The 271,380-nt window shown below is 43.0% G+C and overlaps 5 protein-coding genes, 1 long non-coding RNA gene and 1 pseudogene across 9 annotated transcripts; 4 read left to right on the top strand and 3 right to left on the bottom strand.

The window, feature by feature from the left end:
• The first annotated feature begins 6,172 nt into the window (after window positions 1-6,172).
• LOC112929476 (uncharacterized) lies at window positions 6,173-13,272 on the top strand. The gene is made up of 2 exons (XR_003236938.2): window positions 6,173-6,403; window positions 9,850-13,272. It is a non-coding gene; the product is annotated as an uncharacterized lncRNA (long non-coding RNA).
• On the bottom strand, window positions 10,199-21,121 carry NQO1 (NAD(P)H quinone dehydrogenase 1). Its single transcript, XM_072731612.1, has 7 exons — window positions 20,985-21,121; window positions 16,427-16,565; window positions 15,098-15,262; window positions 14,044-14,174; window positions 12,818-12,931; window positions 12,052-12,153; window positions 10,199-11,132 (listed from the first exon to the last, which is right to left on the bottom strand). The coding sequence occupies exons 2-7, from the start codon at window positions 16,428-16,430 to the stop codon at window positions 10,827-10,829; spliced, it is 822 nt and encodes a 273-aa protein (XP_072587713.1). The 5' UTR covers window positions 16,431-16,565; window positions 20,985-21,121; the 3' UTR covers window positions 10,199-10,826.
• Window positions 17,323-41,634, top strand: LOC112929478 (uncharacterized). Its single transcript, XM_072731971.1, has 5 exons — window positions 17,323-17,398; window positions 20,831-21,229; window positions 31,634-31,743; window positions 32,383-32,552; window positions 41,417-41,634. Exons 1-4 carry the CDS (start codon window positions 17,323-17,325, stop codon window positions 32,431-32,433), a joined length of 636 nt encoding a protein of 211 aa, XP_072588072.1. The 3' UTR covers window positions 32,434-32,552; window positions 41,417-41,634.
• On the bottom strand, window positions 35,110-43,133 carry NOB1 (NIN1 (RPN12) binding protein 1 homolog). The gene is made up of 9 exons (XM_026011594.2): window positions 42,737-43,133; window positions 42,483-42,615; window positions 41,396-41,526; window positions 40,238-40,309; window positions 39,916-40,044; window positions 39,618-39,821; window positions 38,713-38,810; window positions 36,414-36,558; window positions 35,110-35,724 (listed from the first exon to the last, which is right to left on the bottom strand). Exons 1-9 carry the CDS (start codon window positions 42,797-42,799, stop codon window positions 35,455-35,457), a joined length of 1,245 nt encoding a protein of 414 aa, XP_025867379.2. The 5' UTR covers window positions 42,800-43,133; the 3' UTR covers window positions 35,110-35,454.
• A 6,302-nt stretch (window positions 43,134-49,435) lies between these two features.
• On the top strand, window positions 49,436-192,550 carry WWP2 (WW domain containing E3 ubiquitin protein ligase 2). 4 transcript variants are annotated; one of them, XM_072731603.1, is made up of 25 exons: window positions 49,620-49,703; window positions 50,750-50,840; window positions 73,803-73,887; window positions 82,106-82,253; window positions 82,599-82,720; window positions 114,051-114,188; window positions 116,021-116,117; window positions 138,385-138,512; window positions 150,259-150,469; window positions 163,288-163,377; window positions 171,453-171,627; window positions 178,420-178,474; window positions 181,977-182,058; window positions 182,633-182,761; window positions 183,144-183,219; window positions 183,526-183,597; window positions 183,823-183,911; window positions 185,703-185,862; window positions 187,132-187,265; window positions 187,584-187,724; window positions 188,344-188,464; window positions 188,811-188,915; window positions 189,829-189,925; window positions 190,086-190,158; window positions 190,607-192,550. In XM_072731603.1, exons 2-25 carry the CDS (start codon window positions 50,793-50,795, stop codon window positions 190,704-190,706), a joined length of 2,676 nt encoding a protein of 891 aa, XP_072587704.1. In that variant the 5' UTR covers window positions 49,620-49,703; window positions 50,750-50,792; the 3' UTR covers window positions 190,707-192,550. The 4 variants fall into 4 exon arrangements, with proteins under 4 accessions (XP_072587707.1, XP_072587708.1, XP_072587704.1 ...); XM_072731606.1 differs by lacking the exon at window positions 50,750-50,840 and having other exon boundaries at window positions 49,436-49,703; XM_072731607.1 differs by lacking the exon at window positions 50,750-50,840 and having other exon boundaries at window positions 49,618-49,703; window positions 73,769-73,887.
• Window positions 192,551-193,420: 870 nt separating this feature from the next.
• Window positions 193,421-193,575, top strand: LOC112929551 (U4 spliceosomal RNA; annotated as a pseudogene).
• An 11,288-nt stretch (window positions 193,576-204,863) lies between these two features.
• On the bottom strand, window positions 204,864-213,468 carry PSMD7 (proteasome 26S subunit, non-ATPase 7). Its single transcript, XM_026011598.2, has 7 exons — window positions 213,280-213,468; window positions 210,940-211,031; window positions 210,032-210,124; window positions 209,234-209,331; window positions 208,380-208,460; window positions 206,462-206,553; window positions 204,864-205,815 (listed from the first exon to the last, which is right to left on the bottom strand). The coding sequence occupies exons 1-7, from the start codon at window positions 213,351-213,353 to the stop codon at window positions 205,371-205,373; spliced, it is 975 nt and encodes a 324-aa protein (XP_025867383.1). The 5' UTR covers window positions 213,354-213,468; the 3' UTR covers window positions 204,864-205,370.
• Between the last annotated feature and the right edge of the window lie 57,912 nt (window positions 213,469-271,380).

Here is a 271,380-nt window from a genome sequence, read left to right as displayed (position 1 = left end):
TGTAAAACTCTTAACTGCAGAGGTATAAAGAGGTAGCTTACCCAGCAGGTATAAAAATAGGAAGTAGAAATAAAATACGTTTATTTCTGAGTTTTCTGACTTTTTTTCTAAGAGATTACACAGGAGACTCAGGAAGTCTGTTTGTTCACCAAGTTCCAATTAGAATGTTTGTTAACACTGCTCTGTGGATGAAGTGGTGGCAAGAAGACTGGCTTGTGTGCTGACTTCTGTTCTGTTGTTTAGCCAGAGGCTTATCATTGTAAAATGCTGATTGCCAATGCCAAGTCACCAGGGACCAATTTTCTGTTTTATGGCATCTAAGTTTAGAACAGAACATACACCTGAACTGTAGTGGCTTGATTGGATGGAGCAGAAAACCCAATTTTTATTTTCATAAATTTTGTGGTTATTTATACAAGGGCTGTGCTATGCTACCATATTCTTATTTGATAATGATTTTTTTTTCTTTTTTTACCATTGTTAAATGTTCCTTACCCCTAAAGGTCAATGTTAAGTACAGCATTCTGAATATTTGGTTACAAAAAACATTTGTCTTCTTATTGAAGAGTTAGCTCAGTGGTCAGTGGTTGATACTTGTGCTAATAATACAACTTCCAGATTACTGTTACAAATTATATGGGATAGACTCCATGAGCCAGCAAAGGCCTTGGAAGCAACAATTTATTAAATTTATTTATGGCAGAAGGACCTAAATAAACTATGAACCTCTTTTATTCCTTTATATTGTTACATTCAATTGCTCTTTCTTTTAGCAACTCACCTTAATGCTTGGAGCTTATCTGTCTCTCTCTAACTTACTCTGTGTGTGTGTGTGTGTGTGTGTATGTGTGTGTTACTCTTTATTGTCATTCCATTATAAATCCACACCACGTGGAAGAAGATAACTAGAAGTCATATTTGCTACTGAGCTTTATCATATTACCTTTGTAATTAGAGTATCATGCTGTTATTTAGTCAGTGCAAATCTATTTTTGCCATTCTCCCTAGAACAGGTTTTTAAAGAACTATTTATTATAAGAGCAGAATTAATGAAGGACCTCCCTTTCTCTTTTCTTTTTTGGTAATACTGTATATGCTATAGTTGAGAAGTTCATTATAGTGCATTTTTTGTCCATCAGAACTTCAGCTAATCTGCCTAGAAAAATAGTGTCAAAGGAAATGAGAAAGAATTTGTATCAGAGTCCCTCTAGGACTAAGATAATGATTCCTTTTGACCATTTAAACTGTTTTTGGACAGTTGTTTTGGAAAAGTTAAATGTTTTAGACAGATCAGTAATTAAAGACTAGAGTCAAATGCTATAATAATCAAAGCCTCAAATTAAACATGGCTTATAAATACTAGGAGTAATTTGAGAATTTTTCATTGTTCTGATGAAAATTTCTGTTCTAATACCTGGTTCCTAATTGATTTTTTTTCTAATTCATTGAAAATTATGTGAGGCCTGTTAGCTTTACTTCGTGACCACAGGCTTCATCCCTACCCAGTGCAGCCATGTTGTATATGCACACCTTTGGTTATAAGGAGGGACTCAGTGGGGAGACTGTATAGATCAGCTTTATTAGAAAAATAACTCAGAGTACATAACCCTAGTAAGTTAGGTTAGTAGAATCTTGTAACATACTAAAAAGAAGTTTTCTCTTCTGCTTATTTGTGTCACTAGAACTAAGTCATGGACATAATTTGTATTCATAATGCAGTAAATATCAGAGTAACACCTACAATGTCACTTGTGTGAATTGTCCCAGTGCTCTAATCACGTATTTCATCCCCCTTGATTTCATGCCATTCTAGCCTCCTTCATTAATAAAATTGTATCTTTATTCCACTTTCTCTTTCAGGAAGTTTTTTTAAAATAATATTTTATATCTAGATCAAATGCTTATGGAAAAGTGCCTTTTTACCATGAGAGTGCCCCTTTCTTGTAGTTTCATTTTACACTGTTGCCAAAAACAAATACACAAATGATTTCGCTAGGCCCCAACTTCAATTTTTTCATTTAGTCCATTCTTTTCTCTATTTTTCATTCATCATAGAAAGTAACTTCCCGAGGATTCTCCCTTTGGCTTAGAGTAACAGAGAAGTTACATTGCTAGAATTGTTCCTCTGAGGGAGGGCAAGTAATAGGTTATAGAATTACACTGTTTGGGCTTTATATAAATTATCTACATATGTCTTCATCTTGACCAACTAATGATAGGTCCTATCTGAATGCTAATGAAAATTTTATTATCTGTGAGACTCCATGTACACAAATGTTTGTAGTTAAATTTCAGGAAGGAAGTATTTAAAGCATCTTCTCTGATCTTACTAGACGGATGAAAATCACTAACATAGTTTAGGTAAAATCTGGTAATGTCAACTTTTCTAACTAGACAAGGCCATGTAATTCATTGTAGTGCTCCTCTTGTCTGTCAGAACCTTCGTAATCTTTATGAAAAATAGTGTCCAAGGAAATAAAGTAGTTATATTGGAATCCCTCTAGGACTAAGATAATGATTCCTTCCAACAAGATACAGTTGGATTAAGTGTCCCTCTGGTTTTTGTCAATTTTGCCTCCATTCTAGCTCCTTACTGCAGTGGTGGGTGCCTAACAAGAGGGCAGGAGAGCAGTAGCTTTGGCATAGAGCTGTTTTCCCCATGTATTTCTTTTACTTAGTGGCTCTGAAGACTGCAAACCTTTTATGCAATATTCTTAATACCCTAATGATATTATGCACTTTAATCATTCCAAAGAAGTCAAGAATGCTGTATAGTGATGATTCCTTCTTAATAAATACATTTTAACTATTTATGTCCCTTTTTATTTTGGATAGCCAGCTTGGTGTGTTATACGAATATTTTCTAAAATGACTATAGTAGGACTTAAGACTTTGACTATGTGAAGAAATGATTACACTTCAGCAAATCATTTTAGAAATATTAAATGTTCAGCTTGCTAATCTATATGTTTGAGACTTAATTAAAACCAGCTCTCTTCCAATATTTTTTTATGTCATGTTTATAAAAACATTGTAGTATATAGTTTCTACATAAATAGTGTAAACCAGTGGTTTTCAAAGTATGGTCCTCAGCCCACCAGCCAACATCTGTATCACTTGGGATCTAGTTAGAAATGCACATTTTGGGCCCTATCATAGACATACTGAACTAGAAACTGGCATGCGGCCTAGCAATCTGTGTTTTAACAAGCCCTCCAGGTGATTCTGATGTATGCTCAATTTGAAAACCACTGGTATAAATGTTATACAGTAAAATCTAGAAAGGTTTTCCCCCAATTCATACAAATAGTTATATATATTGTTCTTTATGTAAATTCAGCTTAACCCGGTTATCCATAATCATTTATTGGCAATGTTAATTTATTCTTAGTACTACCTGTAGAAATATAATATGTTTTGTGTACATAAACAATTTAGTTATTGATAATTCAGTTAACTTAGTTTGGCATTTTCCTACCATTTACTAAAAAAGTTTACATTAAATGACTGATTTAAATACATAGGTGCAATCTTCTATATTTCTTTAAATTGTTAAGATATTTAAATAGCTAAAACAATTGACGGGTGCTAAAGTCTCCTGTTTATCCATGAAATGGGTACATTGTGGGCAGTGATAATACAAGCTTTCTTTTCATTGCCTCTTACTTTACCAGCAGACCACAATTTTGGTCTGGCTAGACCAACTCTCAGAACATCATTCCTTGTATTTAGATTTGTATCTGAGATATTAAACAAGATGGCTAGCCAGATCAACAAAGCACCTTATTTATTTAATTTCTTTTTTTAAATAGATAAAACTTATTTAAAAGTAGCTTGGTTTGTATGAGAACTGATGCAGTAGAGATATAGCTGTCCTCGGAACTTATACTTCAGACAAGCATTATTTACTAAAATAAATATTGGACAAGATAGTGCATTATATAATCTGGGCATTTCTCCCTTCTCAATCATATGCTTCATGGTAAATATAAACTAACAAGATAAGTAGATTTATCCATTCATTTTAGTCTCCATGTGTAATTCAGCACCTCCATGATTGCTGTAATCTTCCTTCCACTGTTTACAAATCACCCAATTAATCAACTCATGGAAGAAAAATGCACATTCAAAATAAAAATAAAATTTTATAAAAGTCACCACTGCTGTCTTTGCTTAATACTAGCAGTGGAAATATAAGTGGCTTACTCTACAAACCTTGGTGCTGGCAGTACATAGGCAAACTGTGGGGAGATGCTCTAGGTACATTCCTCCTTTCTTGTTCCCTTCCCCCCTCTGCCCCACTTTATTGCGTAATATATTCCTGTATCCAAAGAATTCTACCACAATTCTATTTGACTCCAACTTACAGTGTTTCTTTTCTTTTAAAAGCCCCGTGTTTAACCATATCATCCTTGCTCTCTTTTTTTCCCCAGAAGTAATTTGAAATAGTTTGAAATAGTTTATATAGGGTTGCTTATTATTTTAGCTAATGAACCTCAGGACAACACACACATACACACCATCTCAGATGTTTGAGATTGGCTTTGGAATCAGCCTAATGTGTCCAATTAAGAACTGTCTTGCACTAAAGTGTTTATGCCTTTAGTAGCTGCAAGCTGATTCCAGTGACATTGAGCTAATTTCTTTTGAGCTAATGAATGTATCTGCTCACCTTGTTCCCTTCTAATTGTTAAGCTCCAAGTAATTCCTACTTTTTTCGGTCAACTTTTACTGAGTTTTATTTACTTCTTTTACTTAGTCTTTTAATTAACATACTGCAGATATTTCATTAACCTTTTCTCGAGTGCTTTAGCTACCAGTCTGCCATTTAAGTTTTTTAATTGTATTTTGCTTGAGCACATTGGTCAACCACTGAACTGCCTTCTTCCATTGTCCTGCAATGATATAAGGATTACATTTTTGTGTATATGGCTTTCATAGTTGGGATTTCAGAGCACTGACACCAGATATTTTCAGTTTGTTCTGTGGGGGAATTTCATTTGCATCTATGTTTTTAGCTATCTGTGATAACTTGTTAAATATTAAAAAGATATTTTGCTTCTATTGGAACATTTGTATACTCGCAACTATATTTCTGTAAACAGCTGCAGTCAAAAATAAAACATTGAAAGTTTTCATTTTGCAGTGGGTAACTGTCTTTTTTCCTCAAACTTCTGAATTAACATCCATGAATGTCAGTTTTGAGCAACATGAGTATGTGGCTGAAATGATAAAATCAGTAGGAAAAGGTATGAAGTATAGATCTGTTTTTGAACACTCTATGTCTGTTTTGTCAGGCAGTGTACAAAGTGACAGTGTGGTAGCAAACCATGTATCAGAGAGGTGCTTTTGCCAAAAACCAAATCTCCCCAGCCCTCAGTCCCACATCCAGAGGCAATCTCTTTTTGTTGTGCTTCTGTCAGTTACTTCCACATATATAAATTGGTGTTCACCAAAATGTATATATAACATACACTGGTGGTATTTGAAATGAAACATGAGTAAAACATACATGTCTTTGTGCATTAGGAAAAAAATGTACGTCTACCTACTAGGCTCTGGGGAAATGTGATACTTAAAAACAAATATAGATGATATATGGACATCATCTATATAAGTAACTGAAACTTCAGAAGCACTGCTTTAAACAGTATGCTTATACCTCTTAACAATATAGACTGTGTCTGTTGATTCTATGAAAGTGACTGAATTTTCAGCCTACCCAAATGTATACACATGTGAGTTGTCAATTTTGGAGGCTTTATATTAACAATGCTGCCATTGTTGCAAATGTGTTTAAAGGTTGTCTTTTGGCATTTATTGACTTCAGCAGCACTGGAAAGAAGTGATAATGAAGTGAAATTCAGTAAGTATAAATATCAAAAAGGGTGGGGAATGGGCTAGATGGGTGATTAAGGAAGGCACTTGTTATAACGAGCACTGGACATTGTATGTAAGTGAGGAATCACTGAATTCTACTCCCAAAATTCTAACTCCACTGTGTTAATGACCTAAAATTAAAATTTAAAAAGTAAAAATAATAAAAGGGTTAAAAAAACAAAAACCTTGGATCGGAAAAACAGCCTGTGTGGGCAATAGATTGATCTGAAGTGGAGACTGTTAAGTGGCTGCCAGAAAAGCTGATGCAATCCTGGGTTACATAATTCAAGTTACAGTGTCCAGAACAAGGGAGGTAGTTGTCCTTGCTTTACTTCAAGCTCCTAAGAGTACTACTCTGTCCTATCATAAGGAGCGAACACAATCTTGACAGCCATGTATCAGGCCTATATGAGAATTGGAACATCATTTATGCCTGCTCAGGACCCAACAGGGACTTCTAGAAGTATAAAAGTAGCTACAATTTCTCAACACCAACACTTAATGGTCTCGCTCTCCAGAAGAGGTATGGATTGCTACTCTTGTGCTCTCTTTCATGGTGCCATTATCCTTGCTTCTACTAAGGCAATATACTGTAGTATTTAAAAGCCTAAGATCGGGTGACAAACCATGAGAGACTCTGGGAAATGAACAAAGGGTTGTGGAAGGGGAGATGGGTGGGGGGATGGGGTAACTGGGGACAGAGGAGGGCACTTGATGGGATGAGCACTGGGTGTTATATGTTGGCAAATCAAACTTCAATTAAAAAAAAAAAAAAGCCTAAGATCTTGAGTTTGCCTACCTGAGTGGAGTTCTGGCTCCTGCACATACGATTTAACTTCATTGTTTCATCTCCTTACTTATAAAGTAGAAGCAAAAATAAAACCCTTTTCTTAGGGTTATTGCAGAACCAAGTAAATTAATCCATGTAAAATTACATAGTTCCTGGCACACAGTAAGTGCCTAATCAGTATTAACCTTGTTTTCGTATTACTAGTCCTTTTTTAATTTTTTTTTTATTATTTATTTATGATAGTCATACAGAGAGAGAGAGAGGCAGAGACATAGGCAGAGGGAGAAGCAGGCTCCATGCACCGGGAGCCTGACGTGGGATTCGATCCCGGGTTACTAGTCCTGATACTACTTCGCTCTTCTGTCCTTTGTGCACTAGCTCCCATCTCCTTTTGTTTTTTTCCAAAGACCTGTTCCTTTCATTGCCTTATTTCTCCAGCATCAAAACCTTTCTCTCTGAGTCATTCCTACTGGCATGTAAATTTGCTATGATGTCCCCTATCTTTTAAAAAGTCAAATAACTTTGTTTGCCCATACAACTGTGTACACAAAGTTTCCACTTCCTCCCCTTCCATTCTTTCTTTCTTTTTTTTTTTTTTTTTTTTTTAAGATTTTATTTATCCATGAGAGAGAGAGAGAGAGAGGCAGAGACACAGGCAGAGGGAGAAGCAGGCTCCACGCAGGGAGCCCGACGCAGGACTCAATCCCCGGTCTCCAGGATCACATCCTGGCCTGAAGGCGGCGCTAAACCGCTGAGCCACCCGGGCTGCCCCCTTCCATTCTTTCTTGAACGCATTCCAAACCACTCCTGAAATGCCTCTTGTCCAAATCACCAGTGGCGTCCACATAGCTATATGCAAGTCCATTCTCAGACCTATCTTACTTGGCTTACGAGTAGTATTGGACACACTTGATCACTTCCTCTTTGAAACACGGTTAGCTTTCAGACCCCACATTCAATAAGCCTGCTCTGCTGGCCACCTTTTAAAATTCTCATCTTCTTGACCTCTTTAACACCGGAGAGCCCTAGAGGTCAATCATCGGATCTCTTTTCGTAATTTATTTCCTAGGTAATCTCATCCGTGACATTGCTTTATATACTCTCTCTCTCTCAAGATTTTCAAGTGTATGCCTCCAGTCGTAGTGTTCACCAAAACGTATATATAACATACACTGGTGGTATTTGAAATGAAACATGAGTAAAACATACATGTCTTTGTGCATCAGGGAAAAAATGTAACTTCTCCCCTAACTCCAGGTTCCTTTTTTTTTTTTTCTTTTTAAGATTTTATTTACTTATTTGAGAGAGAGAGCATGCTAGAGAGCATGAACTGGGGGAGAGGCAGAGGAAGAGAAAGAAGCAGACTCCCCATTGAGCAACGAGCCCATTGTGGGGCTCCATCCCAGGGCCCCTGGATCATGACCTGAGCCGAAGGCAGATGCTTAACTGAGCAACCCAGGCGCCCCATAACTGCATATCCCTATTATCCTTACTAGACACCCATTTCAAACATAAAATGTCTGAAGGCAAATTTTGATTCCACCCTTCCCGACCCCAACTTCTGCCCCCAATAAGCTTTCCAAATTCTTGCTCATCCCAGCGAATGCAATCTCCGTTCTTCCAGTTGTGTAAGCCAAAATATGTTTTGAGTTTTTTATCTGACCTAGATCCAGTCCTTTACCAAATACTGTTAACGCAACCTTTGAAATACATACAACCTGGGACGCCTGGGTGGCTCAATGGTTGAGCGCCTGCCTTCAGCTGACGGCGTGATCCTGGGGTCCCCGGATGATTCCTGCATCAGGCTCCCTGCATGGAGCCTGCTTCTCTCTGCCTGTGTCTCTGCCTCTCTCCCTCTGTGTCACTCATGAATAAATAAAATCTTTTTAAAAAAATGAAATATACAGCCTTTTAAAATCCACTTCTTGACACCTCTTGCTCAAAATGTTTATTGGCTAGATTGTCACACCGTCCCACAATTCGCTGTGCTTCCATGATTGCCTTATACTTGATTCCTCCCCTACCAGCCAGAATTAAACATGGGTCATGTGATATTATATTTCTGCCCAAAACTCTCCAGTGACTTCCTATCTTTATATTCTTATAGCACTTGTAAGGCTCTATCTGATCCGATCCCGGCTATGTGTCTGGCATAGCCTTCTGTTTTTTTCTCTGCTTTGGTTACACTAACTTCTTATTTCTTCCTCACACCGTGCACGTTCCTGCCTCAGGTATTTGCACGCTGAGATCACGACTGCCCGGAGCGCCTTCCTTCACGCATCTGCCTACACCTCACTCTCTCACTTTGTCAGGACTTCGCAAACATGTAGCCTTATCGGGCAGGTCTTTCTTGATTACCTTGTATAAAACAAAACTCCTATCCCATCTCTCTCTTACCCTGCTCTTTCTTCCTAGCATTTGGTACTTGGTTTTTGTCAATCGTTGCCAACTCCCACTGCCTAGAAGAGTATCTAGCCCATTGACTGGATAAATCAGAATAAATCAGGCAAATCACAGTAAATACTGCCCCTTGACATTTGTTTACTGAATTCTAGGTTTTTCTTGATTTCTAGAATGTTTTTCCTGGATCTCTGTAAATGTCCCGTAGATTCCCACTGAGGGTCTTAATAGGTTGTTTCTTTACAAATTCAATATGAAGCAGCCCTGTTGGGAGAGCTCTCCAGTCTTATAAGCTTCTGGCCATAATTTTTTTTTTTTTTTTTTTAGATTTTAAGATTTTATTTTTAAGGGGCCGGAACTCACAACTCCAAGATCAAGAGTTGCATGCTCTACTGAGTTGGCCTCCAGGCACCCTGGCCGTAATTTATTATTATTGCAGACTGATCCCATCTTCCCTAGTAGGTTCCACTTTTGCCTGTATGCCTCCATCACTAGCTTCACTGAAACCAATGAGTGTGCATCCATTTTGTAGAAATGGTTTTTATTTCATCTGGAACTTGCAGAAATTTACAAAAATTGCAGTGAGAATGAAGGCAACAAGAAAACATCTTTCAAACTGAAGCACCTAGCCATCTGCCATTGTAGGGGGAAATACCCAAATGCCTGTCAGCATCTGGCACGTGAGGCTCCTACCTGCTGCCCTCATTTTCTTGGCAGGTCCAGGACCTGTTCCCAGTGTCCAGCAACCTTGTTTTGCCTTCTCTCTCGTTTCCTTCCAGTGCACCACAAGAGGGCAGCCTTTCATCATACTCTACTGGAATTATACCGACAGCGAGCTGCACTTCTATAATCTAAACTGGAAATGGGAACGGTATACCAAAATTGTTCAAAGTTAACGAAACTCTAGGATTACAATTTCATCCCCAAAATGGTGGGACCAAACCACATCCAAAAGGAAAGTCATCAGTTTAGCAGTGGAGAAGAAAACCTTCCAGGGTGTTCTAAGCTCAAAAATTAAGTACTATTTGTAGGAGGCTTTTGTTAAGTAACTATTTCTTGTTCAGTCATTGTAGCAGATGTACTGTATGGATGTGTTGGTTTATTTCTGCAGACATTAAATTAGAAGACTGAGACAAAGAAGAGACCTTTATTATCTTTTCACTTGAAAGTATCTCTAGGTACTGTATACAAACTACAAAAGTTGAAGCAAGAGGAACTCTCACATTAGGCATACTAGTCACGGCGCAGTAATTAAAGCCAGTATCTATGGTAAACAAGCATAGATTAGTAACTACTAAACCAGTCCCTTGGGTCAGCACCCAGTCATTTTTTTTCTCTCTGACCAATTCCCTTCTGCCATAAGCCACAGAGAGGTAACTAAAAGAAAAGTATGTCATTAAAGGGCTGGATGCTGTCTCGCAGATTGAGCCCTAAAAATTCATACTTAAAAAGAAGAATTAAATTGTATAGAGGACCTTAAAGAATATTGTCTGGCATCTTTTCTCCATCTTTCCCTGCTGTATATCCTAAGTGGCCTCTTGAGCTTAATCAGATTTTGCCATGATCGCAATCATAAGAATCAGTTATATTTACTACAACTATCCAAAAATATAGGAACACAGTCTATTCTGTCTCCTAGTCATTCCTGTGGAAAAAGAAAAACACACAAATCTCAAAGACTAAAGCAAGTCAAAGAAGTCCAAAAAAGAAACCTCGATTTGGCTACATTTTAGAAGGAAATAAAGCCCTGTGAGTTTCATTTTCTGGCTTTGATCTGGTTGTCAGTTGGGATGGACTTGCCCAAATGATGGCCCACAGAAAGGCCAAATTTCTCGTTTTTCTGCTTATCTTGCACTTCCTTTTTCATTAAGAATCCTGCCTGAAAGTTTAAGTCAAAGAGGCTACTTGGAGCAAAATACAGTGGAGTCTCATTCCAGATATTCTCCAGGCGTTTCTTCCATCCTTCCAAGATCTGAATTCGGACATCCATAGGAGTGTGCCCAATGCTATAGGTCAGTTGAGGTTCCAGGACTTGGAAGCCACAGAAATGCAGAGTGCCACTCTGGGGATACACCAAAGCACAAAGATGAGTCACACAACAAACCCTACACAGCCTGAACCATATACAAACAGCGAAAGACAATCTAGGTTTTCCAGTAAGAGGATCCAATGTGGGGGCCTGAGGCCCCCTGGAAAAGCAATTCATATCTGTTTTCTTTCTCTCACCTCCTCTCTATTCCTAGCTGTTACCTATTTTATTTAGCCTAGTCAGCTGAACTCTTCTTTAAATGAATAAAACCTTGAAACCCTGCCAGCCTGGGATCCTCTGCCAAAAATGCCGGAAGTTCTATTACATAAGGGAGTTTCAGCTTCTTGGCAGCCGACTCGTGCCAAGGCATGCCAAGTTGCCTTTCTCTGCCTCTCTGCGTAGCTAGAGGAGTCTCAATAAAGGATTCCTATAACTTCTCCAGTACCAACTGCCCGCTATTATAGGGGGCCACCATATTTGTTCTCTCCAATCCTCTTCTCTAGAGGGGATTATTTTGATAGTCCAGTGACCCACCCCCAAAAAGCCTACCTCTGACTTCACTCTTGTTAGCTGGACTAAAGTATTTCTTACAATTTTCTAATAGTTTGTGGGGCCGTAGCAACAACTTGCCGAAGGCCAGGAAGATTGGAGAGGGGTCGGTCCTCGGGGGAGAATCATTACTTGGCTCTCCAAGTCTGGGGTTATCTGCACTAGTCCTCGGTCAGGAGGCAGTAGTGTTTGGACGTGCCATACTCGCGTTATTCTTTTAGTACAGGGGCCTGGGAAGACCAGGAAGGCAGGGGAGGGAGCACCCTGGAGTTCTGAGTTACTACGTTGCTTTCATCCTCACCTTGACACCTCGGGTCTGTTTTCAGCTGCTCTCTTGAGGCTCTGGACCCCACAGAAAGCTCAATTGATTAATCCCCCAGAAGGTTCATTGAAAACGAGTAACCTGAATTGGCCAGAGAATGATATTCATGTCTCCGTGGATACCCTGCAGAGAGTACATGGAGCCGCTACCGCCCGTGGTGATGGAGAGCACCGTCTTCTTATTCTGTAAAAGCAAAGTCGTCACCCTCCACATCTCCATGGCGACAGGAGGTTAATGACACAACCCCAGGGGAAAGAACACACAAGTCCACCCACCTGCTATTCACCTCACTTCTCACATTGGCTCCTCTGAGCCAGCCACCTGGGTGGACTCCAGAAGTCACACTCCAGGGCAAGCCCAGGAGTCTCGATTTGCTCCGGGCGGGGCGGGGGGGGGGGGGGTTGTTAGCAAATCAGGAAACTACAAGATCAGTGTGGACGCCTGGTGCCTGAGTGGAACTCTGTCCCCTCGCGGTGCTACCCACAACCCAGGCATGGAATCCGGGAGGCCTCAGAATGTGTCTTGCGTAGTAGTTGGGTGTCTAGAAAACTGAGATAGACTCTGTTTAACTCTTATTATGGAAAATGTCCAACATACATAGAGAAGAAAGCATAAGGACACTTCCGCCACTCAGCTCCAAGTCTCCATACCTGGCCCTCCTCGTCTTAGCTAATACCCTTGCCCCTCATGTTCCTGGGGTATTTTAAAGCAAGTCCTAAAGTCACGTCTAAATATCCATAAAGATTTTATCATCCATCTCTCCCAGGAGCCTGACCTTAGTATCTAGTGGTGTCCCAGACCCTCCCTGAGGGAGAATCGCGCTGCTGGAGCAGAAGCATCCACGTACCCGGAAAGGTCCCTTGTCATACATGGCCGCGTACGTGTAAGCAAACTCTCCGATGAGCACTCGCTCGAACCAGCCTTTCAGGATGGCAGGGACTCCAAACCACTGCAGTGGGAACTGTGGGGCGAAGGACGCAGAGGTCAGATCAGGAAGCGCCAGCGCAGGGCAGCCCCTGTGGCCCAGCGGGTTAGCACTGCCTTCCGCCCAGGGCGTGATCCTGGAGTCCCGGGATCGAGCCCCATGTCGGGCTCCCCGCATAGGGCCTGCTTCTCCCTCTGCCTGGGTCTCTGCCTCTCTCTATCTGTTGTAAATAAATAAATAAAATCTTAAAAAAAAAAAAAAAAAGGAACCACCAGCACAGAGGCAGCACAGCTGTGCTGTGCAGGGCAGGACCCTTTTGGGGCCCTTCTCATTTCTTCTGGAGAAGTGAGGACATTAAAGAAAATTATTGTCCTTGGTCTGTCGGCCTGACACTCCTATTTCTGCCTAAAGAACCAAATACGGGCAGGTCTGCAGAAAGCCACATGCGCTTAAGATTTGTTTCCATGAGGGGCGTCTGGGTGGTTCAGTCAGTTTAGCATCCAACTTGACTTCAGCTCAGGTCATGATCTGGGGGTAGAGAGATCGAGCCCCGCAGCAGGCTCCACCCTCAGCAGGGCTCCGCTTGAGATTCTCTCTCTCCCTCTGCCCCTCCCCCAACTCTCTCTCTCAAAGAAAGAAACAAATCTTAAGAAATTATAAAAGATTTGTTTCTCTGAAATCACATTTATCAGCAAAGTCTAAACAGCAGGGATCGCAAAGTTTGCTTCAATGTGTGATGCCTAAATGCACATTTTCCCAAGAGCTCATTTTAGTAGGAGCGGGAGCAGCACTATGGAACCTGCACCTTGTGCTCGCAGGTGTAAAATCCTGTCACTGAGCACAAACAGCCTGAGGGTGCTCCCACCCAGGGGGCCAAGTGGCCGGGGGCTGAGGGCTATCAGGGAACTCCCCTGAGAAAGGCTTGTTGGGTCTCTTGTCCGGATAAAAGAACAAGGACCCCAGAGGGCGGCCCGCTGGGCAGCTGGAGCACAGGGGGGGCTGCGCACCCGAGGGCCCCGGCGGCGCCAACCCCGGGGAGGCCTGTGGCCGCCGCGCCCCGAGGGCAGCAGAGCCCGCCGCGCTCCCCGGGCCCAACGGCGGCGGCCTGGCCCCCCGAGCGCCGGCCTGGGAGCGCACCCGGCTCCCACCTGGAAGATCACCAGGTCCGCGGCTTCCAGCTTCTTCTGCTCGGCCACGATGTCGGGGCTCAGGCGGCCCTCCTTATAGGCTAGAGCGGCCTCCGCGGGGTACTGAAAGTTCCCGGGGTCCTTGGGCGTCCCTGCGGGGGGGGGCAGGTGATGGGGGGCGCGTCCTTGGGCCTCCCTGCGTGGGGGGACAGGTGATGGGGGGCCGCGTCCTTGGGCGTCCCTGCGGGGGTGGGGGGACAGGTGATGGGGGGCCCGTCCTTGGGCCTCCCTGCGTGGGGGGACAGGTGATGGGGGGCCGCGTCCTTGGGCGTCCCTGCGTGGGGGGACAGGTGATGGGGGGCCGCGTCCTTGGGCGTCCCTGCCGGGGAGGGGGGAGGGGACAGGTGATGGGGGCCGCGTCCTTGGGCGTCCCTGCCGGGGGGGACAGGTGATGGGGGCCGCGTCCTTGGGCGTCCCTGCGTGGGGGGACAGGTGATGGGGGGCGCGTCCTTGGGCGTCCCTGCGTGGGGGGACAGGTGATGGGGGCCGCGTCCTTGGGCGTCCCTGCCGGGGAGGGGGGAGGGGACAGGTGATGGGGGCCGCGTCCTTGGGCGTCCCTGCGGGGGGGGACAGGTGATGGGGGCCGCGTCCTTGGGCCTCCCTGCGTGGGGGGACAGGTGATGGGGGGCCGCGTCCTTGGGCGTCCCTGCCGGGGAGGGGGGAGGGGACAGGTGATGGGGGCCGCGTCCTTGGGCATCCCTGCGGGGGTGGGGGGACAGGTGATGGGGGGCCGCGTCCTTGGGCGTCCCTGCCGGGGAGGGGGGAGGGGACAGGTGATGGGGGCCGCGTCCTTGGGCATCCCTGCGGGGGTGGGGGGACAGGTGATGGGGGGCCGCGTCCTTGGGCGTCCCTGCCGGGGAGGGGGGAGGGGACAGGTGATGGGGGCCGCGTCCTTGGGCCTCCCTGCCGGGGAGGGGGGAGGGGACAGGTGATGGGGGGCCGCGTCCTTGGGCATCCCTGCGGGGGTGGGGGGACAGGTGATGGGGGGCGCGGAGAGCCGGCCGGGCTCACCTACCTGTCACATCCCGCCTGGAGATGACGGGGTTGAAGTTCATGGCGTACAGGTCCGACACGGTGACCTCCCACCCTGCGGCCTCCAGGGCCTCCACCGCAGCCTCCTTCATGGCGTGGTTGAAGGAGGCCTTCTCCGCGTGCGCCAGGACGATCAGCGCCTTCCTGGCTGTGGGCACACGAGGCAGGAGGGAGGCAGCGCCCACCTCGAGGTGCGCACTCCGGGTCTGGGGCTTGGGGGGCTCAGCCCGAAAAGCCCGCGACTCTTGCTCTGGGGGTCGTGACTTCTAGCTCCATGTTGGGCATGGGGATTAGTAAATAAATAACCAAACTTTAAAAAAAGGGGGAAGAGTTGACTTTGTTAGGCCTTGGGTGATACAGTCCACCCCCTGCGGCCAGAAACACAGTTACTCCGTAAAAGTACCAGCGAGGGGTGCCGGGGTGGCTCAGAGGTGGGGCGGCTGCCTGCAGCCCAGGGCGTGATCCTGGGGTCCTGGGTTCGAGTCCCGCATCCGGCTCCTGCATGGAGCCTGCTTCTGCCTCTGCCTTTCTCTGTGTCTCTCATGAATAAGTAAATAAAAATTAAAAAAAAAAATACCAACGAATAAAGGAGGCATTTTTACTCAGTGGCTAATTTTGTTGGCATACTTAAGTGGCCATCTGCATGAAAATAGAATTATCCCCTAGAAAACTGACGCGTTTGGAGTTAGGATAGTGGTTCCCCTTGTGGAGGGGTAGCAACTGGAAAGGCACAGAAGGGGCTCTTGGGGTGCTGCCCATGCTCTGTTTCTTGATCTGGGTGCTGACCACACAAGTCTATGAAAAGTCACTTCGAATTTGTGCACTTTTCAGAATGTCTATTGTGTTCAATATGTATTTTGTTGTGGGTTTTTTTTTTTTCACTATCCCACAAACAGACCACATAGAGTAAAAAATTCCTGGCAGAGAGTAAAGATGTAAAGGGAGAATTTATATAACCTAAAGATAGTACTTTTTAAGAAAGACTGGAGATTCAGAAACCATGAAGGAAAAGCTTGCCAGATAAAGACAAATAAAAATTAAAAATTTGTGTGTTCCAGAAAGCACCATAAACAAAGTCAAAAGACAATCAGCAAGGGAAAAACATCTGTAACTCTTAGCACAAAGGGTTCAAATCCCAAGGAATGCCTACAAACAGGACAAGACAATGCAGTAGTAACAATGCAAGGTCATGGGCACACTATTCACAGAGGAAGAAATGCAGATCAAAAACAAAAACAAAAACAAAAAACAGAAGGAGTGCCCTGCCTGGCCTGTCACGAAAAACAAATTAAAATGAGCTATCAGTATTTACCCATTGGATTGGCGAAACAGGAGCGGATTGGCGAAACAGGAGTGTCCGGCTGGCTCAGTCAGGGGAGCGTGCAACTCTTGATCTCGGAGCTGGGAGTTCGGGCCCCACGTTGGATGTAGAGATTACTTAAAAATAAAATCTTTAAAAAAAAAAAAAAGATTAGCAAAACAATTCAAACAAGCAACTGAGGGCTATTGACATTTCAGGAAAACTGGCACCTTGTCAGTGGGACTATGAATTGCCAAGTAATCAGGCCAAATTTCTTAAAATTTTAAAGACACATGAATGTTTGGCGCACCTGGGGGGCTGACTCTTGATCTGGCGCAAGGCATGAGCTCAGGGTCGCAAGACTGAGCCCTGCACTGGGCATGGAGCCTGCTTAGGATTCTCTCTCTTTCTCCCTCCCACCCCCAACCTTGTTCCTGATCTCTCTCGCGCGCGCTCTCTCTCTCTCTCTCAAAAACAAAACAAAACAAAAAACAATAAGTCTTTGATGTCGCTCTCTGACTTTGGGGGTATCCGTTCTACAGACTAAAAGCATCACGAGGAGGTTTACTGTATTCTTCTCATTGGCGAGCGCTGCACGCAACCTGCCCGGGCATTGATGGGGACTCCGGTACCCGTACTAGAGACCTGTATGCTCTTGCCGGGCTGACGCTATAGTCGCCAGCGACAGCCAGGACAGACGGGGTGGTTAGCTGATAAAATGAAGTAAAGTGAACCCATTCTTATGAAAGATGAGGAGGGGCATCTGGCTGGCTCGGTTGGAGCCCGCAAGTCTAGACCTTGGAGTTGTGAGTTAGAGCCTCACGTTGGGTATAGCCGTTACTTAAAGAAAAAAAAAAAAAAGATAAAGAAACTACACATACGTGTGCGTAGATTTGCGGCATCCAGGTATGAGGGAAGAAGAGATGCGCAAGGATCACGTGAAACTATTAATAGTTTTCTTAGCTGAGTGCAGTCGGCAAGGAGGTAGAGACAGAAGGGAAAGATTTACTTTTTTTTCTTGGACCTTTTTGCCTTGGGCCTGTGTTCATTAAGTTGCCAGAACACGCGGGCTGCACGCTCAGAGAACAGTGTGCATTTTTTTTAAGTGTTGTTTGTTTTTAAGTAATCTCACCCAACGTGGGACTCAGACTCCCAACCCTGACACCAAGAGCCCCACACTCTTCCGACTGAGCCAGCCAGGTGCCCTTTATTCTTCTTTATTTCACCTGAAGTATATTTGACAATGTTACGTTAGTTTCAGGTGACTGACACATGAGTCCTCGCCCGTGTATTAGGCTATGCTCACCCCACGGGTAGCTACCACCTGTCACACCCCACGACACTAACGCAATACCCGCGACTACACCCCCCTGCGGACCTTTTACCCCGTGATTATTCATTCTGTAGCTGGAAGCCCGTATCTCCCACTCCCCTTCACCCATTTGGTGCCCCTCTGCCCATCCCACTCCCCTCTGGCACAGTTGCTTTGTTTTTTGTATTTAAGGGTCTGTGTCTTTTTGTTTGTTTGTTCATTGTTTGGGTTTTTAGATTCCATACAAGTGAAATCAGGTACTATTGGCCTTGCTCTACCCTAACAGCATCAATGAGAGCTTACTATGTGCTGGGCACTGCTCTGAGTGCTTGGCATTCTTCTGCAGTTGTCATGGCAACGCTGAGATGTGTGTATATATAAAATTTAGTATCCCCATATTATGGATGAGAACAGTGAGGCACAGAAAAGTTAAGCAAGTTCCCCAAGTTTACATAGCCAAGTGGTGAAACTCTAATACTTTATATAGACATGGGGCATCTGGCTGGCTCAGTCGGAGGAGCATGGGGCTCTCGAGCTCATAGTTGTGAGTTCAAGCCCCACACTGGGTGTACAGATTACAAAAACAAAACAAAGAAACAACTTAAATATATATATATAGAGAGAGAGAGACCTAGATAAATCCATGCAACCATGTGCGGGGCAGCAGGGGAGGTACCAGAGGACGGAATAGATCACCACCCCCGCTCCTAGCAACTGGCATCACAATCTCATTTCTTTCTTTCTTTTCTTTCTGTCTTTCTTCTTTCTTTTCTGTCTTTCTTCTTTCTTTCTTTCTTTTCTTTCTTTCTTTTGATTTTATTTTTTGATTGATTCGAGAGACACAAGAGGCAGCCACACAGGCCAAGGGAGAAACAGGCTCTGCGGGGAGCCGGACGCGGGACTAGATCCCGGGCCCCCAGGGTCACGCCCGGGGCTCAGCCGCTGGGTCCCCCAGGTGCCCCCCACTACCTCATTTCTTACTAACTCCTCACGGCTGTACCCCCGGTGGGGCCCCATGGGAGCAGCTGCTTCGGGCTGAAGGACTGGCCCCGCGGGCCGCGCCCAGCCTGCGCGGGCATCTCAGGCTGAGGGATTTAAGGACAGTGATTCATCTGCTTTGAATCAGGAAAAGGGAAAGAGGCTCCGGAGGCTTCCTCAACAAACTCCTACCCCCCCTTTTTTTACCCCCCCCCCTTTTTAATCAACTCCAGGACTTAACACTCTTGGGAGAAATGTGAGTATATGAAGTTCTGACAAGCATGTTCTCTGCGACTTACCTTTGTGTTAATTATATCAATATTTACTGAACTCTGCTTTGTCAGGTTTTATTCTCTTGGCATCTTACCTACATATAAAGATTCTTTTTTACTTAATATTAACAAGCGTTTCCTAAGTGGTAAAATATAAAGTCACTTGACATAAAATGAGATATCGGGATATTTATCCCTAGCTTTCAAGGAGCTCACCACCTACTAGCTTCGGGGGATGCCTACCACCTTCAAAAATAAGCAATATAAGGGGCACCTGGGCGGCCCAGGGCTTGAGTGTCTGCCCTTTGCTCAGGGCGTGGTCCTGGGGATCCGGGATCGAGTCCCACGTAGGGCTCCATACATGGGGCCTGCTTCTCCCTCTGCCTGTGTCTCTGCCTCTCTCTGTGTGTCTCATGAAAAAATAAAATCTTCAATTAAACTAAGCAATATAAGATGAGGCCCAAACAGGAAGGATGTATTTGCAAGAAATACAACCGGCAAAGTTCAGTATCTGGATACACACACACACACACACACACACACACAGACATATATATAAAATCTTTATATATATATATATATATTTTATTTTATTATTATTATTTTTTTTGATTCATGAGACACAGGGAGGCAGACACACCAGAGGGAGAAGCAGGCTCCATGCAGGGAGCCCGACGTGGGACTCGATCCCAGGTCTCCAGGATCACGCCCTGGGCGGAAGGCGGCGCTAAACCGCTGAGCCACCCGCGCTGCCCTAGATAAATAATCTATTAAAAAAAAAAAAAGATAAATAAATGAAATCACCTATAGGTATTGTAAACCTACAACTTACACGGAAGTATTTTAAATTCCAAGGCCAAACAACGTGGCCAGATTGGGCCTCTAACCACCGGGCCTGACCTGTTCTGGAGAGAATTTTTTGCTTCTGAGGTCAAGTCCGTCTCAAACTCCCATCCAAGGTTGTGGAGATGGGGTGGAAACAGGAGCTCCCCTTCCCTCCCGTGTGTGGGGAGGGCTCACCCCGGGATGCAGTTTGAGTCATGGAGGAAAATTGACACCTAAGCCCCTGGGGACCCCTGCAGACAAATGAGGGCTGTGGGAGCCCTCTGCTCCCAGGGGACCCTACTCCGGGGCCACCTCTGCTCCGGGGGCTCCCCTGCTGAGGGGCACCCTGCTGCGGGGGCTCCTCTGCTCCGGGGGCACCCTGCTCGGGGGCCGCCTCTGCTTCGGGGCACCCTACTCCGGGGGCTCCCCTGCTCCGGGGCACCCTGCTGCGGGGGCTCTTCTGCTCCGGGAGCACCCTGCTCCGGGGCCGCCTCTGCTTCGGGGCACTGTACTCCGGGGGCTCCCCTGCTGCGGGGCACCCTGCTCCGGGGGCTCCCTGCTGCAGAGGCTCCCTGCTGCAGAGGCACCCTGCTCTGGGGGCTCCCCTGCTCCGGGGCACCCCTGCTGCGGAGCCGCCTCTGCTTCGGGGCACCCTACTCCAGGGGCTCCCCTGCTCCGGGGCACCGTGCTGCAGAGGCACCCTGCTCTGGGGCACCCCTGCTGCGGAGCCGCCTCTGCTTCGGGGCACCCTTCTCCGGGGGCTCCCCTGCTGCGGGGCACCCTGCTGCAGAGGCACCCTGCTCCGGGGCACCCTGCTTCGGGGGCTCCCCTGCTCCGGGGGCTCCCTGCTCCGGGGCACCCCTGCTGCGGAGCCGCCTCTGCTTCGGGGCACGCTGCTCCGGGGGTCCCCTGCTCCGGGGCACCCTACTCCGGGGGCTCCCCTGCTCTGGGGGCTCCCTGCTCCGGGGCACCCCTGCTGCGGAGCCGCCTCTGCTTCGGGCACCCTACTCCGGGGGCTCCCTGCTCCAGGGGCACCCTGCTGCAGAGGCACCCTGCTCCGGAGCACCCCTGCTGCGGGGCACTCTGCTTCGGGGCACCCTGCTCCGGGGTCCCCTGCTCCGGGGCACGCTGCTCCGGGCACCTGCTGCGGGGGCGCCCCTGCCCGGAGCGGCGCGGCACTCACCCGCCAGGGCTCCGTGGCGCGGCCGCTGGGTGCTGGCTGTCGGGGCCGCGGGGGTGCGGCCGCGGCGTCGGGGCAGGGCGGGGCTCGGGGTGCAGCTCGCAGCCGCCGCCGCTTTATGGGCCCCGCGCGCCCGGCCCCCTGGAGCGGCCCTGCCGGGCGGAGCCGGCCCCGGAGCCGGGGGCGCAGGGCGGGGCGTGCGGGGCCGCGGTTCAGGAAGGGGGGCCTGGGGGCTGGAGGGCCCGACGGTGAGAAGGGCGCCCGGGGCCGCGGGCGGGGCGCGGTGGGGCGGCGGCCACCGGCGGTGCAGGGCGCCGGGCCCCCAGGGAGAGGTCGGGGAGCGGCGGGCGCGCCGGGTGTCTCCGCCGGGAAAGGCCTTCGCACGAGATGGGGGGGGGGGGGGCAGCCTCGGACTCGCTGAGTCACGGTGACTCGGAGCCGCGGTCCTGGGCCTGAGGTCCCTGCAGCCTCGGGGTCGCCCTGGGCCCCGCGGGGTGCTCGTGCCCAGGCGCCGGCCTGCCCCGGGGTGGGGGGGGGCGCCGGGGCTCTGAGCGGTGCTGCCCCGGGAGGCAGGGGCGCCCTCGGGAAGGCCGAGACACGAGACACCGCCGAGGTCCCGTCTCCTCGGGTGAAACTTGCGGCTCCTTCGATCCTGCTTTGCAAGTACGGCTTTTTTTTTTTTTTTAATAAATTGAAAGTTTGTGGCAACCCTGCATTGAACACACACACCCACGGGCACCCAGGCTCCAGCAGCATCTGCTCCTTTTGTGTCTGTCAGATTTGGGTGATTCTTGCAGTATTTCAGACCTTTTCATTGTAGTCGGTACAGTGATCAGTGATTATAACTCACTGAAAACTCAGATGATTAGGTTTTTTTCTAACATTGAAGTATCTTTACATTCAGGTAGGTGATTGTTGGACATGATGCTGTTGCACACTTACTAGACAAGTGTGGGGTAAACGATTTTTATATGCATTGGGAAACCAAAAAATTCATATGACTTGCTGTATGGCAGTTGTTTGCATCTCAACCTGTAATATCTTTGCGGAGGAAGGAAAAAGAGAACTTCAAAGTGCAAACATCAGAAAAATTAGAGATAATAACTAAGAAAATTCAGAGGGAAAGGAGCTGGGAACTACACCCTTCTGGGTAGGGTTTCCAAAATTTACGGGGGCACTAAAAAAACTCAGTAATCAAAATAAATATTTTTAAGGCTTTTTTTTTTTTAAGATTTTATTTTTTAAGTTATCTGCAAACCCTCTGCGGGGCTTGAAACCATGACCCCGAGATCAAGAGTCACCTGCACCAGTGGCTGAGCCAGCCAGGTGCCCCGAATGGTTTTTTTAAAATTGAGATATAATTGACACATAACACTGTGTAAGTTTACAGTGTCCGTTGGTTTGGTACATTTCTGTATCACAATATGATTGTTGCATTAGCCCACTTCTTTCCCAAGTCACACATTTGTCATTTCCTTTTTTTTTTTTTTTTTTTTTTTTATCATTTCCTTTTTGTGTTGGGAGCAGCTAAGATTTAGTATCTTAGTGACTTATTAGCTTGTAATGTGATATTGTTGACTTCAGCCACCGTGTTGCCATTAGATCCAGAACCTGTTGATCTCCTGGTTATAAGTCTGTACCCTTAAGGAACAGCTCCCCAGCGGCCCCCCCCCCCCCCAACCACCATTCTACTCTGGTGTTCACAAGGTCAATTTTTTCTTTTTTTTAAGATTCCACACGTAAGTGATGCCATATAGGACTTGTCCTTCTGTCTCTCGGCCTCATTCTGTCTAGCATAATGCCTTTAGGATCCATCCATCTTGTCAAAACGGGCAGGATCTCCTTTCTCATGTGGGGTTAACACCCTGTTGTGCCTGTGTCTTCTTTATCCACCCCCTGTTGACAGACACCTTGTTTCCATAGCGCCCCTATTGTGAAGAAGGCGCCGCGAACCTGGTGTGCAGAGGTCCCTTCGCGGTGCTGACTTCAGTTCCTTCAGATAGAAGTGGGGTTGCCGGGCCCGGTGGTGGTTCCATTTCTAATTTTTTGAGGAATCACTGTACTATTTGCTATAACAGCTGTAATAAGTTTTAATTACATAAATCAGTTAGAATCCTTTCTCTTTTTTTTTTTATAAAGATTTGATTTATTTATTCATGAGAGAGACAGAGAGAGGCAGAGACACAGGCAGAGGGAGAAGCGGGGTCCCCATGGGGAGCCTGATGCGAGACTCGATCCCAGGACGCCGGGATCATGACTGAGCCACCCAGGCGCCCCTAGAATCCTTTATTTCTAAGGAAAACCAAGAAGGAGGCAACCGTGGACTGTTGGTTACACTAGCATTCTGTGGACTGGGAGATTTATGAACACGTTTAAAAAGTATTTATTTATTTTATTTTTTGAGAGAAAGAGTGTGCGTGAGTGGGGGACGGGGAGGGAGGGACAGAGGGAGAGGGAGAGGAGCCCAGTGTGAGGTTGGACCCTAGGACCCCGAGACCATGACCCCAGCTGGAGGCGATGCCCAACGGACTGAGCCACCCAAGCACGAATACGCTTTACAATTTCTAGAGGTACAGTCTCCCTCACAGTAAAGTTTTCAGTGTGGCAGCACGAGGTTGCCCACTCACAGACCTACATATCTTCGGTTCATCTGTAAAAGGGAGCCAAAGTGTAGGAACTTACATTCAGTAACTAATGTTTCCGTATTTTACCTTATTTATTTATTAAAGGTGGGGGTGAGCAGAGGGACAGGGACAAACAGACTCTGTGCTGAGCGTGGAGCTGGACGCTGGGCCCGATCTGAGGCCCCTGAGTTCGGGACCTGAGCAGAAACCAAGAGTCCGATCCTTAACCCCCTGAGCCCCCAGGCGCCCCTCCAGAGTTTGTCTTATTTGGAAATGATCTAGATACTTAATGAATATCCATCATTTAGCTTCTCTCAGGGTTGGGGATTTTGTAGGTTCTGCAGTGTCTGTTGTCACAAGGAAATGTCCTCAAGGTTGATGGGGGACCTAGAGTCAGTCTAATTCATTCCAAGACCAGCCTAACCTAAGCGCAGGCTTCCGATGGTCACCTGCCGGGTGCTCCAGGAGCCTCTCAGAGCTCAGCCTGTGCCCGTCACTGTTGTGGCCTTGACTTCCCAGATGCCCGTCAATGACAGAGCTGCTCCTCCTGTACCTACCTCACTGGCACGTTAACAGGAGCCAATAGTGACCAACAAAATGGAACTTTCTGGTAGGGAGTATAATATGGAATAGAATTTAAAAAGTTAAATAGCTTATGATAAACAGTAGTCCCCCATTCTATGCTTCCGAACTTGAGTCCTCTTTCCCAAAGTATTTTTATTTAGAGATTTTATGTATGTATGATTGTATGTATGTATTCATGAGCGATCCAGAGAGGCAGAGACATAGGCAGAGGGAGAAGCAGGCTCCGCCTGATGCCGGACTGGATCCCAGGATCCTGGGACCATGACCCAAGCCAAAGGCAGATGCTCAACAACTGAACCACCCAGGCATCCCTCCCAAACTATTTTTGCTGATGCTTTGTGGTATGCCATATTTCTTATGTCCTGTTTTAGGGTTCTTTTAAGACTTTGTCTGTTGGCTTGATACAAAGAGGAGGCCTAGCACTTTGACATTGTCTGCCACCTTCGCTCCTTCCAGTCTCCCCGTTGCTTAAGTGTCTGTCCTCGGCTCAGGCTGTGATCCCAGGTTCTAGGATGGAGCTGTACGTAGACTCCCTGCCCAGTGGGGAGTCTGCTTCTCCCTCTCTCTGCCTCTCCCTCTGATCCCACTCTCTCTTTTTCTCAAATAAATAAATTAAATCTTTAAAAAAGTAAAATACAAAAAATTTTTGGCTAACTCAATATTTAGGGTTTATGCCATTATGACAATGAGCCAAGTAGTGAATTAGGATTTTATTTTCTTCTACAACTTATTTTCCTAGAGTTAATAATCGCCTCTTTTTCCTCATTAGTTTTCTACACCATAAGCACTATACTTGTTCTCAAACCTTCCACCAAAATTGTGAAAAGCAGAGGTGCCTGTTTGGCTCAGTTGGTGGAGAGTACAGCTCTTGATCTTGGGGTTGTGAGTTTGAGCCCCACGTTGAGTGTAGAGATTACTTAAAAATAAAATCTTGGGGCACCTGAGTGGCTCAGTTGGTTAAGCATCTGACTCTTGATTTTGGCTCAGGTGATGATCTCGATGTCATGGGATTGAACCTGGTGTCAGGCTATTCAGTGGAGACTCTGCTTCCTCTCTCCCTCTGCCCCTCCCCCCATGCATGCTCGTTCTATAAAATAAATTTTAAAATCTTTAAAAATAAAATAAAATCTTTCAAAAATTGCAAAACACAAATAAGCACCCCATAAGTGCTATTTTTCACTTGGTCAGACTCCTCAGGTTTACCACTTGTGTTCTTCTGGGAAAAGTCCTGGCAGTCCTCTATTTCACTCTGGACTGATCACACTCTGAGGTTGGCTGCAAAGCCATCTTCCCGGGCTTCTTTCTCACCGCCCTTTTGTGTTGGAGTCCATGTATTCCTCTTTGCTTTACTCTCGCCACCCACCCCCCGGATCGCATTCTCTACTAGTTTGCTAAGAAAGGATAAAAGGAAGGTAGTTTTTTTGGATATATTGCATATCTGACTGCTTGGTGGGGTGTAGGATTTTATGGCTCTGCTGGAGAATCTGATATCCACTTGAGTGGGACCTGCCTTTTTCCCTGTAAGTACCCGAGGTGTTTTTATTCCCAGTGTTGTGACATTTTATCTAGATGAATATTGCAAGGATAACGCCAATATGACCTTATTCTGTACTTTTACCTGAAGTTAGGTACTACTGCGGAAACCACATTGTATTAATTCACGCTTTTCTAAATCATCAGAATATGTTACACTATACTTAACAGTGGACGATTCTTCTAACTTCATTATCCCTTTGTGTAAGAAAAGTCAACAGAATTTATTCCTTTTCCCCCACAGAATAGGAAGTAATGATCGCTAATTTACTGAAGACCTGTTCTGAATACACTTACATGCATTAGCTCATGCTAATCCTGCACACTGCACTTTGAGGGAAGTGCTATTATAATTCTCATTTAAAAAAAAGACTGGATGGGGCACCTGGGTGGCTCAGCTGGTTAAGTGGCTACCTTCAGCTTGGGTGATGACCCCAGGGTGCTGGGATTGAGCCCCGCATCGGGCTCCCTACTCCATGGGGAGCCTGCTTCTCCCTCTGCCTGCTGCTCCCCTGCTTGCATGTTCTCTCTCTCTCTGTCAAATAAATAAAATATTTTTTAAAATAATAAATAAAAATAGGTTTGAGATATACAAGATATGAAACTCACCTATTTAGAAGGGACAGTATAACAGCTTTTAATATATGTATTGTTTTGCAATGGTCACAGTAATCTGATTTTAGAACATTTTCATTAATCCCCAAAGAAACCCATTAGCAATCCACTCTCTGTTTCTCCTGCCTGTCCTCCACCCTTTGGTCCTAGGTAACCACTAATCTGCATTCTGTTTCTATGGATTTGCCCAGCCCAGGCACCTCACGGAAACGGTGTACATTAGATAGTCTTTTGTAACTATCTTTTTTCACTTAACATAGTGTTTTCAAGGTTCATCCATGGAGGAGCAGATATCAATACTCCATTTCTTTTTATGACCAAATAATATTCCATTGTATGGATGAACCACGTTTTGTTTATCCACCATCAGTTGATGGACATTTGGGTTGTTACCACCTTTGGTTATTATGAATAATGCTACTGTGTATACGTTTTTGCATGGACATGGGTTTTCATTTCTCTTGGGTGGGTATCAAGGAAGAGAATTGCTGGTTACACACTGTGTTTAACATCTGAGAAACCGCTAAACTGTTTTCCAAGTAGCTGCAGTATTTTACATTCCTGCCAGCAAAGCATGAGTGTTGTAATTTCTTCTCACCACCACATGCTATCCCCTGTCTCGTGTATTATAGCTATCCTAGTGTGTGTGAGGTGCTAGCTCACTGGGGTTCTGAATTGCATTTTCCTAATGACTAGTGATACAGAATATCTTTTCATGTAATTCTTGGACATATACATATCTTCTTTGGGAAAATGTTTATTCTGTTTCTGTCCACATTTTAAAAATTGGGTTGTCTTTTTGGTTATTGAGTTTTAAGTTTTTTTTTTTTAAGATTTTATTTATTCACGAGACACACAGAAAGAGGCAGAGACACAGGCAGAAGGAGAACCAGGTTCCCCGTGGGGAGCCCGATGTGGGACTTGATCCCAGGACCCTGGGATCACACCCTGAGCTAAAGACGAATGTTCAGCTCCATATCAGCTGCAAATGCCCTTCAGAGTTGTAAGGGTTCTTTATGCAAATTTCTTTTTTTTTTTTAAGCTCTTATACTCAACATGGGACTTGAACTCACAACCCCCAGATCAAGAGTCACGCACTCTACCAACTAAAGTTTACCAACTTTACCAACCTCCTTTATAGAGTTTCCTTATTAGATACATGATTTGCAAATATTTTCTCCCATTCTTTCGGTTGCTTTTTAATTTTCTCAATGGTGTCTTTTAAATCATGTAACTTATTAATTTTTTTAAAAGATCATATTTATTTGAGAGAGAGGGCAGAGAGCACAAGCAAAGGAAGGGGCAGGGAGAGTGACAGAGGCAGAAGGAGAAGCTGACTCTGCTGAGCAAGGAGCCCCGTGTGGGGCTCTATCCCAGGACCCTGAGATCGTGACCCAAACCGAAGGCAGACACTTAACCAACTGAGCCACCCTATAAGTTTTAAATTTTGATGAAGTCTAACTTCATAATTTATGATTCTTTTATCACTTCTGCTTTGGTGTCATATCTAAGAAATCATTGCCTAACCCAAGATGTATACTTACAAGGGGTTTTCTTTCTGTGAGTTTTATAGTTTTAGTTCTCATGTTTAGGTCTGTGACCTACTTTGCAGTAATTTTTGTGTATGATGTGAGGTAGGGAGTAAAACCCCCATTTGAGAGATAGTGAAACTGATGAACCAAGTGGTAATATGGCTTGTTCCTGGCTCGACTGTTAGTCAGTGGTGGGGTTTAGAATTTGAACTCAAGGCCCTCAGACTGCAGAGGCAGCTTCCAACCCCCACCTGCTTTCAGAGTTAGGGTGAGAATTTTTTAAATGATTTTATTTATTTATTTATTTAAAATATTTTACTTATTCATTCATGAGAGACACACAGAGAGAGACAGAGACACAGGCAGAGGAAGAAGCAGGCTCCCATGCAGGGAGCCCGACGTGGGACTCGATCCCAGGACCCTGAACTAAAGACGAATGAATGCTTGGCCCCTGAGCCGCCCAGGCGTCCCAGAGTCAGAATTCTGGAGCCCAGCTCCAGATCAGCTGCAAATGCCCTTCTCTTGGAGCTCTGTTCGCATCTGTAACAAAATCGGTTTCAGCTGCGTTGCCTTAAAAGTCCCTCCAGCTTTAATTTGCTGTCAGTTTGAAAACTGTACACTTCCCATGGGGTTCTCGGAGCAGGCCTGTCCCTAGTGTATGCGTGTACCAGGCATTGTGTGTCGAGAGAAAACCACGTCCTCAAGGTCTTCCCCACAGCACCAGGGAGCGGCCAGCACCCTGGAGCTGCAGAAAGCTTGTGGATGGTCTTCATTATCTAAAAATAAAATGCAGAGGTAGGAGAAACCTCAGGGGTCCCCATCCTCCTCCTGATGAAAGAACACAATCGGCCTCATTAGTCACCTACTAAGGCACTGCCTCCACAGGGTGCCTCCTGTTTTGCATAAGGAGTCCCTAAATCCCCCTTGCTGTGGGTGATGGGCTCGTACAGTAGCTCAGGGCCCCAGGGGCCTGCGCAGGACCTGGGCACCTGTTGTCTTCCGCTGTTCCCGTGGCTACCAGCCCAGGATCCCTGCAGGGCACAGGTCTTTGCTATTAGGGGATTACTGATCTCGGCTGGAGCCTCCTCCGCGCTGTCCCACGGCGTGATCGCCGGTGCCCAGGCACCCGCTGTCCTGCTAGACGGCTGCGTGCTCCGCGGGACCTTTGTCAGACGAGGCCGCTCTCTCTGGGGCTTCGGTCCGGCCCGCTGGAACTGAAATTTCTCTAGACCTGGCCCGCATGTGTTGTGGAGCGATTTTAGCTGATACAGCAAACTGAGATCTGGTGTCGGATCACAGGGTACAACCTATAGAAGGGACCCCATTTTCAGTGCTTGGTCCTTCCTGTTCCACGCCCCACTGGTAATTCCTGAGCTCTTGCACAAATGCCGTCAGGGATCAGGAGCTCATTGGTAATTTCCGAGAGCAAACTACAAGAAAAGTTAGGGGAAAGTAGGGCGCGTGGGGGTCAGGGGTTGAGCGGCTGCCTTGGCCCAGGTCCTGGTCCCGGGATGGAGTCCCACGTCGGGCTCCCTGCATGGAGCCTGCTTCTCCCTCTGCCTGTGTCTCTGCCTCTCTCTCTGTGTCTCTCATGAATAGATAAATACAATCTTAAAAGAAAAAAGAAGTTAGGGAAAAGCATTCCCTGTCTCTTGATTATTTTGTCCAGACTAGTGTGAGTCACGCATTCAGTTCTACAAGTCTTTATTAAAACATCATTCAAGATCCAGGCAATGAGCTTCACAAAAGGTGTAGAAAGATAAGCCCCACCCAGTTCCCAAGTTTGCAGACATGTGAACAACTCATTTCTACACTACAGTAAACGTACACCACACCTCTCTGTCATCATGGGTCACAGAATTACAGCCTCGTTGTGGTGTTAATAATGCAGAAAGGTTGCATTAATGAGCATTGACCTTCAAACATCTGAACATACAGGGATCCCGACAGGGAAATTATTTCCACCCTAGCTATCTCCCTGTTCACACGTGTCGGGGTGAAAATAGTAAATTTGGGGAGCTATTCTTCCAAATGTCCCAGTTTTCCATCTGAAGCTTGATGGTGGATTACAGTGGTACTCTACCCTGGGGGAGGTACTCTACCCTGGGACACTCGTACTCTTCCCTGGGGGATGTTTTGGAAATGTCACAAACACTGACTGTATCTTGTATTAAGGAAGAGAGCAGTAGAGAACTGATGCCGGCACACTTGATCTGGGGGCCCCTAGGGGGTCCTGCAGAACTAGCCAAGAGGGCCCTTGGCTTCATGCAGGATAGAAATCAAATGTGAGGCAGCAGAGCTTATTGAAGACCTAGGAAGAACAGATACAGACCGAGTATGTAGGAGACTCAGAAAGGAAAGGAGAACAAGTCTCATCTTTGGGGTCTGGAGGTTTTTATGGAGGAGTGTGGTCTGGTATACAAGTCCCCTAAGGCATCCAGGAACCTGTTTGCACAAAGATGAGGGCTCAGTTGGAGCCACGGGGTCTTGGCATCGAGATGTGTAGCTCCAGTGGTCTGGAATACACGTATGAGGGTGTCGTCCAGTCCTCTGGCCCTTCCTTACGTGTTATCTATTCCTTTTTTTTTTTTTAATTTTTTTTTTAATTTTTTTTATTTATTTACGATAGTCACAGAGAGATAGAGAGAGAGGCAGAGACACAGGCAGAGGGAGAAGCAGGCTCCATGCACCGGGAGCCCGACGTGGGATTCGATCCCGGGTCTCCAGGATCGCGCCCTGGGCCAAAGGCAGGCGCCAAACCGCTGCGCCACCCAGGGATCCCACGTGTTATCTATTCCAAAGAAATCATGAACCCCTCGTGCCTCAGAAGAAGGACATCCTGAGGCATGTGTAAAGCGGGTTGGAGGTGCAGGTCCTGGTGAGAACGGAAGCAGGAAAAGGAGCAAAAAGCAGATTTTTAAAAAATTTTTATTTATTTATGATAGTCACAGAGAGAGAGAGAGAGAGAGGGAGAGAGAGAGAGGCAGAGACACAGGCAGAGGGAGAAACAGGCTCCATGCACCGGGAGCCCGACGTGGGATTCGATCCCCGGTCTCCAGGATCGCGCCCTGGGCCAAAGGCGGGCGCTAAACCGCTGCGCCACCCAGGGATTCCAAAAAGCAGATTTTTTATGAAGTCCTTCAGTTTCCCTGTCTCAGAATTATCACCTTATTGAAATGCTACTCAAGATTGCCAGTAGGATTTGGATTAAATATGAATTTCAAGAGTCATGAACTAGCAATCAAAACTTTCTCAAGGATAACATAAGAGTTCTTAAGCTTTTAAAACCTCAAGTCTGGGACGCCTGGGTGGCTCAGCAATTGAGCGTCTGCCTTTGGCTCAGTGTGTGATCCCGAGGTCCTGGGATCCAGTCCCATATCGGGCTCCCTGCATGGAGCCTGCTTCTGCCTTTGTCTCTGCCTCTCTCTCTCTCTCTGTGTGTGTGTCTTTCATGAATAAATAAATAAAATCTTTAAAAAAAAATTAAACTTCAAGTCCTCAGGACCTAAATGCTGGAATTAACTTGCTATGCACGTACTTACAATCTCTCATATTGTTCTTGCTCACGAGTTTATTTCGAAGCCACTTGTATGCATCTCTACAATATGTGGTTGTCACTAATGCTGTTCACCAAGTATTTTGAACATCCTACCTTCCGGCCATTGATCGGGATTGCGTTTCTTGGTCCTGTTTGGTTGGGTGAGGCCATAGGACTAGTTCTGGCTGGTGAAATTTTTTCTGGAAATTTTCTTCCTTGCCTCAGGAAGCTGTTCACAGGATGTGTGGACCAATGCTTCGCTGACTCAGCAGGGCCCACTGCCATCTCCAGAGCGCCTCACCTTAATACCATGCTGCCCTAGAGTTGCAACAAAGGTGAGCTTTTTCTTCTTTACAAATTGGAAGTTTTTGTTCTCTGGAATGTTTTTTCTTGATTTGAACTAATCGTGGTGAAAAGCGAAAAGTTGACAAGCCTAGGTATTAGGTGTGGGGGTCTCCCAATTGGATGGGAAGCCACCAAACGTGGGGTGACCAGATGGGTGGAGGCCCGCAGCAGGGGCGGAGAAGGAATCCACCCAAGGCAGAACAAAGGAGATAGTTCACGGAATCTACCACTGGGAGCGGCAGGCGGAAGAGCAAGCCAAGGGACTGTCTGCCAAGAGGCGTTGGTGGGGGCTGTGGTTGGAGGGAGGTGAGGAGGTATGGGAACGTAAAGAACTTCCTTTGGTACCTGTGTCCGGGTGTAAGTAACTCCTTGGTCAGCTAGGACTTAGGGATATTTTGAGGTGGGTTGTCTGATGGGCCTGCTTCTACGTAGCAGTGGGGGTGTCGAAGGGTCCCTATGGGTCCTTCTACCTGACTCAGGCTTCCATTGTCCAAGTTGGTTGCCTAAAATCGGCCTTTGCATTGGACACAGGGTGTGACAGTATCCCCTACTTTTCTGCAAGTCTGATAGTATGAGGAGAAAGAGAAAGGGATTCTCACAGGCTCTCGCCCTGACTCCCCCTCCCCCAGCACCCTGGACTGGAGCTGTGTCCGCAGCCAATCAGCTGGCAACCCCAGTGAGTCTCACAGAGGCGGAGGGCAGGGGAGCCAGCGTTCACCCTGTTTCCTGTGGTCTCCACTGGTCCATTTGTTGCATAAAAGATGGACTAAGCTGAAACCTTGGCCTAGACACTCACAAGGTATGTGACTTGAAGGCATTTAATCTCATGTAGAGGATGAGTGCTGGGGTTCACAGCACCCACACCTCGTAGCAATGTCCTACCCAGTAAATAGATGAACACGGATTACATACTCAACCCAGAGCCTCTAACATGATGAAGTGCGAATGGGTAGCTTCCACCATGGAGTGATAAAGAATAAGGAAGATCTCTATGAATGGATAGGGAGTGATTTCCAGTGGGGCTCAAACCAACAACCCCAAGATCAAGTCACATGCTCTACTGAGCCAGCTAAACACCCTACTACTTACAGTGTCAGAAAAGTTTGGGCACCTGGCTGCTTGGTCAGTGGGACATGAAACTCTTGATTTCAGGGTTGTGAATTCAAGTCCCACACTGAGCATAGAGATTACTTAAAAACAGAATCTTTTTATTTATTTTAAGATTTTATTTATTCATGAGAGACACAGAGAGAGAGGCAGAGACACAGGCAGAGAGACACAGGCTCCATGCAGGGAGCCTGATGTGAGACTCAATCCCAGGACCCCGGGATCACCCTGAGCTGAAGGCAGGTGCTCAACCGCTGAGCCACCCAGGGGTTCCAATGTTTTTGTTTTAAATTCAATTTAATTATATGAGAAATGGATTAATCATGTAAGAAAAAAACCTAATTAAGGAGCTTTTGAAGATTACTATATATACACACATACATACACACATGCACACACACACACACACACACACACAAACTCTTTGTACTTTGTGTTTATATTGTCAATATGAAGAACTTGGAAAAAATCTTGTGCTCAGGTTCATATCCCAAGTAATCAAAGTTAACACTTAGCAGGACACCGGGTCAACCTATTACTCATGGAACATTCCTGCCCAAAGCGTTTCCTGTGAAATTTCTTGGGGTTATGCAATCTGTCAAACCCAAACGGAGGGACATTTATTTATAAAGGTTTTTATTTATTTGAGAAACAGTGAGAGAGTGAGAGAGAGAGAGTATAAGTGGGGTGCAGGGGTAGAGGGAAAAAGGAGACTCCCTGCTGACATGTGCCTTGATCCCAAGACCCTGGGATCATGTGACCTGAGCCAAAGGTAGATGTTTAAAATGACTGAACCACTCAGGTGGCTCACATCTTTAAAAAATGGTGTTCAGAACTGGGAGGGAGGGCATCCCTAGTGGCGCAGTGGTTTAGTGCTGCCTGTGGCCCAGGGTGTGATCCTAGAGACCAGGGATCGAGTCCCATGTCTGGCTCCCTGCATGGAGCCTGTTTCTCCCTCTGCCTGTGTCTGTGCCCCTCTCTCTGTGTCTCTCATTAATAAATAAATAAAATCTTAAAAAAAATTTTCCTTAAAAAAAAAAAAAAGAACTGGGGGCAGGGGGGAATAAGACAGTGGAACAATCTAGAAAAAATTAAGTTCTGCTTAATATCAGTAATAGTAATATTATCTATGTTAAGTTTCTTGAATTTATGCAAAAAAATATCCTTTCCCTAGATTCTTACCGTACTTGTGTAGGAAGAGAAAAAGAAAACAAGGCAAAATAAGAGTGAATCTAGGTCAAAGTCTGTAGTTAACTGTACTGAACTTTCTTAAATGACTGAAATGCTTAAGTTTTTTTCTTTTAAAGATTATTTATGAGAGAGACAGAAAGAGAGAGAGAGGCAGAGACACAGGCAGGAGAAGCAGGCCCCATGCAAGGAACCTGACCTGAGACTTGATCCCGGGTCTTCAGGATCACACCCTGGGCTGAAGGTGGCACTAAACTGCTGAGCTACCCGGGCTGCCCAAGTTTGTTATTTACTTATTTTATTTATTCATGAGAGAGAGAGAGAGAGAGAGAGAGAGAGAGGCGCAGAGACACAGGCAGAGGGAGAAGCGGGCTCCATGTAGGGAACCCGATGCAGGACTCAATCCCACGTCTCCAGGATCAGACCCCGGGCTGAAGGCAGCGCTAAACCGCTGAGCCACCAGGGCTGCCAAAATGTTTTTTAAAAAAGATTTTATTTACGGGATCCCTGGGTGGTGCAGCAGTTTGGCGCCTGCCTTTGGCCCAGGGCGCGATCCTGGAGACCCGGGATCGAATCCCACGTCGGGCTCCCGGTGCATGGAGCCTGCTTCTCCCTCTGGCTGTGTCTCTGCTTCTCTTTCTCTCTCTCTGTGACTATCATAAATAAATAAAGAAAAAAATATTTTAAAAAAAAGATTTAAAAAAAAATTTTATTTACTTAACAGAGAGAGAAAGCATGTGTGCATGAATACATAAGCAGGGGAACAGTGGGCAGAGGGAGAAGCAGACTCCCTGCTGAGCAGGGAGCCTGATGTGGGTGGGGCTCAATCCCAGGACCCTGGGATTATGACCTGAGCCAAAGACAGACATGTAACCAACTGAGCCACCCAGGCACCCCTTAATTGGTTTTAAAAAAAAGAAAAAATAGCACTTCTTAGTTTTATTATAACAAATTTAGTGTATCTTTCTGTAAAAAAAAAAAAAATCTAAATGCTTGATACTTGAGTATAGAGCTTACGTGTTAGCCTTCAAATTACGAAGCAGACGTTTGGCAACTTGATACAAAGGCACAGAAGCTTATAACCACATTTATTAGAAAAATATCACCAGCTGGAAGTTCCTTTCTTTGAATGCTGAAGATATGCTCTATGGCACCTTTCTGTCTGCTTTCATCAAGCTCCCCTCAATACGGCAGGAATCCCAGTCTCTGGATGCTCAGAGGCCAAGGGATGGCCCCGTTCCACCTGGGACCCCGCCCGGCCCACCCCAGGTGTCAGGAAGCAGCACTGCATAAGCCAGGCCTACTGTTTCCACCAGACGGCCCTGGAGTCCAACAGCTGGAGAAATGAGGCACCTGAGGCGCCAGCAGCTGCAACAGCAATCCTGTCTGCCCGTGGAGCTTGCAATTCACCTTTTCTTTACAAACTTCTTTCTGGAAGCATTGGGATTTAACCGCCTCCTGCCCGCTCCCAAGGCGTTGTCTCGGATCTGCAGGGTGGCTGACCGGCTGGAGATGTCATTCTCGGCAAAGGGAGACAGCCCCGCGATGTAGTCAGGGGCAAACACGTCTGTTTTCTGTCTGGCCTTTCGGGAGAGTCTCAGCTGAGGGAAGCGCTGGTCCTCGGTCAGATGGGGGTTGATGGCGTATTTGCCCCCTTTGGGAGTGGGAAGGGAATACTGCAAACGGGATGAGGAAAGACCATGAGGATGGGGCACCCTATCCAAACACGCCCAATCCTGCTAACGTCAAGCATCCTGATGGTTCTGGATGCAGGCAGAGAACATCACGGAGTCACTACACACCCTCGGCCGACAACGGAGTTACCTCCAGACGCAGAACTCTGGCAAGCAGGTGCCATTTTCAGTGGTGGGGGTCAGTTATTCTGAAACAGGTACTGTAGGACTGAGCAAGTAAGTAATCATGGAAAGTGGTGTAAAGATAAAAGGGAGGGCTAGGATGAACTTTGCTCGGTTGAGATGGAACTTAACTCATTTTAAGACACAGACACGTAACAGAAGATACTCCTGTGCATATTTATGTATGTTCGCTTACAAACTCTGTCTGCTATGGGCTGAGAAATCTCTGACTCCCTAGGGCAATGAGCCCACCCGCGCACCCTGTGCTCAGCTCTTTGCTTCAAAAAACCATTTTCCCTATGGAATGAGAGCTCCAGAGAGAAGTGGCTGATGCCAGGGCAGGGACAGCATTAGAAGAGCAGAGAGCCAGAAAGTAAGACCGTGTTCAAGGAACAACCGGGATGTTTAAATGCCAAGCTTTTCTTGGCCCTCTCTGTTCATCTTGATCCTGGTGCTAACAGGTCTTGCTCCCCCACGGCTGCCAGAGGACGGGGAGATCTGCGACTCACCCGGAGGCCCCGAGGGTTGAGCACCTTCGGGTTGCGGGAGAAGTGCATGTGGAGGCTTCCATCATCGCTGACCGTCACAGACACCTTCTTCAGGGTCTTGTTTCCACAATGGGAACAGAACACCCGGCTCATGTCAGAGGTTGTCCTGGAGACACAAAAGGCAAAGCTCTGCACTGAGGCCACAGGCGGCAAGCCCCGTCCCCAGGGCACAAGGTGAGTCAGGGTGTCAGAGGAGGAGGACAACAAGAGAATGGAGAAGGCCCAGGAGCCCCCTAACACGCCAGAGACCATGGCCGCTTGGCCTCACGCTGCTGCTGCAAGCAAGCTGCCGCCACATGCTTCATGGGAAACGGTACATGAAATGACGCAGGCAGCAAGGCAGCGCACGTAGAAACTGAGCAGAATGTCGTTACACTGGTAACGAAAAATTACTGAACTGTTAGGCGTTATTCTACAAGTTTGACATCAAAGCAATCCTATGGAGCTGCCATTATGTCCATTCTATAGATGGGGAAACTGAGGCAGGTAAGATAGCTTGCTCAAGGTCACAGAGCCAGTAATTGGTAAATACAAGCCCACGGAACCTGGGTTCACAACCAATGCTCTTAACATCACCATACCTAGCCAAGGGGCATTATTACTCAGTTCCCACATCGTGCGCTGCAATGTCAGCCAGGGTATAGAGCCAGGAGGTGGCTCCAGAAGTGCCCAGGATGTCCTAATGATTCACACAGGAAACACTGACCAGCGGCTCGTTGGGTGGGTGTGGAGGGCTGGCCCTGAGGCCTCCCCTCTCTCCTACCCGCTCGAGCTCCAACAGGGGATCTTGGACAGGAAAATCTGCCACTGCCAAGGACTAAGTGGCAGGGTTGATACCTGTCCTTGAGGAATTCTCCCTCAATTCCCGGTGGTCAGGAGATGAGCTGTGAATCTCCTGAGGAGCCAAATCCTTTACTGGCAAGTCTCTGAGAGTAAACCAAGCGCCTCTCAACAGACACTAGGAACTAATTATCCTGTTTCTTACGAAACCGTCCAGTCACTGGGGCTCATCTCACAAGAACAGAGAACATTTCTAAGAGCTGCTAAGAGGGAGTGTCCATTTGGGGGAACTTGGCGTTTTGTAACAAAGGGCATTGGGGGAAATGGGGTTTCCGGAAGCCAGGCACCTTACGGTCCTAAGCCTGGTACATTTACACACTGAAGAGTCACAAGAAGGCAGAGGCAGCTCTGAGGACTGGCTCACTAACTACATCATGGGCAGGCGTACAGAGGCTGGTGCTGGGGCAGGGCCCCCAGGCCATGAGTGACTGGTTGTTTTGAAACCGACAGGGGAGCAACGGTCCGTTTAGGCAACTTTACCCTCAGTGGGAAAGCCCTTAGGGACCTAAGGAGGCACCTTGCTGCTTCAGAAACTTCCATGCGGGCCTCTGCACTGAAAGGTTCCGCAAGATGATTGACATGATGGTCACGAAATCTAGACCTAAGCTATGGAAAGGTTGTAAGCCACCACAGCGTTAAGATCACAGGGCCATGCTCCACCAGCAAGACTGCAGTACAGGGTCTTCTGCTCCGAGTAGGTCTCCAGGACCCTGGGGCCTGCCCGCAGAACACCAGCCCCCACTACAAGAACCAACTCAAGAGCCAGAAGAGAAATGGAAGAGAAGGGCATGATCCGTGAACTAACAGTTCACCTGAGCGGACAGCTTCCTATGTTCCAGATACACACTCCTATAAACTATCAGCTTTTTCAATTTACCCAAGAAAAATCTGAAGCACTAAGAAGTTCACCAACTTCTGAAAAGCTACTGCGAGACAAAATCTGGATCTGACCCTGTACGATCTGAATCCATCCCATTTAAAAAAAAAAAAAAAAAAAAAATCTAAACATAAACCAAAGAGCACAATGAACCCCCATGGGCCCCTCACTCCGCTTCAACAACCATCAGTTGATGGCCACCCTGTTCCATCTCTACCCTAACCCACTCTTCCCACCTGAGTATTATCTCAGAGCAAATCCCAGGCATCATCTCATCCATAAACATTTCAGTACACAGGTTAAATGATGGGGGTTCTTTGCTCACAACCCACACCTTTAATCCTAGGACTAAGATAAGATAGGCGATCAGGTGACCTCTGTCCAGAGGCTTTAGCACTCTGTTGGGGACAGAACCTAGCTTCCTCTGAAAGACAAGGCGAAGGAAAACCCACAAACAAGGTTCTCCTTCAGAAAATTGACAGAAGGGACAGAAAGACAAGAGTTCAACAGAGAGGCAGTGGGTCCAGATGATCAGCTACGTACTTGAAACAGCCGTGGCAGCGCAGGATGTAGCTCCGGGCCTCACGGATCAGCATGCCATTCACCGCCAGCACGTGCAGCCCCATCTGAAGCAGAACATTCTGCAACCAACAAGTTAAAGCACAAATAAAGTCAGCAAGACCAAATTCTCTTTTGACATCTGTATAGTCACTGTTAAAGGGCTTCACAAAATAAATAAATAAGTAAATAAATAAAGGGCTTCACAAAGGCTGGTTTGGTTCATAAAGGTCTTCTGCTAAGGGAAAGTGAGCTGAGGGTGCCTCTCAAGACAGGTAACAAGGACGAAGACCTACTAGATTTCTCTGGTCTTTCAAGGGTCCAGGTCTTCCGCCAGGGCCCCCTCTCGTTTTTTTTTTTTTTTTAAATTATTTATTTATTTATTCATAACAGATACAGAGAGAGAGAGAGGCAGAGACACAGGCAGAGGGAGAAGCAGGTGCCATACAGGAAGCCTGACACGGGACTCGATCCAGGGTCTCCAGGATCACACCCCAGGCTGAAGGTGGCGCCAAACCGCTGGCCACCGGGGCTGCCCCAGGGCCCCTTCTCTTAACAAAGACATTTATCTTGTCAAAGGCAAATACACTCTTTTCAGAGCTGGAAACCTCTACTTTTTCTAAGTTCCTAAGCATGGAAGGTATTGAAAACCATCCAGAGACCATGAATGGTAAACATTAAAAACTTAATACACGGTATTTTGTCACTACCTTGATTCTCTACTCTCCAACCTTAACTACAAATAATTAAAGAGCACAGGTAAAGTTTCTAGAACCAGGAAAAGTAGTATCACAAGGTAGAGCTGTACATACCCCCAAACCTCAGAGGGATCCCTGCCCACGAGAAGTTATAAAATACAGCCTAGGGCCAGCCAATGCCCATCCACCCACCTGCATGGCAAAGTCTGTAGTCACACAGCCAACCCGCACACCCTTCGGCACGGCACACTGCTCCAACTCCCGCTGGATCTGCTTGATGTTGCTGGGTGTTATCCACCCACCCCCGTCATCATCACTATCCTCGTCTTTACTTTCTTCAAATCCATTCTCTCCTTCCTCATCTTCCTCACTTGGAACATCATCACCTTTGTCAAGCTGAAACAACAGAATTCTCAAATTCCTAGCCCCACAGGAACAGCAGGAAGACACTGGCGTGTTGTCATCAGGAGATCATAAATCAAGGCCTTACCAGCAGGTCCTGCAGTTCACGATCAATATTAGGCAAAGGGTTTCTCCAGAACATGAAGGAACTGAATTCTAGGTTCTCAGGCTCAGCAGCTGGATGTCCACATTGTACTGATTCTCGTGGGGGTTTAGGCTGAGGTTAAAAGAATAATAATTTTATTCTTTAGATTGAGAGCACTATAGATGCAATGATAGATAAGTTGGATCAGACAGGGCTAGACTAACTAGAAATTAGCCTGGATAAATATAGCTCACTGTAAAGAATTTGTGGAGATGGGACATGTAGCAGAAGAGGGCATGAGAGCATGGCCTGTCTAAGGCATTACCTTTGAAGGCAGATGGAAACCAGAAATGTATAGAGGAGTTTCTGGGTGCTGACTTGATGAGCTCACTTTAACCTTTAAAAAGAAAAGAAAAAAGTGCCAACCCTAAGCAGAAAAGTACGGTTTGAAAATTCAGCATGGAAGAGTAAGTAAAATAAACAGAAAACAAAACACTTTCCCAATGGTTACTGAAAATTGGGAAACAAAAATAATTATTCAGTGATCCCACTAGTGCCAAATAAGCACTTTAAAACATTTTTTTTGTCTTCATAAATAAAACTGTGATGAACACATTATTATTATTTTTCTAAAGACTTTATTTATTCATGAGAGACACAGAGAGAGAGAGAGAGAGAGAGAGAGGCAGAGACACAGGCAGAGGGAGAAGCAGGCTCCATGCAGGGAGCCCGACGTGGGACTTGATCCCAGGTCTCCAGGATCACACCCTGGGCTGAAGGCGGCGCTAAACCGCTGAGCCATCCAGGCTGCCCCATTATTTCTAAACTTGCATATATCCTTGCATATATTGGGTTCTTCTTCTGGTTCTTCTTCCACCTAAGTTATATACTTAGGATCAATGCCTAAGAGTAGAACTGCTGGGTCAAAAGATACTGTATTATTCTTTAAAGATAGATGTTTTAAAGCTTCTGATACAAAATATCTAACTCCTGGGGCACCTGGCTGGCTCAGTGAGTGAAGCATGAGACTCTTATCTCAGGGTGTGAGTTTAAGCCCCAGGAAGAACTTACTTTAAAAAAAAAAAAAAAAAAAAAAAAGGGACACCTGGGTGGCTCAGTGGTTGAGTGTCTGCCTTGGGCTTAGGGCATGATCCGGGATCCAAGATCGAGTCCTGCTTTGGGCTCCCTGTGGGAAGCCTGCTTCTCCCTCTGCCTGTGTCTCTGCCTCTGTGTGTCTCCCATGAATAAATAAATAAATATTTAAAAGAAAAAAAAAAAGAAAGAAAGAAGTACAGTGTCTGAGTTCAAAATACTCAGGGCTGGGGTCAGTAGAAATGAAACCTGACAGATCACGACATAAGCGTGGAGACACAGTAATGGGAACACGGACGGGGTCCATCATACTATTTATTCCTTCCACTTCTGTGTATCTGATAGTTTCTGAAATAAAGTCGGAAGAAAACCAATAATCCTCCTGACTTACCTTTTCTGGTTCTTGTTTTAGGTGTGACACCCCAACAAACTCTGCTTCTAACTGATAGGTGAGTGCCAGCACTTGGATATCTGTGGCAGAAAGGCTGGGATAATCTCCAGTTTTCTTTGAAAACTCAGTCACTGTAAAGAGGGTCCCAAATCGCATTAGAAACAAGAAGACTTATAACCATAGATAACCAAAGAGTCTGAAAAGAACTCAGGATCAATATCCCAGAAATCCTCTTAATACTTTCGTCCATGTCCTTATGCTTTTCTACTCACTGTTGAGACATTTGTATTCTCTATCATTAAAATTCACTCTAGTTAGGTTGACTATGACATCTTTATCTTATCTAGCGCAGATTACTAGAAAGTCACTGAAAGGGACACCTGGGTGGCTGAGTGGTTGTGTGCCTGCCTTTGGTTAGACATGATCCTGGAGTCCCGGGATCGAGTCCCACATCGGGCTCCCTGCATGGAGCCTGCTTCTCCCTCTGCCTGTGTCTCTGCCTCTCTCTCTGTGTCTCATGAATAAATGGATTAAATTTTTTAAAAATTATATTTATCTTTAAAAAAAAAGTCACTGAGAGCATGTTTGCAAATGATGAGTTCATGAATTCCTCATTATGTCGGAATAGAAGGTCTCTTCTCAGCTCTAAAATTCTTTGATTCTTAGAATAACCATCTGGATTAATAGGGTATTCAGATTCCAAAGCAGGATGAAAAATTCAGTCAATAACTTGTAGTCTACGATGAAACAAAATTACTGGACGGCTCTGGAACGACTCTGTAACAGTAGCGCTCACCTTTCCTAAAAAGCAGCTCTAGACAGGGCTACAGTGTATAGGCGCTCACCGTGCACCAGCAGCTCTGGCACTAACAGCCTTTTCCATTTCATCCTCCAACCAAATCCTAGCAAACACCATCAGCTCTTCCGCGGGAGGGTGAAGTGACCTCCCTGCGGTCAGTAACCGGCCAGGCCCGGCGGGTTCCTGACCCGGGGAGTCCCTGGCCCCGTGACCTCCCGGAGGCAACGCGCCCCGAGGGGGTGGCCCGGGGCGCCGCTTCGCCGCCAGCCCCGGGGCAGGGGCACTCACCGAGGCGCACGTATTCTGGGCAGGGCTCCTTGAAACGCAGCTCGTAGGGCAGGACGGCGAGCCGCCGCCGAGTGGCCTTGTCCCGAATCTCGCTCACCACCTCCCGGACGGTGTAGATGTTCTTCCCGATGTCCTGCGGGGACGCCCGCCCGGCTCACGCGCGTCCACGCCACGCAGTGCGCCGCCCGACCTCCCGCCCTACGTCAGGGGCCGCCAGCCCAGACGCTGCCCCTCTCGGCGGTGCCTCTCCGTACCTGCAGAGCCGCATTTCGCAGAAACGCCCCGGCATCGGCCACAACGTGCTCCACCGCCGCCATCTTGGCCGAACGCGCGCTCAGGGCGCCTGCGCACCGGGCTGGCCCCGCCCCTCACATCCGGGCCTCTGGGAGCCGCGACGTTCCGCTGTGACTTAGCGGCGCCTCCTGGCGGCCGGATGGGCATCTCCCGGCTCAAGGCTACCTGCGCGCCGGCGCCACGTCGCCCGCCGCCCAGCCAGGTGTGGGCGGGGCCAAACTCTGGGCGACCCCTGAGGGGAGGGGCCTCGGCGTCCTCCCTTAGCGCCTCCTTTACCTTCGGATGCCAAACCTGTAGAAGTCTTGTTGCGGCTCAGGCAATACAGAGGAACTGCCGAGCATTTAAGGATCACAAGTTAGGAGACGGGCCGTGTTTTCCGGGTACGGGAAGCTCCTCGGGACAGCTGGGTTCTCCGACTCGCACGGCACTCGGTTGAAGGGCAGCCCTGGGCGACTGTAGCCCTCGGATCGTGGGTGCGGCCCCCAGCCACGTTCCCTCCACCGTGCTCCGTTGACCTCTTCACTTGGACGGTCTCTGACATCCTCACCCACTTTTCCAAGCAAGGCACATCATTTGCTAGCAAACAATTCTTTGCTGGGTGGAACTGAAAGGGCGTTTTATTGTTAAAGATTTTATTTATTTATTCGTGAGAGACGCAGAGAGAGGGGCAGAGACACAGGCAGAGGGAGAAGCAGGCTCCACGCAGGGAGCCCGACGTGGGGCTCGATCCCGGGTCTCCAGGGTCATGCCCTGGGCTCAAGGCAGGCGCTAAACCCCTGAGCCACCCGGGCTGCCCTGAAAGAATCATCAAGTGATGATTTCTCAATTCCTTTTCAACTCTGAGATTCTATAATTATGAGATCTGGCCTGTTAAAATTCATGCTGGAGAATTCCAGCAGAATGATGACGTGGGTTTTCTGTCATTCATCTTCAGCGACGCCGAGTTATTCCAAGTCTTCTGTGTCAAGTCCCCAATCTTACCCCTCGATTGTAATTTATCCATCCTGCCCCCGAAAGTCCTTCAGTGCCCTAGGCATCCCCTTCCGCAGTTGCCCAAGTTCCTTCTTTCCCCAGACATCTGTCTCAACTTTTATTAACGTTTTTTCTCTTTCATCTCCAGGGCCAGTGGCTCCTGTCCTACCTGCCCTGCCTGAAATAGCACGGTGGAAGGCTGTTTTATTTTTTTTTTAATTTTTTTTAAAGTTTTATTTATTTATGATAGTCACACAGAGAGAGCGCGAGAGAGCCAGAGACACAGGCAGAGGGAGAAGCAGGCTCCATGCACCGGGAGCCCGACGTGGGATTCGATCCCGGGTCTCCAGGATCGCGCCCTGGGCCAAAGGCAGGCGCCAAACCGCTGCCCACCCAGGGATCCCTGGAAGGCTGTTTTCTAATGCGCTAGTTCATCATATCAATTTTTTTTTTCAGCTTTCTATTTCTCTGCATAATTTGATATTGCTGACCACCTCCACTTTCTGGGCTGTCTCACCTCCCCTGACTTTGGTAATATTTAAGGATCTGGTCCCCCTTCTTCTCTGCTGGCTTCTCGTGCTCCTTCACTGGATTCTGTTCTGCCTTGCACACAGGGCACCTCTGCCTTGCCTTCTTTGTCCTTTAAGTGCTCTCCTTTAGCAATATTATCTATCCTCAAAGCTTCATTTATTACATTAAAGGAATGCCTCCCAAATCTTTAGGTCCTATCTCTATTTATTCCCCCAATCTAGCCTTCTGGAAACATCCATCTAAAAATTTTAGGCATCTTCACTTGTCAATTAAAATTGATGTAATTATCTCTTAACTTTTTTTAGTCATTAGAGTTATTTTTTTACTAATGGCATTTCCAACAAAGGCACTCAAGGTAAGAATCTCTGAGTCATCTTAATTCCTACGTTCTTTTTTTTAAAAAAGATTTTATTTGAGAAAGAGAAAAAGAGCATGAGTGGGGGGTGAGGGGCAGAGGAAGAAGGAAAGAGAGAATCCCAAACAGACTCTCCACTGATTGTGGAGCCTTACACCAGGCTCAATCCCAGGACACTCAGTCCCACCACCTGAGTGGAAATCAAGAGTTGGAATGCTTGACTGAGCCACTCAGGCTTCCCCTCTTCACCCACACCTTCTTTTTTAACCCATAATCCCCTTGATGCCACTTCTGGAATATTTGGGATGTCTGTGACTCCTCTACATTTATTCCCTTTACTCTAGATAAGTTTTAATCTCATGCCTAAAAAATATAATACACTCAACACTAGTGTTCTTGTCTCTCCTTTAATTGATTTCTCCTGTTGCCTAAAAAGGGAGGGAGGATATGGGAACTGGACTCTAGAATAGAAGAGGTTTATTAAAGTTGATAGTAATAGGTCTGTAAACCCTAGGAAGAATGATCTAGATCAGTGGTTCTCAAACTTGAGCGGGCATCAGAATCACCCAGAGATCTTGTAAAAACAGATGGATACGGATGGCTGGCTCAGTCTGTGGAGCATGCAACTCTTCATCTTAGGGTCCTGAGTTTGAGCCCCACATTGAGTGTAGAGGTTACTTAGAAATAAAATCTTTAAAAAACCCCACAGAAATGGATGTCTAGGCCTCATTTTCAGATTCTGATATGTAAGGGCACCTGGGTGACTCAGTGGTTGAACATCTGCCTTTGGCTCAGGTCGTGATCCCACAGTCCTGGGATTTTTTTTTTTTTAAGATTTTATTTATTTATTCATGAGACACACAGAGAGAGGCAGAGACACAGGCAGAGGGAGGCTCCCTGCAAGGAGCCTGATGTGGGACTCAATCCCTGGACCCTGGGATCATGACCTGAGCCAAAGGCAGACGCTCAACCACTGAGCTACCCAGGCGCCCCAATAAATAAATCTTTTTTAAAAAAAGATTCTGATTTGTAGATATGGACAGTGCCTGAGAATTTTTCTTTTTTAAGATTTTATTTATTCATGAGAGAGAGAGAGAGGCAGAGACACAGGCAGAGGGAGAAGCAGGTTCCATGCAGGGAGCCCCACGTGGGACCTATCCCAGGACTCCAGGATCGAAGGCAGGGGCTAAACTGCTGAGGCAACCAGGGATCCCAGAATTTGTATTTCTAACAAGTTTTTGGTGATGCTGCTGCTGCTGACCTGAGGACATACTTGAGAACCACAGATTTAGGCGAATAGTCAGGAAAAGAAAGATTGGGCTTTAGGCCATTCATTTTCCCGTAAACATTGAGAATATTTATTAATACAGAAGGTATCTTGACACCTTGTATCTGTCATTTTTAATGGTATTTTAATCCCTTTTCTGTTTTCCTGTAACATGAGTCTCCAAGTCCCCTAAAGACTTAGAAGGAAACTAATTTATTCAACAAATATGTATTGAGAGCTAATTTATTTCACCATGGGTTGGGTGATGTAATAAAATGATATTTAATGTAGTGTGAAAGGGCACCCTCAGAGTTTGTGACATGGGAGCCAGTTCTTTAAGGACAAGTAGGGCAAAGGCACTGAGTTATGAAAGTCCAAGTGGTGTTCAGGAAATTGAAGGTATGTGTGTAGTGTGTGTGGTAGCTGAGGATACCTGAAGACAGGATCTCTCAGAGGTGAGTGAAGTGAGCCTTGAAACAGTTCAATTTTTTGAAGTTTATGGTTTTTCATAAGGTAAAGAGATCTAAAACACTGTTACAAAAATTATGGTCACTTTACACAGTTTACATGAATAAATCAACACTTTGAAACACAGGTAGAATGATTCAACATTTAACTCATTTGGAGATAACGTCAACTTTTACATGTAAACCCTTTATGAAAGAGAAGGGTCTTGTGTGCCAGTAAAGATTTGAGTTCATTTCCAGGCCTGGAACATGTGGAGGCTACAAAACTTTTCACTTAACAGTGGGCTAGGGAAGAGAAAAACTTGATTAAGAAGAGATACCATGTGAAATCAACGTATCCCTAGAATTCCTTTGAACATTCTTGGGAGTGTCCCATATTTTTTTGTCTCTGTCCTTGCCTGTTTTTTCTTCTTCCAGAAAATTGTCCTGGCCAATCACTACTTAGTCTCCAAGATCAGTGGATCCTCTGTAAACCAGTCTCTGATAACTCAAATCAGATTTTCCTCCAAGGACAGATTTAAACTTTTCTTTCTCATCACTTTTAAGACGTTTTTAGTTTTGTTGTTCAGTGAGAAGTTATTATTTCTTCTTTGCATTGTAATTAATTGTGTGTCTTCTTTAAGTAGTTTGGAAATCAGGGACTGTTGTTTTAGGGGTCTTTTTCTTCAAACGATCATTTCAGTCTGCTTTTTAACTTTTGGGGGACATTTTTATGAAAATATACTTCAAATTCTTTTGTATGTCTAAAAAAATTCTTCCAAGCTGTAGGATCTACAGCAATGTGTTCAATGCTCAATAAATGTTGATTAAATCTATTCATTTAGCAGTTTACTTAAAGACACCTCCTGTGGGCCAGACACTGCTTTGGGAGCTGGGATATGACTCCTGTCTTCCTAATTCTTGTAGTGGGAAACAGATTACATATACACACATGCATATATTCATATATAACTCAGTGATAAATATGAGGAAATATGAAGAAAAAATAAAGCAGGAAGGGGGGCTAGTAGGAGGAGAAGTAAGAGATGGGTTGCATGTTCATTTATTTATTTTTAAAGATTTTATTTATTCATGAGAGAGAGAGAGAGAGAGGCAGGCTCCTCTTGGGGAGCCAGATGTGGGACTTGATCCCGGTAATCCGGGATCACGCCCTGAGCCAAAGGCAGACGCTAAACTGCTGAGCCACCCAGGCGTCCTGTTTTTTGTTGTTGTTGTTGCATGTTTAAATAGGGTGATCAGGGGATCCCTGGGTGGCTCAGCGGTTTAGCACCTGCCATTGGCTCAGGGCATGATCCTGGAGTCCTGGGATTGAGTCCCGCATCAGGATCTCTGCATAGAGCCTGCTTCTCCCTCTGCTTGTGTTTCTGCCTCCCTCTCTCTGTCTCTCATGAATAAATAAATAAAATCTTTAAGAAAAAATAGGGTGATCAAGAAAGGCTTTACTGTGATAATTGGGCAAACATCTGGTGAGTGATGAAGGGTTCAGCCATCTGACTACCTGGAGAAAGAGCTTTCCAGGCAAAAGGAAAATCAAGTCCAAAGGCCCTGAGGCCAGAGTGGCTAAAGCAGAGTACTGAGGGAAGAGTAACTGGAGATGAGGTGTGGGAAAGGATCGTGGAGGTCCTCATAGGTCCCTATATATGCCTTAGGTCTTAATGTTTAATCCTTTAAAGCACAACTGTGAGCATGTTTGCCTAGTCCTTTCTTTTGGTGAAAATCTACTCAAACGCCACCAAATCAAGGGATCCTTTCCTAATTCCTCTGGAATAGAATTAGTAAAACTCCGTTCAGTGGAACTAGAGAAATTTTAATAGTTTCATAAATGGAATTAACGTAGAGTTTAAGGTATTAAGAGAGGCCTGCATCTCCTTGAAATGCCAACTCCTGGCTCCTGGATTTGGAATGGGAATAGGAAAAGTAGAGACCAAGTGCTCAACCAATTTAATTTGCATGCATGATAGGTTCCCTCTAAATTCAAAAATCCAAAAATAACAGAATAATTAATTCACAGTGCTTAAGGCTAATTAAGTCATTAGTATTAATTTTAGTTAATGGTGAGAAGCGAAAAAAATTGAGTCTTCATTCAACTTGTCAAAGCTGAAGGTCTATACTATTAGTACAGAATGTTAATTTAAAATGTACTTTGTAATTAATAACTTTCTGCTTTGTAGATTAAAGTAACGGGGATTAGTTCGGTGTGGTGGGGGCATTGTATGAACCCAACCAGGGGTTCTGAAGCTTTCCTACCTGAGCTTCATGTCACAAAACCGTCTGCTCCATAAAGGCTTTTGTGTTTCTAGAGCCTAGTATGGTGCCTGGTACCTAAGCATAGGGCTGCCTGATACAGCAAGTAAAAACACAGAATGCCCAGGTTTTCCGCTTAACAACAAATACTTTAAAAAAAAAATATTTATTTATTTATTTATTTATTTATTTATTTATTTATTTATTTATTTATTTATTTATTTATTTATGATAGAGAGAGAGAGAGAGGCAGAGACACAGGCAGAGGAACAAGCAGGCTCCATGCCAGGAGGCCGACGCGGGACTCGATCCCGGGACTCCAGGATCAGCCCTGGGCCGAAGGCAGGCGCTAAACCGCTGAGCCACCCAGGGATCCCCCCAAATACTTTTTTAAAAAGACTTTATTTATTCATGAGAGACACAGAGAGGCAGAGACACAGGCAGAGGGAGAAGCAGGCTCCACGCAGGGAGCCCAATGTGGGACTCGATCCCGCGACTCCAGGATCAGCCCTGGGCCGAAGGCAGGCGCTAAACCGCTGAGCCACCCAGGGATCCCCCAAATACTTTTTTTTTAAGCATAAGTGCGAATGTATAGTCCGTGTACAGAGACGTTCTCCCATGTGTAGTACTACCACGCAGTAGTTAGGGCACATCTACATATTGCATAGTCGATCATTTGAAATTCAAATTTAACTGCGTGTCTGTATTTACTGGGTAACCTCAAGGAGCTCAATGATATCTGTGGACTTGACTGGCCTCCCCTCACCTGTAAAATGGGGCTAATGATAGACCCGCCTCCGGGGTTGGTGGGAGGGACGGAAGCGCCCGGCACACGGTGAGCCTTCAGCCTGCTTCCTCGCTCCGGGCCGCGTGGCGGGCGGGAGCCCCTTCCACTTCCAAACGCGGAAAGGCTACGAGGCTCGGCTCCCCGCAGGGGCGCCCGAAGCCGGCCGAGGTGGCCCACACCTGCGGCGCCGGCCAGCCTCTTCCGGGTCAGGTGACCGCGCGCGGTCACGTGACCCGGCCCGAGTGCGGGCGGTGGAAGGCGGAAGTGGGAGCGGGGCTGGGCGCCGCTTCTGTGGCCGCGGCAGGTAGCGAGCGCCGGCGCGACGGGCGCCGGGGGCGCGGCGGGCTGGCGGGGCGGGGGTGCGGGGCGGGCGGGGGGCGGCGGGCGGCGCGCGGCGGGCCGGGGCGGCGCGGCCGGGGCGCCGGGGGGCGGCGGCTTCCTGTGGGAGGGGCCTGGCGCGGCGGTTCCGGCCTCCGAGGAGGGGTGTCCCGCTCCCGCCCGAGCGCGGTGGGCGTGCGGCGGCGGCCCGCGCGGGGGGGGCTCGTAGGTGGGCGCGGGGCCGGCGGCTGCGGCGGCGGGAGCCGGGCCGGGAGCGGGAGGCCGCCCGCGGGGCGGGGACGAGGAGGCGTGACCTTCGTGGAGGGACCGGGACCGCGACCCGGACCCGAGGAAGGGGCGACTGGGGGCGAGCTCGGGGCGGCCTGGGATGCGCGTGGAGGGGCAGGCGAGGTTGGAAGGAGCTGCTGTGAGCCCCGCCGGAGCCCGCGCCGCCTCCCTCCTTGCACCGGGCTGTTAGCCGGGACTTCGATGTCGGTCCCGTGCAGTTGTTAAACTTCAGGAAACACCACAGTCTCGGCCGGCTGCTTCCGTCACGCCCACCCGGCTTCTAGGGTTCTGGTGGGTAGCGTTGCGCTTCCCGGGAGCCTGGCCCTTCGCAGCATCTTTCTTTGAGATTTTCCCCGATCGCAGCAACTTGAGAAAAAAAAGAGTGTGGGCGCTTGCTCTGGCCGAAAAAGGGCTCTCAGCCCCAGCGGCAGACCACGGCCTCGCCCAGCATCTCCTCGGCAGCAGGACTGCAGGAATCTCGGGCAGTGTCTGGACTGCTTTCTGCTTTCTGACTTTTCCTCTTTTTTTTTTTTTTTTTTTTTTTAGTTTAAATTATTCAGTTACGTCTACCATGTGACTGCTTATCATGACAAACTGGAGCTTAGGTAGGGTGACTGAGAGGTCTCTGTTGTGCTCCTTAGCATTCGCGACCTGAATCTTGATCTTGATATTCAATACCTGTGTTAAAGATACTTACCCTCTTTTTTTTTTTTTCTTTTCCTTCACGTTTACTAAAATTTGCAGAAGTGAAATGAATCTCATGGATGTGTGGTCTTAACTGCAGTAAATGTTCGAATGGGACATTCACAGGAGCCAGAGTCGTGTGGGATTACAAGTAGGGAAAAAAAATGACTTTGCTTGACACATTAAGAGTTAAAGTTTTTGGCGTATTTGACAAACGTGTAGAAATTAATTTCTGTTGTGCCCTTTGAGTTAGGCTGGGAAGGTATTATTCCCATTTCACAGTGAACAAACAGACCTAAGAGAGAGCGACTTGATTTTTTTTTTTTAATATTTATTTTTTTTATTTATTTATGATGGATGCCGGGACTCCAGGATCGTGCCCTGGGCCAAAGGCAGGCGCGAAACCGCTGAGCCACCCAGGGAGCCCTACCTTCCTGTTTTTTGTTATTGATCCATATGAAAACGATGGGGTTGGGTTGGCTTCTTAGTCTCTTTTGCTTCATGAGGACTTTCCCGGTTACAAAGAGCTTTCACCAACATCTCATTTAATTGTCACCATGATCCTGGGAAGGTCAGGGTTGATTCTATTCCCTGGATGAAGAAACTGAGGCTTTAGATTCCAGAGCTAGTGAATGACTGAGCTGGGATTCAGGCCCACACCTTTTAGCCTGAGACTCGTTCTGTCCCATTTATAGAGGCAATAAGTTTTATTTTTTAAAGATTTTATTTATTCATGAGAGACACAGAGAGAGAGAGGCAGAGACACAGGCAGAGGGAGAAGCAGGTCCCTCTGGGGAGCCTGATATGAGACCCGATCCCGGGTCTCCAGGATCCCGCCCTGGGCCAAAGGCAGACACTCAACCGCTCAGCCACCCAGGTGTCCCCAAAAGTTTTATTTTAAAGCATTTTTTGAAGTATAAAAAATATGACATTTTAAAGAAAAAAATAGTATATCTATGACACCAAAAATTGTCAATATGGAATGCAATTGAAGTGTAAAAAACCTGTGTACTATATGGTAGATGCCTCTTCCTGGGAGAACATTCTTTCATTCAATGACTATGTAAGTGCTAGTCCAAGCCAGGCACTGTTCTAGAGTTGTACTCTCCGCTGTAGTTGAGTACTGGAGATATGCTATCGACTACAAAATATACACCAGAGTTTGAAGAGTTAGTTTGAAAAAACAGTAAACTATGTCATCGATTTTTAAAAATGTTATAACAAGTATAATATTAATATATTACTGTATGCTATATATCATAACATTTTAAGTTTATTGAGTTAAATGCACTATAATTGAAGTTAATCTCACCTGTTTCTTTTTGGTTTTTAAAATGTGTTTCCTAGAAAATGAAAGATTATATTCGACAGTGCTAATTTTTTTTTTTTTTTTAAGATTTTACTTATTTATTCATGAGAGACACACACAGAGAGGCAGAGACACAGGGAGAGGGAGAAGCAGGCTCCATTCAGGAAGCCCGGCAGAGGACTCAATCCTGGGACCCTGGGGCCATGCCCAGGGTCAACGGCAGGTGCTAAACTGCTGAGCCACTCAGGAATCCCCCTGGACAGTGCTATTCTAAACACTGGGAATATAGTACACAAGAAAAACAAAAATCTCTGCCTTTGTGGATCTTAAATTTAGTGGTAAAAAACAATAAAATAACCTAGTAAAGTGCATATTGTAATAAAGGAGGGAAGTGGAATGTGGAGTGTTGGCTGGGCTTGCAATCTTGCATAGGGTCTTTAGAGAGAAGCCTTCCTGAGAAGGTGACTGGTGAGTGATGATCTGAAGCAGGTGAGGGCAAGAAGCTTGTGAGTGGAGATGTTGTGGTGAAGACAGAAGGGACAACAGGTTCACTACCCCTAAGATTAGGAGCACCCCTGGCAGGTTCGTGGGCCAGCTAGGAGGCTAGGGTGGCTGGAGGGGTGTGAGCAAGGGAGAGTAGTAGGATGAGGTCAAAGAGGTGTTGGGGGCAAGGGGAGAAATGGGCAGATCACGCAGGGCCTCGCAACCCATTGTAAGGATGATGATTTTTAATCAGTGAGTTGGGGTCGTTGGAGGGTTTTGGGCAGTGGTGTAGAAACAACCCACCCTGTTTTTTCTTTTCTTTTTTTTTTTTTAAGACTAAAAAAAAAATTATTTGAGAGAGAGAACACAAGCAGGGGCAGTGGCAGGGAGAGAAGGAGAAGCAGGCTCCTCATTGAGCAGGGAGCCCGATGCTGGGCTCGATCCCAGGACCCTGAGATCATGATCTGAGCTGAAGGCAGATGCCTAACTGACTGAGCCACCCAAGCATACCTACCTCCCAACCTACCTTTTAACAGGCTCACTCTGGTTGTTTTGTGGACAGAGAGTATAGAGGTGCAAAGCTAGAAGCAAGGAATCAAGTTTAAAGACCTCTAAGAATGATGGGAAAGACACAGCCTGGAAGGATGGGTAATGAGTTCATCATGTTTAAATTTTGGTTTTATTGGATGTGTACTGAATGCATATCATTTGTCAGGTATTCTGTTCTTTTATAGTTTTAAAACAAACAATTTCACTGAAGTGAAATGATGTGCATGAGGTCATGTAGCTATGACACAGAAGAGCTGGGATTTAAATCTTGGTCTTCTGAGTTTAGATCTCATGCGTCCGTAAGATATATGGTAGTGGATATATGAACATAAACTCCTGCCAGAATCAAATCAGTGAGCTGTTTTTGAATGATTCGAGTCACTGTGGACTGTTACAGATTCTGGAATTTCTGAGAGAAAAGGAACAAAAGGGAAGATCTTGTTTCCTTTAAAACAAACTAACTGAATCTTTTTTTTTTGAACTAACTGAATCTTTAGAAAGTTGCAGGCCACTCTGCTCTTCCCAAGCTTGCGAACAAACACTCAGTGATTTAAGTCAAGTATTAATAACTACTTCCAGGAAAATACCAAATACTAAGGCTTGGCAGGCCTGACCTAGGGCAGGTCCCCTTCCTCTGTGTCACTCGTGCCTTCTGCTTCCTGTTTTGTTGTGAGATCTGCTTTCCATTCTCTTTTGTTATTAGCCTGCAACTTCGCTGCGCTTCCACAGATATGACCTCCCTGCCCCTCCCCGTCTCTTTTTATGTGCTTGGCCTTTGTATGGATGTCATTTGGCAAAACTGAGTTCTGTTTGATTGTTTTTCAATATGGGCCTTTGGAAAATGGAAGGTAACTCAATGCTGGCTAGAGAAAAGAGGCCAAGAGAGAAGAATGAGTGTTGGAAAGAACCGGGAAAGCATGAGAGTAATGAAGGAAAGGAGGAATATTTGAACAGACTCTTCTTTTCCACATTAAAAAAAAAAGATTTTATTTATTTATTCATGAGAGACACACAGAGAGAGAGAGAGAGAGGCAGAGACACAGGCAGAGGGAGAAGCAGGCTCCATGCAGGGAGCCCGACGTGGGACTCAATTCTGGGTCCCCAGGATCACGCCCTGGACTGAAGGCGGCGCTAAACCCCTGAGCCACGTGGGCTGCCCTTCTTTTCCACATTTTTAAAGATGTGAATCTAGAGTGGATTTATACTTATAAATAAGAAGCTCTCTTCAACTGGTTAATTAAAATTAAAATCTTGGTCTTGGTGAGCAGTTTTTGCTCTTCCCCAGCTCATCAGCTACACAAGTCCTTTCATCTTGAGATCAGTGTTCAGTGGTTTCTTGACTCAAAGCTGCGTCAAGAATTTGAGGAATTGCAGAGCCTAGACTTTTAGTGTCAAGAAGAACTATTTTAGCTTGTAGTTAATACTTGAAGAGCACTTATTGTGTGCTGACTGCTCTACTTGATTGAACTCGTTGAATCCCTACAGTAAGCTTAGAAGATGAGTAATATTGTTGGGTTCATTTCACAGATGAAGAATTGAGATTTAGAGAGGGTGAGTAACTTGTCCAGTATCACTCAAAGGCTAAGGACCAAATGTATTTACCTCTAAAAGATGGACTGGTCTGAAAGTTCTTGTCAAAGTTGGATGCGAAAAAGGATCGGGTGCTTCGGGCATTGCAAGAGCTATCACTTGCTACATTCGGTGTGTGGTTGCTTTCTTGTGCCAAAAGCTCTTTGAAGATTTCTTTAACAGGGATCCCTCAGAGCAAGAGAACTGAGGTCCCAGAAGTCAGGGATTCCGTGACATTCACCTTTGTATTTCCAGGGCCTGGCACAGAATGGGGTCTATAAGCATTACTGAAAGATGGACCCAGGCTCTGGACTGGGCAGGGTGAATAAAAGGGTCAGTCAGAAGGCTGGGTGCCTTCCTGGGGAAGGTGCCCTTGACCATTATAGGGCCCTGACTTCAAGAATCAACCCAAATGGATCTCTGGCCCCGGAGGGCCCTTTCCCTCCCCTTCCTTCCCCCCCCGCCCCAAAAAAAAGACAAAAAAAATCAACCCAAACGTTGAGTTGTCCATCAGCTGACGAATGGGTAAATGAGATGTTACATATCCATATGGCGTGTGATTCCATGGGCTTGAAATGTCCAGAATAGACAGATCCAAAGAGACAGAAAGTAGATTAGTGGTTGCTAGAGCCTGGGGTACAGGGAGGAATGAAGGGTGACTGCTAATGAGTATGTTTTTTGGGGGGGTTATGAAAATGTTATGGAATTAGAAGGTGGTGGTGGTTGCGCTACTCTGTGAATATACTAAAACTCACTGAATTTATAGTATATGAATTGTATTTCAACAATAATAAAAATAAAGAGTCAACCAGTTCTGTTTTGAATGTACGTATTCTCTGTGTTCTGTGGAGATCAAATCGAGATTTTTGTACAGGTGACAGCAGCCATTAATCCTTCGTGTTCTGGTGCCCGGGCACCACCCAGTATTCAGCTTCCTCTCGTGTTCCCAGGGGAATACATCGAAGTGTTCTCCCTGCTTTTTTGATCTCAGATATTTCAAGTATTTTTAAAAGATTTTATTTATTTATTTATTCATGAGAGACACACAGAAAGAGGCAGAGACATAGGCAGAGGGAGAAGCAGGCTCCATGCAGGGAGCCCGACGTGGGACTCGACCCTGAGACTCCAGGATCACGCTCTGAGTTGAAGGCAGATGCTCAACTGCTGAGCCACCCAGCAGTCCCTATTTCAAGTATTTTAACCAAAAAGGACTGTGATAGATCTTTGTTGTCTTTCTGGATGTCTCTGGAAACGAACCAGTCGGCCGACCCTTGACTTGTTTAATTTTGCCAATGAGAAGAACTCAGGAATTACTGCCCTAGCTCACAGTTTCTTGTCTTTAACAGTCTGTGGATTATAGGCAAAAAAAGCTCGCTTTTTATTTACCTATCTACTTGTTACCTGTCTTTACTTTTTAAAGATTTTATTTTTAAGTAATCTTTACACCCACTATGAGGCTTATACTTCCAACCCCCAGGTCAAGAGTCTCACGCTCCATTGACGGAGCCAGCCAGGCACCCCTTCCTATCTATCCATGTATTTATTTAAAGTTTCTTATTTAAAATAAAAGGTACAAGGGCGTTATTAGTTATTTTCAGGGTGGAGCTGATAAATGCCTGCAAGCTGGTAGCTCATTTTGTACACAGTCTAACCGAGCCGCGGGACAGCTGCCTTTTGGTTGTGAGCCCTACAGGCTTGGGGTCTGCCCATGTCTCAGGAGGAAAAAGGAAGAAATTGGAGGGGAAGAGAGGCCTAGCGAAACAGAGAAGGAGAGGGAAGTGGGAAGGAGGAGGAAGATCCTGAAGCTCTCCCGAGAATATGAGATAGCCCTCCTTGCTTCATCCCTTCACTTTTTTTTAAAAATTTTTATTTATTTATGATAGTCACAGAGAAAGAGAGAGAGAGAGAGGCAGAGACATAGGCAGAGGGAGAAGCAGGCTCCATGCACCGGGAGCCCAACGTGGGATTCGATCCCGGGTCTCCAGGATGGCACCCTGGGCCAAAGGCAGGCGCTAAACCGCTGCACCACCCAGGGATCCCCATCCCTTCACTTTTCATTGAAATAGCTACCTTACTCTCAAATTCTCTAAAGCAAATCAGTTGTTGTGTCAGTCTGTAGTGGCATCAAAAATTTGTTTTGAAATACAGTATGAAAGATACTCTTTTTTTTTTTTAAATAGTGAAATATAAAGCATAATGATACCTCTAGGATTGTCTTTTGTATCTGGAATCACAGTGAAGAAACAGTCTGAGCAAGGCCACACCCCCTGTGACTGCAGAGCTTATATCTTTCCAGAAGTTACCATGGGCCTGGGATTTGGGCCTCCAAAGATGTATTGTGGGACGAGGACTTCAAGTTTCAGCCTGATGGTCACTGAAATCTACCTCCTCTAAAGCCTTTGTTTCTTTGCCTCTTTTAGTGGCTTGAGGCATCTGTTGGCTTGAATTGTAGGACTCCGTTCTCGGCTCATCTTCCAAGTGGCCTCCTGCCCCATATCTATGTCTTCTCCTCTCTGTTTCCTATGATGATGCGGCGCCCACTCTAACTTCAAGGTGATCTTATTTTCAGATGTTTAACTTAATTGCCCCTGCAAAGACCCTGTTTCCAAATAAGGTCATATTAATAAGTTCCAAGGGGTTAGTGCTTAGAGAAAACCTTTTCAGGTCCACAGTTCAACCCACTACTCTAATTGAATGTAGATGAGATATTGTTATTAAAATTAAATAAGGACGGCATCCTGTGACCTGATTTGAAGAGAAGCCTTTTCCTTTTCTGAATCTAAATTTTATTTGTGACCAAAGTAATACATGCACATAGTTTAAAGATCCAAATAGTGTTATAAGACTTATAATGTGACAGCAGTTCCTAGCTTCACCTCTTTTTGTTCTTGATTGGCTTGCTCTGTGGAGTCAGTGACTTTCAACCCTTAGTTTTCTTCTTGTGTTGACTTGTGCATTTCTTTTACTTTTTTTCTTCCTTTTTTTATTTTTTATTTTTATATTTATTTATTTATTTATTTATTTATTTATTTATTTATTTATGATAGTCACACAGAGAGAGAGAGAGGCAGAGACACAGGCAGAGGGAGGAGCAGGCTCCATGCACCAGGAGCCTGATGTGGGATTCGATCCCGGGTCTCCAGGATCGCGCCCTGGGCCAAAGGCAGGCGCCAAACCGCTGTGCCACCCAGGGATCCCTTTCTTCCTTTTTTTAAAGTGGGCTCCATGCCCAATACGAGGCTTGAACTCATGACCCTGAGATTAAAGGTGCATGCTTTACCTACCAACTGAGCCAGCCAGGGGCCCCAACTTACGCATTTCTGAATGACATTTTTATACTGCTCTTTCTTAGCCTGTCAGTTTTATCTACTGTCTTTTAACTATTGAAGGTGAGGATTTGCCCTCTTTCTGGCCAGTCTCCACAAACACACACTTCTACCTCCATCTTCTAATTACTCTCACATCACAAGTTTTGATTATGCTATTATAAAGATAATTCACAGCTGAGCCACATAGTGTATTAGGATTACAGGTCTTGTCATACAACTTTTTTGTTATAAGTTCCATATTTTCTGATTTTTTTCATTTGCATGATGTTCTGTGTTCCTGTCACTAATTCCGCACTGAACGTTGTGATAGAGTTAAAAGTGCTACTTTCTTCAGTGCTGTCAGATGCATGTAATCTGTTTCTTCTCAAATTCTATTTCTTTTTCTTTCTTTCCTCTAGAGGTGACATTTCTTATAAACTCTCTAATCTGGACTGTTTAGTCCCTGGGCTCTTGTACTGTAATACCTTGGAATTTTTCGTTGTTAATCTTGGAATTCCTTTTGTCTCTCCCATGTGAATCTCCACCATCCTCCATCTTTCTCCTTTATTCCCCTGGAACTCATCTTCCTGAGAAAAGTAGCTTGGGGAGAAATTTTTTTTTGAGACTTTACAAATCTGAAAATCCCATGGTTTTCCAACCATACTTGATTGATGGTTTTCTTGATCGTAGAATTCTAGCCTGAAAAATCATTTTATCTCAAATTTGAAAGCATTGCTTTGTCTTCTTGCATTCGGTGGTACTGTTGAGAAGTCTGATGCCATTCTGATTCCTTTTGTTTGTAAATATGCCTGGAAACTTGTATACCCTTTGTTCTCATGTCCTGAACTTTCATGGCATTGTGCATTGGATTTTTTTTTTTTTCCATCCATTGTTCTGGATAGTCAGTTGGGTCCTTTCTGTCTAAAACTGTTTATCCTTCAGCATAAGAAAAATATTCTGTAATTTTATTTTTATTTTTATTTTTTTCCCTTCTCTTTCTGGACTTGCTAAAGATTTATTTATTTATTTTAGGGAGAGGGAGCATGAGTGAGAGGGACAGAGGCAGAGGAGAGAATCTGAAGCTTACTTGGAGTTGAGCCTGGATCTTGATGTGGGGTTAATTGTGGGACTAGATCTTACAGCCCTGAGATCTTGATCTGAGCTGAAACCAAGAGTTGGACGCTCAACTGACTGAGCCACCCAGGCACCCCTGAACATTGGACATTTTTTTTTAAAGATTTTATTTATTTATTCATGAGAGACCCAGAGACAGAGAGGCAGAGACACAGGCAGAGGCAGAAGCAGGCTCCATGCAGGGAGCCCGATGCGGGACTTGATCCTGGGATCATAACCCAAGCCGAAGGCAGATGCTCAACCACTGAGCCACCCGGATTCCCCTATCAGCTTTATTTCTTCTATCAGAACTGTTCTAAGAGCAATTTGTTATCCTCTGAAGCAACCAGCCAACCAACTTACTTTCTTGCCTGCCTGCCTTCTTTTAAAATTACATTCTGTTCTTCTTTCATGGGTGCAATATTTTATCTGTCTAAATTGTTTTGAGGTTTTCTTTGATCTCTGTTTTATTTAACTATAAGCTTTTTATAAATTTCAGATATACTTCATATATCTTAAAATTCACCATTTTGAGGTATTAAATTCTGTGATGTTAACCTTTTCACAAAGTTGTACAGCCATCACTCAGCACTGTCTAATTCTAGAATATTTTCCCCTCAAGAGAAATTTTGTGTCTGTTAACAGTCACTCCAATCCTGTCTCAGCCCTTGGCAACCACGGATCTACATTCTCTTTCCATATATTTGCCTATTCTAGATATTTCATGTAAATGAAATCATGTAATTTTGGGTCTTTTTGCCTGGCTTTTGTTTATTTCATTCACGTAGCATAATGTTTTCCAAGTTCATCCATATTGCAGTGTGAAACAGCACTTCATTCCTTTTTTTTTTAAATTTTTATTTATTTACGATAGTCACACACACACACAGAGAGAGGCAGAGACACAGGCAGAGGGAGAAGCAGGCTCAATGCACCGGGAGCCCGGCGTGGGATTCGATCTCGGGTCTCCAGGATCGCGCCCTGAGCCAAAGGCAGGCGCTAAACCGCTGTGCCACCCAGGGATCCCCACTTCATTCCTTTTTATGACCAAATAATATTCTATTGTATATTTTTTTATTATTGAGTTATAAAAGTTCTTTATATCATAGATACGAGTCTTATCAGATACATGATCTGCAAATATTTTCTCTCATTCTTTTGGTTGTCTTTCTTGATGGTATCTTCCAAAGCATAGAAAATTTTAATTTTTATGAAGTCAAATTTATCTTGTTTTTATTTATTGCTTGTATTTATCATATCTAAGAGACCATTTCTTGACTTAAAGCCATGAAGATGGGATGCCTGGGTGGCTTGGCAGTTGGGCATCTGCCTTTGGCTCAGTGCGTGATCCTGGGATCCAGGATCGAGTCCCACATCAGGCTCCCTGCGTGGATCCAGCTTCTCCCTCTGCCTGTGTCTCTGCCCCCCTCTCTCTCTCTTTGTGTCTCTCATGAATAAATAAATAAAATCTTAAAAAAAAAAAGCCATGAAGATTTATATGTATGATTTTTCTGAATTTTGTAGTTTTTGCTCTTATATTTTGGATTTTGGTGCATTTTAAAATTCATTTTTGTAAAAGATGTGAGGTAAAAGTCCAATTTCATTCATTTGCACATGGATATTCAGTTATCCCAGCCCCATTTGTTGAAAAGACTATTATTCTTTTTCCATTGTATTGTCTTGGCACCCTTGTCTAAAATCACTTGGATATAAGCCATATGGGTTTGTATCTGGTCTCTCAATTTGCTTTTTAAAAATTATTTTATTTATTTACTTATTTATTTGAGAGAGAGCATGCACAAGTGGGGAGGTGGGATGCGGGTATGTGGCGAGGGACAGAGGGAGAGGGAGAAGCAGGCTCCTTGCTGAGCAGGAAGCCCAACTTGGAGGGTCCATCCCTGAGGGCATGACCTGAGCTGAAGTTTTGAAATTAAGTAATATGTATCTTCTGACTTTGTTCTTTTTCAAGCTGCTTTTGGCTATTCTGGGTCCCTTGCTTTTCTTTACGAATCCTAGAATGGGCTTTATCAAATCAGTTATAGTTTTCTCTTTGTATGTTTTAGTGTCTGGCTTTTCTGGGTGAGGGTTTCCTCAAATAGTTGTGTTCCCTTATGTACTAAGTGTCAACAGGCCGAGCCGTGTGGTAGGACTCCAATGAGGGAAGGTGAGTGGGGTTGGAGGCAGTGACTTCTCATCGTTCAGGATGTAGACTTCCACTTACCTCTCTGGATCAGTATCATGCCTTACCACCACCCTCAGCTATGCGTGAAATCCTCAGGTCTAGTTTATCTAGAGTCTAAAAATTAACTCTCCTGTTTGAGATTAGGGAGGGGATGACTGCCTAGCTGAATTGTTGGGGAGGGGAGTCTGCAAAGTCTGTTTTTTCTACAGGCTTTTACTAGTCTCTCCTGTTTTTCTTTTTTTTTTTTTTTAAGTCTCTCCTGTTTTTAGGCCCACTTATGCTCTCACTTTCAGAAGTACCTAGCGCCAGCACTTACTGACCCTTTCTGTGAATCGCCAGTGCTGTCAGCCTGCCTCTTGTCCACTCCTCCTCCCATCACAGCCAGTTAGGTTTCACTTTGAACTCACCTGCCACTTTCTAGAATGTTGCAGTCCTCTATATCTGTGGTTTCCTTTTCCATTCGTTTTCAGTGGGTTTTTTATTTTGGTATTTCTTTTCTGTCATTTTGATAGGATTTGAGAAGGGAGCAGAGATGAGTATATGTGTTCAGTCTGTCATGTTTTATTGAGTGCTCTTGGAAAGCTCTCTAAGGGAAAAGTTGGTATCAGAGAAGGTGGTGTAATACTTAGTCTCCTTGGAACCACTCCTGGCACAGAGCTCTTTCACTATATTCTCTTGCCAGAGTTGCTCCATTTTTTTCATCTGTGTATTATTCTGTGCACTTTTTCTGCATAATTTTAGTTCAGCCTTAAACATTCTGCTAAAGTCCTACTCTAAGTGCAGTCAACCAGTTCAGTAACACTAAACCAGCAGTTCTCATCCCAACTTTATATTAGGATCACCCGGGGAATTTTTATTTATTTTTATTATTATTATTTTTATTTTTTTATTTTTAAAGATTTTATTTATTCATGAGAGAGACACACAGAGAGAGAGAGAGAGAGAGGCAGAGACACAGGCAGAGGGAGAAGCAGGCTCCACGCAGGGAGCCTGACGTGGGACTCGATCCAGGGTCTCCAGGATCATGCCCTGGGCTGCGGGTGGCGCTAAACCGCTGCACCACCAGGGCTGCCCCTATTATTATTTTTAAAGATTTTATTTGGCAGAGAGAGAAACAAAGAAAAAGAACGAGTAGGGGGAGCGGCAGGCAGAGGGAGAGGGAGAAGCAGACTCCTTGCTGTACAAGGAGCCTGACGTGGGGCTCGATCCCAGGACTCTGGAATCATGACCTTAGTTGAAGGCAGATGCCTAACTGACTGAGGCAGGCGCCCCTCACCTGGGGAATTTTTAAATCACATAACTGTCTCTTACTCCAGACCAGTCAAATGGGAATCCCTGAGGTTGGGTTTGGCTGTCATTGTTGGCTGGTTTGTTTGTGCAGAAAGACGTGAGAACCACTGCTCCGATGCATTCCATATTTCATTAAGAATGATTTTACTTACATGGGTAAATCCCACTGAATCTCTTGTTGCCATTCTCTTCCTCCTTCATTGCTCTTGAGACAACTGGCGCCTGTGTTGTTTTTACACTCCCGAGACTTCCTACCATCTTGAGAGCTTTTGCTCTTGCTCTTTGATCTGCCTGGAATGTTCTTCCATGGATAGTCTCAGTTCTGTCTTTCACCATCTTCAGATCTTTGCCCAGAAGCCACCTTCTCCATGAGACTTTCCTCATCCACAACTTTTTCGACTTGTGACCACCATCTTAAATTCCTGTCCTCCTTCACTGCTTTGTTTTTATCAGAATCACTTGTCCCCTCTACAGTTCCCTCATTTGCTTTCTGGCATCCCTCTTGGCACACGTCCTTTCCCTATGTTATCAGCCTTTTAGTGTTTAAAGAAGCCCGTGGATGGAGCCTCATTTATTCCTTCTGCCATGTTCTTCTTTTCTTTTCTTTTTTAAAAAGATTTTATTCATTTATTCATGAGAGAGAGAGAGAGAGAGAGAGAGAGGCAGAGACACAGGCAGAGGGAGAAGCAGGCTCCATGCAGGGAGCCCGAAGGGGGACTCGATCCCCGGTCTCCAGGATCACGCCCTGGGCTGAAGGGGCACTAAACCACTGAGACACCCGGGCTGCCCCATGTTCTTCTTTTCTGTGGGTAGTTGCGTTTCTGACTTGTATCATTTCCCTTCTGGAAGGACTACTTTTATTTTATTTGTTTGTTTATTTTTTGCATATTTTTTATTGGAGTTCAATTTACCAACAATAGCATAACACCCAGTGCTCATCCCATCAAGTGCCCCCCTTAGTGCCCATCACCCAGTCACCCCATCCCCCCACCCAACTCCCCTTCCACTGCCCCTTGTTTGCTTCCCAGAGTTAGGAGTCTCTCGTGCTCTGTCACCCTCTCTGATATTTCTCCCTCATTTTCTCTCCTTTCCCCTATAATCCCTTTCACTGTTTTTTATATTCCCCAAATGAATGAGACCATATAATGTTTGGAAGGACTACTTTTAAACGTTTCTCTCCGGGTATGTTTTTGTTTGAGGAAGTCTTTTGTTTACTCCTTCACTTTTGAAGGATAACTCCATTGGACACAAAATTTTAGGTCAGTGTGTTTTTCTTTCAATACTTTAAATATTTTACCCTGGTCTCTTCTTGCTTGTATGGTTTCTGGTAAAAAGCCTGCTATAATTATTATCGTTATTCTTGTACAGCTTAGCAAATTTTCCCCCTTTGGCTTCTTTCAAGATTTTCTCTTTGTTTTTGGCTTTCTCTAGATTGAATATGGTAATATTGCATACCTGGTTGTTTGTGTATTGGTTTTGTTCTTGTTTTGGGTATTTATCCTGCTTGGTGTTCTTTAAGCTTCCGGGATTTGGGGCTTGCTGCAGGTTGTTAATTTTGGTAAATTCTTGGCCATTATTACTTAGGACATTTCTTTTGCTCTGTTCTCTCTTCTGGTATTCCAGTTATGCATATTTTGCACATTTTAAATTTCCCCCACAGTCCTTGGACTTTTAAAAACATTCTTTTGTTTTGCATTTCCTTTTTTTTTTTTAAGATTTTATTTATTCATGAGAGACATACACAGAGAGAGAGGCAGAGACACAGGCAGAGGGAGAAGCAGGCTCCATGCAGGGAGCCCAGTGTGGAACTCAATCCCAGGACCCCAGGATCATGCTCTGAGCCAAGGCAAATGCTCAACCACTTGAGCCACCCAGGCATCCCTCATTTTGCATTTTCATTGAGGAAGTTTCTATTGACATACTTTCAAGCTCTTTGATTCTAGGACCATGTTGTCTACTGATGAGCCCATCAAGGCATATTCTACCTTTCTCTTACACTATTTTGGATTTCTAGCATTTTCTTCTTTCTTTCTTAGAGTTTCCACATTTTTTTTAAAGATTTATTTATTTATTCATGAGAGATACACAGAGAGAGGCAAAGACATAGGCAGAGGGAGAAGAAGGCTCCTCGCAAGGAGCCTGATGTGGGACTCGATCCCAGATCCTAGGATCTGCCTGAGCTGAAGGCAGACACTCAACTGCTGAGCCACCCAGGCAGGTGTCCCTCAACTGAGGGCAGTTTTATTTTATTTTATTTTTATTTTTTTATTTTTTTTTGATACTGAAGGCAGTTTTAAACTAGCACGTCCTCCCTGAGCTTTAGCTGTTTTTAGCCTGTGGCCTAAACTCAAGAGAATTTGAGAGAATGAAACCAGAATCTCCCACATGGCCTGTTAAATGAGAGAAAGACCAAACTTCTTGATCAATATACTTCACGGCCCCAAAACAAAATCAATCAGTCACATAAATTCTAAAGAAGACTCAGAAGGAAGAAAGCAGGTGGGAAAGCAGGAGCAACAGAGGAGATAATATGTTTTCTTTCTCCATTGTCTTTCATGATTATGGTCCATTGTTGATTCACAATAACTGGTGTTATTTTATGGGGCTCTACCTGTCTTTCCAGGTCCAATTAGGAAAATACCACCTTGATATTACAAGGAAGGTATTTTGAACTGTAAACCTTTCCAACCATGTATTTAAAAAAAAAAAAAAAAAGTAACCATTACCAGAGAAGTCAGATCCCATCCCAAAGTATGTTTAACCTATTAGCTTCTGTATCAGGATCCCATATGAGACATGGTCCCTAATGGGCATGAGGCTCAAGTCCCCTCTACCCATTACAAGAAGCTCATGAAAACTGAAGCCCAGAATTTACTCTGTACCTGTCTCAGCAACACTGTAGGCACTCAGGTAATTCTTTCCCTTGCTAAGAGCAATGGGAAAGGTTTGCATCCAAATCACTTCCAAAAAACGGAGTGAGCATAAACTTGGGGAAGGAAGGAGAAGGAAAGGGAACAATGTTTAAAATATCACCAGGGGCAGCCCGGGTGGCTCAGCAGTTTAGCACCGCCTTCAGCCCAGGGCCTGATCCTGGAGACCCAGGATCGAGTCCCATGTCAGGCTCCCTGCATGGAGCCTGCTTCTCCCTCTGCCTGTGTCTCTGCTTCTCTCTCTCTCAGCCTGTGTCTCTGCTTCTTTCTCCCTCTGCCTGTGTCTCTCATGAATAAATAAGTAAAATATTTGAAAAAAAATATCACCAAAGATAATAGGGGTGTCTGGGTGGCTCAGTCGGTTAAGTATCTTCGGCTTAGGTCATGATCCTAAGGTCCTGGGATTGAGCCCCACATCAAGTTCCCTGTTCAGGGGGAGTCTGCTTCTCCCTCTCCCCCTTTCCGCTGTCTCTCTCTCTCATACTCTCAAATGAATAAATAAAATATTAAAAAAATATATCACCAAAGGTTATAGATACACAAAGAATTTCATTATTGAAGGGAATAATGGATTTATTAGAAGGGAAAGGGGAAACCAAAACTAACTCTAATAGATTTACCCAAATTTCTGTAAAAAAAGAAAAAAGAGACAACACTAAAAACATATTGTCCTCTGAACTTATCCTCTATATAAATCCTGAAAAGCATTTTTTTTAAAGAAAATATAACACAGAAAGTATAAGAGTATGTCATAATAAAGGAAAGTATTATTTCATGAAAAGTCTGTTCAGATAAATGGACATTTATATATATAGGTATACTGGATCATGATATAAAATACATTTTTTTTACTAAAGGTTGCACTCAAAAAAGCGGGAGAACTCCTCTACAACATCCCAATTTAGGTAGGGTTTCAGATTAGAGAGACATTAACAAACACCACAAAACCCAATAAGTCAGTAATAGATTTGAGGACAAACTATTCAGAGAAATGTCATTAGTTTATTATCATTTTAGGTCTGAGAAATTTTCCCACACCAACATAAAATAATCTCATGGGCGTGGATAAAAGGTATTCATTAAGTCATTCAACAGATATTTACTGAGCAGCTATTATATACTGTGTACTATTTTTGGTGCTAGTGATATATATCAGTGAGTAAATCAGGAAAGAAAAAGACAAAACAAAACTCCTGACTAACAAGGTTGTCCTGGTGAAAAGCCAAGAAAGATTCCCTCCTGGTTCTGGCATGGAAACAGAAAGAGTAACCACTATAAAATATGCTGAATGTTTTCCACAACAAGGGCCTACTCTCTAGGGAAAAAGACTTCAGCCAGTGCTTTATCCTAACTAGAGGGAGAAAATTTCCCTGAATGGGGCCCTTCTAGTCTTCCTGTCTCACCTAAGGGGGAAAAAACAGTTAATAAACACTTGTGAAGGTCATAACGCATGGACACAGACCCATTAAGAGACTGAGATTTTTTGGTGAGATTTTATTTATTTATTTGAGGGAGAGAGAATGCACAAGAGAGCCCAAGCAGTGGAGAGGGAGAAGCAGCCTGCCCATTGAGTGGGGCTTGATCCCAGGACCCCAGGATCATGACCTGAGCCACTCAGACACCCCCAGGGTTTTGGCGTTTTGAGATTTATTTATTCATTATAGAGGGAGGTACAGAGAGAGGAGAGATGCTGAGCATGGAGCCTGACACAGACAGAGCTCAATCTCACGACCATGAAATCACGACCTGAGCCAAAATCAAGAGCCAAAACTTAACTAGAAGTGCCACCCAGGCACCCCTAAAAGATTGAGATTTAATGATAAGACTACAAAATGCTCTCCCTCCCCTATACTTTCCCACCATATCATGGGTCCAGTATAACACTGGATTATAGCTGGAAGAGCTGAAAGGTGCATACTTTATTTAAGAAGGGGTTCTTAGAGAAGACCAGAGATAACAGGGAGACCAAAACAAGGACTCTAGACAAATTTGAAGTGTCTGGTACTTACAGCAATTGTTTTGTTTGGTCTTGTTTTAAGTAGGCTCTATACCCAGTATGGAGCCCAGCATGGGGCTTGAATTCACCACCCTGAGATGAAATTAAGAGTCAGATGCTTAACCGACTGAGCTACGCAAGTGCCCCAACTGTTAGAGCAATTGTTAAACACAAATCAATTCCTAGCCAGATTAACATAAAACCCCATGCTAAAGGCCTGTTCACCTCAGTTCCTATTACCCAATACATCATTTCTGGCTTTCAATAAAAAATTATAAGTAATGCTAACAGGTACCTGGGTGGCTCAGTCGGTTGAATGTCTGACTCTTGGTTTCAGCTCATGTCATGATCCCACGGTCATGCGATCAAGCCCCATATAGGGCACTGCACCCAGCAGTGAGTCTGCTTTGGACTCTGTCTCTCCCTTTCCCTCTGTCCCTCCCCACTCCTCATGTGTGTGCTTTCTCTCTCTCTGTAGAATAAACAATTATATAACATTTTTTTTTTTTAAATCATGCTAAAAGAAAAGCAATGTGAAAAAACAAAGCAAGCCTCAGAACCAGTCTCAGAGATGACACAGATGTGCACAGGGAATTTAAAATAACTATGGACTGGGACGCCTGGGTGGCTCAGTGGTTAAGCGTCTGCCTTTGGATCAGGGCGTGATCTTGAGGACCCGGGATCGAGTCCTACATCGGGCTCCCTGCATGGAGTCTATTTCTCCCTCTGCCTGTGTCTCTGCCTCTCTGTGTCCCTCATGAATAAATATCTTTAAAAAACAAAACAACAACAAAAAACTACCCTCAGTTGAGTTGCCTTAGGAAAGAGAGTCCCAATAGATGTAAAGATTTTTAAAATACTCTTTTAAAGTCTATAAATGATGTATTTCTTGCTTGTAGTGCTTTAACCTCTGTTACAGAAAGCTCTGAGGCTTAATTTATAATCATTAATTTTTCCTTCATTATTCAAGATGCGATCTTTCTCCCCCCTTAACAGTATTGTTAAATTATGAGAAAGATCAAACATGTAAAATAGTTCGGAGAATAAGATAACAAACAGTTATAAAAACCACCATCTGGGTTTAATGAATATTAACATTTTGCCATATTTGCTTCAGAACTTTTTCTTTAAAAGACAAAATGTTTTAGTTACATTGAAGTTCCCTTGGCCTCTCTCCTTACTCTATTTCCTCTGTTCTCTTCTGTGCTACCTCAGAGGTAGCTCCTGTTCTCACCTTGGTGTGGTTACTTCTCAGCCACTTATACTTTTATTCCATTGACGTTTGGCCACAGCAATATATACAGCAGTTGTATATACAAATATATACAACCACAGCAATATTACAATATATTATATACAATATAATATATATACAATTATATATATATATATACAATACATATACAATTCTGTGTAAGTTTAAGCATATGTGGATGGTGTCATAGTGCTCTTAGGTTTTCACTTGCTCTTTTTTTTCTTTTAGCATTATAACTTGGGATTTATACTTGGAGATCGAATTTATATATTTCAACTATTATATAGCATCCCATTTTATAAAAATATCACGGTTTATACATTCCTCCATTGATGGACATTTGGGTTGTTTACAAATTTTTGCTATTATAAACATTGTCGTGATGAACATCTTTGAACATGGCTTCTTTAGCCTGTGTTGGAAGATGTTTCCCTTGGCGAATACCTAGGAGTGGACTCCTGGCAGGTGCAGTGTATGCATCTTTAACTCTCCAGAGATTGTCAGGTACTGTCTGATTTGTCCCCAGACATGTATAAAGCTACTCACCAACACTTTTTTTGGTCAGACTTCTAATCTGCTTATCTGCTGGGCAGAAAGAGAGAGTTGATCTTTTTATGGTTTTACATTTAGTCTATTGTAAAACATTTAGTCTAGAGAGTCAAAACATCATCATTTTAAATTTCAGGAAATGATGTTCAAATTCACTCATTCATCATTCACTCATTTATGGAGGTCTTATAAAGAGCCAGGCATTGTTTTAGACAGCAGGGCTACAGGGCTAACAGATGGGACACACATCTCAGCCCTTGTGAATCTTACATTCCACGGGAAGGAGAGAGATGATAAATACAATAAACCAATACAAGTCATGTAAGTGATAAATGCTAGGGAGGAAAAGTAAAAGGAAGGATGGGTCCAAATGTATGTGGAAAGGGTAATAAGGTGGTCCAGGAACACCTCTTAAGAAAGTGACATTTGAGGGCAGCCCCGGTGGTGCAGCAGTTTAGCGCTGCCTTCAACCCAGGGCATGATCCTGGAGACCTGGGATCGAGTCCCATGTCGGGCTCCCTGCATGGAGCCTGCTTCTCTCTGTGCCTCTCTCTGTGTCTCTTACCAATAAATAAATAAAAATCTTAAAAAAAAAAAAAAGAAAGTGACATTTGAGTAAATGCCTGAGATAGTGAGGGAATAAACCATATATATGGTTAACCGAGGAAAGATCATTCTAGATGGAAGGGGTAGAAGTCTAATAGGGGAGCATGTCTGGCATGTTCAACGAATGAAGGCTTGTGTAGCTTCAGGGGAGGGAGTAAATGGGGAGAAAAAAAGTGAGGTCAGAGAGGAGTGTGGACTGTATCACTCAAGATGTCCATTTTAAGGACTTTGACTTTTATTCTGAGGTAGACTGGAAGCCACTGAATGGTTTTGAATAGCAGTGTGTTATAATCTGACACACATATTTAAAGAAATCAGTCTGCTGAGTGTAGAGATTAGATTGAAGGGGCGGAGGGGTCTGAGCAGAAGAAATGATAATCTGGGTAAGAGATCACAGGGCTTCGGACCAAGACAGTGACAATAGAGATGGAGAGAAATGTTTGAACTCAGGAATATTTTAAATGTAGAGCCAAAAGAGTGTGTATGTGTGTGTGTGTGTGTGTGTGTGTGTGTGTGTAATATATAGGGACGCCTGGGTGGCCCAGCGGTTGAATGCCTGCCTTCAGCCCCAGGGTGCAATCCTGGAGTCCCAGGATGGAGTCCCGCATCAGGTTCCCTGCATGGAGCCTGCTTCTCCCTCTGCCTGTGTCTCTGCTCTCTCTCTCTCTCTCTCTCTCTCTTTGTGTCTCTCATGAATAAATAAATAAATATAAAATATTTAAATTTAAAATATTATTTATTTATATCCTATATATATACATTAAAGATTTATTTGTTTTATTTTAGAGAGAGAGAGCATGGTGGGGAGTGGTAGTGGGAGAGGGAAAGAATCTCAAACAGGCTACCTGCTGAGCAAGGAGCCCAACATAGGCTTGATCTTACTACCTGGAGATCATGACCTGAGCCAAAATCAAGAGTTCAAATGACTGAGCCACCCAGGTGCCCCCAACCAACAAGATTTATTGACAGATTGTATGTGGGGTATGGGAGGGAAAGGAGAAGCAGGGATGAGCCCCAGAATTTTGGCCTGAGCCACTGGTTAGAAAGAGTTGTCATTAACCAAGATGCTGAAGGCTAAGGAGCATTTTTGAGAGGGAATATCAGATCAATTTTGTGAATAGACAAAGAAGGTCTGAGGTTCAAGGGTGAAGTTTGTACTGGATACACCAATTTGGGATTGTCAGCAAATGGATGGTATTTGAAGCCATGTGGCCAGATGAAATAACTAGAAGATATGCAAAGTCTAAGTTGTAGGACGCTTTGATGGTTAGAGGTTGAAGAAGAAAGAGGGAGCCTGTGAAGAAGCTGAGAAGGAGCAGCCTGAGAGGCAGGGGGAACATCAGGCAGGTGTGATGTCCTGGAAGCCAATGGAAGAAAGCATTTCAAGGAAGAGAGCGATCAATCCGTCATGTCAGATGCTTTCAGAGTTTATGTAAGACAAGGACTGAGGATTCACTATTGGATTTAATAACACAGAGGTCTGGTCTTAAGAACTTGAATAATGTTCGTTTCAGTATCGTGTTCCGATATGCTTGCTAGAACTTTTCAGAGGTTTCCCTGTTGCTCTATATGTAAGATTGAAGTAAAATGCCTGTTCAAGACTACTTAAGAAAAAAACTAGTCACTTACAATTTTTATTTTATTTTTATTTTTTTTAAGATTTATTTATTTATGATAGACATAGAGAGAGAGAGAGAGAAAGGCAGAGACACAGGAGGAGGGAGAAGCAGGCTCCATGCTGGGAGTCTGACGTGGCACTTGATCCTGGGACTCCAGGATCGCGCCCTGGGCCAAAGGCAGGCGCCAAACCGCTGAGCCACCTGGGGATCCCCTATAATTTTTTTAAAAAGATTTTATTTATTTATTCATGAGAGACACACAGAGAGAGGGAGAGGGAGAAGTAGACTCCATGCAGGGAGCCCGACAGGGGACTCTATCCTGGGTCTCCAGGATCAGGCCCTGGGCCGAAGGTGGTGCTAAGCCGCTGAGCCACCTGGGCTGCCCCAGTTACAATTTTTTTAGACTGGATATGCCTTCTAAATAAGGCACACTTTTGTTTTGGCTAAACTCTTGTAGTATGAAATTATTTGACTTTAGCTATGGAAAATGTCAAAATCAATGTGACTTCATGGTAGCTATGTTTCATCCTCCTGTAAAGGGCTTCCATCCTTAGAGTCATGTGGGGACTTAACCATGTTTTAAGGCTGAACAACTCTTCAGAATAGGAAGTTGGAGGAGAGATTAGAAATTAAGTAGAGTGAAAGAAAGTATTAATGATGGTGAATAGAGTAGGACTTAGTGTTTTTATTTTTATTTTTTAAAAATATTTTATTTATTTATTCATGAGAGACACAGAGAGAGAGAGGCAGAGACACAGGCAGAGGGAGAAGCAGGCTCCATGCAAGGAGCCCGACATGGGACTCGATCCCAGGTCTCCAGGATCACACCCTGAGCTGAAAGCGGTGCTAAACCACTGAGCCACCCGAGCTGCCCTTTCTTAGTGTTTTTAGAATATCAGTTCTCAGATGGGATCCTTTGACCTCTGGTGGCCTCTTGAGACTTGAAGATCAAAACTATTTTTGTAATAATTTATTTGCCTTTTTCCCTGTGATCATATTTGCCCTGGTGATGCAAAAGCTAAGGTGAGTAAAACTGTTGTTGCCATAGTTTGATTCAGGGCAGTGCCACAAATCTGAGCTGTTGTCATTGTATTCCTCACCACAGCACACTCAGTAAAAAGAGAACAAAAAGCCAGTTTCACTTAAGAATGTGCTAGATGAAACAGTGAAAATGATTAATTTTATTAAGCCTTGACTCTTGTACATGTCTTTTTAAATATTCTGCATGATGAAATGGGAAATATGCCTAAGGCAGGCACTTCTGCATACTGAAATAATGATTGTCTTGAGAAAAAGCACTTGTGTGAGTTTTGAATTGAGAGCTGAATTGCTTTTTTATGAAATACTCTTTTTGCTTAAAAAAAAAAAACGAACAAACTGCAGTTACTAGATTTGGGTATTTGGCAGACACTCTCTTCAAGATGAATGAAGTGAGCCTGTCACTTGAAGGAAAACAACTGACAGTATTTGTTGCCAATGATAAAATATGAGTTTTTAAAGTGAAAATCAGAATTTTGGGAAAAAAAAAGAATTTTGGAATACATATCTGCCACTAAGAACTTGACAGTTTCCCAATGCTTAAAGATCTGTTTGAGAAGATCAGTGGTGACATTCACAAATGTGCTTTTTTTTGTCAACATTTGGAGTATCTGCATAGCTCAGTGAACCAATATTTTTCAGATGACAAAGGATAATGTCACAAAATTGTATATGAGTAAAAGATCTATTCAAAACGCAAGGCTTCTGGCCAAGATGAGTGACCTGGATGCCTGATGGCTAATGATGTCAAGAATAGGCTCATTGGCCATTTGTATATCTTTTTATTTATTATTTACTTATTTATTTCTTTTTATTTATTGTACAGAGAGAGTATGCACACAAGACTGGGGGGGGGGGCAGAGGGAGAGGGGGAGAGAGAGAGGATCCCAAGCAGGTTCTATACCCAGTGTGGAGCCCGACTCAGGGCTTGATCTCACAACCCTGAGATCATGACCTGAGCCTAAGTCTACAGTCCGTTGCTTACTCAACTGAGCCACCCAGGCACCCCTCTGTGTATATCCTTTGTTGATTTATGAAACTGGTTTTTTTTTTAACTGTTGAATCATGACTTTCTTTTTGAGAGTGTTATATTAGGCTCTCTCCTGTAAATGGTGACGTCCTGCACCCTTCCTAGTTGAGCAGAGACCCATGTAGGCTCAGGAGTCATTATAAGACAGACAGGCTCCACCCCGACAGAAGTTGCTTGGATGTTTATATTTTCTTGGTTCATCTCTTTCAACTCAAATATGAAAGTTGGGTGCAGTTCTTTAATTTCTTTCCAGGTATCCTCTAAACCTACTGCTGTTCATCTTGCAGTTTTCTGGTGATGACATGGCATCTGCTAGCTCCAGCCGGCCGGGAGTGGCCCTGCCTTTTGAGAAGTCTCAGCTGACTTTGAAAGGTGAGTGGCACCATGTGAAATGTTTACTATTTGAGGCCCAGCCCAATCTATGAGGAAAAGGCAGGGGTATGCCCACCTGGGTGTGAGAGCCAAACACTGTGAAACAGCTTAGGAATGTGAACTATTTATTCTCATAGGGTGACCATGTTGTAACTAGAATTCTATTTTCTTTTTCTTTCTTTCTTCCTTTTTTTTAAAGATTTTATTTATTTATTCATGAGAGAGAGAGAGAGAGAGAGAGGCAGAGACACAGGCAGAGGGAGAAGCAGGCTCCATGCAGGGAATCTGACGTGGGACTCGATCCTGGGTCTCCAGGATCACACCCCAGGCTGAAGGTGGCACTAAACTGCTGGGCCACCAGGGCTGCCCTATAGCTAGAATTCCTTTTTTTTTTTTTTTAAAGATTTATTTATTTATTTATTTATTTATTTATTTATTTATTTATTTATTTATGATAGACAGAGAGAGAGAGAGGCAGAGACACAGGAGGAGGGAGAAGCAGGCTCCATGCCAGGAGCCTGATGTGGGACTCAATCCCGAGACTGCAGGATCGTGCCCTGGGCCAAAAGCAGGCACCAAACTGCTGAGCCACCCAGGGATCCCCTGTAGCTAGAATTCTTAAAGAAGAACGATAAAAGGAACTTTTGGTAAAAATTGTTGAAAATGGTGATTCTGTGATGCCCAGAACGCTTTCCTATCGATACTCATTCCCTAGGTTAATCTCATCCAACATCATGACTTTATTTATTTGAGAGAGCGAACACACACAGTGGGGAAGGGCAGAGGGAGAGAGAAACTTTGACAGGCTCGTGCTTAGCAGAAGCCCAGCTACCTGATCTCAGGACCTGAGCTGAAATCCAGAGTCAGATACTTAACTGGCCACACCATGCAGGTGCCCCCCAACCTCATGGCTTTAAATGCCACCAATAATAAGGTCACTACTGCCAAAATTATGTCTCTAGCCTGGGCCTTCCATTGATAGATTTCCAGATTTTGTATCTCTAGTAGCCCAGTTGTCATTCCACTTGAATGTTTAGTAGCCATGTAAGCTCCTGGTTTTCCTTCATCATATCCTACGCTCAGCCAGCTGTGAACCTGGCCATGTCTGTCTGTCTTCGGAATGCAACTGTCGTTCAACCTCTTCTCACCACCCCCACCATCCCATGAGCTGCCTTCATCTCTACCCTCGATGAAGGCAGTAGTCTCCCTGCTTCTGTCCTTTGCCCTACCTCATTCTGTGGGTCACATAGCAGGCATGTCAAGGGCTTAAATATGTTGACAACTGGCTCTGCATCTCACCCAGTAAAAGCTAAAGGTCCCACATGATGGGACCCCACCCATCACTCCCATTTCTCATTTCCTGTTACTCTTCTACTAGACCCTGCTGTAGCCACATGGGCCTCTTTGCTCTTCAGGGACTATACTGGGCACACTCCCACCTCTGAGCCTTTGCACTTGCTGTTCCCTTCGAGTGGAATGCTTTGGGGCCAGATGACTACCTGGTTTGCTTCCTTACTCTCTTTAGGTCTTTACTCAAAAGTCACCCTCTTCAGCCAGGCCTCCTTGATCCCCCTGTAGCCTCCCCCACACCCCACTTCCTCATGTCTGTCCCCTTCACTACTTTATATTTGTCTTCTTAGGCTTGTCACCATTTAACACAGCACACATATGTATTTTTTAAGATTATTTGAGAGAGAGAGAGAGAGAGAGAGAGAGAGAGAAACTGCACAAGTTGGGGATGGAGCAGAGAGAGAGACGAGCAGACTGAGCCCAATGCAGAGCCCGACTAGGGGCTCAACTTCATGACCCTGAAAGCACAATCTGAGCCAAAAATCAGGAGTTGGAGGCTCTAGTGACTGAGCCACCCAGGCGTCCCAACACAGTACATATTTTTATGTACTTCCTTTATTGACTGTCTCCTTCAGTAGAATTTAAACACAAAAATAGGAATTTTTCTCTATTTTCGTTACTTTTGAAAACCCAGTGACACAGAATAGTACTGGACACATAGTGGGCTGTCAGTGAATATTCCTTGAATGACAGGTTGCTTTGGTGGCCTTAGCTCTGCAGAGGAGTCATGGAACTGAGAGATGCTTGGGGAACAGTGCTGAGTATCAGAGCTCAGATACACGGTCGTTTGGAGGCAAAATTGTCTCATTATTTTTAAATTAAATTAGATTTAATTTATTTTTAGTTTATTTTTTAAAAAAATTACTTGTTTTTATTGAAGTTCGATTTGCCAACATATAGTATAACAACCAGTGCTCATCCCATCAAGTGCTCTCCTCAGTGCCCATCACCCAGTCACCCCAACCCCCTGCCTGCTTCCTCTTCTGCAACCCTTTGTGTCTCGTCATTTTTAAAATTATGATTTCTGAAATATAAATGTTACTCATTTCTTTTATCTGTTTATCAGCCTTAAGATTGTTTCCTTCCCTCCAGCTCCTCAGTGCTCGTCCTTGGAGGAAACTAATATACCAGTTTCTTTTCTTTCTTTCTTTTTCTTTTTTATTTATTTATTTATTTATTTATTTATTTATTTATTTATGATAGTCACAGAGAGAGAGAAAGAGAGAGAGAGAGAGGCAGAGACACAGGCAGAGGGAGAAGCAGGCTCCATGCAGGGAGCCCAACATGGGACTTGATTCGGGACTCCAGGATCACACGCTGGGCCAAAGGCAGGCGCTAAACCACTGAGCCACCCAGGGATCCTCAATATATCAGTTTCTTGTGTGTCCCTTCCAAGATACATCAAAGGGGATATGATTGTGTAATCTTGAAAGCCAGGTTGCTTCCCTTGGAAGGAATACCCTTCTAGCGGTGCAGGACAGTGCCTGTTTCCCCACATCTTTACCAACACAGTGTATTGTCAGATATTTATTTATTTATTTATTTATTTATTTATTTATTTATTTATTATCTTTGCCAGTCTGATTGGTAAAAATAACTTTTTCAGCAGTTTTAGTTCATATTTCTTTAATTATAAATTATGTTTAACATCCTATGTTTCAGGGAAATTTGGATTTCCTTTTCTGTGAATTGTGTGTTCATATTCTCTGCTGGTTTCTTACTGACTTTTATTTATTTATTTTAAAGATTTTATTTATTTATTCATGAGAGACACAAAGAGAGAGGCAGACGGAGAAGCAGGCTCCCCACAGGGAGCCAGATGTGGGACTTGATCTCCGGACCCAGGATCATGCCCTGAGCCGAAGGCAAATGCTCAACCCCTGAGCCGCTCAGGCGTCCCTCTTACTGACTTTTAAAAAAATGGTGTTGATACATTTTAATCATCTTTGTTCATGTCTCATGTTGCTCTAATCCTCTTGATGAGGGAGAAGTATTAGAGTGAACTTGATAGGGTTTTGAATTTGGGACTTTAGGTTTTACTACTTGCCTAATAATTAGCAAGTCTAGGATAAAACAGAAGCCTGTCCATAGAATCTAGTGACATAATGAAGTCCCTGTTTGGGGCCATAGTGTTCAGGAACACATTTGACTTGTAAAGATTTCTCTGTTTGCCTTTCCTCAATGTGAATTTTTACTAGTGTGGAAAGAGCTAACTTGATAATACAGGTGCCTCTGATTACATAGACGTTTAACCTAGAGAGATCCTTTCATACCGTTGAAGAAAATAGTAGGGAGAGAGGGAAAGAGAGAAATAACAAAATAAATGGTGTGGCTGGTTCCTCCTCTCACGTGTTTCACTGAGAGAGCCTGTCGTGTATTTTGGGAGATGTGACCATGCTGCTCCCTTTCTTTGTCTCAATTTCCTTCTACCTCTCTGTAATGCACTCCTAGAGTTTTAAAATACACTTTTACTTATTTTTTTAAAAAAGATTTTATTTATTTATTCATGAGAGACAAAGAGAGAGGGAGGCAGATACAGAGGGAGAGGCAGGCTCCCCATGGAGCAGGGAGCCTGACCCGGGGCTCAATCCTAGGACTCTGGAATCATGACTTGAGCTAAAAGCAGAGGCTTAACTGACTGAGCCACTTGTTGCCTTAAAATACACTTTTAAAATGCAGCAAGGCCCTTAAACATAAGTGAGCTGTTTTATCTGATACTTAAGAAGCACTGAGAAACTCATCACTGAAAACCAGCCCAACAAAGCAAAAACTGGTGGGAACCTATTGAAAGACAGTCTATCAGATTCTATTCTGTGCCTTCCTAAGAGCTTTTCAAGGGTATAACTTTGGCCATGTGTGATTTTTTTTTTTTGCCTTATTTATTAACTTTAAAAGCTAAATTCTATGTGAAGATATGAAATTGGCATTTTTATTTCATCAAACAGTAAATAAACTTTCCAGAAAAACCTGCTTGTATGTTGAGGCCTTTATTTTGGCTTGTGTTTTAAGAACAAGAAACTTTCAAAATATCAGAAAAATACAGAATTTGGTGCATTCTGTGAGACAGCTGGTGGAAGTCTTTAAAAGTCACTGTCAAGGAAAAAGAAGGGAGAGCATTCTAGATTTTAAAAGATTAAGGAGCCAGCAGCCAAATGCAATTTGCTCGTCTTGATTGGATCCTGAGTTTGAGGAAAAGCAGCTCTTAACAAATATATTTGAAACAATTGGGGAAATTTTAATATGTAATGAATATCAAATGATAGAGGTAGTGATTAAATTTTTTTCAGGTAGTGGTGTGGTTAGGTGGGAGAGTGTCTCTTCTTTTCTTTTTTAAAATAGACTCCATGCCCAATGTGGAAAGTAACTTGGGCCTTGAGCTCACATGAACCTGAGATTAAGTTCTCTCTTTCTCTTTCTTTCCTTTCTTTTTTTCTTTCTTTTCTTTTTTCTTTTCTTTTCTTTTTCAAGTAAACTCTATGCCCAGCTTGGGGCTCAAACTCACAACTACAAGATGAAGAGTTGCATGCTTTACAGCTGAGCCAGCTGGGAGCCCCTCCTTATTTTGTTTTTTTAATTGAAGTGTAATTAACATACAGTGTTGTGTTAATTTCAAGTGTACAATGTATAGAATGTCCTTATTCTTAAGGGTTGTATTCTGGAAGTATTTAATGTTCATTGGTCACAGTGTCTACAACCTTCAAATAAATAACCAAAAAAACGTTTGCAGGTATGTGCATGACTATGCACATATATAGACATAGATACCATATATCTGTATCCTGTGCTATCCATTAAGATAGCCACTATAGCCACACAGAACTATTTATGTTAAGATTAAAATTAGATTAAATTTGAAATTTAAATCCTCAGTCATACTAGTCATATTCCAAGTGTTCAGTAGCCACATATATCATGGCAATGCATTGGATTACACTGGCATAGAACTTTTCCTTATCACAGAAGTTCTCTATTAAATAGCAATGATACTGACATACAGATAGGAAAAAAAGAAAAACCCCAACAAAACAAATGTGGTGAGGTGCCTAGCTGGCCTGGTCAGTAGAGAGCACATGACTCTTGATCTTGGGGTTGTGAGTTTAAGCCCCACATTGGGCATAGAGATTCCTTGAAAGAAAGAAAGAAAGAAAGAAAGAAAGAAAGAAAGAAAGAAAGAAAGAAAGAAAGAAAGAACCTATTTAAGAAAGAAAAAAAGAAAAAGAAAAAAAGAAAAAAGTCTTTTTTTTTTAAAGCAAATGTGGCAAAATGATAGTTGCTGCAGAGTATACAGTTATTTATTGTCTTATTCTTTAACCTTTTCTGTAGATTGGAGACTTCAAAGTAAAACTATCAAGTGTGATGTGTAATCCTAGATTGGGTTCTGGACCTTTCTTTTCACTTTTGCTATAATGGACATTAATAGCACATTCAACAAACTTTTAAATAAGGTCTGTACATTAGATCATCGTTTTAAAGGATGTTAAATTCCTCCATGCTAATGATTATACTATGGTATTACAGAAAATGTCTTTGTTCTTAGAAATATACACTGAAGTATTTAGAAGAAAAGGGGCACAGAATCTAAAACTCTCAAAGTTTCAGGAACAAGTGTGTAGGTGTATCAGAGAGAGAAAGAGAATAGGAAAGCAAATATAGTAGCAAGTTAATATTTGGTGACCCTTAGGTGAAGAGCTTATAGGAATTCTTTGTATTTTTGTTGCAACTTTCCTAAACATCTGAAATTATGTAAAAATAAAAAAGAAAGTAAAAATACTAGAAAAAAATCGAACCCCTAAGCAAATGAGAAAACCTTGGAAAAAGCTAGAAGAACAAAGGAAACATGATAGAGTTCCAAGAATTGGCCTGAGAGCTCCCTGATTTGGGGTATGTTATTTCACCTCTCTGGTCCTTAATGGGCCCAACTATTAAATGAAGGGTTTGAACTTGTTGATTTTTTTTTTAATTTTAAAAAAATATTTATTTATTATTTATTATTTTTCAAATATTTATTTATTTATTATTTATGATAGACATAGAGAGAGAGAGAGGCAGAGACACAGGAGGAGGGAGAAGCAGGCTCCATGCCAGCACCCCGACGCGGGACTCGATCCCGGGACTCCAGGGATCGCGCCCTGGCACCAAAACACTGAGCCACCCAGGGAGATCCCCTGTTTTTTTTTTTTTTTTTTAATTTAAATTCAATTAATTAGCATATAGTTATTATTAGTTTCAGAGGTAGAGTTCAGTGATTCATCAGTCTTATATAATACCCAGTGCTCATCACATCGCATGCGCTCCTTAGGAACTTGTTGATTTCAAAGAAACTGTCTATGGAAATGATAGGGCTATAATTATAACTAGTCAGCCCCCACTCTCCAACCCTTTTTGAGTCCGTGTGCAGAGCTATTCCCACACCACCAGGTGGCCTCAGTTAACCTTGGTCTCTGTGAAAGGTATTTCAGTTTTCTACTCTGGACCACATTTTGCACCACCACAACCTGTTTCTCCTAGTACCGTCCCTTATTCGTTTTGAATCATAGCCACAACCTTTGCTGCTACTGTTCTTTGACTTGCTCTCTACTGTTCTTTTGAGCCGGGAAAAGACAGGTATTGCTAAAAGAATCCAGAGGTAGGTTTGTCCTTTGTCAAGTTGTTAACCCTTACAGGACTCTCACCTTTCAGAAGGGCCTGGGAGGGAGAGGTTTGCTCAGTTTTGCTTCCTGGGTAATAAATGCCAGTCACATGCTGTCATTTGGGGCATGGGTTGGAGGCTGTCTTAGGTGTACTCCATCCCAGAGACCTGGAGTTTCCACCATGGCTAATGCATGCTATAAGAGATGATTACCTGACCCTGGGTACATGCTTGGTGAGCTCGGTTTGCCGGTACCAAATAAACATCAGAAATGCTGCCACATGAAGGATACAAATAGAACAGGAAATGCAGATGGCTGACAAGCACATGGAAAACATACTCAGATTCACTAGTAATGGAAGAACGGCAATAGAATAAGCAAAACCTGGTAATGACGTATAGCATGGTGTGGAGTCGGGTTGCCTGGGTGCACATCCTGGTTTGAAGCTCCCTAGCTCTGTCACCTGGGGCAATGACTTAACTTCCCTAAGCCTGCTTCCTCTTGGATGAAATGAGGGTGATGGTATATTCCTTGCTTCATGGATTTGTTTTAAGGATGTCATTAGATAATGTGTGCATAGCCTAGTGTCATAAGTGCTCTTTAAGTCTTACTTAATTTGTATGATTTCTTTTTTTACCTCTGATTGCAAATAGTGAAAAAATGTTATACTCTGCATGGTGGGGGTGAAATGGATATATTGGCATCTACATGGGTTTATCTTTTTTTGCAAAGGAATTAAGCAGTTTGAAGAACTTTAAAAGAACATTCATATCATTGGGAGGAATACTCACGACTGCATGCAAATGTATATATTCATGATGATTTTCCCAGAGTGAAAAGTTGGAAGCAATTATTCAGCACTGAAAGAATAGTTAACTAAATTATGGCACGCCTATACTATTGGCTCATATTGCAGCCATTTCAAATTGATTCTTGGGAGGAGAAGATTCTTAAAGAATTGGGGGCATAAAAGATGAGAGTCTGGAAACTCTGGATTTGCCAACATCTTAATGATAATTATCCCAGTATTTTCAGGTGAGGAGTGCTTTTTTTTTTCTTATGCCTCATATTTTTAAGATATCCTCACATTTTAAAAAAAGTAATTTTTTTTAGGATCAGAAAAATTCCAAAACTTATTTTTTAGAAGAAACAACAAAAAAGAGTGAGAACCTCTGCCACAGGGGGGCAGCTGGGAGCCCTGGGACTCATTTTTTACTTTTCCTTCCTTTCCTGTCCAGTGGTGTCAGCAAAGCCCAAGGTGCATAATCGTCAACCTCGAATAAACTCATTTGTGGAGGTGGCAGTGGATGGACTCCCCAGTGAGACCAAGAAGACTGGGAAGCGAATCGGGAGCTCCGAGCTTCTCTGGAATGAGATCATCATCTTGTAAGAGAAAGTCCTTTCTCTTTGCAGTAACACGGGGGAAAGAGAGAAGGTGTTCCAAGAGGGTTGCGGGGGAACAGGTTTCCTGTGACGCCCCTAACTCTTCTGCCTTTGGTACCCAAGGGACCTCTTTTCAGGTGTTTTTACATCATTGAGCTCACAGAGCGTTCATTATTAGCTAGATGGTTACAGGGTCAGCTTGGTGGGGGAAAGAGTACACACGTGAGTGTCTTCCTGTTTGAAGCTTCTCCCTCCCTCCAAGATGTCAGCAGTAGGTTTATCTGTTTTCTCCTAAGTTGTGAGAGACCAGTATGCTCGGATTTGATCAATCAAGTATCTGTTTTCCAGGAATGTCACAGCCCAGAGTCATTTAGATTTGAAGGTCTGGAGCTGCCATACTTTGAGAAATGAACTGCTAGGCACAGCCTCTGTCAACCTCTCTAATGTCCTGAAGAACAATGGAGGCAAAAGTACGTATGATGAAGGGGTGGCGGATGCGATTCGTTTGTGGGGGTGGGGAGAAGAATTGGAAGGCTTGGATTTCTCTAACACAGCATGGATAGACCTGGTGATGCAGTTTCCTCCAGGCCCAGGGGCCACAGGGGCCACAGGGACTGTTCCCCTTTTAGGAAGGCGAGAGCTCCTCTAGGTCTGCACTGTGGATTCAGCCTCCTTTGTCCCCGGGCCTACTGATGGGATGCGATGATAAGTCCCCTTGATCCTTTCTGATGTGTCCCTCTGCCTCTGCTCTTCTTTTCCTAATCCAGGAGGCATGTGACATATGGAATCACACTGTCCGATGCCTCCAGCCTAAATCATTACTTTCCTAGTCTGAGTCCTCGAGCAGAAGAAAGAAGCTGCGTGTGTGTGTGTGTGTGTGTGTGTGTTGTGTGTATAGGGGGGGGATGGTGTTACAAATAGTGCCTTGTGCTTAGTAGGCACTCCGTAAATGTTTACTGGATATTGGAATGTGATGGAAGCTCTGTCTTAATTATTCAGGGTGCCTCTGCTGCATGGAAATGTAAATCCTGACGTCTCTTTATGGTGCTTGTGGTCAGTAGCATAACCCGTGGCTGTGGTATCTGGACCCTCCCTCATAAAGCCTCTATTGAGAGCAGTACCATATGTGGTGAGGGAATGCCACGGAAAGAAAGGCTCCTTTTTCTCTTGATGTCTGCTGTCTAGAAAATATTTTCTGAAAGTGGATTTAACTTAAGAGAGGTGTGGGGGTGGGGAGCATTGGGTCCCAGGGTGAGTGCCGCCTTGATTCAAGAGTCTTTTCTTTCTGAGTCTGTCCTTTCTTTTTCTTTCTTTCTTCCTTTCTTCCTTCCTTCCTTTCTCTTTCTTTCTTTCTTTCTTTCTTTCTTTCTTTCTTTCTTTCTTTCTTTCTTTCTTTTTTTCTTTTCTTTTCTTTTCTTTTCTTTTCTTTTCTTTTCTTTTCTTTTCTTTTCTTTCTTTCTCTTTCAAGATTTTATTCATTTATTCATGAGAGATACACACAGAGAGAGAAGCAGAGACAGAGGGAGAAGTAGGCTCCACGCAGGGAGCCTGATGTGGGACTCGATCCTGGGACCCCAGGATCATGCCCTGAGCCAAAGGCAGATGCTCAACCACTGAGCCACCCAGGTGCCCCCTGAGCCTGTCCTTTCTGACAGGCCACTCAAGTGGTGTTTGGGGGCTCCTCTGGTCCTTCTGCTGGGCACACAGAGCTGTGGTGAACCCACTCCAGCTTTAGGAATTGTTTAAAATCAGGAATATGCCTCTATTTTAATTCTGTAAGGAAGTCCTTGATGGTTTATCTCCTCACTCTAATATGCCTTTTATAATTTGGTTATCAAGGAAGATTACATTTATTATGTCATTTGGAAATACACTTGTGGACATTCTCACATTAAGGTCAGCAACTAGTATGACTTTTTTTTCTCCTTTTTTTGTTCTGTCATCAGAATTTTGCTTTTGGTTATAAAAATAATTGTAGAAAACCTGGAAATTACACAGAACACAGACACACAAAGAAAATGAAATTCTGTAAACCACAGTACTTAGGGACAATTATTAACATTTTGATATGTATTTTTCTGAACTTCTTTTCCCTGTGTGCAAATATGAATATTTAGGATATCAATGAAACAAAATTGAGACTATACATAAACATATTATTTTGCAACATGCTTCCTTTTGAAATGTATTAATATATCTTCTTTTTACAGTGTGTTTATTATTTTTTTAGTAATCTCTACATGGGGATCTTGGAACTCAAACCTATGACCCCTAAATCAAGAGTCACCCACTCTTCTGACTGAACCAGCCAGGCGCCCCTAAATATATCTTTATTTACTTATTTATTTCTAATTGTGATAAAATGCACTTAACATAAAATTTCCCATCTTAACCATTTTTAAGTGTACAGTGTAGTGGCAATTAAGTACCTTCACATTGTTGTACCACCATTGCCACCATGCGTCTCCAGAACTTTAGACTCAAATTCTTTTATTTTTTAAAGATTTTATTTATTTATTCATGAGAGACAGAGAGAGAGGGAGGCAAAGGGAGAGGCAGGGTCCTCACAGAGCAGGGAGCCCGATGCAGGACTCGATCCCAGGACTGTGGGATCATGACCTGAGCTGAAGGCACACACTCAACCAACTGAGCCACCCAGGCACCCCTCAAATCATTTACCCATCAAATCACTCATTCAGTTTCTTCCCTCCACCTCTCTACCATTATGTTTTATCTCTATGCATCTGAGTAGATACCTCATTTAGATAGAATCATAAAATACTTGCCCCCCTTTTAAAAGGATTTTAATTATTTATTTAGAAAGAGAGTGGGTGCGGGGAGGGGCAGAGGAGGAGAGAGAGAATCTCAAGCAGGCTCTAGGTCTGACTCCCTTTTATACTTGGCTTGTTTTACTCAGCATTATGTCCATAGGGCACCTCCACATTGTGGCAGGATCAGAATCTCTTTCTTTTTAAGGCCAAATAATGTTCCCTTTTCTGTACATACACATTTTGTTTATCCATTCATCTGTCCAGGGATGCTTGGGTTGCTTGCACCATTTACTTATCGTGAATAATGCTGTTATGAAAGCGAGTGTATAAACACGTGTTCGAGTCCCTGCTTTTAGTTCTTTTGGGTTGAGTAGCCAAAGCAGAATTCCTGGATCATATGGTAAAACTATGTTTAATTTTTTTGAGGAACTACTATAGCTGCTACACCATAAAATATATTGAAATAGATTTTCAAGATTTTATTTTTTAAAGATTTTATTTACTCATGAGAGACACACACAGAGAAGCAGAGACACAGGCAGAGGGAGAAGCAGTCTCCATGCAGGGAGCCCAATGTGGGACTTGATCCTGGGTCTCCAGGATCATGCCCTGGGCCAAAGGCAGGTGCTAAACCGCTGAGCCACCCAGGGATCCCCTTGAAATAGCTTTTTTAAAAAAAGGTTTATTTATTTCAGAGAGAGAGAACATGAGTGGGAGGAGCAGAGGGAGACGGAGAGACCGTCTTACATATAGACTCCATGCTGAGTGTGGAGCCCGATGTGGGGCTTGATCTCACAACCCTGAGATCACACCTGAGCTAAAACCAAGAGTCGGATGCTTAACTGACTGAGCCACCCAGGCAACCCCCACAATATGTTGAAATAGCTTTAATTATCTTCCAAAGTGTAGTTTTTGATGACTGCCTGGTAGTAGTCTTTCAGATGGTTGTGTGATTTACATGGGGTAGTTTTTAGTATTTTATAGTCATAAATAATGCTATGGTAAACATACACTTTATCTTTATGTCTATTCGATAGTTCTGATAAATTATTCAAGATGGGTTTGCTGGATATAAGCATTTTTCATGTGTTTGTGGCATTGGACACATATTGCAAGATTACTGTCCAGAAAGGTTCTTCCAATTTACCCTCCCATCAGCAGTGGTCAAGATTGCTGGTTTCTATTGCTTCTTGGTCTTTATTGGATTCATTTATTAAAAAAAAAATGTGTGTGTGTATATACGTATATACATATATATGTATATATATGTGTGTATATATGTGTGTGTGTATATATATATATATATATACACACACACACATACCTATTTGATAATTGACATTATGCCAGATTCGCTTCATCTATTTTTTTGATTGTAGTCTTTCTAAGCAAATTACAGGTGTTTTAGTATTTTAGATTCTTCAGCATGTGTCTTATAAAGAAAGAAAAAGGATATATATATTTTTAATTTTATTTTGTTACCTAAATTAACCTGTTTATTATAGGCCAGTAATGTTTCAGATGGTGGAGCTTCCACTGATCTTTCAAGTCCTTCAAGCTTCTGATGGCTGCTGACTGTGGAAGCAGTGCTCTAGGTCTGAGCCCCACCAGGCACTGTTTCATGCAGAACCATAATCCCAGATCCCTACAGCTCGTCTTTTCATCTTGGTTTTGCCACAGACGGAGCAAGTGTGCTTGGCATGCTGACTTATTTCAGTCTTTTTCACCATTTTCCTGTGCGAGGCACCATGATGGGTCTCACATTTACCAACGATTCTGACTTTGGTGCGTTTAGCTATGTCAGCACAAACTAGACCTGAGCCCAGAGAGGAAGCAAAAAGGATATTATCTTATATAATTACTATTCCATTATCGCACCTAGCAATATTAACGTGAATTCCTTATTACCACCTAATACTCAGTTCCTGTTCAATTCTGTTCAATTTCACCATTGTCCCAAAGTATTGTTTCAAGTGGTTTGCTTGAACCTGAATTCAGACGAGGTCTACTCATTGAATTCAGTTGTTATGTCTCTCAAGTTCCCCCAGCTTCACTTTGCCTTTTGCTGCTGTGATTTATTTAAGGAGATCAAATGTTTTCAGAGTGTGTCTACTGGCTTATTAATGTTTTTTTGCTCATTTTTATATCAAAGTGTGCATTTTTCTCTTTTAGTTTTGAAAGAGTTCTTTATATGTTAAGGCGATTTCTCTTTGTCTTGTTTTGTAAATATTTTCCAGTTTTTCATTTTAATTTTGAAGGTTTTTTTTTTTCTTCTACTTTTCAAACAGATATATTAAGCTTGTAGTTGACCCTGTTACCCTTTGTATTTGTATTTGTAGCCTTTTTCTTTATGGCTTTCCCCATCCTGAGATCAGGTAAATAGTCACCTCTGATTTTTCCTGTGCATTGTGACTTTTCTTTCTTTTTTTTTTTTTTTTTAAATATTTATTTTTTCAGGAGAGAGAAAGTGAGAGAGAGAGAGAGAGAAAGAGGCAGAGACTTAGGCAGAGGGAGAAGCAGGCTCCCCACAAGGAGCCCACCTGATCCTGGATTCTGCTGAAAGCAGATGCTCAACTGGTGAGCCACCCAGGCGTCCCTGACTTTATCTTTTTACATTTAATTATTATTTTTTAAGATTTATGTATTTCTTTTTTTTTTTTTAATTTATGTATTTCTTTGAGAGAGTGTGAGAGCGAGAGAGCACAAGCAGGAGGGAGGAGCGCAGGGAGAGGGAGAAGCAGACTCCCCACTGCATAGGGAGCCCAATGTGGGGCTCAATCCTGGGATCCAGGATCATGACCTAAGTCGAAGGCAGATGATTAACCAACTGAGCCATCCAGGTGCCCCCACATTTAAATCTTTAAATGAGTTTAGTTTTGTGTATATTGTGAGTCGGAATCTAATTTAAATTTTCCCAAGTAGTGCACTGATTGCTTTACACTATGTATTGAATAATCCATTTGTATCATCCCTGATTTGAGTTGTTACCTTCAGCCTATGCTAAAAAAAATATACATATACATATATATGTATACATTCATACATACATATATACACATACACATATATAAAATACATGCACACACATATATATTTGGGCCTGCATGGGGATTTTCCATTTCGTCGTTGTTTTATTAGACTTTTAAAATTGCTCCATCTTAGCTGTTGTAATGTTACCACGTTTTAATGTCACACTGTTTCTCTCCTTTTCAAAATCTTCCTACTTCTTTACTTTGTGTATATGACAACACCACTTGAACTTTATTTTGTCAGGTTCTTCCCCTCTTCCTCCTCTCTTCCCCCCAAATCCCTTCGGATTTCATAGAAATTCTATCTCATGTAAAGTTCCTTTATGGAGAATATCTATACTAATTCTTCCTACCTAGGAACATGGAGTGTCTCTAAAGTCATTCAAAGCATTTTGAAGTTATCTTTAGATAGACTTAAATTGTAAAAATATTTATGATCTTATTTTTAGTGGGATTTTTTCCTATTAGGTCTCCTAACTTAGTGTTGTTGGTATATGACTATTAGTTTCTACATGGTTTTTTGTTTGTTTTTTAATCAGTGAATTACTGAATAATTAATATAGGTTTTCAATAGTTTCTTTTGGGTTTTCTTGGTAGACATATGATTTCTAAGATTGATAATTTTGATCACATTAGGAGATAATTATAGTTCTTTTCCTTGTTAGTTGCTTTACATACAACTCCCTGTTTTAGTGGTAATGGAATGGGCATCCTGCCCTGTCTAGTAACCATGCTTCTAATGACTCTTCTCTGGGTGTATAGTTGGGTGTTAGTGACCTTTTCTTATTTTTTTTCCCCTTGGTTTATTATAATCATTTTTTAAAAAGATTTTATTTATTTATTTATTGAGAGACAGAGAGAGGCAGAGACACAGGCAGAGGGAGAAGCAGGCTCCATGCAGGGAGCCTGATGTGGGACTCGATCCCAGGACTCCAGGATCATACACTGGGCTGAAGGCAGGTGCTAAACTGCTGAGCCACCCAGGCACCCTTCATTTTTTTTTTTTTTTAAATCAAGAGGGGCATCGAGTTTTTGTCAAATATCTTTTATGTAACTGGAGGTGAGGGCAGTGCCTGGGTGACAGCAGTCGGTTCTGCTCAGGTTGTGATCTCAGGGCTGTGAGATTGAGTACTGAATTGGCTATGGGCTCAGCTTGAGGGTCTCTCTCTCTCCTCTTCCTGCTTATGCTCTCTCTCTCTCTCTCTCTCAAATAAATAAATAGATAAATCTTACCCCCCAAAATGGTAACTATCAGGATAATTATTATTTTTTTCTATCAGGATAATTAAATGATTTTTCTTCTATTTCTTATATTGATTTCTTAATAGTAACAATCTTAAAATCTCTAGAATATACCCAATTGCTCATGTTGGATAATTCCTTGAAAATTTTGTTAAAATGGCTTGTTAATATTTTATTTGAGAGTTTTCTATCTATATTCATAAGTGGCATTTGTCTGTAGTTTTGTACTATTTTTATCAACTTTGGAATTGAGGCTTAGCTAATGTTATAAAGTAAATTGAAGCTCTTTCCAACTTTGGGAACAGACTCTATAACATGGGAATTATCTGTTCCATGAGTGCAGGAAAGAGCTCACCCGTAAAACCAACTGGGTCTGGCTGCTTTCTCTGAAATAATTCTTTGATGACTTTTTCAGCTTTTTACCCCATAATGATTGGTTTGTTCAGCTTTTCTGATTCATCTTGCATCAATTTTGTTAATTCATATTTTCTGAGAAAAATTGTTTCATGAGATTTTTCAAGTTTATTAGTATGAAGATTTGAAATTGCATTCTTATTTGAAAACTGTTTTTCATTTTTTTCTCATTTAAAATATTTGATATTTGTTCCCAATTTTTTTCTTGACTAATGTGAGCATTTTTACTTTAACTTTTTTTTGCTTTTTAATTTGTTTTTCACAAGACTACTTGGGTTAATCATTTATACCATAGTTTCTAATATTTCCATTTTTAACTTTAACTTTTTCAACTATTTGCCCTAGATCTGTTTTTTTTTTAAGATATGTTTTTTCTTAATCCAGTCAGTTGATCATTTTAGCTTTATGAGTTGAAAGCTTATAGTGCATTTATTTTTGTCTTGTTTAATGATGAAAACATTCATACTTTAAACTTGGCTTTGATTTTTTCCCCTAGATGTTCACATTTTTCTCTTTTAAAGAAAAGTGCACAAACCTTAAGTGATAGGGTTCAGTGAGTGTTTATATATGTGTAATCCCTACTCAGATCAAGATATAGAATATTTGTAGGGTCCCAGAAGATTCCCACATCCCTGTTAGTCAATACCCCTTTGCCCATTCTGAGATAATCACTATTCTGACTTCTGTCACTATTCTTGAATTTCTATAAGTGAAATCATACAGTACATTTTCTTGTCCTGGCTCATCATTGTATCTGTGAATGTCTACATGCTTTTGCATGTAATATTAGCTTGTTTTCTTATAGGGGTAAAGGTTCCTATTATATGACTATACCACAGTTTATTTACTTATTCTCCCATTGGTGGACATCTGGGCTGTTTTCCAGTTTGGGGCCATCAGGAGCAAAGCTGTTATGCACATTCTTATACATGTATTTTGGAAGATTTATACATGCTGGCCAGCACCAGCCATAGCACTTTGAGTGTGTGGCTGGGTGGAGCAGTAAGGCACATCAGATCCAAATCTGATGGAAAATGTGGGTTGTAATAGGGCAGTGGGTTATTTTTTGTTAGAAAAACAAATCAAGGGTGACAATGGCATAAACGGGATATATAACATTCCAGCCATGTTTCATAAAGCCTTTTGTTTAGAGCAAGGCTGTTTCTGGTCATTACAAATCTGTTGCATAGAGAAGTGGTTAAGAACATTTAGACTCTGGAGTCCGACTACGTGGGTTTGAATCCTGATTCCACCAGCTTTGTGATGTTGGACAGTCACGTAACTTCTCTGTGCTTCTGTTTCCTGATCTGTAAAACATTATTTTGAGATTATATGAGCTAAAAATAGTACCTGCTACTTGAGACTACTATATAAGTAGTAGCAGTGGTGGTAGTAGTAGTAATTCTGCTTCCTCTGATTTCTTTTCTTCCCAAAGATGAAGAGGTTCAAATCCTCAAGATGGTGGCAGAGACCCTATTTCTTTTCTTTTTTTTTAATTTTTATTTATTTATGATAGTCATACAGAGAGAGAGAGAGAGAGAGAGGCAGAACACAGGCAGAGGGAGAAGCAGGCTCCATGCACCGGGAGCCCAATGTGGGATTCGATCCCGGGTCTCCAGGATTGCACCCTGGGCCAAAGGCAGGCTCCAAACCGCTGCGCCACCCACGGATCCCCAGACACTCTATTTCTTGATGTAGGACCTCCTTGCCTAAATGGGAGGCAGTCCCGTGTTTTTCCAAGGGAGAGTTCTAAGACTGGATAAATGTAAAAGCTCTGGGGGTGTGGAGTGGAGAAGCTGTCATTAACATGAGGTATTTCAGCACTAGGGTCTTGGCTCCTGCATTCGTTGGGGAGCTGCATTCGTTGGTGTGTCCAGGGTGGTGTGTAAGTATGAATATGGTTACGTAGGGTAGTAGGTCATAGTATGTTAGGTGACTTCTCTCACTGTGGCCTGGTCTTCCCAGAACAGCTTTTCCTGGGAGAAGGCCTGATGGGTAGTGCTTGTCCTGCCTGGTGTTTTTTTATCCCACATGACACAATTCCTTCCTTCATTCACAGCCTTGTTGTCCCCTGGGTGGACTTGAAAGCTGACTGGGAAACCCAGCTGGTGTTTTATGCCTCCCTCTGGCAGAAGGTAGCTGTGGCCGAGGGCTTTACTAGAGTCCTGCTGTTGTGTAAGGGTCAGCCTCGGCTGACTTTCTGCAAGGATATTGACCTGGCTGTGGCTGCAAGAAGTACTTGACTCAGAGTACTGGTTTGGCTCTTAAGGATGGCTCTAGTCGTCTCTATGTGGAAGCCAGATGTTGAGGTTGAATATTAATTTTTTTAAAAGATTTTATTTATTTATTTATTTGACAGAGAGCTTAAGCACGAGCAGGGGGAAAGGGTAGAGGGAAAGGGAGAAGCAGGCTTCCCATTGAACAGGGAGCCTGATGTGGGGCTCGATCCCAGGACCCTGGAATCATGACCTAAGCTGGAGGCAGATGCTTAACCAACTGAGCCACCCCTTGAATATTGATTCTTAAAAACGTTTTTATTGGAATTTTCAAACAGAATCCCCATTGCCCAGCTTTGATAGTTATTAGCATATGTTTCATCTGTACCTGACCCCTGGATGATTTTAATTTCTTTCTAAATTGGTAGCAGGTAGGATGTAAGACTCAATTTTCTCTTGTAGCTGGCCTCATTAACACTGCAGATCTTGGTACTACCAGATTGTCCTCCTTTCAAGGAGGGAGATGTAGCTTGAAGTAGATTTTTTTTCAAAAACTTCCCTATTTTAAAAAATGTTTTATTTATTTATTTATGAGAGACACAGAGAGAGAGAAAGAGAGAGAGAGGCAGAGACACAGGCAGAGGGAGAAGCAGGCCCCATGCAGGGAGCCCGATGTGGGACTCGATCCCAGATCCCGGGATCATGCCCTGAGCCAAAGGCAGATGCTCAACCACTGAGCCACCCAGACGTCCCAAAACTTCCCTATTTTGAAATAATTCCTGGGATCCCTGGGTGGCTCAGAGGTTTGGGGCTTGCCTTTAGCGCAGGGCGTGATCCTGGAGTCCTGGGATCGAGTCCTACCTCAGGCTTCTTGCATGGAGCCTGCTTCTCCCTCTGCCTGTGTCCCTGCCTCTTTCTCTCTCTCTCTCTCTCTCTCTCTCTCTGTGTGTGTGTGTTTCTCATGAATAAATGAATAAAATCTTAAAAAAATAAATAAAAATAATCTTAAAAAAATAATTTCAAATTCAGAGACAATTTACAAGAATGGGACAAGAAATTCCCCCATACTCTGCACCCAACTGTTAATATTTTAATACATTTGCTTTAACATTGTCCCTATCTCTATATACATCTATAATTCTTTTCTGAGTCATTATAAATTATGAACCTTATACTTATTTTTGAATGCTCAATACAAATTATTATGCCATTTTTTAATATTGCTGTTATTATATTCTGTATGTATATCATTCTTTAAAAAATTTTTTTATTTTGTATTCTTAGTTTCAGAAGTAGAGTTCAGTGATTCATCAGTTGCATATGACACCAGTGCCCATTACATCATATGTCCTCTTTAATGCCCATCACCTAGTTATGTCTCCCCACCCTCTTCTCCTCCAACAGCCCTCAGTTTGTTTCCTTTTTTTTTTTTTTTTTTTAGTTTCCTATAGTTAAGAGTCTCTTATGGTTTGGCTTTCTCTCTGCTTTTTCTTGTTTTATTTTTTCTTCTCTTCCTCTATGATTCTCTGTTCTTTCCTTAAATTCCACATATGAGTGAAATCATATAATTGTCTTTCTCTGATCTATTTTATTTTTTTTGATTGATCTATTTTGCTTAGCATAATATCCTCTAGTTCCATCCACGTTGTTGCAAGTGATAAGATTTCTTTTTGTTGTTGTTGGTTGAATAACATTTCATTATATATATGTATATTATATGTATGTGTATGTGTATATATATGTATATATATACACACACAGATATATATATATATGTATATATATATACACACACACACATAATGGAATGTTACTCAACCAACAACAACAACAAAATATATATATACAAACACCACATCTTTATTCATTCATCTGTTGATGGACCTCTGGGCTCTATCCATAGTTTGGGTATTATGGACAATGCTGCTATAAACTTTGGGGGAACCTTATACATCTTTGTATAAGAAATCGACTTAAGTGTCCATTTTTAAGAAGGATGTTTTCTTACCTACCATTATACAATTAAATCAAGAAATCTAACATTTTTGCAATATTGTTACTTAATTCATATTTTCTAGTTGTAGTAAAAATTCACTTCAGGTGAATTCCCTGTGATCCAGGATCTCATGCAAAATGATGTATTGCATTTGGTTGTCCTGTCTCTTTAAATCTGGGATTAGTTCCTCAGCCTATTTTTGTCTTTCACGACACCATCATTGTTGAAGAGTTCAGGCCAGTCTTTTTGTAGAATCCTCTCAATTTGGCTCTGTCTGGTTTTTCCTCAGGATTAGATTCGGGGTATGTATTTTTGGCAGGAACACTCTAGAAATATTATGTCCTTCTCAGTGCATCATATCAGGAGGCACATGACTCAGCTTGTTTCATTGTTAATGGCGTTAACTTTGATCATTTGGTTAAAGTGCTGTCTGCCAGGTTCTCAACTATAAAGTTACTATTTTCTTTTTATAACTAAAAAGTAATTTATGGGGAGATGTAATACTTTGTGACTATGTAAATAACTGTTCCTTGTCACACCAACTTGTTTCAGCGGTTTAGCTGAGCCACCCGGGCTGCCCTGTTTCCTTTTCTTTTAGGCATGTAGGTATGTATTATCAGTCTCAACTCATGGATTCTTATTTCATTTGTTGGGTTATAATTTATTCCTGTCATTATTTTGATGCTCACATTATCTCTGGTTTAATCAGTGAGTGCCTCTTCAACCTGCTCCTGTATCCTTTTGATATGTCCTCCATCATATATTTTGTAAATAAGATCCAATATAGATAGAATTTACTATATGATAAAGGTGGCGCTGAGAATCAGAAAAGGTGAGCAAAGGGCAGTGTTAGGACCATCACCTAACCAAGTGGTTTTCAAAGTGTGGTCTCCAGGGGAGCAATGTGGGTATCACTTGGAAACATGTTAGAAATGTAAATTCTGGGGACACCTGGGTGGCTTAGTTGGTTAAGCAGCTGCCTTTGGCTCAAGTTGTGATCTCAGGGTCCTGGTAAGCAGCTGCCTTTGGCTCAAGTTGTGATCTCAGGGTCCTGGGATCAAGCTGCGCGTTGTCATCATCATTGTCATCATCGGGCTCGCTGCTCAGCGGGGAGCCTGCCTCTCCCTCTCTTTCTACCCCCCTCACTGCTTGTGCTCTCTCTCTCTCTCTCTCAAAAAAAAAAAAAAAGGAAAAGAAATGTAAATTCTTGGGTTCCTGGGTGGCTCAGTCAGTTAAGTGTCTATCTTCCATCCAGGTCATGATCTCAGTGTCCTGGGATTGAGCCCCCAAGTCAGGCTCCTTACTTATCAGGGAGCCTGCTTCTCTCTCTCCTTCTGTCTCTCCCTTTGGCTCATACTTTCTCTCTCTCTGTCAAATAATAAAATCTTAAAGAAAAAAAAAAAGAAAGTAAATTCTAAGGCCCTATCCCAAACCTGCAGAATCAGAAACTCTGGGACCCAGTAATCTATTTTAACAGATTTTCTGGGAATTCTGATGTACGTTCAAGTCTGAGAACCACAAAGCTAAGTGCTTGAGATAAGATAAAGCTAGATACCTTTCTTATGCTGATACTTGGATAGTTTTTCTTTCTTTCTTTCTTTCTTTCTTTCTTTCTTTCTTTCTTTCTTTCTTTCTTTCTTCTTTCTTTCTTTCTTTCTTTCTTTCTTTCTTTCTTTCTTTCTTTCTTTCTTTTCTTTCTCTTTCTTCTTTTTTTTTTGAAGGATTTTATTTTTAAGTAATCTCTACACCCAGCGTGGGGCTCGAATTTACAACCCCAAGATCAAGAGCCACATGCTCTACCAACTGAGCCAGCCAGGAGCCCCGTGACAATTTTCTTTATTTAGTTTTTAAAATATTTAACCCTTTAGTCAATCTAGAGTTTATTTTGATAAATGATGTGGGATAGGGGTCTAGTTGTATTTTTTCCTAATGGGTTTTACACATTCTCACTGTTTTCTTTGGAGGGAGTGTCAGAATCAGGTTGGACATTTCTTAGTGCTCTTCTTCAAAACTTGCTTGGCTCTTGAGTGTTCATTTTTTCTGACAGACTATTATATCTATCTAGCTATATAGCTAGCTATCTGTGCCCCTGTATACACACACATCACATATACACGCACGTGTAAATATCTATTTCTGTGCCTATGTATTAAACACCATGTTCATAATGAAACCTCCATTTCTAGTTCAGCCCCACAGGGTTCTTCCTTTCTTCCTTTCCATATGAGAACTCTGGCTCTCAGCATCATCCATATACTCATTACCTCTATTCTAGAATGCACACAAGGTGGTTTGAGAATTGCTATACCCATACCACTGTGAAAAGTGAAATAGACCTTGAAAAGCCCTTTGCTTGTATTCTTCATTTTCTATGCTTGTCTCTCTTCTTTGCCCATGTGTGTCTTAAAAAAAAAAAAAAAAAAAGGAAAGAAAGCAAACAGCTCGCTATTTATTTAAGCATCTTATAAGTGGAGGGTTGTTTCAGCACTTTACATTTCGAGAACAGATAGGCCAGTCATGAGGGGTGCACTACCTCCCTCACTCTTCCATAACGATGGAGGGTTCTGGTGGGTGGGCTGTGCGTCTCAAGGAGACATGCCTGACAGACAGTGCATGCATTTATTTTAAAGTAAACACAGTACTGTTTTTCCAGTTTTTCAACTGAAAGATAAATAAAACTACTAATCCTTAGAACTTGAATCAGAGGGAGAAGAGAGAAAATGAAAAAAAAATTGCTCTACAGTTAAAAACAATTTTACATTTATTTTTAAAATGAATTATTTTTTTTGGTCCCTCAGTTTTATTCTAGAACTCATACAAAATATTCCAGATGAATGAATTCTAATCCTTCTCTTCCTCCTCTTCTTCATCCTGGTTAATCTGGAAGTAATGCAATTCATAACTCTTTGCTTTTAGCAGCTCCGTGCAACCAGTCACAGAGATGATTCCTTCTCAATTATTTTTTGGTAAGATATTTCAAATACCTTTTGAGAAAAGGCACTGCAGAAGTTAGTCATCTTGCTCTTGTTCGTTTCAGCAGTTACAATCCCTCCACTGAGAATCCCAGCTTTGCCATTCACTTCGATTCTCTCTTGAAGAAACTGCTCAAAATTGGCAGCATCCATGATTCCACCTTCTGTGTATGTATGTACGTACGTACGTACCTGTGTATGTACGTGTGTACTCTCTACACCCAACATGGGGCTCGTACACACAACCATGAGATCAAGAGTCGCTCGTCCTTCAGACTGAGCCAGCCAGGCGCCCCCATGATTCCATCTTCTGTAGTAGGGTGGGTGCAGGCAAGGGTAAACTTAGGAACTTGCTTCTTTTTTGCCCCCCTACCTGACATGCTTTATCACAGGGGCCATGGCAGCAGTGGAGGCAGAAAAGCAGAAACATTTTACATTTAAATTTGGCAAGCTGGGGCAGCCCCAGTGGCGCAGTAGTTTGGCGCCGCCTGCAGTCCTGGGCGTGATCCTGGAGACCAGGGATTGAGTCCCATGTCGGGCTCCCTGCATGGAGCCTGCTTCTCCCTCTGCCTGTGTCTCTGCCTCTCTCTCTCGCTCTCTATCTCTCATGAGTAAATAAAATAAAATCTTAAAAAAAAAAATAAATTTGGCAAGTTGTTCACAACTACTTAAACTGAGGAGGAAGTGACAAAGGACAAAAAAGCAAAGGGCAGTATGTGAGAGGCCTGTAAGCTGCTAGAGAGATCTTACTTAGGACATGGCGACAAACCCCAGTGTCTTGAAGAGGCCTGATGGTAGAAGTGGCCTAAGCAGTCCTGCGTAGCCAGTTATTTTTAAGCCTGGTAAACAAACGAGACCTAGTTTTTGCAGTTTGCGGAATGCTAAGAGAAAATTTCTGAGAAGTTTTGTCTTGATCCCCAAATAGAAAATATTATTATTTTTTTCTGATGATAAAAATTATATGTGCCTCTAAAACTGAAAATGTTATTTTTCTTATTTTCTTTTTTTGGGGGGGGGGGAGACAAAAACTCTTCTGAATTGTTTTCGTGTATGTCAGGCATTGTTTTGAATTCTTGAAATACATATATTAAAACTTATTTAATCCTCCTGTGTACTTGTGATGGAGATTGTATTGCCATCCCCTTAGATGAGAAATAGGTAGATGTTATTATGTAACTTTCTTTTTTTTTATTTTTAAAAGATTTTTATTTATTTATTCATGAGACACACACACACACACACACACACACACAGAGAGAGAGAGAGAGAGAGAGAGACAGGCCAAGGGAGAAGCAGGCTCCCTGTGAAGAGTCCGATATGGGATTCGATCCCAGGACCCCTGGGATCATGACCTGAGTCAAAGGCAGATGCTCAACCGCTGAGCCACCCAGGTGTCCCTGTTATGTACTTTCCCAAGGCCACACAGTAGGTGGTGGCAGGACTGGGATTTAATCTAGGCCTCTTGGTCTGGGAGCCTCTCTGCATTTACTGCCTTCCAATGAGGGAGAAGGTTAAAATGTCTTAAAATTTTATAGTTCAGAGGTAACCCTATAGACTCTTTGTTACATATCCATTAAGCTCTTTGGGTTGGTATGTAAATCATATATGTATGTGTGTATATAAATTTTTTTTCCAAAATGGGGACTCATGATGCAGGTTGCTTTGTAATTTGATTTTTTTCACCCAGTTTTTTGTTGTTTTTTTTTAACCTCTGTGAAACTAGGCCATTTTTAATGGCTGCAGTAGTGGTTTTTTTGAATGAATGCACCATGGTTTATTTTATTTTATTTTATTTTATTTTTTTATTTATTTTTAAAGATTTTATTTATTCATGGGACAGAGAGAGAGAGAGAGAGGCAGAGACACAGGCAGAGGGAGAAGCAGGCTCCATGCAGGGAGCCCAACGTGGGACTTGATCCCGGGACTCCAGAATCATGCCCTGGGCCAAAGGCAGGCGCTAAACCGCTGAGCCACCCAGGGATCCCCGAATGCACCATGATTTAACCAATCTCCTATTGTTGGCCATTTCTACTCTCTTACTGTGATAAGCAACACTTTTTTGGTCAGTTCTTGTAAAGATGACTCTGTGCTCCATTGTTTTCACCCAAGGTAGTCTATTCCTAGGCGTGCAGTTGTTGAGTCCAAGGGCAGGCGTGTTTCAGGGTTTTTGGTGCCTGGGTCTGCTGCAAAGCCCTGGCCAGTTCAGCTGAGTGTGTACACCCAGACCTGTTGCCCCCTTCTCATCTGTGGCGCTGTCAACCTTTTAACCTCTGTGAAGTGAAAAACCATTACTCTTTGTTATTTTAAATTGCACCTATTTTGTGTTGTCTACTGTACTCTTCTTGGGAAACATCCGGGGAGGTTTTGTCCTCGCTGCCCAGCTTCACTTGCTTCACTCCCTGCCCTATTGGAAATCCAGTGGTTCATTCTCACCCTCAGTGAACTGGCCTCATTGGTTGCAATGAGCAACCTTCTCGACCTTCTGTTTCCACTGGGTTTTCAGGACACCAACCTGACTGGTTTTCTGTCTGTCTTTCTAGCCACTCCTGTTTAAGTCGTTTTTGTTGGTTTACTCCCCGCCAGTCTGGAAACATTGGGATACCCCAGCTTGGCTTAGTCCTGTGTCCACTTGTTCATCTATACCCCCCACCTTTCATGATCTCACCTAGCCTCATAGCTTTAAATTTGGTCTGGACTGTGTGATTTGCACCCCGGGCCTCTCTTGTAACAACCAAAGACTGTGTTTCCGGGTGTCTAATCAACATCTTCAAATGAACACGTTAAAAGCCAAGCTACCTGCTTTCCCACAGTTTCCTCCATCTCAGGCAACAGTGATTCAGTCTTGCTCAGGTTGAGAACATGTCTGCCCTGGTGCCACTCTTTCTGTTACAACCCACGTCCAGTCAGCATGTCCCGCCTGCGTTACCCTGGAGGTGTTCGAGGAGCTGACCATTTCTCACCGTCACTGCTGCCATCACCCATGTCCACATCCCACTTTTCAGCTGTTAGAGGGCCTTTGCCTGTCTCTCTGCATCTGTCTTTGTTTCCCTGCAGTGCACTTTCAAACCCTCTGTGCCTAGTAGCCAGAATGATCCAATCTGTGAGCACAATCATATCATGCCCACGGTGGTTGCCCATTGCACTAAGACAAAAACTAAAATCATCCAGTAATGGCCTAAAAGAGAAGCTGGGGATGGTCATCCTATCACTCTTTTGTTATCTCAACCGTTCTCCCTCTCTGTAAGCCCTGGCTTGGTCCCCAAGCCTCCTTGCTGGTCTTCTGACCCACTGCTGTTCCTGCCTCAGGGCCTTGGCATTGGTCTTACCTTCTTCCTATTTTTCCTCATGTGTCCTCATGGCTATGCTCCCTCACCCCCTTCTCATCTACTCAGATGTCACCCCAGTGAGGCTTTTTTGACCATTCTTTCTATTTCAGAAGTATACGATTCAGTGATTTTTAAAATTTTACCAATTTGTGCAATGTTACCATGAACTTTTCCATCACCCCAATAAGATCTCTTATGCCCATTTACTGTTAACTTGTTTCCACCCCCAGCTTTTGGCAACCACAAATCTACCTTCTATGTCTGTAAATTTGCCTTTTCTGGACATTTGGAATGTCCAGATCAAATGGAATCATATATGGGCGCCTGAGTGGCTCAGTCAGTTGAGCAGCTGCCTTAGGCTCAGGTCATGATCCCAGGGTCCTAGGATCAAGCCCCGCATTGGGCTCCCTGCTCAATGGGGAGCCTGCTTTTCCCTCTCCCATTGCAGCTCCCCCTGCTTGGGATCCCCCTCCCGTCAAATTAATAAACATTTTTAAAAACCAGAAAACAAATGGAATCAAATAGTAAGTGGCCTAGACCAAGTGGTCTTAATTGCAATTCCTTCCTACCCAACATTCCCTGTTCCTTTCTCTTTCTTTTCTTTTTAACGGTATCCTCACATAATAGGATATATTTTGTTCATCTCACTCCTTACCCTTCACAACTGGAATGTACCCTTCACGGGGCAGGCATTGTTTGGTTTTTGTTCACTCTTGGGCATCCCCTCACCCCTGTGCCTAGAACACATGATGCTAATACTTATGTATAAAATAGATACAACATATCATATACACTTAATTAGATTAGTGAGGACGCACATCTTTTGCGGCCAGCGTGTGGCTCACCTCTGAGGCAGCGGTAGGGCCGGGGTAGTAGCGGGTGTCTGCTCTTGGGGGGGCATCAGGCCGAAGCCACCCCCAGCCTCCAAATGCAAGCCTTTGTTTCATTTTGCCCCGGCCTGCTTGCAGTTACATCAGTGACTACTGTTTTCTTGATTGGCACCAGATGCCAGGCATTGGGCTTTAAAACCGTCTTTAATAGTCTCTGAAAAGCGCTCTGTGTGTTGCTTTCCATCATCTGCACCTCAGGCAGATATGGCCAAGCCAGAACCTCAAGGAATTCCCGAAGAAGCCAAAAGCGAGCCCTCCCCCAGCCCCACGTCCCCAGCTTCTCAAAGTTACAGCCGGGGCCCAGTTCGTGGCTTTGGTGTCCGTGGAGGGCCGTTCGGAAGAAAAGGTCCTTTTAGCCAGAAGTCTCAAAAGTAAACACACAGGCCCCTGCAATGAATGTTAAAACAGACCCGCTCTCTGTGTCACCAGCAGAGAGGTTGCCTTGTGAAACCTCACTTGAAGAAAGGAGAAAAGCTTTCTGTCAGGAATCCCTTCCCCGGTACGTGGCCGCCTCAGCGTAGCCCGGGTTCTGCTGCCTCTGGAGTGTTCCATAGGCCTAACGGTTTTGGAAGTCACTCACCTCCTGGGAGCATGTATTGAGCAGAGTGGTTCTACCCCTCGAAACGTGAATGCCGTTTGAGGCTGCTCCCCCCTTCTTTTTCCAGAGGTCTCTTGTGACCTTTGGCATTTTAGTCTGTAGTGAGTTCAAGGCTACCCCCCCCCCCCTGCCATTTTGTTTCCTTCCTTTTTAGATGTAAGGATTTCTCAGTGTTGGAGTGGAGTGTTGTATGAGGGGAAATCTGCCCTCGAGAACATTTTCTTAGGATTGTGAGACCTGCCTGGAGCAGGAGTAGGAAGAGGTCACACAGTAAAGTTTTACCTTTAGCTCTGGGCTGGATGCTAGAGGCGCAGCTGTGAGCAAGGCACTGTCTTGGAATTTAGGATCTAGAGAGAAAGTGGACAGACGTTAAGCAGGTCAGTGAAGCACACTAGTCCAGTGGTGACAGACATGATGGCCGGATGTGCTGGGACCGTTTGGGGAGTTCACCTATCCTGAGGTTGGGGGTGTCAAGGAATGCTTCCCTGGGGAAGTGACTCCAGGACTCGGATGAGAAGGGATGCCTAGGCCAGCAGGAGAAAAGCCTTCCAGGGTGAGGGAATGAGGTGGAAGCTTTGAGGCAGTCAGGTCACACAGAGATGGCCCTTGAGGCCAGCCAGGCCTGGTGACTGGCAGCTGCTCAAGATTACGACCAAAAAAAAAAATGGCAGGGAGGAGGCACTGGAGCAGCACTGGCCAATAGAAATCTAATGTGGGCCATATATGTAATTTTTAATTTTAATTTTATTTTAATTTTAATTTTATTTTATTTTTAATTTATTCTTAATTTTTTAAAAATTAAAAAAATTTTTTTTAAAGATTTTATTTATTTATTCATGATAGACATAGAGAGAGAGGCAGATATATAGGCAGAGGGAGAAGCAGGCTCCATGCCGGGAGCCTGACACAGGACTGGATCCTGGGATTCGATCCCGGGACTCCAGGATTGTGCCCCAGGCCAAAGGCAGGTATTAAACTGCTAAGCCACCCAGGGATCCCCTGTAATTTAAATTTTTCTAGTAGCCACATTATAAAAAAAAGTAAAAACAAAAACAGGTGAAATTCTAAAAATATATTTTTATTCTAATATATCCCAAATATTATTATTTTAATAGATAATCAATATGAAGAAAGCTATTATTGAAATTTTCTTTTTAAAAAGATTTAATTAATTTATTCATGAGACACAGAGAGAGAGGCAGAGACACAGGCAGAGGGAGAAGCAGGCTCCATGCAGGGATCCAAATGTGGGGCTCCATCCTGGGACCCCGGGATCATGCCCTGAGCCAAAGGCAGACACTCAACCGCTGAGCCACCCAGGTGTCCCTAAAGTGAATAAATATAAATAAAGAGCACGAGTGAGGGGCAGAGGCAGAGGGAGAAGTTGAAGGAGACTCCCTGCTGATCAGGGAGCTAATGTGGACTCCATCCCAGGACCCTGGGACCATGACCTGAGCCAAAGGCAGATGCTTAACCAACTGAGCCACCGAGGTGCCCCGAATTACAATTTAAAAATGGTAATTTTTAAAAAGCAGTTTTTTACAAAGGAGAGTTTTGTGTGTCTGTGTGTGTGTGAGATGATTACAAGTTAACATTCCATCACCTCAAGCAGATTTAAAAAGAAAAGAGGAAAATGTGTTTTCTCCTTGTGATGAGACCGTTTAGGGTTTACTCTTAGTAACTTTCAAAAAGATCAGTGTTCACTGTAGTCACCATGTTGTGCATTACATCCCGGTCCTTATTTATTTTATAACTGGAAGTTTATAACTGCTAGCTTTTTTTTTTTTTTTTTAAACTGCTAGCTTTTTAAAAGCAGAATCTTAACTGTGAAAGTTCTCTTCTAGCTGGCCCTCTACATTTTGTATTTAAAGACCATTGAAAAGGAGGTTTGTTCATTGAAAGCCTACCCCTGCGTATTTATAAACATGGCTTTGATCCTGTGCCACCTGGAGAGGTGGTGTGCTTGCTGAGGTTCCCTGAGGGCACAGAGAATGGATGAGCTATTAAGGTGGCTCTGGTCTAGAAATCTAGGAATTGAGTTAATAGGTGATGGGGACTTTCCTTCTCTTTGGGGATGAGGAGCTCTAATGACAAGGCAGCAGTAACTCATATGGACTCGTTTATTCTGAAGACCTAACTTTCCTAGATCTCTATTTATGCCCACTGAATCATTTAAGAAATTAAAAAAATATGCTACAGCTTGACAAACAGTGAGATTTACCAAGACAAATGAGGCCTTTTGTATCTGGTGTTACAAGGACCTTCAGTTGGTTCAAGAGAGACTTTGTCTCTAATGTACCTTATTCGATGGATGACTGTGATGAATAGCCAGTTCTGGAAAGGGTAGGCCTGTGCACTTTTTTTTTTCCTTGTAAGTAAAGAAGAATGTCTGGTCGTGCATGGGCTTTGGCTTTGGCCTGAATCAAGAGAAATACAGGTGATCCTCATTGACAGGTCTGTCATGTACTGAAATGAAGATGCGTGTGCCTAATCCTTCCTCTTTCCTCTGGTAGGAAAGGAGCTGTCCCTCTTCCTCCCATCTAAGGGTGGACTCTCCAGCCTTTCAGGAATCCTTTCTGATTTTCCTGCTGCCTCTCTGATTGTTCTCTGTCTTGCAAGTTCATCTTCCTCTGTTTGACTGTTAACTGCGTTTCCTACCATTCCATCTTCTGTGATCACAGTCTCAGCCATACCTCCTCTTTATGCATAACCACTATTTGCCAGTGACCCGTAGATTGGAATCTTCAGTCTGGATCTCTCCTCTGAGCTCCATGCCCACATACCTATTTTCCTGCTGTCTCTAGTGGATATGTCAGAAACATGTCCAAATCTGAATTCATTGCCTCTTTCCCAGACTTGATCCTCTTCCATTGTTGCATATTTCAATGTGTAGATCTACCATTTGTCCAGTTAAGGAAGTTAGAAACTCAGGAGTCATCTTTGCTACCTCTACCCCTCTTGCCTATTTACTTTGCTAACCTGTTTTCAGGTTCTCTTGGTTTTTACCTTTGCAAATTTGCCCACCTCTTTCATCTCCACCTCTGCTGCCCTGGTCTTTTCCTTTGGCCTCCTATTTGCTCTGCCTGTATCTGTCATTCCTTCTCTCCAGTCTTTTCTACACTGCAGACAGAATTATTTTTGAAATCACAAGGCTGATCTTGTCACACCTTGATTAAAAACCCTTAAGTACTATGTTGCTGCTTTTTGGCTAGAAAGGACCTTTTGAACGTGGCAGGCCCACAAGACGCTGCGATGGATGGCCACCACCTGGATCTCCTTCCCCCTTTGGATCACATTCCATGAGATGGTCCCACTCATCTCTTTTCAGTTTCCTGAATGCATTTGTGCCACAGGGCCTTTGCACATGGTATTTCCTCTGCCTGAATTGGTCTTCCTCCACACTGCACCCCACCCTTCAAAATGTTGACACTTCAGAGCACAGTTGAGTTATTTCTTTAGGAAACTTTTTCTGATGCATTGATGAAGCCAGCTATCCAGGGCTCATGGGATCAGAGATGTCTTATATGAAATCTGTTAAAATGGTTGCAGTTTTACATTTCTTCATGAGCTTATCTAGTTCTGCCTCTCTCAGGTGACTTGTGAGGTTCCTAAATGCAGAGACATAGTCCATTTTAATTCTTCATGATAACACGGCCTCTTGCCCAGTGTCAGAGAGATAGTGGATGCTCAGAAAATGTTTCTTGAATGAATAAACAAAAAAGAAAGAAGGAAAATAAAAGTTTACAAACTGGCTTTGTAAAATGAAGCTATTTTCATTTTTAGAGGAGTTCATGTAAACCCCAGTAGACCAAACTTGGATTTAGGGACCTTGGGGGACTCCTAGCAGCAGCATACAGAAGAGGCTTCAAGACCAAAGTAGACTCTTCCTTGCACTCTCTGTTGTAGGAAAACCCTGCCACATCATCACTGATGGGGGCCAAGGGGAAGTGGGGTGAAGCTGAGTCAACACTGGTACCCCAACAAGAATTCCAGTGTTTATAATCCTATGGTAGCTTGCTAGAAAAGACTTTCTCTTATTAGGCTCTGGCTACGTTTGGAAGCCAAAGAGACATCGTAACAGTAAATCCTGGAAGCCTCTGGCTTCCTTTACTGCAAAGGGAACGTGAAAGAGTGTTCTCTTTAAACCTGGGTTACACTCCAGCCTGTGTGTGTCTGAGTTACAGAGAGCCGGGGAATGGAAAAGAGACTATTTACTCTCTGCCCTTCTGGAATTTCCTCTGGTTCCGTTCCTCTGTGCACCAGTGTTTCACAGCTATGTGTAGAATGAACACTGACCTGTTAATGAATGCCCTGCTTATTTTCACTTTCTTTGATGGGCCTATGGGATTGAGGGCAGAGGGAGGCAGGAAGAAGGTTTGTTTGTTCCACTGAGCAGCTCTGCTAAGGCCAAATCAATCACATCTTCATTGGGGCTTCCGAGACGCTTGACCCAAGAGTACTTAGTCTCCCTTAAAAGTATCCTACTTTTGTGTCCTGTTTTATTTTTCTCAAGTTTCCATGTAAATCTTTACATTTGTGCTCTGAGTGAGGAAGAAAAAGAAAAATCCAATATCTCTCTCTCTCTCTTTTTTTTTTTTTTTTTAAGTAGCTCCATGTCTAGCACGGAGCCCAATGCGGTGGTCAATCTCACAACCCTGAGATCAAGACCTGAGCTCAAATCAATAGTCGAATGCTTAACTGACTGAGCCAACCAGGCATCCTGAGATCTTTCCTTTTAAAAGATGTGTGTACATGCAGATGCATTTTCGTGGTGTGAGAGCAGGAGAGGCAGTGATGATAGAGATTCTAAAGTAGAACATTCTTTCACACACTGCAGTGAAGCTGTCCAGGCAGGAGTTCTGGATTTCATAACTGAATCCCGTTAATAGTGGCACAGTTTGGCAGTTCTGTTTTACATCGTTTTCTCTTTTGTTGGAATAAGGAAGGCAACTTCCATGCCCTATTTATCTATACTTATTAGTACCATATGCAAAAAAATATATTAAAAAGCCCAAGACAGGAAAGGGAAAAAGTAACTCTTAGAAAAATATTACTCATCTTTATTGCAAGTAACCGCTCTTCCCGATAGGAAATTATTAACCTGAAGCCACTTGTGAATCTGAGGCTTTGAATTAAGGAAAAAAATAAGAGTAGGCATAATTCCTGAAGCAGCTCGATTGTATATCCCCTACCTTTTTGTATTTAAACTGTATCTGTAATATTGAATTCTTATAAGTTTTTTAGTTGGGTTGGGTCACTATTTGTGCCTTAGGTATGCTGGCTGGGGGAAAAAAAAAAACTAGTATAGAAAATGTCATGCATATGTGAAAGTGGAAAGAATAGTACATGAGCCCCTATCTGCCTGTCACCAGCTCCATAGGCACCCATGAAAGGCCATTCCTGTTTGATCTTACTTCTTACCTTTACCCCCCTAAATACTGGGCTATTATTATTATTATTATTATTTATTTTTTTTTGAGAGAGCGCCTGCAAGCTGAGGAAGGGCAGAGGGTGAGGGAGAGAGAATCTCAGGCAGACTCCCCGCTGAGACCAGAGCCCGATGCAGGGCTCGATCTCATCACCCAGAGATCACGGCCTGAGCCAAAACTAAGAGTCGGACACTTAACTGACTGAGCCACCCAGGGATTCCCTGGGTTATTTTTGCTTAAAGCCCAGGTAAATTTATCCACAGACATTTTAGTAGATAGCTCTAAAAGATAAGGGCTTGCCTAACCATAATACCAGTTTCATACCTGAAAAGCCTACTGGTAGTTATTTAAATATCATCAAACATTTAGCAGGTTTTACATTTCCCCAGTTGTCTTACAAAGTTTGTACCATCAGTTTGTTCGAATCTGATACACACTCTTCCTGAACGGATACATTCTCCTTCCTCTATTTACCTCCTGCAGTTCATTGTTGCAGAAATGGGACAGTTTGTCCTGTGGTTTCTCATCTTTTGGATCTTGCTGTTTGTGTCCCTAAAGTGCATTTTGACATGTCCTCTGTCCCTCTGTGTTTCCTGTAAACTCAGAGGTAGATCAAGAGGCTTGATCTGAACAGGTTCTTTACTTTCCTCTTTGATGCTGTGTGTGGGCCTCAGGAGGCACCTAAATGTCTACTGGTCTCTCTTGGTATGACAGCTTTTGAAGGGTTCTCCTGGCATGGTCCTTGAGATTTCCTAAATTCTCTTCCCCTAGATTCTAATATACAGCTCAGCTACTGTCTGTTGACCTTCATAACGTGGCATTACAAGGTATGGGTAACCAGGTGGTATTTAGAACAGAATAGAGGGGCAGTCCCATAACCAAAGTACAGTTGCTGATTGCTGGAGTTAGTGTGAGCTCAGGCCTTTGGCTTTCTCAGAGAGCTGAGGTCTCTTGCCAGTGGAATATTTTCATTATATATGTTCCGTTTGGTGTAATTGAATCAGACTTCCTCCAGCCATGTTCTAAGTTGGCGCTTCTTGCAGTACCTGCCTATCATCTGCCCAGAGCTTTGATCCCGAGAGACTGGTGGACCCGTGTGTTTGGGGAGTCATGAGTCTTTCCTAACACATGCTAGGGAGGAGGCCAAGGTAGACTCTTCCGTAAGCACTGTTTCTGGAAGACTTTGTCATCGTGTTGGCCCAAGCCACCATCTGCTCCTGCCTGGAATATTGCACTGACTTCCTACGGGTCTCCTCCATTTCAGCCCTTGCTCCTCCCACAGCCAGAGTGATTGCACTACAGTGCCAGTCCTGTCCCTTCCTTGCTCATAACCCCCTAAACTCCAGAGACCTTGCAGGAGCTGCCAGGCTTTCCTTATGGGCTCTGGTTACATACTGACTGCCCTCATCTCCTGCTCCTGTCTACGCTCAGCTATTCCAGGCATGCCAGCCTCCCTCCCATTCCTCAGACATGCTAGGCAAGCCCTACGTAGGGCCTCTGTGCTTCTTCTTCTCTCTGCCTTGAATATTCTTCCTCCAAAGACCTACATGAAGGACCTTCCCTTGCCCCATCCTTCTTTCAGACTCTGCTCAGTTGTCACCTTCCGCAGATCCTCCTCCCACCTCTAGCGCTCACCATCCATCCGCTTTCCTCAGTTCATTCGTTTGCACTTGCCACCTTCTAACAGATTATGCAATTGTCAATAATTGCTTATTGTCTTTTTCCACCAACTAGAATAGAGACACCCAGGCACAGGCTGTTAAATCTCAGTGACTCGACTAGTAGGTGCTTGCTGCGCATACGTGACCGGCATGACCACAGGTAGAGGAGGGGGGCGATGAGGCTGAAAGTAACTGATGTGCTTCTGTGGTGAAATCTGACTCTGGTTGTGGAAATCAACTTACTCTGCCCTTTTTTCCAACAGTTTTTTGGTGTTTGAGCAATGCCCCAAAAGGCAGTAGGAAGACATGCTGCAAGAGAAAGGCCCTTTGTGGAGGCGTCAGCGTGGCTGTCGTGAAACCCGAGGGCCCCAGAGGCAAAGTGGCTAATGCTGCTATTTATAGCTAAGATTCCAGTGTATGTTTTCCAGCCACACTTACTCCTTTCAGCCTCCCCTGTATGTTAAAGTCTGTCACTCAATTAGCTAATGGTTTCTTTAGTCCCATTATGCATTGTAGGGCTCCCCTGGCTCAGGTATTTTTTTCAGAGAGAATAATGGGGTGTTCTGTTCTCAGAGGTTTAATTTTTTAATAGCCTTGCCATTTAAAAAAAGCCATTTTCCTACTTTTCATTATGAAATTTTCGAACATATAAGAAAATGGAAAGAGTAATACAATGAGCACCCAAATGCCCTCCACCTACACCCAACACTTGTTACCATTTTGTTGCATTTGTTTTATCTGTATGTGTGAGCTTGTGGGCATGTACATCTTTTCCTGACCCATTTGAAGGTAAATTGCAGATATTGTGACATTTCCTTCCTAAAAATTTCAGCCTTTTCTCCTATAAAACCATTGGGAATAATTGTAGATATCATCATAATCTTTTTGCATCTCCCAAGTATAAGAACATTCATATGTAAAACCATAGGTTCTTATTGAACCTAAGAAAATTAACAGTCATTTCAGATATTTACTATCCAATCTAGATGTAAAATTTCTCCACTTGCCCCAAGGATATATTTTTTAAAGATTTTTAAAATTTATTTTAGAGAGAAAGAGAAAGATGGAGAGGGACAGAAGAAGAGAGTGAGAGAGTCTTAAGCAAACTCTGTGCAGAGCATGGAACCCAACACTGGGCTCGATCTCTTGACCTTGAGATCACAACCCAAGCTGAAACCAAGGGTCGAATGCTCAGCCAACTGTGCCACCCAAGAGTGTTTTTTCAAACTAATGTTTAGTAAAATACTGCATGGCATTTGGTGGTTATATTTCTTCAAATCTAGAGGAGTCTCCTTTTGCCCTGCTTTTTTAAGAAAAGAAATCTATTTCATGACATTGTCTTTTTGAAGAGTCCAGGACAGTTACTGTATAGATATCCCATATTCTGGATTTGTCTGATTGCTTTCTCATGGTACCAGTTGAATTTGTTTCTCTGTCCCCTTGTTTCACATAAATCGGGAAGGAGATTTAGCAGCTTACTTGGATTCAGGCTAAATGCTTTTAGCCAAAAGGTCTTTAAGAGTGATGTTGTGTATTTCATGCTGCATCACACCAAGAAGTGTGTCAGATTGTCTTGCTCTTAGGAATGCTTCATTTGATCACTTGGTTATGATGGTGATGGCCAGAGGTCTCTCTGACTCTTTTTTTAGTAAATAGAACAATGGAGGAATTACAGTCTCAAAAGTTTTGTTTAAAGAGGAAAGATGTTCCTCCTTGCTGGCTTTTTTTGAAGGAACAGTCTATCTTAAGGCATTGCAAGGTAACTCCTGAGCCAATAGGTATGACTACAATAATGACTCTATTGGACATGATTAATGGGTAGAGAGAAGAGCGAAGTTTGAACCTTGAGATGAGACCATGTAGAGAAAAATCTAAGTTATGCCTGTGGCTTCTGTCAGAGGACCATGGCAGTGTGACTCTCAAGAGTTTGAAATTAGCAACAAAAGGCCTGGGGCTCCCCTATCTTCCCCTCGAACATTATCCTCCCTCCAGAAAGGAGGGAAAGCCATGCTCACACTCCATTTGTAAAATAATAGTCTTTGAGACACTGAGAATGGAATCAAGGAACCTTTCTGGAATGTTCACCTCAGCACATTTCTGAGTCCAGAAGGCAGAGGGTCTTTAGGAAATGTCCTAGAAACAAGATGAGAAGACAATTTGTCCTTGGGATAGTTAGGTAGCCCACCTTAGAAGACTTTTTGGAGTTTGTTGCTGCAACCCAGGAAAGGCTCCAGTAGGTTAAGAGAAGTGCAACCTTGCAATGAACAAGTTAGTGCAAGAGAAATCAGGACTCTTCAGCTTAAAAACAGGAAAGTCAACAGGGAGACTGTCGACTGATAATAAAAACGACAGGTTATTAGGAGCCCACTGGGTGCTGCTTCATTCTTTACAAGCGCCCCCTGAAAAATATGCTCTTACTGCTCCTTTTTTCCAGTTGGGGAGACTGAGGCTCATGCTAAGTAATTTGCGTAATGCTGTAGCTACCAGGTAGTAGAACTGACATTTGAACCCAGTCTTCCTGGGTGGCACCCATCCTGAACCTCTGTGCTGTACTACCTGCTGGAGACTATGCCCTGGATCTCAGCATAATGCAGGAGGGAGACACCCCTTGACTTTCCTTTTAATAATAATAAATATTGGGGATCCCTGGGTGGCGCAGCGGTTTGGCGCCTGCCTTTGGCCCAGGGCGCGATCCTGGAGACCCGGGATCGAATCCCACATCAGGCTCCCGGTGCATGGAGCCTGCTTCTCCCTCTGCCTATGTCTCTGCATCTCTCTCTCTCTCTCTCTCTGTGTGTGACTATCATAAATAAATTAAAAAAAAAATTAAAAAAAAATAATAATAAATATTTATTATCTCCTGGTTTCAGTGGGTCAGGATTTCTGAGTGGCTTAGCTGAGAAATCCGGCCTGGGATCTCTCATGAGGTTGTCGTCCATACAGTGGCTGGACCACAGTCTTCTGAAGGCTAGACTGGGGCTAGAGGCTCTCCTTCCTAGGTGCCTTATTTGCATGGCTGGCAAGAGGTGCTGGCTGTGTCAGAAGGCCTCAGTTCTTTCCTGACTGCTAGACTTTTGAAGGAACTCGTTTTCAGATTACAAGCATTATTTTATAGAAATATTTGAAGCTTACCAAGCCCTTGAGTGAAACTGGCTGAAAATAGCAACAGACTCAGAAGGATTTGGAGAGATCCGTTACAGGCAAGGGAAAATGAGGGAAGGTAGGGATGCTTAGGAGAACTTGAGCACCTAAAGGATGACTGGTTTCCACATTATTGTAGTAGATCCTTGAACTGATCCAGACTTTTCCTAAGTTCTTCAAGGATGGTGTCTGGATCTTAAATTTGGAGCAGGCTTTTTCAGTTGGGGGAGGTCGTTTCTAGAAGGTACTTAAAGAGAGACTTATTTATACATACGCTGCCTTGTTCTAGAAAACCAGTGAGGTAGTTTATAATAATACAGTAGCAGCTAAGAGATAGAATAAAGCGGTGGTTTAATGGGTGGTGGGTGGGGAGGGAGGTTGGAATATGTGGTGCTCTCCTAGCCTGGCTTTGTAAGATGTGGGAAGGCACGGAACAACTGCATGCCTTGTGGAAATCCTCATAAACGCTGCTCTCTCTTGGTCATTACTGAGTGACCCTGAACTGCAGGTTTTAGCTCCTGAGCAGTAACAGGGTGGAAGCTGTTCCCTGTGGCCAGGCTTGGTGGTGGGGGCGTTGGGGGCGTTGGGGGCATGTGCGCAACAGTTTCCAGCCCATGGAGGGTTTAGGGCTTCTGCCTCGTGTCAGTTTGTTTTATTTTTCTGCTGTGGTTTCCTGACTCTTCTTGCTCGCCCACAGGACTGACTGCCGGTGCTCCAGGGGCCGGGTGACTCCGAGGTGCCTTCTCACCTCTGTCCCAGAGCCATTTGTCGACCACTTGATCTCCTTTGGGACTCACCCAGGGCCCTGTGACTATCGTGGGCTGACTTACCTTTACTGAACTGTTATCGCTTAAAACTTTCCCCTTATTTCAAAGCAAAACATCTTCAGAAGTGAAAATGGAGAACAATATTTTTTAATATGGTGAATCTGAGAAGAAGCCCCTGTAATCCTTCATCTAGAGATGACTCCTGATGACATTTCCTCAGGTTCTCCTGACCTGTTTCTCTCCTTTTTTGCCACCATTCTTTATATGGACAGGGGGTTTGCTGCTTTTAACTGCTTCCGTGTGCCATCGATATTTCTGGGCCTGTCTTTTCTTTTCTCTTTTCTTTTCTTTTCTTTTCTTTTCTTTTCTTTTCTTTTCTTTTCTTTTCTTTTCTTTCTTTTCTTTTCTTTCCTTTCTTTCCTTTCCTTTCCTTTCTTTCCTTTCCTTTCTTTTCTTTTCTTTTCTTTTCTTTTCTTTTCTTTTCTTTCTTTTCTTTTCTTTTCTTTTCTTTTCTTTTCTTTTCTTTCCTTTTCTTTTCTTTTCTTTTCTTTCCTTTTCTCTTTTCTTTTTTTTTTTTTTTTTTTAATTTTTATTTATTTATTTATGATAGTCACAGAGAGAGAGAGAGAGAGAGAGAGAGAGAGAAGCAGAGACGCAGGCAGAGGGAGAAGCAGGCTCCATGCACCGGGAGCCCGACGTGGGATTCGATCCCGGGTCTCCAGGATCGCGCCCTGGGCCAAAGGCAGGCGCCAAACCACTGCGCCACCCAGGGATCCCTCCTTTTCTCTTTTCTTTTCCTTTCCTTTCCTTTCCTTTCCTTTCCTTTCCTTTCCTTTCCTTTCCTTTCCTTTCCTTTCTTTCTTTTCTTTCTAAGATTTTATTTACTTATTCATGAGAGACACACAGAGAGGCAGAGACACAGGCAGAGGGAGAAGCAGGCTCCATGCAGGGAGCCCGATGTGGGATGTGATCCTGGAATCAGGCCCTGAGCTGAAGGCAGATGCTCAACTGCTGAGCCACCCAGGTGTCCCTATCTCTGGGCATTTTCACAGTCTTGCAAGTATAAGCAAACAAATCAGTCATGTAGAAATTGTGTAGCTAACCTAAAGATATAAAATGTTTAGAAAAACAAGAGGACAGCCTTTCCCACCAGTCTGACACAGCAATGATGACAATTTCGACCTGCTCTTTCCCATTCTTTCTTTCCATGCCACAAGACAGATTTGAAGCTGTAGAAAAATGTTGCCAGGGATGCCAGAGTAGGTTAAATGAGGGCTTCTGATTTACAGAATCTGAACTTGGGGTGCATTTGCTTTAGTCCATTGCTGTTGCTTTTCGTGTTCAACAGTGGAGAACACGCAGCTGACCCTGAACCTGCAGACGGAGAACAAAGGCGGTGTTGTCTCAGGCGGTGAGCTGACAATTTTCCTGGACGGGCCAACTGTTGATCTGGGAAGCGTGCCTAATGGCAGTGCCGTGACAGACGGTGAGTGCCGCCCTGCTCCCCAGGGCTGTGCTGGGACCGGGTGGGGCAGGACTGGGTGGGGGTAAGAGGAGGTGCCCAGGGCTTGGTTCTCTACCAGGTACCTGGGTTTGGGTACCACTCAGCCGGTCCTGGCCCATCGCTAGCCCTGATTCCTCTTAGCCATCTTAGCATGATCAAAACTGTGACAGGATTTCTTAAGGACAACCTTCTGATAAAGGACCAAAATAAATGTCGAGTCTTCCTAAGTGTGTTGTTTGCTTTGAGGGCAGAGAAAACATCTTTTCATCCCACATGGACTCAGGAAAATAAAATGTCTTTATTAGATGTTGCTTGGGCCCATGTTTCTTCCCAATATAGTTAAACTTCCTGGGGAACTTGAGGGTGTTTTTTAGAAGACGGCATTGGTTGGGAAAGGGGACCATGTGTCTTAGAGATTCACACCAGCAAAATACAGGCAGAAGCAGGGAAATTGGAGTATCTCCCGCTCTGTCCTGAATGAGGGCAGTTTGTTTCTTTTGATCTAGTTTGAAATTAGTCACCTTTGGATCTAGCAGGAAATTATTTCATGAAGTCTGAGGTCTGAGATGGGTTGGGTTTCTCCATAATTTTTCTCGTTAAATATGATGTAACTGTGGCAATTTCCAGGCCCCAAACAGGCTTTCTGTAGCTTCAGAGGAGTGAAATTTGAATTCTAATTTAAGGGCATTTGGGTAGAATCTCAGTGATTGGATGGGCCTTGACTTGAGGCTCCTCCCTGGTGGATGGATCTTCGGGTACTTTTAGTGCGTGGAGGAAACCTGCGTTATCCACTCATTCTGCACGTATATCCATAATTGAGCACCTGGTATGTACTAGCTCTTGGACCAGGTGCTAGCCAGATGGCAGGGGCAAAATTCATATGGTCTCTTCTCCTGGGAGCCGATGATTTACTTGGTGGGGACAGGGATGATAGATGTGAAACAAGTAAATGCAGAAATAATTATGTAATTGTAATCATGAGAAAAGCTATGAAGGACAAGTATTTGGTGATATGAGATTCTCACCTTTAGGGGGATCTCACTTAAACTGGGGGCCAGGGAAGGTTTCTTGGAGGAAGCTGAGACCCACTGGAGCTGAAGGGTTTAGACAGGCCAAGATGTAGGTGTGGGGATGGGGTAGCCGAGCAAGAGGTAGACGGCTGCCCTGGGCGAAGGCCCTGAGGTGGGAGTGGGCTTGGCCTGCAGAAGAAACAGAAGGGGCCGGGGTGGCTGAACTGGGGACAGCAGGCAGGAGAGTGGTGGCAGGTGAGGCTATGAGGGCAGGTTGGCTCAGACCATCATAGCCTTGAAGGCCTTGATAAGGATTTTGGACCTCATCCTCAGAAGCAGAAAGCTGTTGGGGGGTTCTTAGCAGAAGAGTGTCATGATTTGATTTGAATTGAATCTGCCTTGGCTTTTTAAAAAGTTTCTTGGTTGCAGTATGGACAGATGCCCCAATTCCTTGCCCCCACTTTGCATGGTCAGCATCTGTTCCGCGTCTCATGTGGCGTGGCTGAAGTTGATTTAACGCACCAGGCAAGTTGCTTATAAGTGCCTTCGACGTTCTTGAAGGTCTTGGAGAAGAGGAGCTGTTTCCCAGGTTTGAGCAGGCGCCTGTGTTCTGGGGCCCCACTCGAATCTCCTCTGGCTCTCCCTATTTTTATTCACACTGGAGGCTGCAGCTGCCTAACTGCCAGTGTCCCATGTGGCGGGTGACTTGGACACATGGAGTGACCTTTGCTTCCGAGCCACGTCTCAAACAAGGATTGAATTTTCAATGTTTCTGTCTTTTCTTGTGATGGATCCCCTGTTTAGGAGCCCAGCCACCTTCGAGAGAATCCAGCGGGACATCTGTTGCTCCAGAGAACCGGCACCAGCCCCCCAGCACAAACTGCTTTGGTGGGAGATCTCGGTAAGACCCACCCCGCCCCCACCCATCCCCCTTGTGGATGAGGAGGAGCAAGGAAGGTGCTCAGAGCTATTGAAAACATGTTGGGAGGTGGCAAGGAACAATTTATGTTAGAAACTGTTGGAAATTTCCAGAGGGCTTATAACTGACTCACTACGTTAGGGAGGTCCAGAGGGGAGTACAGAATTCAGGATTCTCAGAAGGTGCAGGGGTTCCTTGTCAGCAGCTGGGACTGGCTAAGCTGGTTATTTGGATAAGAAGTATTGTCAAACAGAACTTGCATGGTGTTTGATGTTTCAGGGGCAGCAACCACAGTGAGCCATTTAGGATACACATAGAAATGTTTAAGCAGTGGTTCTTTTTTTTTTTTTTTTTAAGATTTTATTTATTTTTTCATGAGAGACACACAGAGAGAGAAGCAGAGACACAGGGAGAGGGAGAAGCAGGCTCCCCATGCAGGAAGCCCCATGTGGGACTCGATCCTGGGACCCCAGGATCACGCTGTGGGCCAAAGGCAGGTGCTAAACCACTGAGCCCCCCAGGCATCCCATGCAGTGGTTCTTTGCATGTAAGATTTTTCTGTCTGTGCTTTTCTATTTCTGGGGGTGATCCATAATTCCCTTGGAGTATCGATTGAGACCTCCTGCCCTTGGAGTCTGAGTTATATTTTACTTATTTTACCTATCAGGAATGACTTAATTTTATTTATCGACATACCCATCTAACACCTGTGTTAACGGCGCCAACTCATTTCCACCTCACCTGAATTCCCAGGCAGGAGAATAGGTTTAGATGTATTAAAGAGATGGGGAGGAGGGAGTTGGGGACTTTTAAAAAATTATTTTTTAAATTATTAATCACAGGGCACAAAATCTCCAGACATTAAAATTATAGGGGAAAGAGTCATATGAGTATAGTTTGTAAACCGTTATTATCTGTAGAGAGTAGGTGAAAAAAAAACTAGTAAAAATCTTCCCAAACAGGGGTGCTTATGTGGCTCAGTTGGTTAAGCATCTGCTTTTGGCTCAGGTGCCTGGGGTGGTGCCCCATGTCAGGCTCTCTGCTCCCTGGGGAGCCTGCTTTTCCCGCTCCCTCATGCTTGTGCTCTCTCTCTCTCTCTCTGTCAAATAAATAAAATCTTAAAAAAAAATCTTCCCGAACGAGCCCCAGGAAGTGGAAATAATGCTTTGAGAAACACAGTAAGATTTCAGCCAATACCCGCTGCATCTTGAAACATCCCTTTAACGACAGCTGTCAGCTTCTCTGAATTTGGTGGTTTTGAGAGTTTGTAAGGTTTCAGTGCCAGGCAGATATCAGGAGCAAGAGAGGGTTGCGTGTTTGGATCTTTTGTGTGTAGCATCAGTAGAAGCCAAGGTGCCATTTGCCTGTTCTCTTTTCTCCAAGCTTCTGTAGCAGTGCTGCCTCACACCCTGAAGACCATTCACTCTTTTCCTTAATTCGCTAGATGAGTTCTAAGTTAGGACAGTCAAGTCCCACAGAGTGAAGACCGATGATATAATTGGCAAATTTTGTGTCAACGGAGGCATGAGGGGCACCCAGAGCTAGAGAAAACAGAATCTCTTTGGTGGTGAGTAGCTGGTGGAGAAGAAGAACACCTCAGTATTTCACTCTGAGAATGATGCCTTCTTTGCTTTGGCACTAGCAGCTGCCATCTTGGTCTTTTAGCTGACTTGGAAAGTTTGTGTCATATGCAACTGATGTCACTTATTTAGGGGCTGGAAGGCAGAGTCTAGCTCTTAATAACTTTGGAATTAAGATCTTGACCTATTTATCTCTCTCTGAAGTTCTCTGGTTAATAGATCTTGAAATTCACATGTCCCAGTAGCCCTTCCTTGTTGTTTGTGTTAAGGATTGCTATCTTATAAAGCAGCAGCCAGACTTCAAGAGAAAATTGGGTCTGGGGCATGTGGGTGGCTCAGCGGTTGAGCGTCTGCTTTTGGCTCAGGGCGTGATCCTGGGATCCTGGGGTCGAGTCCCACATCGGGCTTCCTGCATGGAGCCTGCTTCTCCCTCTGCCTGTGTCTCTGCCTCTCTCTCTGTGTGTGTCTCTCATGAATAAATAAATAAAATCTTACCAAAAAAAAAAAAAAAAAAAAGAAAGAAAATTGAGTGCATCTTTGCTCATACCCATGGTAGACATCTGCTGCTACTTAACTGTTGGTGGGCAGAGTGCCTTCCAGTTACTTTGAGCGGTGTGAGAGTCCTCCCTGGTCTGCTTAGCTCCTGTAGCACTTTCCACGCATGGCCTCTGAACTTTCACAGGCCTCTGCCACCTAAGTGTTTATTCTGTGTTCCCATGGAGCCTGCTGCCCTTCAGTAGCACTTTTGAAAGGGTCACCCGAAGACGATGTCTTCTGTGTCCCTGAGAACTCCTTTTCCCCATTGCTGCTGCACTTGAGAAGATCAGTGTGCACAGGCAGGTGGTAGCAGAGTAGTTGTCTGGATAAGAGTACCGGGCTTTAAAAACCAAAAATGTAGATTGAATCCTGGCCTGTCATTTATAGGCTGTGTCATGTCAGCCAAGTCACTAACTCTCAGCACCTCAGTTTTTTTCAGAAGCAAAATGGGAATATCACCTGTGTCACAAAGTCATTGTCGGAATTAACTGAGCTGAGCTCTGTCAGTCTGAGGGCCGTGTGTGCTGGGAGTGCTCGGGGATAGTGGCAGTGGGTTCCTTTGCTCTAGAGAGTCTCCATCATACCTCCTTCCTCACCTGCGGACCTGGAAGTGTGGCATGGCTGATGCTTCTGCATCAAGGACTGTAATTAGCAGGGTGATGAATCAAGCCTTTAGGATTCAAGGACAATCCTCTGCTGTCCTAGGTTTCCTGGGGTAGAGAGGATGGGCTTCCTCCTGCTGCCTCCTAGACTAAATATTTAGCTTTTGCTGTCTGATGGGTAGGTTTTTCTTGGACTGGGGTGCTACTCACCATGATCAAAGATGCTTTGAGATGTCCACAAAGGTGAAGACTGTGGGAGCATCTGGGTGGCTCATTGGTTGAGCATCTGCCTTCGGCTCAGGTCATAATCCTGGGGTATGGAGATCGAGTCCTGCATCAGGCTCTCTGTGAGGAGCCTGCTTCTCCCTCTGTTTCTACCTCTTTCTTTATGTCTCTCATGAATAAATAAATAAAATCTATTTTTTTTTAAAGGTGAAGATAGAGATGTCAAACAGCCTTTTCCTCTCCTTTCCCCTGCTTTATTAAGCTATCAAAGTGGAACCATGTAAGGGTTTTATTTAGGGGTTCATCTACCCAAGGTCATCCAGTAAAGGGACCATTTGCTTGCAGAATAAGACCTCCACGCTCTATTTTTCAGTGGGATCTTACCCACTCTTTAAGAATAATTGGGTGAAACATCCCTAGGTATTTTATCATGTGGCATAAATTGATTCGTAGATACACCGTATTAGTATGCAGTCATGGGTCTGGTTGAGTAAAACAAATATAAATTGTTGTATAGTCTTACAATGAAATACCATCCCATAGTAAAAAATGAGTGAAAGATCATTGCATCCATGTGGTGGAATCTCAGAGATAGAATGTTGAACAATAGAAACAGGTCACAGGAAAAAAAATACAGTATGATGTCATTTATATAAAGTTAAAACCGAGAACAGTGGTTTTAGGTTAGGTTTAGGTTGGAGAGACTGTTGTTTGCTATTGAGGCAGATGTTAGAATTTAGGATTTCTTTGGGCTCTGTAACCACCACTGATTTCTCTTCTGCCCAGTTTATATCTGTAACAGTAGCCAGGGATTCTAAGTCAGTGCTCCACACTGGCTCCTAGGTCGTGCTCCTGTCACTTCGAAATCTCAGCCTTGAGAATTTAGTTTGGGAGTTAGGGGAATGGGTTCCAGATGAAAGGCGGTCACTGCCAGACAATGTGTCCAAAACTGGTCTTGGTGGCCTGAGAGGGCTGACCTAACACAATTTGGCATTTGATTGGCGCGGGGAGGGGGGGGGCAATTACGTGGCATACCCAGGATTCTGTGAGTGTGCCATCCTGCCCTGTGTCCTCAGCCAATGTTCCTTATTCCAGCGCAGCAGTGGAGAGTGCCTGGTGCATTATGGAGCCCCCTGGGAGGGTGTGTGCTAGTTGGCATGGGGAGTACTTACCACACCCTTTAATAATCCCCCAGCGTTTATTTTATTTTGCTGGAATGAGGGCTGGCTTTGGGAACTGTGCCTGAGTCAATTCAGGTTTTAAAGATCTGATATGTGCCTGGGACTGTGCACACATTGCACATGGCTTGCCAGAAGCATGGTCTTGACTTTGCATGGCGAGTTCCCAGGCTTCGTGGTACAGGAGACCTGTATGCAACAGGCAAAAATATGAGTGTTATGGGACGTTCAGAGAGAGATCTGCGTGTGGAGGGAAAGACCCAGGGGAAAGTGGAGGGGGACTTGGCAGAGAGACTGTTGTCCCTTGTCCAAGGGTTCAGTACAGTATCTCAGGGACTGACTAGTTGACAGAGCCAACAGTGAACGAGAGAAGCCACCAGTGGGGCATCCGAGGTGGGAAAGGACCCAGCAGACGGATCCGCCCTGGTACCGGCAGCTGTCTTCAGAGTTACTGCTGGGTTAGAAATGGGTGTGAAATTCGAGACTGGAGAGTAGAAAGTCGGGATGTTTGAGTCCCTCTGTACTTTGCTGATGCTCTATCACCTGTGAATTTTTTCCCTCCCTGGTGATTCTAATGAAATCGGGGCATTAAGGGTGAAATCAGCTTGCCCCTGAAACCCACAGGGCTGTCTCCTCCAAGCACAGCCTGAGATTCCTTCTGACTTGACTAACTCTCTGCTCAGTCAAGAATCTCGGTAGATTTTCCACAGTTATATAGGGACATAGGGAGACAAAAAGGGAAGAATGCATTGAATTTTTTCATTAACAGATCTGAAGCCTGAAAAATCTTATTGAAGAAGCTGTAAGGAGCTAAAGCAGTTAATTTTCCTTTGTTGTGTGTGTACATCTTTGTTTTGTGTGAGAGTGTATGTGGCTGTGCACAGATATATGTGCCTCTGTGTGTTTGGTGTGCAGGGAGGGAGGCCTGCACTTTGCCCACGTCCATTGTCAGCTACGAGTACTGGCCAGCGCTGATCAGACCCTGCATTTTAACATGTTCCCCTGTGCTTCTTTCACATGTAAAAGTTTCAGAACCTCTTATGATAGAGTTTTCATCCACCCTCCTTTCCTCTTTCCTTTTTGTCCTGCTTTGATGAAAACGTGAAATTTATTGATTCCCTCGCCTTGGCATTAATGACCTCTGAAGATTTAAGAGAGTTATCGTCTCGGGGACTTACAAAGCCCCAAGGTCTCTGGTGAGCTCTAAATAGCTCATCAGCTGTGTCTGAGACAGCCTAGCCCAGAAAGGAAAGAAAAATAAACTCAGCCGGGCGTGAGCCTGCTGGGAACACTGCTGGGAGCCCTGGGAGGGCCAGGAGGGTTTGGGAAGCAAAGCTAATGGGGACAGAGGGACGGACAGGAGGGGAGTTGAGCCTTTGGGCCCTGGGCCATTTTCTCAGTCATTGTTGGCTGCTGCTACCTCTCCTTCAGTTGAGATGACTAAAGGCTACTTGACTTGAAACTGTAGTTATTTAGAGATGTCACCCTGTCGCCATGAAATGCAACTGAACACCTTTACGGTTTTCATTCAGGCTCAACAGCTTTTACTTCACATCTGGGTATAGCCTAAGGATTTCTGAGGAAGCGAAAGGAGTAAGAAGAGAAATAAGTGTAATTCATTTATTCTTTTAGGAATAACTAAGACACAGTCTCTGCTTACAAGGGATTCTTTTCTGGGTGGTTGGTTTATATGGAAGAGGATTGAGGCTGTAGACAGGGGACTCACTGTGTTGTTAAAGGAAGGCATCAGAAAGTAATCATGGAGGTTTATTACACATTCATTTATACGTTAACTTACTCATTTTGCATCAATTAAAATTCTGCACTATACGTTATTACACACTTATCTATCCAGGTCTGTGTATTTTATAGGTAGTTATTGTGCTTAGAAATCCAAGATTATCAATTGCAAACACAAATTAGAACTAATGACAAATTTCGGTAAGGTGGGCAGACAAGATAAACAAAATCAGTGCTTTTTTTTTTTTTTTTTAAACACACCAGCACAGGAGAACAGCATACTAGCATAATCAGTTAGAAAACATAATGAAAAACATAGTATTCTTCTTGGCTGCAGTAAAAACAAATTTATAAGAACTACCTGAAGAATACTGAAAAGATGTGTAAAAGTCCTGAGTAAATAGACTATGTTCTTGGATAGGTGTTTATAAAGTCCATTTCTTCCAAATTAATTAACAAATTAAGTATAATTCCAATAAAATTTGCAAAATATTAAAAAAAAAAAGCAGTTCTTCTCTGTGAGCCTAGAAAAGTGTGGTGTGTCCCAGAGAAAGCTGGTTGTGAACTTTTCATGAACTAGGAGAAGGTTAAGACAGATATCTGCAATTGAAAGCAATTTTCTTTCCACAGACAAGAACGCCAGATTCTGAGGTAGGCTATGGTAACCAAGAGATAGAAAGCCCTGATCCCCATGATCACGGACTGGCATCTAATAGGAGTCGGACACAAAAGTGATGGTGTAGTGCGGGAGACCCTGTGGTGGTGGTGAGTTCACTTGCAAGATCGTGGGAAGTGTACCTGAATTCACCTGGGGAATTTGGGGAAGACCTCCCACGTGTGAACTGTACTTTGGAAGGAGATTGCAGACCAGTGGCATCAGGGTAAGGGAAGTCCCTCCAGGAAGAGAGTACAGTGTGGGCAAAGGCAAGACAGAGTAAAGAGAACCTAGCATATTTGAGGAAATATTAGTCATTTGCTAATGTCGAAATGTAAGATATTTGGGGTGATGGTTCTAGCAAACTCTGGTTCACAGGCCAAATCCAGGATGCCACCTGTTTGTTTGTTTGTTTGTTTGTTTGTTTGTTTGTTTTTTAAGAGCAGTGTTTAGGGTGACTGCAAAATTAAGCAGAAGCTACAGAGATTTTCCACAAACCTCTGTGCCCACGTGCACACAGTCTCCCCTACTATCAGCATCACGTACTAGCACAGCACATTTGTTAAACAGTTGATGAACCTACGTTGGTTGATGCATCCTTATCCCCTAGAGTCCATAGTTTGCATTACAGTTCACTCTCAGTGTCATTCATTCTAAGGGTTTTGATGAATTTATTTATTTATTTTTGTTTTGATGAATTTATAGTGACACTTATCCACCATTATATAGTGTAGCTTAGTTTCACTGCCCTAAAAGTCCTCTGTGCTCTACCTGTTTATCCTTCCCTCCCCCTTAGCTCCCACAACCACTGATTCCTTTATAGTCTCCAAAACAACTGCCTTTTCTAGAATGTCCTGTAATTGGAATTGTAAAGTATGTAGCTCAGCTTCTCTTCCTTCACTTAGTAATATGCATTTAGGCCTCCTCCATGTCTGTTGATGGCGTGAGAGCTCATTTCTCTTTAGCACTGAGTAATATTCCATTGGGCGTTCCACAGTTTATTCATCCATTCACCTGCTGAAGGACAGGTTTGATTCCTACCACATTTTGACAGCCATGAAGAAGGCTGCTGTAAACATCTGTGTGCAGGGTTTTTTGTGGACATGTTTTCAACTCCTTCAGGTAAATACCAAAGAGTGTGCTTGCTGGAGCATATGGTAAGAATATGTTTAGTTTTGTAAGAAACTGCCAGGCTGTCTTCTAAAGTGGCTGTGCCATTTTGCGCTCCCACCAGCAATGAATGAGAGCTCCTGTTTTTTCATATTCTCAATAGCATGTGATGTTGTCAGCGTTCTAGATTTTGGCCATTCTAATAGCCTTTTTTTTTTTTGAAATGAGAGTGAAGATGTGGACAAAGCAACCACAGTCAACTCTCTAGCTCTTTTTTTTTTTTTTTTTTTAAAGATTTTTAAATTTATTTACTCATGAGAGATGAAAGAGAGAGAGAGGCAGAGAGAGAGAGTCAGAGACACAGGCAGAGGGAGAAGCAGGCTCCATGCAGGGAGCCCGACGTGGGACTCGATCCCGGGTCTCCAGGATCAGGCCCTGGGCTGAAGGCGGCGCTAAACTGCTGAGCCACCCGGGCTGCCCTCTAATAGCTTTGTAGTAGTATCTCATTGCTGTTTTAATTTGTGTTTTCCTGATGACATATGATGTGGAACATCTTTTTTTTTAATTCTTTTTTCAGTTTTTATTTAAATTCTAGTTAGTTAACATATACAGTAAAATAGGTTTCACTTGTAGAATTTACTGATTCATTAGTTACATACAACACCCAGAGCTGATCACAACAAGTTCCCTCCTTAATGTCCATCAACCCTCAGTTTATTCTTTTTTTTTTAAGATTAATTTATTTATTCATGAGAGAGAGAGAGAGAGAGAGAGAGAGAGGGAGGGAGGGAGAGAGGGAGGGAAAGAGGGAGGGGCAGAGACACAGGCAGGGAGAAGCAGGCTCCATGCAGGGAGCTCGATGTGGGACTCAATCCTGGGACTCCAGGGTCATGCCGAGCCAAGGCAGACACTCAACTGCTGAGCCACCTAGGCATCCCAGCTGTTTTATTTCTTAAATTTCATATGAGTGAAATCATATGGTATTTGTTTTTCTCTGCTTTATTTTGCTTAGCATAATATACTCTGTCTCCATCTGTGTCATTACACGTGGCTAGATTTCATTCTGTTTGATGGCCGAGTAATATTCCATTATAAATATATGCATGTTTGTATCTTTATACATATTTATGGTTATGTACACCCCCCCCCCATATCTTCTTTGTCCATTAATTAGTCTATAGACATTTGGACTCTCTTCATAGGTTTCCAATAATTAGTCTATGGACATTTGGACTCTCTCCGTAGATTTGGTTATTGTTGGTAATGTTGCTATAAACATCGGGGTGCATATGCCTCTTTAAATCTGTGTTTTTGTATCCTTTGGGTAAATACCTAGTAGTACAATTGCTGGGTTGTAAGGTAGTTCTATTTGTAACTTTTGGAGGAAACTCCATACTGTTCTCCAGAGTGGCTACACCAGTTGTATTCCCACCAAGAGTGCAAAAGCGTTCCCCTTTCATGGAGTATCTTTTCATAGGCTTGTCACCTGTGTATCTTCTTTGGTGAGATGCCTGTTCAGGTCTTTGGCTTATTTTTCACTTGGGTGGTTTCTTTTCCAATTATTGAGTTTTAAGAGTTCTTCATATATTTTGGATAACAGTTCTTTATCAGCTGTGTCTTTTGCAAGTATTTTCTTCTTTTGCAAGTCTGTGGCTTGTCTTAATTCTCTTGACCACCTGTTTTTTAAAAATAATATTTTATTTGAATACAGCTATGCTTATATATTTACATATTGTCTGTGGCTGCTTTTATGCTACAGTGGCAGAGGTAAGTAGTTGTGACAGACATTGGATGGTCTACAAAGCCTGAAAATAAAGGGCTCTTTGGCCCTTTGTAGACAGTTTGTTGATCCCTGCTAGGGGAGATGGTAAGAAGGCAAGACCAGTTCATAAAGGGTCATTATGCTTTACTGTGAAGTTTAGATTTTATTCTTTGGAAGTAGCAAACCACTGAGTTTTGAGCCACTCTAGGTATTTTGAGCAGAAAGGGATTTAATGTGAGGAATAGGGTGTTTACTGAAGTCGTTACATGGGCTGGAGGGAAGTGTGACCTTCCTCATCCTTAGTTTCAAGGTCCCAGCTTTGCATCTGTAATCCAGATGTCAGGAAACTGCTATTGCCCCTGTAGCTGCCTCACACACAGGAAGCTGGTGTCTAAGCAGTGAAGAATGGAGTCCACCAGAGCCCCTGCCAGCCATCAGCACCACAAGAGGAACCGTCTCTGCTTTCTTTCTGCTTTCCACATCTCCTGCAAGAGCTTCTCATTGGTATAATCTGCATCACTTCCAGAACTTAGCTGCAAGGGAATCTGAGAGTCTTCTAGCCCCTGAGTGAGTGGAGAGAAAGGGAGAGACATGTGGAACAGAAGACGGCAGGAATGTCTGCCACAGTGGAGGTTGAGATAAGAACCAGGGACCGAAAGGATGATGGTTGTAGGAACTGGCCTTGAGCAGTGGCAGAGTGGAGAGAAGTTAAGAGAAATACCTAGAAATACCTAGGAGGTGTAATCATTGAACAGGACTGGATGATTGGCTGATGAAATAGTGAAGGATGAGTGAGAATAGAGAGGGCTCAGCATTTTGTGATGTAATTCATGGAAATAAGAAATGCAGGAGGGGAGGAGCTTATGAGACTGTTATTTTAAAATGGCATCCTTTGTAATAGATGGGATTGGCGTGAGCAGCCCATGTGGCTGTGGGGCAGTCACACTGTGAAAGTATATCCACAGGGAGAGGAATGAAAACCAAACTTTAAGAGATACAGGGCAAAACAAAATGTATTTGTGACATTGAATGATGGGGCCATTATAAGGGTCACCACAATGAGGGCACAGTGGTGATGTTTCTACTTTAATCAGATCTGTATCTGGATTCTGGGATTTCTCAGTTCTAGAAAATTGTAGTTGAAAGGGAAAGGACTTAGACACAAATAAAGAGAGTATGGGTCTTGGAGAAATCACTTTTTAGTTATGGGAGCTTCGGCAGCTTGAGCCTGTGGTGATTAAAGAGCAGAACAGAACTGATGGCAGATGCTTTGGACAGATGGGGATAGCAGGGAAAGGGGTTGCTTATGCCAGCTTGTGGCGTAGTGTGGAGGTTAGGGTTTTCCTTTCGGATTCTATTGGCACTCGACGCTTTATGAAAGCTCCGGGTTCTGTGGAGGTGGAGATTTGGGGTTTAGTTTGGTGACTGTCTTTACAATGGTGCACTCAGTAGTCTTGATAGAATGACTCCTTTCAAACACTGAAACAATTGTACATGTAAGTTTTGTATTAGATGAAAATAGTTCCAGAACTGAAGTACAGAATTTATATAGCATTATGCTTCATGTATCACAGTGTTCTGAAGTTATTATGTACCCTTAACTTTTTAAAAATATAGTGAAGATATTGGTCTCAATGTTCTTTGGGCTTCCCTTCTTATTTCCCCTTGTGTATTAGTTCACTTCATTCTGGCATCTGGTTCTCTCATCCTGCCAAGATTATAGCCACAAAGGCCCACCTGACCTATCTGCAGGTTTAACCTTGCAGATTAGTTCTTTCTGGAAACATCCTGTGCCTTGGCTTCTATAATGCAGAATCCCAGTGTTCCTCTTTTTTCTGGCTTTATTGATATTTATTATTTAAAAAATAAATCTGACCCATGCAAATATACATATGACTGTATTATTTAACAAGATGCAGAAATAAATAAGGCAGTCAGGAGAGGAATTATTAAGGAGATGACCTTTCAGCAAGGATTTGAAGATGAGGGCTGGCCATGAGGATATCTGGGAAGAAGAACATTTGGGCCAGAGGAATGGCTTCTGCCAAGGCCTTTAGAGTTGGAGGAAGGGTAGGGAAGCTAGTTGGACTGGTGTGGAGGGAGTGGTGGGAAAATAGGAGATGAGGGCAGCAATAGGTGGGGCTGGATTGTGTCCATGAACTTAAGCTTTATGCATTGCAAGATTATTTTATTGGATCCATGCTATTAATTTGAAATATGGTTTATGTGCAAATTGAACTTTATATCCTTATCTCACAATCCTCTTTTTTTAGTGCTTTTTCTCTGAAAATTGATTTGGTCTGAACGATGACAAGGAACAACCTACAACAATGTAGATGACACTCAAAAGCATTATGCTAAGTGCAAGAAGCCAGACACAAAAGGCTACATTGTGTATGAATCCATTTATATAACATTCTGGAAGAGGCAAAATTATAGGGATAGAAATCCAATCAGCAGTTTCTAGGAATCGATGGGGTGGGTGGTGGGATTAACTTTAAAAGGGCACCAGAAATGTTTGGGGGTGATAGAAATGTTCTGTGTCTTGATTGTGGTGGTTGTTACATGATTGTATACATTTGTTACAACTCGTTAGACTGTACCCTTAAAAAGGGTAAATTTTACTCTATGTAAATTATACCTTATTTGTAAAAATCATTTTAAAAAGTCTGTTGGTTTGACATTAGCATAGCTATCCCGGCTTCCTTTTGTTTGGTATTTGCTTGGCATATTTTCCTCCCACCCATTTAGTTTCAACTTTTTTGCTCCTTGTATTTTGGGTAGGGTTGCTTGCAGTGTCATTTAACTGAATTTTTATTTTTATATTTTTCATTTTCTTTAAAGATTTTTATTTATTCATAAGAGACAGACACAGAGAGAAGCAGAGACACAGGCAGAGGGATAAGCAGGTCCATGCAGGAAGCCCAATGTGGGACTCAATCCCAGGACCCCAGGATCATGCCCTGGGCTGAAGGCAGGCGCTCAACCACTGAGCCACCCAGACATCCCAAGAGTCAGACACTTAGCTGACTGAGCTACCCAGGCACCCCATAGGGTTTGTTCTTTTTTTTTTTTTTTTTTTTTTTAAGATTTTATTGATTTATTCATGAGAGATATCTAGAGAGAGGCAGAGACACAGGTAAGGGAGAAGCAGGCTCCATGCAGGGAGCCTGATGTGGGACTCGATCCCAGGACCCCAGGATCACGCCCTGAGCCAAAGGCAGACGTCCAACCGCTGAGCCACCCAGGGATCCCTTAACTAAATTTTTAAAACACCAGCATGATAGCATCTGTTTTGAAACTGCCACAGGCCATTTATGTGTCATTGATTCTTGATATCCTAGGAGTTGTTTTCACCATCCTCTTGACTTTTCAGTTTCTGTCAGTCCTGCCTTCTTTGTTTTGTTTCGTATTTATAGGCTGACTTTGCACTTTAAGCCTGTGTTTGCTGTGCCTTTTCTTGGTCTTGATGAATTGAAGTCATCTTAGACTCGCTGATTATTTGACAATGGACTGTGAAATTCTGCATCCAGCGGTGTAAAGAGAATGGGAACTTATTCACTTGCTCCCTGTCTGCAGATTTTGTTTGACTTTACTTTTTAGCGCATCTAATGTGTTGGTTTTTTTTTTAATGTGTTGAGTTTACTTTGTGTAGATAAATAGCGTTTGAAAGTATAGCATTTTAGTGGCAAAATGACACAAAATTAAAAAGATGAGATTAGTGAAAACCTAGGGTGGGATGTAGTGCAAATAATTACTTTATGAAGGAGAAGGAGAAAGTAAGACCAGATTTGTTTGTTGTTTTTGTTCTTTTTTTCTTTTTTCAAATTTTTACCTTTAAAAAGGTTTAAAAATGTTTTAAGTCCTATTACTCAGTTTTGCTTTACGCTTAGAAAAGAATGAACTGCAGGCTATTGAGGAGTAACTTCTTCCATCTACTTCTTTTTGGAAGGGGAGAGGGTGCAGGGGGAGTGGCGCCAGATTTGCAGCCAAATACCATGTTAAAGGCATCTGTGCATTATTTATCTTTCTGTCCTTAGCGGAGCCTAGAATAGTGCCTTGCTGCACGTAGCAGCAGCTCAATAAATATTTGTTGAGTTGAAAGAGTCTTGTGTTCTTGGTCCTTATTTGCCAAAACTTCGGGGTGGGTCTTGCTACTAGTTTACATTCCTTGGCGCCACGACTCCTGAGAAGTGATGATTTCAGGGGCCCAGGGTGTAGGGGAGACTTTTTATCAGGACTGCCTTGTGCTTTCCAAGGCTGAGCCTAACCGCCAAGAGCATGGTGGGTTCCCACTGCCCGCTCAGTCTCTCCTGTTCTGTCTGTTTTTTCTTCATGACTGATATTCCCATATTGGGCCCTTTGCGTGGAGTTTTCTTTTCAAATCCTTGCAACTTTTAAGGTTGACATTGCAATCAGACATAAGTTGACACATAAATATGTCTTTTTTGGGGAAAAGAATATATAAAGTCCCTGTACCTGAATTCTACTGGAAGAGAATGATACTTACCCATTAAGAACAGTACTACCTCACTTATATACAGTTGAAATTCCCAAGTGATTGTTGAATCTTAGACCTGTGTCTCATAAAGGACTTCGCACCACAGAAATGCAGTTGCTGTGAGATGAGCCCTGACCACACAGAGCTGTACCACACCTGCTGCATAAGACCTTCTGAAGTCAAATAGGGCAATCAGAATTTGGGCCAAGGCTTGGAAATTGACAGTTATTTGTATTGAGAGGCTGTATCAGTTTTCTACTGCTGTGTAATAAATCACCACAAATTTAGGGCTTAAAAGGATCATGTTTTTTTAGCTCGCAGTTCTGTAGCAGCACAGTGTTGCCTGGTTGGCTCGTCTACTCAGAGTCCCACAAGGCCAAAATCAAGGTATTAGCCAAGCTGCATTTAATCTGGAAAGTCTAAGGAAGGCTTTGCTTCAAAGCTCATCCTGTGGTTGGTAGACTTTAGTTAGTTGCCGGTGTAGTTACTCACTGTTAACTGGGGCCTCTCTCAGGTCTGTAAGGCCACCTGCATTCCTTCTCATGTAGGGGCCCCCTTGAGCTTTGGGTCTCTCTGATTTTCTTTTTTGCTCTCTACTTCTGACACCTGCTAGAGAAAGCATAGTGCTTTTAGATTGTGCAGTTAGATCAGGCTGCTTGTATGAACTCCCATTTCTTAAGGTCACCTGTGCTGTATAACATAATCAAAGGTGTGATCTTTTGTCTAATTCACTGGTTTTAGGCATTAAGGTAGGGTATCTTTGGGAGGAGGGGTCATTTTAGAAACTCCATCTGCCGCAGAAGGTGTCTCTAGAGTCTCACGTCTTGTCACTCGCCTACTCTTTACCTGTTAAGAGTGTGCTTGAAAATTACAGCAAGAACAAACAAAAACCCACACCAAATAAAACTTGGTTGGATTTGGAGATTGTCTCACAATTTTAGTATATGTGTGTGGGCATGAGTCTAGTGAAATGATTTTTATGTCTAGACCCTGATATTAGAAAATGTTTTCACATGATGCTTGGAGCTGGTCTTTCGGGAAGGCGGTAGTTCTGATGCTTCTCAATTACCTCTTAGACTCTGGATTCCATCCCCGGGCATAGATTCCATTCTCTAAAGGGATGGCGGGAGATGAGGAGGTGATGAGTGACTGGACTGCAAAGAATATAGGCGGTACTAGATATTACAGGTCCAAGAGTGCTTTTGAACTCGACAGCCTGCTGCTTTTATTCATTCAGCAAAAAAGTTTATATGCCTTCTTGTGGGGCCAGGCACATGCTGGGTGCTGGTTATGCAAAGAGTCCCAAAAGAGACATGGTACCTGCCCTCATGGACAGGTTCCTTATTGAAGATAGACATCAAACAAATAAACACGCAAACAAATACATAATTGCAAGTAGAAGTGCCTCAAAGGGAAAAATTAGAATGCTTTGTGAGAGAATGCAAAGGAATTTACTATAGCCTGGGAGAGGAGGCATATAGATCAGGATTTGGATTGGGCATCCAGAAAAGCGTATGCCAAGCGAATAGATCAGCAAAGGCTGTGGATTATGACCAGGAGCACTTCAGGGAGGTACTCTGAGGACTGTCCAAGGAACATACTATACTCTTTTTGGAGCTGGATTTCTGCCTTTGTGACTTGCCGGGTCAGAACACAGAAATAACTGCCGAATGTACTACTGACCCCAGTACCTCAGGGTCCCCTATAGTCCTTGTTGGTCTGAGGCTGTAGTGCAAGGGATGCTCGAACAAGAGATGATTTCAGGAGGAAGAAGGTGGAGACGCCCTTCTGGCTTAACCTGTTCAAGGTGGGGCTCTGCCTCCCTTTCAAGGTCTGCCCATACAGCTTCCTCCTGTGTCGGGGGAAGCTGGAGGCCCACAGTGCCTACCACAGGAGCATCTTGTGCCCTTGTGCCATCTCAGGCCATGGGACATATCAGGTATCCACTGCTGCAGCAGCTGGGTAGAATGACAAGTGAATTAATACTTCCCCTGAACTTCAACTCCCTTTCATGTGTGGGAAGGTGTTTGTGCATTCTTTTCTAGTATTCTCGACCTACAACATGGGATCAGGTTAGATGAATCAAAATGTAGTGTATGTTCGGTAAACTGAGTCTTGTAGTCTCCCAAAGCTGCCGCTGTTGAGAGGATTGCTCTGTACTCCAGGTTGGGCAAACGTAAATCAGTTGTCTTTCCGAAATGTAGAATGGACTTGGCAGCAGTTTTATTTTTACCTTTCCTGTCATTTCTGAGGCTGGCAACCTAGAGGTAGGGTGTGGAATGGAGCTATAAATTACCCTTGGAATGACTAGAATGGTCCCATTTTTAACTCTTAATTGCACCTTTCCTTTTCACCTCTCTTTTTTATCCCTCCCTTATTTTTTTGTTTCCCTGAATCCACATTTGAATGGAGAGGAAGAATTGAGGGTGTAGGTGGGAGCAGGTTTGCTTATCGATTCCTTTCTGAATGATGGAAACTGTTTCTTTTCCCATCGCCAATTCCCAATCTCCCCCCACCCCGCTCCGGCTTTTTTTCTTTCAGTGCTTCTATTTTAAGTGCCTGTTTTTTTGCTGGTTCTGTCTTACTGGAAACTGGCCCAGCCTCACTCAGTTTTGTTTCCATGCTGCTATTAAAAGACAATGCCCAGTAAGAGGCCTTGGAGGAGGGGCAGGACAGCCACCCTCTTGGGTCAAGTCATCAGGCAAATATCAGTTTCCTGAATTGGAATGTGTGAAAGGTTATAAGTATATTAGGTGATTTTAATCTCTGTGTCAGTTATTGATTTGTTTTTGTAAATGGAGGAAAACTCACTGTTAGTTGTTATACCTGAAACTTCTCATGTGCTGAGCTCAAATACTAAGGGGCCTGAATCTGAGGTCCGAGAATCTCCCTTTTGTATCCCAGGCCTCTTTTTACCAGGATAGAAAGTTATGCCCCGCACCCAGTGTCCAGTCAGCTAGAAATTCTCGACACTGGGGAGAAATGTGTTCCTGGCCTTTGAAGAATCCTCTCATTTATTAATACAGAGTGTTTGGAGAGTCTTGAATATCACCTCAAGTACATTCTTATCAAGATTCTTGTTTTCTGTGTTTTTTTTTTTCGAGCATCTTCCCACAAGTTACTTGTCTTTTAAAACTTTCTCACTTTTATTTTTTCTCATGTGATGAACTGCTTTTGCAGTGTCTGAAATATACAAATTGATTTTTAAAAATTAGTAATTTTTGTACAGTAAAATTCATCCTTTGCCATGTATAGTTCTGTGGGTCTTGACACAATAGCATGCAGTCCGGTAACTACTGCCATACTCAGAAGATACACACAGTTTTATCTCCCTGAAAATTTCCTTTGTGCCTCTTTGTAGGCACCCTCTCCTTCTACCTCCAGCCCCTGGTGAACACTGATCTGTTTTCTTTCCATACATTTGCCTTGCTTTTTCCTCAATTTTATAAAACTGGAATGAAACACTATAGTTTCAGGTCTTTATGGTCAGCGTAGCGCATTTGAGATGAATCTGTGTTGTTGCATGTATTAGTTTGTTTGCTTTTATTTGCTGAATACTATTCCCTTGTATGGATGTACCATAGTCTGTCCATTCGTTCACTAGTTGAAGGACTTTGGGTTGTTTACAGTTTTGGAAATTATGAACAAAGTCACTATAAACATTTGCCTACAGGTTATGGAAACACGTGTTTTCCTTTCTTTTGGGTGAAAAACCTAGGAGTAGGATTGCTGATTTGTATGCTACGTGCATATTTAACTTTATGAGAAACTGCCAAACCGTTTTCATTTCTTTTCTTTTTCTAACTGCTTTCTAAAGTGGCTGTACCACGTTGCAGTCCCTCCAGCAGTGTTCTAGAGTTTCAGGTGCTTTGTGTCCATCCTCCTCAGTACTCCCTGCCTTTGCTTCTTTTGTCTGTTTTTACTGTGTCCATTCTAACAGGCATGTGATAGTATGCCATTGTGATTTTTAAAAAATATTTTATTTATTCTTGAGAGACACAGAGAGGCAGAGACTGGGAGAGGGAGAAGCAGACTCCCTATGGGGAGCCCCATGTGGGACTCCATCCCAGGACCCTGGGGTCACGACCTGAGCCAAAGGCCAACACTTAACCACTGAGCCACCCAGGTGCCCCCTGTCATTGTGATTTTAATTCATATTTCTCTACTGACTAATGAGGTTGAACCCCTTTCCTGTGCTTATTTGCCATTTCTGGATCGTCTCTGGTGAAATGTTTGTTAAAATCTTTTGATTACTTTTTATATTGATTCGTTGTTACTGAGTTTTGAGAGTTCTTTATATTTTCTGTATCTCAGTTCTTTATCAGATATCTTATTTTGCAAATATTTTCCCCCAGTCTCTGGATTGCCTTTTTGTTTTCTTGACAGTGTCTTTGGAAGAGCAAGAATTTTGAATTTTGATGAAGCTACCAACTGCTTTTAAAAATCAATTTCCACATGAAGACTATGATAGACTTTTTAATCTCAAATTCTGAGCCACTATCAAATTTTGAATTCCACTTTTAATTTGGCAAAAAATTTTTTGTTCTGGCTTGTGAGCCATTGGTTTTTTGGACGTTCATTTTATTTTCACTTATGTTACCAATGCTAGGGCTAGCCTCTTTTTTAACCAAAGAAACAGAGTTTTGTTTACTGCACATGAATTATTGCATATGTGATGATGGCCAACAAAGCTGCGCTGGAGAGACGGTGCCAGGTTGTCAGCAGGCTCACTCATTGGTCAAGTGGCTCTCACATGTCGGCATTGTAGAGTGTGGTGCAGGTTTGTGTCTGAGCAAGATTACAGATCACTGCATTTCCATGAAGATGTAAACTTCTGGAGGTCAGGGACTCTTTCTGTTTTTGTTTTTTAACGTTTACTACTTTTTAAAAGGGTATGATAAAGGATATGAATTAGCAGCCAGATGGAAGAGATACATAAGGTGAGGTATGGGGAAAAGGTGGAGTGCTCCTGTGCCCTCTCTAGGCATGGTACTCTACCTACATCTCCATGTGTTTACCAACCTGGAAGCGCCAGGGACCCTTTCTGTTTTGTTGCTAGCCCTGAAATAGCCCTGAAACAGGACTTAGTGATTAGAAAATGATCGAATGCTATTCAGTGGCTTTCGTGAAGTGTGACACAAGATGTCCCAAAGCAACCAAGCTGTCAGAGTACAGCTGAGGACTGAGGCCACCTCTGTGAATGGCAAAGCTTGAATGCTAAGGGACTAGCCCAGAGCCCTGTCTGGGGGATTTCACATGCAGCAGATCTGCTTCTGGGAGTGTGGAGAGAGAATTCCAGGGCCCTGGCCTTGACTGGATTTCTTATGGAGGCCTCAGGTTCTGAGAGAGGAACTTAAATAAAGATGATCACCCCAGCATTCTGAGAGGGGCATGCTGTAAGGAGAGCTGAATCTCTGTAACTAGATAACTTGAATCCGTTGTGGAATTTTGCTGTTCCATCTTCTTCTCACTGCCCCAGGGGCAACATAATCCACCCATGCTCCCACCGCCACTGCCCATCCCCACCCTCAACATGGTGGCGGGATCAGGCCAAAGTTGAAGTCACTGGCAGAGCCGAAGCCAGGCTGCCTGTGGTGGAGCCCAGCTCATCTCCACCCCATCGTCTCGCTTTTTGTCTTGATACTATTTTGGATTTTGGTGTGTGGTTTCAGCATTTGGGCCAGCTTTTAATCACGACACAATCCCATCTTGTAAGGGTTGAGTGAGTCCTCCAAGAGGGGAAACTGGTGAAGACAAGATTTTCCTCAACTGTTGAGGCCTTCTCTTCTTTCTGAGTGTCTTATTTTAAAAGTAATTCAAGGTGAAAAAAGGTGGAAAGTCCCGATTTAGGGCAAGGGAAGAATCTGGGGTGTGTGTGTGTGTGTGTGTGTGTGTGTGTGTGTGTGTGTGTTGGGGGGAGGGTGGAGGTGGCCGTGGGCTGCGGCCAGGGAGGCAGCAATTCATGCCAAGTGGTCCCAGCTGCCCCTGGTTTACAGGCTAATCCCAGCCCTGCTGCAGCCCATCATTCAGGGCAAGCTGCTATCATTAGTGGTTAAACATTTCTGAAAGTATTCTCTCTCAACTCTGCCCACATGCCCTTTCGGGGAAGGGAGGGAGGAGCCAGGAGAGTTAATGGGGCCCACCCTGTTGTCAAGTCCAGCTGCTCTTCGGAGGATAAGAAGCCTTCGACTGGAAGTGATCATGGGCTTGTTGGGGAGTGTGTGTGTGTGTGTGTGTGTGTGTGTGTACACCAGTGTCGCCTTTTCTATGCTGCCCACACAGCCTGCTGCTTCTTGAGTGATACAGCCCTCGGCTGTGGGTTGTGTGTACCAAATCAGAGAGGCTTCTTTGTCCTTTTAAGGGTATTTTTGGCTGAAATAAACCTTTTATTAACCAATTTTATCTCTGTCAAGCTCTCGGCCCTCAACACGTACACACACATTCACTAGTGTTTGAGGACTGTCTTTCCCTTTGGAACTAATCTGGACTCATTCTGCTTTTGATGAGGAGTTGTGGTAAAATGCTCAATACTAACATTTCTTCCCATGAAGTGGGGACTTTGAAATATTTTTCTTGACTGAGGTGTGGTTGACAGCTTTTGATTTATGAAATTAGCTCAGGGAAAAATAAGATGGAAAAAGAGAGTCCAAATTAAATCTGTATTTCCATAGCTCACTTGTGCCCTCTGTATCCATTTTTAACTGCCATGCAGTCTTTAGGTATGAAGAGCTCCACAGTTTGCTAGGTTTCTTCTTTCCTTCCTACCTTCCTTCCTTTCTTATAGTTGTGCTCTAAAAAAAATTGTTTTCCTCCTTAAAAAATTGTGTTTTTTCCTTACTCGAAAGTATACAAGTTCAGGAAAGAAAATTAGAAAACTCTAGAAGAGCACAAAAGGAAAAGCTAAGGGAATTCATATTCACAAAAGTCAGAGATAATCACTATTAATATTTTGGCTTATGCCCATCTTGTTGGAAAAAGTCTGTTTCTTGTGCTGGTGAAGGTAGTTGGTGGGGGCACTTCTTGTTCCCCTAGGAACCTTCGAGTTTGTTGTATTGTGGGCTTGTCCCAACATACTGGATAAGAGAGTCTCACAAGCAGAGGTGTTCTGGTTGATATGGAGCCTTGTAGCCCAGCGGGAGGCCTTTTTCCATTAGGGCTCTTCATCTCACCATCGGTCGTGTGCCCAGTGAAAAGAATAGCCTGGAAAGGGATTCAGTTCCAGTCCAGGCTACCCACGCCCAGTCTCCAACCAAAGAACATGGACTCTTGATCTTAGATTGCGTGGATTTGAGGCTTGCTCCACTGCTTATTTTCTTTTTTTCTTTAGATAAGGAAAAATAAAATAGGCATAGTAACAGTAAGCTCTTTCTAGGGTTACCATGTTAAATGAGATAAAACACATAAAGTGCATAAAATGCCATGGATATCTGTTACGTAGCGTTCTGGCTCAGTGCATGTTCTATACTTCTATTGTTATTGTTATTCCTTTTGATAGTCTTTCTCGTTGCCCCATGTACATGGTACAGATTGTTTGTGACCTCTGTTTCTCTGCCTAGACAGAGGTGTTGTTTTCTTTCCTGGATAATATTTAAATACTCCCACTTGAAAACTAATAGTTAATGACTAAGTAGGAGAATAATCTCCTTTGACAAAATGGCTGGACTGAGGGCAAGGAGGGTTAGACATTTGCACTGAGTGAATGAAGTCAGGCTACTAAGGACTGTGAGAATGCATACTGCCTACTGTTCTCTGAAGTTGTCAGGTAGATTCTCTGCTCCTATAGATCCCGCCATTTTCTGTGATGTAGATCCCTTTGTGCTTTGTTCCTCATTTATTTGAATGGACCATCAAGTCACCTTTTCTAGATAAAACATGTCAACACATTGGCTGGAGTTGTCTAATGCCCCTTGACTTCTTTTCCCAAGGGTAATATGTTTCTAGCTATAGAGAAAATGGATTTGGATGAGTTTTGAGCTCTTTTTACCTAATGGGAGAATTATGTCATCTGTAGCCTGTCCAGTGATTCTTGTTTATTTATTACATTTGAGCCCAATAAAAATAATGTGATGGTCACAGGATATTTTGCCAGTTATTTCAGATGTGGGGGCAATTCACTCTGGATGTGTTTACTTCAAGTGGAAAAGTTTACCCAATGTTGCCTTCTGGGCTGTTACCAAGAAGGAGGCTTACCTGAGTCTCTGTTTAGAGCCAGCTTCTGTGGACTCAAAGACTAGAGGGGCTATTTAAAGTCTTATTTCCAATAAATAGTGAGAGAGGGAATACAGTGACTTAGATGGGACATCCCTCTTTCTTTTTCACAGTGACTTATATCTGTCTACTTTATATTTTGAATTTCCAGGACGCACAGACATTCAGGTGGTTCAGCCAGAACAACCACAGCAGCCGGTGAGCAAAGCCCCGGTACTAGCAACCGGCACCGCCAGCCCGTTAAGAACCCAACCCACAGTGGCTTGGCCAATGGCACAGGTGAGTGACAGCACAAAATACCAGGCTGGACTAAAGCAGTGGCTTCTAGGCTCATATGGAGTCAGGACTCTGCCAGCTGCCAGAATGTAGGGTGGGCAAGAGGAGACTCTAATACTAAAATGAACTTGGATCCATCAACTTGGATCCATCAACCTTTCCACTGGCCCATCTTCTTTTGTCTCTGGCATGTTCTGTTCAGCCAAGATCATTCTCCATATGACTGTACTCTTCTAAAATATTGCTTTGCACAAAAATAAAAAGTATTGGTTTTTAAAATTCATTTCTTGTCGGTACTGGGGGAAGGGGGCTGTCTTATTTGTATATGACATATTTTTTTATTTCCTTCATTTAGGGAAATGATCAGACTAGGGAGAAAGAAGACTAAGTATTATTGCTCAGAGCTGAGTTTGAGAAGATGGCAGCACTGTTGGGTCGGTTGGGATGCTGACTAGGGGCAGAGCCAGGGTCAGGTGGCTTTGGGAGGGTGGGGAGTTGGGAGGGTCTGTGGGGGGGCACGTTCCATGGTTGTTCCAGTGGGAGTATTTGTCCCATTTGAGAATACGTAGCCCTTCCATATCCAGAGAACTTTTCTGCCCTTGGTTCTGCTTCTCTGTAAGTGGGAAGGGAAGGACCTCTTTGAAAACAAACCAGTTTTTGTCATGCTTTCCTTCTGTCTCGTCAGGACAGTGTCGAATGAAAAAGGAAAAAAAAAAGGTTCACTTTTCTAAACATATTGAAGATTGTCATATCTTGAGTGGCTGGCAGCCATTTGGTAATTTGTCTTAATTTGAAGGAGTTGGGAAAGGACTTGGATGTTTGCTTCAGTAAATTGTAGATGGGGGAAATGCAGATGTTTACATCAGTAAACATGGAATAGCTCTGCAGATGCTTGTGGTAGCCGAGGTGTGGTGTGAAGATGGGAGATCTGGAGCCGCATTCATTCTTCACAGAGCATTTCCATGGTCTTGTTACTGCCCTTTGTGAGACGAACGTACTGAGTAGAAAAAAATCAAGTGAGGTTACTTTCTAGTGGCTTTCAGTTCTCTGGCAGCACCGTCTGAGGGTTGCAGAGCCCCCTTATAGTTACAGTGTAGTTAGACCATTAGGTACAATGGACTGCAGGGTAGAGTGGCATGTCCTTCTGGGCTCGTGTGTGGTGACCGGACATTGTCCCTGGAGTTTGGGACCTGCCTGCAGGACTTGAGTTAGCTAGCTCACCCTGAGCCTGAGGACGAGGATGAGCTGGAGATGAGGAGTACAAGCAGCTTCCATCTCAGCGTGCCTGGTGCTCCTGTGCCAACCACCATATCCGTGCCCTGGAACGTCCAGGTGGAGCAGCCATGGGAGGCCCGGCTTCCAGGGGCGGTGAGGTGGGGGTTCTGGACTGTGTTACGAAAACCCTATACAGCTCCATGAGCACCGGTAAACATGCTTCTCTTAGAAAAAGAGCTCACTTGTCGAGGAGGGCTAGCATTTACAAACGGGGAGAGGAACTGGTTTTTTAGAACCACTTGCTTCTAGAGGCCATGGCCAGGCCACCAAACTACTTTGTTTTGTAGGGTGCTACGTCACTTGATACTGGTTTCCTTCAGCCATGCCTGCTTTTCTTATAAAAACTATTGGTAAATTGACTTTATATGGTGATGGTCTTTGAGTCACTCCGACTGGATACTGGACCAGATCTGTGTTTCCCCCCGTTTATTTTTAGGTACCTTCGCGTATTGTCCTTATCTCCAGGAACATTATGTTTCAGCAGACGAGGCAGGTGCCAGCCATGTCTTCGGAAAGCCAAATGTCTCTAACCCCAAACTGCATTGGGAATGTTTTATAGTGGTGTATCTGAGTGCCCAGACTGTTCCCAGAACCCATTTGTGAAGGACAATCGTTGCATTTTAGGGATTTCTGCCTGTTAAAATACCGAGGCCTTGGCCTCCGTCTCGTCTCTCTGCTCTCTGCTGTGATGACGGTTCACCTTTGCCTTCCAGCCAGCCTGGACTTTGTAGGCTCTTTCATGTCTATCCAAGGGGTACAAAAATCTTACCTTCCCTTTGCAGGGAAGCCGTACTCTTTGGCAGTGCAAGACAAGAAGGGAGACAAGAAGGATGTGAGTGGGGACATCTTCATCTTTCAATACGCGGCTCTTAGAGCCGTGAGGACCAGTTCCAAAATGGTGGTGGTAGCGAGCTGTGCCTCCAGGAAATATTTCCACAGACATACAAGATTTATTTAGCAAGCCTTTTTGGCTATGCTCTGCAGTTATGCATGAAAAAGACATTTAGGGCAAAAACAGAGCCGACTTCCAGGTGGTTTTTTCATGTTGTCACAACTGTAAAGAATCCATTTTTATAAAACGAAAGTGAATGGCAGCCTGTCTGTATAAATGTAATATTACTAAGTTTTAGAAGTGGTGCAATCGAGAAGTAGGCAAACAGTATAGCACTTCATTGAGACTTGTGTGCCGTGATTTACTTTCTAACTTTTTATTGAAAACTTTATCCAAGAAAATTACATCTCTTACTCCTCTCTTAAATGTGATTTCCATGCGCATATAGTCTGGAGTCACACTGGTCATGGTCAGATTCTGACCACCACCCCCCACCCCCACACACATACAATATGTGTTTAAGGCCCAATGACTCTCTGGGTCTTAAGTTTTTTCTTTAATAAAATTAGGACAGAAGTATATATCTCATAAAGTTGTTATAAGGAATAAGTTATAGAAGATACATAGAGTGCCTGAGACCCTCAAAGTTAGCTTTTGTCTTTATGAATAATTTCATACAATCATAGTCATGTAGCATGGATGTGAGGGTTTTTTTTATTCCATTATTTTTTATACACGCTTCTATGCTATCTGTGTCTTGTTTACTTTTTTTAGTGACCTCATACTGCTTCACAGTTAATATGTCAGAATTCATTTATTCTTTAATTCTTTTGTATTTTCCTATTATAAAACAAAATCTTAATGCTAATGTCTTTGTACACAGCTTTGCTTCTTCTTGCATAAAAGTTTTTTTTTTTTTTAAATTTTAAGATTTTACTTATTTATTCATGAAAGACACACAGAGAGAGGCAGCGACACAGGCAGAGGGAGAAGCAGGCTCCCTGTGGAGAGCCTGATGCAGGACTCAATCCTGGGATCATGACCTGAGCCAAAGGCAGTTGCTTAACCACTGAGCCACTCAGGCGCCCCCTTGCATAAAGTTCTTGAATCAAAGGATATGACTTAAAAAATGAGATCAAATGTATATTACCAGATTGCCTTCCAAAGGGATTGGAATCATACATTCCAAAGCAGCACAAAATTTCCATAAGGTGGTATATGAGGTTTGTTTTTTCCTGAAACTGTGTAAATACTGGTTTCTTGTTTTGCTAACAGCTATTAGGTGCCACATCATTGTTGAACCTAACTGCACGTTTTCAGCGATTTAGTTTCTCATTTGACTGTTTCTTTCCTCTTGTGTGATTTTTTTAATAGCATTTGATTTTTTTTTTTTAAGATTTGGAGATTTAGAGATTTATATATTCTAGTACAGTTGTTTTTTTTTAATTGTGGCAAAATATACATAACCATTAAACCATTTGAAGTGTGTAATTTAGTTTCAATGTTGTATACCTATCACTACCACTACACACATCCAGAACTTTCTCATCTTCTCAAACTGAAACTCTACACACTTTAAACAAGAACTTCCTCCTCTCCATCCATCCTCCAGCACAGCACCAACCCTTGGTAACCTCTATTCCTCTACTCTCCTGTCTCTCTCTTTTTTTTTTTTTGGTGTTCATATTTTTTATATGTATATTTTTTTATTGGAGTTTGATTTGCCAACATATAGCATAACACCCAGTGCTCATCCCGCCAAGTACCCCCCTCAATGCCCATCACCTAGTCACCCCAACCCCCTGCCCACCTCCCCTTCCACTATCCCTTGTTTGTTTCCCAGAGTTAGGAGTTTCTCATGTTCGGTCACCCTCTCTGATTTTTCCCACTCATTTTCCCTCCTTTCCCCTATAATCCCTTTCTCTTTTTTTTTATATTCCCCGTATAAGTGAAACCATATAATGATTGTCTTTCTCCCTATTCTCCTGTCTCTAAGAATTTGCGTATTCTAGGTACCTCTTATAAGTGGAATAATTTGTCCTTTTGTCTCTGGCTTATTTCACTTAGCATGCTTTCAGGATTCATCCATGTTGTAGCATGTATCAGATTTCATTCCCTTGTAAGGCTGAATAATGTTCCACTGCGTGTGTATAACACGTTTTATTTATCCATTCATCTGTTGGTGGACCATATGGATCACGCCCATCTTTTGGCTATTGTGAATAATATTGAATAATGCTGTTGTGAACGTGGGTGTACATCTATCTGAGTCCCGGCTTTCAATTCTTTTGTCTATAAACCTAGGAGTACAGTTGGTGGGGTGTATGTCTGGTAATTCTGTGGAACTTTTTGAGGAACCCCCAAACTATTTTCCCTGGCAGTTGTACCATTTTACATTTCCTCTAGCAGTGAATGAGTGTTCTGGTTTTTCCAAATCCTTGCCAACACTTGTTTTCTGTTTTTTTTTTTTGTTTGTTTTTTGGTAATAGCCATCTTAATGTATACAAAGTACTTAGGTATAAATTTTATCTGTTAAATTTATGATTTTAAGTTTCCCTCCTATATTATTCTACATTTTGTCTCATTCTCTGTGGCTTTTATAGAAAAGGGGGTAGAAAATTTAAAAATAATTGTGCCTGAGCATTAAAAAAAAAAAATGTGTGTAGTTTTACTTTTTGCTTTGGTAGTGGAAAAAATTCCCTCTTGGCTGTGGCTGGAGTAAATACTTTATTGTTTTACCTTTTGTTTTTCATGGTGTCACAAAATAATTTTTGTAATGGAATGTACAGTAGTATATCTAAATACATATATAAACATAATGAAGTCTGAGTCTAAATTTAATTTTTCTTTATATTGGGGTCCTATTACTCCAGAAATACTAATTTTTTTCTCACTGATGGTTTTACTTAGTGTTTATCACTTACCATGTTCTTCCTATGCAGTGAGAATTTATTTCTGGACTCTTTACTTATTTCATTTTTTTATTTCCAGTTTGGGGCCATTCCCATGTGATTTTGATTATTGACACGTGGTAGTGTGTTTTTCTAATGTCTTGAAGGGCTCCTTCTGCCCTATTACTTTTTCTCCCTGATATTCTTTGGCAGTTTATACATTTTCAAAACTAATTTCAGTCTTTGGGTTCCTAGAAGCATGTTGGAACATAAATGGAAGTGGGGTGAGTGTATCTATTGGTCAAAGAAGGACTGAACTTTCCCATGGTGTGGCTTTGCCTGTCTCTAAGTTTTTCTTCTTGTTTTCCATCTAATTTTTCTTTTTCATTTAGTTTAGTTGTTTTTCTTTATATATAAGCCTCACCGACTCTATGCCATGCTAATTATGAAAGATTTTTCTAGTTTTGGTTCCTCTTGTGAAGAACTGAGCAGTTAGTTGCCTTGGAAATCCATTGCTTTTGTCTTATGGATGAGATACAGTGACTGCTTTGCTGTGCATTGTATGTTACAGGCTGATCTTCAGTTTAAAAAGTTTCTGTCCTTGGCAGTTGCCTTTGCTGCGCCTGAGTGTGGGGCCTGAAAAGCCCTGTGTATGTACCAAGAGCCTGCACTACACCACATACACCTGAAGATCTTGGAACATGTAGTGAGCTGGAAACGAGTCCAGGATTAAGAACAAGAATTTACAAATCCTGATCTTTTTTTTGGCTGTGACTAGAGTGTGTCTTAGCCCTAAATGAATATCTGATTCATAAACTTAGAATGTTTAACAACATCACAGAGGGAACCTTGTGAAATACTCCTTGTTGCAGAAACCAGAGGCCATTCAACTACCATTTTACCTACTTACCCCATTTACCATGTCATCTTGGTACCCAGCTTTTCTTCCCACAAAGGAAATCCATTTAAGCCATCTTCATTTCTTCTCCCCTCCCTCCACCATTACTTTTACTTCATGGTATCCTGGATTTGAGTACTGATTTTGCTGTTTGCTAACTGCATGGCACTTGTTTGGATGGAAGCTCTTTGAGCTTCAGTTTTATCTTAAATAGAATGGGGATAGTATTTTCCTTACGGAGCTATTGGGCAGATAAATGAACTAATGAAAATAAATTTGCTAAAGGCAATGTAGGTTCCTGGATTGGATCTGGGAACAGAAAAAGGACATTAGTGGAGAAGCTGGTGAATCCAAATAAAGTTCTGAAGTTTGGTTAATAGTAATGTACTGGTGTTCCCTTTTTTAGCTTTGACAGTTGTGGTATGCTTATATAAGATAGTATGCCCTTGACTCACTTTCCCTTAATATTACTATCTTTCTGCTATCTTTGCAACTTTTTTAAAAAAAATATTTTATTTATTTATTCATGAAAGACACAGGCAGAGGGAGAAGCAGGCTCCACACAGGGAGCCCGATGGGGGACTCCATCCCAGATCCCGGGATCACTCCCTGAGCCAAAGGTAGACGCTCAACTGCTGAGCCACCCAGGCATCCCTGCAACTTTTCTTTAAGCTTAAAATTATTCCAAAATAAAAATGAAAAGAAACTGCTTTGCAATTGATAGTGTTACACAAGTGTCAGGTGTTTTTGTTTCAGATTTCTTTCACTAGATTATTAGGTTTATTGAACAAGTATTGAAAAAATATTTGTCAAATGCCATTTTGCTAAGGACCATGGATGGTGGATGGTGTAAAGATTTATAAAATAAGGTCTCTGCTCTGTAATCTATTTAAAAGAAAATTGTTGAAGACACTGTCAACTAGGTACTAACCCAGCAGACATCAAAGGGGCTGTGTGGTTGAGTAGTCAAGACCACAGGTGTGGGATCCACAGAGAGGATCAGTCTGGCTGAAGTCATGGACAGGGTCTCCAGAGAGTGGGGCTACAGCAAGCAGAGAGGTGTAGGCAAGGACACTGGCGATGGAGTGCAAATAGTGAAAAATGAAGGAAACAAATTTGCCCTTGGTCTAGGGAAGGGGTGCAGTCTTCGCGGTGAGCTCAGTTGTCTCCATCAGACAATTAGGGTTAATAGAGAGCATTGGCTCTTCATATTGAATAGAGCTATAATGTAAAATATAGTTGTTCTTGAAGACATGAGTAAACTGTAACTCCTTGTCTCCTTGTTTTTGTCAATCCAGTTGTTTTCTGTACCTGAAGCCACATGATGGCTTGATCATGGTGCTCTGTCACTGGGTTACCAATGTGACTGTCAGCCAGTAATGTAATCATCTGAACTTCAGTTTCTTCAGACAATAAGCTGTGATAGGGTGGATTTATCTCTGAGGTTCTCATTCAAGCTCTCATGTTCTAAGAATGTGTATACACACATACATACACTTTTTGAGAATAGAATACAAGCACGGACACAGAAAGCTTGTCAGTGCAAGGATATCCAGCTTTCATACTCTAATTTCCAAATCAAAGTGTAGCACAAAGCTCCAAAACAGATGAGCTCCTGTGGTGAATGAAGGGCTCTAGATTTGCTTCTGTGTGGAGAGTCAGGTTCAAATAGCATTGATTGGAGGGTCTTTTTCCATTGGCATGCCATGGAAAATTAGGCTCTCTGCTTTTGTTCTTTTCCTGGTCAACAATTTCATAATAATTATTTTTTGTAGGGAGTACATGTATATCATGAGAATTTTAAAAGTATAAAAGCTCAAACAGTGCAAAGAAAGTCTCCTTCCTGTTCCAGCCCTCGGGCCTCCACTTTCCTCCCCAGAGGCAGTCACTGTTGGTTTCTTATGATTCTTTCAGAGATATTCTTTGTCTATACAAGCAATATGCATGTATATTTGAAAACACACACACACGGTAGGACAATGTATATGCTGTTCCACACTTTCCCACTTAATAATTATCTTAGAAATTTTGGCATAGAATTTGAAGCAAACTTGAAGAACTTTGCCACTTCCTTCCCTTGTCAACCAAAACCAGAGGTAGGGACAATTTTAGTATAAAAAAAAACCCCAATAATCACCATGGGTTGAAATATTTTAAATATGTTTAAATCCAAGAGCTTATAATTATTTTTACACATACTAAAATTTCATTGTTCATTTTTGGAGGATGTGAGGAAGTCAGTTCATTTTTCTGAAAACCAATAAGTGAAAGGAAAGGTCCAAGCATTTCTCCTACGTTTTCTTTGCAAACTGAACCTCAAGGTAGTCAAGGAGTTGATAAGCCAAGGACATAGTAGATTTAGCATATGACTGTCTTGCAGTCTCCAAACAATTTATGGATTTAGGCAGTAATCAGTGAGTGCTAACGTTGCAAAAGGGTGACAACCAGATGATATGTGCCTCCTGATAGAAGTATACAACTCCGTGTGTGTCATAAACATTGAATATATAAAAGCAAAAGAATATTATAATGAACTTACACCCAGCTCTAAATATTACTGGTTCATGCTATTCTAATTTCATCTACAGGCCTACCTACCTCTGTTCTCCACACCCATCCCCATCTCCCCCACCACCTTTCTATTACTGCATTTAAATTTTTTATATTGCCAGATGTTCTCCACAGAGATTTTAATAATTTCTACTCCTGCCAGTGATGTATGAAAATGCCAGGTTTTCTTATATTCTTACCAGTATGTGATTAAAATTTTTATGGGTGGATTGGGCAGAGGGAGAAGAAGAGAGAGAATCTTAAGTAGGCTCCATGCAGGGCTTGATCTCACAACCCTGAGATCATGACCTGAGGCAAAATCAAGAGTCAGACCCTTAATTGACTGAGCCACCTGGGTTTCCCGGAATATTCTTTTTTTTTTTTTTTTTAACCAATCTGATAGTTTAAAAAATGGTACTTCATTCTAGTCTTCAATTGCATTTCTTGTCTCATAATTGAGATTGAGTATCTTTTAATAAATTTAGGGGTGATTTATATTTCCTTTACTCTGAAGTGTCTGTGCATATTTTTGGTCTTTTTCTTATTGATTTGTAGAGATTCTTTTCATATCAAAAAAATTAGACGTTGGGCTGTAATATGAGTTGGCAATAATTTTCCCCAGCTTTTGGGATTTTTTATTTTGCTTTTGCTTGTGATTTTTTTTCCATTTAAAAAAAAAATGCTTCTAATGTAGTTGAATTCATCCATCTTTTATATCTTCTAGATTTTATGTGATACTTCAAAAAGTTTTTTCTACTTTGAGATAAAAATATTCTCTCTTTAGTTCCTCTTTAGTTTAATTTCTTATGTCAAAATTTTTGATTCATCTGGAATTTATTTTCATGTCCTGAATAAAGTAGATATAACTCTTTTCCCCAGTGTACTACCCAGTTGTCACAGCACTGTGTACTGAATGATCTCTTTGCTGCACTTGTTTAAAATGCCACCTTTGTCATATGTGTCATTTAATTTTCATGGCTATTCTTCTGTATTTAGTTTTTCTTACACCTTTTTTAAAATAACATTTTATTTATTTTAAGGAGAGAGAGAGAGCAAGGGGAGGGGCTGAGGGGAAGGTAGAGAAAGAGGCAGACTGTGCTGAGCTTAGAGCCGTTGTAGGGCTCAGTGCCACCGCCCGGAGATCATGACTTGAGCCAAAATCAAGAGTTAGAAGCTTAACCTATTGAGCCACTTCAGCTTATCTAGTTTTTCTTATAACTTTTAGAATGAATTTATATAGTTCTCAAAAATATCATGATGGTTTTTTTTTTTTAGAATTAAATAAAATTTATAGATTTGCATAAAGAGAATTGCCATCTCTTGTGTTTTACTAACTGCTGAACTAGAATAGGAATAGAAGTATGAAATTTCGCCTTTGTGTGGGGGAAACACGAGTTGCATAAGATGGAGTTACTTATTAAACGACTAATTTAGTTGATGTGGCAGACAGTATTTCATACTCTGGGGAGAAAGCAAATGAATTGATCACAGGTAGTCTCTAAGCTCTTTTCCATTTCTTTTTCTTTTTCTTTTTTTTAAGATTTTATTTATTTATTCATGAGAGATACAGAGAGTCAGAGACACAGGCAGAGGGAGAAGCAGAGTTGCTGCAGAGAGCCTGATGTGGGACTCGATCCCAGGACGCCGGGATCATGACCTGAGCTGGAGGCTGACACTCAACCGCTGAGCCACCCAGGCGTCCCTCTTTCCCAATTTTTAAGAGTGGGTGGCATCAGGTCATGTGAAGAAATTTTGGTTTCAGCTGGCCACCGGTTTCAGGTTAGACAGTAGGATCATGTCCAAGGAGGGAGAAGTAGAGCACAGTGAGTGAGTAGTTCAGGCTCTGAAGGCAGGCAGTATGGGTGAGAATTAGGTGCGCCTTGACCTCAGCAGGTTATTTGACCTCTTTGAGCCTCAGTTTCCACAGTTGTAAAATGGGATATTAATTGTACCTAATGTGTAGGATTGTGTGTGAGGCTTATATGAAATAATTCAAAATGCTTTGCACACATTGATGTTCTGTGCATGTTAACTAATACCACTTATATTGGAAATCTGACTCCACTGATCTGGTGGTATCTGATATATGACATTCAGTTCCTCCTGTCATTATTGAGGAGAGGCAGTAGAAAAGATACCTAGAAGAGAGCAGCTAGGTGATAAGAAGGGAAGGACCTAAAAATATTAAAGCAAGAACAGGACTTCTTACCAGAAAAGAGAAGGTGAATGAGAAACAGGGTGGCCTATACTTACTGTATATGGTGTGGGGGTGGGGATTGGGACCAGATAGTGGAATTCTGCTTAACGTAAGAAAAAACTTGCTGGCAGGACATCTGCTCAAAGATGGAATGGTTCCATAGCAAGTTCATCGTCAGAAGCATTTAAGAAGACTCTAGATAGTACATTTGTTACATTTGAAACTGCAAAAAGAATTTCTGAATTAGAAAGATGAGGCTAAATCACAACTAAGGGATTTTCCTACAAAATTCTAGTTTAAATGTGACACATATGCAATCACATATGTAGAAAAATTCTCTGCATATGGCTTACCCATTTTCAAAGAATTCCTCAAAAACCTTGTTTGATCTCTTTTTGAGTGGGAAGATATTGCATTGTCTTGGGGTCCTTGTGAATACCAGTGATCATCAAAGAAATAAAGAAATGGAGAAAGAAGGAGACTCGGAACAGGCTTATTTGACTTCTTTTTGTCTATTGTTACCTTGAAGACAAGTCCCTCATCTTTGGAGCCCATCTTTTTCATCTATGATATTAATCTTTGCTCCATACTTTGAGCTTGAGTCTTTCAAAGAGCAAGCACATTGTTGGAAGTTTTTAGCTTCTTAGTGTATAGAGAGCTTTTTGAAGGAAGGTGCTATTTATGCCCGGCAGACAAATGACAAGTTTAAAGAAAAGTATGTGACCCTATAGATGTGGCATTGGCCTTGCTTCATTTAGCACCAATGTACCTCCCTGTCATCCTCTTCCTTCCTGCTACTCTTTTATTGTAATACATGTCATCATAATACTTTAGAAAAATTTCATGAAGGTATACAAAAGAGGTAATATTTAATCTATTTATTTCAGATCCATCTCTCAGTTTGGGGGGAGGGGGGACAGAGAGCAGAGGCAGGCCGTTCCTGACATGCTATAATTTCCAGTTATGTTTTGTAAAACTTTGTGCTGTCACCGGATACACGCACAGTAACATTGCAGGTACCGTGTTACCACTTTAAGGGGAAAAAATGTAGCAAATGTGAACACGAGTCTGAGTTGATCTCTCAAGTATGATTTCTCTCTTTTCAGTGACTGATGAACCTGCTGCAGCCACTGATCCTGAAGAACCCTCTGTTGTTGGTGTGACATCCTCGCCTGCTGCAGTGTTGAGCGTGACCCCGAACCCCACTGCAGTGTCTCTCCCCGCTCCAGCCACACCGGCGGAAGGAGAGGAGCCCAGCACTTCAGGCACACAGCAGCTCCCGGCGGCTGCCCAGGCCCTTGATGCTCTGCCTGCTGGGTGAGTAGCCTTCCGGCCCACAGCAGCGCTTCCCCCACTCAAATCTGAGGCTCCTTCACCAGCAGAGAAACAACACGGTTATTTATTGCCCAGTGGCCTGTAGTCTCTGGGGAGGCTGCGTGCATAGGAGCGAGCGAGGTGTAGAAGAACTGCTTGTTCTACATAAATCTTGAAAAGAATCTAAATCATCTGGGGCAGAATCAATGCTACCTTATACTATGACTTGAAACGAACAACTTGACTAAGAGAGTGTGGCTTTTATGAAACAAGGAGCTCATTTTGCCTTCCTTAGTCTTTGGAGAGTGTTCGTCTAGATCCTCCTCAGAAAACTGCTTTTCTCTGTTGAATTTTATCTTAACAGTCTATGGAGGACATTAGGCTCTGAATATTACTGTATATTGCTCCCATAATAGAGGGGCTGCTGTTAACATGGACTGCTAGTTTTCTTGGCATCCATCCTTTAGTTCAGAGTTAAATCTGATGGTAAAGACCTTGGATGATAAGAAGATGGCCCCATTAAGCCAAAAGGGAGTTGAAGTTTGGCTGTATAGTGAATAGAGATTAAGAGCATGGGCCAGGGGATCAAACAGATCTGGCTTCCAGTCCCCCCTGGATCCTATGTGACTTTGCTCAAATGGCTTGCTGTCTCTGTAAGGGGGACTTAATAATCATGCACACCTCCCTAGGAAGTTAAGAGCATTTAGGAAGCACTCACCCAATGGTGACTGTTCCTTCTGGTGAATGATATTTTTGAATTGATTGTGAAGGAACTGCAACGGAAGGGAACTGAGGTCTTATCTTGGCCAATACCAGTCACAGTTAGGGCCAATCCTGTTGTGGTCCTGAAGTCCATCCTGGTTATAAGTTTGGTACCAAGGAAACCAGTGTCTCTATCACCAGAGTCACTGGTCTGGCTGATGGTGGTGGTAGTGGCGTGTGAGTGGGTCCTCTGAACCTTTGTTATTCATAAAGGAAAGGAAAGGGTGCATGGTCTCTTGCTTGATGTATGTATAATATGCGCTGTCTTCTTAAGCCTCTTTAGAAAACTCACTTGTTAAAAACAAAAATCGTAAATCTGAAGGCAGATGTGATTTTTACCACGCACGTATCATATCCTTAGCATTTGGCCCACTACCTAACATATACTTTAATAAAGTATGATGAATAGATGAAAAGTATTACAAGTAGTTCCTCATACCTCGAACCTGGAGAGATGGGGTAATGAGAGGTAACTGAGAAGTTTTTGTGAAGTTTTCGATTTTGCGAAAAGATTAATAACCAATTGCTTGCATCCAACTCTTTTCTACGGAGATTTATGTTCTCTTTTTGTATGTGGTAAAGGGTACTAGAAGGACCTTTGTTTGGTTTATAATTTCAGATCTGTATGCTGTGATTTGGGGGTAACAGAGCAAAATCATTTTGGCAGAAAGGAGAGAAAATGGCCGCCTGTGTCCCCTGTGAGCTGTTTGTTTTCTTTCCGCTGAGCAAATGCCTGGAAGGCCGGCTTCGCTCCTGTGTCAGTCACAGGCAATTAGGGCTAATGGCTCAACATGTCTTTATGTGGGGTGTGTGTGAGGGTTACTGTTCTCTGGGATTGGGCTCTTCCTGTTTCCAGGCAGCTGGAAGACTCCAGGCCCTGAAAACACTCTTTATTCTAAGTTTGGCAGATGGAGCAGCCCAGGGAAGCCGATTCCCCACCCCCATCCTTGCCAGAGGCTGAAGCCCTTTGCCGAGGTAGAGCCTGAACAGTCTCTTTTCCTCAGAGCGTTTAGAATGTTACGAGATCCGTGTGCGGGTCTGGGGAGGCCACTGCGCACTGCTAACATGTATGATGGTTCAGAGAAGGGTATTGAGACCCAGTGTTCCATCTGAAGGCCCTAAGGTGCCCACCCCTAAGATGGTGGGAGCTTAGTACTTTGCACGCTGTCTCAAGGCCTGGAGATTGGAGATCGCCACCAGAACTGCTGACGGCGTGGCATGAGGATGGCGTGCTTTCAGTTTGCTGCTGTGTGATGGCAAATCAGAGGACATACTCCCTGAAGTGACCTTGCCACCTCAATGACCTACCGTCACACACTAGCTTACTTGCAAGTTCAGGAGATCTGATTAAGATGGGTTATTCCCTTATTCCTGGTACCCGGCTTCACGAGTCAGGAGACCAGGTTTCACCTTTTTAAATACAACTCTGAGCATGACATTTCACACCTGGAATGCTGCTGTGGCCGTGCATTGTCTTTAGGGATAACTTCTCAAATCCTTAATAAGCCCTAAAAAGCCCCACGTGATATGACCTCACTTCACCCTCAAGCCTTCCATGGAAGATTCTGCTTTGCTCTCTAAGCTCCAGCCTTAATGAGTTAGGTTAGTCTGACAGATGTACCACCTTTTCTCTGGACTTAGGACCCTCCACCATGCAGCTAGCTTTTGCCGAAAACTTCCTCACCATTTTTTCCATTAATCAATCAGCGTTTCCTCTGGGAAGCCTTGATCCTTGGGAGACCAGGTCAAACGGCCCTACCTCCTGTGACACTCTGTTCACATGCGTATTTGCTTGTTTCACGTCTCTCTGCCCTGCCGAGCTGTAAATCTCAGGATGACAGAGAGACACAAAGTAGGCCCCCAGATGTATTTGTAGTGAATAAATTTAAATGCTTTTTTTTTTTCTTTCTCCACCTGGATGAATGTGTTCTGCTTCTTTGATACCTCAGATAGCAACTGTGACAGGAATATTGCATTTTCTTCCCCGAGGCAAGAGCAGAAAGCTGTCATCCACTGGGCTGATTGGCTTTGGGTTCAAATATGCATCTCTCCTGGGTCCTTGTGCACTGGGAGATCCCACGGAGCATATCTCCTCTTGACTAAGGCATTTCTGAGCCACTCAGCACTGCTTTATCAAGGCATCTAGCTGACCGTCTCTTCCCAACTTTATCTTCTGAACCCCTTCAGTCTCCTCTACTGTGCGATGACCAAGGTTCCCTGGGGAATCCCAAGGGCCCATCTTCCTGGTGGCTGCATTGCCTTTCTGAAACATGCAGCATTTGCGACTTTTTTTTTTAAAGATTTTTATTTATTTATTAATAGGAGACAGAGAGAGAGACCGAGACACAGGCCGAGGGAGAAGCAGGCTCTCTGTGGGGAGCCCAATGTGGGACTCGATCCCGGGACCCCAGGATCATGATCTGAGCCAAAGGCAGATGCTCTGCCACTGAGCCACCCCGGCGCCCCATGACTCTGGTCTTAAAGAGTTTGCACACATCTGTATGTTTTAAGGACCAAAGACTACGGAAGGCTGGGGTGCATAAGTCCACAGACAGAGCACCCCTCGGCTCCTTTCTCTTTCCCTGTCTCCAAAGTCATTGGCCTCCTGCACTTTTAAAATTTAATTAGCACGAAAGAAGCCAAGTGGAAGGGTGTGGCATTTTCAGGTTGCAAAAGTACGTGGAAGGAGGGGGTGCCGGGAAGGCTGGGGGGACATGGCGAGATAGTGGTCCAGGCAGCGGGCAGTGGGGAGTGAAGCCACTTTGATCAGTTGGCTCCGCATCTGTTTTTTATCAGCCCCAAGCCCACTTTGGGAACCAAATGCTCATTAACAGACCGTGTGTACACGGCTTAGGTAAACTCCAAGTGCGTCCTGGGCCCTGCAGCTCACTCCGGCCGCCGCACACAGAGGCACATTATTTGCCTCTGGCAGCCTGCGCCCGGCTGTGGTTTCTTACATAAGGGAGGCCGTTGTGTTTGGACTGCCGACTTACCTCAGCACTGCCATTTCACACCATCCTTTTTCTCCCGCAGTCATTGGCTGGCCTGTCTGTTTCCTGCCTCAAAGTAGAATTAATTGAGGAGGGCTGTTTTCTAGATCTTTCGGATTTGCCATCTCCCCTACCCGTATACCTAGTGATGGGCTCCAGAGGCCCTTTGCCCCACATGCTCCTTGAGACGCTATCAAGGGTGACAGTCTGCTAAGAGTTCTTGGATATTTTGTTTGTATAGAGCTTTAAGAGACGTTGGAATTTGGAGCTTCTCTGCTAAGTTATAAACCAGCCGCTGCCATTGCATTTCATTCCAAACTCATTTTTGGCACTCGCCAAAAGATCCTTACCCGAGGAGTTTGAAAACAGTACTTCTTACACTGTCTGTGAAGAACTAGACCTCTTTTTCCCCCTGTTTTTGTTTTATTTTCATATTTTCAATCTGTTAGGAATCTTTACTTTTGCTCTCTACTTATCCACTGATCACGTATTTAGATGCTGTGGCAACACCAAATTGGTATGAAAGTTCCTTAATGCTTAGAAACTTCTGTACTTTTCTAATTGCTAAACAGTAACAGTTTAGGCCGTGGACCATGCTTTGAGTAGCACCAGATTAAAGGATTATACTGGGAGATTCTGTGCCTTTTTTGCTGAATATGGTTTAGTTCTTGGCCATGCAAGGACTATTACCCGCTTAGGTAATGCTGAATATCAGCACTTGCTTCTGACTTCCTCCCCCTCATCTCAGAATGAAACCTTATTTCCAAAGATTCTTACGTCGTCCAAGGTTGGTCCATGAGACGTTCTCACACTACTACACGTATGTATAATTTGAGTTTCCATTCTTACTACACTTTCTTGAGACTCCTCAAGAGCAGAGATTATTGTATCCATCTTTGTATCCCCAGCACCTAGCACAGTACCTGGCTCTGAGGGAGCTGGGGTGAGAAATATTTGTTAATGACCAGATAAATGATTTCAATTTTCTGAGTAGCATTTAAGATTGAAAAAGATTCTTCTTTTTTTTTTTTTTTTTTTTTTTTTTTTTTTTTAAATTTTTATTTATTTATGATAGTCACACAGAGAGAGAGAGAGGTGCAGAGACACAGGCAGAGGGAGAAGCAGGCTCCATGCACTGGGAGCCTGATATGGGATTCGATCCCGGGTCTCCAGGATCGCGCCCTGGGCCAAAGGCAGGCGCCAAACCGCTGCGCCACCCAGGGATCCCCCGAAAAAGATTCTTCTTAAGTAGAAAAAGAAAATGGTGAAGAAGAATAGCAGTAACAGACAAACACCCAGATTTAACCATTGGTGCTTTCCAGATTGTGTATATTTTCCCCTGATCATTAGTAATAGCTAACATGTGTTCAGTGTTTACAGTGTGTAGGGGATGCTAAGTTTTGCCCTTGGATTATTTGGTGCAGTCTTCACAACACTGTGTGGTAGCTGCTTTTATCCTCATTTTACAAATGATGAAACCTTAAGCAATTTGCCCAGGACCACATATACAGATACATACACGTAAATACATCTCTACCAAAATTTGATCATCTTACAGTATGTGCTTTTAAAACTAATTTTTTTATTGTAAAATGTTTTGAGCATGCCTATAAGAATGGAAGAGTAATATGAGAAATGCCTGTGGGCTCACCACCCAGCTCTGTCGAATTTTAGCATTATGCTGTATTTGCTATGGACTTCCCCTTTTTTAACTTCTTGATGAAGACATTACAAATACAGTAGAAAGTGTCTGTGAACCGCTTCCTGATTCCATTCCCTGTATACACAGATACATGGAACTTGGCATATTCATTTAAACCGCTGTAAGGTATTCTAGTGTATGAATAGATAAATTTTTATGTATAATTCAAATTTATATTTATTATATTTATAATAAATATAGATATATAAAATATAAAAACTTATATAAGTAGTTAAGCATCTATATTATATTATTTTAATAAACATTTATATTTAATTATTTTTATATATAATTATGCCTTTCATTTGTATATTTAATAATAGCTTAGTAAATGTTTGTATATTTTATATTTTTACTATTATTATCTCCTCACAGTTATAAACATGCTACAGTGAAGTTTTTCTGTGCATATCTTTTTGTCTGCATGTCTCTCTTTTTTAAAAACGATTTTATTTATTTATTTTACAGTGAGAGGGATAGAGGGAAGGGCAAAGAGAGAGAGGTAATCTCAAGTAGACTCCCCGCTGAGCTCAGAGCTTGAGATGCAGGGCTAGATCCCAGGACTCTAAGATCATGACCTGAGCGGAAACCAAGAGTCGGACGCTTAATCAACTGAGCCACCCAGATACCCCTGCATGTGTATTTCTTTAAGGCATGTGCTGGACCTGGACCGTCTTTACTGTAGGGGTTGAAGATCTTCAATATTAGTAGGTATGATCAAATTGCTCACCAAAACTCACACTCCCATGAGCATACATAAGGATTCCTGCTAAAACTTAATATTGTGAGATTTTTTTTTTTTCCTTTTGGCTCTTTTGATGGGTATGATTGGTGTCTCTTTGTGGTTTTAATTTGAATTTCCTTGATTAGCATTGAGATTGAACCTCTTTTCACATCTTCTTCATGTGCCATTTGTGTCTTGTCTAAAATTCTTTCCTATACTGATGTAAAAATTTTACACATATACACTCTTCACATTTTGTTGATATGCCTGTTATTTCACATTTGAACTTTAAAATCAAGATGTAATTAATAAGCTTCGTTGGCAGCATTTTTTTCTTTCTTAGTGATAAATCATACAATTGATGGCATTTTCAATTTAATGAAAAATAATGTTTTTATATAATTTTTAAACAAAAATTTGATTGTATTGTGCATGTTATTTGTTGATTTACTTTTTCACCCAATATATTGTAAATACTGAACAAGACAATATTATCTGTGCTATTTTCAATGACTGTTACACCCATTAAAAAAGAACAATATATTTTACTAATCCTCCATTTGGGAGCAATTAGTTTGTTTCTAGTTTTTGTGTAACAAGCCATAACATACTGTGATAGATGCACTTCTGGCTAAATCTTTGATGCATGTATGACAGCATACATCCTAGAAGCATAGCTCCTGAGTTAAAGGATATTTACATAGGAAAGGTTTTGACCAAGTTGCCAAATTGCCCTTTTGAAGGGGCATTCGCATTTTTGCTCCCACCAGCTATTTTTTAAAAAGTGACTACTTCTCTGCATTGCCAAATTTATCTGCAAAATCTGTTATCAGCAGAAATGTTAAACTCTTCTCTTTTTTCTTTCTTCCTTTTTTTTTTTTTTAAATGTACACCATCTTGAGGAATTGTCTTGCCTCTCCATGAAAACATACATTTTTATATTGCCATCTTTCACAGAGGAGCTTTGGAGACTTTTCCAATGCAAAGAAATTGGATGGTTAAAGAAGAAGAAAAATAGACTTAATGCATGAGCCTTGACTCCTGCTACACAGTGCCATTCTCTGCTTAAAGGGCATAAAGCACTGGTTGTTGATAGTTTTTAAGAAGGGGTTAGTGTGATTAGATTGAAAGGAAAGCTCAGTATCTCAAGAAAGTTTCTTGGAGGAAGACTGAGTTTAGCACATTTCCGACCAGGTTTACAAAGGATCTACTAAAGCCATGAAAACATTGAGCAGGAGATTTTTTTTCCACTGCACCTAGATTTCTGGCTCGTTAAAATGTAAAAATGTCCCTAACAGAGTAAATAAATTATATGGTTCATCCAGGAAGTGGCCGAAGCTTGGGGAGTAGGATTTGGTTCAGTCACTTATTAGAAGAGCATACAGTAAGAAACTGAATTCCATAGGGTTTTTGCCCGTGGGGAGTTGAACTTCCACATATGCAGCTTTAAGAATACTTGAATACTTTTAGTGTCTTTTTCTGAAGTTTATTTTTTGTCTTAAATAGTCAACAAGGCATCTTTCCTTCAGGGTGTGCGAGGGTTCTGGCCTTTGTTTTCTAACAGTGTATTTTGAATAAGAGTCAACTTTACCAAGGCCTAGTGCCTGTATTAGTAAAAGTGCACAAATTAGTAAATAATGAAAGTTAATAATGCCCTCACTAAGATTGAATTTTTGAGGATGTTAAATAGGTAAATCCATAAGGGCCTTTTAAAGAGAGCATCTCTGATACTAACCTGAACTCCTTGCCTGGCTTTCAGCCCTTCCCAACTTAATCCTACTCTTGGTGAAAGTGTGATTCTGGCCAAACATAGGGAAATCTGGCCAGGGGGTATGTTGCTCAGGGTTGATTGAGTGGCAGAGTAATGGAGAATTTCCCGAAGACCTTTTAGGAAACCTTTCACAAGAAATGTAGCTTAGGGAACCAGACAATTTCCTTTCAGTTTATAAAGGAGAGAAATGATTGGGTGTCATCCTTACAATGGGATTTTTACCCTTTTAATGATGGTGATGGCGGAGATGGGGGTGGTGGGGAGTGGGGGTGGGTGGTTAGGGCAGGGGCATGGAAGATAGAGAACTGAATAAAAGGCATAGGAGCGAAGGTAATTTAAGTTAAAAAAAAAAAAAAAAGAGGACCTACGATTAATTGAAATTGGAGACTTCTTTTTAAGTGCCTTGGAATACAAAGACCCTGTGTAGTCCACGGTCGAACTGAATGTTACTCGTTGAAGGCCAAGGAGCAATGTGTTGGGAAGGGACCTGAATCAAGCCTGATGCTTTGAACACTGTTTCTGAGAGCATCAAAGAAAGCTATTCAGTGGGAGAGGATATGACCATGTGACCAGGATGCAGTATTGAGACCCATGGGTAGTGCGATTGAAAAGCTTTTTTATCTCAGTGTGAAGAAGGTGCTTATAAGGGACAGAAACCTAACCCCTGACAGGGATGTGCTGATGAAAGGTCGCTACCAGTATCACTTTCTTGGCATGAGGAGACCGAACCAAGACAGTCGGAAGGCTTCATCTATGTGGGTCAGCTGCTACTGAGGAGACAGGAGAATCGGGAGGCTCTTTTGATTGTTGCTAGAATTGACCGACTGTGCTACAGTGAATGAAGGGAAGAGGTTTGTGTGAATTCTGAGGAGCCGTGCAGGTAAGGGAGGAGTCGAGAGTTCCCTAAGAAAAGCAGTTAGGCCAGGTCATGGATCAGGGAGGACCTACATGGACATTTCATCTGAGCAGGAGTCCAATTTTAAAAGGAAAAATGTAGATATCAAAAAAGGTAATGCAAGAAAGGTCTCGTTCCTCTGGTAACTCTTTTTCCAGTTAAGCCAATTGAGAGGGTTCACAGAAGGACATGGAGATTTGCTGGACAATAACAGCTCCTGAAAGGGAGACTTTCATTTCTAGGATCAGCTGGGATCAAAGATGGGATGGACAGATCTTATCCGGGCTTGGAAAGAGCTGCTGTAACTCTTGAATGTAAGCGAAGAGGACTTCACGCCGATTTCCTTTCTGCCAGCGTGTGGGAATACCACTGTGTCAATTAAAGGCATTGACCTCATGGAATTTTAAGTGTTATCCCATCTTCAAATTAAATATGAGCCAAAGTGCAACAAAACCAAGCTTTTCTCTTCACCTGAAATGAATTATAAAAGTAGAGACTACTTAGAAGATGAAAGTTGTAACAAAAGAATTTTTGGAATAAAGAAAAATGTGTTTTTGGCACATTTTATCTGCAATCACTGCAACAAATATTTTGTCTTTTTAAAAGGTGCAGCCTCACCCACATGTTATGGACGGGTTTCCAAATAGTGACTACAAAATGAGCAGACTCGTGTTTGTTGGTGCTGCTGTGCCAGAAACTGCCAAGGAAGAAAAGGAGCCTAGCTGACTTCTCAGGGAACACTGAGAGGTTCTCAGCTACGTAAGCCTTCCTGGGAGCAAATGTTATGAAAAGAGTGGTTTGCTGCCATTTTCTTGAGTGGCTTCCGTATTTCAGTACCTAACACGTAAGCCACGTATCTTTTTCTCAAGACCATCTCATTTCCAAATTCAGATGACTAAAGAGGGTATCAGATTTGCTGCTCTAATACCAAGCAGACAGGAGGAGCTTGGGGATCTGGTGTGAAGCCACAGCATGTTAGCCTGGCTTTGTTTGCTGAGAGGTCCTCAGGAGAAAGGTTCTCTGTAGATATGGCACCAGCCTCTCGAGCTGGTAATACTTGTTTCTCTTTTGTCTTTAATTAGAAGGGCATCTAGAGGGAGAAGAGCTTTAGCTTTTTACCCAGTGTGCATTTTCATCTGGCCCCCTTTGGCAGATTATTCTTCCCTTTTTTTTTTTTTAAAGTTTTTTTTTTTTAAATTTATTTATGATAGAGAGAGAGAGAGAGAAGCAGAGACACAGGCAGAGGGAGAAGCAGGCTCCATGCACCGGGAGCCCGACGTGGGACTCGATTCCGGGTCTCCAGGATCGCACCCTGGGCCAAAGGCAGGCGCTAAACCTCTGCGCCACCCAGGGATCCCTTATTCTTCCCTTTTGATTAAATAGTGAAGTGTACGGATCTTTTTGCATCAAGAGGAGTCAGGGCACCTGGGTCAAGTCACCCGTATCCACTTTAACCAGAACCTTGAGCAAGACTACCCAGGAGAGGAGATGTTCTCGAGCACATGTTGGCAGTGTAGGTAGCACTCTGGTCCTCAAGCCTGAGGCTAATCCCTTTTGAGGTGGGACTGTGGACCCACTGGACCTCACTGTTCCCAGGGCTAACCCTCCCAGTGGTGCAAGCTGTGAGCCTCTCCTGGTAGATCACGTCTGAGCAGAGGGCTAGGGCTGTAATTAGAATGGAGCCTAGACATGAATACAGTGGACCCATTGTAATTACTCTGCAGTTGTCTTGATTCTACAGAGCACCATACCTGGACTCCAGTGCTGGGGAAAGCTGTTTGCTTTGAGATGGGGATCGGGAAGGCACCTGGCACCTTGTTTTTGGGATAGTAGGTTTCCTATAAATTCCACTTGACTTTCCTTTTCCTTATTTCTTCCTTTCAGCATGTTGTGGTACAACTCAATGGCTTGGGAGTCAGAGCTGAGCTGGAATGACACATAAAAATTACTTAGCTTCTCTGACCCTCAGTTTTTTCTATGGTGGTGGCATTTCCGACCTTAAAGGATGAAGGCAAGGACTGCTTGGGTAAAACATGAGCTTGTAGCTCATTGCAGATGCTGAGAGGGTGATGGTACCTCCCCCCCTTCCTTTGTGTTACAAGCCTCATGTATATCAGTATCTGAACTAGCCTCTGAGGTATTGAGCACGTAGGCTGCTGATCAGACATTTTGGTTTAAATAAGAAACAGTATTGAATAAAGCTAATGTCCATTTACACATGGGCATTTATAAATGTCTTATTAAATAAGACATCCATTTTGGTATATAGTCAGCTCTGCTATTACATATGTGTTATTAAAAATCACCACATGTGCAAAAAAAATATGCAATAAAAACCACAGGGCTTACAGGAAAAAATGGGTTAGGAGTATAACACTTCAAAATGTGTCAGTGCCAGGGGCACCTGGGTGGCTCAGTTGGTTAAGTGTCTGCCATCAGCTTAGGTCATGATCTTAGGGTCCTGGGATTGAACCCCGCATCAGCAGAGTCTGCTTCTCCCTCTTCCTCTGTGATCTCTCTCATTATGTCTCAAATAAATAAATAAAATCTTAAAAATAAAAGTGTCAGTGATACGAAAAATAAGAACCTAATAATGATGGTAGCACAGCTTTACACACATTGAGTGATTGAGATACATAAGGCTACAGTATAGTGTGTGTTCCCATGAAAAGACCTGAAGTGTGCTTGTGGAAGCGGGTGTCCAAAGAGTTTGAGCTTGTGAATGTTGTCGCAAAGTGGTGCAAGAAGGGCTACCTGAAATCAGATGGGAGTTATAACGCCAGATGTGGATGAGTGTGGTGTACAACGTGTAGTAAACTGAGACAGCTGGTGGATGCATATGGTGTATTCCTCCGTGACTGGGTTCAGCTGGGGGAAGTCATCTGTGTGCGTTTAGTGTTTCTAAAAGGAAAAGTCCTACATAAGCAAACACAAAATTCACATTATGCTCACATTGTTCCCTCATGTATCAATCACGTTGGGATAGATTTATGTTTTCAAAACAAGCATTTCAGCAGAACTGACTGTACTAACTTCCTGGAAAAGTTCACCTTCCCCTAGGCAGTACCCACAAGTAGAAGTGAATGAAATCAATGTAAAACATAAAGGCTAATGGGATCATTAACATCCTTTATAAAGTGGTGATCGTTTTATAAATCTAAAAATGTGCATCCTTTATATATGGATTACTATATTCTGGGTAAGTGAAGTTATTGTCAGACCGAGTTGAGGATGGGAGTCATGGTGGGGTTGGGGTGGGTGGTCCTTAGTTGTATTTTGTAGTGATTTTGCTTGGAGATTATTTCTTTGGAAATAATCCACTCGTTGCCACTGTTGGCACCCCTGTCTCATATTAACTTACACACAGACTCATGAGAAGTCAATGAATAACATGAGGAGAGCAGTCAATAAATAACACCATGCTGTGTTTCTTGATTCACCCAGATCTCTGTTAAAGATCCTCTGTAAATGAATCTTGTATTTTGAAAAGAAATGTGATCATGAATATATATGATGCTAGGGGAATAGGGATAGTCTTCGAATTTGTGACAAAGGTTGGAGGGTCTGTGAAGCCCAGAAATCACATACAAATTTTTGTTGGTAAGTGCACTGTGGAAGACAAGCGTCCTTGGTTTTCATCACATTCCTAAAGGGATCTTTGATCCTGAAATGGCCATGAAACAGTGACTTAGAAAAATCTGTAGAATGTAGATTCATATGGGGCATTTAGGAGAAGCTGGAGTGATCTATGGCATATTATAGTACAGTGACTTGATAAAGAGGAGCTTTGGTTCTCAAGAAGTACTACTGGGTGCCACCATCAGAGCTAGCATGGAGCTGGTTTGACCACTGGGTTGATCTCACAGGTCCTCTTTGTCCTCTCAGAGTTGCCACATCAGTAGTGAAGATTCCTTCTCATACAAGGGGTTATGCCTTTCAACTATGTATTTCATGCTTCTCTTGACTTTATTTTTCAGATGGGAACAGCGAGAGCTGCCTAATGGGCGTGTCTATTATGTTGACCATAATACCAAGACCACCACCTGGGAGCGGCCTCTTCCTCCGGGGTAAGGCCTGAGCTGGCAAGCCCTGAGACTCTAGAATTGGCACCAAGAGTCACCCACTGGGTTCTCTACCATTCATTGCCATAGCCATTTTTTTAGTTTTCCCTACTCTCTGATCCTTTCTCTATCTTTTTTCCCTTTCCATTGTCTTCTTCTACATTCTTTCTTCTCTCTCTCTCTTTTTTTTTTTTCCTGCTTCCTGGGCCATTGGTATCTTGATGGCCTCAGTTATTTCACCTACAGGGGTACCCTATCAGGGCCAAGTTCTCAGTCTCTTTCTGCAGAGCTAGCAAAGCATAGCGACATTTATCCGTGGTCACTTGACTACTTTTCCTATTCACTTAATTCTTCTCTCATTTCTTAGGAGATCTTAGGATTTTTAGAGCATCTCTGGGGAAAAAAGGGCATGGGGAAGCCAGGATAGAAAGAGTGTCGATGTGTTTCACAAGAAGCTTACGCCAAATCGGCCCCTGAGGGGTGCTTCTCGTTCAGCTGGGCTTTGTGAGAACGCAGCTAAGTTCTCTAAAACCAGAGGATGAATGAGGCTTCCAAGAGAGAAGACTGTCCAAGTTCAAGGAGAAGGGGTTTGGTTCTGCTTGCCAGGGACAGAAAGTTCTTTCCACATGTGCCTTTTGGTCCTGAGAGCTTTCAAAAGAGAATGTATTCTGCTCTCAGGAGAGAATCACCTCCTAGTAAAGCAGTTATGAAGGGCTCCTGCTGAAAATATGAACACCTCCTCACCATAGAGGGAGAGGATGTCAGAGGTGGGGAATATCAGGAAAAACCCTTGTACTCTGATTTAGTGGTCAGGTATGTGCCAGGCAAACACCACCTCACCTGCTGGTCCTACAAATTTCCATGGTTGGTCTGTTTTTAGTTTCAGTTTTCCAGTAGAATGCTTGTTTTCCTTTTTTTCCCTTACCCTTCTGGAAATGAAACTATAATCTGTCATCATTAGTCCTCATTCTGTTTTCTACTTTAAGTCCAGAATATTTACTTACACATTTAACCAAAGTAAAATATTGACTTCTTTGAAAAAAAATCAGACGTTTTACTCTGGAAATTATGGAAATTGTCATATTAATATAAATAGTTTCAAATACCCACTAAGTAGAGAGAATCCCCACATACTCAGCCCTTGGCTTCAGTAATTACTCAACTCATGGCTGGTCTTAGTTCATCTATACCAGGGGCTGGCACACTAGGAGGCTGTAGACAAAATCCAGCTTCTACCTGTTGTCAATAAAGTTTTATTGTAACACAGACACACTCATTTGTTTACTTATTGTCTGTGGTGGTTTTCATGCCCAATGGCAGAGTTGAGTAATTGCCACATAGATCGTATAGCCTGCCAAGTCGAAAACATTTACTTTCTAGCCCTTTATAGAAAAAATTTTGTCAACTCCTAATCTGTAATCCTCACCCGGGCCTCTCCCCCTTTCTTAGATCATTCTGAGGCAAACCCCAGACATCATATAATTTTATCCGTATTTTGGTATATATTTCTAAAAAATGTTCTCTTATTAAAAACAAAACCACTATATTGTTAACAGTATTTCCTTGCTATCATTGAATACCAAGTCAGCATTCAAATTTCTCCAGCATCTTGCAAATTAATTACTGATTTTTAACAGGATGAGTTTTAAACTTGTACTTTGTGTGCTGACAGCATGTATATTTAAAAGCAGTGTTAACTCTAGAAGTGTCCTGGTGGTTACCTCTTACTCTCTCTGGTCTATAAGTTGTCTGGGCCTTGATCTCATCAACATTTGGATAGACTCTAAATGAAGATATTTAATGATATCTTCTAAGGATGGCCAAGGATTGATTCTTTAAGTGTTGAGGTGGGACACTATATCTAGCTTTCTTATTTTCAGGACAGTTTTAATGTTTTATTGGGAGATGGTTCAGCTCACATAGCCTATTAGTTCTTCCTAAGTTTTAGTCACAGACCTCTGAGTCCCTGGCAGGTACTTCTGCACTCTTACAGGGAGCCCAGAGAGAACAGAGTGCTCCAGCTCTCACTGCTAACTAATGGGAGAAATTCACCCCACGGGAGTATTACTGTGCAGACTGCACACTTGAAACCACAGATGGAGCCATTATCTCAGCAGACCTAGCCACCCAGGAGTGAGATTGAGCCAAAGCCAAATTTGCTCACATGTGGTACTCAGACTAGAAGTGAGCATGGAGAGGGATCTCCATAGAGCATGGTGCAGGGGAGGTCTCGCAGAAGGAGGCTCGAGGTGGACTTGAATGACAAGAGGAAGTTGATCCAGGTTTGGGGAACAGTGTGAATGTAAAAGATGTCTGTAGGGAATGATTCATGGAGCAGTTTTGCTGGAGTGGAAGGGTTATGTCAAATAAAGATGCTCAGTGTGTATAGCAAGGCACCTGGGTTTGGTGGACACGTCTCCTCGAACTGGAGAGATTAAAAGGGCCAACTGGGCCTCCAACCATTGTTCTGTTTTTATAGATTGCGAATCTTTGTAATATTGCACCTGGAATTAAAGGTAGGGTTATGCTGCTTAGAAGTTTGGAATTCACCAGTGCAGAGGACTTGCAGTTAAACATGTGGATTGAACATCTATTTATTTCCCTTCCTTCCTGAAACACCCCCTTAAAATGGCAATAGAAGTATGAAAAAGTATAATGATAAAGGAATGCAAGAGGAGAAGTAGCATATGGAAGATGGTAATAAAAGTTAAATTGCTGATAGATAAATGGCAGAGCTGAGAAAGCTGAAACCCAAACTTACAGTGTGGGTATCCCCCAGGAAGCCAGGGCTAGCCACGGAACGCTGGAAAGCCTCAGCAATCAGACACTGGGGTGCGGTGTGTGTGTGTGTGTGTGTGTGTGTATGTGTGCATATGTGTATGTGTGTGTAATGAGTCTAAAGACCTGAAGTTAAGTTACAAATCTGTGCAGGGAGCAGTTACATTCTCAGGTTGTCACCCATTACTTCCGTCCCACTGCCGCATGCATGCATACACACATGTACACCTCTCTCACACACATACACACCTGCAGCCAGCCTAGAGGATACAGCTGTAGCCGAGGGCAGGGATGAACTCAGTAAAAAAGGGATTAAGTGAGGATGCTGTCCCCAAATTAAAGATGGGAAGGTTTTTATGCTGAATAAAATGACCAGTCTAAGGGAAGAGAACTACAGATTGTGATTATTTGGGAGTCTTCTAGTGAAACAGTGGAGTGAAGCCACTGGTCAGCCTGCCCAGCCTGGATACCCAGAGCGTCCATTCAGCATTTTAATGACCTACTTTTAAATGTGAAAGAATAGTCTGGGACCAGCAGACAAGAGGATAGGGGACTTGGTGAAAATAATGTGGAGGATAAAACCAAATTATAATTCATATCCTCAAAAATTTGGTAGGAAATATGGCATCTGTGCAAGAAAGGAGACCGTAAGACGGATTATGCAGGGAATAAGAAGACCTTTTAGAAATTAATATATAGTTTGACCATTGAACAACCTAGGTATTAAGAGTGCTGGGGATCCCTGGGTAGCTCAGCGGTTTGGCACCTGCCTTTGGCCTGGGGCATGATCCTGGAGTCTTGGGATCGAGTCCCATGTTGGGCTCCTTGCATGGAGCCTGCTTCTCCCTCTGCCTGTGTCTCTGCCTCTCTCTCTCTCTCTCTCTCTCTCTCTCTCTGTGTGTGTCTCTCATGAATAAATTAATAAAATCTTAAAAAAAAAAAAAAGAGTGCTGACCCCCTGCACAGTTGAAAATATGGATATAACTTTGGCTCCCCCAAAACCTAACTACTAAATAGCTTACTGTTGACCAGAAGCGTTACAGTTGATTAATAGATATTTTATATGTTATATGTATTATATATACTATATTCCTACAATAAAGTAAGCTAGAGAAAAGAAAGTGTTATTAAGACAATCATAAGGAAGAAAAAATACATTTACAGTACTGTAGTGTATTTACTGAAAAGAACCCACATGTGAGTGGACCCCGGCAGTTCAAACATTTGCTGTTCAAGGATCAACTATATATAACAGCAGAAATAAAAATTACAAGATTGAAAGATAATGTTGGAGATCAGAAAATTAGAGGGTGAGTCTAGGAGATTCAGCCTCTGAAGAGTTCTAGTAAGAAAGAACAGAGAAATAGAGGCTAGGAAATTATCAAAGAAAGAATAAGAGGAGTTTGCTAGAATTGAGAAGTAAAGTATTTCAAATTCAAGGAGCCTACCACATGCCCAACCCAGAGAATGGGAAAAGACTGACCCCAAGGCACATACAAATGAAATTTTGGGATGGCAAGAGAATATCTCAGAAGCCCCCCAGAAGGTACATATCAAGGATTAGGAATCGAGAATGCCGTCTTTCATCTCAACAGCCAACTGTGGACCTGGCTGTTACATTCTGATAGAAAATTATTTCCTGTCTAGAAATTAGCTCTTAGGGGCACCTGGGTGGCTCAGTGGTTGAGTGTCCTGGGATCTAGTCCCATAATAGGCTCCCCGGGGGAGCCTGCTTCTCCCTCTGCCTGTCTCTGCTTCCCTCTCTCTCTGTCTCTTACGAATAAATAAGTAAAATCTTTTAAAAAAATAGAAATCAACTCACTGTGAGGGTTGAAATAAAGACATCTCAAGCATTTCAAAAAATGAACTTCGGTGATCTGGGACCCCAGGATCACACCCTGAGCCGAAGGCAGATGCTCAACCACTGAGTCACCCAGATATCCCGAACTTCGGTGCATTCTTTCTCAGAAGCTACTAGATGATTTGTTCCACCAGACGAGAGGAAGCCAAGAAAGAAGTCATGAGATGCAGTACATAGGGGACTCCATTCGGGGGCTAAAGATGTTGTCAAGATGAAGGTGAGGGAAGATGACTCAGGGCAGTCATGTAGAGCTGGCCTGAGGATGGGTGTCTATATAGGACCAAATGTGTCTGAAATGTGGCTAAGACACATATAACTGACCCCAAGAGGCCACCAGTGCTGCCAGAATCTGGGTGTCCTGTACTGATAGGTTCTTGAAAAACAAGCAGAATGAAATGCATAGTTCTTTCTCATCAGAAAAAAGGAACAAGTTGTACAACTAAGGAAATGTATCTCTAGTATCCTACAAAGTCATCATACAAACTCTGAATATCGATTTAGTGATGATTTTCTAAATTGGGAGGAGAGGGCACTGTATGTTGTAAGGTAGAATGCAGTAAGTGCTCAGCTCTTATCATGGAAGGTTCACGAGTAACATCTAACATGACAGAAATCAAGAAATAATAGAAGAAGCGTGTTATTTAGAAACATGGCAGTAAATAGAGGAAGCAGTTGGGAATTGAAAGTTGTTGCTTCTGAGGAGCTCAAATCAGCAATGGGGAGAGGCAGGGAAGGAGATGCTGTATTTTTACTTTTTTTTCATTTTTCTTTTTTTTTTTTGAGATGCTATATTTTTAAATTGTACCTCCTGTAGTACTGTTTACATTTTAAAACTATAGATGCATGATTCCTTTGATAAAAAAAAGAAAAAGAAAAAATCGCTAGTTGAGAGGATTTATGAGAAAGGTAGGAAAGTTCCAGTTTGTTGTGAGCCTTGAATACTAATTTGAAGTTTTGACTCAAGGGTGGTGGGGAGTCAGGTGAAGTTTTTGAGTAGGAGCATCACACACAAGGTGGGCAGTCTGGTATGATTTTCCTGATGGCAGTTTATAGGCTGGCTCAGAGTGGGGAGATTAGTTCAGGGATAGTTGGACACCAAAATGGAAAGTCAAGGGCGGGTGGCAGCAACAGAAGAAGGCTTCAGGCTGAATGGTTTACTCACTTCAGCAGGAAGGGAAGAGTCAGGAATGATGGGGTAGCTTCAACCTGAGCAGCAGTTAGAGGAGGGAAGACTCAGGTTGGGGAGAGAGCTGTGGCATTCAGTTGAGTCCAAAGTGACAGTAGGTCATGAAGGCAAAGCAGTCTAGCAGGCGGAATCCAGACGCAGTGCTGGCACTGGCCATCGGGACTGGGAGCTCCTTGAAGAGAAGCCATTTTTATAGAGGTTTTGGGGTAAAAGAACATTGAAGAGGTGGCCAAAAAGAGTCAGTTGGGAAGCTAACCCTGAAAACTGAGGAAGGTACCAAGTACAATAGTCATGTGAAGAAGATAAGAATTCAGAGAAGATGAAATGAGAAGGTAGTTAGGAAACAAAGACTTTCCAACACATGTAATATAATCCATATTGGTTCCCTTCTTCGTATTGGCTTATTGTTGTTTTCTTCAGTGGTATCTCTTATCTTTTTAAAGCCCCTTTTGTCCTTCTCCCTTTTCTAAATGTGTAAGGGAAAAATCAGTACATCAAATCTGAGATAGTAGTGCAATGAATCCCTTATAACCCACCACTTGGTTTCTCACAGTTAATAATATTTTGTTTTATCCGACCTCCTACTTTTCAGGGGAGGGGACTGATGAATTTTAAAGCAAATCCCAAATGTCATATCCTTTGAACCATAAATACATCCCTAACAGATAAGGGTTTAAACAAAACAAAACTAGGGGTGCTTCACTGGCTTAGTTGGTAGAGCGTGCAACTCTTAATCTCAGGGTCATGAGTTTGAGCCCCACGTTGGGCATGGAGATTACTTTAGAAAAAGAAAAACTAAACTAAAATACCATTATCCACCCAACAAAATTAACCGTATTTCCTTACTTCATGTCATACCTAATCTGTGTTCCATTTTCCAGATTGTCTTAAAAATGTTTTCACAGTTGATTTATTTGAGTCAGACTCAAACTCAAGATCTTCACATTGCTTTTGGCTGATATGTCTCATAAGTCTCTCTTACTCTGTAAGTCTCTTACCTTTCTTATTCTTTTTCTGGCCATTTACTTCTTGAAGATCACTGGCATTTGTTCTGTAGAATTTCTTATATTCTGGACATGACCGATGTGACCTTGAGGTGTTGGGTAACATGCTCCTCTATCCCTTGTCTTTTCTGTAAACTTGTAGTTAGATGTGGAGGCTTGATTAGAAGCAAATTCACTTTTTAAAATTGGAAGTATGATTTACATACAATAAAATACACAGATCTCAGGTATATAGTTTGCTGAGTTTTGACAAATGCATACATTCCTGTCACCTGCACTCCATCAAAATGTTAAAGCATTTCCATCATTCCACAGAGTTCCCTCTCTTAACTTTCTTTTGATCACTTTTTCCCTCGGTGGGTGCAAATCAAGTTATACCTACCAAGCACAGATGAAGATTTTCACCATCTGTTCTAGCCTTGCCTTGCCCATGGGTATTTTAGGTAGTTTAGTACTTTGGAAAGGTTGCTTTCTCCTAAAAACTAATGTGCGGAGAATACTGCTGAGAATCCAACTCTTCTCTTCATGATCATGCAACATATTTTCACTGGTGCTTTATATCAGGATGATTTCTGTTGCAGGTAACACAAACTAGGATCCAAATTGGCTTTAATAGTGAAGAGAATTCACTGGCTAATATAACTGAAAAGTCTAGATGTAGATCCTGGTTTCAAGTGAAGCCTGATTTGGTGACTCATCAATATCACCAAGCAGCTGGCTGTTTTTTGTTTTTCTATTCTGCCATCTGTTGGGTCAACTTCCTATTATATTTGAGTTCAAGATGGCAGCCAGTGTCTCCTAGGACAACATGCTTTCTCAGCCATATCTGGCAAAGAGGAAAGACTATTTCTCCTAGAATTCCTAGCAAAAGTCATGAGATTTGCCCTGATTAAGCTCAACATAGGTCACGTGCCCACTCCTGATCCAGTCAGCATTCACCTGTGCACTTGAGCATAGAGTCAGCTTCCCCAGAACAACGTGGATCTCCTAGATGGAAATCAGGAGCTAATGGTGAGGAGGGATTGGTTGCTGCAGAGGCAGCCACAAATGACTGCTATAATTGCATTAGCCCCAGAAGCCTCCGTGGTTGGGACTTGCCTGGCTGCGCTTCCCTGGCACAGCCAAGCTCCTGTGCCAGACACCACACTTAACCCTCCCTCTGTTCCTCCTTGCCCGCCACCTTGAGATTTCTCTGGATTTGGAGCGTGGGACTGGGTGATCACTATATTCATTCTGAGCTTAATGTTTCCAGCTGGGAAAAACGCACAGACCCCCGAGGCAGGTTTTACTATGTGGATCACAACACTCGGACCACCACCTGGCAGCGCCCCACAGCCGAGTACGTGCGGAATTACGAGCAGTGGCAGTCACAGCGCAATCAGCTCCAGGGCGCCATGCAGCACTTCAGCCAAAGATTCCTCTACCAGGTGAGAGGGCAGGGGCTCGCCTCCCGGCACTGGAGAATGTGCCACCTCCCACGTTATCTGTTGACCTGTTGGGTGAGCAGGGGAAACAGTGTCTAGAAACTTCAGTGCTCTGGAGATTTTACACATCACAGTGACATTCCTTAAATTTCATTATTTCTAATTTAGTAACTCAGTGTCTAGCCTCTCTGTGTTTATGGACTCAACACATCTGAAATTGAAGTTATCGTCTTTCTTCCAAGACTGGATTTCACTTCTGGTCTCTCCTTCTAAGCCCATTTATTCTAATTTGAAACCTGAAGGTCAGCAGTGACATCTCCCATACCTCAACTTTTCACAACAAAACAGTCACCTATATCCTTTTATTTTCATTGTTGCTACTGTTTTTCTTTAGATCTTTCTTATTTGACAGATTCTCAATGGTGGAGGGGCCTTTAAAATTGATCTGGATCAGGGCTTGGCAAACTATAGTCCATGGGCCAAACTGGCCCACACTTTGTTTTGTAAATAAAGTTTAATTGGCACAGAGCACTCCCATCAGTTTAGGGATTGACTCTGGCTGTTTTTACACTGTAACAACAGAGTTGAGTAGTTAAAACAGAGACCATATAGCCTATAAAGCTGAAAATATTTACTGTCTGGCCCTTTATGGAAAAAGTTTATTGACCCTTGGTCTAGTTCAACTTCCTTCCATCTGATTCCTGATTTTCCTCCCTCCCTCCCTCCCAACAGAACAGTTAGGGCAGCCTCTGAATTGTTCTGTTGGCCTTGCTCTCTCCTTCAATCTTACTGCCTGCCTGTTCCTAGCAGAGTAGTCTTCAAATGTCACTGTCGCTTGTTAAAAATCATTGTGAAGAGTTTAAGGAGGAAAGGCTTTGCTCTACATTTATCACTGCCATTTTAATCACTGTGTCAAAACCTTCTGTGGTCCTTACTTACAGAACAGTATTTAAATTTGCTACTCTAGGGATCCCTGGGTGGCGCAGCGGTTTAGCGCCTGCCTTTGGCCCAGGGCGTGATCCTGGAGACCTGGGATCAAATCCCACGTCGGGCTCCCGGTGCACGGAGCCTGCTTCTCCCTCTGCCTGTGTCTCTGCCTCTCTCTCTCTCTCTCTCTCTGTGTGGCTATCATAAATAAATAAAAATTAAAAAAAAAATTTCCTACTCTAGGGTACCTAGGTGGCTCAGTAGGTTAAGCATCAGCCTTGGGCTCAGGTCATGATCCCGAGGTCCTGGGAGTGAGTCCTGCTTTCAGCTCTCTGCTAAGCGGGAAGCCTGCTTGTCCCTTTCTCTCTGCCCTTCCTTTCTACTCATGTTCTCTCGAATGAATGAGTGAATAAATAAATAAATAAATACAATATTTGAATAAATAAATAAATATCCTACTCGAGAATTCAGAGTGCGATGGTCCCAAATGAACTTTCTAATGGTCTCCTGTCCTGTGTCCCTTCAGGAACCATCTCAGCCTCACCTTACATCTCCATTAGAGCCTCCACCAGTGACCTGGTGGCTGGGGGAACCCCGCCACACAGCTTCTTTTGCAGAGACAGAGGGTTCCCAAACTGGAACTCTGCATATTCTCAGGGCACCTTGAACATGAAGCTTGGGATTTGCACGAGAATGTCTACAAAAGGTGGTGGATTAGAGGCCGGAAACTTTTTGAGCTGAACTACATTTAATCACTGTGTTTTAGTCAACATTGTTTCTATTTGAAATGAACTCTCACCCCACAACCCATTTCTAAATTATATACTTTTCCAAGTTACAGGCTCAGAAAATCTTTAATTCTGTTGAACTAAGCAGCATTCATTATCAGCTTTGTCTTTGCAGCTTATCCTCTGCTAACCCAAAGCAGGAGGGAGCTACACCATCAACCCATGAGGCGTAGTGCCATTCCCCTGGGCTGGCCTGTCTCCTCCCCTGTCTGTGGGGGCTGATGCTCATCCTATAACGAGTTAACCTTAGTTTCCTTAGTATGAACAGAAAGCACGATGTTTATCACATTAGTTTGTCTCTAGGTCAGCTGTGACGCCGGTCTATAATCCATGTCCTGGGGGATCTGCCCACTGCAGCACAGCCTATGTTCTTATGCTACAGCCTCTTTCAAACATGCTTGGCATGTTTCAAAATTGGATGGGATCTGATAATTCCCTGCATTTTAGAAATTGTCCTTCCAGAGCTAGGCCCTGAAGAACTTTACCTGGGTGACCATGGCTGTAAAACTAGGAAGGTTTGAGAATCTCTATCCTTTGACTTAGAGACAAGGACACATTTTAGGAGTCTCACAATGATTTTTTCTCCCTGCTTACTCAGCTTCTCTAATTAAAAAAAGAAAAATCTCTTAAAGGAATCTTTTTTTCTCTACAAGGCACCAAGTATGTTTGTTGGTTGACTGAGATGTTTGGTGTGTGAGTGGGAAGGTTCTTGAGGTCACATCCACTTGGTGTTTTGGAATATCCATTTCTTTTGCCCGCCTCTGTCACTTTAGCAGCGTCATTCCAGGCATGCCAAGGTAGGACTTCACCTTGGAGGGTCCCTTAGAAGGAAGAATATTTTTTTGAGTACTCTAAACTGGTTTTCTCAGCTTGGCTGGGGGTTCAGGAGGGTTCTGGATGGAGGTGATTGTTCCCTTTTCGCTGTGAAACAAGATTCATATTGAAAAACGTGTTAGGAATCTTTTTTGGGTCGGCTTTCAATGTCGCTCTGTTGATTTCCCTCTCTCTTGGATTTGCTTTGCCCCTCGTTTGCTACGGTGCCATGTCCTGGTTACAAGTAAGAAGAGTTGCTTTCATACAGTTATTTTGGGGTTTGGCCTTGGCCCAGGGTTTGACTCGGAAGACTTAAGAGCTGATACTGTACCAGCGGCTTCCCCTCCTCCTCCTCCTGCCGGGCTGAAACCAAGACCTCGTTCTTCTTCACTTACTCTAGAGAGAACACAAAATGCAGTTCAAGATGGAAGTCAAGGGGGCCCACATGGCAGTCTCCCACAGTTCCTTCCTGCCATTTGCCTCATCACACACGTTTTTCGCTTTCTCTTATTGCTCCCTTATTTCTGATCTGCTTCCCTTTCCTGATGCCCCAGTGTGCCTTTGTTTCTTGAGACCATCACGCACACACTTGTGTTTTGCCCTCGCAGTTTCGCTGTGCCCTCTCTTGTGTGATCCTGCTGCGGTCCAGCGGGGCTGCCCACCCCATCGCGTGCATTGGACCTACTGCTGTTTCTGTGGCATTACCCCGGCTTTGGTCCTCCCTTAATAACTAAAGGAGGTAGCCAGTGCCCTTAAAAAGATCATTCTATGGTTCCTAGTGTGTGGATGCCAAGTTGCATTATCCAGAAACAGACTGGAAACTCGTTTGCTACTCTGCAGAGAGCCCCTTGGCTTAAACTCTCAAACACCTGGGTTTTGTTCTGCACCCACGGGATGGATCCTTAAAAAAAGGAGCCTGCCTTCTATACAGTAACCTTTCTGCCCTTCCCAGAGCCTTTCTTGCCCTCGGCTGCATTTGCTAGACATTCTTTATTTCTGAGTTTGTATCTTAAAATATTACTGGAACTTAGTGCTTAGTGCCTGAGGGAATTGAACTCAACGTGAGCTGCCTGGCTCACGGCCTGCACCTCAGATGTCCCAACCCAGGGACATTTACCAGGAAAATGATTCAACTGTGTTACTTTCTGTTCCTACACGTAAAGGAAACTGTCTTGTCACTTAGAGTCACCTGCAGATCTCAGGATCGTTCTTCGGACCATCATCCCTCCATGCTCCTTTCTCTGTGCTTTTCTGGCTGTGCTCCAAGCAACACTTGTGGGAGAAGAGAAGTGGCAGTTGGTTGACCTACTGGAGATGTGGGGTGTTGGTTTTCAGGCCATGATGTGGAGCTCTTATGTTTTGCTTCTCTTTGGCTTCTTTCTGTCCACTTCCTTTTCTTATTTTTCAAGCTGTACTATGTACATTAGGGGAAAAAATGTCCAGAATAGTTACATGCTTTGCTTTAACTGCAAGTGGTAAGATTGTAATGAGTGTCAGCTTTCATTGACTCCTGCTCATGCGTGGTTCATGCTGATCAATCCCTGGTTACTCACCCTTCCCTCTTGCTTCCTCTTCTGTCCCCTTTTCACAGGTTTTGAGGGGTGTGGATCTGATAGGATGAGAAGAGAACAATGCCAAAGAAATTAAAAAAAAAACACACACAACAGTATAACTACAGAGAGCCAATACTGTATGAAGTTTAAAAAAGGCAAAGAGAAAAAAAAAACAAAGGAAAAAAAAAGGCAAAGATTAAGAAAAAGGTTGGGGCCCATGGGTGGCTCAATCAGTTAAGCATCCAACTGGACCTCAGCTCAGGTCTTGATCACAGGGTTGTGAGTTCAAGCCCCCTGTTGGGCTCCACGCTGGGTGTGGAGCCTATTAAAAAAAAAGAGAGAGAAGAGTTGATAATTTTTTTATTCTCCTCCCCGTGCTTTGTATACAAGTCCTAGTTGATTTTGATGAATAATAGAAATCCACTTGGTTACACTTAAGCGGAAAAGGAATTTACCAAATGGGAATGGGGTGGTTTATAGGATTAACCAAATGGTGGAGAACCAAGCTCTGGCAAAAACCGGGAGTAGGCAAGGCAAAGGCATAGTTTGTGCAGGACATCGCCCTGTTGTGCTGCCATTGAACGGCTGTGGCTCCAGCGGACTGTGGACTGCACTGCAGCAGCGAGTCCTTTCCAGGAGACCTCCTGCTTTCCTGCGGGTCCCCGCAAGTTCGGAGTGGGAGCATCTGATTGGCTGTTCTTCAGGTCATGTGCCTGGAGGTGCCGTGGCATTGGAAAAGGAAATATTCAATAGCTGATAAATATATTTGGTGTCTAGTTCAATGTACGTCACGGAGGCTGTAAGTAAAGATTGTTTGATCTGTTGACGTGAGAATTACGCACAAGATGAGTGTCTGTCCCCTGAAACCCAGTTGGTAACAGTTGGGAGCTGACTTCCCATTGGAGCCCCTCGGTGCTTTGGGGATTATCCCCTCATTCCAAAAAAAGACTTGAAGCAGCAAACAGTTTTGTTCTGGATCCTTCTTTTACTTCTTTAAAATGCCCTTTCCTGTACTTCTTCCCTTTTGCTACAGCTCATTACCCACTGAGTTCTATTTGGCTTCATTATCTGAAATGCACGCGTATTTCACAAGTTAGTGCCTTTCCTTCTGTTGCCGAGTGCGCGCAGAGCTGCTGCCCTTCTGTGTTAAGGCAGTTGGAGGAACTTGGGTTTTATGAGATGCCCCCCCCCCCCCCCCCCCCCACCGCCCGCACTCTCACCAAAGTGACCTCTGGGAGATGTCACATTTAGATCTCTGTCAGTAACCATCAGACCTGGATCGGGATGCAAGTCTGAGCACGTCCTCCAGGATAGCGATAACGGCGCCCCCGTATCAAGCGACAGCCCAACTTCCCACACCGCTGGGCAGGAGGCCCTTTGCTGAAAGGGGGCCCTGTCCCATCAAGGAACCTCTGGTTTCAAGACTTAAACATCTTTGTTGGGACTTGCTTTGGAAGAGTTGCTTGTGCTGCCACCTTGGAAAGAAAGTTCCTCTGTCCTTTCAGCCGGGGCGGAGGGCCGGCTGCGAGGCTGGGGGGAGGCCCAGGCCCGTTGGCAGTTGAGCTCCACCAATGTTTTCTCAAGCCGAGACTGAGCTCCATTCATCCTCCTGCCCGGTGTGCGGTGGCTGCGTCGCCCCCAGACAGAGCCGGCCGGGCAGCATTGAGAACTTGATCCCTTCATGCAACGATTAAGTTTTAGTTAAGTGAAATAAAAAGGCTTCAGCAAAGAAAAGAAAAGAAAAGAAAAAAACCAAGCAAGCAAGCGCAGAACAATACTTGTTTTATTTAACTATGAAGAGTTTTTGACAGCACCCCCCTTCCCCGCAGGATATGAGCGCTCTCGGTCCACTGCAGCCCTGCCCCAGGGATCTCAGGCAGAATTAGGCTGGGGGTGTTGAATGTAAACAGTGACCCTGACGGCCTGGCGTCCGCTCCCCCTCCTTGCTCCCCCCTTCTTGCTCCTCTCTCCTGCTCTCTCGCCACCTCGCCCCCAGCCCCACCTCCCCAGACAGGCACACACCGAACACTGAGCAACTTCAGGTTCAGGCCGGAGGAGAAGAAAGGTGCTTTGTGAAGGGAAGCAAAACATTCCTGGGGGAGGTGAGGGGCCTGGGGCATGAATGTGCCCTCAGTCTGGGCTGGTTTTGCACACCGGCCGCTGCTCCCTCTCCCAGCGCACCCAGGAGGAGGTGGCGGGAGGAGGGCCCAGCCCCCAGCCAGGAAGCTCTGGGCGTGGGCAGGGCTTGTGGGAATGATTTCATTGGAAAGGCCTGCGATATTTTTTCCCCTCCCGTGTGTGGTTCTTGGAGAAAGTTGGAGGTGGTGGTGATTTCAGTCGCCCTGGCCGCCGGGAGCAGGAGCCGAGCAGAGGCGCTGGCCGAGCTTGCGGGCCGCCCGCTCCAGGCCTGCCGCCCGCCTGGGCCGGCTCTGCGTCCACAGCCCCGGGCCACCTTCCTCGCCGGCTTCCTCCCCCTCGCTCCACCCTCTCCAGAACCTGTCGAGGCCCTCCGCATGGGGGGTCCTTGTTCAGTTTTTCTTTTTTGAGAAAAACTCTCAAGAGGAGCAGATGTCACCTAAGGCCCCACTGAAGCCTGTACAAAAGTGCTCAAATGTGGAAATGAGGCCTTGGCATTTTTATTTTTATCGATCGGTTTATTTTTAACCAGCGGCTTTTTTTAACTTCTGTGTTCTGCTGTGTTTTCTTGTGTTTAGTCTTCAAGTGCTTCGACTGACCATGACCCGCTGGGCCCCCTCCCTCCTGGCTGGGGTAAGTACCGAACTCCTGAGGACTCAGCCACCGGCTGAGGCTGAGGCTCCGCTGCGCTCTCTCCCCGCCCTGAGCATCGTCTTCACTCCTGGCCTGCATCCTGGCCCGCAGTGGCCTGGGCCTCTCTCGCGCGTGCTCTCTGGGGATGCCCGGCCTGAGCGCTTCCACGACGGGGCTGGAAGGCTGGGAACGCGCTGAGATCCCCTGCACCCTCATAGCGTTCACCTGCCATGGCTGAAGGAGCGTGACCCTGCAGACAGAGTCCCCCGAGCAGCCCGTGGGACTGTTGGGTTTTCGTCCTGATTCTGAACCATCTCCCCAACCCTCCATCCTGTCATTGGCCAAGACGTTTTGGCGCTGGCTTACTCCCTGGCGCACTGGTTTTAGGTCTGTGGCTGTGTGATTGGAAGGAGCCGCCTTACCAAACCTTTCTTTGCAGCTGAGATGTTGGAGGACTTCAGCCTAATTTTGACTAAAGAAAAGCTACCTTTTTATCTGTGACCCAGCTGTGAAACAGGCCAGAGGGAAGCAGATGAGAGAGTTGAGCGCCGGGTGGCAACTGTGAAAGCGCATCATGGCTGGTTAATAGCACCATGCTGGGTTCTGCTTGTCATTGGAGAATTTCCAGTCCTGGGTGTGATTTGCCAATAATGAGTTAGAGAGATGGACATCCATGACTTGGGAGAGGTTAGGGGCTTTGTGGCTATTCTGGGAAAGAGCGGCCATGCAGAAAGGGGTCATGAGAGATGGTGAGACGCAGTGCATTCTGTAGCCCTGAGCCGGGTCACGGTTTTGTTCAGTATAGCAAGGGTCCCTGGGGGTGGAAGAGGGCAGATTTAGAAGGAATCAGCATGTGTTGGGTTTAATGTATTGGTTAGGCTAGTAGAAGACAATAAATGCTATTTTGGTGGTGTTTACAAGGGGTATTAAATTGGGCGGGGGCATGCTCCCCAATAAAAACACAGAAGTGGAGAATGATAAGATGAGCATGAACTGGAAAAGTATGGCTGTTGAGCTGGAACCCCCTGGTGTAGACACACCACTCCCTGGTAGTAATTTACCAGGTTGCATCACCGCCCCCCCTTGGTCCCACAAGGTGTCACTTAGTGAATTACCACTGCATTTCAGAGCATTGGGAGGACCTCGTGGACCTTCCGGGGGCACGTATCAGTTAGTGAGGCTTCCAGACAGTTCTGGATTTTCAGCTAGGGAATCCCGTACGGACACAGATCATCCACCTGCCTCTTTGGACTGATGCACGGTCCCTGGTGTCTCAGGAATCAGCATCCAGTCAAATGTAATGAGTCGAACACAGGATCCCTGGCTAGGCAGGGGAAAGTGCATCAGATTAAATGAGAATCTGTGATGTTGTTTGGCAGCCAGTAGACACTATGACTTGGAGCCAGGGACCCAGAATTGTTCCTGCATCCACAGAGTCAAATGATTGATTTCTGTACCAGTTCTGCTACATGATGGTCACCAAGTAAGAGCAGCTCTAGTGCTTCGAAAAGTGCTCCCAGAAGCCAAGTGTGAGATGTCTGAGATGGGAGGAGGAGCCGTGGTCCGAGTCAACGGTGTTTACATATGATCAGGAAAACACACAAGATTATATTGGTATGAAACTGAGAAAAAGGACCATGTGGCTAAGGGCCAGGGAATCTTCCAAATCAGACCCTTTGGGCCTTGTGTTGGCTTTTTCAGGGCTGGGACTGGGCCACCTTCCCAAGGAGACTTAAGAAAGAACAGAAAGAGCAGCAGAACCAAGCAAGAATTGCTTTTAGTGGGAGCCTGCGATCAAATCTCCCATACTCTCCTGCTCTCTGTCCTAGGTCCCTTTCTGTTCCTCCAGGAGGAGCCCCCTGGGTCACCTGCACCCAGGGGTTGGGACACCTAGGATTTAGATCCACAGCTCTTCAGCTGCCCTGCCCCTGGACACGTCACTGAATGCTTCCAAGTGTGTTTCCTCCTAGAGGAGGCAAGCTAGGCGCTCCCCTCAGGACTTCCCCAGCTCCCAGACTGCACTTGTATGCAGTGAGACAGTCCCAGGAGGCGCCCCGGCAGCCCTGAGTGCACAGGCCCCGGGCCCGGCTGGACAGATCCCCCAGCCTGATGATTAGCCTTGGCTTTGGCTCTTGGCAGGGCAGACACAGAGGATCTAGTTCAAAGCAGAAGCTTCTGGGATGGGAGCAGCTTCTCCTTTTCCTCAGAACCTTCTCAGGTAGCCTGCCTTCTGTGGGACAGTCCCATAAGCTGTTCTGAGGTGACGGTAGCTCTGTAATAATCTTGGGCATCTTCTTTTCTTTCTTTCCTTTTGTGTGTATTTTAAAAATTTGTCCAGTCCTGGATACCACATAAGGCAGAGAGACGCCAGGATCCTGGGTTGACACTGGGAACATTGCAGCCTGATGCTTGAGGGAAGGGGAGTGGGCACCTTGCTTCTGTGCCTTTTTTAGCTTTTGGTTTCCCTGTAGCTTCTGGAACTAATTATTTTTATTTCTTTAATTTCCCCCTGTCATTGTAAAAGAGGGAGGGCCATTAGCATCATTCGTTTAGGGGACAGAAACAGGTTTGAAGGCTCAGGAACTTCGTAGGAAAGGTGACCTCTCTTGCGTTTGCAGCCTTGCCCCTAGTCTTGCCTGTTGCCTGTCATCTGCTTGGAGCTGATGGGGCGTGCCTCTCAACGCCTCCCAAAGCCTGGAATCACCAGCTAGAGTTGGTCTGCCCAGACTTCCACCTATGAGCACCCATGCCCCAGGAGAGGGGAGAGAGTAAAGATTGTCCAGAGGACAGAGACAGGATGCCTGAGCACCCCTAAACACTGTCCCGGCTCGAAGCACATACTTAGTGGAAGGAGAAGGTAGCATCGTAAGTGCCCCAGCCCCGGGCATCCATTGCACACATGCAACATAACGGTTCTACTGGGATGTGAGAGTTTTAGAACAAAGCTTTGCCTTCATGCAGGGGGAAGGAGAGAAGGTGGAGGGTAGGTAGGCCCTCTGGGACAGAGCGCTGATCAAAAAGATACGGAGGAGAATGTAGCCACCCCACAATGACCCGGTTCAGATGGAGCAGTTGCATGACTGGAGAGCAACCCATGAGGGACTGGGGTGGGGACCAGGGTTGAGGGGAGGTTGGCCGTGCCTCCACTTTGCACACAGCTGGATGCAATTATGCCTCTGGTTTCAGCTGGGCTCTCCCCCCCTCCTGTTGCCACACTGCCCCCTTCCCTCCAACGAATCAACTGACCAAAGACAGTTCTGGATCTCTAGTTGGAAATGTGTTTATCCTTCCCCCACTCCCCAGTAGGGAAAGATTCTTTGTCCTTTTTACCAGTGACAGATGTGCATGAGCCAGGCTTTCATCAGTTCAACTTCTCTAACAGGTTGGGAACAGGGGCAGAAACTGAGACCTGGCACTCAGGAGGTGGGAGCCAGAGGGCAGTGGGCCTGGCCTCGAGGTGTTTCAAGCCAATTGTCCTCTTTTCTTTTTTCTCCCATGGCAGAGAAGAGACAGGACAATGGAAGGGTGTATTACGTGAACCATAACACACGCACTACCCAGTGGGAAGACCCGCGGACCCAGGGGTAAGGATGTAGGCCGGGTTGGCCCCGTGCAGCTCCGGTGTTGGCCAAGTACCCGGGACTGCGTTGGCCTTCTCTGGCCAATATTCTGGGATTTTTTAGCCACCCACAAGCGCCCCAAGACCCTTACCGTTTAGTGTCCACGTAATGAGACTTGAAAGTGGCTCCTTAAATGGACTTTCCCGATGGATAGAGAGTGGCCTGACTGGCAGGTGTTGCTAGTCTGCGTGCCAGTCGTGCAGGCTGCTGACAGTGTGATTTTGAAAGATTTAAGGGAACCTTTCCACCCCTTCCCTCCGGAAGCTGCTCTAGGATAGGGGCATGTGGTGTCTCAGGATTGCTGGTGGCCACTTAGGCCACAGTCGTCCACCCAGGGCTGGTTCTTTGAGCTTGGGCTAGTAAACGACCTCTCTCCACTACAGAGCTGCCCTCATGACTTGGGTAGTACTGGGTGCCTTTCCTCAGGGCCCCCCCTCAAGGACTGTGCAGGGCCTGGGTGAAAGCTGTACCAGCCTCCTAGGCACAGAGACGCAGAAGGCGAGGTGGACTCTTAGCTCCGCTCTACCCGTGCTTCTAGGATGATCCAGGAGCCAGCTTTGCCCCCCGGGTGGGAGATGAAGTACACCAGTGAAGGCGTACGCTATTTCGTAGACCACAATACCCGCACCACCACCTTTAAGGATCCTCGCCCAGGGTTTGAGTCTGGGTAAGAACTGCCCGCAGGCGGTATTAGCGTCCGATCATCCACGGTCCACATTTATCCTTGTCTTGCTCTTCCTACTGCCCCCTGGTGGCCGACTTTGGTGTCACGTTAGAGGGGGGTGGCGGGAGGAGGGGGAGTGGAAGGGGCTCTCCTGTTTATTCGGGATAACGCTTAATGGGCTTTCTCTAAAAGCAAGAGCTCTGGCTTCATTTCCGGTTTTTCTTTTTCTCCTCAAATCTGCCTGCCGAAATGGCAGTCGTTTCCTTTCCTCAGTGCCTTGCCTTTCTCGTCTTTAACATGGCATCAGCTTTCCTCAGGGCTAACAAGATATGTTGCTAATTTTTGAGAAATCACCTGGATTCTAGAATATCTTTGCTCTTCCCAGGACGAAGCAAGGTTCCCCTGGTGCCTACGACCGAAGTTTTCGGTGGAAGTATCACCAGTTCCGTTTCCTCTGCCACGTGAGTTCTGGGACGGGACCTCCCCCAGACGCTGGGGTCACTTGAGTTGCCTCAGCATGATTTCCCAGCCTAGCAGGGGTGTTCGAATGCCTGCGTCTGAGATGGGGGCCAGTTACTTGTCCTGCCCCCAGCACTTATCTGACATTGTCTCCAGGAAGCCAGCTCCCATTTCTGGGGTCCCAGGCCCTCTGCCACTGGCCCCGGGAGATGAGGAAGCCTGTTGGTACAGACGGGAGGCCCGACTGCTTAGTGACCCCTGATTTCCTGATTCAGCGTCTGTTTTCCTTTTCTTTCTTTGTTTTTCAGTCAAATGCCCTCCCTAGCCACGTGAAGATCAGCGTTTCCAGGCAGACGCTTTTCGAGGATTCTTTCCAACAGGTTAGAGGATAATCCTGGTGTCTAAGACCAACAAGCAGAAGGCCCCCTCACACCACTTCATCTTCTATCACGTGGCCTGTTAAGCCCACATGGTTGAGTTTCCAGGGTGTGAGCCTGGGTGACCAGTCTCTGCTGAAGGGCAGGACATAGAATTCCCTGGCCCTTGCCCCCAGCCTGCTACCGAAGCAAGAGTGGCAGGCTGGCCATGATGCTCTGTCTCCTCAGATCATGAACATGAAGCCTTACGACCTGCGCCGCCGGCTGTACATCATCATGCGTGGCGAGGAGGGCCTGGACTATGGAGGCATCGCCAGGTGAGCTCAGCGCCCCTGGAAGGCTGTGCCGCGCTGTTTCCCCAGGCCGTAGGGCTCGTGGTGGGTACACGTGGGTGCAGGAGCAGGGTCCCAGGGTTGCCTTCTGGGCGAGGTAGCAACCCTTTAGTTACTGGTCTCGGGGGGAGGCTGTGAGCTTCCGAGGGGAGATCTTAAGACATTCTCTCACTATTTCTGTACCTGAATCAGTCAGGCTGCACCGGTGGGCAGTGGTTAAATATTGGTGTCACTGTCACGTGGTTTCTGTTAAACTCGACCCCGGGCTTCTCGAGGCAGCTGGCACAGGTTCAATCTGGCGCGCCCCTGTGTGCCTGACAGGTGTAAGTTGTGTCACAATCCAGGGGGTCTTGATCACTGCTCAGGTCCGCATCACATGCCATAGGGCCAATAAAATTAAAATGACTGATGTACCCATAACGAGAGCCTAAAGCATTGTCTTGCCCTCACCCCAGTCTACCTGCAAAAGTTAACAGATTCTCTGATAAAACGCTGCCTTGGATCAGGGGACTGAAGGCCCCCGGCAGGGAGAAGGAGCATCTTGGCCTGTGGTGACTGCTCAGCTCACTGACCTCTCGTGGTGTGGGGACATCTTCTCTCTCGGTGTTGGGTTCACTTGTTTCTGGTCCTCTGTTTGCTGGTGGCGCTGCCCTCTGTGTCGGCCCCTGTGGATCACTTGCTCTTTTTCTGTGGTGACCTTCTCTCCAGGCTCTGCTTGGTGGTGTGGCTCCCACCCCGTGTGTGTCTGTCTCTCTGTGTCCTGCCAGTGGTTTTACCCTATGGTAGGTTACGTCATGCTGTTCTACCACAGGGTAGAACCACGGACAGGATACCGAGGCACCCTCTGCATCGAAGGACTCCTCGTCTGCCCGGCCACAAGCAGCCAGGGACTGGCCCCCTTGGGATGTCCCCCTGCTGGTGTAGCTCAAGCCCGAAAGGATCCAGAATTCTGGCTTGAGGCTTGTACCTAGGCCACAGAGAGATGCCAAGGCATGGGTGTTGGTTCAGACAAATGCGTGGAAGTGTGGGAAAGGGTATGGTGATGGGGTCTGGGGTGAGGGGAGGGCAAAGAGCAAGGGAAGTGAAATGCCTTTTGTATAGCTACTGGGGGTGAGGTTTGTAATCTAGAGGCAGCATGGATCACAGAGTTTTCATGCCTTAGGACCTAGGACTATGTTACTGTGTATTCATATCACGCTGCCTACTTAGGATGGAAACAAGGGGTGGCTGTTTTCTATAGCACCTTTGCAAGATTTAGGAAGAGATGCCCTTTCTCAAGACACTTCCATGTTGGGAAATGGTCATGATATTTTGGTTTTATCAGAAAAAATAAAAAACCACACAGCTTGACTGCTATATGCAGGAAATTTGTTGTGATCAATGTGCAAATCTATGATACTTTAACATAGTGCTCTTCTACAGTGCACAGCCGACACAACTGTGCATGGTGGCCTCAGGGTACATAAAGCTCCTTTGCCATCAGCCACACTGGATACCGGATGTAAAGTCCTGGAATGCATCACCTGGGAGCCCAGAGACATGCACGCAGGCTTTCCTGAGCTCTGTCCACAAGTGCAGTTGTCATCCTGGTTCACCCCCGCTCCTGAGCAGCTGTTAATACAAGTTATACCAGGTGTTTATCCTAGTGGGGCTTGACTCCCAGGACCTCATGTCTCCAGACTGGCCCCGACAGGACAGCAGAAGAGAGTCCCCTCTCCAGTGCAGGTATGCAGGACGGGATCCATTACTCTTGTCTTTGTCTTTCCTTTCTCACAGGGAGTGGTTTTTCCTCCTGTCTCATGAGGTGCTCAACCCCATGTATTGTTTATTTGAATATGCCGGGAAGAACAATTACTGCCTGCAGATCAACCCTGCCTCCTCCATCAACCCCGACCACCTCACCTACTTCCGCTTCATTGGCCGATTCATCGCTATGGTAAGTTGCATTGCTGTAAGATCGCTAAAGCAGGTGGCAGCCCAGGAGGCCAGGTGTACCCACAGCAACCTGCCATGCGTGCCCCACCCCCGAGCCCTACGCTCCTCCTCATACAACACCTAACGAGAAATGCAAAGAGCTGGAGAGTGTTCTGGAGATAGTTCGGAGCTCTCTCAGGGGCTTTGAGAGGGTTTTCTTGTGTGTGTTTGTGTAGGGCTTGTTGAGCGATAGCCCAGGGTTCCTGGGCCGTGGACGTCGCTTAACTTTGAGTGTGCAGCCTGCCAAGGGGCTTGGTGACAAACACTGCCCACTTGCGGTCTTACTTGCGGCCGGGAGGGGAGATGCCGGGCGGGGTACCACCGCTTGTCACAGCCCTCGAGCGAGTGGGGATGTCTGGCTGAGACACTCAGGCCTTCTGGAAGGGGATCTGGGATCAACACTAGCTTAGAACAGAGCCCTAGTAGACCAGCTGGTCAGGATGTAGGAGGCATCACCAGGGAGTGGGTGAAGAGTGGGGAGAGGGGAGTCATGGAACCCATGTTTATCTAGCAGTAGGAACGCGGCATGAATGGGGGGGGTGTCATGCTCGTGCATCCTGTCGAGTGTCTCGGGAGGGTAGAGAACCAGGATTGAGGGAGGGAAGCCCATGGGAGCCGCAGTCCTTCTGCCATATTTGGTGGTTTGAGATGTTGCGTTGCTGACTTTCCTTTGCTTCTCCCTGACTTCCTGAATGCTCTGTCCGCGAGAACTCAAGAGCCGTGACTAAATATGTCTCTTCCCCTTGTCTGGAAGTTCTTGGCCAAGGTGCTGGGCTCAGGAAGTGGGCACATTCTTCCCGGGTCTAGAGACCCGCCTGGCCAGGCGGCCGACAGGACAGACCAGTAAAACCCTAGACTATTACTCACCACTGGCCCGCCAGCTCCTGCCGTCGACAGCGTCTGCATTATTTTTGGCTGCCTCTGCCGCCCAGCTCTGAGCGTCAGTGAGTCAGGGCTGCCACCTGGGATTGTGCTGCCTGTGAGTGTGGGGCACATCTCTGCTGGAACAGGGAGCTGGCGGGCAAGCGTGCCGGGCAGGCAGTGGGTTCCTAAGTGGGCTGGCTCTGCTTGCCCCTGTTGTCTGCAGGTGTGATGAGAGTCTGTCCCAAGGTCACGGTTGCTCCTGGGGAGAAGGGGTAGGTAGTTGGGCTTTGGCGTGGAACATCCAAGAGCCTGCCTGGGCAGTGTCCTAAGAAGACCAAACACCTTTGGCGTGCCTCTTCCTCTGCAGGCTCTGTACCATGGAAAGTTCATCGACACAGGCTTCACCCTCCCATTCTATAAGCGAATGCTCAACAAGAGACCAACCCTGAAGGACCTGGAATCGATCGACCCTGAATTCTACAACTCTATTGTCTGGATCAAGTGAGTCCTCTCCTCCGCGCCGTGCTGGGAGGACAGGGGTCTCTGGGGAGGAGGCATCGCTGGCCTGTGTTTTCTCTGCTGGAGTGGCCCTGAGCGCATACCAGCTGTGTAAGTGCTGGTGGAGATACGCAGCTCCTCGGTTTCCCTGTGGGACAGCTCCAGAATTCTCCCCGTGACTCAGGGGGAGGTCCCAGGCCACTGTCTGGATTCAGGCTGCGGGTCCTGGCATCCTCTGAGCGCTGATGCACCTGACAGAGTGGGATGAGGGGAGACCCTTCTAAGGTAGACATTTTCCCTTTTGGTCTCTCGTGCCCCCAGAGAGAACAACCTGGAAGAGTGTGGTCTGGAGCTCTACTTCATCCAGGACATGGAGATCCTGGGCAAGGTGACAACCCACGAGCTGAAGGAAGGCGGGGAAAGCATCCGAGTGACAGAGGAGAACAAGGAAGAGTACATCATGTGAGCGTCCCGGGGGCCAGGGGGCGGGAGCAGAGCCACTCTCGGTCCTGGGGCGTGCTCCAGCCAGGCCCCCCGTATTTCACCAGGGGCACGGCTGCTGCCCCTGTGGCATCGGCACATGAGGGCTGCCCACGGCCTCTCCCACGCTGACCGGAGCCCCTGGCCACCCGGAAGAGCTGCCGTTTGCTCTCTTTCCCCCACGTGCAAGGCTTCAAGACTGCAGGGCTTTGAAGAGGCAGGAAGCTTCGATATCTCCCTTTCCTTTCTCTGGCAGAGAGGATTTCTGTGTCCGTGTGTCTGAGCCCATCCTTGCATGTGTGTCTGTGCTCAAGCTCACCCACATGCCTTCTCCAGGTCTCTCGGTCTAGTCTCCTGACCTCCACGTTTGTGAAGTTCAGTCAGCAGTGGCGGGATGGGGAGGAGGCAGTGGGATGTCAGAGGTTCAGCTGCCTCCCACTGCCCTGGCTGCTCCCAAGGCCGATGCGGAGTGGGTCTGGGTGCGTGCCATGCGGCCTCCGGGCCAATACCTCATGGCTGTGCGACCGCGGCCCGGTGGCCGGCCCGAGCTGTGCCTGAGCAGTGGGCCTTGGCTCCCCTAACAGCGCACCTTCGGTTTTAGGCTGCTGACCGACTGGCGTTTCACCCGGGGCGTGGAAGAGCAGACCAAAGCCTTCCTGGATGGCTTCAACGAGGTGGCCCCCCTGGAGTGGTTGCGCTACTTTGATGAGAAAGAGCTGGAGGTGAGACCCGAGGTCCCCAGGACCCTGAGCCTCTGCCTCTGTGGCAGTCGTGCCCGTTGCTGGCAAACTGTGGTTCCGCAGAAACCCGCCAGTAAAACTTCACCTTCCCTCTGGATGGAGGCGGCAGGGCGGATAGTTGTGATTTGATCTCTCACACCTGTTCCTCCCCTGGTCCCGGTTTTGAGGGGGTCCATGCTCAAGACTCCTATCACCCATATTACTCCCACTGCCAGCAGAAATAGATGAAAATGTTTAGGGTGATTCCACCTGCTGGTGAGTGGATGAGGCGCTGTGCGCCTGTGGGGAGGGGGTGGGCCCGGGGCTGCTGACACCTGTCCCCCTGCAGCTGATGCTGTGCGGCATGCAGGAGATAGACATGAGCGACTGGCAAAAGAACACTATTTATCGGCACTACACCAAGAACAGCAAGCAGATCCAGTGGTTCTGGCAGGTAGGTCCTGGGACCCGTCCCAGCCGAGTTGGGCTAAGGGTCTTGGAAGGGATATTTTAGTGGTCAGCCACAGGAAAGAGGCCTGATTAGATCCCAGGCTCCTGGACACATGTTGGGGGGTCACCTCCCTCATCTTTGGCACTTTCCTCCATTGGTGGGAGGAGAAGAGGAACCCAGCCTTGGGGTGAACAGAGCTGTTGCAGCTGGGTTGTGGCCAGTGCACCTGACAGGACGTGTTAGTGGTCAGCCGATGTGTGCGGGAAGGAAAGCACCAGGCAGTGTGGTTTCCTGCCAGCCCGGGGGTGGGGGGGGACAGGACAGCACGTGCTGGTCTCCAGAGAAACTGAATGAGCTCGGAGTCCTGGATATAATGAATTGATTCTTCCAAATGTGAGATCTTGTCGTTGCCCTTATGAAGTATAGCATACATGAGAAAGAGAAGGTATATAAAAATCTCTTTTTAAAGGCAAAATTCCCATCCCATAAGATTCACAATGTGAAGCATTTTAAGGTATTACGGTTCATTGGTCTTTCACATTGGTCTTTCATTACCACCATCTAATTCCAGAACATTCCATCTCTCCCCGAAAAGAAACTCCATACCCATTAAGCAATCACTTCCATCCTTACTATATGTTTAAAAGCAGAACTTGGCTGGGAAAAGAATACCTGGCTCGGGGTGCCCCGGAGCCCCAGAGATGTCCCATGGGCTGGTGGGAATGTCCTACAAACTCAGCCTCTCAGACGGAGCAGCTTTGGGGTTTCCAAGGCTGGTGGCTGTAGCCCCTGACCCCAACCCGGGCTTTGTGTTCTCAGTCCCAAAGTGGGGTCCTGGCTGACGGGAGTCACAGGTTAGGGCGAGGTTTGGGGTCAAGTGGGTCGCCTGGCTCTGCTCTGACTGGCGGAGTTCTAGGTGGTAAAGGAGATGGACAACGAGAAGAGGATCCGGCTGCTGCAGTTCGTCACTGGGACTTGCCGCCTGCCCGTTGGCGGCTTTGCTGAGCTCATTGGTAGGTCTTCCCTTGCCTTGCTGGTGCCCTAGGGTGGGCCTGAGGGCAGCGGCTGGGGTGAGTCAGTAGGTGAGGCCTGAGGTTCCTGTGGGTGGAGCCGGGGCCCTGCCCTACGAAGGGGCCGTCCTTTGTATATGAAGAGCTTCTCTTTGGATAACAGGGAGCAACGGACCACAGAAGTTTTGCATTGACAAGGTTGGCAAGGAAACCTGGCTGCCCCGGAGCCACACGTGGTGAGCGTTTTGGTGTTTGTGGGAGGTGGCCAGAACCTCACAGCCCCGACGAGCCCAGCGGATGGGGTGGCCTCAGGGACTCTGGGAACCTCCTGGGGTTGGAGAAGAGGCGCCCCGGGGCTTTTTGGGAGTTGGGGCAGCAGTTGCTCGCCCTCCCCCTCGTGGCCTTCCCAGCTATTAAATATTCCGTTTCTGTTCCGGTAACAGAGGGCTGCCTCCCCCTTTCTCCTACTGCCCTGCCCTGCCTCCTGACCACCCGAGGTCCAGGGACAGGAAGCATTAAGGCCTCACGTAACAGGGCCCTCAAGGGCTCCACTCCGCCGTCTAGCCCCTTGGCACTGTGGTCAAGCCACAGTCACGTGAATGACTCTGAGCCCTCCCCGCACGGCAGCCAGGCTGGGAGCCCTGACCTCCCTGGGCTGACTGTCCTGCTTCCCTCTCTCAACAGTTTCAACCGTCTGGATCTCCCACCGTACAAGAGCTATGAACAGCTGCGAGAGAAGTTGCTGTACGCCATCGAGGAGACTGAGGGCTTTGGACAGGAGTAACTGAGGCCGCCCCTTCCCACACCCCCCGGCGCACATGTAGTCATGAGTTCTTCCTGCCCGAGAGGCCAGTGGCCACAGAGCTCCCGGGAGGCTCCCCCCACCGCCCCAGGTGGCAGCCATGCGTGGGACCACACTGTCCTCGGGCTGGTGGTAGCAGAGCCTGACCTCAGGAGGCCTGTCCGCCCCCCCCACCCCCCCCACCGGTGGCAGTCTGGAATAAAGCCCCCATGTCACCTTTGGTCCCGTCACCCACTGCAGAGTCTGGAGGCCTGACCCTCGCAGTCAGCTCTTCTCCCTTCCGCCCCGAGACCAGACCAGCCGTAGGCAGCATGAGAATGTGAGGGGGTGCCCTGTGCCGAGGGGCTGCTGCAGGAGGCCTGGTTCTCGTGTGCTAGTGAGGCAGCAGGGAGCCCGGCCACCCACTTGGGCTGGCTCTTCTGGGCCCAGAAGGCCCAGGGTCTTTGCCAGTCAAGGACGTTCTGTTTTTGATAGAACTTTTCCAGTGATCTGTATACGGTGGAGGTCTGAGGGAGAGGATGTCTTCCAGGACCCGGAGAGAGCACTGGGTCTGGGCGGCCGCTCCCTGTCCCAGGGGGATCCAGCCCCCGGGGCTGAGCGGCGAGGCCCATCTCTGCACTCAGTGCGGGACCCTTTGTCCTTTCCTGCAAATAAAGTGTTGTACCAGCTGCTAGGGTGGCAGCGGCTTGGAAACAACAAACCCCCTCAGACTTTCTTTGCCCTTTCACATCAACTCGAAGCATTCTGTGTGTAGGGTGACTTTGTGTTTTGATGTCGGTGTGCTGCTATCCCTTTGTGTCCAGGAGCTGGTATGCCAGGTGTCGCTGGGACCTTGAGGGATCTGGCACCAGTGGTCCAAGGACTTCCCCAACAGCTGCTCCTCTTAGGAACCCGCTTAGCAGTTCTGGGAGCCCAGGCGGGCCTTGCCCTGCAGCCCAGCCTCCCAGTGGCCCAGTCTCCAAGCCTTGACAGAGGGGAGGGGGGAGGGTCCCAGGTGTCACCCAACCTGGCCGCCTTTGATGGAGAACTCCCGTTGCTAGATGTAGTTTCCAGGCAGCCCCAAGTGATGGAGCATGTGGGGGTGGGTGACCCTGTCACTCTCCAGTGGCCCTTAAGGCTTCAGGCAGGTCCGTTAGTCTCCTGTTGAGAATTCAGTGTCCCAGCCACCCTAGGGCATGTCCATCCTGCCTGGAAGGGCGGCTTTATCTGGACACGGAAGGTGACGGTCTTGGAGACCAGCAGAACGGAGATCCCACCAGCCTCCGACATGGGCATTCCGTGGCGTGCGGCGATCGGCAAGCAGAACATGCTCCTCTGGGATGCTGGAGGGGTTGCTCTAGCCCTGAGCACCGACTGCAGACTAGCTTGAGCCTCCTAGGACCCCAGGCAGGCCCACTGACCTCCGCAGGGCAGTGTCACATCCCCAGATCCTGGTCCTTCCTTCCCCCCACTCCTCCCCACCCCCGGGCCACAGAGGGAGGGAGAGCCTGTGTCCACTGTGTTGCATTTGCTGATTCGAGTGGCTCAGCTCACTGGAGCTCAACCTTTTTTCTTTTCCTCGAGTCATTTACTGTGCTTCCCTGCAATGTTCCACACTACTGGGGGGTTGGGGTACCAGCTGCTGTGTGGGGTCTGGAAACCTGAGACTCATGGGTGTTCAGAGTGTGTTCATGTGTGTGTGTGCGTGTGTACATACATGTATGTAACCAAGGTGTCGTGTAGAATGTCCTTTGGTAGCTCTGGGTTGGTTGACAGATGGTTTTGTGATACCTAACCCCCTTGCCTTGGTATTGCCAGTTTCTCGTGCAATAAACAATCAGCAGCTGTGGGTGGTGTTGGTGTGGATGTCTGCAAAATCGCTGTCCTCAGATGAGAGGCCTCTGGGTGCCCCACACCGTTCAGGCAGGCCCCCATTGGGGTGGAAGTTCCGTGACTTGCTGCTTTTAGGAATGTGTAACTGAGAAAGTCATACTACTTCTGGGTGGCTGAGTCCCTGTGCAGGGATCTCTGGGGTGGCCCTTGGTCAGGGTTTCCTCACTGCACCCTTTGGATGCCAGGCCAGTCTTTCTATGTCTATGAACAGTTGTCGCTGCGGAGCCAGAATACGAACAGCTGTGGCTGCAGGTTGGGTGGGTTTTGGAAGCCAGCTCCTGGGGACAGTGTCTAGGCAGTTGTTCATTGGAGAAACATTTACTGAGTCCCATGATGATAGAGGGATGCTATGATCTCAAGCTAAATCATCACATAAGGTCTTGCCACCCACTTTTTTTGAACACTTAAGGATTCAGATGGGATGGATCACCATGCTATGGTGTCTTGATGCATATGACATGGAAATGACGTTGGCTAAGCCTTGTTCTGATTGTGCCTCTTCTCAGGGGAAGGCAGAGATGTTCAGAGTGGTTCCTCCCTGGAGTTTATTAGATAAATTCACGGCCCCACTTCAAAGCTGTTTTTTTTTTTGTTTTTGTTTTTTACTTGACAGAGCAATGCTGTGCTTTGAGAAAATTATTGAAAAAAGTCTACACATTAGGCAGACATACTGTAATAAATTCAGATAAGACGTGCTGAAATGGAAACTGTTCTTCTAGACTTATCCAGAAATCGCTGCTGTTAAGTTTGCTGTGGTCCTTCCATTCTATTTAGTGTGCGCTTGCAAATCATATATACATAGAATTTAAATACACCAAAAATGGAGCTTTGCACAGTGGCAGCATCGTAGCCAATGAGGTTTATCCGAGGCGCGATTATTGCTAATACACCAAAAATAGGATCTTATATATCCTGAGCAACTCACTTGTCTCATTCAACAAAATTTTCGGGAAACCTTTCCATCTTCCTCAACATAGGTCTGAATGATTCTTTAATGACTGTGATATTACGAAGTATGGTTCCTGTAATACACCCATCTCCTACCCCAAGGGGTATTACAGCTGTGTCCAGCAGTTTGCTCTTGGCTGTGAAGCTTCGGCTTGTGCACCAGTGCTGCCCTCCCAGGAGGGGGCAGTCCTGAAAGTACAGTTGTTGATGATCTGCCTTTAACTTAAAAATTTTAAAAAGTCTTAAAATTCAAAGATAGAGTGAAAGATACAGTGAAGGCTACTTATTCTTATTCCTCGGCCACTCTGATCACCTGCTAGAAGCCAGTTTGCTGGTTTCTTTTGTACCCTTCCAGTTTGAACTTTAAAACCCCCAACAGTCTACCCCACGGCCCTCAGAAAGGCTCCTGTTTTACTAGCCTCAGCAATGGGCAGGATCCCTTGCCATCCCACTCTGAACCGCATCTGAGCTGTACTGCACCCGGCTGTCCCTCTGGCTCTCCATCTGCATTCCCTCCTTTTTCTTCAGGCAGCTGTCTTTTTACTTCTATACAATCAAGGTTTTTTTTTTTTTTTTTTTTAACATTGTATTGTGTAATTACAATGAAATCATCTGTACTTTTTCTAAAGGTTTATTCAAAAAGCTGAAAAGCAACAAAACCCATCTCTATTACTATGACTATATAAATATTGTTTGCTCCATAACTAAATAACATAATACAACTGTTTCTTCCCCATACAGTCTTTTACCCTCAGAGGTTCTAATTATCTCTCTTTGCTTTTATTATATCTTCAATTTTTTTCTTATTGTGAAGTGTTTCAAGTAGGACTAGGCAGGCAAAGAGGCCCGGCCCGCCTACCCCAACTCGATGTCATAAGTTCTGGATATAATTAGCCAAAGCTATATAAGATGATTTTGGAAGTAAACATCTGATATGACTTCCTTTGTCATTCAAGATCTCCAATGGATCTCCCAGGTGTCATTAAGACTTTACGTAAGGTGGGACCTCACTGGATCTAGAATCTCAGTACTCGCTATCCCACTGCACAAGGGCAGAGAAGATAAGAGGATACAGTGATTGGGCAAAGATATTGGGGCTCATCACTCTTCCAGAAAAACCCTGAAGATCTGTGTCTCTGTCTAGAGGTATCCTTACAGAGAGCAAGCTCTCTTGGTTCTTGAGCCAAACTCGGCATCAGCAAGAAAATTGAGTAAGTGCCCGGAGTTATTATCACCCCAACTTGTTTCCCTTTGGTCTGCCTTGTGAATCTAGGGTTTTAATATCCTTTTACTTATCCAGTCCCCCTGATTCTGAGGTTGATTGAAGTGCCACGGTCTAGTTCACTTTTCTGTAGTCCATGTTTATGAGTCAAGCATCAGGAGAGTCAGATCAGGGCAGGTGACTTCTTTGGCGCACTTTTCTCCACACCATTTGAACGTCACAGATTCGGGGTCTAGCTCCGATTCAGCTGGTTCTAGTGACTGTAATCCTTACTTTCTTGTTGATGCTTGTCACAGTTTTGGCCTCTTCAGCTTGACTCTTGTCACTCTTGGATGTTTTTGATGGTCTATGTGATATTCTACTCCCAACTTCAGTTCTATGGCCCCAAACACAGAATCACCTATTCTGTATTCTTTTTGTAGTAGTGTTAGAAACCAAACGGAGTCCCATTAAGATGGCACAGCAAATTCATGACTTGGCCAACCTCTCTATTCCAAACATATAATAAAGACACATAAAATATAAAAAGAGAAAAAAAAAATAAAAAGAGAAAGCTAAAAGGCTTGTTCAAAATCAAGATAAAGATTTCCAAGGGCCAGAAATAGAACAAAATGCAAAACACTGAACAAGACTGCAAGTGTGCCTCCGCACCCAGGTCTGGCCGTGGTAGCTGGGACTTCAACTGCTGGGGGTGGTGGTGGTGGTGGTCAGTGGGTCTGAATAAGCTCTAGTATGGACAGGCACTGGGCAGCAGCCCACTGCTCCCTGCCATTTCATAAAAAGCAGGCCGACCAGCAAACTGCAACAAAGCCAAACTGCTTCTGCTGTGCACCTGGCTATGGCTTTGATTCCTAGGTCATCCCAGGCCAGGGCCCAAACTGCCACTCAAAAGATAAGGTTGTAGAATGGATCCCCCAGCAGGACAGGAAGAGACAGCTGTAACACCATTAGGAAAGAGCACACACACAGTGAGAAAACAACTCTTTTCCTAATCTTTGTGGCTGTCCATATTTCAGAAGGCACTCCTGGGTGGTCTCTTGCCTGTTGGTCTTTGCTGTAAGGGGACTAGATGGCAGGTGGACCTTTTCATGGAGGCCATAAATGTCACTGCTCAAGTGTCTTTTCTCTGGGGTGATCATTTCCTCCAGAGAGGAATGCTCTGTTCCCCACCTGAGGGCAAGGATATACCTGAGCCATGGTACACCTGCCTGTAGGTTCCCTGGGGATCAGGAGAAGAAAGGATCCTAGGTTCTCAGAGCCCTGGCCCCTGACTTGACCTTTTCTGGCTCTCTGGCACCTCCCCTCAGCCTGGTCTCCTGCAGCTGGCAGAGGGGAGATAGCCAGGCTCTGTGGCTGGGGGTAGGGACCTGGGTGTCCCACCGTTCCATATAGACACTGCTTTTAACTACCTCTGTTGTGCTCTTCCTGCCCTCCTGCTGCGCCCAAGTGCGTAGTCTCTTTGGGGACTTTGCATGTCTCTGCATCTCCCTCTGCAGTGCTTTAGGTTAAAACTTCTGCTTAGCTAGAAGTTTTAGTTCTCCACCTGCTTTCCACTTTTTTAACACTTTGTTGAACATCTTTGCCCAATCACTGAATCCTCTTATCTTCTCTTTGCCCTTGTGCAGAAAGACTTTTATAAAGCTTTCTTCACTGTCATTTTGAGGCTGGAGAGGGTAGCTTGCAGCTGGCAATCTGCATGGGGGTCCCAAAGGGGACTTGACTTTCATCTAATCTGTCCCTGTTTACCTCTCTGGCACTAATTACAACCTCTTTCAGGTCCCAGTCTTTCCTGGCTCACCAGATCTCCTTGGCTAAACCCCTTCCACACTGATCTTGGCTGGAGACCCTGCTGCAGGCCCCTTCTGCTTTCCTTCTAGAAATTTGTTGAATTCTCTTTTCTACCTCAGGTGCTCTCTCTGTCAAATTGGGCCTTAATGACCAGGGAAAAATGGGAAACCTTTTACATTCATTTGCTATCATTTTAATGGAGTCTTGGTAGGAGGCAATGATAAGTACATGTCAATTTCAATGGAATTTTTGCTATTTGGCCACAGTTAAGCCCATTATGCCTTACCTCTCTAAGAGCACTGATTTGGTTCCTAATGCTTGGGGTTTGCTTTGCTTTGTTTTGTTTTGCTATCTCCAAAGCCAAGAGATAGTCCTGTTTATAAACAGGACAAATGTTTTATTTCTGCATTTTTATTAACATTATCTTAATTTTAAGACAATTAAGTGCTGAAATTTAAAAAGTAACCCCCCTGTAGCCTGTTGCAGATTACTCTGGTGATTCTTATTCCTATCAGTGGAAGGAAGATTTCTTCTTTTTTTAAAAAAAAAAATTATTAGCGAGAGAGCGAGCTCCAAGTGCACATGAACAGGGGGAGGGGCAGAGGGAGAGGGAGAAGCAGGTTCCCCCCACGCCCAGCAGGGAGCCTGATGTGGGGCTCCATGTGGGGCTTAATGTGGGGGTTGATCCCAGGATCTTGGGATCATGACCTGAGCTGAAGGTTGACACTTAAGTGACTGAGCCACTCAGGCACCCCCAGGAAGACAGAGAGACTTCTTAGGGGGCCCCCTTAGGACTTCTTCCTGGTATTCACACCCTAGTGGGTTAATCCCCTCTCCTTGAGTGGTACTGGGCTAGTGATTTGCTTTTTGCCAGTACATCAAGGCCAAGGTTTTGGATGTCACTTCTGTGATTGAATTACAAAGGATTTGACCTCCTCCTTGCTAGCTGACTCTCCATTGCCCTCTCCACTTGTGCATTTTGATGAACTTTCGAGTTGGAGAGACTCATGGGGCAAGGGACTGAGGCCCTCAGTCTAACAGCCCACGAGGAATTAAATCCTGCCAACGGGGATCCCTGGGTGGCGCAGCGGTTTGGCGCCTGCCTTTGGCCCAGGGCGCGATCCTGGAGACCCGGGATCGAATCCCACGTCAGGCTCCCGGGGCATGGAGCCTGCTTCTCCCTCTGCCTGTCTCTCTCTCTCTGTCTCTCTCTCTCTGTGAGTATCATAAATAAATAAAAAAAAAAAAAAAAAAAAAAATTTAAATCCTGCCAACGACCATATGTGCTTAGAATCTTAAGATGACTGCAGCCCAAATGACACCATGATTGCAGCCTGAGAGCGTCCCAGTACAGAGAACCCAGCCAAGCTGTGCTAGGGCTCCTGACCCGCAGAAACTGAGATCATAATGTGTGTTGTTTCAGCTACTAAATTCTGTGGCAATTTGTTACACAGCAATAACTAATACATCCTCCTCGGTCAGATTCAATGTCCTTGGATTAGCATCTCTTCCGTGTTCTGGGCTCTGAATGTGGCCATGATTCTCAGTAAATCAAAGAGCCAGAGCATGAAGATTATGTGTAGATCAAAAACCTCACACTAACCAGGAACATAGGCAGAAAGGTACCAGTATTGCTCTTCTTCCTTTACGAGAAGAAAGCAAATCCTGTGAAGGCGGAATCATTTCAGTCCCTGCCCCCAGTCCACAGCCTGACATCACTTGCCCAGCAGCACCAATGGTCTGAGAGGCCTTGGGTCTGGCCCAGCCTGTGACTGTGGCACTCTGCCTTGGGATGCCATTAGTGCTGATCTGGGCCTCCAGCCAAACCCACTTGGCAAGAGTCATGTCCAATCTCTTAAGGACAATTTGGGGTCTGTTTCCTCTGTAATTACAGGGCGAGCAGCAAGATAGGTGGTACCATTACAGCAGTGTACTAGCATGAAGGATGCCCTCTGCAGCTCCACGACTCCCGCTGAGAATGGCTTAAGCAGCACGTCTTCCTCCTCGATAGGGTCCTCCACATGAGCATCTGGTTGGATGTGGAAGCATTGTTTCTTCTGTGAGGGAGTTCATTTCACCCTTGATCTTTTGGATTTTATAGTCATGATCGCTTGCTAACTCCTTGTCATTGCTTCACAATGGCTAAAGTATAGGGTGTATGGGGTGGGGAGAAGCAGCTCATGCATTAAACTTTGACTCTTATCCTGTCCCTGCTCTCCAACAGGGCACGCACCCCTGGTGCATCAGCTGTCTGCCTTGGGGTCTGGGAAGCCCCTCAATAAGTACTTTCCCCCCAGCTTTATTGAGATATAATTGACACAGAGCATTGTGTAAGTTTAAGGTATAAGAGATGATTTGATAGACGTATATATTGCAAAATGGTTATCACAATAAGGTTAGTTAACACATTCATCACCTCATTTAATTACCATTTTGTTTTCATTGTTGAGGACACTTAAGGCTGTGTTGTGGTAGGGCATTTAAGATCCACTCTCTTAGCAACTTTCAAGTATACAATACGGTATTATTAAATGTAGTCACCAGGCTGTACCCTGGATAAATATGACAGAGAATAGTGTGGGAAAGTGGGAACAAGAGTCTACTTTAGATAGGATCTTAGGGAAAGCATCTCAAAACAGGTGTTTCAGCCTGGACACCTGAAAGCTGGGGAGGAGCCAGTCAAGCAAAGAGCCACGTCCGGGGTCAGGCCTGTCAGGTACAGTGGCCTGATTGGGAGACTGGCATGTTCCAAAAGTGGGTAGAAGTCTGGTGTGGCTAAATACTGATGGAGGAGGGTAAGCAGGAACCGTGTGAATGAGGTTGGCAGGTCAGGGTGGATCTCACCATGTGTGGAGCCTGATGCAGGGCCTGATCTCACAACCCTGAGATCATGACCTGAGCCAAAATCAAGTGTCAGACGCTCAACTGACTGAGGCACCCAGGTGCCCCAGTATTGTTTTGAATTTTAAAAGGGTAGGAAAGAATGAGATTGAAAGGGAAATATCATATATGTAATTTAAAATGCATATTTACAAAATTAGACTGCATGTTCTTCCACAATCCATCCCATATATAAGGACATTTACTCAAAAAAAGAAGAAAAAAAAAAGGACATTTACTCAACACATATAAGCCTCTATCACTTGTTCACTTGTGTATATGTGTGTGTGAGGGGGGGCTGGAACTATAGTGGAAATCAGGATGAAGGTAAAAATAGTTCAAGTGAGAGGGGCCTTAAAAGATGATGATAGCTATGAGCTGAGGAGTAAGATTCATGCAATCCTCTCCAGCCCAAATTCACCATCTAGCCAAGCTGACTCTGGCATGAGGATAGAATATGGAAAAGGAAGATGAGAAAGTATGCAGAAATTGCAGGTAGGCAAACTTAGCAGCAGAAAAGGTAGATGAAGGTCTGGACGGCATGGGGAAATACAGAGGGCAGCCATCAGGTGGTTGGTAGGCCCAGCAGGTGGCTGAAAGCAGAGGCTGAAGGTGAGCAGGACCAGTAGGACTTCTGAGCTCTGGGCGAGTGGGTGACTAGCCAGGATATGGACTAAAGAGGAGGAACAAGTTTTGGAATTAGAAGCATCATATGGGTTGAGACTTTTTAAAAATATGTAACTGATAGGTCAAGTAGGATGAAGCTTCAGAGAAAACTAGAGCAAAAGGGGCCCATGAGGGTCCAAGAGAAGCAGGATGAGTGCAGGGAGAGAAGCCTCCAGAGATCAGGTCAAGTGAGGTCAGGCTGACAGGGGCCAACTGGTTGGGTCAAGTGGAAGCTATTGGTGACTTTAGTGCAGGCTAAAGTGGCACGGTGGGGACAAAAGCTGGACTGTGTAAGATTTGAAAAATGCTCAGAAGATAAGGGAGCAGAGATGGCTATTTGCTGAATGAAGTTAACCAGGATGGAGGGGTGTGTGTATGTGGAGATGGGAGAGAACGGAGTGTTTATATCCTGAGGGGTAAAAGGTAGGGATAAAGACAGGGTTGAAAATAAGAAAGGAAGGGATAAGAGATGAAGTAAAGACATTAGGTGGTTACTTTGGTTGAACGAGTAGGTAATTATGTTGTTATTGATCAGATGTTAGCTGTACCATATAGACAGAAGTTGACATAGGATCTAAGCTGTGAAGGAAAACTCTTTGTGGAGTGTAATAGACGTGTGTGTATGAGAAGTCTTGAGCTGGGAAAGGACTTTTTTTTTTCTTATTTATTTACTTAGGGAAAAAGAGAACCCAGAGAGGGGCAGAGGGAGAGAATCCTCAAGCAGACTCCTCACTGCACAGGTAGCCCCACGTGGGGCTTGATCCCAGGACCCTGAGATCATGACCTGAGCTGAAGCAGATGCTTAACTAATGGAGCCACCCAGGTGCCCCAGAGCTGGGAAAGGACTTCTTAAACATGATCCCTGGGGTGCTGACAATAGGCAAGAAATGGATAAATTTGTCTGTATCAAAGGTTCTCCCACTTCCACATGTACAGAAACCACAGGAGGGCATTAAAAACAGATTCCTAGAGTCTAATGCAGTAGGTAAGTTGTTTAAATTTTTATTGAGATAAATTATATCTAAAAAGGTCATACTCGGGATCCCTGGGTGGCTCAGCAGTTTAGCGCCTGTCTTTGGCCCAGGGCGCGATCCTGGAGTCCCAGGATTGAGTCCCGCATTGGGCTCCTGGCATGGAGCCTGCTTCTCCCTCTGCCTCTCTCTCTCTATGTCTATCATAAATAAATTAAAAAATCTTAAAAAAATTTAAAAAGGTCATACTCAAAATACATCATATCCGAGTTACTACATTTTACTATCATGTGTGTTCTTGAAGTTATTTTTGTCTATTCTATCCATATTTAGGTAATACTCTGTAATGCCGTGCTGCTGTGCATCTTGAGATCTTCCCAACAAATGCCAGGATCTTGCAATCAAACGATGGTGGGAGTATTTACACCAGGGAAATTGGCCAAGGCTACACATCAAAAAACCCTGCTGTTCCCCCCCCCGCCCCGCCCGCCCTTTTTTGGAGAACTAGTTGTTTCACTCTTACCAGCACACCACTGAATATGGTCTTTAAAGAAATCAGGTATGGTATCAGCAGTGAGGAAAATCAAAGCATAAGCGATCTGCCGGGCTGAGAAAACTGTATTCATTGCCCACACAGTAGGGTGGGTGGAGAAGAGCAGAGGTGGAGGTGTGGCAAACTGACCCCATCTTTTTGCACTCATGCACTCTCCAGATTCTTTCAAAATCTTGTCTGGATAGTTGCAGCCCAAAGCAGAAATGAGGGTAAGCAACTCCGGGCCAGGTTCCCAGTCCAGTCCCGTCCTGACTTGGCCACCAAGGTGGCTCTGGCCGGGAGACGAGGCTAGTCAATGGCGCCCTCTAGTGTCGAAGAACAGACTGGCTCCAAAGAGGAGTGCGGAGAAAGCGGTTTCTCTGGGTTTAGACCCTGGAAACATGAACTTCCCTGATCTCCTCTTCCTTTCTTTTCCTCTATATTCTTTCCCCACTTCCATTTCCCTGCTTTTTGAGTCACTTCCTACCTACTCCCCCAACAAGAATATTATTTTTTGATAGATCTGAATTCTGTGTAGCTCCCAGGCTACCATTGATAATACTGAGTTGAATAGCATAAAGATATGCAAATCAGTACTTGCCTATATTACAGATAATAACTTGGAATGAATTGGTTTAGGAAAGCTGTAAAAAATCTGCTCTTGTGTGTCACATAAGTCAAATGTTTCCTTGCCTTTGAAGCATACCCCAGACCCTCCCCATTTCTGGGAACAGGGGCAGATGAAGTAGTTTTCTTAGTGTGTTGTAGTTTAACAAACAACCCTAATTTCACTCTTTTATGAAGGCCTGCATTCAGTCTTTTGTTTGAAGTGAGAAAAACTGTATATGGCTGAGTTCTCATAGCTGCAGGGTCCTCCAGAAATTGGATTGCCATCCTAAGGTTACTGTTTCCTGCTGGAAAAGATTTACTCTGCATCTAGCATATTTGGAAAAGTAATATGGTAGCTCCTTAACAGAGTTACTTTTCTTTTGTCCCTTTAGTGATTGGAGGGCTGAGCATAATTAAAGAACATTTAATTAGCTGGCTCAAAGTTGTTCCACTTTGATAATTCCCATCTTTTTTAAAAAAAGATTTTATTTATTCATGAGAGAGAGAGAGAGAGAGTCAGAGAGAGAGACAGAGGCAGAGGGAGAAGCAGGCTCCATGCAGGGAGCCTAATGTGGGACTCAATTCCAGGACCCCAGGATCACAACCTGAACTGAAGGCAGATGCTCAACCGACTGAGCCACCCTGGTGCTCCTGATAATTTCCATCTTTACATTAAGGATATCTAACTTAAAAGTTCATTGTTATTTCTGATGCTAGTTTTCTCACAAAATTAGTAAGGCACAAATACCATCCTCTGTAACATGTGTAGGAGAGCAGCCTGACTCTAACAAGGTGGTCTGAAGTGTTGGAAGTGGAAGTGATGGTAATGTTACAGCTACAGATACAGGATCCAGGCTTTGGAGCAGACTTTTTCCAGGACCTGTTTTTTTCAGTTTTTTTATTTTTATTTTTTAAAGATTCATATATTTACGAGAGAGAAAGAGAGAGAGAGAGAGAGGCAGAGACACAGGCAGAGGGAGAAGCAGGCTCCATGCAGGGAGCCTAATGTGGGACTCGATCCCGGATCTCAGGATCACAACCTGAGCTGAAGGCAGACACTCAACCGCTGAGCCACCCAGATGTCCCTTTTTTAGTGTTTTCAAAAACAACACATATAGTTTAGAAATCTCATCTTGAGACTGCCAGGGTATACAAACACAAGGCTTTATTTCAAGTGAGGGTCATGGGTTTTGCAGTGAACTCAGATGCTATTTGTATAAGCAAGACTTCATTAATAACTTTATGAAGGTCACTCTTATAGAGGGTATAAATTTTGCCTTAGAAAATAAGCCTAAGCTACAGGCTACAAAGTGTTTTTCTAAGAAATCGAGGATCCTGTTAGAAAAGTAGAATTCAGTTTGGGGCATTTGGCTGGCTCAGTTGGTAGAGTATGTGACTCTTGATCTCAGGGCTGTGAGTTCGAGTTCCATGTTGGGGGATTAGTTAAAAAAAAAAAAAGGTAGAAGTCAATTCTGCCCATTTGTGCCTAAACTATTACATATAACAAGACCTGGGTATTCCCATGGTCTTAGATGCTTAACAAACTTTGCATTTTTATGAAGTGGTGTTAAACTTAAAAGTGTGTGGCATTGTTGTTACGAGACCCTGGAAAGTTTTGAGTACAGATTTTACCACTAAAAGTGGACCTAAATCCTGTGTGGTCTCTAATTGCCCCCTGACCCTTACATAAATGACCCACTCCTTGGGATGACATTCTCCTCATTCCCCTACTAGCCTCAGAAACATCCTGGCTCTTTCTGCTGCACAGTTAATGTTCCAGGTTACTTTTCTCACATCAGTATGCTTGAAATGTTATCAAATCTCAAAAGCTTCTTCAACACTCCTGTGGTTTTAAATGTATCTCATGCTTTTGACTATTAACATTTCTTTTATTCAGTTAGCTGCAACAACCCTGGTTTTGACTGGAAATAGACAAGTAAAAGTTGGTTCTCCAGTTTTTCCGTGACCATCCCATTTTATGTCCAAATCTTCATGGACCTTGAAGTAAGCCCTTATGTTGGCATGCTTCTATTAAGTAGAATAAAAGCTCATTTAAACATCATATTGTCAACTTTCTAATTCCCACTAATTAGCTCTTTGGGAAAAAAATTGACATCTCTGGTAAACTTCGAGAAATTAGGACTTCAGTGGTTTCTGAGATTCAACGGACTTAGTTTTAGTGCCATTTTATTATATTCTTAAATTTTTGCACATTGATAATCCATTTGGTGCATTAGAGAACTCTTAGGTGCCATCTGCTCAAGAGAGGAAATTATCTGAGCGACTACTGTAGGTCAAATGACTAAGTATTTATTTGTGCTGAGCCTTGAGCATTTATTTTGGGGAAACTTTGTTCCATCCTCGGAACTAACCTTGGGGTCTGTTGTACCTAGACCTATTGCATTGTGTCCTTTATGAAAACCTAGTCTAGAGATTTCACAGATGACAAACCTGAGGCACAAACCCAGGTCTTCTGGGCTCAGTTGAGAGCTCTTCTCACCATCAGGCTGTTCTTAAAGGAATGAGTCAGTCTCTCTTCCATGAAAGATTCCAAGTCTAATTCTGTAGGGCAGCTTCAATGAAAAACTAAGTCTTGGCTGCTTCTGAAAACGACTGTCACTCTCAGAATCAAAAACGACTAGAACACAGGGTTAAAAACCAAGTCATTTAATTGTGTCTTGAAAGGTAAACAATAAATGGAGCTGGATCCTGAGCCCTGAGGGTGCCAGGGCTACGGGTACAGAGTTCAATGACTCAGAACTCAGGGCGTTCTAAGGCTTATGGAATTCATGCATTCCCTTTTGCGGTTTTGCAGATTGCCAATAACCAACCCCAAGAGTCTTGTGAGATTGGGAAAATTCAACTTCCAGTTTTATAGGTAGAAGAGTGAAGAGGACCAATAATGTTTACCTTCCCTTCACTCTTCTCGCAGGGCCTGCAGCCTGAGCTCTCATATCCCCCACCCCAGCAGCCTCAGTGGCCCTGAAGGTGTGGCCTCAGGCCCTGTCCACTCGCTTCTCTGCCACAGCAAGAGGGACCTGGGCCAGAGTTCTCACCGGTACAGCTTTTCAACAAGCACTTAAAATAAAAAGAACCCTCAAGTGGCACACTGAGTTCGTTTATAAGATTTTAATTTACAAATTAAAAAGCTACAGGTTTTATTTTTTCTCCTTTTTCTCTTCTTTCTTGCTGTCACCCTTTTCCTTCTCCTTCTCTTTCTCTTTGTCATCTTTTCTATCCTTTTTGCTCTCTTCTTTTTCCTGCCCTTCTTTCTTCTCTGCATCGCGGTTGGCGATCTTGTTGTTGATGAGGTTGTGCAGGGCGACCACAGAACGGATCAGTGAGGCCAAGTATACCACTACCATCTGGTCGTTGGTCTTCAGGTAAAAGGCCTTGACAAACTCCTGGAGGCTGACGTCCGGCAGCAGGTTGAAGACATCCTGTAGCTGGTAGATGATCTGATGGTTGATGGGCAGCTTGCCCGTGGCCACTTTCTCCAGGTAGCTCCTGATGTCCAGAAGCTTGGAGTTTAGTCCCTTCAAACCATGGACCTGGTTTGTAATCCTCTGTGAAAGAGTGCCCACCGTAGTGTCTTTGATGTCTCTGTGATCACCCACAAGAAGAAAGGTGGGAAAAAGCGTCAGCGTACTGGATTATCATCCAGGTTTGCAAAAAGCTAGGCAAACCTGCCGCTTTGTGGGGGAGGGACAAGTTTTCAGAAGAATGTTACTTCATCATTTTATAAACTGCCTTGGTTTTGTTTTTATTTGGAGGCATGTATTTCATCTTTCTCATCACAGGGCAGATTTCAAAAAAGAACTAAAACGAAACCACTTTCATTTAAGGAAAAGCTATCTATTTCAATTTCCTTGCTCTTGCTCTTGAGAAGAGTGCCATTTCCCTACCTGCATCATACGATGTGGTGAGAGGCGTACATCAATCAGGACTACCTTTCTGAATGGAAGGAATCTTACCTCAGAAAACCTGTGACCCTTTCAAACTAAGTCAGGGTTATGGTATCTTAAAAGCCCATTCTGACATGTAGCTTTTTTTCAGTGAAAATGGCATACACAGGACATGCACCTGCATTTCCTTCCCACACGCATTCCTGTCACCAGCCACACTGCCCATGGTCACAAATTCTAACTCAGGACGCTCCAGAAACAACCCAGGCCTGGCAACCAGGTCTCTCCACTCCTGATAGAGCCTCTGGGGCCATTTATGGTCCTGATGCTATCTTAAGGCTCACCGTAACAAGTGCTCGACTCCAACTTCCTCGGCTTCCTCCGCTCCAATCTCACTGGTCACATGCTCAAATGTTTTTGAGGTTGGCGTTCCATCCTGGGAGAGGAGGCTCAACTATAGTTATTTACTTTCAAACACGCTGGTACATGTTCCTTTAACAGCGTGTTTGCGTGTTTTCAGTCGAATCACCTCATGGTGAATTACTAGGCTTCCTGTGTGCCGGAGAAACGGGTAAGGTTTGCTTTGAAAGCCCAGCCTTCTAAACGGCCACTGCAGTGGCCCTGCTCAGTGTTTGAGGAAAATCCTGATAATCCCTTATGCCCACTGTGGGGATGGACACTTGAGGAGGTCTCAATTAGGTTGATTTTTATAGGATATACTTCTTTCTAGAATTGGCAGTACATAGAATACCCGTACAGGAGGCAAGCTCAAGTCAGATAATCTAACTTTTAACCACCTACTGTCCTTTAGATCAAATGATGCCAGAGCACCAAAACAGTACAGTCAGAAAAACCAGCTTTCTGGTGGCCTAAATGAATCAAAGGGTCCGTCCAAGGATACGGTTCACTGTATCACCTAGTGACTTCCCGACGGGATTCAGGAGCAACTTTCCTTAGCTCTTGTGCCAGAAGAGGCTGCACATCTGTAACGTCTATAAGACGTCTGCAAGGCAGGACAGCACAGCAGTGAGGATAGACGCTGTAGCCAGACCGCCTGGGTTCCAAGCCTGGCTCTGCCATGTACAAGGGAGCTGTGAGACCTTGGTAAAGTCACTTAACTTATACTAAGAGGTATATTATGTTAGCAGTTATTACTTTGCCAGGACAGTGTGAATCCTGCAAATACCATTTTCCTCTTGACGTTGTATGCTAGAATGGTCAGGTCCTCACGGCATGCCTTTTCAGGTGCTCATTTTCCCTTGGCTTCATCTTATATTGTGGCCTTCATGTCCCTTCTGTCCCATATTTAAAATCTTGCTTTATTTGTGTGTGTGTGTGTGTGTGTGTGTGTGTACAGGAGCCTCGGATTCCTTCTTGAAAAAGGCAGGGTAAAATTAACATAAAAAACTGTATTAAACTGTATTAAAAGTCTTATTGTAACAAGGAAATAAATTTTGATCTAAGCTCCCTGGTGACAAGGCAAAAAGAAACAGGTGGACAGATCTCTGTGCAAACAATATTTGCAGGAGTTAACATAAAAATTTTTTTCCTGATTTAAAAACTGAATATAAGGATAAAGTCTACATATCTAAATCCAAAGACTTTTATTTTTATCTCTCAGACTTTTGACTTTGGAAATTCAAGATTGAGCTCAAGTGCAAAACTTTAAGGTCAGAACAAAACACACATCTATTTTCACATCAAATGCTACCCTAGAATCTGAAATTAGTTTTCCTGGAAACAGAGAAAAGCTAAATTCGGCACCTCTTCAGGTCTACTCCCAAAGCACACAGCAGGTACCGGATGCTGTAGAGCTGAGTACTCAGGTGTCAAATCACACAGATGGGTCTTGCCATCTGGCTCCAGAAAACTTCTGTCTCAGCTATAGGAAAAGAAAAGTTTCAAGGAGAAAGAAATGCTGGCACAGGGGAGCTAAACAGTGGAAAGTGCATTAGATTAAGCTCACCAGGCTCTGCATTTACTTTGCTATAAACATCTCTGGGCAATCATATGATGACTTTGAGCCTCGATTTCATGTGTAAAAGGGGATTATTTTTAGATTTCTGTGGTCCTCTTGATTTCTAAAACTTGAGGATTTAAAAACCCGGGGGCAGGGGGGACATAATATCAAACTGTTTACAGAAATCAGCAACCTACTCTTTGTTAGAGAGAGAAGATTTGTTGACTTAAAAACAACATAAAATTCAAATTCTCCAGTAAGCAGTGGATCTAATCTTGTTGGCTCATAGCAAAAGGACTTACATCATGGACTTCTTCCACTGAAATATATGCTTCTGTGGGCAGTCCCAGGTCCTTTGGCTTCACATCAATGATGACCAGTACCTGGGAGAAAAACACACCTTACCACACCACCTCATACCAAGCACAGAAGGAAAAATCACAGCTGTGTTTCTGATGATGATTACTGAAGCTATTTCATTCATTCAATTAGACAAGAGCTGGAATTTTCAGCAAAAATGAATCTACATTTCATGTGATCCCACCATCTTCTCTGCTCTTCACCCCCATCCATTAACAAGCTGAGAGGGAGTATAGTGTCGTTATCAAGCATGAGGAAGTCAGAATCAAGACAACCAACGGTTTGATCCTGGTGCCAAAATGTAGGAGACCTTACTAATAATTCTGAACCTCCGTTTCCTTGTAAGGAGGAGAACGAACCCCATATAGCTATTGAGAGGATGATGCACTTAGCAAACGATTACTGCTATTTACTAAATATCCTGGGTCACCATGTACTATATACATAACACTACCAATTAACACAAGCAGTTTAGAGAAAAAGCAGTGAAATGATAGGCTACTCGAATCCTTCCTAGGATGCTTATATAAGCCAGCTGGAAGGATATCACTCAAGAGTTTTATTTTTATTATTATTATTTTTTAAAGATTATTTATTTATTTATGAGAGAGAGAGAGAGAGAGAGAGAGAGAGAGAGAGGGGGGCAGAGGGAGAAGCCAGCTCTATGCAGGGAGCCCGACGTGGGACTCGATCCCGGGTCTCCAGGATCACACCCTGGGCCAAAGGCAGACGATTAACTGCTGAGCCACCCAGGGATTCCCCTCACTCAAGAGTTTTAAAGATAAAGTATACTTACTGAGTTAGGGCAGTATCTTTTCATGAGTTCGTTAATGGCGATGTCATTCTTGTGTAGTTTAGGGCCTGTGTGGTACCACCCAACTATTCTTTCTCTGGCTGGAAGGAAAACATTAGTGAATTTGAACTGTTACATGAAGATCTATAGAATTCTCTCAAAAAGGGTGGTTAAGAACTCTAATCCTTATGTTCTCTACCTTTTTCAAAATTCTAGACATCTATTTTCAACCCTGACATACTTGTGAAATCTAAAACTGAAAAACAAAATTCTCAGAAAATAAGCAGGGAAATCCAGAGATATCTGTATTTCAGACTAGTTTAGACTAGTCACACACGACACTAGAACATAATTCCAAGGCAACATATAAATGAATGTAAGTCTACGTCACAGATTGGAATTGTGACTGTTGTGGGAATAAACATTTCTAAAGCAATGAAATAAAATGAAAATGACACATGTGACAGAGATACATTTACCTTGATGGTACTTAAGCTCTAGAGGCAGGTGGATTTTGACAGTTCTTCACTTTTCTGCTACAGAGGGCCAGATCTAAAACCTAGGTAGGTCTAGCTGGCCTTAAATTGCTACTCTTGTTTCTCATTTATTCTGTCTCATTCCTCTACTGCCACTGGTCTTAAGTGCAGCTAGGTCAAAGCCCTTGACATTAAACAAAGAGAAGGGAATACTGAGAAATGGAAAGACATGAGGGCATGTACCTGCGCGCACGCACACACACACAAATACACACATAAATCAATGCCACAATGCCTTCTTAAAAAACAAAACATCAAGACATACCATTGACCTTCTTAAACATTCCATACATGTTTTCCAAATAATCATGGTCTAAAAACCAGACAGAATCATCTTTGTCATCTTCATCAAAAGGGACTAAAGAAAAAGAAAAATAAGATTCAGTTTAGGGTGCTAGATAGGAGACGCCATGCCACATCTGATCCACCTAAGCGGTTTGTACAGCATGGTATTAAAATTATCTTTGAGTTGCACTCGTTAAAGACTGGGAGATTTCATATAAAAATCCAGACTTCCAGCTTCTCTTGAAATTGAAGATCTGGCAACAACTGGCCAGAGCCAGATGAAGTTTCCCCCTTTAAAATGGACACACACCCGTCAGTTTGCTAACAGGCCCATCACTTCCTAATTATTTCCCTTTGACAAATAACATTACTGTTTGGTCCTTTCAGATTTTGGAGTTTGTGATCTAGTCTAGAGTTCACTCTAGGGCAATTATTTTGTTCTTTGTTTTACTTTAACCATAAAATACATGGACACATTCTTGTAAAGGTTCATGACACCGAGGAAAAAGTAATGGTCTCCATCTCCCCCTGCCAACCCATAACTGGTTAATAGTTTAGTGCAGGGATTTATAAACGACATCAGAGCTGACTGGTTTTATAAACTTTTGCTAGAATACAGTTATCCTTTTGTCAACACACTGTCTATAGTTGTTTTGCTGCTACAATACAGGGCTGAGCACTTGTAATGGAGACCATATGGCCTGCAAATTTAAAATATTTACTCTTCAGTTTAGTGAGTAACTTTTAGCTTCCTTCCTATACTTCAGCAATTCTGACAGAATTTCTGAGTTGTAGTAAAAATGGAAATCACAAAAGTCTCTTTTATTAATTTTAAAGATAATTAACATTTTAAGCCAGGTGCAGAACAATGTAAGACTTGTCTTGTACCTGCAAAACTGTTGGATACGTCGAGTACCTTCTTTTGCCATGACCCCAAAAGCACACCGACAACGCGCTTCTGGTTTCCAACCTTGCCTATTCTGAAGGAGAAAGCAGAAAGTCAGTCTGATAGGCACACAGAGACATGGAGCCAACAATTAGACACTCAATACGAAATATCAATGGTACAGATACAACTCCACTTACCTGGGAACTAATCCCACTAAACCAATGTAATAGTGTCAGGTCAGTCCTTAATATTAAATTCTAATAAATACAATGGGTAACTCACCAACTTTGTATATTGGTAGTATTTACACTGTTGACTCCAAAAAACACATGCTTGGAAAAATGTCAAACTTTCTAGAACCTTAAAATGGAGAAAATGGACACCAACCCCCCCCCCCCCCCCGCAGGGCTTAAGAGTTTTAAAATGCTATTTGGTTGGTGTTTGAAAAGTATATTTAAATTATGCTGCCACTTTTAATTTTTTCTTTTGCACTTTTCTCCTTTAAACTTTCCCCATCTTCTGTATCCTTAAATATTGTCAGAGATAAAGATGCTAAAGCAGACCATGTTCATGGGCTGGCTTGCCAGGTGTTCTCTGGGGTATCTATTCCATGCAGACAAGCCCCACCACAAGTCCTACTTCTCTGAACCATCTAGGGGCTCAGAAAGTGGGTTCTGATGCCGAGGTAGGCGTGCACCCTCTGTGGTCTCCGAATGGCTTCACCAGGCAGGATCAGAAGTGAGCTGGTGACTGATCACACTGACAGGATGGCTGGAGGAGTGAGGAAGGGCTTGCTTCGGAATTTCTACCTACTTGTCAAACCTCCTCAGTGACTCTGTCCTCAGGAGCTGCAAGTGTTTCACTTACACAATCTCATTTCATGGACCGTCATGTAGAATTCTCCCCTAAGCACTAGTGGACGTGAGACACAGAGCACACTAGAACCCTACGTTCAAACGAAAGACACAGGCTACCGTGAAACGAACCTGAGTTCCTTAACAGTCACTGGTTTCCCTGTAATGTTTTCCTAAACATCTGGTCTGGCAAATCTATAAATGCTCACTGAATTTGGGATTTGGGTCAGAGTGAAGGATTCTGTATCCCTGGTGGTTCTGATTTTTGGGGAAATCTTATACACCGAATTTTCACCCTTCAAAGGAAACTTCCACACTCATGTGCTTTTCTATTGGTCTACAAAAATCTGTTTATTTATTCTTTTAAAAAACTCTACATCTGGGCAGCCAGGGTGGCCCAGCACTTTAGTGCTGCCTTCCGCCCAGGGCCTGATCCTGGAGACCCAGGATCAAGTCCCACATCGGCCTCCCAGCATGGAGCCTGCTTCTCCCTCTGCCTGTGTCTGTGCCTCTTTCTCTCTCATGAGTAAATAAATAAAAAAATCTTTAAAAAAATAAAAACCCGACATGTGTTATTACGACGCCGCAGCTAGCAGCGGGTGTCTGCACTCCGTCCCCTGGACACAGGTGAGAGGGAGCCTGTCCCAGTGGCACGTCCAGTACCCTGTGGGAGGAAGGCGTGCCGGCGGGACAGTGGGAACGCACGCCTGTCCCTTAGGCTGAGGCCTCTACAAAGCTGGGGACCCCGAACCCCACGGAGCCCTGTGTTATTAGCTCTGGTTCAGGGAGTGGGTCGTCCAAGGCAAGCTGCAGGGGAACCGGCGCTTCACGACCGACGTTACAGCAGACGCTCCCCGGCGGGTCTTTACACTTGCCAATGGGAGCAATTACCTTGTAAAAGTTATGAACACGTGTAACAGGTCCAGCGGGAAGAACGGCTCCAAGGCAAGGGAAGGGAAGGCGCAAGAAACCCTCGCGGGACGTCCCAGCTTCTTCATTAATGCCCAAACCTACCGACGCTCTCATTTTCAAAAGAAGGGGCTTGGCACCTAGTGCAGGTTTCAGGTCATCATCAAAGGCGAGCGAGTCCTGCTCAGACGCCACGGCCCTGCCAAGGGAGCCCGTTCTGGGCGCCGAGGCCGGAAGGCCGGGCACAGCCTCCAGCGGCACGGAGGCGCCCACGAGGTGACGGGGGGCACCGGGGCCAAACGGAGGCGCCCCCCGCGGCCCCGCCCTCCGCGCCCCGACTGCGGCAGCGCCCCGACGTGGGCAAACGGCACGGCCAGTCCGGGCTGCGGGCTGCGGACTGCCGGCCGGGGCCGGGGCCGGGGCCGGGGGCGGGGGCGGGGGCGAGCCTGGGATTTAGGCTTCGCGGCCCGTGAGCGGTCCGGGCCGCGGGCGAGTCGGTGCCCACCCCGGCCCAGCCTGCCCGTGACTCAGCAGCGGCGATCCCGGGAGGCCGCCCGCGCCCGCGCCCGCGCTCACCGGTTGAAGTGATCCACCACACTGAGCAGCACCAGGGGGTGAACGACCACCTTCTGCACCGCCAGCTCCGGCATCGCGACGCAGCCCGCCCGCCAGGCCTCAGCCCTCGCGACCCGCACACTCCCGCAGCCGCGGCGGCTCTCGCGGACGCTCCAGGCCCGGCCCCGCCCCTTCCGGCCCGGCCGCCGCCGCGGGGCCTCCCCACTTCCGCTCCCAGAGTGCCGCGCGCGCCGCCCCGGGTTTTCGCGCCTGCTGCCATCTTGAGGAGGCGGGAGGCCGGGGGGAGGCGGGAGGCCGGGGGGAGGCGGGAGGCCGGGGGGAGGCGGGAGGCCGGGGGGAGGCGGGAGGCCGGGGGGAGGCGGGCCCCGCCCCGGGCGAGTCGCCGCGAGCTGCCCGGGACTTGGAAGCTCGAGGGGCCGCGGAGACTCACAAAGGTTGACCTCCTGGTGTGGGCCCTGCACCGGCACCCGCAGCGGCTGCTCGTTTTCGGTCTTCCCAGTTTGCAGCCCCCACCCCACCCCCACCCCCACCGCATTTGAAGACCGGAGTAAAAAAATTCTAGGAAAAAAAGTAATATCTCATTAGCTCATATCTCCAACCACCCAGAAAATGGTCACCTTTGTTCCAAGCCAGGCTCCTGCAGAATTTCTTGACTTCAGGTCTTTAGCGATAGGGAACGTCGTTGAAGTCCATCTGGTGATTTATCACATCATTTTTTTTTTTTTTTAATTGTTGGGGAATTAACCCTTAATAACCACTGCGGACACTTGGCAGATCATCAGCCTGCCTTTATGTTGTCCCACCGGTTTATGTTACTTAGCCATTTAACCAGGGCTAGAAGAATTCAATTAATTTGTGCCTGGAGTCAGACCGTTCAGGTTGATTTTTCTTTTCCCTTTTTACTTTTTTTTTTTTTCAATTTTAAGGTTTTATTTATTTGGCAGATAGAGCATGAACTGGGAGGAGAGGGAGAGGCCGGCTCCCTCCTGAGCAGAGAGGCAGATTTGGGTCTCCCTGGGATGCCGACCTGAGCTGAAGGAAGGAAGACACTTGACCTACTGAGCCACCCAGGCGCCCCCAGGTTGATTTTCAGATGAAAGTTTAGGTAAGGGTCGAAGTCAGGGTGAAAACCAATACGAAATATGTTTTGGTGTTTAGCTAGCAAAGAGGAAAAAGGAAGACGAAGAGAGGGGGCAATGCAGGAGGCAAATTATTTAACTCCATACAAGTTTATATTTCTGATTTTAAGCAAGAACAATATTTAAGCAACTTGAATTATTTGCTTATTGTTTGCCCTGTCTTTTCTTTGTTTTTAAAGATTTTATTTATTTGAGAGAGAAAGCCTGAGCGGTGGGAGTGACAGGCAGAGGGAGAGAGAGAGAGGAGCAGACAGAGGGGGATGTGGGGCTGGATACCAGGAGGCTGAGGTCATAACCTCAGCTGGAGGTAGATGCTTTGCTGACTGAGCCACCCAGGCACCCCTATTTGCCCTGTTTTTGTTTTGTTTTGCTTTGTCTTAGGATTTTTAATTTATTTATTGGAGAGACACAGAGGGAGAAACAGAGACACAGGCAGAAGCAGAAGCAGGCTCCCTGCGGGGACCCTGATGCAGGATCAGGATCCCAGGCCCCCAGGATCGTGACCTGGGCCAAAGGCAGGCGCTCAACCACTGAGCCACCCAGGGGCCCTGTTTGCCCTGGCTTTAAAGAACTTTTACCTTCCCCATAGCACCAGAGGATGTGGCCGCTCGGAGGAATACTAGAGACTTTTGCTCTGAATTTTGGTCTCCTTCCAGTGTAATCAGGGAGCTTTTGATATTCTTTCCTGGGTCCTACCCATCAATTTCATTATATGTACTCTTCCTACTTTTAGGAACACTGCTTAGGGTTTTCCTAATCGTCTTTAATATTTTGATTTGGCTAATAATGATTGCTACTACTTAAGATAACAGGAGTTTAAGATGAAGAAGATTTGACTCAACCTCCCTTATGTGATGTGTTAAAGCATGCTTGCTGGTGTTTAGTGCCTGATTCAAAGTAGATATTCTTGTTTCATCTCTTACATGATGTTATTTCAACACAGGATAGACATGTATCTGTTAGGGGAAGAGCTTGGAAGGATTCCCTTCCCCCAATTTTGTTATTAAAAATTTAATAGATATCAGAAGATCAAAGATTGATTTTGATTTTTCTCATGTGTCAAGTAAGAGTTAAGAATTGGGAGTCTAGGGGCACCTAGTGGTTCAGCCGGTTGGGTGTCTGCCTTCGGCTCAGGGCAGGATCTCTGGGTCCCGAATGGAGCTACGACTTGGGCTTCCTGCTCAGTGAGGAGTTTGCTTTTCTCTTTCTCTCTCCCTCTGTCCCTCCTCACTGCTCCTTCTCTCTCTCTCTCAAATAAATAAAGTTTTTTTTTTTAATTTTTATTTATTTATGATAGGGACACAGTGAGAGAGAGAGAGAGAGAGAGAGAGAGAGAGAAGCAGGCTCCATGCACCGGGAGCCCGACGTGGGACTCGACCCTGGGTCTCCAGGATTGCGCCCTGGGCCAAAGGCAGGCGCCAAACCGCTGCGCCGCCCAGGGATCCCATAAATAAAGTTTTTTTTTAAAAAACAAAACTGGAGCCCGAAGAAAGCTTTATTTATATATTTATTTTTACTGAAATACAAGTGTTTAAAAAAGATAGCTTGAAATCATAAGAAAGGTATTTTTCCACCTGCCCCCCCTCCCACTTCTAAATGGAAGTGACTTGAAATCATATTTCATATTGTAGCCACTACTGGAGGCTGAATTCATTCAGAGGAATACAGAATAAGGTATAAGAAATCCACTTTCTTTTGTGAATTGAATTCTGGACTTAACTTTAAGAGGACCTGATGAAAGCTTAAGGATAATATATTTTCCTCTCCTTTAATCATGTTTAATCATGTTGTTTTTCTTTTTTTTTTTAATGTTAAATTCTTTTTCCAGATGTATTGAGACATATTTATTGAGATGTAATTAACATAACATCGTGTAAGTGTAACGTGTATAACATGTTGATGTGATATATATATTGCAAAATAATAAGGTTATTACAAAATAATAATTATTGCAAAATAATAAGGTTAGTTAATACCTGCATCACCTCACATAATTAACCTTTTGTGTGTAGTATGTATTGGAGGAGGGAGTTGAGAACATTTCAGATTTACTTTCTTAGCAACTTTCAAGTATATAAGCCAGTATTGGTAACTATAGTCACCATAGTGTACATTATATCCCGTCTTATAATTGGAGATTTTCACTTTTTCACCAACATCTCCCTGTTTTTCCCACCTCAAAATCAATCTTTGATCTGATATCTATTAAATTTTTAATAACAAAATACTGTATGATCTCACTTGTATGTGGGATCTAAAAAGTTGAGCTTAGAGTAGAATAGTCTTGCCATTGTTAATAATGCCACAGTGGACACAGGGGTACAGACACCTTACATAGTGATTTCATTTCCTCTGTATCTATACCCAGAAGCGAGTTGCTAAGTCATATAGCAGTTCCGTTAGTTTTTTGAGGCACCTTCGTACTTTGTTTCATAGTGACTGTACCAATTTACATTCTTATCAACACTGCACAGGGGATCCCATATTATCCCATATAACCTCGTCCTTGCCAGCACTTGTTATCTCTTGTCTTTTTGATAATAGCCATGTTATTACGGTGTGAGATGATACCTCATTGTGGTTTTGATTTGCATTTCCTTAGTGTCTAATGTTGAGCATCTTTTCCTGTACCTGTTAGCCACTTGTATGGATTGAAAATTGTCTATCCAGATCTTCTGCCCATTTTTAAAAACTGTATTATTATTGTTGCTATTGAGATGTAGGAGTTCTTCATATAATTTTGATATTAACCTCTTATTAGATACATGGTTTGCAAATATTTTCCCCCTTCCATTCATTGCTTATTTTGCTGTACAGAAGGTTTTTAGTTTGATACAGTCACACTCATTTATTTATGCTTTTGCTGCTTATGCTTTTGGTGTCATGTCCAATATATTGTCAAGACCAATGTCGAGGATCTGTTCATCCTATGTTTTCTTCTAGGAGTTTTGCATTTTCAGATCTTACATAAAGGTCTTTAACCCATTTCAAGTTAATATTTGTGAATGATGTAGGATAGGGGACCAAATTCAATCTTTTGCAAGTGACTCTGGTTTTCTCAGCACCATTTAATGAAGACACTATCATTTCCCCTTGAGTATTCTTAGGTCCCTTGTCAAATATTAGTTGATGACTGAGCTCTCACATTCTGTTCTATTGGTCTGTATGTCTGTTTTTATGCCAGTACCATACTCTTTTGATTTCTATAGCTTTGTGATAAAGTTTGAAATCAGGAGATGTGGTACCTTCAGCTTTGTTTGTTTTCCTCAAGATTGCTTTGGCTAATTGGGGGTCTTTTGCAGTTCCATCCAAATTCTAGGATTGTTTTTTTCTATTTCTGTGAGAAATGTCATTGGAATTTTGGTAGGGATTGCAATGACCTATGGACATGCTCAGGCAGTATGGACATTTTAACAGTATTAATTCTTCTGATCCATGAGCATGGGATATCTTTCCATTTATTCATGTCATTTTTAATATTTCATCAGTGTCATAACTTTCTATGTACAGATCTTTTATCTTTGGTTAAATTTATTCCTAATTATATTTTTGATACTGTTGTAAATGGGATTGTTTTCTTTATTTCTTTCCCAGATTTTTGTTGTTAGTGGATAGAATCCCAACTGATTTTTTAATAAGCATGTTTTTTTAAAAATTATTTATTTAAAATGTTATTTATTTATTCATGAGAGACACAGAGAGAAAGAGTCAGAGATATAGACGGGGAGAAGCAGGCTCCATGCAGGGAGCCTGATGCGGGACTCGATCCTGGGTTTCCAGGATCAGGCCTTGGGCCAAAGGCAGCACTAAACCACAGAGCCACCCAGGCTGCCCTTAAAATTTATTTTATAAAGTAGGCTCCACACCCAGCATGGGGCTTAAACTCACAACCCTGAGATTAAGAGTCACATGCTCTACCAACTGAGCCAGCCAGGAGCCCCAGAATCCCAACTAATTTTATATGTTGATTTTGTATCTTGTATCTTACCTGAATTTGTTTATTTTTAACAATTTTTTGGTGGTCTTTAGGATTTTCTATATATAAGATCATCTCAAATAGAAACAGTTTTATTTCTTCCTTTCTGATTTGGATACAGTTTCTTTTTCTTGCCTGAGTACTCTGACCAGGACTTCCAGTATTGTGTTAAATAGGAGTGGTGGGAGCAGCCACTCTTGTCTTGTTCCTGATCTTAGTGGAAAGGCTTTCAACTTTTCACCATTGAGTATGATGTTAGCTATGAGCTTGTCGTATATGGCATTTATTATATTGATGTATGTTCCTTCTATACTCAATTTGTTGAGAGTTTTACTCATGAAACAATATTGAATCTTGTCACAAACTTTTTCTGCATCTATTGAGATGATCATATGGTTTTAATCTATTAATGTAGTGTATCTTGTTTATTCTGTGTTTGCGGTTCAACATGCATCTCGTATGAATCTCACTTGCTATTGGCCTGTAGTTCTCTTTTCTTATATTATTCTTATCTGGCTTTGGTATCAGGGTAATGCTGGCCTTATAAAATTAGTTAGAAGTGTTCCCTCTTCAATTTTTGGATGAGTATGAGAAAGATTGGCATTAATTCTTTAAATGTTTGGTAAATTCAATGATGGTTTTAGTGAAACCATCTGGTCTTGAACTTTTCTTTGTTGGGAGGTTTTCGATTAGTGTTTCAATCTTCTTTTTTTTGTTTAGTCTGTTAAGATTTCGTGTTTGTTCGTGTTTCAGTCTTTTCTTCTTTTTATACTTTTTTTAAAAAATTTTTATTTATTTATGATAGAGAGAGAGAGAGAGAGAAGCAGAGACACAGGCAGAGGGAGAAGCAGGCTCCATGCACTGGGAGCCCGACGTGGGATTCGATCCCGGGTCTCCAGGATCGCGCCCTGGGCCAAAGGCAGGCGCCAAACCGCTGCGCCACCCAGGGATCCCTATACTTTTTTTTTTTTTTAAAGTAAACTCTATACCCAACATGGGGCTTGATCTCACCACCCCAAGACTAAGACCCATACTCTACTGACTGCATCAGTCAGGCATACACATGATTCAGGCTTGATATGTTTCTGAGAATTTATTCATTTCTGTTAGATTATCCAATTTGTCAATATGTAGTTGTTCATCGTAGCCTCTTATGATGCCTTATATTTTTGTGTTGTCAATTGTAATTTCTCCTCTTTCATTTCTGATTTTATTGGAGTCTTCTCTGTTTTTTTTTTTCTTTGTCCAGCTCGTGGCTTGTCAATGTAGTATGTCATTTAAAAAATAACTCTTAGTTTCATTGATTTTTCCTATTGTTTTTCTGGTCTCTATGTTCAGATCTTGGTTACTTTTTTCTTCTGCTAATTTTAGGCTTGGCTTTTTCCTTTTTCTAATTCTTTGAGGTGGTTAAAGTTAGGTTGAGATCTTTCTCTTTTTTAAAAGAGGGTTGGGGAGGGGCAGAGGAAGAGGGAGAGAGAGAAAATCTTAAGCAGGCTCCACATTCAGCATGGACCCTGACATGGAGCTCCATCTCACAACCCTGAGATCATGACCAGAGCTGACATCAATAGTTGGATACTTAACTGACTGAGCCATCTAGGCACCCCTGAGATCTTTCTTTTTTCTTAATGTAGGTATTTATCACTATAAATTTCTCCCTTAGAATTGTATTTTGCTACATCCCATGAATTTCAGTATGTTGTGTTTCAGCTTTCATTTGTATATATATATATATATATATATATATATATATAATATATATATAATATATATAATTTTTTTTCCTTTTAACTATTGGTGTTCAGGAGGATGTTGTTTAATTCTAAATTTTGTGGTTAGGGACCCCTGGATGGCTCAGCAGTTGAGCATCTGCCTTTGGCTCAGGGTATGATCCCTGTCCCAGGATCGAGTCCCATATCGGGCTTCCTGCGGGGAGCCTCTTCTCCCTCTGCCTATGTCTCTGCCTCTCTCTGTGTCTCTCATGAATAAATAAATTTTGTGAATTTTTCAGTTTTCCTCCTTTTAATGATTTCTAGTTTTATACTAATGTGTTTAGAAGAGAATCTTGGTATGCTTTCAATGTTCTTACATTTGCTAAGGCTTGTTTTGTGACCTAACATATGATCCATCCTGGAGAATGTTCCATGTGTCCTTGAGAAGAATATGTGTTCTGCTGAGGTTGGATGGAATGTTCTACATATGTCTGTAAGGTTCATTTCATCTAGAATGTAGCTCAAAGTCAGTAGGGGACTGGTGTTGAGATGGGCTGGGGGCCTGAGGCCTTCAGAGCTGGTCTGGCCAGGAGCGTAGGTTTGTGGGAGTCCACTTGTAACCTGAGTTCATGGCGGCTTGCTGGGAGCCTGGGGTCATAGGAGCTACCTAGGGCCATGGGAGCCAGCTGAAGCTAAGCTAGGTTGGGAGCCTGAGTTTGTGGGATTTGGACTCTTGGTGAAGGCCTGGTGCTGGGGCTCATGGTGAAGGTGGGTGCTCACTCTACTTTCCTTCCTCCACAGGAAGGATATCTCTTCTTTAAGCTGCCCAGGCTTGGGGGAAAGGTGACAGGAGTAATGTGAACCTGTCTTTCCCATTCTCTTCAATGCATCTTTTCTTATTTCTGTGCTCTACCCAAGTGCTTAATCTTTTACTTGAAATTTTTTACCTCTTGTAAAGATATTTTGTGCATTTAATAGTTGTTTAAAATGATGTTTCTTGGAGGTAATGAATGCCAGAAATTTCTATACTGCCGTCTTGTTTACATCTTGTCTTTCAATTTTGAGAGATAGCTCTCACAGACCCTAGTATTTTGAAAGAGCTTTTATTTATGTTAATTCTGGAACATGGCAGCAATACTTTGAACTTTACAGTCTCTATTTAATCAGCTGACTAGTTTTGGAAGAAAAAAAAATACAGCAGACTTACTGCCTTCATTCTAAGCTGCATTCCTTGCTGGTGTTCAAACATCTTTGGAAATGTCTGGGAAACCTGGGCAGGCCCACTAGAACTCTGCATATATCACTGAGAAACCTGCATTGGGACTCTTTTTTTTTTTTATTTTTTTAAATTGGAGTTCGATTTGCCAACGTATAGCATATCCCCCAGTGCTCATCCTGTCAAGTGCCCCCCTCAGTGCTCGTCACCCAGTCACCCCAACCCCCTGCCCACTTCCCCTTCCACTACCCCTTGTTCGTTTTCCAGAGTTAGGTGTCTCTCATGCTCTGTCACCCTCTCTGATATTTCCCACTCATTTTCTCTCCTTTCCCCTTTATTTTTTATATTCCCCAAATGAATGAGACCATATGATGTTTGTCCTTCTCCGATTGACTTACTTCACTCAGCATAATACCCTCCAGTTCCATCCATGTTGAAGCAAATGGTGGGTATTTGTCATTTCTAATGGCTGAGTAATATTCCATTGTATACATAGACCACAGCTTCTTTTATCCATTCATCTTTCGATGGACACAGGCTCCTTCCACAGTTTGGCTATTGTGGACATTGCTGCTATAAACATAGGGGTGCAAATGTCTCAGTCTTTCACTGCATCTGTATCTTTGGGGTAAATCCCCAACAGTGCAATTGCTGGGTCGTAGGGCAGTTCTATTTTTAATTCTTTGAGGAACCTCCACACAGTTTTCCAGAGTGGCTATACCAGTTCAGTGGTACTGTTCTTAAGAGAAAAGTCAGATAGACCCATTTGACTGAAATGCTAAGCCTTATTAGTCTTTGGAGGAAGATCAGTGATTCCTGAGATAGTATGTATGTGCCACTCAGATTTGACTAATAGTTCACTTATCTTGGATATATATCTGAGGCCAGAAAGCCATGTTGGGTAAGTTTTATGAGAAAATTTAAAGAATTGTTTCATAAAATCTCTGTGAGACATTTGTTCACAAGTAGTAGCACTGCTTGTAGTATTTCTCTGACAGTGTAACCCTAAAACATGGAGGGAATCTTTAACCCACTTTGTGGTTTTGGCCCCTGGAGGCATCAGTATTCGATCAATGGTGTTAGCAGGAGACTGGAATCTCTGAAAGATGGTGTTATCCAGCAGTGTCAGCAGGCCTGGAGGCCGTGGAGATGGACAGCAGATGGGTCAGAGCAGGAAGAAATAAAACCAAGGAAACTGCAGCCTCACTGTGTGCATATACAACATCCCCAGGATCTCAAGAAATACTTGGGGTGGGAGAAACATAGTGAAATCCTGGTTTCCAGCAATAAGTAGAATGCAAAGGTTAATGAACAGTGATTATATCTGTATATAGAATAGTATTACATGTTCAACAAATACTGCCTAAAAATAGCTCTCTGCTTATTACAAATTAGACACATAGCTCAAGGTCTCCTCCATTGGTCATTTGAAAAAAAAATTGCTGTATTTTCCTAAGAGGAGGCCTTTAGATTTTTCTGTCATCTCATAATAAAAGTAAGAAAATAATTTAAAAATTTTAGTACTTTATTAATCAAAGTTGATGACATACAAGAAAACAGGGAATGAAAAAGTAAGGCTTAGAAATAATATATACAGGGGCATAAGGCATTATAGGGGTATGTATGTGTGTCTGTGTGCATTGGACTGTGATTATGTTATAATGAACTTGTCTATCTGTTCTAATGGAGGCTATTGTGTATGTGCAATGGAGGTAGTCTTTGGAAAATTATTAATGTCCTTTCTTTCTTTTGCCTTTTCCATGTAAAACATTTGCCCTAGGTTTTAGGAGGCTTCCATCTGTGGAGAGGGTGTGGGTCAAGGAGAAGTAAGTCAGAGAGAAAGATGTAATATTTAGCTTCTGATCTTCACAATTGGGTTATTCAATAAGTTAATAGCTCTACAAGCCAGAGCATTGTCTTGAGTGATAATTTTCTAAATCTTTTTTACTTTTTTTGTTTCTAGCCTGGGTTGGAGATCTCAGTTCACTGAGGTCCTTGGGTAGTTTAATGAAATGCTCTGCTTACCATTAAGGCATAGTGAGAGTCAGGAAGAATGAAGAAACAATGTAAAGAAGGTAAAAGAAAAATCCCACTCCTTTTTTCTGCCAAGGGCAATAAAGGAAGATATGTTTGGGTTTTGTCTTAATGTCTTAGAGAATGGGTGGTGTGTTGGATGAGTGAGAGTATGATAGGGCAAGGAAGATTTTCTGTCTTGTGCCTTTTGGGAACTCAGGGAGATCTTAGATTAACCTGCATCTAGGTGGCTGCAACTACATTGATTCAAGGATTTGATAGTACAGTGAAGTCAGTGGAATGAAGGCTTTCAGGTTTGGCTGCCTGTGCTACTATTGGTTCTGGTGTGGCATGGGTATACGAGTCCCAGGTAGCAAGAGGAAATGGAATGGGAGAGATTTCTGCTGTGCATTAAATCCCACAGCTCAGGATCCCTGAGCCAGCCTTAACCATAGTCACAGGAATACTTTTGAGGTACAGTTGGCATGGGAGCCCTCCCAGAGCAGTTCAGCCACAAGAAAGTGTCCCAAGTAAATCAGCCATGGAATGGACTGTGGAGGTCACCCAGGCCCTCAGTGACAGAGCTATAAGAGACATTGTGTCATAGACCAGCAGACACTGGCCAGCATACATTCAAGGACCAACATGAGGACTAGGCACCTGTCCTGCATTGCCACAGTCATATGCAGCCCATATCTCTTTTCATATAGATCAATTCTTCTTAGGGAGAGAAAAGAGGCTAAAGAGAATACTAGGCAAGTGATGGAAACTATTCTAACGGGATTGTTGGACTTAAACCACTTTGGACATTTAATTTTTGAAACCTAATTTTTTGCAGGTTAACCAGCATGTAGAGGCTTGTGAAGGAAGGCTTGCTATAGACAAAATAAAAGTTCAGGTTCCCTGCACATTCCAGCATTGAGTTAAATGTGAGTTAAGTTTGTGACCCCCATGTTAGTAGCTACTGTAATCTCCAAGCTCTGTGCTTCCTTGTCCTTATTGAAGACATTATGTGGAAACCAGGTGTGGCATATCTTGAGTGGGAGGGGAAAAGTCTATTTCTATGGAAAACTTAGATGAGCCACCCTATTGCTAAGAATTTTGTATGAATTTTCTTTAGTCATGTATAATCTGATTGATGATGATAGGCAGTTCATTAAAAATACCTTAATACCTAAATACCTCACTTTTTCCTGAAATTCCAGATCAGGACAGCTTCTGTCTATGGTCTCTCTCCACCCAGGTGTTCTGTGTCCCATAGCATCTCAAGTTGAGCAAGATAGAATTGAACTTGACACTTTTCTTCCCAGATTTTCTTCTTTTGTAGGAGCTTAGCAGATGCTCCCACCATCCAAGTGGCTTAGTCATAAACTTGGATGTCCATCCTAGATTATCTGTTCTTTCAAATAAATCTAATTGGGTAGTCAGTTTTGCAAATGGCCTAAGAGGCTCATTACTTTCTGGTCACCTTTCTAGCTTCTTTACATACCACCTAATCACTAGCTAGAGTAGTGATTCCTCCACTGTTCCAAGCTCACTCATGCATTGGTACCTTTGCACATGTTTTCTCTCTGCCTGCAGTGTCTTTCCCTCTGGGTCTCAGTGCAGAAACCTTTGCGAGGACATTGGTCCTCAGGACAGTTAGACACAAGTATGTGACATGTGGTCTGTTCTCGCACTATCTAGTCTGTTTATAGTCAGTCTTCCACAGTAGAATGAGGATTCCTAGAGGACAGTGATTTTGTACTATTCCTCTTTGGATCCCAAGGCAGGCTAGTGCCAGAATAGCACTCAATAAGGAACACTTGTTGAATAAGTACAATTCTCAAAGCCAGGCTTTTAGAAACTTCTAATTTGTATTTTGCTTTTGATTCTTTGCAGGAATGTAGGTAACTTAACATTTGAATTGCTGAGAGATCTATGCAAACTGTGCTGACCTTTCAATTGATTCCGTAATGTTTTTAAAGTTTCGGTATTTTTGAGTAAACCTGTATGTGTCAATATAGGCTGGTTTGCAGCTGAGTCCCTCAATTTGTGTATTGCCTTCTGCTTACAATTTAACCTTTTCAGGGGTGGGTTTTGTTTTGCTATATACTTAACAGTGACATGAGGTATTTAGTAAGTCTAAGAAATACCAAATACTACTTTAAGGATTCACTGAATAAGTATTATATGTAATATTACTAGATAATGCTTCAGAAAAAAGCTTAGAAAGAAATACGCCAAATCATTAACAGTAGTTGTCTCTGAGTAGTAATAACAATGAGTAGTATATTGCATTTTCTTATTGTTCTGTTTTTCAATTTTTCCATAGTCATATATTATTATTGTTATTTTTGTGAAAATCACAGGAAATATGATGTCATATTAGCAGGGCAGGAGAATATAGTGGTTTTATAGTGCAACCTCTAATATCAGACAGTCCTGACCACTTAACATCCTCTGTTTCCTCATCTGGAAAGGTGGATGATAATATACCTACTGATATAGCCATATTAGCCAGACAATTCTTTGATTCCCTTCTTTTTATCTTTTGTGTATCTTGTATAGATTTTTACTTTGTGGTTACTATGAGGCTTACATAAACATTTTAATAGATATAATAGTCTATTTTAAGCTGGTAACTACAACTTCATCTGCATTAAACTATCCTTTTATGCCCCCACTCCAACATTTTATGTTTTTGATGTTACACTTTACATCTTTTTATATTGTGTATCCATTAACAAGTTACTGTAGCTATAGTTAGTTTTAATAATAGTTCCATCCTTTAATCTTTATACTAGAGTTAAATTATTAACATTCCAGTATTAAAATATTCTCAATTTGACTATATACTCATCTTCACAGGTATGTTTTCTGTTTTCTTATATTTTCGTGTTACTAATTAGAGTTTTTTCATTTCAGATTCAAAGACTCCTCTCAGTATTTTCCTGTAAGGCAGGTCTACTGTTATTATATTACCTCACTTTTGTTTTTTGGGGAAAGTCTTTACTTGTCTTTCATATCTGAGGGACATCTTTACTGGGTAAAGTATTCTTGGTCAGTAGCTTTTCATGTAGCATCCTGCTCTTCCTTGGCTTGCAAAGTTTCTGCTGAGAAATCCACTGATAGCTTTATGGGGCATTCCCTTATATATGAAGTATTTTTCTTTTTCTGCTTTAAAATTAACTTTTTGTCTTTTAGACAGTTTATTATAACGTGTTTTGGAGAAGATGTGTTTAGGTTGAATTAGTTTGGGGACCTATGATCTTCATGAACTTGGATGCCCAAATCTCTCCTAGATTTGGGAAATTCTCAGTCATTATTTATTTAAATATTTTTTTTTTTGCCCCTTTCTTTCTCTTCCTTCTGGGACTCCCATAATACATAGGTTGTTTCTTTTAATGGTTTTTCTGTAAATCCCTTAGCCTTTCTTCATTTCTTTTCATTCTTTTTTCTTGGATAATTAACAAGTGATCTGTCTTCAAGGTCACTGATTCTTTCTTATGTTTGGTTGTGTCTGCTGTTGAAAACTCTCTATCAAATTCTTCATTAATGAATGAAACTCCAAAGTTTTTTTTTTTTTAATGTTTTCTACTTTTGAATCTCTTATTTTGTTCTTATATTGTTTTCCTGATTTTGCTAAATTATTTTTCTATATTCTCTTTTTGCTCTCTGAGCATCTTTAGAACAATTATTTTGAATTTTTGTCAGACACTTCAATTCTGGGGTGGTCAGCTGGTAGTAATTTACTGTTTCGTTTGTGGTGTCATGTTTCTCTAATTCTTTGTGAACTCTGTAGCCTTACATAGGTGTCTGCACACTTGAAGACACCTTTGTAAAGTCTCTTCTAGACTTTATGGACTGACTTCAGTAAGGAAACACCTTAACCTGTAGGTGACGGCCCTGCCTCTAGTGGTATAGGGTACTCAGTTTGGTGGTGAGGGATGGCCCTGCATCCAGGGGTATATGGTGTCTCATTGGTTTGGGCAGCTGCGGTCCTCTGCATCAACTGCATGATTCTTTGTGAGAGCTGTGGGGGTCAGCAGTGGCTGTAAGGGTTGTTGAGGCCCTAGTGATGCCTCTAGTTCCAGTGGCTGGGACCACGGCAGCAGCAATGGTGGCCAGAGTTGGGGATATGCACATAGCTGTGGGTACTAGCTACAGGTACCTGTGTGTGGCAGGGCCCTGCTGCAGACACATACTCAGTGGTGAGGGTTGGGGCCAATCACAGGGGAGTGTAAGTAGCTATGGGGGCCCTGGCTATCACTGTTTACTTGTGTGACTGTGAGGGATAGCCATATGCATGTGCACTAACCAGACTATTCTTTCTTTGTCTATCTCTTTTTTAAAGTAAACTCTGTGGCCAGCGTGGAGATCAAGCTTATGACCCTGTGATCAAAGTTATTTTTTTGTTTTCTGTTTTTTATTAATCAGACCATTCTTGATTGCTAGTAGTGTAACCCTATTCTAACCAGCTGAAGGGAAATTTATTATTAAATGTACTAGGCAAGTCCAGGGGCTCTTTTTTTCCAGAGGCTCAAAGGATACTTTTGTTTTTATTTTTCTATCTTTTAGCATCTCTCAGTGTTTTGTCTCCATTTTCAGACAGTTTCCTACTAGTAACAAGGAAACATGTTGATAGCTACAGACAGTCACAGGTTTAAATCTTTAAAGGAAGGGAGACCTCAAACTCCAAAACCTTTATTTATGAAATTTGATTAGCCTTTCCAAGACTAGGGGCTTTCCCTGTACTAACTAACCACTGTATTCAGAAGAATAGAGTTCTCTAAATGTCCACTTTGGGATCATTTTGGGCATGGGGCAACTGTGATGAATCAGCTCACCAAGACCACATGGAATGGAGAAGGAAAAGAAAATGCTATAATCAGAAGTGGGAATGAATGCTAGGCAGGTGAAAACAGTAAGTCCATCCTATGACATAAATTGCTTAGCACAGTTTGGGGAACATAGGAAGAACTCAAAGATGTTAGATATCATTATCATTGGAGTGTATAGTCCTCATCATTATATTTTATAACAGATTATAAGAACTTTTTATTTTTATTGTCTGGTGTTTATGTTTTAAATATTCCAGCAGAATAAGAGTTAAAATTCATGTTTCTTAGTTACTGAGTATTTCTTTATCCTTTTCTTTTGCCTCAGGTATTTTTAGTTTATGAAAATGTGTTTTTTAAGATTACTATTTCTAAATGTATTGTTGATCATTTTGATTTTTCAAATGGCTAATTGTTGCATAATGACTTGATTAGTTTAAAGAGCTTTTTTTCCTTGTTTTATGTTTTATATGAGTGATGGCACTGTGTGTTGGCCCTGGATGGTGGTTATTCCTCTTGTTGTCATATTTCATTTAACTGCAAATTAAAAAGAACTAAAAAAATTACAGCAATTTCTAGTTTATATCCAGGAAATGGAACTCTCTGCAGGACCCCTTACGTGGCACAAATATGTTAGAAAATGATTTTCCATTGTGCTTTGAAAGCCTGTAAGCAGGCCACAATGGCGCACAGTTCACCAATCTTGGATGAAGCCCAGAGAGACTGCAGTGCATAGACTGTAGGAAATCTCCCATCTGAAGAGTTAATTTTCTTTCAGGATCAGTGTTAGGGTCTGCTGTGATTACAACAAGACACTTTAAGATTGGTACAGGAACACTTATAACAGTTGACTATAAAAGAAAACCCAGGAGGCCAGATTCAGCCCTTTGGTTTGAGCCTCAAAGACCTTTATTTCGAATTTACCTCTTCCTTCAATTACACATGCTGTCAGCTTTAGTAAAAAGAATTCATTACATTAACATAAATAAGCAAACAACTAGTTTCATTAATGTTTTAAAATGTCTGGAAGGCCACTTTTGTCTTTTGTTTCCATTCAGATGCTTTTCAGAGCACTCTTAATGGCTGTGTAATATTAAATATTTCTTTTCTTCTCAGTTTTATCTAAATTTTAGATGCAGATTTATGAATTTAGTATCAAAACAGTTACAAGGTTTAAAGACAGATGAAGCTTTTCATCTTTTTAAGGAGATTTTTTTTTCTTATTTTCTTCAAGATAGTAAATCAAAGGAGCATTTTTCTTTTTATTTGAAAAGCTGGGGCAACAATATTAAGTAACTGCTGTGGAAGAAAAAAATCAACCATAATCCTAATCTCAAATATACCATCAGTTTTAGTTTTGCATGTATCTTCCAGTTTTGGATACACACACACATACTTTATCAAGTTGAAGTTAAAATTTTAATGCCCCTGCAAAACTGTAGAGAAGGAATTTGAAGCAAACTAAATCAATTTGAAGTTGGTATACTTTATATTTTAAGAATAGAACAAGGCTTGTCTATAGTAAACCGTTATTTTTGCTTTTTGTAAGAAAATAAAAGGGAGAAAGTCTTTTCTTATTTTTTTAAAGATCTTATTTATTTGTTTTAGAGGTAGAACACAGGTTGGGGGAGGGCCGGAGGGAGAGGGAGAATCTCAAGCATACTCCATGCTGAGTCCCACTCCGAGCTTGATCTCACAACCCTGAGATCATGACCTGAGCTGAAATGGAGAGTCCAGTGCTCAACTGACTAAACCATTCAGGTGCCTCAGGAAAAAGTCTTTTTAAAAAAAATCAGTGCAGGAATCCCTCGGTGGCTCAGTGGTTTAGCATCTGCCTTTGGCTCAAGGCGTGATCCTGGAGTCCTGGGATCGAGTCCCACATCGGGCTCCCTGCATGGAGCCTGCTTCTCCCTCTGCCTGTGTCTCTGCCTCTCTCTCTCTCTCTCTCTCTGTATGTGTCTCTCATGAATAAATAAATAAAATCTTTTAAAAAATCAGTGCATTGCCCATGTAGCATGAAATTTTCTTCTTTTTGACATGGAAGTCAGAAGAAAAGTATGTGTTAACCTGGGTTGTGGTAATGGTGCATTATCACTGACATCCCTTTCAAGTCTTCTAGACTTCTGCAGTTTGTTTCTTATCTCAGTAGTCATTTGCTGTGCTTGATTTTGGTTCTTATAAGGATTATTACAGATACTTTTACTTTCCTCTAGCTAGGACCTTCAAGCTGTCATCTATATTGCTGGCATCCCTCCACTCCAAACCCCTTCATTCTCTGCCTCCTGCCAAGTGATGTTATTTCCTTAAAATTCTTCTAAACCTTTCCAATGCCTGTGGGGCAAAAATCTGACCTTTAGGAAGATATCCAAGACTCTACCCAACCTGGCCTCCACCAACCCCTCAGACCTCTTGTCTTCTGCCAAACCAGCCTGAAACTATAGCCGGTTCAGCTCTTTCCAGCCCTTTGCTTTTCTTTGTGCTTATCCCACTGTTTGAATTGCCTTTGATCACATACATAAACCAGGAGAGTTTCTAGGTCTTTCTCAAGGATCCCACTCAGAAGGTCATCTCAGTCAGAGTTTTCCTTGCCTCCACAAGGCAGCGTTAGTTCCTCTGTCCTCTGGGTCTCCACAGCACTTTGTGCATCTTTATAATACAGTGCTCATCATGCTGTATGGCAACGGTTCGTGTGACGTGTGTCTCTTCTGCCCTAAGGTATATGTAAAAGCCAGCTTAGTCATCTTTTTAGCATCCGCACCTTAGCAAGCCAGACATTTATTAGCTATGTTGTAAAACTTGGGTGGTATGTTATATGATGCATCTGAAACGTATTGGTCAGTGATCTTTCAGCATGCAAAAATCACGATATTTTCTGTAGTTTCCTATTTAGTCTCCCTGCACACACAACAAAGCAACATAAAGCCAAACCAAATGCAGAACAAGTACAACTCTGATTACACATTTCCTATCAATGTATGTAATTTTATGTATACCATTGTTTCACATATAAATGAAATGTGTTGAAATGTGAGTAAGAAATATATGGACTATTATTGAAGCAATTCCAAGCCAAAATGTTATATTTCCGGGTAGCAGTAGTTTTTGAAAGGTACTATATACAATTTTAGGTTAGTGTCAGATAACCCCTTCACCTTCATTTCTCTCTGAACACCTTTTATCATAATTTCTAAAGTTCCCCTTTGTAGTTTGAGTTGAAAGTCCTGAGGCAAGCTCTTCAGAACTCTAACATCTGCTTAGGGCTGAACTGGCAGGGGGAGAAATTGAAAAGCAGTGAAGAGTCTTTTCAATAAAGTACTTAGCATTTTAAATTGTAGATGTTTGGGGAAAAATAATGGTAATAATAGTATTGGAAACTCTCCTATTGCCTCATACAGGGGGAGGAATGTGAAGCTGTTTAGTGGGTTCATACTTTGAGTTTGCAAAAATCATTTGCAAAGATAGTTCAAATTTGATTTTGATCAAATTAAACTACAAGAATGTAGACTTTTCCTGGAGCATAGATTTATACTTTCTCTTTTAAAATTCAAACCCTTTTCCTTCTGACATCAAAGCGAAAGGATTCAAGGCTTTTAGAATCTTACTCTAAGATACCAAAGAACCCTAGGACGATAGTTAGAAAATTAGGAAGAGAGTTTTGAAATAGTTAAATTTTTTGGTTCTCATCTGCTATTGTATATTGAATATAAATTCCCATCGTCCAGGTTAATGACAAAGTTTTAAAAAGGCGCATGCATTTTTTAACCCTTAATGATTTTACATTATTGTCAAGAATTTCTTGGAGGCTTTTAAGATTCAGATGCCTGTGGTGAGCTTTTTTAGGTTGTATCTTTTAATTTTTTTGATCTTTTTGTTCTGTAACTAACGAAAATTGTTTAATTTGTTTTTCCAGCAGAGGGAGACATCTGACCATGAACGTGGTGTCGCTACTTGCCAGGAGTATTCTGTAGCCCATTTTATCAATATACATAAAAAACTCAATGTTCAAATTAACTAGTTCAATAAGTAATTTAGCTCATTGATTTTTGGGCATATCCTAAGTGCCATTACAAGCTACGGATATTTTAAATGCCATTACCTAATAGAAGGAATGTTTTAAGCACCTTTTATTGATTTTATTACTGCTTTATTTTGCTGTCTTGGTTTAAAATCATTTTAACCACTCCGTAATCAAGAAGAAATATATCGTTGGTGAAATACAGTCAATTTCCTAAAAACCTTTGACATCGTTAAATAAGGAATTACAGTTGTTAAATCATGTCAGGCAATAACTGAGGGACAGAAGAGATATAAAATTTGGAGCAGTGGGCCAGCATACCAGTAAGCCATGCTGACCTCTGACATTCACATTCTGCCTGTGACAGTCACACTTCAGGTTTGCTTATGGTTTTTATGTCAGCAAGCAAGATTTAAAATCTCAGGTAGGAAGGAGGGTGAAAGAACGATAGCAAAATATGATCCAGGGACCATTATAGTGCCTTTTAATCACTTCATGTAATTTTTTTGTTAAAATGATTCTCTAAGCAATTTTAAAATTTCATTTGCTTTTCTTGCTAGATTATAGTATATTGACATTCTGCATATGAAGGAACTAGAGTGTTCACAGGAGTTTTTACCACTTCTTTCTTTTGCTCATTTGATTTAACATTAGTAGTGTTACTGAGCTGATTAGCTAGTAGACAGACAAGGAATGTGGTCCATACACTGCTTAATCAAAGAGGCATAGAAGTGGGTAGTGAGCACTGAAGCTCGATACAAGCCTGCTAATGAGTTGATTGCATTGACATTTGATGTAATTTAACTGTAGAGTGGCAAATATCAATACCTGTATATGATTTGGCAGATGGTTGTTGAACTGTGATTAGAAGTTTAGAATGATTCCCGGTAAAAGACCACCTGGCAGTAACCCAAGAACAGAGAACTGAGTTTTCCCCATTAAATGGAAGAGGTCCAGAAAGTCAAGTGTTTTGATCATTAATAGAATCTTTCCTTTTCTTTTAGCAAATGTTAGCTTCAAGAGGAAATTGATAATTATGCATAGGTCTATTAAATGATCTTTGGGATAGCTCTTTTCATTCCTTCAAATGAGCTCATATCTATAGTAGTGGCAGTTACTCACTGGCAAGGAAAGAAAACTAGTTAAAATGCTGATAGGTGTCATTTCAGTATATTGGGGATATTGGAAAAATCTTTGTAGATTTTAATATATTTGAGGCTGAAAACCAGATTTTTCTGATAATATAAATATTTCTAATATAATATAAAGTATTTTACGCATTATATAAATATAATATGAAATAAGCTATATTGAGTATCTTTTATGCACAAGACATTCTTGTAGGTGTTTGAAATGTAAAGAACACAAAGATGATCTTACTTTCCCTCAGTGGACATGCCGTGCACATCCCATAGAAGGACTGGAATAAAGGTCAGGAACTATGGCAGCATAGAGAAGAGTAATGGCTTCCTCTGTGGGAAGAGGAAGTGTCAGGGAGGGCCTTATGGAAGTGTCACTTAATATAGCTTTTGAACAGTTGGAGATGAGCATTCAGAAGTAGAGAGACCAGCAATACAAACGTTTTTTTTTTTTTTAATAAACTTTATTTTTTTTAGAGCAGTTTTAGGTTCACAGCAGAATTGAGCAGGAAGTAAAGAGTTCCCATATGCCCTCTGACCCCACACATGCACAGCTTCCCCCACTATCAACATCCTGCATCTGAGTGGTACATTTGTTAAAATTGATGAACCTACAATTGACACATGTTGTTATCACCCAAAGTCCATAATTTACATTAGTGTTCACTTTTGGTGTTGTACATTCTGTGGGTTTGACAAATGTATAAGGACATGTATCCACCATTACAGTATCATACAGAATAGTTTCACTGCCCTAAAAATCCTCTATGTTCCACCTATTTCTTTATCCCTCCCTCTTTGTCAACCCATTAACCACTGATTTTTTTTTACTGTTTCCAAAATATAAAAGCTTTTGAAAATTTTGAAATGTTTACTGTGCCATTATATATATGTGTGTGTGATGTATAAAGAACAGTGAAATAAATAAAATCTGTCCACCTTCTAGCTGAGATATTAAAATATTACCAATATTTTTGAAGCCATGATGGGTTCTTCCCCAAGTATTCCCTTCTACCCTACCAATGCTTCAATTTTTTAAAAAAATATTCTTATACCTAGTTGCAAAAGCACACAAAAACCTCGGTCTCTCAAGTCCCACCACCCCCTTGTTCTTTGGTTTGGTCTATGCAAAATTAAGTGAAGGAATAAGTTGATGTTTGTCTAGTGAATTCCAATGGTGTGGAAAGCTTTTTTTTTTTTTTTTTTGGTAGCTAGGAAGTGGGATTTCTAGATAACCTAAATGACTATCAATATCATTTTAAATAGTAAATAGTCTGATTAATTCACATTATAGTTCTGCTTCACTTTGGCTTTGTAGACTTGACTTCTCCTGCTCTGTATATTCAAGTCTTTTTTTTTTTTTTAAAGATTTTATTTATTTATTCATGAGAGACACACACACAGAGACACAGGCAGAGGGAGAAGCAGGCTCCATGCAGGGAGCCTGATGTGGGACTCAATCCCGGGTCTCCAGGATCACGCCCTAGGCTGAAGGTGGTGCTAAACTGCTGAGCCACCCAGGCTGCCCTTGCTCTGTCTATTCAGATGGAATAACTAAACTAAGCCCAGTGCCTTATGATAGAGACATGTTTGATTATGGAGACTCATTCAGAACTTCATGCATTTAGACTTCATGTCAGCATGGAATGTGCATCTCTAAATCTAGCAACAAGTGCTTTCAGAATTAATTTTTAATTTGGCTGATGGCCATGCTCTTTTATATTCATTTTGTAGTTTCATAGGACTTATAGGTGAACATATTTTATATTAAAAACAATGGTATATTGGAAAGAACACTAGGATGTAAACTGTGTTCTTTCCCCCACTGCTCAGACCCATTCTGTGCCAGTTCTTTGCCTGCATCTGTATGAGATCTTGGACACATATTTTAGCTTTTCCAGTGACTCTTAGATTTAAGAAAATATATTCTGGTTATTCCTGGTCATAAGAACAGTCTAGTTTCAGTAATTAAAAATGATCAGTTCAGTGCAACATTCTAATGTTTATTAAAGTTCAAGCCACTCTTCTTGCCCATCGTGGTGTTGCTTTAGGTTGAGAAGCCCACAGTAGGAGGTGGGGATGGGTTGACTTCTGTATTTCCTTCAGAGCAGAGCTCCTCCCTTGAATCCATCTCACTCTCAGGGTGAGAGCTGGAAGGGGTGAGGAGGAGGGGGAGGGACAGAGAAAAGTCTTGGCAGTCCTGCATTGATCTGCCGGAGGTGTTCTCTGAGCTTGGCAGATGCTCAGTACTGACTTTTAAGATGCACTCTCTTGAGGTCCCCCGCTGGGCATGGCAGACTGCAGCTGACCTGCCCTTCCTCTGGCTGCTTTCCAGGGTCCATCTCTAGTTTCTTGCTGCTGAGATCCACTGGTCCTTTTGGAAATGAATCTATCTTAAAGTGATCTTCTGATGGCCTCTCTTTTACATAAGGGCCATTCATACACTTGTGTGGGGATTAAATGAAATAACGTACGCAAAGCTCTCTCCCTGGCACACAGGTATTGAATAAATCAGTGAGTGATTCACTGGGTGTCTTCTCTGTGGAACACCTTACAAGTATAAACTTTTTCATATCAGTCTTATGAAATGTATTTAAAGGAACTCTCAAATACATTAATTTTCAAGGTCACATAGCTGGAAAGTGGCTGAGCTTAGGTTTGTATCTAGCTCTGTCCAGTGCTGGAGTCTTTGGTCCTTTGGACTATGGTCCACTGCCTTCTGAAATAGCCTGGCATGGTCTTAATGTTCTAAACTTTGGGAAATCTGGTTAATATTATGAATGTTAGTGCCCATTCTAGTAGTTTCTTAAATGTCATGTGTGGTATAAATTGATAGGAATGCTCTCTCAGATACTTTCACTTGACTACATCTCTATGACATTTGGATAATCTGACTTCCTTGACATGAATCCTTTATCTTCAGGGGCTTTGACCAGATATCTACTGGTGAACCCAAGTGGAGACTCAAGGAAATTCATCATAATAATCCAGACAGAATCTGGATTCCAGAGAAATGCCTCAGTATTTCATAGGCATCTGTAGCATGTGTGTTCTGGACCTCCTGGAATAATCTCTGGAAGAAGAGAGAGATGACAGTGTAGTAGATGTACAATGGAGAGGTAATGACATGTCTTTTTTCTGCCTCCAGTGGTTCAAGGACTGATGACCAAATCTGAGCTATTAAAGATCTCTGTGCTGACTGTGCCCGATGACACCCAGGGTGACCTGCCGATTGGAAATCTCCAGTCAGAAGAATATGGATTCTTTATTCCCATTCACTTAGGACGAAGGCTTAAGAAAATTTACTTTGGAAAGAATTGGCTAGAGAGAGAGACTAGGATAAAGCAAACCACAGAAGGGAAATAAAACCTCTGGAACATTCGTTCAATTTTGTTTCAGTAAAATGTTAGTAAATCAATCCTAATGGTAAAACTGGGTCCTGGATATACACTGCTATGAGATGTGTACTTAATCAGAATGCTCTAAAAAGCGTACATTAAAATTAGCTAGTCCCCTTTTAACTTTATGCCTACCAAGCTGCAAACTGCCTCAACTAGATATTGTGAAAGTCCAATTTTTATTTGCCCTTATTGCTTGGGTCAAAGTGAAGTTGAACTCCAGATTGTAAACTAGACAGTTTCTGGTTTACAGATAGTCATCAGCCAATTTATATGGATTACTAACCCTTCTTTACTGTGGAAATATTGTCAGAGGAAAATGCATTCAAAATTCTTATTTTGTGCACTGTAGAATAAGTGAGGTCTTATGAGAAGAACACCAGCTCTAGCCAGTCCTGTTTTAGCTCTATGGAGAACTTAGCAATAATCAGGAAAAGGGATGTCTAGCCTTTTGTGCCTTAGCTTCCTTTGCAAGAAAGTACAACTAATAAAACCTGCCCTTTAGGATTTTGTAAGGCTGTTGTGGCAAAGTATTTTGAGCTCCTTAGAGAAAAAGGCTACTCAATGAGGCAGCTTTGTTATTCCTTTTAGCGTCAATTATATTCTGAAATCTGATTTCAGGATTTCGGGATCCCAGGACCTATGATTGAACTGGCAGCTGATCGATTCGGTGGAATTTAGAGTTCTCTTTCTTGACACCGAACTGAAATTTGCTTTGGCTAAAAGAGGTAAAGCATACAATTATGGTCAGAAACATAATAATAAATCTACTGTAACAACCTTCTTTCCACCACATACCTTTTCTGGTATTTATCTGAATACCCAGCTTCTAAAAACTAGAAGAGATTGTAATTTCAGTAGCAACTCACCAGCAACTCTAAGTGTACGAAGCCATTTCAGCTATGATCTTCTTTTATTTTGCCAATGTTCATGTCTGAAAGGTTTTATTTCTTTTGGTTTTGAAAATTAGAAAGAGGAGACAAACAGTTAAAAGTATAAAAGTTCTACCCGTGTTGCTTTTTCTACACCTTGAGGACTAGCAAAATCTTTAATATGAGACTTTATTTGTACAAAGCAAAACTTCAAAACCACTCAAAAGCTTTTCTTATTAACTGCTGTCAGTCCTGTGATTTACAGAGGCAATAAAGAACTAGAGGGGGCGCATTTATCATGGAGTTCAGCACACCAGGAGCCATTTTCTCCAGCGGTAAAGGCAAGTGATAAAAACGAATTCTTTTGTTCTATAACCAAGACACATTCTCTGTTCCCTATTCTCTAGACTTGGGCACGCCAGGCTTCTCTGGTGGCAACTTGGCACCACCTCATCTACACTCAATGATAAATTGTTAACATGAAAACACTGATGATACACCTGGAACACCTGGCTGTGAGTGGTGCTACATATTTACTTTCAACACACAGTAGTTAGCTGCCAACATATTTGTAGTATTAACTCTCAGTTTACTTTGAACAGTACTTTGTATGTGTGTGTGCTTTCTTTCATTTCAGAAGGGAGTAGATGGGAATGTTAATAGTGTGGGGTTTGTTTAGCAAAGAGCATAAAAATTTGGATTTTGAATCTCAGTTGCCTTGTTGTATCAAAGAAGACTTCATCTGAATTTTGATGCTGGAAAGCAGAACAGTTCCGGTACACATATTTTCAATTTACTTTGTATTTGATTTCGATTTTGTGTTTGGCGTTCTAGGCAAGCAGGTGTGATACTCAGAGACACTTTTAAACTGTCTCTGAACATTGATTACACATTTTTGAGTTTTTGAAATGAATTCATCAGTCTTTGAGCTAAGCTGGACATAGAGACTATAATAGTTTTGCTGTTTGGGAAACTTACAAAAAGGAGCATTTTTGAGTATTTTATAATTGAGTACATCCATCATCCAATAGTATTTGTTAAGCACTCACCTGTGCATGACAATGTATTAGGCACAAAGATTATCAGGGAAAAGGTCAATGATTTGGAACCAGAGACAGTGAAAGTATTTATACTTAGGGGAAAATGAACACAAATGTTATATCATGAATATTATTCCTTTTTTTTTTTTTTTAAGATTTTATTTGTTTATTCATGAGAGACACAGAGAGAGAGGCAGAGACACAGGCAGAGGGAGAAGCAGGCCCCATGCAGGGAGCCCATGTGGGACTCAATCCCAGGTCTCCAGGATCACGCCCTGGGCCGAAGGTGGCGCCAAATCGCTGAGCCACTGGGGCCACCCGATGAATGCTATTCCTAACAGAGCAGGTTATGTAGTTAATTTAGTCTCTGGAAAAGACAGGGACACTCAAATAAAATCTCCTGGCATTTTCCAATTTTGCAATCACTAACTATGCTCCTTATTCATGTATTAGTGAAAAATAATATTTTCAAAAGATAGTAGTAAGGTAGAAGACATGAAAAATCCAGGAAAAAATTCAGGTTAGGTTCTTTTGTGACTGGTTTGGCATACTTACAGACTGTTAGCTGGGGAGAAATTTAGAATGGAATTATGTGGGGGTTCTATTTATCTGTCTGTTCTTTGCAACATGTAATGTAGTGGTTAAAGTTATTCTCTTGCTTCTGTCACTATCAGTTTCTTTTCATTGGAAGAGGAAATAAGTCCTTCTGTCAGTAATTTGGCAAAAGTGCTGAAAAGCCCATTATCCCAGTTGGAAGGAAAGCAAACCACCTCTGGTATGTGAGGACCTGGCAGGCTTCATAGAGAGAGATGAGCCCAACAGAAGCTTCCAGTGAGAGATGGTGTTTTATTTTCTGAGAGATACTGACCATTAGTCATTCTTGAATCCACCTAACATTTTCTCAGAGTGAAGTTATCTGCCCCCCACCCCCAAAACAAATTTATCAGTCCAGATGATATGGGATAGAGCAGGGGGGACAAAAAGCAGTCATTTGAATAAAGAATTGCATCTTTTATGTACTTATGTTGTATCATGTACACTTGGGAAAGGACCACATCTGTCTGGAGGATGGTGGGAAATTGAACACTTCAATTCATGGCGTGCTTCTTGTATAGTATTTCCTTAACCAAAAGGGAGCAGCTGTTGGGTAGCACAGAAAACATTGTTACAAACCTGAGCATATGGAAGCCTGAAGCTTTGGCTAATTTGGATGTCTGGGCACCATTGCAGAAAGACCATCATAATTATTTGCTATGATTTTAGGTCCACACTCCACTGTTGGAAGGAAAAACTTTTTACTGAGGCTTACTCTTTTATATGGCTTTGAAGGGAATTGCATTTTATTTCTGACACTTATTGTATTGTAAAATCTCTAGTCTCTGATATTTAAAGGTGGAAACTTTTAACTTTCTCTCTTAAAAAAAAAAACAACTCTGGGGACTTTTTAGTACTATAGCCTCTCAAATAATCCTCAAGCTTTGAAAAATGAAATGCTTTATTTTATGAAGCAGTTTTGGGGTCAGTTTTTTTCCCCTAAAATGTACGCTTTTATGTTGGGTAGTTTAAAGACCAGCTGTTAACTGAAACCAACCGTCAACGAAGTTGCATAAAGTTGTGTTTCCTATTAGTCTTGTATCTTTCCTATTAGTCATTTATGAAAGGATACAGGAACATCTAAGAGAACTCCAAACAAAATTGAAAAAACAGATGTCGAAACCATATTGTCCTGATGGTTTGCTATTTTTTAAAATAAAATAGGAGCTCAGTAATTATTAATGGATTATGAAATAAGGCTTCTGTTGCTAACTTACCACAAAATTATTTGTAGTAGCTTGCCGTTGAAAATTGGTGTTTTAGTGGGATTTCAGAGAGTCAGAAAAATGAGTTAAAGTTTATGCCTAGGAGCACCATGAAGGAGGAACTATGACATTTTCAAGAGTTGGGCATGTATGAGCCTCTAAAGGTGTGTTTATTATGTTGTCATGGTGAGCAGTGAATTAAAAAAATAACAAGACTGCTCCTTGGGTAGTTGTGACTTATTGGTAGTTATCTTTACAAGAGTTCCATGCTGACTTAAGTAAAGATCTTCAGGGAAAAAAAAAACAAACTTTATTTTTCAAATAAATTCAGTTAAGAGCCTACAGGCTTCCATGACACTGCACTGAATTATTATTAATGTGCACTGCTGTGAGAATAATGCTTGCTGCTGTTTAACAATAACCCCGTCCTCTGGAATTTCAGGAAAGTTGTAGGAAAATGAGAGGCAGATTTAAGTGCTGCCGCTGAATTAAACGTGCTAGTTGATGGGGACAACATTTTTATCGTTACTTGTGCAAGGGAGTGTCGAAAGAGACCGTTATTCAGGGTCAGGTCACATGTGGGACTGGTGAAGTTATTTGAGCGGCATTTCTGGCAAGCAAGGGCATTGCTTCTGGCCAAGCAAAGGTTTGTTCAACCTATTGCCTTTACCTGGATAACTCATTTTCATTCCCTTGAGAGTTAGGTGTGGTATTTCTTGAAGGCAGGGTTATGATCTTTTAAGGGTCTTCCTCGTTGACTTTAAGAATCTGTTGTTAAAATATTGGGCACATCATTGCTCATTAGCACTTTTTAACTTGGATGGTTAGTACAGTTGCCTTGATAAATGACAATAGATACCTTTTTTCATTGGGAATTATCTTTTAAGTCAGCGTCTCCCAGCTTACATATTCAGACATATTCTACTATTCCCAGCAGGTAGTCTTTCCTCCTCTATGTCTCTCCTCCCTATTCCCTTGTCCTTTAGCCATGCCAGACTGTTCACTGTTCTCCAGATATGCCACCTAATATCTTGCCTCTGAGTGTCTAGTGTCTTGTGTTCCTTTGCTCATGCTGTCCATGTAGGGTACTCTTACACCAACTCCTGTGCACTCTATAAGGTCTAGATCACCTTCGGAGAATGTTTCCCGAATTCTTACATACACTTCTGTGGAATAAACTTTTCCCTTCCTCCTGTCCTACTGCCACTGTATTCTTTCTTGAATTATTTGTGAATGTGTTTCCCTCCTTCCATGGATGGTGGGCCCTAAACTTGGGGCAGTGTGATTCTTACCTTTGTATCCTGCATATGGTCAGGTATAGCACTTCACACTATTGTGCAGGGCAGGTAATAGATAAATCTTCAATGATTGGAATTCAGTCACTGGTGATTGCAGTGTCCATATAACAGGAGACATGTAAGGAGTCCAGAAACTATTAACTTATTTAATTGTAATTCTAGTGGGTGGAGTTTTATTTTATTTTATTAGGGGAGGACTCACGGCCATTAGTGTGACAGGTACCACTGAAGGGGTGGAGTTGGTGAAGTTCCGTCTGCTATGTAGTGTTTCCCTTTGCCTCTTATGCCTTTGCATATCTAAGTGCAACTTCCTGATGGGGTGGAGAAAATTCAACAGACAATGTGAAAGTTGGTATTTTGGAGAACATTTAAACTGCTTATCTAAGGTGCATTTGGTACCTTTTTTCAACTAATCCTGAATTTTTCACAAATTCATAAGGATCGGGATCCCTGGGTGGCTCAGCAGTTTGGTGCCTGCCTTCGGCCCAGGGTGTGATCCTGGAGACCTGGGATCGAGTCCCACGTCGGGCTCCCTGCATGGAGCCTGCTTCTCCCTCTGCTTGTGTCTCCACCTCTCTCTCTCTCTCTCTCTCTGTGTCTCTCATGAATAAATAAATAAAATCTTTAAAAAAATCTTTAAAAAAAACAACAACAAATTCATAGGGATCTTAGAGATCACCTAAAGCCTCTACCTTCCCTAGGCAGAAATCTCTTCCTAGCCTTCCTCCTTATGTGTGCTTCAGCACATTAGTGATACAGAGATTGCTGCTCTGATGATTAAAGGAAAGCTGGGGAGGAGGTAAAAAGTCTGTTCCTGTGATAGCTTGTCTCTAGTTTAAGATACTTTTAAGTTTCCTTTTTTTCTAAGCTGAATATTTCTGATTTCACCCACCACGTGAATCTAGCTTCTCCTTCAGTGTAGCTAATTGAGATGGACAACTCATCAAAGTCAGTTGTTCCACTGGCTGGACAGTGACCAATCTAATTTTCTGTCTCTGGATTCTGACTCAGAGACAGAGACTGTAGCCAGTTATCTGTGGTGCATTGAGATAAAGGGTCATGTGGGATAGAAGCCTGAGTCAGCACCAGGGCAAGCCAAAGTCAGATGAAAGCTAAAGTTGTGTTAGAACTGAAACCAAAAGTAAGAGGAAGCTGGTGTAGAGGGGATGGAGCAGAGCTGCATGGAGAGAATCATGACAAGACTCATGCAGTCTCAGAGAGAGATGAAGAGAGAGGCTGTGTCTGTCCCCAAAGGTGGGGCCTCATGGAAACTGGAACTGAGAAGTCTTTCAATGGCATCTGCAATCTGGTGTGTGGCACAGAAGAGGGAATGATAGCAGTTATTCAAGAGACAGTTTAGTGCTTATCTCTTGAGGCAAGAGTCATTAGGATCATGGATGGTGGTATGAAACTGCCAGGGTTGGGTCCTCTCTCTGCCACTTACTACTGTGTAACTGCCTGTTAATTACTTACTCTTCCTCTGGGTGTTGGTTTCTTCACATGTAGAATGGGTACAATACCAAGGCCTGCGTTATAGGGTTATTGAGGGAACAAACAAATTATTATTATTTTGAAGATCTTATTTGTTTATTCATGAGAGACATAGAAAGGCAGAGACATAGGCAGAGGGAGAAGCAGGTTCCCCATGCAGGACTTGATCCCAGGACCCTAGGATCATGACCTGAGCCAAAGGCAGATGCTCAACCACTGAGACACCCAGCCGTCCTAAGGGATCAAACAAATTAATGTGTGAAAAGCATTTCACTTGAAAGAGTATCTGGCCCCCCAAATGTTAGCCATTACTATAAAAAAATAATAGTTGTGTTTGTTTTAGTGTCTGAGAAGTTATTCAGGCCCTATTAAAGAAAATGAAATATAGTGGTGAAGATGGCAGAGTCTGGAGTCTCATTGCCTGCCTGATTTCAGGCTACAGATACAATGTAAATGATTACATTCAGATACAATGTAAATGATTACATTTCCACTGTAAGACAAGTTATATAAGCTTCTTGTGCCTTGATTTCCTCATTTATTCTAAAGGGGTAATAATGGTACCTACCATTCAGTAATTCTATGTAGATTAAGTGAATTGATATGTGTAAAATGTTTAGAAAAGAACTTGGGTAGAAAGGATCTTAATAATTTATAATATGTTAATATTAATTATTACTTCTTGTGACTTTAGCATGCCTTTAGGTTCTTATTAAGACACATTATCTTATAGAGCTATAGGAGACCTAAATATATTTACTTGGATTCAATTCTGTCTCATTTTTCTTTAGAGGGATCATAATCTCTCTGATGGTCATCTCCAGCCAATATAGGGGTTCTCCAGGAGTCTTGAAGGTAAAGCCTGAAGATGTCTGGGAGGCAGTAGAAAAGTGTGGTTTTGGAGTTCAGAAAGAGATCTTGAATAAAGATAGAGATTTGAGTGGGTATAGCAGAAGTCATGGGAATGGACAAGATCACCTTGGGAGAATGTGCAGAATGAAAGAAAGAAGTCTTGGAACAGATAGATCCCTCGAAGGGGGTTTTGGGGATGGCAAAGATTGTGGAGTTGGATAGAGGGTGACAGAGGAACATGAGCCAGCAGATAAACCTCAGTGTAGTCAGACAAGTGATACTTATAGTGAATATGATTGAAAGTATACTAAGTATAAGATGCTGCTTTAAGCTCTTTCATTCATGCATTTAATCTTCTCAACAACTCTTAGGTAGCTTTATTATATTTTTACTTCATAGATGGGAAAATTGAGTACAGAGAAATTCAGTAATTTGCCAAAGACTGAAAAGCTAGGAAATGATAAATCCAGAAGAGTTAGAACCTAGATAATCCGATTCTAGAACTTATAATCTTAATGATTCTATGAAATGGTCTCCAAGGGCAAGGAGAAGGAAAATCAGAATAAATAAAGACAAAGGAATTATCTCTGTCAGATTTAGCATTTATCTCTGTTAGTATTTAGTATTTAGATTATGAAGTGCATTTAGATTGTTGATGATTTTTATTTTGATTTACTTCTTTTATTTACTCTTTCAAACCAATAGTTACTTGGCAGCAACACTTCACAACATATTCAGAAGCTAAATGACTGTGAATTAGGAAGTGAAAGTGTATTGGTCAGTTTTTGCTACAATAATAATGCATAACAAGCAACCCCAAGATGTCAGTGGTTTACTGCCATAAACATTATTTCTTGCTCATGGATCTGTGGTTTGGCTCTGGTTCGGTCTACAAGTTAGGTCTTGTAGTTAGGTCTGTTCCGCATGCGTTTTAATTTGGTCTTGAGTTAGGTCTGTTCCACATGTATATTAATTTGCTATGGATACCTTAACAAAATGCTGTAGAGTCTGGCTTAAGCAACAGAAATTAATTTTCTCACAGTTCTGGAAAGCTGTAAGTCCAAGATCAAGGTATCAGCAAGTTTGATTTTTTCTGAGGCTCCTCTCCTTGGCCTGCAGATGGCCATGTCTCACTGTGTCCTCACTGTGTTCTTACCTATGTATGGGAATAGTCCTGGTATCTCTTTGTGTGTCCAGATTTTCTTTTTTTTTATAAGGACACCAGTAATATTGGATTAGGTCTCACTTTAACAGCTTCACTTTAACTTAATCACCTCTTTAAAAACCTCATATCTCAATATAGTCATATCCTGAGATTCTGGGGATTTATATTTTTGGAAGATTTTTGGGAAGACACAGTTCAGCCCATATCAATGTGTCTCCTCATTCTGGGACCTGTGGCCAAATGAGCGCAGAAAGACAGGATTCCTCTTAAGGCCTCAGCTATAGAACTGGCACACTGTCCCTTCTGTTTACAATCCATCATTTGAAACAGATCGCATGACCAAGACCAAAGTACATGGGATAGAGAACTAGACTCTATCCACAAGAGAGCCATGGGAGGGAAGGGAACACTAAGGACAAACAACACAATCCATTAGAGTGATAGTGAGTCTTTCTCAAGAAGTTTTGTTAAAGGAAGTAAAAAGATGGGCTAGTGGGTAGATGGGGACATGTGTTCTGCAAACATTAAATGGTGTGTAACTGACAGGTTTCACTCGTAGTCTCTCAGGACAAACCTGCTGATGGAATGGAATGGAATGGAACAGAAATGCCTTTCTCCAGCCACACTTGGCTTCTGGTGATCCCAAATGCTCCCGATTTCTTCACATTGTTGACTCTGTTGAATGCCTTTCCCCATTTTTCTTCTGGATAACTGCTATTCATCCTTCAAGACTCAGTTCAGAAGTCACTTCTGTTTCCATGATGCTTCTGTTTCCCCGAGGCAAAGCACGTGCTTCCTTCTCTATTCTCTCACTGCACCTCTGTTTTAGCTTTTATTACTTTTTAAATTATAACTTTGTGTAACTCTGATATCAACTTCTCTCCTGTCCTTTGGGTCCAGCATCATCAGGATCAGCGTATACTCTGGACCCAAGAGGATGCAAAGTTGAGCCCTGTGTTGGGGTTACAAACTGAAGGCCATCACCACAAAAAAACCCCAAATAACTGCCACCATTACCTTCTATTTGGAAACAAAAACCAATAGTAAAAATTCAAGTTCACTTTATAAAAATCTTGAGAAAAAAAAGTTGATTTTGGGGAGGAGGTGGAAAAAGGGTTTATGTCATACTCCGAGGCAAAAAACTACCAAAATCCCTTATAGACTTTTCTGCCCTTGGCTCAAATTTCCTCTTGGCCTTTGGGGATTCTTTCACTGCCCAGCACTGCCCAGTCCCTCTGCAAGGCTGTTGGCTTGTACAGTGACATTCACATAGAATATAATTTGTGTAGTTCTCTCTGGAGTTGTGCATCATGGCCCTGGGCCAGTTCAGTCCTCTCTCTTACACACCTGTCTGTACCCTTGAACTCTCAGTTGCTGTTTTCTGTTATGTAGAACAATTCAGCTTTCTGTGTATTATTCAGCTTGCTATTAAGTCCCTCAACTACATATTGGGGGTCAACCCAGAAGAGGGAAAACAGGACCTGCTGACTTTAGAAGGAGATTTAGAGACCATTTGTAGTTATTTTAAGTTGCCCTTTTGTGCACCCATGATCTTAGGGGCTCATCAAGACATGTTCCAAATCAAGTGGGGTACCCTTTAAGAAATTCTTTTTTTTTTAAAAAAAGATTTTATTTATTCGAGAGAGAGAGAGAGAGAGGCAGAGGCACAGGCAGAGGGAAAAGCAGGCTCCATGCAGGAAGCCCGATGTGGGACTCAATCCAGGACTCTGGGATCATGCCCTGAGCCAAAGGCAGATGCTCAACCACTGAGCCATCCAGACGTTCCCCCCCCCTACTTTTAAAAAAAGATTTTATTTATTTATTCATGAAAGACAGATAGGCAGAGACATAGGCAGAGGGAGAAGCAGGCTGCCTGTGGAGAGCCTGATGGGGGACTTGATCCTGGGACCCCTGGATCATGCCCTGAGCCAAAGGCAGATGCTCAACTGCTGAGCCACCCAGGCGTCCCCCTTTACGTTCTTATTATTGCTTTTAGGGTACTGCATTTTCTTCTGTGTTACCACACCTGTTCACTTGATTGTCCTAGCTGGACTATGGTTATTCTTTAAGGCAGGAATTTTGCTGTATTCGTTTTTGTATTCCAACATCCACAACAATCCCGGAAACATAGTAAGGACTTCAAAAATGTTGCCTGAATACCTAAATGAGTACAATTCAATGTTCTTTATTTTAAATTATAATTAGGAAGCCAATGAAATGTGAATCAGAAACTAGTAAATATGTTTCCACATTCCCAGAACTGCACTAGAACTATTATTTTATTGAACCTGAACCTGAACTAAATTGAAACAAAGCTTCTTGATATTTTCGTTGTAAATCAGTTAGAATTGCTTATTGGCTTGAACCAGAGTAAAACTGCTTCACTGCTGAACTCAAAGTGGAACTAATCTGAAAAACATACTGGTTTATTCTTAGTTACTTAGTAAGGTACTTGGACATTCTATGAATTTGAAATTGCCATTTTGTTGACAGTGGACCTAAATGTATTAACTCATAGGTTCTTTTCCTTTTTCTTCTAGTAAGATCACAGGATTGCTTATTAATTCCTCTGACCTAAGTGAGGTTATTCTAGGGCTTGCCAAAATATTGTGGGTAATCTTATTTTCCTGTGTCTCTCATTCATTCATTCATTCATTCATTCATTCAAACATTCAGTCATTCCAAGATTCCTTGCCTTTTTTGCCAAAAGCCCACTCTAGAATAAGATGGAAGTTAATTAGGAAATCAGGAGATGAGGTAAGGGATTTTTTTCGGGGGGAAAGGTAGGAAAGCAAGTAAAAATAAGGAAAAATGAAGTTAGGAAAAGCTTTGTAACTAAGTACATGCATAAAGGTTTTACTCATATTGCTAAATGATACTATAAACTTCAGTAAAATTAAAAGAGAGTATTTGGAAGCACTGATAATACTACACAGTTATATTGGATCTAATAGTTGGATGAATTTTGAGGGGAAAATCTTTGCATTTAAATTTTACCAATTTTCCTTTTCCTTTCTGATTTGTGCAGAAGTTACATTGGTTTACCATTCAAAAACACTCCTTTCCCCTTTGGTTATTTGAATCTGCTTCAAGGTAAAGTAAAATCCAGTGAATAATTTCAGAATTTTGTGCTTTAATTTGGCTACATGGATCAGTCCATAGAAAATATTTCTTAAAGCGTTTTCCTTTTACTAAAAATGATATATATGGTTCCAGATATTCTTACTTTATGATGAAATGCCATACTGTCTCAGCTGTTCTCACAATTTGGTGATGGCCCCTTTAATTTTCCCATGATTTTATTAGAATTTAGAAGAGGTTAATTAGTTATCTACTGGTCTTAGTGGAAGAAGATTTAAAAAAATATAATATTACAAAACGTCCTAGTAGGGTATGAAGGTAACACCACAAGGGGGTACTATAATTTTATCAAATTTGTCCTGGTAACTTGGCTCAGAAGGTGAAATGATTAGAGCCTGCAGAGTTAATTTTAATATGCTAATACATCACAGCAAGTTGGGAACTTAAATAAAATTATACAATTAATATACTTTTATGGGATGTAGAAAGACTTAGTAAGGTCATTTGTAGATTATATTAGAGCTACGTTTAGACTTACTGGGTTTAAAATTCAGCATTCTTAAAAGAAAGCAGCAGATGTCTGACGTATGCATTTTAGTGACCTTTGAATGAAGAAGTGAATGTCGAATTGTGTGGATCTAGATCTGGGTTCTTAAAATAAATGAACTCCCTGGTCTCCCCTCTACATACAGCTAGGATCAAGCATTTAGATATTAATTTCCTTAGTGTTGCAACATAGAAAATGTTACAGTATGTTAATCCTGGGAGAGATTTTTTGAAAGAATATTTAATCATAGAGGACTTTAACTTCTTAATGCACCTCTGAAAGTGATTCTGCAGTTTTGCTTGGTAATAAATTTGAGTGGCTTGTAGTCCATCTTGGTTGGATAACTCTCTTTTATTTAAACTGAAAACTTGGAAGGTGGTTATATGGCCAAAGAATTTTTTTTTTTAACGTCACATCCTGGTACTCTATGTGTTTATACACTAATTATAGCAGATATTGCTCATTTGCTGAGCGAGGTGGATTGGGGTATTTGAAATAAGCTAGCGATTAATCTCTGTGGAAGAATAATTACGTGTTTACAGACTACAAATAGAACTGTTAGGTATTCTGTCTTTTGTCACACACTTACCCAGTGGCTCATTGGACCAATATTTAGTATCATGCTAAGATTAAGTGAGATAACATGTATAAATTGCCTAGCATAGCAGCTGGAGCAGTGATGAGACAACCCATAACCTTAGGGCTGCTGGAGGTCTCTGTTCTGCTGGGCAGCTCCCAATCCCACTGCAAAATGCAAGACTAGGAAACTGCCTCTGTGTCTCCACTTCTCTACTATACACACATGTTAGAGTTCAGTTTGGTGGCGAAAAAGTGCAGTCGTTTTTCTTCTTTTCAATAATGTAAGCAATCTAAATTTTAAGATTTGTGCTATATTCCCCCACAGGACTAAATGCAGCTATTTTTGTTTTGTACTTTTTTTTTTTTAAGCAACCTATAAACCCTTTTGAGGTTTTAAAAATGATCCTAGCCTGTAAAAGGTTTCTTGTAACTGGCTAAGGGCATAATTTGGTAAAGGATATTTTCTTTCTTTTTTCTTTCAAAAAATTTATTTATTAATTTCAGAGAGAGAGAGAGTGCATGATCTTGGGGGGCGAGGGGAGAAGGGGAAGCAGACTTTGGGCAGAGCCCAACATGGGGTGTGACATGACGCTGATCCCACAATCCTGAGATCATGACCTGAGCTGAAGTCAGATGCTCAACCCAGGTGCCCCTCTTTTCTCCTTATTGCCAACAAGGGGCCGCTACTTACCTGAAGGCCGACTTGCCACCCTTAGAATATTTTTATTGGTACCACATTCTCTTCTTGGCTGTTCTGTCCCCATGCTTGTTTCTCATATCCTTCGTGTAAATTTGGTCTCTTGTAGTTTATACTATCCCATTTATTTCTCTCTGTTCTCTATGCAAGATGTCCTAATGCCAATATGTGGCATTTCAGAGTCTGAACTCTACTTGTCTATCTTCCCCCTTTGGTCTGCCTGGTGCTAGGCATAGTCGACTTGACTGGAAGTGTTCCTAAACTTTGGGCCACTGAGAATCCGTCTCAGTCTGTCTTTCTTTTTTTCCTGAACTTTGTTGTCTTAGGCTTACTATAAATCTGTTTTTATGGCTAATAAGAAATAGATGACAAAACAGCATATACAAGATCAACCCACTTCTACAAAAATAATAATGCCTGTTACTGTCATCAGTTGTGATAGTAATGAGTGAGTCTTTGGAAGAAATGAGCTATTGAGATATAAATTCCTGCTTCTGATGGAAGAAGGAATGGCAGATGGAGGCCCCTTTGGGGAGCAGCTATTTGCTTATAATGGCAGAATTGTAAATATTCATGTCAAGCTAAACTTTAAGTACCATTGTGGGAGGAGTTGGGTGTATTTCTCTCACTATTGTTTCCCCAAAGTCTATCCAACACCTGCTACATGATAAGCCCATAAAAAGCCCTTGCTGACTGAATGAAATGAAGAAATGAGCCCTGAGCACACAGTGGGACTATTGCATGATACATCTATCCTGCTCAGATGACTCAGCGCCTTGGTTTTCCTTGAATAGGCACCTTTAACAATGACCTTCAACATCGTGTAGTGGCCTCAGAGGATCACTAACCTGTCATTTGCTATAAGCCATATTTGTTGCCAGATAGAATGTTCATACAGGTGTCTGGCATTGCTTCTTTTAGGAAGGGCCTAATGTAATTTGATCAGTCCTGAAGATGGATTGGGGGTATTGGGATAAATGATTTCACTATTCCCTTACCTCCTTCAGCTAACTCAGACACTTAACCACTCAAAACATCTTTGCTTCCTGGGATGAGAGAGGCTTGAATATCTTATAGACTGTAGTGAGAGTCATAGGAATGAGCAGGGGTAATTGATGGGCAAGGCTCTGGGCAGGCAGTTGGTGACGGAGTCAGTATCACAAAGTGAGAGGAGGGACACTTTTTCTGGAATCTTCTAAATCAGAAAATAGACTCTTCCCTGCCTTCATCTGGCACATTCAATTGGACATCATAATGAAGTATCTACTTCCTGAATATCTTGACATCTATTCCCTTCTCTTTTTCACCTGTTGGTGTCTTAGTTCAGACTTTCCCTCTTTGCAGCCTGGACTATTGTATCATGGTAAAGTGCTGTATGGCACTACTGTAATACTGCAAAACTCTATTCTGGACTACTGTAATATGGTAAAATGATTTCTGGACTACTCTAAAAAGTCCTTCTTTTCTTCCATTGAGTGTTTACCCTGCTGCCAGAATGATCTTCCCTGTATTCTCTGTTTAAACCTCTCCCCCTCTCCCATAGTGACTCCCATTGCCATCATGAAAAAATCCCAGTGACTTAGCCTGGAATTCAAGTTTTTTTTTTTTTTTTTTTTTTTTTTTTTGTGATCTGGACTATACTTGCTTTTTTTCTTTTTAAATTCTAGAATTTTTAATAATTGACAGCATAATCCTCTTTTTTCTTTAAATTGAAGTATAGTTGACACACAGTGTTACATTAGATTCAGGTATGCAACATACCAATTTGATACGGACTATGCCTACTTAGCTTCACTTATTATAGCTCCTATTGTACCTTAGACCCCAGCCATATACCCTAGAACTTATCAGCTCTTTTATCCCTCTACCTTTGTCTGTGCTGTTCCTTGAACTTGAAATGTCCTTTGCCCCAGTTCTGTGCCTCTGTACTTGGTTGTGGTAATATGGTCTTGATGGTGGAGCCATCTTTCCCTGGTGCCTGCCTTTTATCTATGCCCTCTATTGGTCAGAGGAAGTCTGCCTGGCTTCTTTAGCAATGCCTTGTTATGGGATTCATAATGTTTGTTTTCTGTTCTTCTACCTTAAAACATTTGATGATTTTTACAATTCACTTAAGTAATATTCCCAAATAAACTGTAATTTCATAATATCAAAAGTCTTAATCACACAGCAAAAATCATGAAGATGATTTCTACCAAATTAGAGGCTGTTCTCTCATGTTCATTGTCAAAGCACAACTTTAAAAAAAAAAAAATTATTTAGGGATCCCTGGGTGGCGCAGCGGTTTGGCGCCTGCCTTTGGCCAGGGCGCGATCCTGGAGACCCGGGATCGAATCCCACATCGGGATCCTGGTGCATGGAGCCTGCTTCTCCCTCTGCCTATCTCTCTCTGCCTCTCTCTCTCTGTGACTATCATAAAAAATTAAAAAAAAAATAAAAAAAATAAAAAAATTATTTATTTATTCATGAGAGACAGAGAGAGAGAGAGAGTGAGAGAGGCAGAGGGAGAACCAGGCTCCCTGCAGGGAGTCCAATGTGGGACTCGATCCCAGGACTCTGGGATCATGACCTGAGCCAAAGGCAAACACTCAACTACTGAGGTGTCCAGGCATCCCTTTAATTAATTAATTTGTTTGTTTGTTTGTTTATTTTTTGAGAGAGAGAGAGCAAGAGAGTGCGCGCGCTCCAGCCAGCAAGCATGTGAGTAGGGGGAGGGACAGAGGGAAAGGAACTCTCAAGCGGGCTCCACGTTCAGCGCAATGCCACACGTGAGGCTTAATCTCAGGACCCCAAAATTATGACCTAAACTGAAATCAAGAAACAGATGCTTGGCCAACTGAGCCACTCTGTGCCCCAAGTGAGAGCCTATTTTTGTTTTAGAGTGTTCCTAAGGGTAAAGAGGTAATGTTAATATGGACTTTTATATTTGGTGAAGAAAATGGAAAGAAGGGCAGATGGTTGAAAGAGAGAGGTGATTATTTATTTATTTTTATTTTGAAAGATTTTACTTATTTGAGAGAGCACAGAGGGAGAAGGAGAAACAAACTCCCAGCTGAGCAGAGAGCCCAATGCAGGGTTCAATTCCAGAACCCCGAAATCATGACCTGAGCGCAAGGCAGATGCTCAACTGACTGAACCACCCAGGTGCCCCAAGGCAGGTGATTATTTAAAAACACAAAGCATATATACCCACTGGATAACTTTCTTCTTTGTGCCTATTAAAACTTTTTCATTGCTCCTCCTCTGGGAATAGGTATACAAATACCTGTTTTTGAATTTCTGTGGAGTTTTGATGAACTATCACAGGGTTATTCATGATTATCGGTGTGAAACATTAACTGGAAGCATATAGTGATGTATTTTTGAGGCAGAAGAGACATAGGAATAAAAAAATACTTCAAATAATTCTCAATTTCTATTTAGCAAGATCTGATATGAGCAGGAATAATTAGAGTGATAAAGTCTAACCAGCGCTAGTAAATTTGACTAAAAGCCAAGAGCAGCACAGCCAGGACATTTATGTTCATGTTTAAATTACTCAAGTGCTTAATTGTTTAATTTCAGTTTCAATTACCAAATGCCCTTACTTTTAAAATTAGTCCTTTGAGTATTAGCTGCATGATGTTGTTATTAAAGTTGAAAATCTGCTATTATGGGTTTAGGGGATTATTACAAAGTTGTTGGCATATGTCTTGTTTAATAAATAAGTTTAATTGTGCATGTAATCTGGTAATGTAATAATGATGAATTACATTTTACAGAAATGTAGAATGACTTTTTTTTTCTTAGGGTAAAACAAAATTACTTTTTAGGGTTTATTTTCCAGAGGAAATATTTTACTATAAAAATACCTAAGATACCTCTTGCAGTGTGTAATTTCCCATAAAGGGTGAGACTTAACAGAGATTTAACACTAACAATCCCCTCCCCCCATAAAAGAGGTTAATAGTAGGAAAATGAAGTCCAGCTAACAAGGAAGTAATGTTTATACCTTTAATGCTTTCTCAGTTTGTCTTAGCCCTAGATTCTTGAGAATATGACAAAGTAGCCCATATTGTAGATTAGTGTATTTTTATTCCATGAGGCACCTTCCCATTTAGATATGAACTTGCAGTTGCTATTAATGTTAATGAGCTTCACTAGTCAAAGTCCCTTGAGCTCATCCTGAATTACAGTACCTTGGGCAAAACCATCTGATTGGCATTATATTGTTCATGCTTCCATCAGTTCTAGTTGTCTCTGTTGAATTCTAGGTGAGGGGAAACAATTTTTTAAAAATTTTATTTATTTATTCATGAGAGACACACAGAGAGAGAGAGAGAGAGAGAGAGAGAGAGAGAGAGGCAGAGACACAGGCAGAGGGAGAAGCAGGCTCCATGCAGGAAGCCCAATGTGGGACTCGATCCCTGGTCTCCAGGATCACGCCCTGGGCTGAAGACGGCGCTAAACTGCTGAGCCACCCAGGCTGCCCAACAAATTGTTTTAAACCTGTATCTCAGAATATGAAATTTTCGAATTTTGTAATTCAAGGATGTATTTTTTTCTAGATGATTTTGATCTCTTGGTTAAATGAACTCTCTGCACCAAGAAATGTGATTTAATTGACATTTGCCTTCATTTGTTGGGTGAAGAAATGGAGGGACGATTTTTTTTTTCACCTTTTGTATAAGATAGCAAACTAATGATAGAGGACTGAAATCCAACTCCAATAATTAAAAATTCATTTGATAGATTACCTAATTACCTAATGTTTTTCTTTTGTTTAATCATATATATATATATATATAAACACATACACACACACATATATATGTTTTGAAACATAGAACAATTTTCATATGCATGTTTTGTGGCCTTTGTGTGTATATGTGCCTACCATTACACACCCAGTTACTTTTCATTAAGTTTTCTGGTTTTGAGATTTGAAAATAATTGAAACGGAGTACGTAAGCAGATAATTTTGATTTTTGTAATGGAGGGTCAGGTTAGCCAAGAGGAAGATCATAACTTTCGTACTCAAGTCCCCATCTCAGCCTGTTCCTAACTCTGTACTCCTGGACAAATGTTATTTTCTCATCCAGAAAACCTTCTTTGTAAAGTAGTTATGCAGATGAAACGAGATAATGCATATGAAGTACTAAATAGAGTGGCCTATACCAGGGCTCTGCTAACTTAGTGTGAGGCAGTAATCTGAGCAGGATGGGTATCTCCCATTTCTATTTATGTATAAGCAACTCTAATTTCTGAAGAAATATGGTTTTGAGTTTCTAACTTTGCGTGGGAGCTTTTCAGACTTGTTCTTTTAGTGTACTAACATACTAAGATTACATAGTTTAGGACTAGATGTTTCAAGAGAAGTGAAGTATGGATTTTTCCCTCAAGTTGTAATTTCAACTCTGGCATCCTTGCCAAAAATACTTTGGCTGTGGAGTTAGTATTCCAAGTAACGCATATGTTTGATCTACCCCATTCCTTTTGAAAACTCACTCTTGGGATCCCTGGGTGGCGCAGCGGTTTGGCGCCTGCCTTTGGCCCAGGGTGCGATCCTGGAGACCCGGGATTGAATCCCACGTCGGGCTACCGGTGCATGGAGCCTGCTTCTCCCTCTGCCTGTGTCTCTGCCTCTCTCTCTCTCTGTGACTATCATAAATAAATCAAAATTAAAAAAAAAAATGAAAACTCACTCTTGGCCCAATTCCAGGATAAGTGTTTTACTTCAGAGTTCTCCTGGATATTGTATCTTAGTCTCCAAATTCTTGAAATTGGCTCCCAAAAACTAATTTAGGCCCCAGAATGTCATTTCAGGGTGCCATGTGGCTCACTTTCGGGGTAGTATCCTATTTGAGGAAACAGTTTAGTTACTAACAGTAATTAAGGTATTAAAAATTGATCCTAGTGAAATAATTCCTTCCATAAACATGTTGAGTAATGCTCACCACCCGATGAGTGGTTAAACCTAGTAAGTTTCATTCTTAGGCACTTCTGCTCTCATTATTTGGGTTATATACTTAGCATAAGTCAAGTCTGTTCTCGAGTCTATGGGAGTTATATTTGATATTATATACAATGTAGTTAAATATTTTGTAAATTTATGAACTATGGGTATATAAAAGTTTTCTTCGAAATTACATCTAATACTTTCAGAAAACTCAAAGGTATCCTGGTGGGGAAAAACCCACAACTCTCCAATTAAATGTTTAACATTAGAATATATAATAACTCTGAAAGCATCCTGTTCTTAGACTGATGAACAAGTGTCTATATTCTTGCTATGCTTTGAGCAAACTGGAAATCATAGACAATGTATTTTAAGTGCAGCTCATGCAAGAAAAGAGTTTTCTACTCCAGTAGGTGGACTTACACTGAAAGAAAGTCCTGTTAGTATTTATTTTTTAAATTAAAATTTTAGTTTAAGAGACTTTAAGAGAGAAAAAGGGAGAGCACTAGCAGGGGGAGTCCTGGGGGGAGAGGAAAAAGGAAAAGCAGACTCCCCAATGAGCACAGAGCCTGCTGGGCTGCAGGGTCCATCCCAGGATGCGGAGATTATGACCAGTCAGACCTAACTGAGCCACTAAGGTGCCCCCTTGTTGATATTTTATAGCAAATAATAGGTGGCTTGGATGGTGGAAAGAAAAATCAGGATGTCCACTTAGTGGGCAGTAGAAGGAAGAAAATAACAATTGAATGACTTGTTGATTAGTAATCTACAGGTGAGTGAATCACTTATCAAAATAATTTGCAGATGAATATTTTACAATATTGATAAACTGTTCCAAAGTGGAAGGTGTTGCTTATAAAAACAATGACCTGAAAGTAGAGTCTGTGTCATCAAGATGGAAGGAAACAATATAGCAATGACCTTTGCCTGGAGCTTAAAAATTACTGCTTGAGGTTATTGACCAGCAAATCCTAGAGCATTTGGAAGTATGAATTATTTGTCTTTACTGGCTTACTACAACTCACAAAATAAGATGTGACTTAACTCTGGACGTCTGTTTTTTATGAAGTTGTATATTAAAAAACAAAAAACAAAAACAACAACAACAACAAAAACAACGAACTCTGCCTGAAAAAAAAAATCTGTTTGTTTAGCTATCAGTCCTTTACATCCCAATTTTTAGGACCAGGTGGGGGATAGAAATATCTTACTGTTCCTTGGCAGATACAGTAACATCATTGATCTAATCAGTGGTGGGTTGAATATTTCTGAGATATATGTAGAGTAAGACAAGTGAAAATTTTTGACCTTTTATTTTGAAAACAGTTGAAGGTAAAAATGTAGTGACGATAAAATTAAGAGTCAACAACATATTAGATAGTACTTAGAATATTGGAGTAGAATAGTTCCCAGTTCAGCTTACACTGCATCTCAGGAAATTGGATTGAACTTGACAACTCCCGCAGAAAATCCAAGTGTTCAAGAAATAAACAGAGAACCTGGTTTATTAGTTCATTTCAAACAAACCAAGGGTTCTAGTGATTTTTTTTAAAGTAAGATTGTATACAACAGAAGATTAAGCATGACCATTTGTTGGAAAGTGAAATCGTGAATGATGTAGAAATTATACATACATCTGGGTTTGCTCAGTGATTGAGGGTCTGCCTTTGGCTCAGGTCATGATCCTGGGGTCCTGGGATCCAGTCCCACATTGGGCTGCCTGCAGGGAGCCTGCTTCTCTCTCTGCCTTTGCCTCTGCCTCTCTCTCTGTGTCTCTCATTAAGTAATTAAAAAAATAATAATACATGCCAAAACAAAAGATGGAGCTCAACATGAAGGAAAAGATAAAAGCAAATCCAGAGGCAAAAATTATTCATGTTGTGGCCAAAAAAATGCCCCTTTACAGTATATTGGATCACAGCCTGAACTGGAAGTAGTCAACAATATGGTACGTAAACATGGAGGAGCTACATTGGAAAATAGTTTTCCATCCTTAAACAAATTTTATTAGATGAATATTTACATTTTAAGGTGAAATAAAATGTTTATTATAGGATTTTAAAAATTGTACTTTAACCATTGAATTTTTAAAAAAGTTAACCTGTCAACAACCAACTCTGAATTAAATAGAATTTCTACTATATTAAATATCTCCTCTAAGTTTCAATTACTGCTTCTAGCTAGATTCTTAAATTGTATTGAGTAATATGGATTGAAGCTGTAGTAGATGATAAAGTATAATCTTTTTGGATTGGAGGGATCGTTGAATGGCATCCAGAGTCAGAAACCACCTCCCCACATCCCTCCTCCACTTCTTCCAAAGGACGCAGTGATTTCTTCATAGGCCAAGAGCAAGGGTAGCTGTCTAGGTGGGTAGGTGACTTGAAGCTGTTATCTTGACCCACATTGCTTAGACAGCATTGGGACATTTCCTACACCAGTCAAATAAGGACATGCTAGTAGACTGTTAGGATAGTCGCTGGCCACACGGGAAATTCTGACTTAGGCATTGGCACCGCACATCCTCTAACTGCAGTCCGTACCTTCTTCAGCTGCAGCTTTGCTGTGTTACCAACAGGTAACAGGAAGTCAGGAATGGTGGCAGTTTTGTGAGCTAATAAAAATTATTATAGGATTATAAAACTCTATCTACGTGCAAGGCTTTTATGTGCTTCTGTTTTAGTTACACTTTTTTTTCCTTCCTATTTTTCTCCCGTCACCCTTCCGTTATTACAGAGTTGAGGAGGGAATCCCTTGTGGATTGTGTAAGCTTCAGAGAAATAAAGCAAACAAAGACAAAAAGACTTGCTTCACTGTTCTTACTGTTTACTTGAACACCCACCCACTGTTTCCTTTTCACAGTGAGCAGGCCCTAATATGCATCACATTACAAACTACAGAGCTTCAATTAAGTGATTCAATCACTCTGTTTTGGTCATTATGCAGAATTGACAGAAAGTTTTCCTCCGGCTCCCAGAAATTGCTGATATTCCTTTGGGAGAGCTAAATAAAGACACTGTATTAAGAGGAACGTTAAGAAACCTGACAAATGAGAACATCAGACAGCAGAAGTCAGCACATGTTCAAAGGAAAGTGACTACAACCTCTGTCACTGCATTTTCAAAAAATCTTGGATGATTAATAAAATGCTCACGTATTTTTCTAATGTGTTTTTCTCATGACATGATGGACTTTAGTAGGCATGCTTGTGGGGGTAGTGGACTTCTCTTTCACAAAGATCTGAATCACAAGTTGGAGCATCTAAGGGTTTTTTTTTTCCTGTTTTGTTTGGTCTTAAAAATATAATATTAAAATATAACAGTAGCAAAACTATATACTAATAACCCTCATTCTCCCTAGCTTTCAGTTAGAAATAGCAAGCTACTTTATCATTAGTAATATAGATATGGAATTCAAACATACAGTTGACAATATGGCTACTCCTTGTGAGCTAAAAGAAACTGAGAATACAAAAAACAAAAAACCAAAAAACACCCAAACCAATCTTCTTATATCCTTGAACATCCCTTTAACATCAAAATCCCTCATTAATGTCATGTCACTCTTCCTGTTCCCCTTTGTTTGCAGTGTCTTCCATTTCGCTGAGTTGTGGCCCCAGATGATAACAACTGGCTGTTGTTGTTCTAAGGAACTCATCCATGAGACTAGGAAGATAGTTGGTAGGCTTTTGGCAAATGTTGGATGAATACAAGGGCATCTCATTCTCTTTTCTTACCATTTCTATCACTGCCCATCCTGCCTACCAATTTTGCTTTTTGCTGCTCCTTACTTGGCATTTCCAATCGTCCTAGTTTCCTGCTTTTATCTAGTCTGATAAAGTTGTGATTATCTGTCTCAAGGCTCCCTTCTCCAGTGCTTTTGTCTAGTACAGATATCTCACCATGGGTGTTTTATCAGGCCTTCATTTCTTTTATTGTTTCATTTATTTATTTTTATTATTTTTAAAATATTTTATTTATTCATGAGAGACAGAGAGAGAGAGAGAGATTGAGAGAGATTGAGAGAGGCAGAGACACAGGCAGAGAGAAAAGCAGGTTCCATGCAGGGAGCCTAATGTGGGACTCGATCCCAGATCTCAGGGACTTGATCCTGGGACTCTAGGATCACACCCTGGGCTGAAAGCAGGTGCTAAACCACTGAGCCACCCAGGGATCCCCTCTTTTACTGTTTTAGATTTTATTTATTTGAGAGTGAGAGAGTACTAGAGAGAGAGAGCACACGTAGAGGGGAGGGACAAAGGGAGAGGGATAAACAGACTCCTTGCTGAGCAGAGCCAGACATAGGGCTTGATCCCAGAACTCTGGGACCTGAGCTGAAGGCAAATGCTTAGCTCAGCTGACTGAAAAAAGCCCAGGCTTTTATTTCTCTGGTACCTCACTTGTGACTCCCACATCTTCCTCCCATATACACTTTATGTTCTAACTGCTTAACATGTCAACAATAGTATACACTAAGCCCTGCCCTCTTATATCTGTTTTATTTATACTCATTGCAAATGACTTATGGTCTCTATTAGAGTATGAGTTGCTCTCCTAATTTAAGGATTATTAGACTACCCAGTAAGACTACATATTCTATATGTGGCATATATTTCACAGGCCTTATTACTTTGCTTTCATACTTTTCTAGCAGTCTTAGAAGATGTTTCTTTTTGTAAAGCTTGTCCCTATATTTTGGGATCCTGGCCCCATACTTTGTTATATTAATAGATTATTTGAAATCATTTATTGTTTTAGTTCATTTCAATTTATTTTGCCTTTGGTTTAGCATTTAGTATTTCTCTTCCAGTTTGTTTTCTCTCCTAATTAGTTGGATATATATTTTTAAGGAGACACTTTCATGTATTAAGAGACACTACACCCCCCACCTCATTCTGTTGGTTTCAAATTAGAAAGGTAGCATGGCTTGCCTGACTGGCTCAGTTGATAGAGGGTGAGACTCTCTATCTCTGGGTTGTGAATTCAAGCCCCATATTGGCTGTAGAGATTACTTAAAAATAAAATCTTGAAAAAAATAGAATAAATTTTCAATTCATTTGTTTATCTGTTTTTTAAGATTATGAATTCTTATTTTCTGAAGGTGGTTAAAAAATTGTCACAAATTCATGGATTAGAATATACTTGATAGGTTTCAATCCTTACTGAGGCTTGAGTTCTTCCAGGTTTGACCACAGGGAGGCCCTTTAAATTGGCTCCTCAGTCATTTTGGCAGGGCAGGACACTAGTAATCTTTGATAGCTTTCCTGCTGTGTGGAATAACAAAACATTCAAGCTCATTTTATTTATTTCTGGCCAAAGACTCAGAGTCAATTATTTCTCCAAGGAGCACTGTTTTCTTTTGGTAGGAAATAGTATTTCATTACCATAATCTGGGCACTAACCAGATTCATTATTATATTTCATTGTATTATTTCTTCAAAATGTTTGCTGGAATTTTCATTGGGATTGTGTTGAATCTATAGATGAACTTGGGGATAATTGACCTATTAATATTGAGTCTTCTGGTATATCACTTCACTTATTTAGGCCTTTGATTTTTCTCATAATGTTCTCTTCTATAATCGTATCCCTGTTTTTAAAATTTATGTGTTACTTTTTGATGTTACTGTAATTGGTATTGTTGATTTCATTTTCCAGTACTTTCTCTTGTTAGCATATAGATATACAACTCACTTTTATATATCAAATTTGAATCCTATGACCATATTAAACATACTTATTAGTTCTAGTTGCTTTTTTTCTTTTATTAAGTAGAATCTGTAGGATTTCCTACCTAAGTGACAGTGTTGTCTCTGAGTACAGTTTTACTTACACTTTGCTATTTGGATGCCTTTTATTTCTTTTTCTTGCTTTATTCACTGGTTAAAACCCGTTAGTATAATGTTGAATAGAAGTGGTGAGGTTGGTAAATGAGATACCACCTTACACCAGTGAGAATGGTGAAAATTAACAAGACAGGAAACAACAAATGTTGGAGAGGATGTGAAGAAAGGGGAACCCTCTTGCACTTTTGCTGGTGGGAATGCAAACTGGCATAGCCACTCTGGAAAACAGTTTGGAGGTTTCTCAAAGGGTTAAAAATAGAGCTACCCTATGACCCAGCATCTGCACTACTGGATATTTACCCCAAAGATACAGATGCAGTAAAATGCCGGGACACCTGCCCTCTAGTGTTGATAGCAGCAATTTCCACAATAGCCAAACTGGAAGGAGCCTTTGATGTCCTTCAACAGATGAATGGGTAAATGAATAAAGATGTGGTGTATACACACACACACACACACACACACACACACACACACACACACAATGGAATATTACTCAGCCATTAGAAAGGACAAATACCCACCATTTGCTTCATGTGGATGGAACTGGAGGGTATCATGCCTAGTGAAGTAAGTCAATCGGAGAAGGACAGTCATCATATGGTTTCACTTATAAGGGGAATATAAGAAATAGTGAAAGGGATTATAAGGGAAAGGAGGGAAGATGAGTGGGAAAATTTAGAGAGGGTGACAAAACATGAGAGACTTCTAACTCTGGGAAACAAAGGGTAGTGGAAGGGGAGGTGGGTAAGAGGATGGGGTGATGGGCACTGAGGAGGGCACTTGATGGGATGAGCACTGGGTGTTATTCTATATGTTGGCGAATTGAACTTCAATAAAAAAAAGAAGTGAGGTTCGGCATCTTTATTTTGTTCCTGGTTTTAGGGAGAATGTATTCTGTCTTACTATTAACTGTGCTGGCAAATAAAAGTTTACATGTCCTTTATCAGGCTGGGAAAATTGTCTTCTATTACTGGTTTGCTGAGAGGTTTTATCAAGAATGGAGGTTAAGTTTTGTCAAATGCTTCTCCCATCTACTGAGATAATCACAGGCCTTTTTTTATTTCATTACATTGTGAATTATATCAATTGATATCTGAATATTAACCCAACCTTGCATTCCTGTTTAAAATCCATTTGGTCATGCTATATTACTCATTTTATGCATTTTTATATCTGATATGTTATAATATTAAACATTTTTTTCCTATCTATGCTCAGGAAGAATGTTGGTTTACACTGTCTTGTCTTGTCATGATTTTGTCTGATTTTGGAATCAGGGTAATTTTAGCCTCATAAAACGTGTTGGGAAAGATCCCTTTTTTTCAGTTTGCTGGAAGAATTTGTGTAGAATTCATAGTGTTTCTTTAAGTGTTTGATAGAATTCAGCATTGAAACTATCTCAGCCTGGAGTGTTCTTTATGGGAAAGATTTTAATTACAATACAATTTCTTAATAGACTTAATAGGTTATTAAAGTTTGTTTCTTTTTGAGTGAGCTTTAGTGTCTTTCGAGAAATCTGTCCATCAAGGTTGTTGAATTTATTGCCTTAAAGTTTATATTTTTTTATTCTTTTCTGTAAGATCTCTAGTGATATCACTCTTATTCCTGATATTGATAATTTATATTTTCTCTCTTTTTCTCCTGATCATTATGATTAGTAGTTTTCTGAGAAAAGATTACCAAGGGTAAAGAACTATTGCATAAATAAAATGATAAAGGGGTCAATTAATCAAGAGGATAGAACAATTCTAAGTGTTTACATACCTAGTAACAACTCTTTAACATACATTAAGCAAAAACTGAGAGAAATGCTGGAGAATAGACAATAGAGATTTCATCACCTCTCTTAATTGTTGATAGAACAAGGGGAGAACTAAGAAAGGACAAAGAAGATTTGGTAACCTCACCCGCCTTTTACCTAGTTGACATTCATAGGAAACTCTACCCAACAAAAAAATACATATTTTCTCTGGTAAATATAAAATATTTACCAAGATAGACCATTTTTATGGTCTATAAAACAAGTCTAAAATTTAAAAGGATATAAATTATACAAAATATGTTCTCTGACTTCATTGGAATTAATGTCGAAATCTAACAAGTGTGAAAAAATCTCAAATATTCAGAAATTAAACAATATACTTCTGAGAAAACCATCTGTCAAATCAAAGGAAGCTTAGAAAGTATTTTTCAATAAATGGAAATGAAAGCATAAAATAATGGGTTGCTGTGACGAAGCAGTGCTAGAGGAAATTTATGTTACTAAATGCCTGTATTATAAAAGTCTCAATCCAAAGTCCTTACCTTAAGAAACTTCTACTTTTCAACATATTAACTAGGAAAAGAGAGTTAAAACTAAGCGGAAGAAAGGAAATAAAGAGTAGAAATCATTGAATACTGGTTTTTCTGTTTTCTAAAGAAAAAAATGAGCAAAAACTGGCTTATTAAGAACTTCCTTCCTCTTCCAAAAGGAGATGGAAGACAGTAAAGGTTCTTCCTCTTATGGAGCTTATGTTCCAGTACGATAAGATTTAAAAAAAAATCAAGAAATTAACAACAAAGTTTACGAAGAAAATAAAATACAGATGATTGTATATTTTAGAATTAGTGGTCAGAAAGGCCTTCCTGGGTGAGGATAGTGTCATATTTTATCCATGTCTTGGATGACAAGAAGGTTGGGCCAAGATCTGGGGGAAAATCTTTCAAGGCAGAACTAAAGACTTTGCCACAGATGCAAAGGCTCTGTGGCAGGGAGAATGATGTGAAGAAGAAATATACTTCTATCTTACTTAAGTCACTTGGAGTATCTTTTTATTTTTGTTTTTTCCCAATCTGCTTATGAAAGTTTATTTTAGGTATGTCTCATTAAGATCTAGCTAGATTTTTAACCTGGCTTGAAAGTTTCTATTTTTAAAAGCAGAAGTCATTTAACTTATTTATATGTGTTGTTATAAACAAATTTAGTCTTCTAACTGCCTTTTTTTAAAGATTTTATTTATTTATTCCAGAGAGTGAGTGCATGAGTGGCGGAGGAGGGGCAGAGAGGGAGAAGCAGACCTCCCCCACTACTCCACCACTGGGCAGGGAGCCCAGCCTGGGGCTGGCTCTATCCAGGACCCTGGGATTATGATCTGAGCCACCCAGGTGCCACAAGTCTTCTAATTGCTATCTTAACTTTATTTAAAAAAGATTTTATTTGTTTACTTGAGAGTGAGAAAGCATGAATGGGGAGTAGGAGCAGAGGGAGAGGGTGAAGCAGGCTCCTCACTGAGCAGAGAGCCTAATGTGGGGCTTGATCCCAGGATCCTGAGATCATGACCTGAGCTGAAGGCAGACACTTAACCAACTGAGCTACGCAGGCACCCCTGAACTTTTCCCCCCAATTTATCATGCTTCCTTGTTTCATTTTTACCTTTTCCTTTGTAGAGTTTTAAACTTTTTTCTTTTACTTTTTCCTGCTCCATTTTTTATGATATTTTAGGGATTATATATAAATTCTATAGTGTTTTTATTTTTATTTTTTTTTTAAGTGGGCTCTACACCCAACAGGAGACTCAAACTCATGATCCTGAGATCAAGAGTTGCATATTCTACCACCTGCACCAGCCAGGCAGCTCAATTCTGTAGTGTTCTTTAATAGTCACATTTTAATTTATATTTTCCTTCAGTGCCTAAAATTATTCTATATTTATTACTTATGTACAAAATAAGAATTGTAGCATATTTCTTTTCTTTCTTTGTTTTTTTGAAGTAGTGTATTTCTCACTTTTCCCCATCCTTTCACTTTCTGTGTTCAGATTATCTTGGATTATAGTTCTCAATTGTTACGTATTTTATTTAATTAATTAATTAATCTTTTATTGGTGTTCAATTTGCCAACATATAGAATAACACCCAGTGCTCATGCCATCAAGTGCCCCCCTCAGTGCCTGTCACCCAGTCACCCCCGGCCCCCTCCCACCTCCATTTCTACCACCCCTAGTTGGTTTCCCAGAGTTAGGAGTCTCTCATTGTTACATACTTTAAAATCAGTTAAACTGAAACACTAGTTTCTAGTTTGTTTGCTTTGCTTTGCTTAGCTTTTTTTTTTTTTTTTTGTCAGCCATACCCTCCACTTGGACCTTGCTTTTACTTTTATTCTAGCATAATCACTTTACATGTTCACATCATCTCTTATTTGATGATGGGTGAATACTCAGTGTTGCACCTCTGGAGCTTGGCCTGTAGTAGAGACATTGTAAATGTTCACTGAATGATTGTAAACCTCTACTTTACCCTAGTCCTGTGCTTTGATCTGCTTTCCTCTGTTTTTAAGTTACCTCATGATTCTATATCTAGGTCCTTATATGATATCAGGATCACAATGCTATCTGCTCTGTGTGGGATGTACCATGGGGACGTCACAATTAGCAGGAAACAGATGGAGCTCAGGGTCAAGGAACTTTCCTGAGAGGAGGCATGTTAGCTTTGCTATTTGACCCTCGGCCACTTGCTGAAATTTATTTACCTAAACACTTACATGTATGGCGACACAGAATTTTTATGTAGTTGAGATGGCAGAGGGATGGGAACACAAATGGAAGGGCAGCTGTGCATTGAGCGCTTACTTGTCTGATGTGAGAAGGGAGGAAACAGCATCTCAGGTTTTAAATGTAGGAGTCATCTTCAGATAGTAGATGTATTTGGTCATACAGTATGACGATGAGACTCAAGGCAGAATAATTCCATAAATAATATTATCAACTGGTTTGCACTGCCATTTTTTTTGTCGTCATTCAAAAGGAAAAACCCTTTCCTTCTGGGAAATATTCTACAAAATCCTAGATGTGTTAGCCTAGGCCTACATTTTATGTTGATTAAATTTTATTCTATTACTTCATTGATTGAGATACCACACTAAATGATCTTCCTCTTTGGTTTACTCCTCTAAGGCATTTATTAGGTAGTATGATTTCTTAGTAAACTCAGTAGTTGTTTGGCCAGACAGCTCATTATTTTTACTTTTATATCTTTATCTCTTCAGTTCTGTCTTTGGTATTTCTACTCCCCACCCTCCCATCTCCCTACCTCAGTGTATGTCTATCTAAGTTGAGGCTTTGTGCCACAAGGCTTAAGAGTTCTTTGAGCAATTCCTTTTGTTTTCCTTTTCTGTAAGTTGGAAAGTACTACCAGGGACCAAGAACAGTGTTGTCATGAGAGGATGAGATGGGACACTCATCTAGAACCTTTTACCATAGGGATGGGGGCTACAGTAAAGTGAATACAACTAGTGCCAGGATGGTCCTGCCCATATTGCCTTTCTATTCCCTCTCCACCAGTCCCTTTAGAACTGACAGAGGACGCATAGGCATCTGTAGCCCCTGGGAGTAACTGATTTTCTAATCCTAGTGATTATCAACACTTAACCTGCATCACCAATAAGAAGAGACCAAGGAAAAAGAAAGCCATGTTCAGACTTTGGGAAAGAGGCTACAGGAATATGGTGTGTGGGTCGATAAGAAAAGCATTTTGTCATAGTTGCAAATTTAGACCTGCAATTAATAGCCTGATAGTGAAATTCTTGTCTTTCTCTATGGAATGCCCAGACTCTGAACTATGTAAAATATTCAAGCATTTGAAAGCTACACTCACATGAGATTTCACTCAGAATAGGCCTTTATGAATATTCATGTTGAAGTATTTAGCCTCAGGGTGTGAAATATTAATCTCTTACCTGAGTTTTACATCTAATTCTTTTTCAATGACACAGAGAAAAATTAAATGTTACCTGCCACCAGGGGCATCATTAGGATGAGCTCTTTAGGTTAAAGTCTAAAAGAAAAACTCATAGTCTCAAATAATTTTTTAGTATTTCTCATGTGACAAGTAAAATTTATGAAATTATGACCATTGTTTTTGCTCATTAGTGACATATCTATCCAGATTTGACAAGCAGATATTAAGTCACTTCCATTTAGTAAACATGAGCAATCCAAGTTACTTTGTGTGTATGTGTCTGTGTTAGGATTTGTCATAAATAGTACATGTATAGAGATTATGATGCTAATCAATAGAAACTATAAAGATAGACTTTGGTGAATAAGCAATGAAAATTAGTACTCTGAATTGAGCAGGAGAAATTAGAAGGTAGCACTGGATTACTTTTCTGTTGTGCTGTGTTTGTTTTTGTATTTTGGGTTTCTTTTGGTGGCATGAGTCTTTAGATGGGTTTATTTGTAAGGGTAGGATAGATGAGGAAAAGGCAGCTGAGGGGTAGTTTTTTGTACTTTCCTTCTTACCATTAAAATAATTTTTCATTAAAGAGCATTTAGAAGTAATGGACATATAAAATTAAAAAAAAAAAACACCTATGAATCTACCACCAGGGAAAACCACCACTATGATTTCAGTTTTTTATAGTTTTATTCAGTGTTTTAAAATATGTACATTTTACAAAAGTAGAGTCCTACTGTACTGTTTTATAACCTGGATTTCAGTAATTGTTATGATGGCATCATTTTCAATAACTGCCTGGTATTATACGGATATAATGATTAGATATTTTTGATATTTAGGTAGTATTCAATTTTATGTTATTACAAATGGCATTATAGTGAACATCCTGGAAGCTAAATTTTTACGTGTATTATTTCTTTATTCTTGGGATGAATTTCTAGATCTGTAGTTGCTTAATTAAATAGGATACACATTTTAACAATTTAGGCTTTATTATCAACTGACTCTCCAGAAAGTATGTACCAGTTCATACTTCCACACTTTTCCTAAAGCCAGTAATTATCACTAAAAATTACACATATTTGCTAATTTCATAGGGGAAAAATGAATGACTGATTCTTTAATTTTAACTGATCTGAAATTTCTACCTCAATTTCATAGAAATATATATATATATTTAAATTTTTATTTATTTATGATAGTCACACACAGAGAGAGAGAGAGAGAGAGAGGCAGAGACACAGGCAGAGGGAGAAGCAGGCTCCATGCACTGGGAGCCCAACGTGGGATTCGATGCCGGGTATCCAGGATCGCGCCCTGGGCCAAAGGCAGGCGCCAAACCTCTGCGCCACTCAGGGATCCCTTTTTTTAAAAATTTTTATTTATTTAGAAATATATATATATTTAAGGGTAATTTCCTAATGAAGAATAAAAGACCAAAAGAAAATGTTCTTTTCCTTTCTACTGGGAGGAGATAGACCACTTTTAAAAGAAAGGATTGTTTCATGTTAAGGATTAGCAATAATTTCATAGTTGTGGAAATCATGGCATTGGTAAAACATCCCTTTCTCGAGATACAGATCTTTGCCCAAATCTTTTTATTGCAGTTCATTCAGTTCACTGTGATGAGATTTTATCTGTATATAATTCAGCAAATTTACATTTGAAAAACTAACTGTGGGTTTGTAGATCGATACTGTCCCATGAGTCTAATAATGATTGCAAGAGTCTGGTTCGAGGTTATAATTAAGAATCAAACGGGTAGCCTCCGCCATGGGGGTAACCAGGAATAAGTAGATCACTCACACAGTTTGGGTTTAATGCTGCAAGGAGAGAAGAATAACAAATAGCATGAAAGGGTAGTATTCTAACCAATATACAGGATTTATATTCTTTTAGAAAAAATATGATAATAAAGAAAATGTTAGTTTGGGCTGAGATAGTCACTACTGAAAGTTCACTAAAATGTTCATGGATTGGCCTCACCAGCTCAATTTTGAACTCTGCTATAAGGTTAGATCCATTTATTTTGGCAGCTTTGTTGGAAGATTAGCCTGGGTATTGGGAATTCCAATGAGAAACTGTAGCCTGGAGGCATCCTGCTTGTGTCTACTTATTTAAATGCTCCTGGAATTCTGCTGGTCATCACTCATATTTGCTAGATTGTAGGAGGCATTTGGTAGAAACATGGCAGTAGATTATCCAGTTCATTTTTTTTTCATTATTGTTCTAAGACTCTAACAGTGATTACTTTCAATGATGGTTTTTCTGTTACCCCTTACCTATTGCAATCATTTTTCTCGTTTGTTTGTTTCCCCTGTCCCAAGTACATTATTGCCAGATTAAATGTACTAAAGAACATGAATTTCCTGAGCTATCGATAGGTCCTATCCCATCATACCAAAATTCCATTTGAAATCTGGAGTGGCTGTCCTTGCCTGTGGAATTAGGTAGGAATCATTTACCTGCCAGTCAAAGTACACTGCAGTAAAGGTCATTGCCTGCCTTTCCAGTTTCATCTTTCATGATTAATCTACAGTGTTTTGAACCCTGAATAGAATTCTTGGTTTCCTACTTTCTTGTCTTAAAACAGAACAAAACAAAAAACAAATTTTCCCTCAACCTACAGTATGCTTTCCTTCATTGGCACAGAGAATCTTGCATATAGGTTTGGGGGAGATTGTCAACATTCATGCTCTCTGATTTTCCTGATCTGGAACATATTCCTGCCTGATTTCCAGTTGAAATGGTATATTTGCTCTGATTTTCTTTGATTCATATTCCCTTTAAGATAACATTGATCATGTTCTGCCTTATTTTATGGTTTATGTACTTATTCCTGTTATGGATGAAAAATTGCTTTGGATTAGGGACTGATCTCCTTATTTTTCAATTCCTTGTAGTACTTAGTATGGTGCTGGGCATTAATGAGGTTATCAATAAATGCTTAAATGAAGATGTATTGGGAAATGACTGGCATTATTGTTAATGTGATTTTGTGGGTATTTAATTATGATAGATGATCAACTTTGAGGACACCCAAAACTTTCAAATTTTGTGTATAGAAACAAAGATTGTAACTCTAAGGAATCTTTTTTTTAAGGCTAATTGAAAAACTTGAAAAAAAAAACAAATTATGATAAAACTTTAAGTTGATTAAACAAAAGTTGGGGGGAAAATTGCCACTCTTAGATAGCATTGAAAGCTTACCTGCAAGATGGCAGTGAATATAAAATACTTGAATTTTCTATTTGCCCAATTTCTTGATTCTATCATCAGTACCATGTTCTACCATCCTCGTGGAATTTAAACCTCAGGCATTTTTTTGTTTTGTTTTTTCTTAGAGTCAACCAGTCACTGTACTTACTTAATTAAATTTTAAAAAAGATTATTTATTTATTCATGAGACACACACACACAGAGCAAGAGAGAGAGGCAGAGACACAGGCAGAAGGAGAAGCAGGCTCCCCACAGGAAGCCCGATGTGGGACTCGATCCCGGATCCCAGGATCATGCCCTGAGCGGAAGGCAGACACTCAACTGCTGAGCAACCCAGTTTGTGGATTCATTGCATACCCTCTAGCTCAGTCTGAAACACATTAGCAACAGCCTGACTGAGTCTCTTCCTGAGCATCCCTACTCTCAGGGAACTGGAGACACTCACTTCAGTCATCTGCAGAAATGTTATAAGTAAACCCTACCTCAACATCAATGATGGCTTCTCATTGATGAAATCCATACTCAGGCATTT

Source organism: Vulpes vulpes, chromosome 12 (genome assembly GCF_048418805.1).
Source record: "Vulpes vulpes isolate BD-2025 chromosome 12, VulVul3, whole genome shotgun sequence".
NCBI lineage: Eukaryota > Metazoa > Chordata > Mammalia > Carnivora > Canidae > Vulpes > Vulpes vulpes.
This window is presented reverse-complemented; position numbering and strand designations above follow the sequence as displayed.

Bases quoted from the DNA above. Each gene is read 5' to 3' on its own strand.
- NQO1 (XM_072731612.1), bottom strand. The intron at 12,932-14,043 runs GTGGGAGCCGGG...TTCGCCCCACAG, and splicing joins CGGACCTGGTGATCTTCCAG to TTCCCACTGCAGTGGTTTGG. The intron at 11,133-12,051 runs GTTACTCGTTTT...GTGTATCCCCAG, and splicing joins TCATTCTCTGGCCAATTCAG to AGTGGCACTCTGCATTTCTG.
- LOC112929478 (XM_072731971.1), top strand. From the start codon at position 17,323: ATGAGGGAAGAAGAGATGCGCAAGGATCACGTGAAACTATTAATAGTT. The intron at 17,399-20,830 runs GTAGAGACAGAA...TCCCTGCTCCAG, and splicing joins TGAGTGCAGTCGGCAAGGAG to GGGCACCCTGCTGCAGAGGC. The intron at 31,744-32,382 runs GTGAGCTTTTTC...CCCCTCCCCCAG, and splicing joins GCCCTAGAGTTGCAACAAAG to CACCCTGGACTGGAGCTGTG.
- NOB1 (XM_026011594.2), bottom strand. From the start codon at position 42,799: ATGGCGGCGGTGGAGCACGTTGTGGCCGATGCCGGGGCGTTTCTGCGA. The intron at 41,527-42,482 runs GTGAGTGCCCCT...CCCTCTTTACAG, and splicing joins CCCAGAATACGTGCGCCTCG to TGACTGAGTTTTCAAAGAAA. The intron at 35,725-36,413 runs GTGAGTCGCAGA...TCCCGTTTGCAG, and splicing joins TCAACCCTCGGGGCCTCCGG to TATTCCCTTCCCACTCCCAA.
- WWP2 (XM_072731603.1), top strand. From the start codon at position 50,793: ATGTTCGAATGGGACATTCACAGGAGCCAGAGTCGTGTGGGATTACAA. The intron at 82,254-82,598 runs GTAAGAGAAAGT...TCTGTTTTCCAG, and splicing joins TGGAATGAGATCATCATCTT to GAATGTCACAGCCCAGAGTC. The intron at 150,470-163,287 runs GTGAGTAGCCTT...TTTATTTTTCAG, and splicing joins CTTGATGCTCTGCCTGCTGG to ATGGGAACAGCGAGAGCTGC.
- PSMD7 (XM_026011598.2), bottom strand. From the start codon at position 213,353: ATGCCGGAGCTGGCGGTGCAGAAGGTGGTCGTTCACCCCCTGGTGCTG. The intron at 210,125-210,939 runs GTACAAGACAAG...CTTTTTCTTTAG, and splicing joins CGTATCCAACAGTTTTGCAG to TCCCTTTTGATGAAGATGAC. The intron at 205,816-206,461 runs GTGAGCCTTAAG...GGGTGATCACAG, and splicing joins GGAGTCGAGCACTTGTTACG to AGACATCAAAGACACTACGG.